At 41.4% G+C, this 288,358-nt stretch overlaps 3 protein-coding genes across 7 annotated transcripts in view; 2 read left to right on the top strand and 1 right to left on the bottom strand.

Moving 5' to 3' along the window:
• PRR13 (proline rich 13) overlaps positions 1–21,821 on the top strand; it is a 34,864-nt gene extending 13,043 nt beyond the window's left edge. The window contains exons 2-4 of the mRNA XM_089691446.1: positions 5,276–5,322; positions 12,475–12,803; positions 21,522–21,821. Coding sequence (XP_089547572.1) covers positions 5,304–5,322; positions 12,475–12,803; positions 21,522–21,554 — 381 coding nt within the window. The 5' untranslated portion in view covers positions 5,276–5,303 and the 3' untranslated portion in view covers positions 21,555–21,821. The remainder of the gene's footprint in view (positions 1–5,275; positions 5,323–12,474; positions 12,804–21,521) is intronic.
• A 17,726-nt stretch (positions 21,822–39,547) lies between these two features.
• PCBP2 (poly(rC) binding protein 2) lies at positions 39,548–68,854 on the top strand. Of its 4 annotated transcripts, XM_089691442.1 has the most exons (14): positions 39,549–39,807; positions 42,596–42,754; positions 51,221–51,366; positions 53,909–53,965; positions 54,765–54,881; positions 55,101–55,232; positions 56,203–56,331; positions 58,240–58,314; positions 63,206–63,307; positions 63,757–63,798; positions 64,134–64,209; positions 64,746–64,801; positions 66,648–66,817; positions 68,229–68,854. In XM_089691442.1, exons 3-14 carry the CDS (start codon positions 51,298–51,300, stop codon positions 68,587–68,589), a joined length of 1,386 nt encoding a protein of 461 aa, XP_089547568.1. In that variant the 5' UTR covers positions 39,549–39,807; positions 42,596–42,754; positions 51,221–51,297; the 3' UTR covers positions 68,590–68,854. The 4 variants fall into 4 exon arrangements, with proteins under 4 accessions (XP_089547570.1, XP_089547571.1, XP_089547568.1 ...); XM_089691444.1 differs by lacking the exon at positions 42,596–42,754 and having other exon boundaries at positions 39,548–39,807; positions 51,221–51,370; positions 53,913–53,965; XM_089691441.1 differs by lacking the exon at positions 42,596–42,754.
• A 46,951-nt stretch (positions 68,855–115,805) lies between these two features.
• MAP3K12 (mitogen-activated protein kinase kinase kinase 12) lies at positions 115,806–285,428 on the bottom strand. 2 transcript variants are annotated; one of them, XM_089691439.1, is made up of 14 exons: positions 285,186–285,428; positions 185,645–186,124; positions 182,521–182,704; positions 175,828–176,019; positions 166,175–166,333; positions 141,062–141,220; positions 139,275–139,383; positions 131,664–131,773; positions 128,158–128,274; positions 126,387–126,512; positions 124,256–124,679; positions 123,609–123,679; positions 122,313–122,586; positions 115,806–120,613 (listed from the first exon to the last, which is right to left on the bottom strand). In XM_089691439.1, exons 2-14 carry the CDS (start codon positions 186,057–186,059, stop codon positions 120,539–120,541), a joined length of 2,415 nt encoding a protein of 804 aa, XP_089547565.1. In that variant the 5' UTR covers positions 186,060–186,124; positions 285,186–285,428; the 3' UTR covers positions 115,806–120,538. The 2 variants fall into 2 exon arrangements, with proteins under 2 accessions (XP_089547565.1, XP_089547566.1); XM_089691440.1 differs by lacking the exon at positions 285,186–285,428 and adding an exon at positions 196,924–197,067.
• Positions 285,429–288,358: the final 2,930 nt, after the last annotated feature.

The following is a 288,358-nucleotide window of genomic DNA, read 5'->3' as shown; positions in this document are numbered from 1 at the left end:
GACAGTGGTGATGTGACAGTTTGTCTCCCTGTAAAGCAGGAAATAAAAACTGTCCTATCCCCTAGTAAAAACAGCACACAGATGACAGTAACACTTGCTCGTCACACAGTTAACCCTTTGATTGCTGCAGATGTTAATTCCCCCCTGCCCACCCAGTGTCATTAGTACAGTACAGTGCATATTATTAGCACTGAGCTCTGTTTTAGTGTGATGTCAGTTAGTTCCAACACAGTGTCAGATTGCCCGCCACACTATCACAGTCCTACTATAATTTGCTGATTGCTGCCATTACTAGTATAAAAAAAAAAATAAACAAAAAATCCAGCATATATACTGTCATTTGTAGATCCTATGACTTTCACACAAACCGATTAATATACACCCATTGGGATGTTATTTTTACCAAAGACATGTAGCAGAATACATTTTGGCCTAATATTTGATTTTTTTTTTTATTGGATATGTTTTATAGCAATAAGTAAAAAAAAAGAAAACATTTTTTTTCAAAATTGTTTGTCTTTTTTCACTTATGCCGCCAAAAAATAAAAACCCTAGTGGTGATCGAATATCACCAAAAGAAAGCTCTATTTGTGTGGAAAAAAATTAATTTGTGTACAGTGTTGCATGACCAAGCAAATGTCAGTTAAAGGAGTGCAGTGCCGTATCGCAAAAAAATGGCCTGGTCATGTAGGGGGGCAAACTCTTCCAAAGGTCAGGTGGGTAAAATAAAAAAAATCCATGATGCAAGGAATGATAAGGTATGTCACATGACACTGCCAACAAGGGAAGGACAAATGGATGTGACATGTGGACTTGGATAGTTAAAGATTTTTATTTTTTTTTTACATATGCCACAATGAATGTTATTTCTGCTTCCTAAGTGAGGTCAGCAAGTCTGGTGATTTTGTACTGCTGCATGACTTTACATTTTCAGTGAATTATCTGGGAACGTCTGTACTTAACGGAAGTGAAGACATGAAAAATTGTGTCCTGCTTAAAACAAATAAGTTCTGCCGAGCACTTTGCAGGACTTTGATCTGAGGCATGACAGGTGTCCGACGCAGCTCACCCTTTACATTCCCTCATTGGAGGTTAATACACTCCTCTAATATGTAAGGTTTGAAAGTTTATCAGCACGGCCACAATCTAAAACAAAATTGTTCATTATATTCCTCTGTATGACATGTTTCAGCTACCTAACAGCCCCAGTAAATCACACGTCACCTTTATGGTACCACTTCCTGCCAATTAAACATACTCCAATGTAGTAACTAAGGGCCCTTTCACACAGCGTTCAGTCTGGATCCTTACATCGGTTTTTCATATGAACCAGATCGAAGCACCGCATATGTCTATGAGCAGGTGGTTGTAAGCATACACTATATTGTCATATGTATTGGAACACCCCTCCAAATAATTGGATTCAGGTGTTCCAATCACCTCCATGGCCACAGGTGTATAAAATCAAGCACCTAGGCATGCAGACTACTTCTACAAACATTTGTGAAAGAATGGGTCGTGCTCAGGAGCTCAGTGAATTCAAGTTTGCAGTAAGTCCCTCTGAAATTTCCTTGCTACTAAATATTCCGCAGTCAGCAATTAGAGGTATTATAACAAAGTGAAAGCAACTGGGAACAACAACAACTCAGCTATGAAGTGGTAGGCCATGTAAAATGACAGAGCGGGGTCAGCGCATGGTGAAGCACACAGTGCACAGAAGTCGCCAACTGTCTGCAGAGTCAGTAGCTAAAGACCTCCAAACTTTGTGTGGCCTTCAGATTAGCACAACAACATTGCGTAGAGAGCTTCATGGAATGGGTTTCCATGGCCAAGTAGCTGCATCCAAGCCTTACATCACCAAGTGCAATGCAAAGCGGCAGATGCAGTGGTGTAAAGTATGCCGCCACTGGAGTCTAGAGCATTGGAGACATGTTCTCTGGAGTAATGAATCACGCTTCTCTCTCTGGCAATCCGATGGATGTGTCTGGGTTTGGCGGTTGCCAGGAGAACAGTACTTGCCTGACTGCATTGCACCAAGTGTAAAGTTTGGTGGAGGGGTGTTATGGTGTGGGGTTGTTTTTCAGGGGTTGGGCTTGGCCCCTTAGTTCCAGTGAAGGGAACTCTTAAGGCATCAGCATACCAAGACATTTTGGACAATTTCATGCTCTCAATTTTGTGAGAACAGTTTGGGGATGGCCAGTCCTGTTCCAACATGACTGCGCACCAGAGCACAAAGCAAGGTCCATAAAAACATGGATGAGCGGGTTTGGGGTGGAGGAACTTGACTGGCCTGCACAGAGTCCTGACCTCAACCCAATACAACACCTTTGGGGTGAATTACAGCGGAGACTGCGAGCCAGGCCTTCTCGTCTGACATCACTGCTTGACCTCACAATTGCGCTTTTGGAAGAATGGTCAAACACTCCCATAGACACACTCCTAAACCTTGTGGACAGCCTTCCCAGAAGAGTTGAAGCTGTTATAGCTGCAAAGGGTGGGCCAACTCAATATTGAACCCTATGGACTGGGATACCATTAAAGTTCATGTGCGTGTAAATGCAGGAGTCCCAGTACTTTTGGCAATATAGTGTATGTATGTCCATTTACATCTGCTTAAATCTGAGACTATTGGTCCACAAAAAACAGATGGGAAAGGTTTTTGTCCTATTCCATTTTTGCAAACCTAAACGGTTGTAAACAGATCTTATTCATTCCCTTTTACATTTTTTTTTTTTTTTTTTTTTTTTTTAGACAAACATATTTTTTGATTATACATTTGTCCATCTATGACTATTTTCTTCAACAACTAAAATATACATGGACACATACTAATGTATCCTGAACTGAAGACAGATGTAAAACTGATGTACATGGATTAAGTTTTAGGGGGGTAGACACTACCCACAGAGAAAAACAGAACGTGATTGCTGGGGAACGGTGACTTGCATTTTTACAACATAATATACTGTTTCCCTTTTTCTTTGTTTGTAAACTTTAATGGAATGTCACATTCATTCATTTTTATGCAAGACTGCTCATCTACCGTGCATAGAGATGCAGGGTCTCACACATGGCTGTGGAGTGGTGCGAAAAAATGCAACATCTTTTGGACACCAGTGGTTTCTGTGTGCCTTTCAGAGAGGTGTGTTTTTCTTCTACAGCTTTCTGCTATCATGTGAACCTTCCCTTAATGCATTTTATTACATCAGTTTTTTGTGGTGGAACTTGGGTGAAGGGACCGTAACAGACAACCAGGAGTGGGAATCAAAGTATCCCTAATTAACTCTCTAAACATTGCCACAAAATCAGCATGTTAAAACATGAAATAAAAAAAAAAAATCGCAGAACACTTCTCTCACTACATAATTACAAAGCACATGATTTCAAATATATAAAAAAAAGAATAAAAATATATAAACTATGTTAAACAATGAACACGAGTAAACTCCAGTAAAGAGGTGGCACCTCGTATTCTCAGGTGGTCTCCCATCCAGGTAACTAACCAGGTCTGAGCCTGCTAAGCTTGTAAGATCAGACACCATCAGAGTAGTATGTCAGGATCTGAGGTATAGTACTAGTCTTTTACTTTTGTTTTCTGGGCTGTTTTTCTTTCACAGATGCTTATCTGTCCCATGACTTGTGTTTTTGGAAGATATTTTTCAGTGTTATGACTCCACATCCAGTACCTTTAGGGCCTCCACTTTCACATAGGCAGTGCTAATGCGAGTGACACTGAAGTGGAAATTAACTCAAAAAGTGAGATTGACCATACTGTATGGTAATATTAGAAATGTTAATTGTGTGTCTAAGCAGTGCACTGAACATTTTACCTTTTTCATGTGGAATACCTCCTGAAATGTAGCAGTGCACTTCTGTGAGGGTGCCTAGGAACTCCTGTGCCTTTTCTGAAAGTCCACTTATCTTTTAGATTAAAACTGCCCTTTCACAAATCATTTTCAAAACTGGGAAACCAACGCTGCCGTGTGCGGCGACCTGTGTGAATCTGCACAAATCAATGCAGGCAGATAATCTTACCTTTTGATCTGAACAATACAGTGACTGAGCCCAAACCTAGATCTGTTTGGAATAGTTGGGCCCCAAAAATGAATAAATAGCAATGAGCACAGGATAATATGAGTTATCCTTTGACTGGATATATAGTATTGAGGTTAAAGTGGTTCTAAAGGCTGAAATTTTTTTTATGCAAGGGTAGAGCTGTGCTCTGTGTGTCTTATAGGCGGCAGTGGAGTGAGCACGCTTGAGTGCCCCCAGAACAAGCAGCTTGCTATGGGGGCACTCAGCAGGAGAGGGGGGCCAGGAGTGCTGTTGGTGACCCGAGAAGTGAAGCATTGGGGCTGCCCTGTGCAAACCATTGCACAGAGCAAGTAAGTATGACATGTTTGTGATTTTTAAATGAGAACATCTGAAGCTTCAGTATCACTTTAATTTGCTTGGATAATTATTAGAGAGATTTTTTTCATACTCCTAAGCAGAACTAAACGTAGTCCTGTCCTTCGCCGCCATCTTCTACTGTGTGCCAGTTTTCAGCCATCCTTTTTGGCTGGCGCAGGATATCATCACTCCTGTGCATGCATAGGAGTCAGTCATCCTGGCACAGAGAGTCTGGGCTAGCAGTGTAAGCTGAGAAGACAGCAAGCAGACAGGTAGGTGTATCGTAGCCTAGGTTCATGTTCTTATATAGATCGGGAATGATTGCAGAATGGTGATTGTTCCTGACCCACAGGCAAAACGTGCTGCTCTTTAGCAGACATGCGGGTGTGCCATTATTCCTTACCATTTCCCGTGTTATCCAATGCTAGAAAACGTATTTTGGCTCTTGCTGTGAAAAAAAATGTGAAAAAATGCATTGACTTGTGTTTTTTAATGTGTTGCTATGCAAGTGCATTTAACGCGCATCAACACAAGGTAAGTGCAAGGCACTTGTTGTGAATTTAGCCTTCCACTTTAAGATGTTTTGCTGTGTGTGACAAGAATCCACCCTTTTCAGTACCTCCTATTATTAAACTTGCTGCCACTTACACACCCTGTTTTATCTCCCCTTCTGCTGTCATCCTTTTGTACTTTGAACAGGGTTGGGAATAACAGGGAGTGCAGCTTGTCATTGCATTCTAACAAACTAAGTCAAATTATTGAGCTTGCTCTCTTTTTACTCGGGATATTTAGCAGCAGTGCAATATGTTAAAAGGACAGTGACTTCTCTGAATTCTCTTTGTATATGCACAGAAATTTGACTTGTCTGAATCTTTCTTTCTAGGTAGAACATCTACCTTTTGGGGAGAGCAATGTATCCAAATATTCCAGGTATGTAACCGTTCATTCTTATTTTTGCAAATTTCATCTGAGTTTTAAAAGTTATTTGGAATAAAACTAGTTCATGATTAGAATCAAGTTTTGTCCCAGGATCAAACTTGATGTTTTTGGAAGTACTGACTCCTTGGAGTACTTTTGTCTCTTTAAATGGCTGGAAGCTACAAATGATGATAATTGTTACAGCCTATGAGAATAGAAGTATAGGAGCAGGGGCGGACTGACCATTTGGAAACTCGGACACTGCCCGAGGGCCCGGGGTCAGTAGGGGGCCCCATGAGTATGCCCCTGGTACCTTTTTTCTTAGGCTTTTTTGAGTTTGGGCAAGGACACAGAGGCCCCATGATGCCCTATTGCCCGGGGGCCCCATGAGTTGTCAGTCTGCCCCCGTATAGGAGGTAACACTGGAAAATGGAAAGTCTGAACTCCCAACTTCACATTTCTTGCAGGCCAGTGACCCACCAGGTAGTGAACCCAGAATCAGAATAAATACCCTTGCTCTTGCCCCTTTTTAAAACAATCTTCAGCTGCAGCTTCCATATTTCTATTTGCTCCAGTTCCGATTGATTCATGCACACTAGCATTTTTTATAAGCTCAAAAAATGCTAGAAAAAAATACTGGATAAAAAATGATAACAGTGTTTTTGTGCCTGATTTTGTAGTAGTGTTTTAGGAGCATTAGCATTTTATTTAAACTTTTTTATAGTACATGAAGAAAATAAAATGCCCAAAAAAGCTGTTGGGTGCGTTTTAGTAGTGTTTACGAGTGTTCACCTTTTTTTTGCCAGGAAAACGTCCCCAAAAACTCCACAAAACATTTGTTTTCTGCTTAAACGCTCCGAGCATAAAATAGTGTGCATGGACACGTAGGATAACAGTATTCGCTTATAGGAACAGAAAAAAAGTTCATAATAGCGTCTAAGCGTTAAAAAAATCTAATGTGCATGGAGCCTAATAGAGTAGACTTGACTGCAGTTGAATATTTATATGTCTTGAAGTGGTATTACAGCAATGACCAACAACAGCCACAGGTTCATTTTAAAGCTGGCTCCTGCATCAGTATATTCTTCATTTCCCTGTACCCTCCACCCCTGTATGCTGATGGCAGCAAAGTGAAGCCTTGCATAATCTGCAATTCCATTCAGAGCCTACATGGGGCTGAACGCTTTCCTCGCCCCATTGTGACAGTGTTGGCCAAGCACCAGCATCTTCAAGAGGAAGGAAAGTGATTCTCTTACCCCATACCCCAAAGTACTAGCAGCAGAATGAAAGAAATACAAGTATATACAGAAGGGGTGTCCGGCATTAAACTGAACCTCTTTCTAAAGGGAATGTATAGCCAAAGACTTTGTTTTGCATTGAGTAGGGATTAGAATTGGATTTAGTTTTTATAGCTACCTCTGCCCCCGCTAGGTAGAAAATCCCTTTTTGTCCTGATCGCCACTTTTACTGAGGGACTAATAAAACTAATAGGGATTTTAACCCTTCCCTACTCTTCGAAAACTATGGCTATACATACTGTATACAATGGTAAGTTTACTTTAAAGTGTTACTAAACCCACAACAGTAAAATCAGTCTTTTTCTGCAGTAAAGCATGCTTATGATACTCACTGTGGAACCTAAGGGGTTAATCCTCTGCATTGTGTAAAAATGCTGTTTGATCCTGACTTCTCTGATCCTCCCCTTCTTCCAATGTCCCCCTCTTATCTCCTGATAAGACACATTGTGTGGAGACACTGCACACTGCACAGAGTTACAGATATAAAAAAGTGCAGCGCTATAAATACCTCATCCGCATAAATATATATTATATGCAAAATATCTCACATCACATCAACTAGGAAGAATTATATATAGTGCTGTGATTGCTCTCAATATTAATAAGTGAAAAAAACACACGGCAATCTTCATGCAAGTGCTCCCAGTTGGATAATGAATCCACAGTGACAGGGGTGCCCCCTCACCTTCCTGCTCAGGACCACTGAGCCAGATAAATGCCCCTTTTGTTATCCTCCCAAGACACCATGGGAACCTCCTCAGCAATAACGGTGGTACTTCCTCCTCTGATAAGTATATATCCAACGAATACCTCCGGATATTAGTACGAACACCTCTCCATACATGTCCCACATAAGGCAAAAAGATCCAACATAGTGTAAAACTGCATACTTTTAATAAAAACCACACTCCAAAGTACTACTCACATTTGTGCAGTTCAAAAATCGCATTTCACCACACCATGGGTGTACTATCTGTGTGGATCCTCACAAGGTGCACCAAGATGGCGCCGACGCCGGATATGACGTCACCACGCAGTCCGTTAGGCTCCTCCCACTGGCGTATCTACGCGTTACGTCACGATTGGTTACACGTGACTTCATCAGGATATCCTGGTGACATCATATCCAGCGTCGGAGGAGGAACGGAGGAAGTACCACCGTTATTGCTGAGGAGGTTCCCACGGTGTCTTGGGAGGATAACAAAAGAGGCATTTATCTGGCTCAGTGGTCCTGAGCAGGAAGGTGAGGGGGCACCCCTGTCACTGTGGATTCATTATCCAACTGGGAGCACTTGCATGAAGATTGCCGTGTGTTTTTTTCACTTATTAATATTGAGAGCAATCACAGCACTATATATAATTCTTCCTAGTAGATGTGATGTGAGATATTTTGCATATAATATATATTTATGCGGATGAGGTATTTATAGCGCTGCACTTTTTTTATATCTGTAATTCTCTGACTGTATTTGGTGCAAGGGTTGTGACACCCAAGTGCTGGCTGCTTATTATATATATTTTTTTTCTAATAGCGCAGGGGTATTATATATTTTATATATATATATATATAAATAAATTATTGCTAGGTGTTTTTTTTTTTTTTTACTTGGGAGAGTGCATGTGATCAGCACATCAGCACTGCCCAGACAGAGATCAGGGGTTCTGCATCCTCCTAGAAAAAACTCCTCCTACAAGCTTTAACCAGTGATCAGCTGAACACTGATAGAAGTCACAAGATTGCTTTAACTGCTGATGACAAAGGTATTTAGCAGTTTATTTTTACTAAAATAATTGCATTTCCATGTTCTGTGTACTGTGGTAGATCAGATATAGTAAATGCAGGGTCCTGGGTTTAGTAACACTTTAAGCAATACAGGTTTCTCCATAAATAGTACATGTTAAAAATAAATGTCTGTGGCAGTTTCCTTTGAAGACATTTTAGTCACAAGGAATGTAGCGAAGACAACACAACATGGACTTTGAAAACTGTAGCTGCTTGAATGACGTACAAACAGCTCATATCCAGAGATAACCGGCACATTGAGTTCTAATCGATATTAGTCTTGTCTTGCAACATTTTTATTTGTACTAGCAAAGTGGCACAATATGGGATGTTCAAAGCGGAAGTTTACTTAAGGCAATTCTTAAATAGTTACATGGGTCCTCTCTACATGGAACCCAGATGTTGGTGGCAATCACTGTAGTAGAAGTGCCTATTACAGTGATTTCCGTCTTCCACTGGGATCCCACATACAGTATATGGCACATACACATTGGTTTAAGCTGTAACTCTGTAAAAACTGCCGTACAGAAGTCTTACTTCAATTTTTAACTAGAAAAGCTACATTTTCTGGGGAAATTGTGTGATGTGTTCTTGCCTCCACCAGTAGTCTACAACTGGAGTGGGCGGAGTAACTGGGTGGAGTGGCTTGAGTAACTGTTGTGTGGTTGGAGTGGCTGCAGTAACTGTGAAAAGGTTGGACTGGGCAGAGTAACTTTATGGAGTGGGCAGAGTAACTATGTGGAGTGTTTGGAGTGAGTAAAGATAGTAAACATTACACTAACCAATTGATTGATCAAATTTAAAAAGTGCACATGGCAAGCTTGATAGTGAGAAATGCATTTCAACTTTTATTTTTCAGCTCACACTCTAGCTTTTGTCACTCTGCTGCCTGCTCACACACCTGGGTTCCTATGGCAACTCACTCTACAGCAAGGGCAGAGAAGAGCGGTTAAAAACAAACTGCTCCAACTTGCTCACTTCACTGGCAGTTGCCATCTTCAAACGGTTGTAGTTTAAAAATTATAAATTCTACACCGAAGTGCTTTATATTGTGTGAATCACAAGACCCAGACCTACATTTTGATGTATAGTATGTCTCTGAAATAATAAAAATGAAGGCACAGTCGCAGTTTAGAAATTGCCCTTCAAATTTGAGGTAGCTAGAGTGGAGTTTCAATGAATGTCAATGGGCGGTGTGAGTTGCAAACAAATGGTCATATTGTGAAAACTATCAGGATTATGGCTTAGCCATGGACATGTTTAGTGGCAGCGGGGATAGCTGAACGTTTTGATATAAGATTTGTGTAGGTGGGCTTGAAAATGAGGGAGTGATGGCAGTTTAGAAATCATGTCCTGATTTTTCAGCTCACACTCTAGCTTTTGTCAGCTCCCACTCTAGTTTTGAACATTCCGCCATTCATTCCTATGGGACCAATTTCACCACAAAAAAGCCGATATTTCATGAACCATTTGGCGAAACGTTCCACAAAGTAATAGTACACCAATCAGGAACAATCCGCACGTTTTGGTATATTACTGTCTAGGTAGAGTAAAAACTGTGGGAGGAGTTAGGGTGGTAAATTTGGCTATAATAATAAGAATATATATGTGAGATAACAGTAAGTGGTCTTGCCATGCAAGAACACTTAATGAGTGTACATGTAGTACTTTATCTCATCTTCCTATGTGTTGTCTTAAGGCTAGCTGTCAACTCATTCTGGGCCCCCCTTCTCCCCTCTTTGTTGTCAAAAACACCACAAGCAAGGAGAAAGCTGCATTGATAGCCGGCAATTTTCTCCATCTCCAAGCACTTGTCCAAGGCAAGCGTTTCCAAATGCAGGGAGAGGAGGGCTTGTCAGCTAACATGTTCCAGGCAAGTGACAGAGCCAGAGAAAAGTTCCACCTCCTTGCTAGCTGCATTGTTTGTTTGTCAGCTTAAGGGACAGGAGGGATGCCCTTACAGCTAGCCTTAGACAGTACATCGGAACTAGGTCATTGACTTAAAGTAAAACTAAAGGCCAAACATTTTTTTCATTTTGGATAGAGTAGGGAAGGGTTATAACCCCTTTTAGTTTTTTTTTTTTGCCATCTGTGTCCCATTGGGCAGAATTCCCTTCACTTCCTGCCCCATAGCCAAAACAGGAAATCCCTCCAAAGTGAGGGAATTATTATTATTATTATTATTATTATTATACAGGATATAGCACCAACAGTTTGCTCAGTGCTGCACAATATAACGGGAGACAATACAGCATCAATACAAGAGGGTTAGGATGGTCCTGCTCCTTGGAGCTTACAATCTAAGAGGGAGGGGCTAGTGGTACAAAAGGTAACAACTGTGGATAATGGACAGGTAGGAGGAATAGAAGATTCCATTGTTAGCTGAGGGCAGGATAGGCTTCCCTGAAGAGATAAGTTTTCAGAGATCACCTAAAAGTGAGCAGAGTAGGTGATAGTCTGATAAATTGGGGTAGAGAGTTCCAGAGGATGGGGAAAGCTCTGGAGAAGTCCTGGAGACGAGCATGAGAGGAGGAGACAAGGGAGCTAGAGAGCAAAAGGTCGTGCGAGGAGCAAAGAGTACGGTTTGGGTGATATTTGGAGACAAGATCTTGATGTAATTTGGGGCAGAGTTATAAATGGCTTTATATGTTATTGTTAATGTTTTGAATTTTATTCATTGGGCAATGAGAAGCCAGTGGAGGGACTTGCAGAGAGGGATGGCAGATATGGAACAGTTAGTAAGGTGGATGAGTCTGGCAGCAGCATTCATGATAGACTGAAGAGGGGATAGCCTGCGATGAGGTTGGCCAATGAGGAGGGAGTTACTGGTTGGACGATTCCCCCTATGTTCCTGTTCTGGTAACAATCCAACATTTGGGATTTTCTTTCACATTCACTCTTGGCGATACAGGACAAAAAGAGAGGATTTATCTCCCTATCTAGCACACACACAGCAACAAAAACCTGACAGGTGTTCTAATCCACCCCCACTTTATCCCAAAAAAATTGCCGTTAATTATACCTAAAAGTATATTTAAAGACAAAACCTTTTTTGGATCGCGTGGGGAAGGGTTAGGCCCTCTGGCAGGTATTTATTGTCTGTCTGCTGTCTCAATTTTATCTTGCTGGTCACCAAGTCATTGAGGGGAGATTCAAAATGTTATCACCAGAGGAAGAGGCAAGGGTTAATTTTCTGTTCTGGAGACAACGTTCTTACATGAGAATTGGGGAGATTTTCTCCCATTGCCTACTGCGTTGCCAGGACTGGAAGTGAAAAGTTGTGGGCAACACCAAATCGTTTTAATAGGTGTCTAAACCCCCCTAACCCCAAAGGCTTTTATTTTTTTAGATTATAACACAAATCTGGACATTGACAGACCTGGTGGTAACTGCCTAATGTTGCTTGTCATTTTTTATACTTTTTGTTTAGTTTGGGGGATTTACTGGTATTGTCCCTGTTCAGGAGTTTTGCTGTCCCCTTCAGCTGTAAAGTACAATGGCCACTAATAAACATATTATAAGTCAACTGGAGAAATCTCTCCAATGCTGGACCGGTTGTGGGGTTTTCCGGTACTAGTTCATCTTTATATTTTTTCTGTAAAGGTGAACCAACCCTTTAAGTGTATTTAGCCAAGTAAGGCCTTTTTCACATGGATATAGTAATTTACTGATGTTTGTATGCAGGATCTTGATGGCAGAGGCTGGCAGAATGGTCCTGAATAAAACAAAACTCCAGTTATGTTCTGTAAAGACCTGAGGTATACCCGCATACAGGCATGAAAACGTGTCTGTGTGCACCCGATTAAAGTTCTTCATCCTCTTCTACCTGCCAGTCTTTCAGTTTGTGTATAGGCTCATATGTACTTGCATATACAACAATGCTCTGTTTTCAGATCCATAAACAAAAAAAAAAAAGGCTACACAGCCCATCCGTGTGCAAGAACACAGCTATATATATCATTAGTTTGATGTTTTACATAAAAATGTCCTGTTGTAATGTTGTAAATCACAATGTAATTCCACTCTTTATTATGTATGCCACTTTAGAATTGTAATATTTCCAACTTGTCTTCCTGTTAACAGGACAACCTGGTTACCCACCAAACCCAGCATATCCTCCTGGCACCAATCCTGCATACCCTCCTGGTACAGTGCCTCCTGTCTACCCACCAGGTCAGCCTGTCTACCCACCAGGTCAGCCTGTCTACCCCCCTGGGCAGCCTGTCTATCCTCCAGGACATGTACCACATCCTGGCCATCAGCCTGGCTATCCTCCACATGTTGGACCTTGCCCACCGGGAATGCCAGGGTACCCAGTAAACCCCATGATGCCTGGATACCCCATGGATAAGAAAATGAGGAAAAAAATGAAGAAGGCAAACAAGCATGCACATAAGCATGCATATGGAAGGGTAAGTGTGATCACATGTGGGCAGAGTGCATGATGGGTACTTCAAATCCTAGATACATTTTGCCCTATGACTTAATTTACTGTTCTGTCCCCACATGAAGGCGAATGAAGGTATAACTGACAATAGCTGTGTAACTTCCTACCTTCGTATCCAAGCAGTGGAGCAGACCGGACCGGCAGATGCTTAGGTTAGACGGATCCAAACGTATACACGGGAATGAAATCAGCGTGGGTTTATTTGCTCCAAATACAGCGACAAACAGTGATACAATACTGTAATGTAGTAGAGGTATTGATGCTGTCCTGTGATATCTTTCCTGAGGCTAACTGCTGGTCAAAAACTGATGCCTTCACAAGCCCAGGGTATTGAATGTCCTGTCACACAGCTATATAGCAGATAAAATGGCTGCAGGAAGTGACCAGAACCAAGGCTTGCCTAAAACCACGCCCAGCAGAGGAAAAACTTACTAGCTATAACAGAGGCATGCAGCATGCAAATTCTGGCCAGCAGATGGCAGCAACAGATCAAGACATAGAAACAAACATGGTGAAATAAGAATTGGTGATACAATGCACAGTTAAATAACAAATATGAGGGGAACAGCACATTTACAAGGCTTTGTTATTCTCGGTATATGTTTTTTAATATAATTTCCTGTAGGGGTAAAGCGAACTGTTAGTTACAGTTGCTTGTAGATTTGCTTCTGAAGCTGGCCACACACCTTACATTCTGATCATACAATCTTCTTGATATGGAACTCCAAGAAAAAAAACTAATTTTTATTTATTTTGAGGGATCCAGAGAAGCTATATATAATCATTTGCCAAACACATCTGGAGGGTGACTGGGCGTACTAAAAATGTTTATTTTTTTTCTTCATTGCTCACGTTAGCACTGTTATTTTGTTCTTACTTTAGGAGCTTTCTACGCTCCACCTGAGAGGTCTTGTTATATACAGCAGGAAGCTGCATGGGTGAGAGGAGATCCCATGTTTTACATGCCCCTCCTCTCCATGCAGCCTTTCATGGAAAGCCTTGTATTCAGTAAATAGAATACAAGGCTTTTTGTGAATGGCTGAGGGGAGAGGAAGAGGAGTGCAAGCATCATTATCCTCACTGCTCACAGCTCATGGTCAATTTCCAGTATAGTAAAAACAAAATGTAGCTGTGCCTGCCGTTGGACTTTCAGCACATTTGAAATTATTGGAGGAGGATGTATTACTGTAAGCCCCGTGGAAAATAATTGAAATACATGGTTGTGTGCTAATTTATTTTGTTTTACCTGCTAAAACAATGAAATATGTTCAGTCAGAATTGTAATTTATATACTGTTAACACACTGCATAGCTGTAACCAAATGTCACCAAAATGTAATGTTCTTGTCTCTTTTTTCGAGAGTGTCCTATTCCTGCATCTAAACACTGGACTATGAAAACACATCATGCCAATGGAGATTACCATAATTATTCTGTAGATAGGCAGGCAGTCCTTAAAGCTGCAAAGCTTAAAAGATAAGTTCACTTTTTGCCAAAAAATAATAAATGCACATTATTTTTGCAGATTAAAAGTGTGCATTTATTATTTTTTGTTGCAGGAACCTGTAAACCATTGCACCAGTGATCAGCAGATCTCTGGTGCTATGCAGGTCCCCTGCAGACCTGTCAGTATATCTGCTTGCCCATACCAGCAAGCAGATATACTGACAGGATGAATCCAATAAACATGTTGACACTCGCTTGTAGTTTCTCATTCACAGAGGATTATGAATGCTTCTGCTTGCTCGGCCGCAGTTTTTTAAAAATTTGACAGCTGGCAGGGAAAGAAGATCCCCTGTTAGCTGTCAAAATGAGAGGAGCGGGAGTCAATTATTCATAACATGCTACATGTTACACCCTGATCATGGATGTAACATTTTATGAAAGGTGTGCATCGTAAGACTGGACAAGCAGAATTACAGATTTTTTTTTTTTTTTTGGCAAGTTGTTAGGCTCCAAAGCCATCTTCACATTTCTGCCATGGGGCTATGAATAAAGTTTTTATTATTTATGACACAAAGTGTTTATTTTTGGGGGAAAAAACAGGGCTTTGGTGGTATTATCCCCAAAGTTTTTTTAAGATGTATAAATAGTTTTAAATAGGAAAAAATATATGCTTGCTGCCTGGTCAAGCAGCGATTTTTTTTTTTTTTTTTTTTTTTTTTTTTTTTTTTTTAAAGATTTAGAAAAAGCAAAAAAAAAAAATGGCCAAGAAGAGCAGCAGGTGGAAAGCAATAATTAGGTCTAGTTATGGATAACAGGGAATTAATTGGGTGTTAAAAAAAACAATTTGGTTTACAACGAGCACTGCAGAAATAGCCGCTTACAGGGTCTACCACACATACACATGCTGGTTGTGAACTGAGAGAGTATTCTGGTGTTTTTACCTGCAGTGGTGTATCCATTGCAGTAAGACTGTAGGATATACTGTATGGTAAAGTTTCTTGATTATTTGTTTCCTCATCAATTATCTATTTCTATCATCAATATTAAGTGTATAGTATTTTCAGTGTAATTTCTTTGCATGCAGGAGTTCAGCTTGATATACGTGTTTGATGTTTTAAAAATTACATATATGTATTGTGTGTGTGCGTGTGTGTATATGTGTGCAGCATTAATGAGTGCACTTGCTTTGAAAAGTAGGATTTTAATCAATATCTCAATGAACACAAGAACAGTTTCCAAAGTTCTGACAAAACTGAGTTTTATAGAACATTTGTTTAGCTCATTATATGAAAGTAAGGTTAATAATATAACTTGGATTACAAAATCTTCAATTTTAATCAAATTAGTTGATGCAAAAATGAATACACCCCACAACAAAAACTACTACATCTAGTATTTTGTATGACCTCCATGATTTGTAAGGACAGCACCAATTCTTCTAGGCATGGAATGAACAAGTTGGCAACATCTATCTTTTTCCATTCTTCAAGAATGACCTCTTTTAGAGCCTGGATGCTGGAAGATGAGTGATGCTCAACTTGTCTCTTCAGAATTCCCCAGAGGTGTTTAATGGGTTCAGATCAGGAGACATACATGGCCACTGAATCACACTGACCTTGTTCAGAAATGCAACAGTGGCTTTAGATGTGTGTTTTGGATCATTGTCATGTTGGAGAAGTGCGTGCCGACCAAGGGCATGAAGTGATGGTAACATCTTCTCTTTAAATATAGAGCAGTACATCTGTGAATTCATGATACCATCAATGAAATGCAGCTCCCCGACACCAGCAGCACTCATGCAGCCCCACAGGACACTGCCACCACCATGTTTCACTGTTGGCACCATGCATTTTTCTTTGTACTCCTCACCTTTGCGACACCATACAGTTTTGAAGCCATCAGTTCCAAAAACATTTATCTTGGTCTCATCACTCCAGAGTACAGAAGAGTCCCAGTAATCTTCTTCTTTTTCAGCATGGGCCCTGGCAAATTCTAGGCAGGCTTTTTTGTGCATGGGCTTTAGGAGAGGCTTCCTTCGTGGACGACACACATGCATGATATTCCTCTGCAGTGTAAGCGTATTGTGTCACGTGGATGGCCTGAACTCTGTGAGATGGTTGCAGTTCCATCTTTGTTACATTTTTATATCACTTTTGCTACAGTATTCTGACAGATTAGTAAAGCTTTACTGATCTTCTTGTAGCCTTTCTTGTGTAAAGAAGATATTTTCTTTTTCAGGCTTTGTGGACACCTGCTTAATGAGTAATTAGACTCACCTGTAGTTGAATTCTTGTTAATTAGGATTTCATTGTCTAAAATGTAGCTTTGTTCCTAAGACTTTCCTTGGGGTGTATTCATTTTTGCAACATGGTCTTGAATTAATTTGTTAGAAAAAATACTTTTTTGTGTGTGCAAATTAACAATTCTTGTTTTCAATTAATGGCCCGCATTTGTGGGAGTATTTTGTAGCCTTTGTAGTATGAAAAGATAGTAGTTGCAATTTTTTATTTTGCACGATATTTGCGCAACTGTTTATCAAATGCATATTTTCTGGAAAAATTATAATAAAATGTATTTTTTAATGCACACAAACACAATAGAATACCCCATTTTTTTTGTAAAATATAAAAGATGGGACTTCATTGAGTAAATAAACTTTCCAAGTCTTAAAATTGCATGTACCTGTGATATATTGGAAAAACAGTGGTACCAAAAAATCTTTATAGGCAGTGCTTTAAAAGCCTTTACAGCTCACCAGTTTAGAGTTAACTGTGAGCTATGGTGCTAAAATTACTTCTCTCACTCCAATGTTACTGGTAATGGTGACACCTTGTGTGTGTGGTGTGACTGTGGTTTATATACACGTATGTACTGTGGGTGTATTTGCATTTGTGGGTGTTTGCAGGGCAATGGGTGTTACTTTAAATTTTTGGGGGGAGTTTTACTAGATGCTGTTATAATTTTATTTCAAACTTTTTTTTTTTTAAATTTAAAGTGGAACATTAGGCAGAAAATAAAGTCCTGCTTGTTCACTTTAGACTGGCCCCTTTTGCAGGTATAGCTATGTAAAACCTTTACAATAAGTGCCTATACTGTTTAAAATCCAATAATACACTGTCTCACCCAACTCTGCACATGTACAGTTGCTTTCTCTTTTTTCAGCTCTGTGCCGAAAATATAGATGTCGGTCTGCGGATAGCCCAAAGATTTACTGCCACTCAGGGGCTCTGGGCTTCAGCAAAATGGCAGCCTCCAGCAAGAAGAAACAGGGATAGGAGGCAATTTATAGTACACACTCATTTTTATAGCATAATTATTAATGTGGAATGTACTGTATGTTCCATGCTAAAAAAACATTTTTTTAGCTAGTTGTTATGGGTAAAGTTCCACTTTAACTTTATTACTCTCACAAGTGGTTAACATATTGGGGGGTCTGTCAAAAAACAACAAACAAAAAATCCCAGCTCACTTACTAGCCAGCCTGCAACAAACCAAATTGACCCTGTCTAACAGTTCATGTTAAAACATAGGTGTATAGTTTGCTCACATTTTCAAACATATGCCCAGGGTGCAGCGGCAGCAGCATGGCACCCCAATGTACTGCAGTCCTAACTCTATAATTTTTAGAGTCTCCTGAGTTGCAGCACATTTATAATAATAGATTACGGGCAGGTATGTGTGGAGGAAGCTCACCCCTTCTTAAATGTACAGGGACACACTGGACACCCAGCAATAGCAGTGAAGGTATCCAGTGCATTCCATTACCAATTCACCAACAGTACAAACAAATGGCAACCGCCCCAACTTATAACTGGCCCTTGCAGCAAGGAGCAAATGGAAGGGCGACATGTCAAAAAGCAACAAACAAAAATTCCCAGCCCAGGGTCGTAATGCTGCACAATAAACACCTGTAGCAAAAAGGCAGCCTTGGTCCACTTGCTGGCTTGTTGGGCAATTTGTGGCAAACTTTAGGTATTTTGCTGAGGCACCACTGAGAAACCCAGAAGGCACCCTGGTTGAAAAAGGCTGCCATAGATGTTCAGTAGGATTCAGATCCGGGTTCATAGAAGGCCACTTCAGAATAGTTCATTGTATTGTTCTTATCCATTTTTGGGTGCTTTTAGCTGTGTGTTTTGGGTCATTTTCTTGTTACAGGACCCATGGCCTGTGAGACAGAATGTTCTGACATCGGGCAGTACATTTCACTGCAGGCATCTTTCAGAGTCTTGAGATGTTATTCAAGCTTAATTTAAAGCTCAAATTGTTTTTCTCATCTGTTCAAAAGACATTCTCTTAGAAGCACTGAAGCTTATCGATATGCTTTTTCGCCAACACAAGTCTGGCTTTTTATATTTTTTTAGAAGAGTGGAGTTCTCTTGAGTCTTCTTCCTTTTTAGCCCATTGTCATTCGTCATTCATAAAACCATGGTGAGACCAGACACTGGTGTATCTTGACCTTAAAGTGGTTCTAAAGCTAAAAGTTTTTTTTCTTACCATAAAGCATTCCCTGCATTAAGGTAAAAATTGTATTGCCAATTGCTATGCTTATACCCCCCCAAACAGTTACTTGTATCGATCCAACACTGTGCCCATCTGCAGTTTTTCTCCTCTCTCTTTTCTCACAAATCCTGTGAGCAGAGAGCAAGGGGGTGGGGCCTAGCCACGCTGTGTGTGCCTATGGACATACACAGCCCAGCTCAGAAGCGAGGCCACATGTCTGCCCCATAGCAAGCGGCTCACTATGGGGGCAGACACAGAAGAGAAGGAGCTGAGATTGGGGGACCGCAGAAGAGGAGATTCAGGATCACTCTTTAGAAATGCTTTCATGTTCAGCATGTATCTCTTTGGGAGCTTTCCTTTTGCTTATTTTCTACCATTTACACTATCTTTCTGTTCAGTCTGGGGTAACTTTTCTTCTTGCAGTTATGTCCAGGGTGGTTGACTAACTTCATGCTTGGAGATGGTTTTATGGCCTTTGCCTTTTGACATGCTGGTCTGGGGAGTTGTCTCCCCAGACAGCTCGCTTCTTCATTGCTTTGGTCCATGTGCAGTGGTGCACATGATGATACCAAACAGCCGAGTGATACATACTATTCTGCATTTAAAGTGGAACTTTGCCCATAACAACTTGATAAATAATGTTCTTTGACAAGAAACCTGATTTCCACATTAATTGTGCTACCAAAATGAGTGTGTACTGTAAGTTTATCTAGCATTGTTCCTGTTTCTTCTTGCTGGAGGCTGCCATTTTGCTGAAGCCCAGAGCCCCTGAGTAGCAGTAAATCTTTTAGCCTCTACTAATTCATCACAGTGCCAAAATATAGAGAGCAACTGAGCATGTGCAGGGCAGAGTGAGACGGTGTTGTACTGGATTGTAAACAATAGGGGCACTTATTTTTAATGTTTTACATAGCTATACCTGCAAAAGTTGCCAGCCTGAAGTGATCTAGCAGGACTTAATTTTTTTTTTACTAAAATTCTACTTTAAATAATATGATTAATTTATTACAAGACTTAGACATTGCAGATTCATTCTAGAAAACAGTTTGAAACATCACTATCATCAAATGATTTATAATCTTTTCAAGAGGTACAGAATCTCTGCTCCTACCAATATCTTTCTAGAAAAAGCAGTAATGTATCTTTTTTCACACTTTTGTTGCTTTATTATGACTTACCAAAGACATGCAGATATGCATAAGATAATTGGTTTTAATTGTATCACTTTTCAGGAGGAATGAAACATTGTTTCAATCAGTTGTAAGGTTACCAAATAATTTGTCTGTTTGTATATTAAAACAATAGCACAAACATGTTATGCTCACATTTTTACACCCAGAAGATAATCTTTTTAGGCAAATGCTGTATCAATAATTTTTACCCCCAACATTAGCTATAATTTACCTTTAATTAAATTCTTAGTTTTTGTTGCATACAGTTTGTTGTTTGAACAGAAGGGGTTCTAATATGAAATTGAGGGAATTGGGACAGTTGAGGGCCTATTTATAAATTGAAAATGTGAGAAACCTGGGTAAATGATGTGTGAATCTTATGTGAAAACATTTGTAAATAGACCCATTGGCATAACCGTTATTTTAGAAGAGCAGATGAAAGAGGGATTTTTTGAAAGCTGGATATTCTGGGTTTGATTTATTAAAGGCAAATAGGCTGTTTACTTTGTAATGGAATTTGACCTAGAGCTTAGTGAATTAGGTGAAGTTTCCTTTGCAAATAATCCCATATTATGTGCAAGGATAATGAAAAACAAAATACAGCTTTTTGATTGCACATGATTGCATGGAACTCAGCAGAGCTACACCTCATTCACTAAGCTCTGGGGAAATTCCCTTGCAAAGTGCAATTATCCTTGCATAGTGAATCATCTATTTGCCTAAGGTGTGTCTGTCTGAGGTCCCTCTGTCAGCATTAGGCAACCTTGGCACTTACAAATCACATTATGCCCCTGCCCTTGGGAATCATGCCTGTGACTGTTAAGAGTTGCATTGTGTGTCATGGGATATGTAGTTTCACTACAGCCGACATACCGATGTTGTTAACCCCTTCTCTATGTAATCACATTGAGGGTTCCAACCTCCTGCAGTTCCTTGATTCACAATTTACTGTATGTTTCAAGCAACACCTGCTGGTGAAATCTGGTATTGTGATAAAACCATAAGATCCAACGGTTGAACCAAAAAAGAACCAACCAGTAGGACTTTTGAGTTACCACAACAATACTAATTTTTAAGATATTAAAATTTTATTCAGTACAAAAAATATATGTAGAATAAAATGCTGCACTATACATACAGATCATGCAACATAAGATTGAAGACCTCCAGACTGGGCCCATCAACATCTACACTGTAATAAAGATGATTTAGAACATAGGTGTCAAACTGCGACCCTCCAGCTGTTGAGGAACTACAATTCCTATCATGCCTGTGGCTTTGGGAGTCATGCTTGTGACTGTCAGCCTTGCAATGCCTCATTGGATTTATAGTTCCTCAACAGCTGGAGGGCCGCAGTTTGACACCCCTGATTTAGAACATCTAGATACTTAGTATAATTACAGATATCTGCAAACCTATATTGGGCCCCAACATAGGTAGGAACTTGTTCTGTAGAAGTCTTCAATGTATAAATTATTAAAGTGATGCTTATGAACCTCTTAAACAAGACTGTATGTATAGTTTGTACATAAGCTTTTACTAACTTTCCTTCCCCTTTTTTTTCAGAGATCCTCATCCTCTTCCTCCAGCAGTGACTAGAATACAGAAATCTTGCTTATTGGAGAAGCCGTGGGATAACACCCTAAGTAGTAGCATGCACAGTTTATGTATTGTAAGCTGAATCGTTTACAATACATACCCTTTATCTGTTGCCATCACAGATGAATCTAATCATTCCTGCAGCATTCTAAGGCAGTTATACTGCAAGAACAACACTATGCATTCCTGCTTTCTGTATATTATTACTGTGATGTGAAAACAATTTAATTCCTTAACCTGCTTCCAATAAAAGAAGTTTTAATTTTCTCTGCAGTGAGTCTTCTGTAAACAAATACAAACCTCTTTCATTTGATCCTAGCCAACTTTCCTGGTAGTGCCTAACTCCAGCCAAATGTATTTTACTTGGGATAGAAGAGGAAGAGAATTTTGGGGGTGCAGAGACCGCAATAAAAACATTACCTGAAGTCCTAACTCTTCTCCCCTCCTACTAAAAATGTTGTTTGTCTGTTTACCCTTTGGAGAGATTTCCTGAAACTTCCTGCCTTTCACAGGAAGTTGGGGGAAATCTTTCAAACAGGAACACATATGACATAGGTAAACTGGACATATAAAGAATGGATCAGAGAACCTAAGATGAGTCCTAAGGGGTGAACAACCAGATGTTTATGCATCTGATTGACCATTTGAAAGTCATAGTTCCATAGAGGTTGATTTGCTAAATCTGGTGCAGTGTTACATAGAAACCAACCTTGATTTTTTTTTTTTTTGTCAAAGCTTAATTGAACAAGGTGAAGTTGGAAGCTGGTTGGCTACCGTGCACAGCTGCACCAGATTTTGCACTCTCCAGTTTTAGTAAATCCACCCCATTTTAGTAAGCTTGAAAGGGACGTTAGTTCATCTAGTTCAACCAATAACAAAAAAAAATACACACAAATAAAAAAACCTCCATATACACAATCCTAAATCCACAGTTGATCCAGAGGAAGGCAAAAAACTCCCCAATAAAGCATGATCCATTTCTCTCCAGTGGGGGACAAAAGTTCCATCCTGATACCTTGTGAGGCAACTGTATATTCCCTGGATGAACTACGTCTGTCGCTTATTACCTCTAAATATTAGTATCCAATTATATTTTGTGCATTTAGGAATGCATCCTGCTTTTTTTAAAAACAATCCACTGAGCTGACTAGAACCAGTTCTTGAGAGAGACAATTCCACATTTCCACAGCCTTACTGTGAAGAAGTTTTTTCTGTATGTGAAGGTTAAATCTCTTTTCCAAACATGAGGAGTGCCCCTTTGTCCTCCTGTAATAACCTGAAAGTGAATAACTTAACACCATGTTCAAATTATGTACCACTTATGTATTTATACATGTTTATCATATCCCCTCTTAATCTCCTCTTCTCAAGAGAGTATATTTAGCTCAGCTAATCTTTCCTCATAGCTGAACTCCTTCTTGCCTCTTATCAGTTTGGTTGCACTTTTCTTCACTTTCCCCAGCTCGATTTATACCCTTTTTTGAACTGGTACCCAAAATTGAACTGCATATTCCAAATTAGGTCTTGTTAATGATTTGTACAGGGGCACAATTATGTCTATCTATTTCTGTTGTTAAGCCTATGATCTACCAAAAGATCCAGATCCTTCTCCACCATTGACTCCCCCCAGGTGTACTCCCCCTAGTATGTATGATAAATGCATGTTTTAACCCCCAAGCGCATAACTTTACATTTATCAACATTGAAACCTCATTTGCAACATAGTTGCCCAATTAAGTAGTACATTGAGGTCAATTGCTTGGAGACATCCTGTAAGGACACAATTCCACTGCATAGCTTGGTGTCATCTGCAAACACTGAAATGGTTCTATTAATCCCAAATGCTATATCATTTAGAAATGTTAAAAAGTAAGGGTCTCAAGGCTGAACCTTGGGGTATACCACTAATAACCTTAGACCTTTCACAGTATGAATCCTTAATCACTACTCTCTGAATACAACCTTTTCGCCAGTTTTCTATCCATTTACAAACTTAATTTTTTTAAAGCCTGCAGACTTTAATTTACAGATTAGCTGTGTGTGGTAAAACCACAAATTCCTCGGCACTTTAAAGCATTCAAAAGAGCGGTATTGCTAAATGCTTTCAGATTTTTACATATGGCGCCAAAAATTTCTTAGTAAACCAGAAGTGGTCAGGTCATCACTTTTGGTTTACAATAAAGGAGAGTCGGGCAAAGCTGATTTCGGCTGTCCAGCCAGCCGGCGAACATGCTGGCTGGTCGCTTGGGACTCCCGGTGGGACGGGAGGTCCCAAGAGAGCAGTAGGAAGTGGCAGGAGGGGGTAGGGCGTCCCCTGCCGCTACGGACATCGCTCTGGTACAACCACAAGTCCAGTCACATACGGGTATATCATTGCTCTGGAAGTGGAGATTGCTCTTTTTACCACTGTTAATTGTGATGTCAAATTTCAATTTAGTTTTAGTCATAGTCTTTTGACTAAAATGCCATCTTCATTTTAGTCACATTTTATCCATCTGAATTGAAACTGAATTTTATTTTCATTTAATTTTCGTCACTCTGTTATATTCTTTGTAACTTTTAAATGATGATAGTGAAACTTCCTGTTTATATTTTTTTAAAAGCGCTTTTCATATTATTTAGCATCTACTAATATAAGCTATTTTAACTTGAAAACCTATGCGGCTCATGTTCATTTTTAACCTTCCAGACCTTTTCCCCTTGGGAATATATTTTGCAGTGTATTTGCATATAGTTGATTTGAAGCATTCCCATTTATGTGTTGTGTTTTTAATGACAACATTCCCTCCCAGTCTAAATCTTGGAGAGCAGCCCTCAGCCTTGGAAATTTTGCTCTCTTAAAATGTAATTGTTTTTATAGGAGGAGATGCTTCTGTGCTCCTTCTTTTTTTTTTTTTTTTTTTTTTTCTGCATGTGTATGATAGAGATAAAGGTATAAAATGACTACTCATGGACAAAAATGTCTGTGAACAGATTTATTTTCCTTTCTTTTTGATGAACATGACTGAAAGATTAAAAAAAAACAAACCTCCATTTTGGGTAATTTGTTCACTGAAAAAATTGTGAACTTTTTTTTTTTTAATACATCATTTATGCTCTTAGTGCTTGCTTATACTAGACACCTATCATCCCTATTACACTAAACGATTAGACTAACAATGGGTATGAGGAAGGAGCAATGGTAATTGACACATATATACAGCCTCCCCTGTGCTGGATGATGTATTTATGGAGACAGGGGTATAACTTAAGTTCATGCGACTGCCCTCCCTGCCTGAGAAAACGTATTTAGCAGTTTATTTAATAATTTAATAAAATAATTGCATTTCCATGTACTGTGGGAGACCAGATGTAGTGAATGCAGGGACCTGGGTTAAGTAACACTTTAATGCAGCGGATGGTAGACACATCATGCTTGCTTCCCTTCAACATAGGAAGATGTCCAGCAGATCCATCAGCATGGAACTGGCGGAAACCAGTGGGACCCAGGTACACCCAGCTACTGTCCGGAGATGTCTGTCAAGAAGTGGTCTTCATGGAATAATTGCAGCCAAAAAGCCATAACTCTGACATGGAAACCAGACTAAGCGACTTGGTTATGCATGAAAACATAGGAACTGGGGTGCAGACAAATGGCAGCAGGTGCTCTAGACTGATGAGTCAAAATTTGAAATATTTGGCTGTAGCAGGAGGCAATTTGTTTGCTGAAGGGCTGGTGAGTGGTACAATAATCAGTGTCAACAGTGAAGCATGGTGGAGGTTTCTTGCAAGTTTGGGGCTGCATTGCTGCAAGTGGAGTCAGAGATTTGGTCAGGGTCACTGGTGTCCCCAATGCTGAGAAATACAGGCTGATACTTCTCCATCTTGCCATAACATCAGGGATGCATGTGATTGGCCTCAGATTTATTCTGCAGTTGAATGATGACCCCAAACATATAGCCAATGTCATTAACAACTACCTTCAGCATAAAGAAGAAAAATGAGTCCTGGAAGTGATGCTTTGGCCTCCACAGAGCCCTGATCTCAGCATCAAGTCCATCTGGGATTACATAAAGTGACTGAAGGATTTGAGGCAGCCCACATCCACAGAATATCTGTGGTTAATTCTCCACGATGATTGGAACAACCTACCTACCGAGTTCCTTCTAAAATTGTGTGCAAGTGTATCCAGAACTGATGCTGTTTTTCAGGCAAAGAGTGGTCACACCAAATATTGGATTGATTTGAATTTCTCTTCCGTTCATTTACTTTCCATGTTGTTAATTGATAAAAAAATAAACTATTAACACTTACAGTTGTGAAAGTATTCCTAATTTACAACTCCCCACTATACAGCATTATAAGGGCTCTCTTGTCTTTTCTCGTTTTTTTCAGTGGACACCCTGAATTATTCTGTGAACCCTCTTTTTGCCCTATTGGCTCTTTCTTAAGGACTATCAACACACCAATACAACTATTTTCTGTATTTGTTGCCTCAACAGCCTCCCTAGTGGGCCCCTTGCCACCCCGAGGCCTTATAGCAGCCGTGGGGGCTGCTATGCCTATAGTCATCCCACTATAGGGAGCCACAGAATCCAGTCATAGGTCAGGCATGTTTCAAAAAGATTTGGGACCTCAAAGATATTATTGAGGCCTTTTCAAAGCAGACATTGGGGTAGGAGTGAAGTACTGTTACAGTCAGGTGACTGGTTCCACTGGAAGAAAAATGGAATTGGTCATTGAAAGCATATTAATTTTTAAATCAGATTTCTTCTTTGTGTTTCTTGATCTAGAAAAGCCATAACTTTATTTTCAACCATTTGTCTAATTTGCATAACATTATCCTTGTGAGATTACACTTCATAATGAGATGTTCTCACCCAGATTGTGAAAGTGAATGCCATTTTTATACTGTGCCTCTGGGCTGTAGGACATTATTAGTTCATTTTGAAGAAAAAAGGTCTTTCAGTTAACAAGTATACAGGAAGCTGGTTCTTCAATGTGTTATTTTATACAGACTGCTCTCGCTGCCTTTTCCATTTAACAAGCTTCCAAGGCATTTACTACTGGTGAGGGTGATACCTGACATATTTTCAAACCACCATATAACCTGGGTCTGGTTCTGGTAGGACATTAGATACATACTCTATAAAGTTCAGTGGAAAATGAGAAATATCACAATAGCTCACATTTGAATATATTACAAAAATGGTAAATATGTACACATGTCCATGCAATAACTATCCCCAGTGACAAGCAACCCTCTACCATCCCCAAGCAACACAGACCTAAATTATGGAGGTCCCAAAAATTTCTGAAAAACTATTTTCTCCACTCACATGGCATAGTAGCACATGCATCCAGTAGTCCATAAAATAATTTGGCTTTATTATGGGAAAGGGGAGTTTTGACACTCAGCTGTCGCACCATGTAACAAACTTCTATGGTGGTGTAATGGCTTTTACCAAGTACAGAGAATGAGGAAGGGGAGATGTAAGTGCCTAGGAGCCTCATTTTAAAATGTATTCTGCATACTAGAAGTGGACCTACTCATATGATGTGATTTTTATATATTAAAAAGTGAAGATCCAGCAGTAATTACTTTGGCTAGAACATGGCACCCTGTGCAGATTGCACATAGTTAAGGTTGGGTTCGAGCAGTGCTGAGACAAGGTCCTGTGGCACTTAAGACAAAGATTGCAAAGCATGCCACTTTCCCCACGCCAAGACAGATTGTACAGTGGAAGGGCCATGGCAGAAATGACAGTTGCTGCATCATATACAGTGCTGGAGCCAGGGCAGAAAAGACAGTTACTGCAAAATGGTTAAGTCAATGAAAAAACAGTCCTAAGATTTTATTAATATGACTAAAATATGTTCTTGTGTCTAGGAAATATTATAGTAGGTTATAACTGAAAACTGAAACATTTTATATGCCAAATTTATAAATGCACCAAAATTTTGATTAGATAAAAAGCACATTGAAGGAAATAAAGAGTTGTTTTTAATTTTGTGTATGGTTTGTAATGAGAAGCAAGAAATGTAATCTCTTTCTGTCCCTTCCTCCTGGCCCTTTAAGAGGTTCTAAATGGTGGGAGGCAGAGGTGGGCATTCCGATCATGTGACTGCTGTGATTGGTGTTCACAGTGGTCACATGATTGGAAAGTATGCATGTATTGCAAGTATGCATTGGGAGCTTTCCGATACCTGCGGTAACTGTGCAGGGAGCATGCAGAGCACTTATATGTGGCCTCTTGGTGTTAAAGTCCACCCACTGAAAAAGCTTCATCTATGCATACCTCCATTGGGAAGTAGTTAAAAAAAACAAAGTAAAATGGTTACATATGAGCACTAAAATAAAGTAAGGAAATTAGTTAAAAACAGCTGAGTTACTAATTGTTAAAATGGGTTACATTGGAATATATGTTTTAAAAAAATATTTTATTAATTTTATTCACAATAATAGGTATTGCAGGAACTGGCATTATATGCCGATGATAGGATAATACTTTGATGAAGTCTTTAAACTGTTTTCAGCCTTCTTTCATACAGCAGCCATTACTGAGTGCTCTTGAGCCATAAAGTGGGACCAGGTAGCTAGCTGACAGCCCAGCCCTGAACTGGGAGTGCTGTTCTTGTGGTGTAATCAGTGGTGTTTTGGCAACTGGGTTCTGCACTTTGGCTTAAGATCACTATATCTCAGCTATCTTTATCTGTGAATCGGGAATTGCTGTCAGCGCTCCCAGGACACAAAGCATACCAACTGTCAAACTGATAGTGGAGCCCTAGAGACTGCATTGGGAAAGCAGTTCTTCTCTCATGCCTCTGCCTCAATTTAGCCCTGGCTATGGAAAGCACCTTCCAGTTTTAGGTGGAATATCATTTTAAGTCTTTTATGTCTTCTCTGCATTTAAAGGTCAACTTTGCTTTTACTAAATTTGTCAATCAAATAAACCCCCTGCTCCCTTAGGGAAGCTAGCATAGTGAAATACTTGCCTTCTCTCTCTGTGCTGTCTTTGTTGTTGTTCTGGTTGGCACCATCGTGATGATCCTAGAAGCTCTGGAGTTGACCAGTTGTTTGTCACAGGTTGTATATCCTCTCCTCAATTTTTGGGATTTGGCTAGGATTTTCTCCCTTGCATTCTTTGTGAATCCATCTTGTGGGTCTCCTTTTTAGAGACATGCACCTATTTTTTTAATATTACATCTTTGGAATACACTGCTTTCCTCCTGACAAAGACTCTTTAAGAGTTGAAATGTGTTGAGGTTTCAAGTTGCCATCTGAAGACAATGATAGATGGAACTTATTATATGCAGATAACCATTGATGTCATTTGGTTGTTTTCTAATTATCTATGTATGGTAACTGTTTTTAACAAGTTGTGAGTAAAATCAAATATTTTATCTATACATCTTTTATATGATTGTTTCCTGTGAAATCCCATTCCCTTGGATTCCAATTTAGTATTATATTTAAAGTATTTGCAATTTTGCTATTGTTCAACAATCTTTAGATGCAGCTTTTCACAGATTAGTGATCCTCTGCCTTTCTTTACTTCTCAGACACTCTCGACTCTCTATGATGCCCATTTTATACCCAGTCATGTTACTGACCTGTTGCCAATGAACCTATTTAGTTGCAAAATGTTCTTCCAGCTCTTTCTTGTTAGTACCACGTACTGTGACAGCTGTTTGTTGCTTTTTTGAGACATGTTGCTGCCATCAATTTCAAAATTACCTTTTCTAGTTCTAGTACTAAACTAAAAAGTAAAACATGACCATAACCATATTTTACAGTGCAATGAAACTTCATTCAGAATTAACACTGGTGGTTTGACAGAAGATTGCATTGACTTGTACATTATTTATTAGAGAGATCAACCCTTTGTAAACAACCTGCGGTAGCTTAGCTGCCAAGCTTTTTATTATCCCTTGCAGTTACAATGTATCAAATGATTTCAGGTTTATTACAAAGTGTTCTAGTTGGAGTCATAAAAGTAAGTTACCTTTTAATATACCGTAGACTTTCCTCAATTGCAAGCTTGGGCAGTGCACAGACAGTGAACTGCGAATTTGAAGGCAAACATTTCCTTAGGTGTGCAACCCCTATCTTTTAAAAGATAAGTTAACTTTTCCAGAAAAAAATAATAAATGCACATACAGGGGTTAGACATAAAATGGACACACTCCACGATTTGCAAGTGTGAAAGTGACAACATGATTCACGTTGAAAATGGAAGTGATGTAACATTCTTTTGCTTCCGCTGTGTGATGAGACACCTAGCTAACAGGTGGGAAGCCTCACTTTTGTCATTCACTCCGTGCTCTGCTAGTAATACGGAGTCATGTCAGAGCTTACTGAGCTGTGAGGGCAAATTGTTGGTGCCTGCTTAGCTGTACCTCCGTGAATGAAGTTGTCAATTTATTTGCCGTGTCGCGAGGTATGGCATCAAAGGTTATGACGGCATATACAGTCTCTGAGAAAACAACGTGTGATAAGTAGAGATGAGCGAATTATTCAAAAATTCGATTCGGCTGATTCGCCAAATTTGCGGGAGAAATTTGATTCGATGCGAATTTATTCGCCGCGAATTTAACTTATTTAAAGGGTTTCTAGGCTTCAGAGAGCCTTTATATTAGTGCAGAACACTGTACCTTTAATTTAAATGCCCTTGGAGTCTGCTGGGGAAGAGAAATAATACTGTCAGTCAGTATGACATGCAGATGAGTGCCGTCGATCTTAGAATCACAGCACACTTCACTCATTTGGGCAGTCACGGGGCACGACGAAGAAGAAGAAGAAGAATGAAAAGAAGAATGAAAAGAAGAAGAATGAAAAGAAGAAGAAGAAGAATGAAAAGAAGAATGAAAAGAAGAAGAAGAAGAATGAAAAGAAGAATGAGAAGAAGAATGAAAAGAAGAATGAAAAGAAGAATGAAAAGAAGAATGAAAAGAATGAAAAGAAGAATGAAAAGAAGAAGAAGAAGAATGAAAAGAAGAAGAATGAAAAGAAGAATGAAAAGAAGAAGAAGAAGAATGAAAAGAAGAAGAAGAAGAATGAAAAGAAGAATGAAAAGAAGAATGAAAAGAAGAAGAAGAAGAAGAATGAAAAGAAGAAGAAGAAGAAGAATGAAAAGAAGAAGAAGAAGAAGAATGAAAAGAAGAATGAAAAGAAGAAGAAGAATGAAAAGAAGAAGAAGAAGAAGAAGAATGAAAAGAAGAAGTATTCCAGTACAGCAAAAAGTGTATCTGCAGAGAGCTCCGCTATTTCTGACAGTTCTCTGATAGTTCCTTCCCCCAGCAAGTGCAGTGTCAGTAGGTCACTGTCACTCGATCCATTGCACACAAAACCGCAGTGTTCGCAGAATCAGACCTGATCTCTGTTAGCACTTGTAAATTTTGATGACTCTCATATGCAGCAGAGTGCCAGTACTAGTGTCGCTTTACCTTTTGGTGAACTGGCAAGCACCAGCGGTCTAGTACATCCTGGTCTTTCACATACCTCTTAGATTGTAAGCTCCAAGGGGCAGGGCCCTCCTAACCCTCTTGTATTGAACTGTATTGTTGCTGTATTGTCTCCTGTTATATTGTAGCGCTAAGCAAACTGTTGGCACTGTATAACTCCTGTATAATAATAATACCAGCACTGCAGTATGACTTGGTGACGTGGCGAGTCCCATAAGTGCAGTACAAGCTGGTGCGGTGGCGAGCACAAGTAGTGTCCCGCAACCACCAAGAATTTTCACACAGGCCTCTAGAACCCCTAGTATCCTTCCAGATGTGCTTGCAAATCCTGATTGGTAGCCCACAAATTCTGCAGCACCCGTGCTTCCCCCATTCACTGCCCAACCCGGAATTCAAGTGGAAATAACAAATTTAACTCCTCTTGATTTTTTGGAGCTGTGTTTCACGGAAGATCTGTATGCATTGATTGTGGATCAAAGCATTTTATATGCACAACAATATATTGCCACCAACCCAAATTCAAACCTTGACAGACTATTCGCATGGAAACCCATTACGGTTTTCGAATTTATATTTTTTTGGGGCCTAACCCTCAACATGAGCATTACTAAAAAAAATGAATTGCAGTTGTATTGGTCCACAGACCCAATTCATCATATGCCCATGTTCTCCGCTGCCATTGCCAGGCATAGATATGAGAGTATAATGTGTTTTATGCATTTCAACAACAATACACTCTGTCGTCCTCGGGGTGACCCTGAATTTGACCAGCTCCACAAAATTCAGCCCCTCGTAAATCATCTTAACCAAGAATTTGCAGATGTCTATACTCCCCAGCAAAACATCTGCGTTGATGAGTCCCTCATTAATTTTTCTGGCCGCCTTGCATTCAATTTCTCCCCAGCAAGCGTGCCAGATATTGGGACAAGATGTAGAAGACCTGTGAGAGGGCAACAGGCTATACTTATAAGTTTTGGATTTACGAAGGAAAAGATAGTCACGTGGAGCCCCCCAGATGCCCAGACTACATGGGGAGCAGTGGCAAGATAGTTTGGGACTTGGTGTTATCCTTTTTCCATATGGGGTACCACTTATACATGGACAATTATTATTGAAGAATGCCACTATTTAGACATTTGTACAATCTTGGAATTGGCGCATGTGGCAAAGTGTGACCTAATGTGTGCCCACCATTAGAAGTGGGTGGATGCAGGGCGGTATATTTTAATGGCGGGCATTTTTTTTTTTTGGCAGAGATTTCTTCTCTTTTTTTTCATTCAGCCCACAGGCTGCATACAAAAAAAAAAAAAAGAACATAGCAGATATACCCAACAAGGACCAGTGACGTACTGGTACATCACTGGACTTTGAATGGTTATATCAGGATGATGCCTACAGCTGCAGGCATCATCCTGGTATCATTTTTTTCAGCTGGCAAGCGGGTTTCATGTAAAAGCAATCCTAATGGCTAATTAACTGCAGGATTGCTTTTACAAGCAGCAGAAGACAATGCCCCCCCTCCCCTGCTGCCTTCCATGGCCTTCTCGGGCAGTCCTGTGCCATCAGGGAAACCTGAGAATGCAGCCGGTGTTTCTGCCAGCTGACCATAGAGCTGATTGGAGACCAGAATGGTGCCAATCATCTCTATAGCCTAAGAAATCAGAAGCTACGAGCATGTCATCACTTCGGTTGCGCAGGATATAAACAGCGCCATTTGTAAATTTGGAAAGCATCTGATCACACCGATCCTGGTTTGATTAGATAATGTAAGGGCAGAGGAGATATCTAGAGTCTGATAGAACCCAGATTTCTGAAAAAAAAATATATATGACAATGCCCATTGAAGTTATAGGGGATATTTGCATTCCCTGTGATAGCATTAAAAGTGATAAAAAAATAAATAAAGGGACAGTGGAAAAATAATCAAAAAAATCTAAATAACGTAAAAAAAAAAGTACCCTCACTTCCCCCCCCCGCGCACACGAGTTTGTGAGCCTTGACCCTGTGCCAGTTTGGAAACAGCAGTTGCACCATGCATGTGAGGTATCCCCACGAACGGCAGATCAAGGGCAGTAATTCTAACACTAGACCTCCTCTGTAAATCTAAAATGGTAGCTTGTAAAGGCTTTTAAAATATTGTCTATGGATTTTAAAAACGTATGCAGTTTGTCACCATTGCACGGGGCATGCACAGTTTTAAAACATGTCATGTTTGGTATCTATTTACTCGGCATCTTTTATATGTTTCCAAATAATTGTTCAATATATTGTGTTTTTGTGCATTAAAAGTAAAAAAAGTGTATTTTTTATTTAAACAATGCTTTAGAAAAATCGCTGTGTGAGTACTATGTGTCATAAAAAATTGTAGTATCCACCATTTTATTCACTAGGGTGTCTGTTTTAAAAAAATATATAATGTTTGGGGTTTAAATTAATTTCCTAGCAAAAAATACTGATTTTTTTCATGTGAACAAAAAGTGTCAGAAAAGTCTTGGTCTTCAGGTGGTTAAGAGTGAATGATGTGTGGCATAAACTTCTAATGCTGGGCATAAAACACCCCCACCCCCCAAAATGACCCCTTTTTGGAAAGTAGACACCCCAAATTATTTGCTGAGAGGCATGTTGAATCAATAGAATTTATTTTTTTACAAGTTTTTGGAAAATGACAAACAAAAAAAATTTTTTTTTGTACACAAAATTTTCACTTAAGTTATTTATTGCTCACGCATGCCATGGGTACATGTGGAATTACTCCCAAAATACATTCTGCTACTTCTCCCGAGTATGATAAAAGGAAATACGTGGGCGTTTAAAACTCCATAGGAACTGAGAGCAAAGTTTCCTACAAAGGGCAAAGAAGGCAGGCGGCAAGTGGATAGGAATGGTCTGGAAAAGGTAAAGAAGGCGGGGAAGGATATTCATATTTTAAGGATTGCAGCCCTTCCGAACCAGGAAAAACGTGGGCGGTGCCATTTCGAGAGGTTTTCCTGAATGGCTCGAAGGTCTGGGAGAAAATTTTTAGCGTAAAGATCTTGGAGAGTGCTAGGGAGCTGTATTCCGAGATAAGTAAGTGCCTCCTTTTCCCATATGAACGGGAAGTGAGACTTACAAAAAAACGACCTCCTCATGAGGAATGGTGATGTTCAGAGCACAGGATTTGGAGAAATTAATTTTGAGATCGGAGAGGAATTGGAAGGAACGAAAATCTTTAAGAAGGTTGAGTAGAGTGGTTCTGAGTTCCAATAGGAAAAGTAGGATATCGTCTGCATAAGCGGCAATTTTATGTGTGTGTCCTTCAATGGAAATTCCCTTGATATTGGGGTTCGCGCTGAGTATACGAAGCAAAGGTTCTAGCATTAGGACGAAAAGAAGCGGTGACAGGTGGCACCCTTGACGTGTGCCATTTTTAAGAGGGAAGGGTCTTAACAGGTGGCCGTTAACATGGACTTGGGCCATTGGACATGAATACATGGCCATGATGTAATTAGTCATATTTCCTCTTAGACCTACTGAACACAAGGAGGCCTTTAGGTAGTCCCAGGCCACCCTGTCAAAGGCCTTCTCGGCATCCAAGGAAAGGAGGAAGCCAGGTTGTTGAGAAGTGCAGAAGAAATGAAGGATGTTCAGGGCCTTAGTAGTATTGTCTCTCGCTTCTCTCCCAGGGATGAAACCAACTTGGTCTAGGTTGACCAGAGAGGGAAGCAGCGAGAGAAATCGATTGGCCAAAATTTTTGCATAAAGTTTGACGTTGACATTCAGGAGTGAAATCGACCTATAGCTGGTAACTGCGGTCGAATCCTTTCCCCCTTTGGGAATAACAGTGATATGAGCTTCTAGGAACCAATTTGGATGGGCAGAGGGGGAGTTGAAAGAATTGAAAGCCTCAAGACAAGGATTGCGTAGAACATCTATAAAAGTCTTAGTAGTCCACAGAAAGGCCATCAGGGCCTGGGCTTTTGCCAGCTTTCATTTGTTTGAGGTCCAGAAGTAACTCATCAGAGGAGATGTTTTGTCCCAGGTCCTGTGCTAAATCCTCTGAGATTGCAGGAGGGCTGTAGAGATGTAGGAACTCCGAGATCAGGGTGGATCTGGATTTATCTGATTTAGTCGGGGGACATTCCGAGGGAAGGTTGTAGAGGGCGGTATAATACCGTTCAAAGTGAGAGGAAATATAAGTGTTTGAGGTGGCCAAGGAACCGTCGGTGCCCCTTTTTTTGTGGACCGTCAAGTTTGCTTTTTTTGCTCGGAGGGCTCTTGCCAAAAATCTACCACTCTTGTTTGCTACTCATAGAAAAGCTTCTGAGAGATAATAAATTTGTGTTTGACAGCCTTACTTAGCTCCGACATCAGCTGTGAGCAGGTGGTCATGATTTTTTCATTTTTCGAGGTAACTGAATCGGTCCAGTAAGAGCTTTATGGATGCCTGACGGTCACGTTTACGCTTGGTTGCCATTGCAATGAACGTCCCTCAGATTACACATTTATGTGCTTCCCACTGGGTCAAGAGAGAGGTATCAGAAGTTTGGTTGGTCTGAAAGTATTCCCTAAGTTTGGAGCGCAAGTCAGCCTTATTTGCCACATCAGCGAGGAGGGACATGTCGAGTTGCCACAATTTTGTACGGGAATGTTTTTCAGGGAAACTTAAGGTCATGGTAATGGGATGGTGATCCGAAAAGAACAGGATCTATGGAGGAGTGATGCAGAAAAGGTAAGTTTACTTGAGAGAGAAAGAGGTAGTTGATTCTAGAGTATTTGTTATGGTGGGAAGAAAAGAACGTGTAATCTTTGACGTTTGGGTGGAGTACTCTCCAAGAGTCGTGGAGTTGGAGATCTTGGATATGAATCTGGTGCAGAGATCTGTAGGACAGAAACAAGGTGCCAGAAGAGGAATCTAATAGAGGGCATAGAGGGACACTGAGGGGCTTTCACCTTCATGCATAGAATACAAAGATAAAAAACCTTCACCCTTGACAACCACTTTAAAGGGGAATGTAGCCTTTAACCACTAGCCTACAGGGCACTTATACCCCCTTCCTGCCCAGGCCAATTTTCAGCTTTCAGTGCTGTCGCACTTTGAATGACTATTGCGCGGTCATGCAACACTGCACCCATATGAAATTTTTATAATTTTTTTGAGACAGATAGAGCTTTCTTTTGGTGATATTTAATCACCTCTGGGTTTTTTATTTTTTGCTAAACTGATTTTTCTCCTTCACTGATATGCGCTGAGGCTGCAGTGATGGGCACTGATAGGTGGCACTGATGAGGAGGCACTGGTAGGTGGTACTGATGGGCATTAACAAGCATCACTGATGGGCACTGAAAGGCAGTACTCATATATGGTACTGATAGGTGGCACTGATAGGCGGTACTGACTGGCACTGATAGGTGACACTGAAAGGCAGCTCAGATGGGCACTGATATGTTGCATTGATGTGCACTGGTAGGCACTGATATGTAGCATTGATGTGGCACTGGCAGGTGGCACTGATAAGCACTGACAGCTGGCATTGATGGACACTGACAGGTGGCACTGCTGGGGCTACACTGATCATCAGTGCCCTGATGATCAGTGCGCATGTCCTCTCTGAGGAATGCCGATTACCGGCTCTCCCCTCCTCTCGAGTTGTCAGCATGACAGCTTGTGAGGAGAGAAATGCCGATAACCGTCATTTCCCTATTTACATGCGATCAGCTGTGCTTGAAATCTTCGGCTCTTTCTGTTGATCGGTGATCCGCTGTGTCTGAGGGACACAGCGCACCACCAATCGCCGTGATGCGCGCTCCCGGAGCCGCGCATGCGCTGTTAGAATGGGAGGACATCATATGACGTCCTCCCAGAACGAGAGATACGCCTTGCACCCATCATTGCCTTATATGGCGAGTGGGAGGCGGTTAAATATTGGACTGTCTTTCTTTATTCACTTTCCCTCCGGAAGATTTACCCCCCTTCATGACCAGGCCATTTTTTGCTATTCGGCACTGCGTTACTTTAACTGACAATTGCACAGTCATGCAACACTGTACCCAAAAGAAAATTGATATTTTTTTTTCACACAAATAGAACTTTCTTTTGGTGGTATTTGATCACTGTTTTTTTTTTAATTTTTGTGATGTAAACAAAAAAAGCCCCAAAATTTTGCAAAAATAAATGAATTACTTTTTGTTATAAAATATATCCAATAAAATTAAAAAAAAAAATCTCTTCATAAATTTTGGCCAAAATGTATTCTGCTACATGTCTTTGGTAAAAAAAACAAAAACAAATCCCAATAGGTGTATATACATTGGATTGCATGAAAGTTATATTGTCTACAAACTATAGGGTATATTACTGGAATTTTTATACTACTAAAGGCAGGGATCATCGACTTTTAATGGGACTGTGATAACGCGGATGGCAATCTGACAATAACTGACGCTGCGGGGAAATGACAAACTGCCACTGACATCACCAGTGACATTAACTGGTTCTGCGCCACCCTATAGCAGAAATACTGCTACAGGGTGGCATGGGTACACAAAATCACATAAATATACGCGATTTTGCATTTCCAGGTAGGGGGCGCGCTCCTGCCCTACCCGCAAAAAAAATAAAAAATTCCAGTATCTATACCACCATTTGTAAACGCTATAACTTTCATGTAAACCAATTAATTTATATGGGATTTTTTTTTAGCAAAGACATGTAGCAGATTACATTTTGGCCTAAATTTATGACAAAATTTGATTTTTAAAATGTTATTACTAGACATTTTTTTTTACTGGACTGTGCAACTGTCAGTTAAAGTAACGCAGCACCATATCGCTACAAAATGGTCTGGTCAGGAAGGGGGGTAAATCCTCTGGAGGGCAAACGGTTAATACAGTGATCAGTGATAATAAAATGCACTGTCACTGTAATAATAACACTGAGTGGGAAGGGATTAACATCTAGGGCGATCAAGGGGTTAACTGTTTGCCTTTGTGTAACTTGTGCTGCTTTCACTAAGGATCTTGTTTTTATTCCCTGATTAGCAAGGGATGAAAAAACAAGATCCCAGGTTAGTGTATTGTTTACAATGAGAGCACTGTGTTTAGCGCTGATCACCTGGTCCTGGTGCTCAATCAATGGCTGGGACTCGGTGACCAGCATGTGCTGTAATGAATCACAACACAGCCGGGCCAATTGGTGCGCGCGGATCACATTCTAGGCAAGTGATCCAGTGCAGGAGAGCAACTCTGCTGCCGTATATGTCAATTATACGGCTGGCAAGCGGTTATAATAGGAGCTTCTGTCATATTTCAGGCTGTCAGTAAAAATGTGCTCCTTCAGTAAATGTTTCATGTTTATTTCAGGTACTTATATAGCGCCATCAATATTATGCAGCGCTTTACATATATGTTGTACATTCACATCAGTCTCTAACCCTCAAGGGGTGTACAATCTAAGGTCCCTAAGTCACATTCATACATACACATACTAGGGCCAATTTAGACAGGAGCCAATTAGACTACCAGCATGTCTTTAGAGTGTGGGAGGAAACCGGAGTACCTGGAGGAAACCCACGCAGGCACATGGAGAACATGCAAATGCCAGGCAGGTGGTGCCGTGGTTGGGATTCAAACCAACGACCCGAATACTGCCAGGCGGAAGTGCTAACCATTTAGCCACTGTGCTGGCCATGTTTTGTCAGTATAAAAAGGTAACAGATGGCAACCCTAGAACTGGACAATGTAATCTCTGGGAGTTTTTCAGTCAGGCTTCGGGACTTTTTCTTTGCATAGGTGGGATATACCTTTAAAGTCGCAATCTCCATGCTTGTCCTGTGTTAGCAAAAAGCTATAAACAAGAGTGAAGAAGAATGCCAGGAAAGTAACATTCTGTCACTAATTATTAAGAAATCGGAGTCCCCCATATAGACCAGGTTTACTTTAAAAGCAAGAACTAGCTATCAACCATCTTGCAGCGTAGGACAATGACCATCAACCGACGCCGGAAGTGCTCCCGCCGCCATTTTGTTTCACTCAAGGCAACCCTGCCTGCCTAAGCTCTTCCCATCAGCCATCTTAGTAACCCGTCGTCACTGCTTCCTGGACAGGGGACTATTTACGACCTTTTACGGCCACCTCGAACATAAGCATGCCACATAATAGAAGGACATGCGCCTCCTATTTAATAATTAGTACGAGAAAGAGCTTAAAAAAAAGAACGTCACGCGCTGATGCCTCCATCTTGGTACTCTCACACGTCACGCTGAAGTACGGCGTACGCCCGAAGGCTCCTAAAGGGTGTAGAAAGATGGCGTCGATGCACCCAGTGATACGAAAATATATATCCCGGCGCATTGCTAGTGGGATCTGAAACATTTGTTTTCCCTTCCGTCAAGTGTAGCAAGCCGCCTAGCTAAACACTGAGTTTGTGACTTGTGGTGTCAGCGCTCCTTCATCAGCCTTCCATAATCACGCCATGTTCATGGATAGCTTCCCCTGGAGCGCCCCCTAGGGGCTGGCGGCGAGAAGCGTTGACTTCCGGCGAGGGCGGGTTGATAGCATCGCGCGCCTCCTCCTCTCCCCCCTCCCAGAGCAGCAGAGGCAGCAGCAGAAGCCGCAGCTCCCGCCAGCCCCTCCCGCCGTCGCCATTCCTCGCCCGCCCGGCTCTCTCCTTCCCTCCCTCCCCGGGGCCCCCTTCGCCTCCGGATCGTTCCTTCCTCCCCATTCCTCCCTTGTTTTTCCTCCCCCCTTCTCCTCCTCCCTTCCCCTCCCGGTCTCCGTCCCGCTCTTATCCTCTCTCCCTCCTCGCGGCGGTCCCATCTCGTCCTGTGTGAAGGTAAGCATCGCTCGGTGTCCCCCGCCTTTGTTGTGAAGACAGCGGGCTTAGGCCCCGGGCGGGCTCGCCATGTGAGGGGACCGCACTGCCCCTATGGCCGCCCCACGCTTAGCTCCTTCCCTCCCCGCGCCTCAGCGCACACCACGTGACCGCCAGCAGCAGGCGGCGCTGAGCTGTGTACACAGGCCAGGGATGGGGGGGGGGCTCAGCACACGCTGGGAATGGAGGTCACACTCACACACCGGCTCCTGGGGTAGGATCAGTGACATGTAAACAAGGCCTCACTTCTCTGATCCCATACTTAGGACAAGGTCGCCTGTTACCTGTCCTCCTGGGGGCCCGGATGAGTGCAATGCTCAGATCCTGGGGTCCCTGGTCACACCCATTATTCTGAGGGCCTGCCATGTGTGTGCTGTTGTAGTGCACATGGCTGTCACATCGTGTCCCCTCTATATGTAGGCTGGGATCACATCTGTGCTGCTCCTGTTTGTTTCATCACAGCAGCCCATTCATTTGACTGTGTCAGCGGAAATCTGTTTTCTAAAAACGCAGCTGTATGGAGCACCATGCAGTATTGTGCACATGATAATGTGCTTCATTTATCAATGTGTGTGGGTACCTATATGAGCTGAACCCCCTAATGTCGGCACCTCTAGACCCTTTAAGGATTTCTGATGCCGGGAGGCAGGGCAAGCTTTATGATCGTGTGATTGGCTGTCACATGATGAGAAAGCTCCTGATCGCATGTAGTGATCAGGAGCTTTTTGTTAGGCGCAAGTAACTGCACACTCGACACAGGTTTGTTTACATTTTGGTTCATATATGTGGTCTTGCCGTCAAGGCACACCTGCCAAGAGGCCGTATATATGCGTACTGTTGAGCAGTATTGATCCCAAAACTAAAAATGTAATATATTGCAGCTTACCAATAATTAGATGTGGTGGCTGAATCTGTTTTCTAGGGTTTTCCCTTCTGTTTTCAGCTGGTGATCTGGCCAGTAACACCTTGTGTATTAGTGTCCCCACTCTGGAAGAGGAAACAAGGGGGATTGTTAATCTGAAGGGAGTGTTAGATGGACTAGCAGATTTAGCTACACTAACAAACTCCAGCTCACAAGTTGTAAACCGTTACAGCAACAGTTTTTCTTTTTGGTTTAAAGGTTTTACATAAACAATCTGCTCATTGTAAGCACCCCTGCTAGTGTTAAATGGTTTGTTAAAATTCTGTAACTGCTTCATCTGCAGGACAGTTTGATCTGTTGAAAACCAGCATACTTGGTTAGATAACCAGGTGAAAATACAAGAAAGGAAGCCTAAATAACTAATGAAGCAATCACATGTAGGAATTGGTAAGCTGCAGTGTAACGTTTGGGTTTAATACTGCCTTAATGGCACCCACACACATCGTAAAGAGCTGCGTATTTTGCCTGCATGTCAGGAAAACGTGTAATTATGCTCACGTTCCGGACCCACACGCGTATGAACTTAGCCTGATACAGTGATGACTACAGAACATTGTGCCTTTACCCCTGTATACTGCAACACTGTCATTGACTAAGAAGTTTACGTGTGTTTATGCAAGGTCTTTATGGTATAGGATCTTTCCATCTACAAGATCTTGCGTATAAATATCAGTTTATTATTTTATCAATGTGCAACTGGCCCTTCAAGGTCATCTGTCACGTTGTCTTCCTGGGGGAGGGGCAGAAATTGGGGCCCAGGTGAGTGTTGTGCACAGATACTGGGGTTCCTAGAATAGACCTCATGTCTATGGTCACAGCCATATTTTATTTTTTGTAAAGGACCTGTTCTTCAGTGTGTGATGTCCATATGGCTGTCGCATTGTGTGTCCTGTACATGTGCAGATTTGTGTGCAGTGTGTATATGGTGCTTTCTCTTTCTCCACACCTATAACAAGTCCTCGTGTGTACACAGACAGATGTGTTGGAGCTAACGTCTTTAAACCACATTCACATGGCTGAGGATGAATGTGGAGGTTATACTATTAGCGAGTTTAAAGCTAAACTCTGGAAAAACTAAATTCTTCTTTCAGTCAGGCTGCACAATAGTTAAAGCGGTGTTGAACTAACTTTTACTAAAGAAGAGCTGACAGGCATGGTTTTTAGAGCAAGAGACCTTTGTGGTGTCTCCTGTCATAAACGCCCCACTCCTACTTGTCACCAGTAATGTGCTCAGATCTGCATGGCTCAGACCATTTACAGCAGCTATGTGCCATGGTGACGTGACGTCATTGTGGCAAGGCCATTCAAGCGGCTGAAGAGCTGGAACTCCTAAGGAAGACTGGGCAAAGATGCAAGTGCCTGATGGCTCCATCATTAGACAAGTAAGACTCACAATGTCATAGTATGCTGTGCATGCTAGTACATCATGAATTAGACCTGCAGGGAGTCCATTTAAACACTTTTTATTTTGCTTTACTATCCCTTTAACTGCTTATGTCTAGGGTTCTCTGAAAAGCAGTGTAAAGTTTTGTACGCAGCTAAACAAAGCCACTTAATGAATCAATGGGGGGGTGCTCATAGCTGTGTCTACAAACAAAAATGTGCACTGCATTTAGCTGCATAGAAAAAAGTAGGACACAGCTGTTTGAGGCCATGCACATTTGGGATACTCAGAATTTTGAATCTAACCATGATTGCTTTAGGCGCATATTTTAAGCAGGACCTAGTGCTAGCTCTGCCAGCAAGAATCTTCATTCATGCAGAAAATACACATGTGCTTGTGTGAAGCATAAAGCAGTATTGCTTATGTGATCTCTGCTCCTGCAGGCTCCGCTGTACTGCTAGACTGGTCCCTGCAGCCTCTTCTGTCTTGCACTCCCATGTTCTAAAGTCCTCTGATGTCATCAAGATCGATGCAGAGTCCATAGCCTTGCATTGGCAGTGAGGACGCCGAGGGACAGTACGTGTTGTCTGACACAAGATCAGGTAAGTAAAAATGCTGTTTGTCCTCTGGAGTAAACTTGTGGTTGTCCTTTGCATTGTTGGGGGCAGCTCAACTGCAAAGGAGGACTTTCGATTTTTCCCAGAGTTCAGCTTTAACATAATTTCATTTGAATTTGAGAAAGTGACTCAATGTAATGCTGACCATACATTGGTAGATTTTCATACAAACATTCCTGTAGAAAAAAAACTCATCGGTACATTCAATAATGTCATCAGGGTTGACAATAAATTTCTCCAATTCTTTGGCAATGTGGTCCTAAATGATCATTGATTGACCCATTTAACGATTTGCACATTGAAAGAAAACAACAAAATTCTACTGGTGCATGGCCAGATTAAGTTGCTGATTGCCTCCGACAGAAGTTCATTAATTTTTTTTTCCTCCCTTATGTGATTATATTCATCGGTGATTGTCTCCTTAAACTTTTGTAGAGATTATCCTCCCTGACATTGTGGTGTGGTAGATGTCAGTGTCTGCACATGGTCTCGCAGTTCAAGGGTAATGGGTGGCTGTTGCAGGCTTGGATTGTGTCCAGGCTTAAATTGTCAGAGGCTATATCTGGAGCAGCTCAGCTTCTAAACTGGTGATAATTGCTAGGATGTAATTAATTTTACATAACTGTTTTTCTGCCTGTTAACATGGATCATTTTCACTAGCAATCTCTATCCATTTTGTGCCATTATGCTTTTTGTTGGAGTTGGAGGCTTCTTATAGTTTATATATTCACCTATATAATTATTTTTTTCCTTCAGATTGTGTGTGAATCTCAACTTCCATTTGAGCCGTGACCGCGCAGTTTGCATGCTTATTTATAGCACATGCTGACGGATGCGCATGTTTTGAATTTGGGGCAAATCACAGTCTCGGTGAAAATTCAGTTTTATGTATAGCTTGTGACCAAGTTTGGGATTCTAGGATGTTTGGCAGTTTGTGAAAGATATATGGTGGTTACGTTTAGAGTGAGATATTTAAATTATTTTTTCCTGTTAGATGCTGAGGGTAAGGATTACATAGTCGCCAGCGTCTTTTGCATTGTTTACGTTTTTCTCCTTTTCTTGCTTTCCCCAAATGCTGCTCTGTACTTTCATTGTAAGGGTGACTCCTTGGCTTGCAGGGTTTCATAGTCTTGCTGGAGCCATGCTTTCATGCATGCTCCTGGGTCTGATGGCTAATGTGAATAAGTTGCCTGAACCAATAGGCACAAGCAGCTTGAGATTATGACTCCCTCGCTGCATTTCATTAAGTTGCTTGTGCAGTGGCACTTCTTTGGACATGTAGGCTTGAGGAAGTGGGATTGTGAATGTACAGGAGATGCAAAGTTTAGGAAAGCGATATGTAGGGACTCAAGAGGCTGTGCTTGTAGTAGCTTTAAAGTGTTTCTGGTTGATTTAGTAATTTGCTAAATTTGTAAATATTGATGCATTTAAAAATAAAAGCCTTTGACTATTTTTAGTCAATCTCCAGGATAATGTTAACCCTCTGCCCCCTCACCTCCCTCTGGTAACTGGGTTAAAAATGGCCGTTTTGTGATGCTCCAGTCCCAAGTCCTTGTTTCAGTTATTTTTTGTCTGAGGGGTGCCCTCAGGATCCAGAAGAGTACTGTCGGGCTGTTGGAACTTGGTGGGTGCATCTGCATCGCTGGATTAGTGATCCTCTTCCTTGGCCTCTGCCAAGGAATCTGGACAGCAGACCTAAGGGAGTATAACTTCACCAGGTAAGCGCAAAAAATAAACTGGATGGGAGGGACCGTGAAGGCCGTATTGTGGCCAGAATGGGACTTTAAAGGATTTATTTACAGAAACATGTATGTTGTGCCCACATTTAAGGTGTAATGTGTTCAGCTCCTGCGCCCTCTCCACCTGGTCCCCCTTTCCCTGTGACAGTGGGTGGGGTTTCCTCTCCCCGGCAGCCACCTCCACATTTAAAATCAGCACAGCTACGCTGGGCTCTGCCAGCAAAGAATCTGTAAATGAAGAAACTACAAGTCCTGTCTGAAACCACAGAAGACAGCTTTTAGTTCAGTGGACTATGAGCATGCTGATCATTGAGCTCTTAGTCCATTCACTCTTTCTCAAGCTTCCTGCCTGAATGTCTGTACAAGGGTACTGGCCCAAAGCTGAAGAAAGAGTATGCAGGAGCTTGACATTGCACCCACAATCCACTGATCGCGGGATCCTGTGAGTTAAAATAAATAACCTTTTTTACCTGTAAAAATGTGGATTTATTTTTTCTTGAAGTAAACTTGTATGTATGCAATCGAGGCAATAACACATTCACTTATACCTGGTGACTACAGTTTGCTTTCAATGGAAACTTAAGAACCTTAATGCTTGGGAAAATGTGGGTATCCATTAATCTGTAAGTTCTTTAGGCTTTAACCCAAGTTAACTCGGTATACAGCAAAGGATATGTCACCAGCACACAAGGGGAACTCGATCAATGGGTACAACTCATTTATCACATCACAGCGACTGTTTGGAGCTACGCAGGACCCCTTCATAACATGCATGATGAAGGGGTCTTGTGTGGTTCTGAAACATTGCTGTCTTTTGCTGTGATGTGATCATTAATAAAAGCTTTGGACCCTTTGTTGTAGTTCCCTGGTGTGCTGGTGACCTATCCTTTTCTTTAAGTCATTCCAGTTTTCAGCCAGCGATCTTTTTGTAAGATTACATCTGACCTCCAGAGCATAGGGGGAGAAGAAGCTGTGGGTATGGGACTTGACACCCAGAGGAGCTTGGAGGATCGGGTAAAAAAAAAAGTGCTTTTTGCAATTTCCCACAAGACCTAAATAAGCATTAACCATTAAGCCCCAGTGCAAGCGAACGTTTTGATTCCCCAGAGGTCATCTTATTGTACTGCAGAATGTGCTCTAAAAACAGATTTGCGCTCTAATTGTATTAGAGAAGCTGTGCAACATTCTTGCCTATACTAAAAAAAAAAACAAAAAAAAAACTGGCCTTTCAGAATTGCCTCTGGTGCCTATTATAGGATTAAATCCAAAACTTCAGTAAAATGATCATTGGTGAAGAGTTTGGGAGTAGAGGTTTTAGGTTAGGCATTTATTTCTGCACACTATACTTTGCCACAGGAGAGTTGGGTTAGAGGTGGGTGCTCAGCCTATTAAAAATGAACACACGGTTAATGCATATCTAAACCCCATAACAAAAATGTAATGTATTTTGACTTGCCAGCCCTTAGATATGGAGGCTGCCTTAGTTTTTCTTTTTTCCTTTATAGGTATGTGCACAATGGATACACTAGCTTTATATAAACTTGTGCCATTCTTAATGCAGCTGCCCATAAAAGGTCTGCTTGTGTAGGATCTGAGAACTCCATTAAAGTTATAAAATTTTAATAAGTGCACTGTGCTTAGTGTTGTAAAACATTGACCTAGATTCATTTATCTGGCCCGTTTATGGCCAAGCATTTGATTCTACAAATAGTTAATTTATCAGTGGGATCCTGACATTTATAATTAAAATGTTTGTGTTAAAAGTTACACTGATAGGGTGGCATGCTGTCACCTTGGGCAGGAATGACATGCACTTTAGGGTCTTCATGAAATATGTAAGAGTATACAGCAGAAAAATATAATTTATAATCTGAATCTTCACTTTAGGAACCATTTGCAAACATAACTTGTGTAGACCATTTTAGTTTTAAAGTGACTCTAAAAAACAATTTTTAACAAGTTTCAAAGTTTGCTTTCCAAAAAATGTTGATTGGTTGATGTCATGGAATATTGTGGGAATGCTTTGAGATTCTTGAAGCCCAGCTCTGGGCAAAACCTGAACCCCATCATTCCCACCCTGCTAAGGATATGGTCACACCTGTGCGGTGCATTTTGGGTACCTTCCCATTGAACTATGTATAATGCATATCATTGATGAATATACATAAGGGATGTAGCAAGCAGGATATTTTATGCGCAACACCTTAAATTCATGGCTGGCATGAAATAAAAAAACTAAATGGCTTTTACATGCCTAAAAACATTTTCATGTGGCACTCCATTCTGCGTTTTCTTTCCTGTTTACATGAGGCAAGGTCATTCTTTGGATGCCCACATCACTGCCTGCATGACATTGGCTTTTTCATTGGCTCTCCAGCAGTTTTCTTAGATGTCAGAAGAGAAGAAATAAAGGGACTGTAGGAGACTGGCCTGTGTGGGCACATCTGCAGCTCTGGATTAGTGGTTCCCTCTTCTGGAAAGGACTTCAGCTTTAAACATTCAGTTGAATGAGTGTAATCCACAATATACTATGGCTGTTTTATTGGTTCAGGTACCAAGACAACCCTGTTGGCCTTCCCTGTGCAGTACTGGTTTAGGTAAAATAATCCTGATAAAACGATCACTCTTGGATAAAAAGTTCATCTTTTAGTCAGGTCTGATTTTTGTGTATTGTGTCTCCTAGCTATACAGCAGCAAACAAGGCTTGCTCTGTTTTCTTTGTCAGCAGTGCTTCTGGAGAATGTAATCTGCTACTTTGTAGTAATTCTGAACATTCTGTGCTGAGAATTGTTAAACTTGTTAATTTCTTTCTCCCTTCTTATGTTTACTTTTTTGCTATGCCTTTTTGTTTTAGGGCACGTTCACACAAGAATGTGGTGCAGGAAACCTATGTTCCATGCGAGTTTCCTGCACTGCATTCAAATTATACCAGGGGTGTGATCTGCTGTCGGTGTCAATATTTTGCTAATGATACTCTAAATGCAGATTGCAAATGCAGTGTGTTTGCCTAGATAAGATTGCATGGCACTGCAGTGTGCTTTTGGAAGTAGTGCATGCACTTGGTGAGATCCAGTTAATTTTCACGCTTCGCTGAATCGCACAGCAATATGTACCACATTTCTGTGCTATTCAGGTGTGAACCAGCCTTTCGATAAAACTTCTCACTACTGTAATGGTGTCGCTTAGGCTTCTGCGCTACAGTGGGTATAGAAAAGAATCACCCCCTTTAAAATGTTGCTTTGCAGCCTGCTGCTTCATTTCCTGGGAAGCTGTAACATACCAATGTATCTCCTCTGGTAGTAGTTGGAGCCGGCCCCTTCCTGCATGATCCTGTTGGCCCATCACTGTAGGAGCCAATAGTAACAGGTTTTTGGCAGAAAGTGAATTCTTGACTGTACTAGCAAATGTTAAAATTTGAATCTCGGATCTCTTGGGTTTTGGGCTCTGGGGATGCTAGCTAGACTTCTAAAGGTATGTGTAGACATTAATAGTTACCTATATTGTAGCTTTATTGCTTTAGTACTATGGTACTGACCATTTTCTTCTATATTATAGTTTTGAGTCGTTTCATGTAGTGCTGGCTCCAATTAGTAGCGAATTGATTAGGGTGTTAACCCATAGTAACCCATTAGCCCTTGCCTCTGATCTTTCTGTACTAAACAGGTTTTATGACTGACATTTTGTTTTTATACTGTTATTGAGTGTCTCTGTGTATTCTGTAATGTAGTGGCTTAGAAGCTGGGCAGCTTCCAGGGCTGGCATTAAAAGCAGCTTGGGTTTCTTTCAAGAATAGGATAGTCTGAAATATGTGCACTACATGTGGTGTGCCTGCATAGTCAAAGGGATCAAATGTTCTTAAAAGGTTTAACTTTCTTGTATGTTGGTACCCTCATCCACAAATTAAGATGATATACACAAATCTTCATGTACCTCTGTTTAATAAAACTGTCAACGTAATAAAAAAAAAAAAAAAAGCCACAGGGGTGTTTTTAGGTAAGGTTAAAAAAACTAGCCATTTTGTTAGGCTCACCATAACATTCATGATCTGACCAATATCTGTACAGTCAACATGAGATCTATCATATCTTTTCAATTGTCCAGAAATTGAAATTTATGAATATATATATATATATAAGCAGGGGACTGGCAGGATCACTAGGTATTTTGCACAAGGGAAGCAATACAAAGAAGAGGATACTTTAAAACTGTATATTGTAGAACAGACACCTATCAGGAATAATAAATGTCTACAGAGCTAAAGTATTTGATTTTTCTGTTTTACATTTCTGTGGGTTAACGTGCATTTTTGTGAACCAGGATTAAATGTTGGTTTCATCCCAGTTGGGGTGAGATCTAGATAAAGGCTACCTTTAGTAGGATCGTTATAAGCCACCTTAACATTGCATTGTTTTCTGATGTAGCTAGTTTCTGGGGTCTGCCTTGGAATGGCCCTGAAAAAAGGACTGCCAACTTGAGGCAGGCTTTAATTCCACAATTTTTTTCTTTTATAGGTGTACAACCTGTGACAGCTGTCTGTATCAGTGTGTGGCATATTGCCTACATCATATCTTAAATTTATTGGGTTATTTTACAATCACTTTATTCAGTTTAAAATAGAAATGAAAGGCAAAACGTGTATAGATATAAAAAAAAATTAAATCCTTTTTTTTTTTTTTTTTTTCCCCTTTTTGCAAGTGACCGCATTCCCTCTGTTCTCCGCTTCAGAGCTGGGGTGAGAAGTAACAGAACTCTGTACAACCATTCACTGGGAAGATCAGAGGGTTGATCAGGACAAGACTGATCATTGGACTAGAGCACATGGAGTTCGCAGCACAGCTAGAGAATTGACCATTGTGTGTTTTCCTCCTTAATGTGGTCAATTTATAGAAATATAGGGGGACTGGCAGGAGCACCAGGGATTTCACACAAAGGAAGCAATATAAAGAGAACTGGATGCTTTTACTTGCAAGTACAGGGTACAGCAGGCACATATCAGTTATATGAAATGTTGGGTTTACATATTTAATTATGACACAACACATTAGACAGTGAAGATTTGGGTGGCAAAAAAAAGCTGTGTTGGAAAAATGTAGGCAGAATGAGCACATGTAATGGCACCCCTTTTTAATATAGTAGTCCTTGGACTAATGTGAGGGTTGGATGGGTTATTTTGGGGTAGGGACAAAGATAAAGGTGCAAAAAGTAGGTGGGGAAGACATGATTTTGCCTACTTGGAACAGTGCGAGCACATGGCCGGCATTGGTTATAGCATCAGCAGTGTGGGAATAATGCAATGCTTTTGGGCAGCATGAAGAAATGCTGGCTGTTTAGATGTTTGTCAGCAGTATGTGAAGGCGACCTCTTGACATACTTTGCTGGTAAATGATAAAGTATTGAAGCTTTTGGTTGGCATGACAGCCAGTGAACTAAAATTTCAACACAATGCTTATGTAAGATAAGTTGTGTTTGTTTTACATGCTGTGATTTACACTTTACTTTTGGCTTCTCCACAACATTTCATACCCCAGATAATGTCTAGTCTCTGCTCACTCTTCTGCCTGTTCACAAAGTGAAGCTATTGGCTGTGATTGAGTGGTCTATAAAGGGGGTGGTGGAGACCTGACTGCAGAACTCGGGTCGGAGCCCTGACTGCAGAACTCGGGTCGGAGCCCTGACTGCAGAACTCGGGTCGGAGCCCTGACTGCAGAACTCGGGTCGGAGCCCTGACTGCAGAACTCGGGTCGGAGCCCTGACTGCAGAACTCGGGTCGGAGCCCTGACTGCAGAACTCGGGTCGGAGCCCTGACTGCAGAACTCGGGTCGGAGCCCTGACTGCAGAACTCGGGTCGGAGCCCTGACTGCAGAACTCGGGTCGGAGCCCTGACTGCAGAACTCGGGTCGGAGCCCTGACTGCAGAACTCGGGTCGGAGCCCTGACTGCAGAACTCGGGTCGGAGCCCTGACTGCAGAACTCGGGTCGGAGCCCTGACTGCAGAACTCGGGTCGGAGCCCTGACTGCAGAACTCGGGTCGGAGCCCTGACTGCAGAACTCGGGTCGGAGCCCTGACTGCAGAACTCGGGTCGGAGCCCTGACTGCAGAACTCGGGTCGGAGCCCTGACTGCAGAACTCGGGTCGGAGCCCTGACTGCAGAACTCGGGTCGGAGCCCTGACTGCAGAACTCGGGTCGGAGCCCTGACTGCAGAACTCGGGTCGGAGCCCTGACTGCAGAACTCGGGTCGGAGCCCTGACTGCAGAACTCGGGTCGGAGCCCTGACTGCAGAACTCGGGTCGGAGCCCTGACTGCAGAACTCGGGTCGGAGCCCTGACTGCAGAACTCGGGTCGGAGCCCTGACTGCAGAACTCGGGTCGGAGCCCTGACTGCAGAACTCGGGTCGGAGCCCTGCAGCTCTTCTGGAATTGCCAGGAATTCCGACTCCCTAATCCTGGCATATAAACTGATTTGCAGGGAAGAGGAATGTTTTGCTTCTGTAAACCTTTGAAGGCGATTGTGCCCAGAGTTGGACTTTAAACTCAGTGCTAATGCAACACACCCTACATTTACAAAGTAAATAATTGTGTGTTTTTTTATTAATGACCAGGTGCAATGATGGGCATTCATAGCTAGATTACTGTGGCTTTAGTGTTGATGAATGTAGTAATTTTTCTTTACTGCAATGGCTTTTTCTAATTTTTTTTATTTTTTTTTCTTATAGTCTTGTCTTAACTTGTGACCAAAGACTACCTTTACATCTTCTGACTATTGCCCTGATCTACCAGAACTAGTTTCACTATGGATACCGGTGTTATTGAAGGAGGCCTGAATGTTACCCTCACCATCAGACTCCTGATGCATGGCAAGGCAAGTATGATTCTAACCATTGTAGTGTGTATTTAGGGTTTTGTTATAAAATAAAGCTCTCAGACCTTCCAAGATACTTTCGGCTCTAAAAGCCTCCAGTGTGCCTCTAGTTCAGTTTGTAGGATCCTGACATCTGGGCTAAGCCTAGCATCAGAAGAGTATCCTTAATAGCTGTTGAAAGTAATCTTACAGGGCAGGGCAATATTGCTGGTTTTAGCCAGAAGGTAACAGAAGGAAATTCATTTAGAAAAGCTTTAGGCTACATTCACACTTTTTTACTTTTTGTTTGAGGTGCTTTTTTTTTTTTACTGGACATGTGACTGAAAAACTGCACCAAAAATGCAGCAAGCAAGATTTATTAAACAAAAAACCGGTGTGACGAGCTCCATAGGATTACATTGTACAGCGTTTTTTTTTTTTAACGCAAAAGTGTAAGAAAAACAGATCGTGTGAAAGCAGCCTTAATATCTAATCGGAATGCACCGATACAATTTTGTGTTAGCACGTAAGCGTATCAATACTTTTTTTTTTTTTTTTTTTTTTTTCCCCCTCACTGATACCAGTTTACCAATACCTCCCAGCAACTGTCTTGCAGGAACCCTGCTTACAGCTGAATGAGTGATCAGTTAAGGACAGCCAGGCACCTCAACCTCTCCCCCACCTTTTCACCTCTTATGCACCAGAGCAATTTTTACATTTCTCCTATAGACCTGTTCGGTGATTATTATATTACACAGGATTTATATAGCGCCAACAGTTCATGCAGCGCTTTACAAAATGAAGGTAGACATTAAAATTACAATACAATTTTTGCTACAAGAGGAAACAGAGGGCCCTGCTTGTTAGAGCTTACAATCTAGGAGGAAGGGTTGAGTGATACAAAAGGTAATAGCTGTGGGGGGGATGAGCTGATGCAGGAAATAAAAGCCAGTTTACTAGTTGCAAGCAGGATAGGCTTCTTGAAAGAGAACGGTTTTCAGGGATTGTCTAAAGGTGGATAGATTTGAAGATAATTGGACAGATTGGGGTAGGGAGTTCAATGGGATGGGAGAAGTCCTAGAGGCAGGCATGGGAACTAAAAAGCAGAAGGTCTTGGGAGGATTGAAGAGTGCGGTTTGGTAGATATTTTGAGATCAGATTAGTGATATAGCTGAGGGCAGAGTTGTAGATGGCTTTGCAAATTGTTAGTATTTTGAATTCTATTCGTTGGGCGAGTGGAAGCCAGTGGAGGGATTGGCAGAGAGGGGTGGCAGACACTGAACGGTTGGTAAGGTGGATGAGCCTAGCAGCAGTATTCATGATGGACTGGAGGGGGGATAGCCTATGTAAAGGTAAGCCAATGAGGGAGTTGCAGTAGTCGAGGCGAGAGATGACCAGGGAGTGAATTAGGAGCTTTGTGGTATCAGTGGTTAAAAAGGGGCATATTCTGGAGATGTTGAGGCTGCATGATTTGGACAGAGTGTTACTGCACATGAAAAGTGCACGTTTTTATTCTGTAATTTGTTCTGCACTTTAAGGCCTCGTCCCCTCCCTGCTCCCCATTAAGGATTGGCACCTTTGGAAGCGGAGGGTGTGGTTAACGGGTACCTGATTTTGACAGGTATCCGCTCCCACTTTCACTGCAATTGTCTAGGCGATTGGAAGCAGAAGCTGTCCTCCCCGTAGTCTTCTCGAACATGTGACCGGTCCCAGAAGACTGCGGGGTCATTCAAAAGTGGCAGCGCTATTCACACATGCTCAGTGGGCACCCAGCTTTGAAGCCGGAAGCTGTCACAGCTGGGTGCCCATATGCGGTGAAAGAGGCTTCAGTGAGGACACTGCTGGATCGTAGGAAAGGTGACTGGCTGCTTTAAAAGTCAACAGCTTCAGTTTGTGTGATTGCTGCCTTTTATTTATTGTAGGTTTGACTGGAGCTCCACTTTAATGAACAAAGCAAACAAAACAAAGTTTTAATAGTTTATAAAATAGAAATGAACAAAAATAATTAGGAATAAAAATGGAGAATAAAAAGTTAATTTGGACTGACTTAATCTGCATATTGAAGTCCATCCCTTTGATCTGTAGATGAATAAAGGAAAGATGGGAAATTAAACCATGTTTGTTTGACTGAGCATTGTTGATAAACATTGTCAGCCTGTTTTTTTGACAGTTCCAATTGCTGGGACTACTTTACACTTCAGCTGCCATCAAGGAAACCCTGCTAACAGCTGACTGAATCATCGGTTGTTAAGGACGCAGAGGCACTGCTCCTTAACCGGTAACAAAGCATGTCTGTAAGGACAAGATATGGTGGGGAAAAGGGCTGTTGCTTGAGAGGATTCAGGAGGTAGGCTTAGAAGAAGTTTACATTACAAGACTATTGGGGTGAGCACCTCTTTTACACAATTGCAGATAACTTTGTGAACATCCCAAAGCCACTGTGAGTTATGAACACAATTGTGTTTTGGAGTGGTGGATTATTTTTTTTTTGAGACTGTTGTGACCTAAGATGCTTTAGACGTCAACACAAGTAACTTTTTTTTTTTTTTTTTTTTCTTTTTAGGAAGTTGGTAGTATCATTGGAAAGAAAGGAGAATCTGTTAAAAAGATGCGTGAAGAGGTTGGACCTTTATTCTTTCACTTTTGTTAATGTTTTGGGGCTGTTTTATATTAAATATATTGGCTTCTCTGTCACCTTGAAAAACTGAGTTAATGGTATTAATCCTCTTCAGGGGACTGCAAATGTAGCCAATTAAGAGCCAAGTAACATGTTAAGAGTCTAGCTATGAACTTGTAAGGCAATTGGCTGTCTGGGATTTGACTGATGTCGATCCTCTCCTCTAACTAACCCATACAATTGAAAACCTGGTCAGTCACTTAACGCCTTTTTAGCTGTAGGTGAGATTACATACCATATAATTGCTTGCTACAGTTTAGCCAGCTCCTGTACCCTAGACTGGTTGAGGGCTCGGCCAAGACCACATTCTGGTTGAAAGCAGTAGTGTGCTTTACTGTGGAAATTTTGGCCTTTTTTTTTCCAATACTTTTTTCCTGTAACTCTGCACTAAAACCTTTTTAGTTAAAGGTCGTCCTAAATGTACTTCATGAAGCTTAGAATGTAGATAAAGAAGTGAGTGTTGTGATCCAGCAGGATTGCTAATCTAGAGCTTTCTCGAATGTTAGAGGACATGAGCTGTTGCCCTTTTGAGCCGCTGCTTAGATTTCATAGTTTTTGTTTGGAACTTAGTGTATCAGGTCATTAAAATCTACCCCCCTTCATTGCTTAGATTTTTGACAATTGTCAAGTGATGTAAATTAAGCAAAGGAGACTTCCTGTTCTAGAACGGCCTCCTGTGCCAGAGAGGTCTATGCAATGCATGCTGTTTTCCCTCCTTTATATTTTTTCTCCTTCTCTCTAGAGTGGTGCTCGTATTAACATCTCAGAAGGCAATTGCCCAGAAAGAATTATCACCTTAGCTGGTCCAACAAATGCCATCTTCAAAGCCTTTTCAATGATAATTGACAAACTGGAAGAGGTAACAGTTAATCTTGGTGTCTAAAGGCTTATAACTATGCTCAGTATTTTTATAGCTGTATAAAGGCAGTGTTGCCTTACCCATGCCAGAATTGCTGTATTAGAACTGCCAGAACAGCAGAGCTATAATGTTGAGTTGTATTAAGTGGGCATATGATTTGCTACAGATGGGGTAAATATGGCTTTACTTTTGCTTTAATGTCTTCTACATGTTTCATAGGATATCAGCAGCTCAATGACAAACAGCACTGCCTCCAGCAAACCACCTGTTACGCTGCGTCTAGTGGTTCCTGCAAGCCAGTGTGGATCACTCATTGGCAAAGGAGGTTGTAAAATAAAGGAAATCAGGGAGGTGAGTATGTAAATTGTACTGTTAAGAGGCAAAATCAAACCTGATGTTTAAATTGGTAGTAAACCTTCAGCTTTTTTTTTTTTTTTTGTATTTATAGCTTAACCTCTTCATGCTGAGAGTATGCATATATGCAGCGTCTTGGCGGGTGGGTCTTGATGCCGAGAGGCCACATATATGTGTACCTAAATGTAAATAAACCTGTGCAGAGAGCGTGCACTCCTGATCGCATGTAACTTTCCAATCGTGACCGCTGATCACGGTGATCAGAAACCCCTAAAGGACCAGGAGCCTCCAGCATGAACCCATTGAAAATTTTCCCCAGTAAAGGTTAACTCTTACCCCAGTCCTTGCCGTTTACAACTTACACAAACTGGTTACTGGCCCCCTGCTTAGTTCTGCCTCCCTGAACTTCTGGTATTCACAGGGAAGTTAATAGTGGACAGTGCAGTCTTGAATGAGTCTGTTTTGGAGAAGAGAGGGAAAAGCAGGGGAGTACCTTGCCATCCTAGACTATGGGACTGTTTTCTGTTGATGCGCACAGTGTAGGGAGACATAACTCTTGTCCTGTGTTTAAGGATGGCTCCATAGGATGCTGCAAATGAAGTCATCCTGCAGCATGGAACCTGGGCAGCAAATGTGGCAGCTCACAAATTATTTTTGTTGTTTGTAATGTATTAGTGATTTCACCACTTATTGTGGGCTTTTTGCAGTCTTTCACATGCAGTCTTATGTATACAATTGTCAATACTGAAATTCTTCAGGAACCACCTTCCACACCACATGTGCAAGGCTGCATAAAGACTGCGGTAGATTACAATTTACTCTAAATCTGGGTCCCGTGTAAACTGTTTGCTTGGTAGTGTTAGCAGTTTATAAACATGCAACTGCAGATGTGTGAATGTAACTGTCAGAAGACTGTGGTTTTATGTGTTTGACTTTCTGCCAACAACAATCCTGTTTGTTTTCCCAGAGTACAGGTGCACAGGTCCAGGTTGCAGGGGATATGCTGCCGAACTCCACAGAACGTGCAATCACTATTGCCGGTATTCCTCAGTCCATCATAGACTGTGTCAAGCAGATCTGTGTGGTAATGCTGGAGGTAAGGCCAGTAGCAAAATACAATATTATGTATAGAGGTAAAAAAAGACACTGGTCTGGGGTTTTTTGTTTAGTTTGTTTACATTTTCTTTTTTTTTTTTTTTTTTCTTCGAATCTCTGCTATCCAACATAGTTTATCAGGTTGTGCTTACAATGTTGGCAGATAAAGGCTAGTTGTCTGTAATTGTTAAACATTTTATATTAAAGTGATTGTAAAGCTTAGAGGGTTTTTTTTTTTTTTTTAAATAATAAACATGGCATACCTGCTCTGAGAAATGATTTGGCACAGAGCAGCTCCTATAGTCTTCTGGGTTCCCCTGACTCCTCTTCATTCAGTGCCACCATAGGAAGCTGCTTCCCATAGGGGCCTGCTCCTGCGCCATGCTGCCTGTTTCCATAGACATATGGGACAGTGGAGCACAGCCCACTCCCTGAGTTTAGCAGCAGGAGCCAGTTACTCTCACTATCGATTTTCTCTGTGAGAAAGGACAGAGCCACATGTACCACTGCTCTCATGCATTGCACTGGTTTGTGATGGGGCTCAAGTAAGTATAAGAGGAGGCTGGGGGATCCGAGGCACATGGGGATTTTTTGCCTAAATGCATTAGGGTAAAAAAACCAAGGCTTTACAACCACTTTAAAGCTGTATAGTTGATACTGAAGTATGACCAGACATGCATGCTTGTAAACATTTCAAAATATAGTATTGGGTATTCTCTTGCATACCTGAACTAAATTCTCATGAAATTTCATAGCGTGTATATACTGCCTTGTTACACAATCTGTCTCAGGACCTTATTACAGAAAAGCTTAAAGTTGCTAGTGTAAACTAAACGGCAGAGATATAAAAGCTCTTCACTATATATTATGTATTTAAGTACACCTTTTTGTTAATGTAGAACTTGATGTAAAAAATCTGAGCTGGAAGGTTTAATTTCAGGAGAGATGCAACAAGATACTTGCCTTTTTTTCCTTGCAAACCCTTTACAGTTTATAGTGAGCTGAGCAAGTATATAGAATTAAGAAGGTGCTTTTTTTCTGTGACTAAGAAATATTAAACAGTTAAGCAACAACAAAGCCAGCAATGATGGTCTATGTAATTTATTTTGCTGGTCTCAAAATTTACTTTTTTTGCCTAATAGGTTTAAAGTGTCACTAAAGGCAAAGCTTTTTTCCCATTTTGGATAGCTTAAGGGAGGTTTATAACTTACCACATTTTCTGCTGTCTGTCCCATTGTGGGGACTATCCTTCACTTCCTGTCCTGTTTCCAAAACAGTAAGTGAGAGGAAATACTTTCAAAGTGAGAGAATCCTGGGGTGTTACCTGAACTAGTGTCTCATAGCAAGATTTCCGCTTTATTCTTGCTGGGAGGTATACTCAAAATTTGGAATTTTTTTTTTAATTTTCATTTTCACTACCTGCACATAATTTGCAAGTTGGAGTGTGGGAGGAAACCCGCACAGGCACAAAGACGTGCTGGTAGGTTAATTGGCTCCTATATAAATTGGCCTTAGTATGTGCATGTATAAATGTGATTTAGGCATCTTAGACAAGCCCCTTAAGGGCAGGGACTGATGTAAATGTACTATATATGTAAAGTGCTGCTTAAATTGACAGCGCTATATATGTACCTGTAATACATTTTTTTTTAAAAAAAGGTTAAGACCAATAGAGGGAGTGAATCTCTCGAACGGGCACAGATGGCAATAAAATCGGAGTTTGTTCTTCTCCACTTTATCCAGAAAATTAATATAAAAATCCTTTAATGACACTTAATACTCAATAGTATGTGGATATTCCATGTTTCGCTTTAGTTTTAAAGCCCACTATTTTTTGTCAAATCATGCGTTAATTTTAATTCCAAAAATCTAATTCAGCTCTGATGGTATATTCGATCTTGCCTTCTAGTCTCCTCCAAAGGGGGTCACCATCCCATATCGGCCAAAACCCTCCAGTTCTCCGGTTATTTTTGCAGGTGGGCAGGTAAGTCTTCTAGACACTTAATGTGGATTTTCTGTTCCCCCCTACTCCTGTAGTGTGATCTACACATGATCTGTGATAAAAAGTTGTGTATCATTTTTCTTGTAGGGGATAAGGATGAATCTTATCCAGGGATGACTCAAAACCTTTAACCATTTTTTTTTTTTTTTTTGCACACAAGTTAAAGGCCATGTTCACCTTTTTAAGAAAAATGCACATATATTTGCAAAAAAAGGCATTTACTTTTCCTGCAAGAACCTGGATTGGGGTGCAGTGTTGGACAAGCCCTGCGGCTTTCAGCGAGTACCTCCAAGAAAGGCTGTTCTCCAAGAAAGGCTGTACCTCCAAGAAAGGCTGATGGCTTGCAGTTCATTGAGAGCTACAAGCTATCAGCTGCAACAGTTGTCGGTACTTGTAGTTCGCTCATTCAGATTTGCTGTGAATGAGTGATGCTGCTTGCTGTCACAGGGAGAGGGAACTGGTGGCAGAAGCTGGAGCATGTTACATATACAACCCATATTTAGAGTGGAAAATGTAACATGTTCCAAAAGGTGAACTTGTTCATTAAAATGCCCATTTTAGGCCTGGATATTAATACCCCCCCCAACGGATTTCCTAAAAACAGATCTTGTAGAATAAAATGGTGGCATTTGCTATATTTTTCATATGGTTTTACCTCCATTTATCAAATCTATATATTTTTAGTAAAAAATACACAAATTAGAGCCAGCAAGCACACAGTATAGATATCCAAAATATAAGATGGAGTTGCATCAAGTAAATAAATTGTCAAGTCTTAAAGTTGCATGTGCCTGTAAAATGGAAAAACTAATGTCAAATGATCCATCAGCAACTCTTTACTGGTCATCCGTTCAGAGTTAAGTGAATGTTGGCCCTAGAATTAATGTGATTTTTTTTGTTTTTGTTCGGATACGCTTCCAATGAATGCATAGTTAGATTACAATTTCTCTTAAAGGGAGACATCACAGGCTGCTTGTACTCTTTTGAAGCAGATTGAGCATAGACCAGGAGGGAGGTGGCATATTACTGTAAGCGTAGAAGCGACTAGGAGGATTTACAGGCTTTATCTTTACATAAAAAAAAACTGAGTTTACTGTGTAAAGGTATACAAATACCTGGCTGCTATAGCAGTCAGGTGCTATTGCTGTGCATGCAGTATATGCTTCCGTGGTGGCAAAAGGATTAAAAGCTTTAAAGTATTAGTAAACCCAGGAACCAACAATTTGAGCCAATTCAGACGGACTTGTGCTAAAATGTATAGAAGATGGATGTACGTTTCCATCCATCTAAAGCTCGCTCTGACGTTTGACAGACATTTTGACATGTGTTAAAGCATAATGCATTTTCACAGATTATCTTGTGCATGGTTATTTGCTTACATCCATTGTGTTGTGCTAAAATGTATTTTGGCGCAATGCAGGTCAAAGCAGCATTAGTGTGAATAGGACACATTGGAAATAGTTTTTTCAGATGTTCTATTGATCTGCGTTAGATCAACGCACTGGTGTGATTTGGCCCTGACATATGCTAAAATGTATGAAAAATGGGTGTGCATTTCTATCCATTTGACACACGCTGACATCCATTGACATGCATTTTGGCATGCGTTAACCCTTTGAGGACCAAGGGACGTATTTGTCCCATGTTTTTAATTGCGTGTATCATCTGATTAAGAACTTAAAACTTTTTTTTTTTTTTTTGGTTTGAGTCAAAATGTTAGTTCTTATCAACAAACAACAAGTGGATCGAGCTTTTTGCAAATTATTTCATGAAATGGCTTAGTTATAGCAACTGAAGTGTACAGACTTTAAAAACAAAAAAATTGATTCTTTTGGCGTTCTAAAATCTTCCGGTCCTCAAAGGGTTAAAGCGTACTGCATTTTCTCAGGATATCCTGTTCACTGTGCGGAAATCTGTTGCGCTAAAGTGCACACCTTGCTTTTTAGCACAGGTCAATGCACTGTTATGGTGTGAATAAGACACATTGGAAATTTTTTCAGATGTTTTCTGTTCTGCATTTTACAGCTGTGCTAAAACGTAGAGCAACATGCTGGTGTGAATTGGCCCTTAATACATTGCAGCCAACTAATCCTTAGATTTGGTAGTGGCTTTATGTATCGGGCTAAGAACATCTTTAACAAATACCAAAAATGAATTGATCTGGTCAGAAAAAGTGTCCTTATCACTTTCTATATGAACCTAGAAGCACAAATGCTGTCCAATAGCAGATACATTTGAAGTGTAGGTCTGGATGGTAACTATGGGTGGTTCCATAGATGGTAGAGAAATGAGCATAAATACTAGGGGGGGGGGGGGAGAATGTGAAAATAAAGGGGACAAAATTAAACTTTTTTAACACTGTTACTGCCATCAAATGGATTTGATTGGTCCCAATCCCTTCAACACAGCCCACATGCAGGCCAGAGATGCTCATTCAGGGTGTTGCTATGTAAAGGGAAGGAGTGGATTGTCCTCTAGTAGGAACCCAGAAGAGATGAGGTTTTTATCACTTTAGTTTCTGCTGTCTCTTTCCCTGGATGCTGTCCAGGGAAGAAGTTAATGACTTTTTATCTTTTGTCTCCCTGGTACTCCACTGAAGCTAGCAGAGGCCTGTCTCATTAAGCCCTGGTTCACACTGATGCAGTACGGAATTCACAGTATTTTCAGTGCGAATTCCGCACCGCAACAGATTCTCACACCGTTCATGCGAACTACTGCGGGTGTGTATGTTAACACCCCGAAAGTGGTCCGCAAAACGCGGTGCGATGTGCAGAATTGGATCGCATAGGTGTGAATACCTATGCGATCCGATTCTAGTACGGACCCAAAAGAGTCCTGCACGTTTTTGGTGCGGTTCGAATAGAGCCATACAAAATGTATGGCTCCAATTGCACCGCACACAAATCGCATGTGATTTGCACAGGAATGCTGTGCAGTTCCTGTGCGAATCATATGCGATATACCGCACATATGTGAACCCAGGCTAAAGATAGCTTTTCACTGTAAAAATTAGATCATATAGGTGGCTATTAGTCTCTGATGACAATATTGAGTGGAAGAAATGGCCACTTCCAAGCACTTAAACCTTCACTTCTGAGAGAAAATTTGAGCTTGCCCCCACATACACGGCCATGTATGTAAACACACATGAAGGAGGCTTTGTACATTGAAGTCTGTTGTGCCACACCTTGCCTATTGCTATGCATGCCTGAGTGAGCAGTAATTCTAGGACCATTATTCAAGATTAACTGTAAACTGATGGCCTGTAAGTGCTTTTAAAGTGTTGCCTATGGTATATTTTGGGTATCAACTTTTGTTTTCTCACAAGCGTGTGCCGTTTTAGGGCTTGAAATGTAGACTACATGGCACAAACTTGTCAAATTGGCTGATTGTATGCACTGAACTTGTGTGTGCGATAAACTATCTGCAAAATTGGAACTGCCGTGTTTTTTTTTTTTTTTTTTTTTTTTTAACAAAGCTCCATCTTTCTATGCACCGTGTGAGCATAGACTTCTCTCCCTGATGACCAGCTCCTTGAGCTATGCCTGTGGGTGACGTTGCTTCTCTGATTCAGCTGTTTTGGTCTTTTACACAGATGAATTAGAGATTTGCAGTCACATGGCCATTTACAGTGTTTTACTTTGCTGCTTATTAGACTGTCAGCAAGGCAATGGAGAGGCAACATTTTTAAGTGTTAAATCTTAACTTTTTTTTTCCAGCTATCAAAATGGTCCAAATATTTACATACTATAGTTCTGTAGGTGTCACACATTTTAAGTGATGCCAGTGCACATTTGTAAAGAAGATTCCTAATTGCAGAAGTTATTAAAGCTGATGGCTGGTGTTAATGCCACAGCTACTGTAGAGGAGCCCTGTTTCTTGTAAATGTTGGGGGTTGGCTTTAATTCAGGTTTACTTTCCTCCCAGAGCTAAACTGTTCATAACAGGCTGTTGTATATAAACTTCCTTGTTTGTTGTACCTGTTGTGTCACCTTTTTTGAACAAAGTGTTAAGTGTCTCTGATGGAAGCGCCTGCCTTATGAAGTCTTCATTTTTTTTTTATTTCACTGAAGAGTTGTAATCATGGATCCAAAATGACTGACACATAATCTCACCATATTGGCTTAAGAATGAGGGTGCTCTATTAAAGTGCAGTTATGGCTGCATTATGATTTACTTCACGCCACAATTCTGTAACAAATCTATTTAGCATGTGTTGTCTGCTGCACAGCATTGGTAAAGGATACGGAGACTACTCCTAGGTAGTACTAGGTTTAGGCATGCACAGTTTTTTGCATGCACAGTGCCATTCTCAGGGTAAACCGTTAGTTTGTTCTGATAAACTATTCAGTTCTGTTAATATACCTATGAATCCTTTTTTTAAGGTGCTGCTAATCCTTTACATGTTCTAATTTTTCAGGCTTGTATTGACTGAAGGATTAAGGATTTAGCATTAAGTTGATGCTCATGATTAGACTTAGAATAAAGGTCATGTGACTTAAATTTTATGCCAGACAGTGCGCTGTTGGTGGAATAACTTGTTTTTTACTTTTCAGAGATCAGTGTTAAAAGTTCTAACTAGTTCTCAAATGCTGATATTTGCTTGTGGCATAGACATCCTTTATCAACACACAGCCTGAGATTCTTGTTGCTGTTTTTGTTTAAGATGCATTTTAAATATAAGTATACACTGAGATAGATATGAGTGAAGTTAAGGAATAGCTTAAACTTGTGGCCTCATTTTGGATCCATGACCCGACTCATCCTTTCCAATGTTTATAGTGGATGTGGTGGCTGGGGTTATGATGTCTGAGGACTGAGGCTGTGACTTTTATCAGAGATAACTGAATCCCATTTTCGCTTTGTTCAACAGGTGTCGCGCCAGGCCGGAGGGCACGCATGTGAGACTGACCTGTGGGAGGGGCGAAGGTCCCACACAGGGGGAGTCTCCCTAGATGCTGTGGATCTCCATGGGGTAGGTCCTGACATTTTACTCTATACTAGACTTTTTTGTTTAAGTGTTCAGATTTTTTTGTTTTGTTTTGTTTATAAGCTGCTTCTAAAATGAATAGTTGCAGACTTATTAAAATGAATTATGAAAATACAAGTTATTAGATGCCAAATTTTTTTTTATCACAGATCATGTGCAATTCTCAATGCTTTGGCAGCCCTACATGGGCCTAGAAACGCTGCACTATATTGGCTGTAGCCAAGATTTATCACTCTTAGGCTTTCATGAGTAGGGAACACCTTTTTAAATATGCTGTATTGCTGTACCCTAAACAGCTAATGCTAGTTGGTCTTCTAAATCTGCTTTGCTTACATCTTCTTTTTTTTGGTCTTGTCTAGTTAGTACTGGCCTTCACGTGTTGGTCTTGCTGGCTGTCACATGCATTTAATTGGACTACTTTTGCTTTTTTGTAGGCCTACACCATTCAAGGACAGTATGCCATTCCTCAGCCTGATGTAAGTGTGCTTTTGCCTCTTATGCAATGCTGTGAGGGCTGTAATTCTGGGTATTTAAGAATCCAATTCACATTTTAAGAAGAGCACCTTGCCTTGTATCTGCTTTTGCACTAAATGGCAGGAAGTATGCTTTTAGCTGTATCCTCTTAGAACAGTGACTGGCATGGTTTCAGAAATTCTATGCAGAGTGTACTCTTATCACAGCACTAATACTACTTTGTGGTCTTTTAGCTGGACACTGAGCTAAGCAATCTGTTCACATCTGCCTTTTTAGTTAATATCCAATTGCCTTGCATTCCTGTAGACCTGCGTTTTTTGTTTTTTTTTCTTCTTAGCTGACCAAGTTACACCAACTGGCAATGCAGCAATCTCACTTCCCTATGTCCCATAGTGGCAACACCGGATTCAGTGGTAAGGAGTATTTGCTTGTGTTCTGTGGTTTTTTTTTTTTTTTTGTTTTGTTTTTTTTTTGTGTTTTTTAGCCACTCTGCTCACTGCTGGCTTTGCTTTTTTTCCAGCCTGTCAGCTGCTGCACTCAAAGGGAATGGGGGGAGAGAACAATATTCTAAGTACAGATTTATTAAACAGGTTTTTGTTTTGTTCTTCACTGTGGCAGGGGGTTGGTGCTTTTTTGCATATCCAGCATAAATTGTATTGATTTAGTTTGTGAAAACAGTATTTTACCACATCAAAGGAAAAACTTCAACCTTGCTAGCTTACTCCATTGAGCAGATAACCCAATCCCAGGTCTAGAGAGTCACCCTCAGACATAAACCACTTATTGAGAACTTGAGTGGTCAGAAAATGTCAGTTTTATCCTTTAAAGCCACAGTTTAGATTTATTCATAGCTGAGCTCCGTGTTCACAACTTAAATCAGAGTATCTTTTGTACAGGACAGGTGGTTTTTAGCTAAGATTTAATACTTCAATCTACTTTTTATTCGCAGGAGGTATTGATGCTTCAGCTCAGACAACTTCCCACGAACTCACCATTCCAAATGATGTAAGTGTATATACTTATGTGGACTTAAGGTCAACAGTAGTCATTCAAAACTATCCCCCATATTGTAAGAGAAACACTGGTGCCATTTAGTTTGAAGAAAAACCTATTTGTAATGCCAGAGCAGCTATATCTTAGTCTCAAATTCCATTCAAAGGCCAGAGGTGTAGTCAGTTTGACCTATTCCCTGTAAGAATCCCTTGATGGGGTCTTCAATTTGTCACCCACTCTATTTTATGGGCTAGGCATATATTATTTTTATGCTTGGACCAAAAGTAGTGGTAGATATGTACTCAATATATGACTTTTATAGGAGAAGTGACTGGTGCAGTCAGTACTCTGCTGCTTAGACTGTAAACAGCTTGGTTGTGTTTAGAAGAATTTAACAAGCCTAATAGAGCTTTACAGAGTAAATTTTAAGGTATTTTTTTTTTTTTTGGGAGGGGGGGTGTCTATAAGCAATGTCAGGTTTTTTTCCTTGTTCCATTTGGGAACTTTACCTTCATTTCCTGTCCCATAGCTCAAACATCACTGCAAATCAGGGGAATTCATTGGGCCTCTCGGGTAACCAGAACTGGTGTCCCCACTGGAATATTCCCCTCTTTTACGGTTTTGTGAATTTTTTACTTTCATTTTTTGAGACCGGTAAACAGGACAAATAGAGGTGAATCTCCCTAACTGTGGCACAGACAAGAATAGGAACTGACAGGTGTTCTCTGCTCTGTCCAACACTAAAAAGGCTTCTTTCAGTTATCTATCTATCCATTCAGTCATATCCCCAACCCTTGGCGATTGCATAGACCGTCACTTGTAAGCGACTTCCTCCATAAATTCTCTTAGCAATTATTTTACAGGGTAGGTTGCCAGGTCTTACCCCTACCATGCAGGAGATCCTGCATGGCCAGGGATGAAACTAGGACAATTTGGACAGGAGCCAATTAACCTACCAGCATGTCTTTGGAGTGTGGGAGGAAACTGGATACCTGGAGGAAACCCACGCAAGCACAGGGACAACATGCAAACTCCATGCAGGAGGCGCCATGGTTGGGAATTGAACACATGACCCATTTACTGCACGGCAGACGTGCTAACCACTAAGCCACTGTGCTGCCCCCTTCCGTTATACTTAGTGGTGTTTAAAGGCTTATTTTTTTAAAGAAATAAACATGTCTATACTTAGCTACTCTGTGCAGTGGTTGTGCACAGAGCAGCCTGGATCCTTCTCTTCTCAGGTCCCCCGCAGGCTCTCCTGGCCCCTCCCTCCTGTCGGGTGCCCCCACAGCAAGTAGCTTGCTATGGTGGCACCTGGTGCTCTGTGTCCATTCACATACAGAGCCGCGGCTCTGCCTGCCCTCTTCTTATTGGCTCAATGGCTGTAATTGACAGCAGTGGGAGCCAGTGGCTCCCACTTTTGTCTCAGCCAATGAGGAGAGCGAGTCTTGGGATAGCTGAGACTTCAGTGCACATTGCTGGATCGAGAGGGGGTGCTTAAGTGAGCATTAGGGGTCTGGGGGGATGCTGCACACAGGTTTTTTTTTTACCTTCCTGCATAGACTGCATGAAGGTAAAAAACCTTGAGCCTTTAGAACCACTTTAAATTGAATATCTGTGCCTTCAGAATCTGTGAACAAAGATAAATGGATCAGAGCTCCTGACTTCATTTTGAGCTTATTGCAAAATTCTAATTATAGCTCTGTTTCTTAAACCCTTCAAAATGCACATTTTATGAGATAAACAAAATGTTTGTTTAAAAGTGAGATGAATAGTTATGATTTTATTGAAATCTATACCCTGTATTTTATCCTGTGTGTGTATATAAGGTTTTTTTTTTTTTTGTTTTTTTTTTTAGTTGATCGGTTGTATCATTGGACGTCAAGGAGCTAAAATAAATGAGATTCGCCAGATGTCGGGGGCACAGATTAAGATTGCTAACCCTGTTGAAGGTTCCACTGATCGTCAGGTTACAATTACTGGGTCCACAGCCAGCATTAGTTTGGCCCAGTACCTTATCAATGTCAGGTAAGACCTTGAAATCTTGTTAACAGAACAAGTAATTTCAAAATATAAAGCAATTTCCAAGTGTTTTTCCCAGTCACTGCCTGTTTTCCAGATCTATTATTTGGTTCTTCCAAATGTGCACGATCTGGAAGCCATGATTCTTTGGCTACTTGTGTTTTTAATGATCCATATAATGAATGGGCTATCTGCATGTTTACAGGCATTATGCTGTACAAATATTACAAGGTCTACAGTCTCTAGATTTGCCTTCCATGAAAGTCTTGGCACTTTTGGTGTGTATAAAATTTCCATTTTGTTAATTAGTCTTTTGTGTATATATTGCATTCCAAAAGAGCTACCCCAGGTTTATATGCTAGAGAATACTGGAAGGCAAATCAATACTGAACACAAGAAATGGAGAGCTCACAGGGAAAACATTACCTGTGTATATTTGGGATTTTAATGAATTGGTTGTTGACCTGGTTTGTTTTTTTTCTTTAAACTGTTTAATCTTGCACGCATTTTTGAGGTCCCGTTTTTTAAACTGTTGGGTGCCCATTTGTAAAGCGCAGTATTTATTAGAATAGGTTTCCAATATAGTCAACCCCGTAGTCTGTAATAAACCTTTACCAGCCATTGACCAAATAAAACTTGACAGTGCAACACTTATGGAGGCCATTTCAGAATCTAGTTTTATTATACTCCATGTTGCATTGTAAGGGAAAGCCAGTGGTTTATAAATCAAAGCTTTGCTTTGACAAGCCCTGCTATAAATACATTTTCAGTGCTTGGGGTGTTGGGTTTATGCTTTTGGGTAACTTTTGACAAATGGGTTTTTGGAATTTACATTTCAGACAATTGCCTTGTTCCTCTTCAAATCAAATTAAATTAGGCTAGTGCCCCTTTTGTTAAAAGAGAATTGTAATTTGACTTTTTTTTTTTTTTTTTTGAGTGGCTCCACTTCCACGAAGCTTTTGATATTGCAGTTTTACATTTACACCTTCCAGCTAATAAATTTTACATAGAGTTGTGGGAGAAGTCATGCCTCAAGCTATAGGGGTCCAAAGCAGTTTGGCTACTTTCCATTAACACTGGAAATGGCTTTCAAGGAATAGATACTTGGGTACATCTTTACTAAATTTCTTGTACTACACTGCAGTGCTTCTCTACATTTCCTAAGCCTGCACTGTAAATGTCAATTTGAAGGGGAAACTAATCTTCATGCCTAATCTGCCTGACCACTTTTTGGTGGTTATAAAACAAGTGACACTAGTTGGGTTGCATTTGTTACTATAGTGGTAGACTTTGTGCTTGATATAGTTCTGCTTGCTCTCCGCTTCCATTGTTATCCTCCTGTACTCCTCCGTTTGTACCTACCCTCCCACCCACCCGTTTTTGTTTTTGTTCCCTTTTCTTTTCTCCTCTGTTACAGTCTAGAAACCGCTAAACCTTCCTCCTCCCAGAGCGTCACGACCCCTGACCTTCTCAGCATCTCTCAATCCTCCACCCCTTCCTCTTCCAACGCTGCCCCTTCTCTGGTGAACACCTCCGCGGCCGGGGGGGGTGATCCTTCCTCCGCCTCCAACTCCTCTTCCTCGGAAACACCTTCCAGCCTCCCTAATCCCTCGACTGTCCCTTGTGTCTCCAATCTGCTTGACATGAAACCCGTCCCGCTCCTGGCTCTAAATGTTGTATCCACCGCCTCCTCTACCTCATCCTCTGCTGTTCCTGCCTCTGCTACCCAGCTGTATACTAAAGTGAAATCGGAAAAGCAGCGTTTCTCTCCTTATTGAGTAGCCTGTTTGACTAGTTCAAACTGTTAAAACACCTACACATTTTTTTTTTTTTTTCATTGAATTTGACTGTGTATTTTGCTGCATCAAGGTCCCAGTATGCTACGCATAAGTTGTACCACCTAGATGGTGGGTTAGTTTGCAATATTTGGGGCTTATAAGTAAAAAGGTAGTTTTTTGCCTTTTTGTCAATCTGTAACCTTGCCAGTAGTGTTGGCTATTAGCATTCACTGTATTTCAATAAAGCAACATTGGTTTGCTGACAGTGTTTTAGTTTTTCTTTTATGTAGAAGGGTCATTTTACATCTTGCCTCTGTACTGGCTTTATGTTCAGGTTTTGACAACTTTTTATTGGAAAATGTTTGACTTTTGAAAATGCTTAGAAACTGGCATGTTTACAGTGCAATGGCTTTAGGCAGTTAACCCATAGAAGCCAGACTCATATTTTTTTTTCCGAATCATTACCACAAGCCAAGCCAGGTTGACACAGGTGCGATTACATAGCCCTAAAATTTTGCACTTAATTTGCCGGTTTCATTAAGCCCAATACTACTATATTAGATAAAAATCTAGGCATTTAAGAAAGTACTACAATCATTCACACAGGCCCTATCTGGTGTAACAGATTTGCACAAGGTTTCTATTCAGACTGAATCATTAGAGAAATTCCATTAAGCGGAGCACAAGTATTACTAGTTCCCACATAGATATACTGCTTGAAAAGTCATAGCTGTGCACAAAATACATTCTTTGGTTTGTAACCCCAAACTACAGGTTCTCCTTGTTAACTACATGGTACTCCATGTTCTCTGGCAACCAAGAAATATTCAGTCTGATCTTAGTAAAAATCAACCGTGTGGTTGCCATATATTACATTCAGGCACTTCGACAGATTCAATAAACATTGCAAAGCATAGGCTACAGTTATTTGTGCCTTGATAGTATAAGGGCCCAAAAATCCTTAACAACGTGTATCTGAACCTAAAAACCAAAATGTAATATATTGCAACTTATTTGTCCCTTGATGTAGTGGCTGCATTTATTTTCTTATCTGGTAATTCTGTAAAAACATCTCTCTGGGTGGCCCATTCATTAGAGCAGGGGTCTCCAAAACTTTACAAAGGGCCAGTTTATTGTCCTTCAGACTTTATGGGGGCCAGATTGTGGCCAGTGGGCGTAGAAAATGTCCCTGGCCCAACATTAGTGAGAATAAACATTTCCACAGGGTTGGTAGTCAGTTACATAGGCCACTATTCCTCCTCCTACTGACCACAGGCGCTATCAGTGGTATTACTGGTAGAAACCGTACCCCATCATTTGTATCAGTGGAAGAAATAGCACCTTGTTATCAGTGGGAGGAATGGTGACCCGCCATTGGTATCAGTGGGACGAATGGTGACCCGCCATTGGTATCAGTGGGACGAATGGTGACCCGCCATTGGTATCAGTGGGACGAATGGTGACCCGCCATTGGTATCAGTGGGACGAATGGTGACCCGCCATTGGTATCAGTGGGACGAATGGTGACCCGCCATTGGTATCAGTGGGACGAATGGTGACCCGCCATTGGTATCAGTGGGACGAATGGTGACCCGCCATTGGTATCAGTGGGACGAATGGTGACCCGCCATTGGTATCAGTGGGACGAATGGTGACCCGCCATTGGTATCAGTGGGACGAATGGTGACCCGCCATTGGTATCAGTGGGACGAATGGTGACCCGCCATTGGTATCAGTGGGACGAATGGTGACCCGCCATTGGTATCAGTGGGACGAATGGTGACCCGCCATTGGTATCAGTGGGACGAATGGTGACCCGCCATTGGTATCAGTGGGACGAATGGTGACCCGCCATTGGTATCAGTGGGACGAATGGTGACCCGCCATTGGTATCAGTGGGACGAATGGTGACCCGCCATTGGTATCAGTGGGACGAATGGTGACCCGCCATTGGTATCAGTGGGACGAATGGTGACCCGCCATTGGTATCAGTGGGACGAATGGTGACCCGCCATTGGAATCAGTGGGAGGAGTGGTGCCCCAAGGGCTGGATAAAGGCTAGCAAAGGGCCACAGTTTGGAGACCACTGCACTAGAGCTATGGTCACCACCCAGACTAAACTTCAGACCTATTCACCCTTGTCTCAGTTGCATAAGGGGATGGTGGGGTTGGTAGTTTACATATGATTCTTTGTTTCTGTCTAGCTGACAGCAAGTGTAAAGGGAACTGATATTTATTGGATGTCTTTTGTATCTGAAAATATTCTTCGCTTAAAAACTAATGCAACCACCACATCTAAGGACTGGTCAGCTGCTATATCCTTTTGGTTTACTTGCAAGTTAGAAAGTGTAAGCATAAGGGTTTTCAGTATCTGCACAATTCAAACATTGTGTGAATGCAGCAGGTCTACCTGCCACCAGTGCTAAAATGAAAATCGCTTGCATAAATAAGGGTTTCTTAACCTTTGGAGGGTTCTTAACCAGAACCCTGGTTAAGGTTCCTCCCAAAGGCTGCTTGGGTTTCCTTGAGAAATGACCAATTTTTGCTTCTCTGGGTTGGTGAAAACTACCATAAAGCTGGTTCAAGGGGTCTTTTTAAGCTGTAATTAATTTTGATTGCGTGATAGTATTTAAACTGGGTGTCAGACCTGTGTTGAAAATTTTGTTCCATGCTATCATTCTGTCCGCTAATGAAATGGTACCGAAATAGAATGTTGCTCTCCTCCAAAAGCTTCATGGAATCTTACCACGTCTGACTAGACCCATACACTATAATTGGGAGCACTGCTAAGCATGTGACAGAGCCTGCAGATGTAATAAATGTGGTACATGGCCCTCAGGTATAGTTAAAATCTATATATACAGTTTTAAAAACAACTAAAACTCCATGCAAGGCACAAAGGACGCAGTTTAAATACACGTTTACCATTTTGCCTGCCGAAGGATTTGTCTGGCTGGTTCAGCATTTCAGCTTTGTTACCTCTCTGCCTCCAGCCTGTTCCTTGGACAGTGAAATGGCATTGTGCTCTGTCAAGAGCTGACCCAGGAGGCAGTGTTCTAAAGAATGTAGCAATCTTCAAGATGTCGCAGGAATTGCTGGCTGAATTGCACATCCTTTGGGTAAGAAAGCAGTAAAAGTGTATTTGGTTTGCCTACAGTTACACTGCAGAGTAATAACTGGACTCTGGAGGAATTCCAAAGTTACTCTTGTATTGTGGCACCCCTGCAATGTGAGGGTAATGCTCTTGTTTTGTCTAGGGTACCATTTAAAGGATAAGTAACAAGTTACACCCATATTCAGGTGCAATGCTTTACAGCACAGGTGTCAAACTGGCAGCCCTCCAGCTGTTGCCAAACTACAAGTCCCATGAGGCATTGCAAGATTGACCGTTACAAGCATGGCTCCCAAAGGCATGATGGGATTTGTGGATTTGCAAAAGCTGGAGGGCTGCCAGTTTGACACCCCTGCTTTACAGGCTAGATGGAGATGGAGTTGGCAAGTAAAACTGCTTTAAAGGGCTCATGCCAGCTTCTAGAAGCAGCTTCTTTGGTGCTTCAGTTAAAGGCACAATTTTGATGTCCTGGCACACAATGCAAGATAGCAGTCCTACATTGTGAGGATGCCGAGGGGGCCTGTCCTCAACCCGTAGAGTCAGAGGAAAGAGGTGAGCGCTGGCTGCCAGGGTAACAAAACACAAGGCAAGAAAATGGCTTTCCATCTCCACTGGAGATGGTAAATAAAAGCTGTTCAGCCTTAAGAAAGCACCATCCTTCTGCTTCTGAAGTACCTCATGGATAATTGTTTAGTCTCATTCACTGGCTGCTCAGTGATTTGGTCAGCATCAGTGATCCTCATAAACACCAGCTGCTTGGGTTTGTGAGTACGTGTCTCTTAACTACCTGCCGACCGCAGATAGCCGAATGACGGCTTCACTGCGGCCGGCCAGTTCTGGGTGGACGTCATATGACGTCCCCCCAGAACGCGCTCTGGGGCGCGCACCCGGCGATCTCCGTGATCGCTGTGTCCTACGGACAATCACAGCGGCCTTTTACCACCTGATCAGCGGTGTCCAATGACACGCTGATCAGAGGGAAATGCAAGTGCCGGTTCTCGGCTGCACTTTCCTCACGCTTTCAGATCGTGAGGAAAGTACTGCCGAGAACCGGCAGTTGTCAGAGCGGGGATCGGCACCGATCATCAGGGCACTGATGATCAGTGCCCTGATGATCGGTGCCCAGCACTGCCACCTGCAAGTTCCGCCCACCTGTGCCCAGCAGTGCGCCCACTAGCTCCGCCCACCTGTGCCCAGCAGTGCACCCACCTGTGGCACTCTGCAGTGCCACCTACCTGTGCCCAGAAGTGCCACCTACATGTGCCCAGCAGTGCCGCCCACCTGTGCCCACCCACCAGTGCTGCCCACCAGTGCTGCCGTCAGTGCCACCAGTCAGTGCCCAGGGGTTGTGCCAGTCAGTGCCCAGCAGTGATGCCAGTCAGTGCCGTCTATCAGTACCCATCATCAGTGTCGCCTATCAGTGCTGCCTATCAGTGCTGCATATTAGTGCCGCCTATCTGTGACACCTCATTAGTACTGCCTATCAGTGCGCCCTTTAGTGCTGCCTCATCAACGCACATCAGTGAAGGAGAAAAAATGCCTGTTTGAAAAATTTTATAATAGAAACAAAGAAACTTTTTTTTTTCTCAAATTTTTTGCACTTTTTTATTTATAGAGCAAAAAGTAAAGCGCCCAGCGGCGATTAAATACCACCAAAAGAAAGCTCTATTTGTGAGAAAAAAATTATCAAAATTTCATATGGGTACAATGTTGCATGACCGCGCAATTGTCAAAGTGCGGCAGCACTGAAAATTGGCCTGGTAAGGAAGGGGGTATAAGTGCCTGGTAGGCAAGTGGTTAAAGACAGAGGGTTCTGTTGTAACAGGTCGCCTCTGCGCTTATTCTTATAGGGGTGATTTCTTGCTATCCAGAAATAAGATGCCCAATATTCCTTTTCAGAATTTACTATAGCCAGGCATGGAAGACCTATGTCTGCTTCAGGTATTTTGTTTGTGTGCTATATAATGGAGCAATCTGCTCTTGGAGGCTCTTGTGCACTCTTGACACCAACCAATGACTGAGTTATTTTGACCCTACTGGGCCTCCATCTTTGAGTGTTCATGAAGTCCCTATTACATTTCAGTACCCTCAGCCTACACCTGAAGGGACTATTTGAGCAGATTCTATAAGATAAACAATTTGTAGAGCGAAGGCCTCTCCCCTCACCCCACCCCCAGGTCATGCACGTTGAGAAGCCAACAGGTTGTTGATCTTATCGTATTTATTTTATTTATTTATTACAGGTACTTTTATAGCGCCGTCAATTTACGCAGCGCTTCACATACAGTGGGGATCTAAAGTTTGGGCACCCCAGCTAAAAAGTTGTATTAATGTGCATAAAGAAGCCAAGGAAAGATGGAAAAATCTCCAAAAGGCATCTAATTACAGATTAGACATTCTTATAATATGTCAACAAAAGTTAAATTTTATTTCCATCATTTACACTTTCAAAATAACAGAAAACAAAAAAATGGCGTCTGCAAAAGTTTGGGCACCCTGCAGAATTTATAGCATGCACTGCCCCCTTTGCAAAGCTGAGACCTGCCAGTGTCATGGATTATTCTCAATCATCGTCTGGGAAGACCAGGTGATGTCAGTCTCAAAGGTTTTAAATGCCCAGACTCATCTGACCTTGCCCCAACAATCAGCACCATGGGTTCTTCTAAGCAGTTGTCTAGAAAACTGAAACTGAAAATAGTTGACGCTCACAAAGCTGGAGAAGGCTATAAGAACATAGCAAAGCGTTTTCAGATGTCAATATCCTCTGTTTGGAATGTAATTAAGAAATGGCAGTCATCAGGAACAGTGGAAGTTAAAGTGGACCGATGAGGTTAAAATTGAACTTTTTGGCCGGAATGAGCAAAGGTACGTTTGGAGAAGGGGCACAGAATTTAATGAAAAGAACCTCTGTCCAACTGTTAAGCATGGGGTTGGATCAATCATGCTTTGGGGTTGTGTTGCAGCCAGTGGCACAGGGAACATCTCACGAGTAGAAGGAAAAATGGATTCAATAAAATTTCAGCAAATTTTGGATGGTAACTTGATGCCATCTGTGAAAAAGCTGAAGTTAAAGAGAGGATGGCTTCTACAAATGGATAATGATCCTAAACACACCTCGAAATCCACAGGGGATTACATTAAGAGGCGTAAACTGAACGTTTTGCCATGGCCTTCACAATCTCCTGACCTCAACATAATTGAAAATCTATGGATAGACCTTAAAAGAGCAGTGCGTGACAGACAGCCCAGAAATCTCAAAGAACTGGAAGACTTTTGTAAGGAAGAATGGGCAAAGATACCTCAAACAAGAATTGAAAGACTCTTGGCTGGCTACAAAAAGCATTTACAAGCTGTGATACTTGCCAAAGGGGGCCGTACAAGATATTAACTCTGCAGGGTGCCCAAACTTTTGCAGACGCCATTTTTTTATTTTCTGTTATTTTGAAAGTGTAAATAATGGAAATAAAATCTAACTTTTGTTGACATATTATAAGAATGTCTAATCTGTAATTTGATGCCTTTTGGAGATTTTTCCATCTTTCCTTGGCTTCTTTATGCACATTAATACAAATTTTTAGCTGGGGTGCCCAAACATTCGATCCCCACTGTATATGTTATACATTCACATCAATCCCTATCTCTCAAGGGGTGTACAATCGAAGGTCCCTAACTCACATTCATACATACACATACTAGGGCCACTTTAGACAGGAGCCAATTCACCTACCAGCATGTCTTTGGAGTGTAGGAGGAAACCCACGCAGGCATAGGGAGAACATGCAAACGCCAGGCAGGTGGTGCCGTGGTTGAGATTTGAACCCACACCCCTAGTACTGCCGGGCAGAAGTGCTAACCATTTGGCTACTGTGCTGCCCCATCGGAGTTGCTGATGAAATGACTCAATCTCTGCTGGCAGTGATATTTCTTTTAAACGAAGGAGAATCTCAGATGCTACTGGTGGTTGAGCTGTGAATCTGCTTCATATTGTAGGTGACCATAGTCTACTCCACCCCCCCCCCCCCCCCCCACACACACACACACACACACTTTTTTGCTGGTGGAGGAACTAGTTTGTTCATCTTTTTAGGTCCCTTGGTAATGTACCCTGCATTTTGTATGCTTGGGTTTCCATTCTTGACTCCCTAAATCGGGCAACCCCTACTGCTATCCCTCCTTAACCTTTCAGTATTCCTACACTCAACTGCTTATTTACTGTGAGGCAAACAAGGTGTTTGCCCTGGATGGCAATTGTTAGGAGGGGGGGCGTCTGCCCCCCAGAAGTGGCAGTGTCTGAGGCTTCAAGCTGCTGGAGGGTGTGGGGATGGCCAGCTGCTTCAGGTTAGTTCTTTTTATTTGGGGGGGGGGGGGGGGGATTGGTGGTTGGCAGGAGGGGGGGGGGCGCACTTGATTCTGGTGTTGCCTAGGGCAGCACAAGAAAGGACTACACCCCATTGTGCATCTTTCTGATTTTTGTTTGGGTTCCCCACACCTTGAGATCTGATTGCTTACTGTGTTAGGCATCTAGCCTTGGAATTGTAATCCCATTGGAACTTTTACTACTCCTGCAGAAGAGTTCTTTTCCATTACAGTGAGTTGTACCCCTTTTTGGTTTGATTCTCTTGCGGGACCTATTGGCCTGCAGGGATAGTAATATTAAGTCATCTTCAAGTGGGACTGAATGGCTCTAATCATTACTAATGTCCACTCTGTACCTTTTTTTTTAACCCTTTCCTGGCATGCAGATTTTTTTTTTAACACATTTGGAGTTTGCAGGATTGTTGGGGTATTACATTTTTACATGGTCCCCCTTCTCATGCTGTGTCTTTTGAGTTGAGGAATCTGGTGTTTGGGCAAGGCTTCAAGCTGGTGTCTTCAGATCTAGAAGTTATGAACACTATACACTGAACCAAGTGAAGATGGACCACCTCTCTGAAGCCAAGGCTTAGGAGTGGTCAACTTAATTTTCATACTGTTGACAGCTTAGTGTGTTTGCTCTGGATATGTTTTGCCCATCGTAGATTCCTTTGCCTGTAGTTGGATCTTGGTGGTTATTGCCACTTCTCAGTTGGACTGGTTTTGGACATCCCAACTGTTCTCCTGAGGGACACAGAAATTTCAGGAATACTAAAGAAAATAAGATTTTTGTACCTGCTGTGAAATCTTTGAAGTCCTTTGAAGACACAGATCCTGCCTCTGGTGTTTATTATGGTATTGCTTGCTCACAAAACAGAAGCATGATGGTTGGTAGTGGGGTTAAATGGGGGAGGCTGATCTAACACTTGTCAGTGTCTCAGCAGTGGCAGTATAACCCAACTGTTCAAGAATTCTTAAAATGCCTGTTGAATTTTTATGGTAAGTTCCAAAATCTTATTGCAGTGGTACCTTAGACAAAAATGAGCATTTAACTACTGTAGTACCGGGGAGCCCCACTACATGGAGTAACTTGAGTAATAGCTCAAGTAATAGAATTGCTTGCATCTACACACGGCAGCCAAAACTTACATTCCCAGCAGTTTTTAGTTTCTCCTGAAAGGTAAGACATTGCATTGCCAAACATCTTCATTCTTCACCAGCCATTTCCAAGCTGCTTAAATGTGTCAGAATAGGTTTTATGTACCAGAACACTATGTGGAAGTTTTGATCTAAGCCTTCATAATGTTTTCATTTTTCTTTTAGGCTTTCTTCCGAAGCTGGTGGCATGGGAAGCAGTTAAACAACTTCCAGCATCTCCTCTCTGTTTAGCTCATGTCAGTCTGCATAGCCCTGCAAACAGCCTTTTTTCAGGTTTTAACTAGTTTGCAAGTTTTCAGTTTCATCGTGCTTTTTGCTCATCCACTCATGAATTTTTTCTTTTATTGAAATGACATTTTAACTCAATTTCGGTTTTCCTCTTCTGCTGTTAAAACCTGCTGATAAAGATTTTAGTTTTATAAAAGTTTGTCCTGTTACCTAATTTTTTTTTATTTAAGTCACAATGTAAAGAGTGGGTTATTAAAGGCATTTCAATTTAGTTCTGTAACGTCAGGAATTTTTCAGAAAACAAATAAAGACGGACTGAAATTTTGTGGTTTCATTTGCTTTTGTTAGCACAGGTGTCTACACAGACTACAAGATGGCTATAAACTGGCAAAATACTTGTTTGTGTCCAGCATATGGTTAGAGTAATGCCATTTAAAAAGCACTCCAGATGACAAGGTTACTATCAAGGCATGCATTGTCTTGTTCTGGCATGCTTCTGGAAGCAGAGGAAGACCTTGTCTACTCTAAGCAGATAGCCTCATCTTTAGCCACAAACAGTACTTGAAATGTGATATTTCAGTTATGGACTTAAGACTCCTGCTCTGTCTCCCCCCTTCATTTCAGTATGTAGCGGAGACATGTCATGTTAGTCTTTGGATGTGTAGATCGTTTTTTTTAGTAAGATAATTTTCTTGTAAGGCTAGAATAACACCCCGTCCAGCAAATTACTGCTGAGAGGAGTGGGCAAAAAGCTGTGTGACCATTTTGTGTGCTACTACATGCCTGTGATCAGTTTAGCAGTTGGAAAGAGTTCATAGGTTCTGCAGAGGGAGAGACAGGGCCAGCATAACACAGTACTGCCTGGCCAACTACAGCCCTCAACTAGTCACCTTTTAAATCTTATCCACAATCTGTTATCAAATCTGCAAGAAATGGCTTGAAGTATCGTAAGCTTTTTTTAATGGTCATACTCTGAAAGAAGGCTAGCAAAGACAAAATGTAGATGTAAAGAGCTGGAACTTTACCACATTCACCTTACGTCCCCTGTGGTGAGATGGTAGACCAATTCTGGAATGTGCCATGTGAAGGCGTAGTAATTTTCCATTAGTGGAACCTCACCCTAAATGGGAAGTTATTAGAAGTTTCCTCCCCCTCTCCTCTAACATTATTGGCGGTTTATTTTGTTTGAGAGGGAGCAGGTACCTAGTTTTGGTAGGTCCCCACTCTTTTTCACAATCTCCTAGGTGATTCCACTGGGAGTTCTCCCCAGGTCCCAGGAGCCTGCGGGACCATTCACAAAGCGCAAAAGTATGTCACCATCCATACCATGGAAATTAGGACCAGGTCCACGGCTTTATTCAGGGATCACGTCATAACATCTGAAACCGTTTCAGAGCCACGCAGGACCCCTTCATCAGGCTTGTGAAACACATGTTTGATGGAGGGGTCCTGAGTGGCTCAGAAACGTCTCTGATGTTACATGATTGCTGCATAAAGCCTTGGGCCTGTTTCTGATTTCTGTGGTGTGATGACATACTTTCAGTCTTTGGTTTCCCATCTACATTCACAGCCTTTTTTTTTTTTTTTTTGAATATGCACTGGGAATTTGCATTCACAAAGTGCAGTGTGGCTTGCACATGGGCAGTCTGAAGCTGCAAGGAGTCGCAGCCAGCTTTCCACAATAAATATTCTGGTGCCAGCAACCCAAAGAACAGCGAAGAATCCGCCCAGGTGCGGATGGCCCTGGATTTCCAGACAGGTAAGGTCTTTTTATTAAATGTCAGTAGCGATAGTATTTTAAACTTTTTCCCCCTCCCCATTCAGGACAGCACCTTTTGAGATACTGCGGCTCCTCCACAGTTGAGGAAATGCCTCCACCCAGATTAAAAATGTGGCCTCCCCACACTGACCTCAGTAACGGTGTTTCATTCTGTGGGGAGACGTGTTCTAAGAAGCCCTTCCAGGGTGGCCGAAGGGTCGCGCTGTGCCTGGGAGATGGGGTGGTTGGACCAGGTGCGGTCCGTCTGTGTGCCCTCCCAGGTTGTGGAAGGAAGGACTGCCCCCGTGGGGGGGGTATTGTGGGCCTGGCCTTTGTTTCTTCAGCCTGGTGCCCCATCGGGGGAGGATTGGGGTGACAGGTGTCCACTTTTCCTTGGCCAGGGGGACCTAGGGAGAAGTACCACCCGCTGCAGTATGCAGGCAGATGGTGCTCTGGGCAGGACGTTACTTCTGGTGGAGGGGTGGGAGCTCCTCTTGGGCTGTGGCTTTCGGCTGCGTCCCTTGAAATGTTGACCAGAGGGCTGCATCCTGCAGAGGCGGGCTACATAGGACCTCAAGTCGGACCACCACCTAGGGCCATGTCCGGAGCAGCGGCACCAGGACCTGGTGACATCAGCACCAGCCACTCTCAGGTAGGTGTCTCAGAGGAGCTTTTTTTTTTTTTCCCCTACCTGATTGGCCCCTAGCTTCAGGGGGTGTCCTCAGCCTTCCTGGTGGTATAATGGGAGCCCGGTTTTCAGGTGAAAGCCAGGGAGAAGCCCAAGCCACACCATGGGGCTTAAAAGAAATGCCCCTCATGCAGGGTGACGCTCAGACTCCCGGTCAAAGGTGCTTTGTGGGTCTTGTATAGAGGGCCTGATATAAGGGGGAAGCTCCTTCCCAGGGGGGGGCCTGGTTAAGTCGGACAGAGCTAACTCCCCCCAACAGATTGAGGGTTCCCCAGTGAGCAGGGGGGGGGGGGTTTGGGAACAGAGTTGGTGGAGGAGGATCCATCCCTGGACTCTGATTCCCAAGCAGACTCAGGGAGGGTCCAGGGGCACCTCCTAGATAGGTTGTCCCTGGAGTAGGTTGATGACTTACTGGAATCCATTTATGCCACCTTGGAAATTAGAGGATAAGAAGCATCTCCCGTTGCATGATCAGATGTATGGAGGAACAAAAGCATAGTCTTCCCAGTCCACGAGGTGCTAGTAGAATCTATAAAGAGTGAGTTGCAGAGGTTGGAGAGAGCCTTTCTTTGTTAAATCTCATAAAAGGCAGGTTTCCATTTGACAAGCATTTGTCTGTGGTGTGGAATAAAAGCTTCAATCTGGATGTGGTGTTCTCTGTTAGGAAAATGGATCTTGCCTTTTGAGGACGTTGGCGGTCTTGTTTGACACCATGGATAGAAGGGTGGATTCCCTTCTCACAGTCCTGGGATTCTACACTATCCAACCTAAAGCCTGCCATAGCCACTAGAGTGGTAGCTTGGAATATGGAATACTGGCTCACACAGCTACAGGCCCATATTGTGGCAGGATCCCTAAAGGACAAGATATTGGCCTCCTTCTAGACCTTACTACAGGGGGTTGGCTATATTCTAAATACCTTAGTGGATTTGGTAAGGATGATGATGTCCGTGGCCCTGTGGCTTAAGACTAGGAAAGGGGACACCGCCTCCAAGATTAAACTTTGTGGCATCCTAATCACGGGGTCTTCTTTTTGGCCGGAGTCTTGAGATAGTGCTGGATCACAGTGCAGACAAGAATAAGCCCTTTCCCCTTTAAAAAAAAAAAAAAAACTCCAGACGCAGGCAGGAAAAAACTTTTGTCCTCAGTAGCGGGTACAAGCCATTAGGCCAGAGGTAAAGGAAGGGCAGGGGGAGGAGTGATTTTTCCATCGTAATGAGCAGCCCCAAAAATCTCAATGACACTGTTCCTCCGGTGGAGGAAGATGGGGGGGTCTTCCACTGTTGGAAGCGGTGTCCTGCAGTCCCTTTTATCTTGGATATAGTGAGAAGGGGGTACTGCCTGGAATTTCGGAGACTGCCACCGCAGAGGTTGTTAGTGACAGAGCTCCCAAGATATGTAGAGAAGGCCTTGGCCTTGCTCTGCAGGAGTTGGAAGAGCAGAGACTCATGAGGGTACCCTCTGCAGAGATCAGCAAGGGTTTTTAATCCCCACATCTTTGTGGTTAGAAAGCTCTTAGGGAAGTACAGGCTCATTCTGAACCTCAGGCCATTGAACGAGACCATAAAATACAATCGATTCCAAATAGATTTAATTTTTTCGGTTAGGTCTCTTCACCCCCCTCCCCCCCCCCCCCCAACTGCTTTCTGGCCTCAATAGACTTAAGGTACACCTACCTCCATGTACCAATTGCGGATGCCTTTCAGAAATTTGAGGTTGGCAGTACTGGGCCCCAGGGGAATCCTTCACCTGCAGTTCTGGGCCTTGCCCTTTGGGCTTTCCTCCTTGCCCAGCATTTTCACAAAAATCATGGCTGAGGCCCTGGTGTCTCCATCTAAGGGGAGTCTCGGTGGCTTACCTGGACGATTTCATATTTAGACTCTGAGAAACCACTGACGTGGGACATAGCCTTGGTGATGAGACACCTTGAGAGTTTAGGCTGGCTAATAAACTTAGCCAAGTTGAATTTGGTCCCGGCCCAAAGGATGGTGTATCTGGGCTATGAGCTAGATTCCACCCTTCAGAAAACCTTCCTACCTCAGGAACAAGTTCTAAAGTTGGACACAGGAATCAGGCAGCTGCTAGGGCACCAGGCCATGTCCCTAAGAGAGCCCATGTTGGTTTTGGGCCTGCTAACCTTGTCCCCGGGTGAAGAGGACTCTGGTGGTACAGGAGGTCAGCCAATTTGGCTCAGGGGTTGTTATGGGTCCAGAAAAGTTGCCACGGACGCGAGCACCAGAGGTTGGGGAGCGCACCTAGGCACAGGGCTCTTGGCTACCAGAGAAGGGCAGATCCTCAAACTGGGAAGAACTCAAAGCTGTATTGCGTGCCCTTGTGGTCTGGGAGCAGCTGCAGGGACAACACATGCTCTGCTCTTGGACAGCTCCTCCGTTGTGTGTGTAAACAGACAGGGAGGGACTCGAAGCAGAACTCTGTGGTACTTGGCCTTGGAACTGCTCACCTGGGCCAAGACAAATGTAGCCACCCTATCTGCCATCCAGCTGAAAGGGGATTTGAACCCAAGTGGCAGATTTTCTCAGCAGAAAGCAGCTGAGGGAATCGGAATGGATGCTCATTTGTGAGATCTACCAAGCCATAATAAGGGAGTGAGGGTCTCTGTCCATAGACCTTTTTCCATTGGGCCAGAATGCTAAAGTCCTGGTTTTCTTCTCCCTAAACCGTTAGAATGGGGCATTACATAGTCTGGCTGAAAAAAGACCATCCAGTTCAACTATTTAAAAAAAAAAAAGTTATAATCCTTCACTCACAGTTGATCCAGAGGAAGGTAAAAAAAAAAAAACCCCAGGAAAGCATGACCCAATTTGCTCCCGCAGGGGAAAAATTCCTTCCTGATCCCCCGAGAGGCAATTGGATATTCCCTGGATCAACTTTACCTATAAATGTTAGTATCCAGTTATATTCTGTGTATCCAAGAAAGAATCCAAGCCTTTTTTTAAATCAATCCACCGAGCTGGCCAGAACCAACTCTTGAGGGAGTCTATTCCTTACTGTGAAGAAACCTTTCTGTGTTTGGAGATTACATTTCTTTTCCTCCAGATGTAAAGAGTGCCCCCTTGTCCTCTGTGATTACCTCAGGGTGAATAGTTCTACACAGAGTTCACTATATGAACCACTGATGTATTTATACATGTTGATCATATCCCCCCTTAATCTCCTCGTCTCAAGCGAGAATGCATTCAGTTCCTCAAATCTTTTTTCATAGCTGAGCTCCTCCATGCCTCTTATCAGTTTGGTTGCTCTTCTCTGTACTTTCTCCAGTTCCCCAATGTTCTTTTTGTGAATTGGTGCCCAAAACTGAGCTGCGTATTTCAGATGAGGTCTTACTAATGATTTGTACAGGGTAATATGATCTCTCTCTCTGGAGTCTATACCTCTTTCTAAAGCGAGCAAAATCCTCTCGTATTAAAACTGCAACGTGGCATTGCATGCCATTTATTAAGCTTGTGATCTATCAGAACTCCCAGATCCTTCTCCACCATTGATTCCCCCAGTTCTACTCCCCATAGTATGTATGACACATGCATATTCTTAGCACCCAAGTGCATAACCTTACATTTATCAACATTAAACCTCATAGTTGCCCAATTAAACAGAGCATTGAGGTTGGCTTGTAAGTTGGAGACATCCTGTAAGGACGTTATTCCACTGCACAGTGTGGTGTCATCTGCAAAGACTGAAATGGGATTTTTAATCCCAGACCGTATATTGTTTATAAATATATTAAAAAGTAAGGGTCCCAACACTGAACCTTGGAGTACACCACTGACAACCCTAGACCTTTCAGAGTATTTATCATTAACCACTACTCTCTGAATACGATCTTTTAGCCAGTTTTCTATACATTTACATACAGATTTTTCCAAGCCTATAGACTTTACCTTACACTTTAGCCGTGTATAGGGAACTTTGTCAAATGCTTTTGCAAAAATCAAAGAATACCACATCCACCGCCACCTCTCTGTCCAAGGTTTTGCTCACCCCCTCATAAAAAGAAATCAGATTTGTTTGACAACTTCTCTTTCATGAATCCATGCTGGCTGTTGCTTAAAATATTTTTTTCCAGCAAGAACTTATCTAGGTGGTCTTTTATTAAACTCTCCAGTATCTTCCCAACAATAGAAGTTAAACTAACATGTCTAGAATTACTATACTTGGTAAAGATTTTGACCTTTTTTTTTTTTTTAAAATATTGGCACCAATTTGGCCTTGTGCTAATCCAGTGGTACTATGCCAGTCATTAAAGAGTCCCTAAAAATTAGAAACCATGGCATTAAAATGACAGCTCAATTCTTTAAGGACCCCTGGGTGTATGCCATCCTGTCCAGGTGCTTTATTCTGTCTAAATATTTCTGGGTCATATCAATTGTGAGCCAATGTGGATCATCTGGAGCTGTGTCAATACCATGCCCATTATGGACAAGAGCTCCCCCATGCTCCTTTGTATACACAGAGCTGAAGAAGGTATTTAATAAATTTTGTCTTTTCTTTGTCCCCAGTCACCCACTCTATTTTATAAAGGGCCTAAATGCTTGGACCAGGCTTTTTTACTATTAATATATTTGAAGAATTTTTTTGTGGTTGGTCCTGCTATTTTTTGCAATCTGACATTCGTTTAAACTTTTTTGCAACCTTCATTTCCTTTTTGCATACTCTTTGTAATGTTTAAACGATGATCGTGTTCCTTCATTTTCATATTTAATAAAAGCTCTTTTCTTATCTATAACGTTTTTAACTTTGGCTGTAAGCCACATAGGTTTGATTTTTAGCCTTTTAAACTTGTTGCCTATGGGAATATATTTTGCAGTGTGTTCACATAGTCTTTTTTTTTAAGAACTCCCATTTCTGTGTTGTGGTCTTCATTGATGCCAATATTCCCTCCCAGTCTAAGTCTTGGAGAGCAGCTCTCAGCCTTGGAAAATTAGCTCTCTTAGAATTGAGCATTTTTATTTTTCTCGTATGTGCTTGCTGTTTACAGCTAACAAATTAAATCATGTTATAGTCACTGCTACCCAGATGTTCTTTTATATGGACATTCGTAATAAGCTCTGCATCCTTTGAAATTACCAGGTCCAGCAGAGCATCATTCCTTGTTGTGGCCTCTATGAACTGTACCAAAAAATTGTCCTGTAGTAGGTTTAGAAATGTTTGCCCTTTAACTGTTCCTGCAGTACCATTACTCCAGTCAATTTTTATTATTATACAGGATTTATATAGCGCAAACAGTTTGCTCAGCGCTTTACAATATAACTGGTGACAATACAGCAACAATACAGTTCAATACAAGAGGGAAAGGATGGCCCTGCTCCTTGGAGCTTACAATCTAGGAGGGAGGGGCTAGTGGTACAAAAGGTAACTGTGGGGGATGGACTGGTTGGAAGAGTAGAAGATTCCATTATTAGCGGAGGGCAGGATAGGCTTCCCTGAAGAAAGAGGTTTTCAGAGATTGCCTAAAAGTGAGCAGAGTAGGCGATAGTCTGATAAATTGGGGTAGAGCGTTCCAGAGGATGGGGGAAGCTCTGGAGATGAGCATGGGAGTAGGAGACAAGGGAGCTAGAGAGCAGGAGTATTGTTTGGGTGATATTTAGAGACCAGATCATTGATGTAATTTGTGGCAGAGTTATAAATTGTTTTATACGTTATTGTTAATTGAATTTTATTCGTTGGGCAATGAGAAGCCAGTGGAGGGATTGGCAGAGAGGGGTGGCAGATACAGAACGGTTAGTAAGGTGGATTAAGTCTGGCAGCAGCATTCATGATAGACTGAAGAGGGGATAGCCTGCGATGAGGTAGGCCAATGAGGAGAGAGTTGCTATAGTCAAGGCAGGTCAGTGTGTAAAGAATACCAAATGCCGATATCCAGCAAGGATGACCAGATCAGTGGGCTGTTCCTTAAGAAATCAGGAACCAGGCTAAATGAGTTAAAATGAAGTTTATTTAAACAACTAATATATTTCCAACACCAGAAAACCATAAACGTAAAGTGACCAATGAGATATACAGTGCAGAAACCTAAACAATAACCTATGTACAAAGTGGAGGGAGCACACATAAGCAGGGCTAGGTCAGGACTGAGACAGGAAACAAGGGGAGCAAGCAGCAGGATGCAGGGAACAGGGTACAAGAGCTGGACTTGGGATCAGGTACAGGAGCAGGTACAGGAATCAAGAGCAAGGATCAGGATCAGGCAGGGACATGGCTCACAGGAAGAACACTGAAGCACTCAACCTCGATTATTGATAGGATTAAATACCTCCATCCTAATTACTTGGATAGCCTGTTAGCTGGGAAACACTCTCTGGTAGCCACTGGAACAGCACCTTTTGACTTAGTCAACAACAGTGCCATCAGCAGGTGACCTAGGTAATGACACAAGTCCTGACAGTTGCCCCCACCTTGAGGAGTGGCCTCCGGATGCTCCATTCTGCCCTGATCATGAAAGTCCATGTGGGTGCAGGATAAGTCCAAAAAGGTTTCCCTCAGTGTCTGAGGACTCTTAAATTCTTCAGGTCAGAGTCTTTTAACCTGCTGGATGGTGTGCCACCCGAGTCTGGTAACTTACCAGGTGCCTCATGCCCAGGGTCTGGAAGCTGCCAGATCCCTGAAGAGACACAACATTTGAAGCTTACATGTCCCTAATGCAGCACATGTCCCAATGCTAGGACTCCAAAGGCCAGCTGAAGGCCTGACACCAGAATTCTTGATTTATACAGTTACCCTTATGCCAGGGTGTTCCATTGCAACTGGACCTTTCAAATCTGGGTCACCAGAAACTGCTCCACACTCTAACAGCCATGCAGATCTACCCGAGGTATTGGCCACCCAGCAAGGGTCCCTTAAGGCACCTGGGATTGCAGAGATAACACCTAGGTGAGGGCAAGGCTCAGATGGAACTTTGCCCTTTCCCAGAAGACCACCATTACAGGGTCTGAACTGGGGAAGGCAGCTCTTACTTCCAAAGTTGGAATCTGGACTATCACTCCTTGGTGTAACAAATGGCTGCAAAAGGGACTCAGGAGGGGCAGCTTTAGGGATCTTAGCCCAAACAGGTAACCCATGCCAGGCATGCAACAAACATGGAGGTGCAGCAATATTAGACCCCACAGCTGATGAGACCAAAACCCTGGAGCATTGCAAGCAGGCCGGGCAACAGAGGAGCATCAGAGTCAAGCTGAGCATCAGGCAGAGGCGCATCAGAGGCAAGCTGGGCATCAGGCATAGGAGCAACAGAGGCAAGCTGGGCATCAGGCAGAGGACCACCAGAGGCAGGCTAGGCATCGTGCACCGCACCATCAGAGGCAGGCTGGGCATTGGGCACCAGACCATCAAAGGCAGGCTGGGCATCAGTCACCAGACCATCAGAGGCAGGCTGATCATTGGGCATTGGACCATCAGAGTCAGACTTGGCATCAGACACCAGACCCACAAGGCTGGGCATCAGGCACTGAACCACCAAGTTGGGCATCAGAAATGGGATCATCAGGCTGGGTATTGAGCATGGGACTATCAGGCTGGGCATCAGGCACAGGACCATCAGGCTGGGCATCGAACATGGGACCATCAGGCTGGGCATTGAGCACAGGACCATTGGGCTGGGCATCAGGCACAGGACCATCAGGCTGGGCATTAGGCAAACAATCATCAAAGTCAGGCAGAGGATCAATTAAACCAGTCTTGACAGTTTTCATGGAATCAGCTGCATCTGGCTGGATATGAGTAGCATGTTGAAGCTCAGTAAAGTCAGATTTGAAGGCTGGAACATGAGCTTGATGCATAGTGGCTTTGGGAAATGGTCGAGGACCCCACTTGGTCGAATGAAACAGTCTATCCTAATAATAGAAAGAATGTCTAAGACAGGCTTGAGCAGATGTCATTGCGGTAGGGTAAGACCTGGTTACTGAGAGTCCCAAATATGAAAAGGCAGAATTGAGGATGAGTCAGGAGTAGACTGGCCCATAGTTGAGGCAGCGACAGACAGGTCTAGAGTTGAAGGCTTGATTGACAGGGACTGGACCAGAATAAAAGGTATGGTGGCAGGCTTGACCAGATCAACTGGCATGGTGGCAGACTGGACTGGAGCTACTGGTGTGGAGGCAGGTTGAATGGCATCGGCAAGAGATATGGTTAAAAAGTAGAAGCAGTTACAAAGGTTTTCCAAGTGGTTGCTAGGGCCAACAGGGTAGTAGAAGGAGTCTGAATTAGATTAAATGCAGGGAGTATGCAGCTAGTGGAGACAGGGTACTGACATACAGTTGCAAGCAAAGTATACTGAGCTGCAGCTGTGGTTGCTACATGTAACAGAGAGGGTGATCTTTGAGCAAACTGGTGTCTAGAGACAGAAGTGGATTGGTGCTTGTTAGGTGATGCTGATTAGGATATATCTGAACAGGCTTGGAGTAGGGGATGAAAAAAACTAAATTTGCAATTCCCTTGTCTGATGAGAGAATGTACCCATGCTTGCTGTACCTTTGTGAGTACCCATTTATACTGGTTTTATATTTTTCCACTACATTTTATGGCAGTGTGCTAGGCCAGGGTTTCTCAACCAAGGTTCCTCCAGAGGTTGCTAGGAGTTCCTTGAGCAATGAGAAATCTCTGCCTTTAAGCTCCCACTGGTACCATTGATCTTTTTAGCTATCTGTAAGGGGGTAACTCTTTCCAATGACCACAAGAGTAATAAGCATTCTTCCCACTAGCCATCACACTAACGTATCATAAATTGTAGATAAATTTTAGCAGGGGTTCCCTGAGACTGGAACATTATTTCAAGGGTTCCTCTGTGTTGAAAAGGTTGAGAAAGTCTGTACTAGGCGTTTGCACCTTCCCTGTGTGATTTTTTGTAGTTTTGGATTCTCCCATCTGAAGAGGGCAACATCCGCTGAGCATTTAGGATGATTTTGAACAAGCCTCATCTCTTTGTGGAGGACTGCTGAGCGCTGGGAGTGACTGCCTATTCTTGACTAGAGAACGTACTGTACTGCATTGACACAACCCAGCAGAGCATCTCATGAATATACCGAATAATGTTCAAAAAAGTAAAGCTTAGCAACTTCAAGTAGTCACACCAGAGATTCCACCTGAGACACACTAAAAGGAGGAGAATAATCTTCACCAGCTTTAGGAATACAAGACAAAAGCCAACTCTGCACACACCAGAAATATGGGCTGAACTTCACCAAACAAAACTCTGCCTTGATCGACAAGAGTATGAGCCAGACGAATGCATTCCAAAAGCTGTTCACTAGTCTGCTCCTTCAATATTTGGCACCAATATTTTCTGTCCTCTGTTATAAGCATTGAATAATACAGAACTTCTTCTCAGTGCATCTTGCAGCAATTAGCAAATATTGAGACCAGATACTTCCCAATTTCCAGGTGCAGCCGACCTGGTCATTAGTGGCTTCAGTTTTATGTAGGAAATACCAAATACAGGTATCCAGCAAGGATGACCAGATCAGTTGGCTGTACCTTAAGAAATCAGAAAACAAGGTTGAACGAGTTAAAATTAAGTTTATAAAATAAATAGCATACTTCCAGAACCAACACCAGTAAACCATAAACAATGCAAAGTGACCAATTGAGTATACAGTGCAGACATCCAAACGATAACCTAACTATGTAAAAAGTGGAGGGAGCATACATAAGCAGGACAAGGTCAGAACTGAGACTGAAACATAGGGTGCAGGGTACAGGAAGCAGGATGCAGGGTACAGAAACAAGGATCAGGATCAGACAGGGACACAGCTCAGGGGAAGAACACAGAAACAGTGAACCTCAGTTATGTGGGATTAAATACCTCCCTGAAACCCATGTTAGGTGCAACCTAATTACTTGGAAAGCCTGGCTGGGAGTCACCTGTTGGGGTTGCACACTTTGACTCCAGGAACAATAGTGCCACTAACAGGTGACCCTGGTAATGACACAAGTCCTCACACTGTCTCAGAAAGTATTGAAGCCAGAGACTTTGTAGGGAATTAATACTTTTATAAGTAGGTCAACAATAGCAGCTCCTGTTCACAATTTTTTTTCTAAATTTCAGCTCCCCTATATACCTATATACAATTATTGTTCTGACTCAACTACCAGGACATAAACTTTATTTCCAGCGATGTATACAGCTATACCATGTGGTGTTGAATTTATCCCTTGCATCGGGTCAGACAGTTTAACTCAATGAATAAACTCACATGTTGAGGAAGTCAGATGATGAAACCCATTCAAATATTCCGTTTAATGGAGGATAATCGTAGGTAGAAAATTGTTAATTTTGTAGCCTCATGGAAAGATGCATTTGGTAAGACAGGATACAGTGGAATGATTATAGAGAGAGGCAGGGGGGAGGAGTATACACAAGTACAGTGAGAGAAATAGCTCAGTTTAAACAGAAGGAGATAGCTTAAAGACACAGAGCAATAATAAACAAGTGATGGCCACAGAGAAATAATAATAAATCAAATAGTGTAACACAACAATCCCCGTCATAAATCTTTAGATTTCAAAACTTCAAAATATATATATTCAATAAGTCCAATTCTGATGAATGTCTTGGAACCTGTAACAAGAAACATGCAACAAGCAAACATAAACATGAGTTCAACGGGATGGCAGAACATGTAGTAATCCAACATGGGACATCTTTAGAGAGTATAAAAGTTCCAAGTAAGAAACTTATGGTTAGCAGCAATGTACTCCCCACCATGCAATAGCATGGCAGAGTGGTTGCATAAGTCAGTGTCAACAACTGACTGGCGGTAGCCTCTAGCAACCCACTGGCCGGAGTTCCTCAGTGCGCGGAGTCTAAGCCTCAGTCTGCTGGTTCACCAGAGCCCCTGATGGTGGGGATGGACTTGAAGCAGCCTGAGACCAGGTCGCGAGCCCCGAGAAATACCAGCTGTGGTAGAGGCGGAAGCCAATGGCGTGGAGCAGGTGAGAGCCAGCCGTGAAGAGGTATGCGTGGTCAGACAGGCCGGGTTGGTAACAGCGGAGCAGATGGTACAGAGCGGCAGGCAGAAGGATAACAGGTCACAAGCCGGGTTCAGTAACAGGAGGTCAGGCAATCAGGATCAGGCATAGAATAGTCAGGACTAGCCAGGGGTCAGAGCAGGAGAAGACAGCAGTATCAGGAACAGGCTGGGGCGGCAACAAGGTATCAGGAACACAGGAGTAATCAGGACACAGGAAAAGGGACAAGACCATAAGGCGATTTGGAGATGCACAGGGCTGGTTTAAATAGGGCGCCCTGTGCTCTCATTGGTGCGATCGCTAGTGCGCATACGCGGCCGCCGCGATCGCCTAGGACTCAGTGCTCGCCGGCTAGGACGAGTCAGCGCTCTGCGCATGCGTGCATCGCTGAGACGCCGGGATCCCTGACAGTCAGTCACCTGGCAAAAGGAGTACTAACTCTGTAATTGGACAAGCAAATGTTTGTGTTGCTCCTCCCTTGTTTACCTTGACCTCTACCTTCCGGACCTTGTCATCATCACTGGGCATAACTTTAGTAATAAGACCCCTAGGCCATTCATTCCGACAAACCTCCTTGCCCTTTAGAAGAATGAGATCTCCAACTCTCAGCAGCTAATTGGCGTCAACTAGGTTTATATTGAAGAGTGAACTGTTTTTGAACAATTCAGTTCCATTTCTGATTCTCTCAAATTACTCCTGATACACCTCTTGTTGCACACAATGGATAATTACCTCTTCTGAGTGTGCAATATCTACTGCTGTGGGGCATCCAGAACAAATGTGCCAGCCATGACACTCTGATGTAGAGTTCTTTGCAAAACAATGAGCAATGTGAATTAGGCGAGCAATAGCTCTCACAGCAGATGACCAGGTAGAAAAACGCTCAAAACAATGTGACTGCAGTTTCTGTTTTGTACTCACAGAAGTGTGGAGTGAGATGTTCACAGTTCTTATTTCCTTATCATCTTCAGGACTTACTAGTCCATAGGTGTCGACAGCAGGGAAGGAGTAGGAGTTCTCACAGAAAAACCTTGGAGGCAAAAGCCATAAGCTGTTTTGAAGAGCTGCTGATGACACGGCTCTGGTCCCACAGTCAGCTGGGTGGAGTTCAGTGGGAACTTAATGCCACTGACTTGGTAGAGAGAACCTCTTTACACATTCTACCCTGTTGCTGATGTACATATAAAACTGTTTTGTTTGGTTGTATACATAACCAAGTACTACCTTACTGTCTGTATAAAAGGTGCCAGAATCAATTCTAGTGTCCATATCACTTTGTATGACTTTGGCAATTTCTACCACTAGCACAGCCGCACAGAGATCAAGTCTTGGTATGGTATGTGCAGGTTTGGGAATGAGTTTTGCCTTGCCTAGAACAAAACTACAGTGTGATTCTCCATTAATCCCAGAGGTCTTTAAATAGGCTGCTGCAGCAATAGCTTCAACTGATGCATCAGAGAAAATATGAATCTCTCTTTGGTCAGCAGTCGAAATGGAAATTGGAACATAGCAAGGTGAAATCTGAAGTTTCCCTAATGACCTCAAAGAACATCTCCACCTTTCCCACTTGTGTTGTTTCTCACTAGGTAAAGGAGTACCCCAGTCTTTGTTCTCAGTAGATAACTGTCTTAGCAGGATCTTACCTTGAATGGTGACTGGAGCAATGAAACCCAGTGGATTATATATGCTGTTCACTATGGACAAGACTCCTCTCTTAGTGAAGGGTTTGTCACAAGTTGACACTTGGAAGGTGAATGTGTCTTGTTTGATGTTCCACAGCAAACCCAAAGTACATTGTATGGTAGGCACATCTGTACCTAAATTAAGGTTTTTTAGACTAGTGGCATAGTCCTCAGAGGGAAAGGCATTTGTAAGTTCCTGGCTGTTAGATATAATCGTGTGAAGTCTAAGATTTGTTACAGACAGCATTTCCTTTGTTCTGGTGAGAAGATTGATTGCTTCTTTAGCAGATGGAAAGGATCTGAGTGCATTGTCAACATAAAAGTTTCTTTTAACAAATTGGCAGGCATCAGATCCATATTCCTTTTCTCCAGTCTGAGCCGTTCTCCTTAGCCCATAAGTTGCCACTGCAAGGGAAGGACTGTTACCGAAAACATGTGCCTTCATTCGAATCTATCACTTCCTTGTTGATGTCACTGTCTTTGTGCCATAGAAACTTGAGATAGTCTCTGTTGTCTTCTTTGACAACAAAGCAGTGAAACATTTGTTGAATATCGGCCATTACTGCTATGGGCTCTTGTCTGAAGCGGATCAGGACTTCTATTAGACTGTTGTTCAAGTTGGGCCCAGTAAGGAACATGTTGTTAAAAGAAACACCTTCCTGCTGAGCGCTGGAATCAATGACAACTCTGATTTGGTCTGGTTTGCGTGGGTGATACACAACAAAGGATGGAAAGTACCAGCATTCTTCTCCCTCCTTTAGTGGGGGTGCAGGCTCTGTATGATCTCTGTCAAATATATTTAGCATAAAGTCCATAAAATGCCTTTGCATCTCTGGTTTCCTGCTTAAGTTGCGCTTTAAGGAGAAGAATCTACTGATGGCCTGCTGCAAGTTGTTGGGCAATCTCTCTCTTGGGAGACGAAAAGGTAAGGGTGCTACCCAGTTATTGAAGTTGTCTTGAAAGAACTGATTGTCCATTACTGTGATAAATTCCTTGTCTTCCATTGAAGGAGACAGTATATCATCTTCACTGGTTGTATTAAACACTGTAGTGCCGAGGTCGTTGTCATGGGGAAAGAAAGGGCTTGTGTTACCTGGGACACTATGTCACCATTTGCAGCTGGCTATCTTCTCTTTCACCCAGTAGTGATGTGGGCATGGCTGAAAGTAAGTGTTTCGACCATTTGGCAGAATATTTGTCTTTAATGATGAAACGTTGGTAGGTCTCTTCAGTTTGCCTATACAGACTTTGTCTATGATGACCTAACCTAAATCTGTGCATTGGGCAAATGGGGCATCTGGGGCTCCACTGACTTGTCTGTGTACCTTGTGAACCCTTAGAATGTCTCTTCCTAACAGAAGAAGGATCTGATCATCTTTGTCAAGCGGTGGTATCTCACTTGCTATTACCTTCAGGTGAGGGTGATGGAAGGCAACAGCTAGTCTAGGGATTTCTTCCCTGTTAGCAGGTATCTGGTTGCACTCAACAAGTGTAGGTAGGAGTAATTGCAGGTTACCTTTGAGAGGAGATACCATGAGTCCATGAGCCCTTCTTCCAAAAACCTATGTAGTTCTACTACAAGTACCCAAAGTGTAAGGATGAGCTTCACCGTTACTTCAAATAGTTCGGATCTTGCAAGTGATCTATGGCTTTGATCATCTACGATTGCATACACCTTTACAGTCTTTTCTGGTTGATCTTCATGGTATATGTTCACCAGGCATATTTTAGCACACGACTTATCACAGCGGTCTTCCCCACAAACTTCAGTACAGGATGAAGAAATTATGATGGAATCAGGCACTTGGTCTGTATTCTCCCCACCTTGCCTTGACCTGGGAGGAGAGTCAACAGGTTGTGCAGAGCTGGGCTCAAGTGGATGGGGGGCTTGCACATGTTCTTCTGAGCCACACTCTATGCACTTGATGAACATATTACAGTCCTTAGCAAAATGTTCTATAGACGCACAACACTGGAAACATACCCTAAATGTTTTTAAAAACTCCTTACGCTCTTCAAGAGGCTTTTTCCTAAAGCCGATGCATTTTTTGAGGGGGTGTGGCTTCTTGTGAATGGTACACTCTCGGTTAGGGTTTTGAATCTTCATACTCTGTTTATTTGCAGCCACAGCTGTGGTAGGAGTGGGAAGGATGTCAGTCTTTTTTACGGATACTGGGCCTCTACAGTTCCTGTAGTTGGCCTGAAGACTGGTACTCTTAGGAAAGGATGAAAAGAGCCTGCACTCACCATAGGAAAAACTTGGTTTATTCTTGGTCTCTGCAATGTTCCTGATGAATTTGCAGAACAAAGAGAATGGAGGGAAGGAAACATTGCTCTGTTTTTTTGTATGATGACCCTAGTGCGGACCATTTTTGTTGCAAGCTCAAGAAGCTTACTCAGTCTCTGGAACTCCTTGTTGTCCTTACCAGATATCTTTGGGAAAGTTTCCAGATGCATGAACAGAGCATTTTCTATAGCTTCTGGACTGCCATACCTTTGCTCTAGTCGATCCCATGCAGCTGTGAGGCCTGCTGTAGGATTGTCCATAAATACTGATCTTTATGGCTTAACACGTGCAGCAGATAGAGGACCAAGCCATCTGATCAGCAGATCCAACTCTTCAGCTGCTGTAATACTGAGATCATTGATTGCAGTTCTGAAAGCACATTTCCAACTTCTGTAGTTTTCAGGTTGGTCATCAAAACTTGTAGGACCAGTTTTTGTGAGCTCTCTGCGAAGTATGTACCTCACAAACTCTACTGTCTCAATTGTCTCCGACTTTATGCAAGATGTTCTGAACGGTGCTGACTGCGCTATCTTTGACATCACTGTTATAATACACAGGGAAATATGGTGCAGCAGATACATTCAGGTGAGTTTTTTGCTTGAAGCCAGTTGCTCCAATGGTATGTTTGTTTGAAGCTGTACTGATGACAGGAGATTGATGACTTGCTTGCAGCTTGCTCTGATGCTCTGTGACGTATGAAGGAAGGTTAGGTATATAGGCAGGAAAGGTGTTGGAGTGATTTTGCATGCAGGAAGTTGCTGGAACCTCTTTAACCTGATACTAAAAAGAAGTCTCTATGTTGTCAGGAGCATTGGAGATGATAGTGTCCACTGCAGTGGCTTATAACAATCTGTAGTGTGTTTGAGGGGATCTTCCATATCCGCTATGTTTAGGTTAATGCTGTCTTTCTCACTTGCACTTCCGTCTGCATTGATAGCTTGTTCTAGGACCCTTAGTTTTGCCATAGCTGTGCCATGTTTAAAAATAATGATAAAGCGAGCGCTGGTAAAATTATATAGACTACTAAAATGGTATTACAGAAGATAAATATAAATATAGGTATAGATATGAAGGTATCAGCTAGCACTCAGGGTATTGGCAACAGTCCCAGAAAAGAAATATGTTAAATAGTGCAGCGCCTCCACGCCCCCTGCTTGTGTGCGCTCCCTGGGAGCGCACAGCACTGCGATACTGTTCCCGCTGTGTCTGATGGACACAGTGGAACATCGATCGTTGTACGAGACCTCTGTGCGAGGTCCCAATCATGTGATCACTGATTGGCCAATCAGTGATCACATGAAGAGTAGTGAGCAAGATGTCACTTCTGACATCATTGCTTACTACGTGTGAAATCTGTGAATGATCACAGAGGTCACATGGTACAAGGCTATTCACAACAGCCTTGTACCATGTGACAGGCTGTGACCAATCACAGCTCACACAGTATTTCTCAATGGCTGCAAGAATGCAGCCAGAGAAAAGGAGAAATTATTGCTTTTACAGCCTTTATGGGTGTAAAAGCAATCAGTGTAAAAACAAAACAAAACAAAAAAATCTTCATAACCCCCCACAAGTAGTACAGTGTAAAAAAAAAACATAAATAACTAGAAAAGCTACAATTTCTGAGGAAGTTGTGTGAAGTGTTCTTGCCTCCACCAGTAGTCTACAACTGGAGTGGGTGGAGTAACTAGCTTTTGTCAGCTCCCACTCTAGTTAAGTGTTCTTGCATGGCAAGACCACTTACTGTTATCTCACATATATATTGTTATTATTATAGCCAAATTTACCACCCTAACTCCTCCCACAGTTTTTACACTACATAGACAGTAATAGACCGAAACGTGCGGATTGTTCCCGATTGGTGTGCTATTACTTTGTGGAATGTTTCGCCGAATGGTTCACGAAATATCGGCATTTTTGTGGTGAAATTGGTCCCATAGGAATGAATGGCGGAATGTTCAAAACTAGAGTGGGAGCTGACAAAAGCTAGAGTGTGAGCTGAAAAATCAGGACATGATTTCTAAACTGCCATCACTCCCTCATTTTCAAGCCCACCTACACAAATCTTATATCAAAACGTTCAGCTATCCCTGCTGCCACTAAAAATGTCCACTAAGCCATAGTCCTGATAGTTTTCACAATATGACCATTTTTTGCAACTCACGCCGCCCATTGACATTCATTGAAACTCCACTCTAGCCACCTCAAATTTGAAGGGCAATTTCTAAACTGCGACTGTGCCTTCATTTTTAATATTTCAGAGACATACTATGCATTAAAATGTAGGTCTGGGTCTTGTGATTCTCACAATCTAAAGCTCTTTGGTGTAGGATTTATAATTTTTAAACTACAACCGTTTGAAGATGGCAACTGCCAGTGAAGTGAGCAAGTTGGAGCAGTTTGGTTTTACCGCTCTTCTCTGCCCTTGCTGTAGAGTAAGTTGCCATAGGAACCCAGGTGTGTGAGCAGGCAGCAGAGTGACAAAAGCTAGAGTAGACTACTGGTGGAGGCAAAAACACTTCACACAATTTCCCCAGAAATTGTAGCTTTTCTAGTTTTGAACATTCCACCATTCATTCCTATGGGACCAATTTCACCACAACCACGGCAATATTTCGTGAACCATTCGGCGAAACGTTCCACAAAGTAATAGCACACCAATCGGGAACAATCCGCACGTTTCGGTATATTACTGTCTATATAGTGTAAAAACTATGGGAGGAGTTAGGGTGGTAAATTTGTCTATAATAATAAGAATATATATATATATATATATATATATATATATATATATATATATGTGAGATAACAGTAAGTGGTCTTGCCATGCAACAACACTTAATAATATAAAAAAAAAAAAAAAATGTTAAAATAAATTTTAAAAATTATAATTTTTGGTTATAAACTAATTTGGGTTATTTTTTTTTTTTACTAAAAAGATAACTGAATAAATGTTGGCCAATATTTATGAAGAAAGATTATTTATTTGCAAAATTTTATAAGAAAAACTTTTTTTCTAAATTTTTTTACATTTTCATTTATATAGCAAAAAAATAAAAATCCCAGTGGTGGATAAATACCACCAAAATAAAGCTTTATCTGTCTCAAAAAAATGCTAAAAAAGCCATATGGGTACAGTGTTGCATGACCGTGCAACTGTCATTCAAAGTGTGATAGCGCTGAAAATTGGCCTGGACAGGAAGGGGGTAAAAGTGTCCAGACTTGAAGTGGTTAATTTGGTTTGCTGGATAAAACTCTCTCTTTCTCGATTAAGAACCTGGAAGCTGTATAATTTCTTAAACAAATCTTCCGTGTGTATGCTCTGTAAAACATTACTGAACTTGTTGCTGGTAAACTGATAAAGCTCATATGAGGCGGAAAGTTGTTGGATGGCGCTCTCTAGTGGACGTACCTTGTGTTCAACAGTGTGTTAGATTGAGTAATAATCTTTTCCCATAATAACTTCAGACTAGTTGTTAGTTCAATTCTTAAAGTTTCATAATTTTCCATCATTTTCCAAATTGGTTTAACTGAGCGTTTGGATAACACAGCTGGATCAGATTCTTGGTCTGCTGTGTGTGATATCACATCACAGATGGAGAACTTGTAACTCATGTTGACACAAGCAGATAATGACTGAGAGATAACAACCGGGAAAGGTGACGCTATACCATGTGACATTGAATTTATCCCTTGTATCGGGTCAGACAGTTTAACTCAATAAATAAACTCACATGTTGAGGAAGTCAGATGAGGAAACCCATTTGAATATTCCATTTAATGGAGGATAATCATAGGTAGAAAAACATTAATGTCATAGCCTCATGGAAAGATGCATTCGGTAAGACAGGATACAGTGGAATGATTACAGAGAGAGGGAGGGGTTAGGAGTATACACAAGTACAGTGAGAGAAAGAGCTCAGCTTAAACAGAAGGAGATAGCTTAAAGACACAGAGTAATAATAAACAAGTGATGGTCACAGAGAAATAATAATAAATCAAATAGTGTAACACAACAATTATTGTGTAATTTCTGTCATTTAGGACAAGGCCTTACCGCAGCTTCTAGTGTGTTAATAGAAAACTCCTCTATTACTTCCTGCCCCGTCCTGAATTTGGAATGTCTGTCATGGGGCTCCACGGATGTGATGGGGAACAATGTCATGGGAGTACTCTGATGTGAGGAAGAACTATGTCATGGGTTACTCTCATGTGATGGGGGAACTATGTCATGGGGCACTCTGATGTGATGGGGGAAATCTGTCATGGGGGTACTCTGATGTGAAGGGAGAACTCTGTCATGGGGGTACTCTAATGTCACGTCGGACTCTGTCATGGGGCTTCTTTGATGTGAGGAAGAACTGTGTCATGGAGTACTCAAATGTGATGGGTAACTCTGTTATGAGGATACTTTGATTTGATGGATTAACTACGTCATGGTGATACTTTGATGTGATGGAAGAACTCTGTCATGGGAGTACTCTGAAGTGATGGGGACTTTGTCATGGGGTAATCTGATGTGATGGGAGGGTTATGTTATGGGGGTATTCTGATGTGATGGGAGAACACCATCATGTGGGTACTCTGATGTGATGGAAGACCTCTATCATGGGGGCACTCTAATGTGATGGGGGGACTCTGTCATGGGGGTAATCTGATGTGATGGAAGGATTATGTCATGGGGGTACTCTGATGTAATGGGGTGACCCTGTGATGGGGTACTCTAATGTGATGGGGGACTCTGTGATGAGGATACTCTGATTTGATGGAATAACTATGTCACGGAGGTACTCTGATGTGATGTATGAACTCTGTCATGGGGATACTCTGATGAGATGAAAGGACTCTTTCATGGGGGTAATCTGATGTAGTGGGAGGATTATGTCATATGGGTATTCTGATGTGATGGGGGACTCTGTCATGGGGCTCCTCTGATGTGATGGTGGACAATGTCATGGGAGTACTCTGATGTGAGGAAGAACTATGTCATGTATCGGAGTACCCCCATGACAGAGTCGCCCCATGACGGTGTTCTTCCATCACATCAAAATAACCTCATGACGGAGTCCAGCATCACATCAGAGTACCCCAGGTTCAGCTGTTTTGGTGTTAATAAAATTAACAACAGGTGTACTAGGTGGGCAACAATGAGACAACCCCCAAAACAGGAGTGGTTTTATCAGAGGCGTAGCTAGGATATTTTGCACCCAGGGACGAACGGCCACCTCATGACACCCCCCACCCCCCCCATTCATATGGTCCCTGTAGACACCCCCCCGTCCCGATCACATTGCCCCCCCCCTTCATCCATGGCACTACTCACCCAGCTCGGCTCTCCCCTCGTCTCCTCCGGCACATGCCCGACTCACTACCCTCCTCTCCGCTCCTCTCCTGGCCGGCTCCTCTCTCCTCTCATAACTCACTGTGGATGGCAGACGTATCAGATGACACGTCTGCTGCAGCCGCTGCAGTGATCTTGTGACCTCATTTTGGCGCCCCTGTACCTTGGCGCCCGGGTACATATGTACCCCCCTGCCCCACCCAGCTACACCTCTGGGTTTTATAGGTGGAGACCACTGACATTTTTTCCCTACTCATCTTTTCTGACTGTTTGTCACTAGTTTTGCATTTGGCTAGGGTCAGTGTCACTACTGGTAGCACGAGGCGATACCTGGACCCTACAGAGGTTGCACCCGCAGTCCACTCGTCCATTATACATGCCATTGCCAGAAGGTTTACTATGTCTCCTAGTACAGTCTCAAGAGCATGGAGGAGATTCCAGGATGCAAGCAGTTACTCTAAGAGAGCTGGAAAGGGCCGTAGAAGGTCCTTAACACATCAGCATGACCAGTATCAGCTCCTTTGTGCAAGGAGGAACAGGATGAGCATTGCCAGAGCCCTACAAAATGACCTCCAGCAGGCCACTGGTGTGAATGTCTCTGACCAATCAGAAACAGACTTCATGAGGGTGGCCTGAGGGTCTGACATCCTCTAGTGGGCCCTGTGCTCACTGCCCAGCACCATAGAGCTTGATTGGCATTTACCATTGAACACCAGTATTGGCAGGTCTGCCATCGGCGCCCTGTGTTTTTCACAGATGAGAGCAGGTTCACCCTGAGTACATGTGACAGATGTGAAAGGGTCTGGAAAAGCTGTGGAGAACGTTATGCTGTCTGTAACATCGTTCAGCATGACCGTTTTGGTGGTGGATCAGTGATGGTCTGGGGAGGCATATCCATGAAGGGACGCACAGACCTCTACAGGCTAGACAATGGCACCCTGACTGTCATTAGGTATCGGGATGAAATCCTTGGACCCATTGTCAGACCCTACACTGGTGCAGTGCATCCTGGTTTCCTCCTTGTGCACGACAATGCCCAGCCTCATGTGGCGAGAGTATGCTGGTAGTTCCTGGAGGATGAAGGAATTGATACCATTGAATGATCCCCACACTTGCCTGACCTAAATCCAATAGAACACCTCTGTGATATTATATTTTGGTCCATCCGACACCACCAGGTTGCACCTCAGACTGTCCAGGAGCTCAGTGATGCCCTGGTCCACATCTGGGGGAAATACCCCAGGACATTATCCGTCATCTCATTAGGAACATGCCCCGACATTGTCAGGCATGCATACAAGCACATGGGGGCCATACAAACTACTGCGCACCATTTTGAGTTGCAACAATAAAATTTCAACAAAATGGACTAGCCAGCTGCATCATTTTTTCACTTTGATTTTCAGGTTGTCTTTGAATTCAGTCCTCTGTAGGTTGATAATTTTCATTTCCATCAAACAATGGGGCATCCTTACGTTCCTAACACATTACCCAGTCCATATCAGTATAGATATCCAGCATGAGATTTTTTTCCATTGAGATATGATGGGTTTTCAAAGTGTTCCTTTAATTTTTTTGAGCAGTGTATTTTGATTTTCTGGTCCACACTACCTCCAGGTACAGGCTGTAGTGATTGTCACCTGTTGTGCCCCAACCTATGCCAATCTGTACATGAAGGAGTGGGAGCTGCAATTGTTTGCCAAAAAGAACCTCTTCCAATACACGAGAAGGAAACACATATGGCATTGGTACATTTTGCCAATTTGTTGACATCAATAAACATCTGAAAGTACCGAATGGTGAGAGAAACAAACCACTTCATTTTGTGAACTGTCGCACAGAAAGTGTCATATATCTCCTTTTCTGTGAATTTAGGAGCTTCTATGTAGGGAAAATGAGGAGAGAGTAGTGGAAGTAAATACATGATCATGTATAGTATATGCTATGAAGACAGGCAATATTTATTTTCCTCTAGGCAGACATTTTGCTCCAATCCCCCAATATCATTTACATTTATAGACTTTATTGAATTAGATCATGTGAACTCTGACCCTCATGGTGGGGACCGGGATCAAATTTTATATAGAGAGTGTTATTAGGGATTTTCAAATTGAAGGCAACAGCTGCTCCAGGCCTTGATAGGCAGTTAATTTCCAGCCAGTTTTAGACGGTTACTTCTCCAAAGTAGGGTGGTGGCGGTGTAAAAAGGAAAACGATTGTTTGAGCCAGGCCGATTCTGCTTTAATAATGGGTTAATTGATACAATGTTTGGATTCTTCTGTATTTGATTTATTCATTTATATATGCAACTTTCAAAGCCATTCACAACTTTCCTCCAACTACATCACTACCCTAGTCTCAAAATACCAACCAAATCGATCTCTTTGTGCCTCCCAAGACCTCCTGCTCTCTAGCTGTCTTATCACTTCCTCTCATGCTCACTTCCAAGACTTCTCCTAAGCCTCTCCCATTCTATGGAATTTCCTACCCCAATCTGTCTGACTGTCTCCTACTCTGTCTACATTTATACGGTCCCTGAGAACCCATCTGTTCAGACCAGGGGCGGATTGACCATTTGGAAACTCGGGCACTGCCCGAGGGCCCGGGGTCAGTAGGGGGCCCCATGAGATGCCCCTGGTACCTTTTTCATAGGCTTTTTTGAGTTTGGGCAAGGACACAGGGGCCCCATAATCCCCTATTGCCCAGGGGGCCCCATGAGTTGTCAGTCCACCCCTGGTTCAGACAAACCTTTTCTGCCCACACCTAATATCTGCACTATTTTCTCTATCAGCTCATCCCCCACAGTTATTACCTTTTGTATCAATTGACTATCCCTTTCAGATCATAAGCTCTACCGAGCTGGGCCCTCTGTTTCCTACTGTATGAAATTGTATTGTAATTGTAATATCTGCCCTCACGTTGTAAAGCACTGCACAAACTGCTGGCGCTATATAAATCCTGTATAATTGTATACATATTTATTGATTGCATTTCTAGTTATTTTGTATAGAGTTTTTCTCTGGATATGTGTTGATTTATGTGTATTTTCCAGCTCTTGCCTCCCCGGGATGGATATTAGTGCAGGGATTTGCTGCTCAGCATGTAGAGCCCCCAGACATGGTCATGCTTTGGTGGTCTGGGTGCTTTGATTGTCAGCATGAATGTGAATGGCTTTGCCCTCCTCTGTCCTGCTTGGCATCTTTGGCCGGATGGAACACAAATTGCAATAGTGTCATCGCTGGTGTGGTGTCTTTCTTATACATGTGTGGCGGAGGATCTACCAGAGGGCAGCAGCTTTAGTATAGCTTCATTTGTGGGACAGAGGGATAGGAACTTGTTGGTCGCATGTCACCTGCCAGCCACTTCTCTTCCGGATGCAGCATATATAAGGTGTGTCTATTGAGGTGTGGAGGACTCTGCGTCGAGATACACCCATGAATGAACTCTATTTAGGCTTTTTTTTTTTTTTAATCTATTTACAATTAAAACTTTTTTTCGTTTTTCAGAGATGGCAGCTCCATGCAACTGCTGCGCATGTGCGATGATATCATCACTAGTACAATGTATCTCCTGTGAATGTGCTGCAAATGATCCACCAGCGGGTGGCAGCATTTGTATATCTTTTTCTCACCATTTTCAGGCCACTTCCTTCCTATACAGCATATAAAATGAGTCCTCCATGGGTGTGACAGCCTCTGATGTCCCTGGTTTGTGGATCTCTTCAGCCAGTCATACCTGTTGACAGACCCCGTTAGGCATGCCTCTTTATTTTTTACATTAATTTGCAGTTTTAAAGTGTTTTTCCTTTTTGTTCTGTAGTTTTGAAGCTGGGTTGTTGTATACAGGGGCGGACTGACCATTTGGAAACTCGGGCACTGCCAGAGGGCCCAGGGTCAGTAGGGGACCCCATGAGATGCCCCTCGTACCTTTTTCATAGGTTTTTTTGAGTTTGGGCAAGGACACAGGGGCCCCATGATCCCCTATTGCCCGGGGGCCCCATGAGTTGTCAGTCCGCCCTTGGTTGTATAACAGCTTAACAGTTAGTGTAATGTTCTTTACATATTTTCAGTGTTCCTGCTGATCCGTGGATCTCTGTGTGCTTCCCCGCCTCCCTTCTCTTTCGGGGTCAGATTGCCATTGGAGTGCACAGGCTGAGCCATTTTTAAAATTTGGTATAGGCTGATTATGTGTAGCTCTCATCAATGGTGTAAGTGTTTAAATAGCATACTGTATATCTGATACTATATACTGTAGCTTTTGTTATGTGTATACTATTTTTTAGATGTATAACTGTGTATGTTCTATTTTTGATATGAAGAGTTGGTTTTGCCTCTGAAGATACAGATGTTTGGTTGTTGTTGTTGAGGTCTATCTATCAACCAGTGTGCTATGGTATGATATTGACACCAATATACAGTATGTACAGCTGTACGAAGAAATATGTAATGCTAGATATTAGCCTATTAGTTTTAATGTTATAATAAAACATGGCTTTTATCATATATACAGTTGTGACCAAAATTATTCAACCCCCACTGAAATTGAGTGTTTTGGCCAGTTTGACATTGCTTTTGATCATTCAGTCATCTTGCTTACATTTACATTAAAGAGGCACTTGTAGGTCAGACAAATATAACATAACAGTTATAATGAAATAACCACAAATGTCTTTTCTGTGCTCACAGCATTATCAGTTTTATTCAACCCCCAAGTGACATTCAATCTTAGTACTTAGTACAGCATCCTTTTACAGTTATAACAGCTTTTAAACGTGAAGCATAGCTTGACACAAGTGTCTTGCAGCGATCTACGGGTATCTTCGCCCATTCTTCATGGGCAAAGGCCTCCAGTTCAGTCACATTCTTAGGCTTGCGCACTGCAACTGCTTTCTTTAAGTCCCACCAGAGGTTCTCAATCGGATTTAAGTCTGGTGACTGCGATGGCCACTCCAAAATGTTCCAGCCTTTCCTCTGCAACCATGCTCTAGTGGACTTGGAGGTATGCTTGGGATCATTGTCCTGTTGAAAGGTCCAACGTCTCCCAAGCCTCAGGTGTGTGACGGACTGCATCACGTTTCCATCCAATATCTCCTGGTACTGAAGAGAATTCATGGTACCTTGCACACGCTGAAGCTTCCCTGTACCTGCAGAAGCAAAACAGCCCCAAAGCATGATTGACCCTCCACCATGCTTCACAGTAGGCAAGGTGTTCTTTTCATCATAGGCCTTGTTCTTCCTCCTCCAAACATAGCGTTGATCCATGGGCCCAAACAGTTCTAATTTTGTTTCATCAGTCCACAGAACACTATCCCACAACTTTTGTGGTTTGTCCACATGGCTTTTGGCATACTGCAGTCGACTCTTCTTATTCTTTGGAGACAGCAAGGGGGTACGCCTGGGAGTTCTGGCACGGAGGCCTTCATTACGCAGTGTGCGTCTTATTGTCTGGGCTGAAACTTCTGTACCCACATCTGACAAATCTTTTCTCAGTTCCTCAGCAGTCACACGGGGACTTCTCTCCACTCTACGCTTCAGGTAGCGCACAGCAGTCGAAGTCAGCATCTTCTTTCTGCCACGACCAGGTAGCGTTTCAACAGTGCCCTTTGCCTTGAATTTGCGAATGATGCTTCCTAAGGTGTCTCTTGGTATGTTTAACATCTTTGCAATCTTCTTATAGCCATTGCCCTTCCTGTGAAGAGAAATCACCTCTTCTCTTGTCTTCCTGGACCATTCTCTTGCCTTCACCATGTTTGTAACCACACCAGTAAATGTCTAGAAGGAGCTGAGTATCACAGTCATTTTAAAGCTGCCTAATTGGTGCTTATTATGCTTGATTGCTGCTCGGTGACATCCACAGGTGTTTTCAATACCTGATGGAAAGCACCTGTATGAACCTCTGTTCTTCAGAGTGGTAGTCTTTAAGGGGTTGAATAATTGTGGCAATGAAGAAACCACATAAGAACCATTTACTACTGTATTACATAAACAATTGATGTCATTTTAGTTGCATTTGGGTAGTTACAACGTCCTTGTAGGATTTGATTCTGAATACAATTCCAAATGTACACTATAGTCCCTAAACCCCTTTACAGCATTGGGGGTTGAATAATTTTGGTCACAACTGTATGTGTTTGTGTTGGTGTCTAAACTCTCATGCACCAACTATAGAATGCTTCTTTGGCTATATATCAGTTAGTAGCCAGCAGTATTACAGAATAACACTGAGACAAAATACAAACTTAATAGGGAGGGTGCAGTGTCGTTTGATAAACTCAGAAAACAGGATTTTACAGTGAGTACAAAAATCTAGATTTCTCTTTCTTTCATTGAAGACACAGTTGGATCAGTAAATTGTAACCAGTGGGACATCCCAAAGTAGTGCCAGATATCAGGGTGGGGTCACAGAACAACTAGCTAATAAACAAGGGGGAACTATCCCCAGCAGAACTCAAACTGCTGCCTGCAAATCGTGACCAAAACTATCATAAACAGAAGCAGCAATATCAGTCTTGTAAAATCTGGTAAAGGTGTGAACAGACGACATGGTGGCTGCTTTGCAAACCTAAGAGACAGAGGCACAGCGATGAAAAGCCCAGTGCATTCTCAATGTCCTTCTAGATGGGGCAGTAATGGGTAATGGGGGTTCCCGTCCCAAGAGAGAGTAGCCCCAAACTACAGTCTAACAAAACCAATGGGAATGAGTAGACAGCAAAGTTGGTTGTCCCTATGGTGGATGGTAGGATCATCTGTAATAACGAACAGGGAATCCATCTTCCAGATGGAGGCAGTAGCATTCAAGCAAACTCTAATAGCCTGAACCACACCCAATCCTTCTTTTGGATGGAAAGTATTAGGACATAGAGAAGACAAGACAATGTCCTCATTCAAATGAAAGGCCAATACAACTTTCGGTAAGAAGGTTAACAAAGGACGAAGAACCACCTTATCTCTATGGAAAATGAAAAGTGGCTGCTTACAGGAAAGAGCAGCCAATTCAGCCAGTCTGTGCACCAACATGATGTTTACCAAATAGGCCACCTTTTGTGAGAGTGTCTATAGTGGAATTTCCTGAATGTAAGCAAAGGGGGCTTTTAGGAAATAGAACTAAATTCAGGTCCCATGGCATCAAAGGGGGACGGGACAAACCAATTAACCCCTTAAATAAAGGTATGGACCAAGAAAAGAAAAGCCAATGGAAGCACAGGCAGGACAGAAACCTGGCCCTTTAGAGTGCTGAGGGATATCTGGTGGTCCACCCCACTGAACGAAGGCTAAAAAAGCTACAGAACATAGGCATTCCAGGTATGGAATAAGTGAATCTAGAGGTGGATTTACGAGCTCGTAGCATGATGAATATGACAGCCAAAGACAGGTCCCAGTCTCTTAAAACTTAGGTTTCAACAGCCATGCAGTCAAAACCAGTGACCGTAAGCAAGGGTATCTTGAACCGCCTAATGGAGATCTGTTAAATTCTGAGGGGAAAGTTGCAAGTTTGAAAGAACAAATGCTCTGGAGGAAAATTTTGGAACTCTATCTTGTAGCCAGAAGACACAATCTCAGAACCCAATTGTTTCAAATGAGTGATAGCCACTGACCTGCAAAGGATCAGACTTTCCCCCACATTGATGATGCAATAGGGGTGCACAGTCATGCAGAGGAGGGCTTATCGCTGGACTTGAGTTTTTTTGTTTTGCCAAGGATACCTAAATACTGGAGAAGAAGTGGATTTTGTGTATTTGACTTTGGAAGAGATTTGGCAATGAAAAATGCACTTATGTCTAGAGAAGGAAGAGCCAGTTTTACAACATGTGCCCTTCTTGGACCAGGCAAGAAGGGTGTACTTACCTCCTGTGTTATTTATGATAACCTCGTCCAAGGAATCACCAAAGCAGTCCCCCACCCCCCCTGCAAAAGACATTTCCGTCAAGGCTTTTTGGGAAATCTGATCTGCAGATCTGTACTTATGAGTAAATGTCTCAACATGACAGCTGAGGTGGCCAAAACCATCTGACCTGAGTCCGCATTGCAAAGATACTGTAGGCCTTGAATCAAATGATCTGCCAAGTCAACATAGGCAGAATACATTTGTTCTGTATTCAAACCTTGTCATACCAGTTTAGCCCATTCTGTCAGAGTCTGAGGGAGAAGCGGGAACTAGGCGAATCAATGCTCCTGTGACTGAATACATGTAATGAACAGTGCTGCTTTCTATCCGACAGGTCCTTCAAAGAAGAAGACTCTTTAACTGAAATTACGTTATCCTTTTTCAGGCTAGAAATTGGGAGGTCAACCACTGGGGATTAGATCACTTTTTACAAACACTTCCTCAAAAGAGTAGCATACAGTAAAACATTTAGGTAAGGTAAAAGACTTAGCTGGAAGTGTCCAGTTTATGTAAAGAAAAGGGAAAACCTTAGGGGATCTATTGTGATTACGAGTCCATAAAGGATAGTGGAATCTGTGGTTGCGGAGGGAAACTCACAATTTTAAGGATCTTCCTAACAGCCTTAGTAAGGGCCATAACTAGCTTCTTAGAGCTTCATAGAGGAGAGAGCCTGTACCTCCATGGTGGTCTCAGAGTCTATGGACCTATGGGGAAGGAAGCTTCATAGTCTGAGCTGTCAGACAGAGACACAGGTGGTGGATTGCGTTTTTATGGAACATTTTCTAAAATGGCCCTCTCCTTGTGGGAAAAAATTCCTCCTAGGCAGTAGCAAAGTTATCAAAAGTTGAGGATTGCCCCTTCTGTTTCCCAAAATACAGTGCTCCCACCAGGAAGGAAGAGTGAAGGTAGTCCCTTCGCTATAATGGTTTCTGCCAGATGAATACCCTGGCAAACACTGAAGCCATGCATGTTTGCCTCTACAGCACCCCCATTTGGCTGTTACATTGTAACAGCATCCTTGTATAGGAAACCATTCCCTGCTTATAGGCCATCTTGGTATCTGTTGTTCCACAAGGTTATGGATGCCTCTAATCTTGATCTGAATGTTGCTTGCTCATCTGCGGCACTGCAACAGAACAAGTTCCTAGATCCTTTGTACATTTCCACGGAGAGTCAAAAATCCTCTGGGCCACTCTACCAAAATGTGGAGATGTCACAGCTGATTCCACCCAGGCAGGGTACTACATGCGCTCAAAAGCAGTGCTGGGGGGACTACCAGGATCTCTATATCTAGCCTGTCACCCAGCACTGCAGTTGATTGAAGAAAAAAATCATCAGCAGGAACAAAAAGCTGATATGTGTGTTGCTGATGTGTTTTGGCCACCAGCAGGGGTTGTGCTTTTTTTTTTTTTTTTGTGCCTAGCATCATTATTCTGCAGGTGGCATAATAACCAATTGGTCACGATCTACTTATCTGGTTGTGTCCTTCAATGGACAAAAGAGAAAAATTGCATGCAATGTTTCTAGGTGAAATTATATACTTTTTAAGGACCATTGCATATACCATGGAAATGCTCTTTGGATTTTTTTAAGCATACGTATATTATGTAGTTTCATTTTAACTGCTTAACTTTTACTCTTGACATTACATTTAGGAGTCACTTAAAAGGAGAACAAAAATGACAGTAGCCCATATAATACAAAATTCTTGATTTTAATAGGTAATGTGAAGGGTAGGTTGATGGCAGCATGAAGGTTCTGCCAATATTTTAATACATACACACTAAGATGCACCAGTCTGGTATGGATTAGCACTGTGAGTTGAACATCAAGAATTCAGCCTTATGGGAGTGTTTCAAAATCTTCTAAGATTATGTGTTTACAAGTCTGTTCTGAAAGATGTAAGGGAGAGTAGTACTAGCCAGGGTGCAGTCAGAAAGATACAAGATGCAAGTGTAGGATACAGAATGGAAAATGTGATTATTTGTTGTAAAGAAGCATTCTGTCCTGCCCCTAGTAATACAGGTAGAACTTCATTTATCTAAAAGATGATAGCACTCATTACTTATTCAGTAAACAAGTGATGTACAGAGCCTCTGCAATGTTTTTAACCCCAAGCAACCAATCAAATGCGTGTTTATTTTTTCTCAAAAGCACCAGAAAAATTACATATGATTGGTTGTTCCCATCTTTCCAACAGTGCTTATATATTTCCTGCAGTACAACTAGACGTTTGTGATCTTGAATTGGAAGTTTAATGGTAAATGTATGAATTTTAGTTCATGGCAACACATTTGATGGAGAATGTAACCTTTTCCGTGATCATAATTAAGATGGATCCCTCTGTATATCTTTTCCCCTATAATTAGAATCTCCATTTAAATATATGTATTAAAGAAATTACTTCATGCACCTGCAGACCAGAGTTTATCCTGGTCAGTCTACATTCCATCCATACACAAACACGTAAGATCTTCATATATATTATGATCATGTGTCTTTACATGCTGTAACTCTTTAATATTCAAACTACACTTTATTTTCTGCAATATATTTTATTCTTTGGTCTATGTAATAAATACATTCTTTATCACAAGTTCCAGGGTAGCTACATTCTAGATGGAATGGTTCTATCTACTTCATTTGAAGGATATATTGGCCCAATACACCATACCATGCAATGTATTGCATTGCAGAGTGCTAAGCTCTTAGTTGGGGGCTGAGTGTGGTATTTTATTAAGATGTCTATAAGCTGCATTCAAGCTTTCACCCTTGCCAGAAGGAATGTTGTTTGGCCTTATGTACACAGATACTATGCTTATGTCTCTGGTCCTAGCTCATTTATACTCAGCGCAAGTTGAAGAGAGCTCATGTGTTACTGCATGGTGGGCTGATTGAATCCTGTGTGGATAGTGGTGGCCATCCATTAAAAGCACCATTTGAACTATCGCACATACCACCATACCATCTCTAATCTCCACTGAACCTAGAATGAAAAAAACTCAACTCGGAGGTGATTTCTCTTTGTATAACTTTGGCATGCCTTGCCTTAGTGTTAAAGAAAACCTGTACTGAAAAAAATATGTGCACTGTCCTGGCTGAGTGACGTCAAAGGTATTATCTGTATACTTGGTCCAGCTCAGTTGTTTAGAAAGTATTAAAGCCACTGAATCAACATCTCAACCAAAAACAAGCCTTTTCCGAAGGTATGGTCAGCAGTGCCAGCCTATATATACTTTCAGTACAGGTTTCCGTTAATGGATCTACAGTGCATTTCCCAGCACTATAGGATGGAGCTCTTTGTGTGCCAAAGAACTTTATGATGGCAACACATGTTTTAACAAACTTGCAGTCTGTCACTGTGGTAATTTGATCCAAATAAAGCAAAAGTCTAAACGTATGACCTTTATTGCGTATATACTGAACATGGTCTAGCTTGGACCAATGTAGGTATGCATATCTCATCATCAGTCATCAAGTCTCAATAACACTTAGGCACTTAAGTAGAAGTACTCCTAATGGTGTTCAAACATAATGCTCAGTCTAATGCAGCCCTCCTCAGATTGGGCAATCTTCAAGCAACTGCAAAAACATATACAGGAGGGTGTAAACGCCTAATGCATTACCAACATAGAACTTTATTAAATACAAAAAGACAATTCCATACTCACAAACATAAGTATCAACAGGTGTATCACATTGAAAATTCAGCTGTAAGCGGTGTCATATAGTCATATAGTGCACGGTTGGAAGGCTGATGTGTTTCGGGGGACATGCCTCCTTCCTCACAGCTTTGAAGAAGGGGGGGTATGTCCCCAGAAATGTGTCAGCCTTCCAACCATACGCTACATGGCTATGTGACACACCCGTTTCTACTTATGTTTGTGAGTATGGAATTGGCTTTTAGTATTTAATAAAGCTGTATGTTGGTAATGCACTAGGTATCTATGCATATCTCATACCCGAGTTACCTCTATAGAAGGTGACAATCACTGTAGTAATCAGCACTATTACAGTAATAATAATGATCTTTCACATCCTGTGCCAAGAAGCTTACTTTCTGCATAGTGATTACAGAGGGTCACTTGCTCGGCACTACTGCCATTTACAAAAAGACTTGTATTTTTTTAATATAAGGCATTCTCTGGTTGAATGAGGAGGAGAGTGTGACATCACCGCCCCACCTCATTAAATTAGCCAACATGTTATATTCATTATTAAAAAAATGGTGTTTTGTGATATAATATGATAGCAGCAACTGATACAGTGATTGTCCCCCTGCCACAGTGGTTCCCCAGGTATGGGATGTGCATACGTATGTTTGTCCAAGCCGGACCAATGTAATTATGCATTAAAGATCATACCGAACTTTGAGTTCCCTACAGATCTTCAAACTTTGGTTATAACCAAAAACATGTAGTCTAAGACTTCTAAAATGGGCCATAGGAGAACAGGCTGCTACTGGATTTCCAACACTTTTATATGATAGCAGGATAGTTTATGTTGTGGTAATATTAAAGTAATGTGAAGTCAATCATTAGGTGGAAATACCGTATCTGAAATTTCACAAACCTACTGGTTTATTGACCAGGAAAATCCACAGTTGTGTTTACAGCCATAGCCCTTTTGATATGTCATATTTAAAAAAAAAAAACATGTACCAGTCTAACAAAGCATCTTTCAATGAAAGGCTTTTTTCTGTCCTTTGATATGTAAAGCCGTGTTAGAGGATGCTTCTTTAAAGCCAAGGTTTGTGCTGAACCCGTTATGCAGTTATGCCCTGGCACTCATTGAACATCTACACCTGAATGGCATTTATCTGATATGTACTATCACTTTAATAAAAGCAGCAGACGTTATCTAACAAAAGGCAATGTTTTCTCAACTTTCAGTTTTTCGCTTGCATTGGTGATTTAAAATTCCTATTCCCATTGACTCAGGTCTAAAATGTTGTAAACTAGGAATATTCTATAATCAGATTGGACAATGTAAAAAAGAAAGTGGGCTTTCTCTTAGTAAAGTCTTTCTTATACTCCTGCCTTCATTCTTCTGTGGATATATATCAATACCAAACCAACAGAGTACTATATGCCATGGCATCCAGCTAGAATTTAGACTGCTGCAAGCTGATTGGCTGCTAAATGCTACTATTCAAGCACTGCTCAGTGCATGTTGTTATGTAAATTCTTGGGTATATTTTTCTCACTTTTATTAGTTAAGCATAGCACCTTGAACAGCTTGCCATCCACTAGCACCCTGTGCTGAAGAATGCTCTGTTGGCCTAGTTCCAGTAAGAAGACATCATCGAGCATCCACCTTATTAGCCTTTGTGGCCGAATCACCACAACTGTGGCAAATATGGCCTGCTGGCATGTGTTTCTAATAGGCCATAGTGCCCACTATAACAGTACTTGGTCTTAATGTACTGAACATGCTGCCCGGTAAATGTATCAGTTTTCAAATAGAAAAAGCTAACAATGAGATCTGAAGTCCATGCACATTTTACAAAATCTGGTTGTTGTAATAGCAAATACGCCAATCAGTAATGAGAAGGTGTATAAAGTGCGGTGCTAAATCATATAGTGAAACATTAAAAGGTTTACACATAAGTGCAAACAAAACATAAACATCAATGAAATGATAATTAAAAGTCCATCTGGTGTAAAAATATGTGCCGGTGCAAATGGTCACAATCCACGTAAAAACATGAAGCACAATGTATTTACACAGTGTGCTTAATGTTTCCATGTGGATTGTTTTATTTCCTCTGTTAATAAATACTACACTATATACGCTATTTCGGGCTCCATGTGGTGAGCTTTCTTTCTAGGAGGATTTCCAGCCCAGGATTGTGAATAGTGACCATCATTTTTTGCTACTATATCAGAAGCTATCTGGTGAGTGCCTAGTGGTGGTGGAGTGTTCACAGGATCCCCTGGCACTATATTGGAGCTGGAAACATTGCTGTGTTGCAATTTACAGTGTCACTGGCACATATATGGACTGTAACATGTCACAGTATTTATGATTTGCACCAGCACATATTTTTACACCGGATAGACTTTTAATTGTCATTTCACTGATGTTTATGTTTTGTTTGCACTTATGTGTAAACCTTTTAATGTTTCACTATATGATTTAGTGCTGTACTTTATACACATTTGTGATAGAGAGATTCCTTGTCATTGTCTCTTGTGCTAGCTGTTTTTTTGCTATATATAGCGCTCGCCATATATTATTTTGAATAATGAGAATGTGAATGACACCATTTTGTGGGCTAACCCAATGAAGCCTAAAGCATGGTATATTGCAGCTCATTAGTCCTTAGATATGGTGGCTGCATTTGTTTCATTTTGTGAGGCTTTATTTTCACCTGGTGCTCCTGCCAGTAGTGCTTCCTGTCTTAGGCTACATTCACACTGAGCTGAGTGTTTTCAGGCATTTTTAAGTATTTTTTGAGCAAATTTGCAAATATTATAGGCATTTTTTCAGGCGTTTTTGCTGTGGCCGATAGAAACCTATGTAGATGTGTCCTAGGCACATACAAAGGAGAAACCAGAATCAAGCCCATGACTGCCGTACACAAAAGTTCTGTACCTTTCTCCTTGATCTATGGAGCAGTGTAGCTGTTCCACTGGGGCAGCAAGTTTTGTCTCGCTATATCCCAGGCTCTAGTGGTTCTTGTCTGGCTCTTATAAAAAGGGATCCCTGGGATCACAGATGCTGGAATGAGAGCAATGAATGTCTCAGCTTCCAGAAGCAGACTCTCCTCCATTTTGATCGCAATATGTGTGTTTATAAGGTGTGGAGTGATGCTAGAAAAAGGGAGGAAAGCTGCTGTTTCGGCAGAAAACACCTGAAAAAACGCTAATTTCTTTCTGTTCAGGCGGTTTCTTTTTTCAAGTTCATAGGGAAGGAAATATTCAAATCTGACTGAAAAGTGGCGCATGTGCTTTTTTTGAGCAACAGGTGTTTTGCTACAGGTGACAAAACGCTCAAATGTGAACAAGGGTCATTGAAATGAATGGGATTTTCCTTGTTGAGCATTTCTGAGCGTCGAGCTTCCAGCTGAACAATGCTCAAGTGTGAATGTGGCTGCTGTCACCCTAGCCTGCTCTCCTGATTCGTACTACAAATGCCTCCCCTTCTCCTCAACTTCTTTCCATACGAAAGAATTGGTTTGTATTTCACAGAAGAGAGCTGGCAAAGCTGCTATCTATAGTATCTGTTCAGTGCACAGGAAATTACAAGGACACTGCTCTTCTGGCAATATCAACAGGCATTTTTCACGCAGGGCAGGTAAGCTGCAATATTTTACATTTTTGTTTTTTGGGGTTTCAACTATTTTCATTAATTCTATCATCAAGCGACCTGACAGCTGGAGTGTATTCCGCCCAGGGGCAGACTGACAACTCATGGGACCCCCGGGCAATAGGGGATCATGGGGCCCCTCGGCAATAGGGGATCATGGGGCCCCCGTGTCCTCGCCCACACTTAAACCACACCCAAAAAAGCCTATGAAAGGTACCAGGGGCATCTCATGGGGCCCCTTACTGACCCCGGGCCCTCGGGCAGTGCCCGAGTTTCCAAATGGTCAGTCTGCCCCTTATTCTGCCCACAATATGTCTGCCTCTATTAAATGTGGCAGTTGCAGGGCATACACCCTCGATAACTGGATTTTAATGAACGCTTCTTGCGAAACATCTACAGGGCTTAGCACCAATAAGAATCTCTTAACAAGATGACCGCTGCACAAAATTAGTTTTTTAAAGGTTCAGTAAAAACAACAACAAAATAATCGATTATGTAAATGAACTTCTTGTAACATTCACAAACACATCTATAAATATTCTAGCTATTGGTAGACACAAGAACACTAAGCACTGAGGATATGGCTGTGATGTGAGGAGGAAGCCCTTTCTGTCTGAAACCTGTACAGTAACAAAACATTAGTTATATAGTGTACACAACTAATGTTAATTACAGATGGGTACATTCACTGTGAAATATTGTATACCTGCTGTCTAAATTCAGTGGCATCAGCCATTTTGTGCACATCAATTCACTATAACTATGAACTAATGACACCACTGAGGCACCATTCAAGTGAATTGCTAAGTATCATGCACTGTAATTGTTGAGTCCATATATATATATATATATATATATATATATATTTCTCTACAGTCAGTTGGCTGCAATAGCTAGTTCCACTTTGAGGGCATCTTTTAACGTAACATATTTTACAATCAAAGTCATGCTTAAAATAGAAATGAAGTATATACACTTCTCAAGGAATGAATATACTAATTTATATAGTTCAGATCAAAACCTCCCAGAAAACAGAACAAATGAACAGTATAAATATACTTAAGACCCCTGCCAGTTTAACTTTTCTTAACTGCTGTAACCATTAGATAGCCAGCTGTGAATCCTATAAAATACCTTTTCACAGTAGAGTTAGTGGCCCATTGTTTCTTATTATTCTACATTAACAAAATATCTTTCAAGCGATTGTCATCAAATACCATTTCACCCTGAGGCATACGAAAAATACATTTTACATTGCTGCATAGAAACCAGCTAAAAACTGTCCTTTTGACATCACCAATGTAGAAACGGATAAGCCCTAAAACTCAAAATAGAGGGCAATGTTTATTTGCCTCCAGAACTTTGCTGCAAACTTCTCCAGCAGGCTTCTTCTTTTATGACTTTACTGGAGATTTTTTTTTTTTAAATGTGTTAACAGACATGGCATTGGCAATAATGAGATCACTGGGGGAGCACTGTTGTGATTGATCTGCACAACAAGGCTCCGCAAGTAAATAGAATTGCATGTGCAAGGTTCTCTAAGTACTCTACTAAACACAAGATGATTTGTGTGTAGTAGTGTTCTCCTTTAAAAGAGGACCTATGGGCATATACATTTCTGGATAGCAAATGTGTGACAGCTAACATCATGAATTCTGTAGATAAAGAAACATTTTTGAATCTGATCCGGATTAGGAAATGTAATCACTTTGTCACTGATTTCCATTGTGAGTGATTGTGTCACTTCTGCCACGATTGCTTATGAGATGCTACTAAAATATATGAATATACAGTATCTGACAGTCCTACCAAAATTAATTTACAGTCAAAAATGTTTTTCAAAGGACAAATTTAGAGTATCATGTCTTACTGTATATGGTTTCCTAAAGCTCAACTCCATGAATTCAGCTACTTAATAAAAATGCATTTATACATTCGGCTAAGTCTTATATCTATTATTTACTTCTGAGAGGTTTATGAAGCCCCTGGCAGACAGGAGCTCAGACACTGGACTTTCTGGTCTCAGCTCTCTTCAGCTGCTACTTCTTCCCTCCTCCTGCCCAATTTCAGAAGCCTTTGTATTATGCAAACTCATTCACAAAATACAAAGGCTTCTGTGAATGGGAAACAGAGGGGAGGGATGGGCAAAGTTGCTGTGTGTGCTTCTCTCCTTTCAGAGCACCAAGTGTCTCCTCCATACCATAAACCTGTCAAGTGTAAATAACAAAGATAAGTCCAGAAGGCGGCATGCACCTCATTAGACTTAACTCACAGTATGCCTGCACACTTTTCCAAGTGGCTGAATTCCTGAAATTCGGCTTTAAGCAAATGGTTTATAGTGACTGTGTTGCAAGGTTTCTTACCTTGAGATCCTGCCAGTAACAGCACTTCCTGTTGTCACCCTGCCATGACCACTCCTTCACTTGGCCTTTCTGCCTCTATGACAGACCTGATAGGCAGCCCAAATGTCAACTGAAGAAGCACAGGCAGTGGGTCAACATTGTCGGCCTGCAGTAGGTGCTGTTACTGGCAGGATCTCCAAGTAAGCAACCTTGCGACAGTCACAAAAAATGGTTGATCAAGAAAACCATATATAGTGGCACTTGATGCCAAATACACTGAGAAATAGATTAAAGGTTTACATATACTATAATGTGTATATAGCCAGTAATGTCAGACAGGCAATCTTAAAGGCAGTGCTGAACATTTTTGTATCAGTTGGAATACCATTTAGCTGTATGTAAAACTGTTTGTCCGACTTTGCCCTTAATCCCACAATTATAGCTCACAGTATATCACCAGTAGTGAAATAGCAGCAGCCTATGGAAGTAGTACATGTAGGATATATTACAACAATATACTTTGCATTGTTCCAGAAGCAGCAGAATGTTCAGTCACCGGATTATAGACACTATATGAACAATACATACAATTCATGCAATGAACTGATGAAATGTGTAACTTTTATCCAGCCACATCAAGCTGTGTCCTTAGCCAATGCCCAATCTAACACAAACATTAGATTGGGCATTTTTAAATGTTTTAAATTTGCCCCTAACCACATAGCATGTTCTTTTTTTCCCTATATACATCAGGCTTCTGGACAATAAAAATAAGAACATATTAATTATACAAGCACTCAAGTATCAAATATCTCAAGTGCTGCAAAGACGTGCAAACTTTTACATATATATCTGTGAATATTATTAGATGTCCAAGGTAGGCGTACTGCCTGTGTAGTTTGTACTGCCACAGAGCCTCACTAGGTGAGAGGCCAAGTGAGGTGATCATCATGGAAGCGTAGGAGTGCTCTACTGTGATATTTGGGGGTCATTGGGGAAGTATGGAAGTGCTCCACCCTGGTTCTTATGGGATCATCTGGTATGTATAGAAATTGTCCAGCCTGGTCCTCAGGTGGTCATCAGGAAAGCATGTGAGGGTTCCACCCTGGTTCTCAGGGGATCATCAGGAAGAATGGGTGTGCACCACTGGGGTGCTTAGAGAATCAAAAGGGAAGTTCCTCAAGGATCATCAGGGAAGAATGGAAGAGCTCCACTGTGGTACTCAGGGGATAACTGCATAAGTATGGACGTGCTCCATTCTAGTCCTCAGATGATCATCAGGGAAATATAGGAGTCTTCCACCTTGCTGCTTAGGAAATCATCAGGGAAGTATGAGAATCGCATCACTGTGGTCTTCAGGGGATCATGGGTGAAGTATGGATATAATCCAACTTATTCCTCAGGGGAGAAATAAGTTGGAGAAGTGCTCCACTGAGCACTTCAGGAGTGCTCCTCCCTGGTCCACAGAGATTCATCAAGAAAGTAAGGCAGTGCTCCACTGGAATCCTCCACTACTCCGCAGATCAACTGTTTAATTAGGCTTTCCCTGACAAGCACAATTCTCAGCCAATGTAAACTATTTTCTACCAGTTTTTGATTGCAATCTACTGCTTTTAACAGCTTCTATTAACACTATGAAATGATTTAAAGCTCTGGTAGCAATATTCCTGAATCCGTTTTGTTTTCTTTGCAATAGAAATCTTGTTGAAAATGGTTGAAATTGCCTGAACATTAGTGTGTGTGTGTGTGTGTGTGTGTGTGTGTGTGTGTGTGTGTGTCCATCCAACTTTTAATCAAAAACATTTCTTGATTTAAAGCAAACAAGAAATATAGAGATAACATTTTTTTCCCACAATTGGTGACATTAGAGAAAAGACACTAATATCAGGAACAAAGTGGTAGGTTGTGGACAGCAACAGAAGTAAGACAGGCAGTTGACATGGGCTTGCTGGTACAATGCAAGCCTTTAATGAGCTCCAACCAGGCATTTCCTTAGGGCAGTAGTTATAGACACTTATGGCTTGCCTCTAGTATTTCTTTGACAGAGTTTCTCTGCAGTATTTGTCCATTACACTTATTATTAGAGGCAATGCACATGTGGTGGCCCTCTAAAACAGCTACAGCTGTAGCTAAATTACAATATTCATTGTTCCTGAAAGAACATTCACAAATGCATATGAAAACATTTTAGGCTTTGCAAGAACTGAAGTTTTCAGTGGAGGATTTTTTTTTCTATACGTATGCCAAAACAGCACAGAGTGCGGCGAGCCTCTCCTCTATTTTTGGAAGAGCATAGAAGACAAATTAGGCATGCAGTTTCAAATATCTACATTTCATTTTGTAAAAACATTTGTGAATGTTACAAGATGACACATCATATGGGATCACTTTAAATTGAGTTCCACAGTGACTGAACGACTCCTGCTTCACAGTAAAATTTAAAGACCTGGTGTAGTTCTTCAATGACAGGAGGTAATCTGTGAGATTAAACCACACCACCCCCTATAGCTGTACAGTGAAAAGCAGGAACATTTCATTCAGTGCCCATTAACTCCCATTAACAGGCAAGGATTCATCATTTAGTAGTCTTTGTCTGCTTTGGTGTGCAGGCTTTTATTCCCAGTGCTTCCAAACTTTTGATCCCCTGCTAGGTGAGCGAAGGGTTGTGTATGTGTTGATGTTGGATGAGAGAAATGAGAAATGAAGGATGTGTAGGTTTGGGAGGTGTGGCTCAGTCTATTCACATATTATGTATTATATTTATAGATAATATTTATATAAATATTTCCTTTATATACAGTCAGGAGGTATCTTTACTCTGGAATCATGAAGTCGTTGCAGTCAGCGAATGGTCAAGTTCAGCGCTATCGCAATCTGAATCATCAAACAGAACGACATTCTGTGGACACAAAGAAAAATAACCATTTGCAACAGGAATGTATATTTCATTCATATTAAACTTAATCTATAAAAGAAGATGCTTACAACCAGGGGCGGACTGACAACTCATGGGGCCCCCGGGCAATAGGGGATCATGGGGCTCCTGTGTCCTTGCCCACACTCAAAAAAGCCTATAAAAAAGGTACCAGGGGCATTTCATGGGGCCCCCTACTGACCCCGGGCCCTCGGGCAGTGCCCGAGTGCTCGAATGGTCAGTCCGCCCCTGCTTACAGCTCAACTAGACCTGACTTTCAAGTTCTGTGGAGTTGACATATTAGGTATTTACAGAATATACAGACCTATTCACATCTGTCCTTGCCTCACTACAGCCTAAAATCAAATTTCCTTACTGTAATCATATTAGTACACACTCTAGAAGTGAAAGTGAGAGAAAACAAAGTACATGAGTACGGGAAAAACATAAATTACACAAGCATTTTTCAACCTCTTTACCTTTGAGGTACCCATGAAATTACTTTAGCCAGCTTGTAAAATATGCTAAATTTTGGTTGACTTTTACAGAAATTTTATTGGTCAAATAAGACGATTTAATAAAAAAAAACTGGATGAGGTTGCATTAAACCACGGGTGTCCAACAAATCATAAAGTTACTTACCTTCTGCCTGAATGCACTATAGCCAAAATACAGTATCACCGCAGTCATCTAGTTTCAAGAGGGCGTCCATGGACGTCCTTCCAGAACCACACCCCCCATGAAGCATTTAAAGACATTCATACTCACCTTCATGCTGCAGCATTGCTGTGATGCTGCAGCTGTCCCACACCAACTCTAAGCCCAAGAACTGAGCAATCACATGAGAGGCTGAGCCAGGTGCCAGTCAGGCATCTGGTTGGATCTCAACATTATTTCTGGGATCCTCCCAGAGCCTGGAAACACAAGCTGACAGCAGACTTTAGTCCAATGTTGACTGATTCTAGATGTTTACTTACTTGTGCTCTCCTGTGACCCACAAGAGAAGTATACGTCTCTTTTAATGAGCGTGATTATTCTGCTATAAACTTCTGACCACCAACACTGAACAACCACCTTTATGTGTGCAATAAGCCCTTGGCTGTCAATGTTAAAGAGGCAGGATGTGGTTTCATTTTTTTTTTTTCAGTGGGGAGTAGAAACAAGCTGTACACAGTTCTCTTACTATCCTGTAGCCAATAAAAGCACCAGCCTTGGTGCAGATGAGCTGTAATCAGGGGCGGACAGACAACTCATGGGGCCCCCAGGCAATAGGGGATCATGGGCCCCCTGTGTCCTTGCCCACAATCAAAGCACACCCAAAAAAAAGCCTATAAAAGGTACCAGGGGCATTTCATGGGGCCCCCTACTGACCCCGGGCCCTTTGGCAGTGCCTGAGTGCTCAAATGGTCAGTCCGCCCCTGGCTGTAATTCAACTCTTTTCAGCTAACAGGTTCCCTGTCAACACATGTACAGGGCAGTAGAGCCTTACTGGTTCCTAGTGCTGGCCCTCCCTCTACCAGTCACAAATCCCAGCCATGTAGGGGATTACAGGAGGCTACAAACAACATGAAATCCAGTGCTTACATCCATTTTACATAACGGCATTAACCAACTTTTTATATCTACATGAAATGCAGATTTATGCTTCTGGATAAATTCACCATATTGTTTTCCTATAGCTCACCTCTGCTGCTGTTTGTTCATTGCTAAGCTGTGTCTTCACCTTCTGCACTGCCGCTTCTTTTTCAGACAGGCCATCAGACTGGGTTAGGAGATCCAATGGTGGCTCTGAGCTTTGGGATGCAAGGTCTTCTGAGCGCTCATCTGGACGTTCATCCGTGTTGGTGCTGAGCACATCAGGGGTGACACTGTGAGAGAGGTCTGTAGTGTTCCCTTCTTCCCCATCTGATAGGTTTTCTGAACTTGGAGACTGATGCTGGGACATCCCCGCTTGCCACCTGCACAACACCATGGAACAATCTGTATGCTAAACTGAGCAGGACATTTTAGGTTTTTCAAAGCATTCACCATTTTTCTGAACAACAACTAGGAAAACATAGCCTGTTTAAGGATGAAGTTAGCCAAGCAACAATCTAAAAGAAGATTTGCACGTGAAATCTCTTCTTCCTTGACACATCACATCTAATCAGACCTGGAATAGCTTCAGTCCTTATAATGTATATAGTTGAAGCCTGTCATGCTCTGTGTACTCATGATGCAATAGAGGGTGCAGGTATAACAGTCGCCAGGTCCTGGGACGTGTAATACCTGTGTCCCTATTTCAAGGTAGGCAGAATATAATTTTTTTATGTTTATTGATTCTGAAAGTGCATTATATGAAAACAGCAGTCTGCTTTTTTCAATAATATGGAACGTGTGTGTATTGTGTATACACATGGAGCCTGTGCTTATTGTACTTGTTGTATTGTACTTGTACTTGGTAATGCAGCAATGAGTTACTGGTTCCCTTATTTTAAAGCAAGTCTGTTGATTAGATGAGAAACCTGAAGATGTATTGATTGAGGTGCATTTTTTGACAGTCATTATGTAAAGAGTCTATAAATCTGTATATGACATAGGGTGCTGAAATTATGGCACAATGGGGTTTATTTAAAAAAGGCAAATAGAATGTGCACTTTGCAAGTGCAGTTGCTACAGAGCTTAGTAAATGATGTTAAGCTTCACTTTGCAAAGAATACCCAATCACATGCAAAGAAAAAAAAACAGCATTTTTGCTTGCATATGATTGGATGATGGAAGTCAACAGGGCCTCTCCTCATTTACTAAGGCCTGGAGAAACTGCAATTGCAAGGAGCACAGTCTATTAGCCTTTAGAAAATCAACCCAAATAAGTATGTAAAATGTGTCCTATTATATTGCAAGACTTTAGATAAATGCCATGTTTTCCTTCAGAGAAGAGCAGGGAGAAATGGGAACCTCTGACTGATTTTTCCTACCTTCTAAGTCCATGTACACTTACCTTTGTTTCCTCTCCATCTCCAGCTCACTGTCCACCTCTCCTTCTTCCTCTTCAGAGGACACACCTCGCTTCTGACAGACAAACAAAGAAATGACTGAGAATTACCATGTTTTCTACAGACATTGGTATAAGGTTTTATACACATAATCATCAAATGAAAAGGCCTTTCATTTGTCCCTCATGCCCACTTACTGCTCCTCTAATGTTGGGCCTTTGAGGAGGTACACATAGTAATGGTATCTAAAGCATAATATAGGAGTTGGCACTATGGTGCCAATTGTAATGATGGTATCCATCTGTAGGATCTTTCAAGAGAATAATTAAAGGAGAGTAATGAACAGAGAGATTGTGTATGTAATTTGAAAATGCAAAAGCACTCTGCATCCACTGCTCTTTTCTATGAGATTTTGCCTATGTTGTACAAAACTGCACACTAAACCTCTATTTTATAACCTACACTTTGAAATCTTACATTGTGACAACTTCAGGACTCTCCACTTATCCACACAGACCCAAACAATATACACCCAAGCACTCCCACATCCCAGTAAATGCCTACCCTCTCTCAGCCACTTATTTAAGGGTCTGAGAACTGCAACATTCCCAAACAAGACCTCATATTATGGAACTGCTTTAAATATACATACCTGGCTTCTGGTTACAGCAGCTCTGTACAGCATTGCTGCGGGTGTCAGATGTTGTCCACCTCTAGCTGCTCTGCCCCCAGTGGTTCTTCCTGAGGGGGAGTCAGGGCTTGGTGGTCCAGGTAGTGAACGGACTGGAGAACATTCTGCACTCTGACTGCCTCTACGAGCCTCTGCTTCTAAAGGGGTACAAAGCAGATCGGGGCTGGAAGAAGATAAGGGGTGTGGGTCACGAGGGGGTGGCTGGCTCTGTGGCGTTGGCTCAGGAGTCACTGCTGCCCTCAGGTTGACTACATCTTTTGCTTTCCGATAGCGAGGCTTTCCCCGACGACCACGTCCTGGAGAAGGTGGCAGTTTCTGGCAACCAGATGGTGTTGAGGGGGACAAGACAGAGTCTTTAGACACTTCAGATTTCAAAATATCTGGCCTGGACATAAAAAAAAAATAATATTGTTTTAATCCAACAAACATTGTCAATGGACAGCAAACATATATATGGTTTTGACTGAACTGGAAAATTTCAGCTGACTTGCTCAAGCCACCACTGCCGAAGGGAATGTTACCTGACCTTACAGGATAATTTTGGCTGGTATCTCATTGTTCTTGCATGTTATTAAAGTGGTAAGGGCAGACATGATGTAGTGAACAATCTAAGCACTGTGAGACTGACAATATTTGCTGAAGAGTTTTGGTTGGCAATAGATAAAACATACAAATACAACTCCTTGCTGATGTTTGAAATGACTGGTGGACTAGAAATCCAATTACAAAAATATATTTCAGTATGGTTTACACTGCTTGTGGTATTCTGCAATTAGTAACACAATCAGAAAGCATATTCATGCTTTCAAAAAAGGTGTTTTCACATCTGCTGCATTGTGGCTTATTGTAAAAAAAAATCAAACATATTCACTTTTGGATATGCTACCCTGTGTGTCCTACAGAACTGCAATATGGTTTCTAGAGTTGCTGCATAAGCTTTTGTGTGAACAAATCTTTATTATTATTATTTTAATTCACTGAACTTTCAGGTTGTGCAACAATACTAGATTTTGTCACCAGCTGGCATTACAGGGAAAATCTTTAAATGCATATCTTTATCTAAATAAAATGGAATACCCGAGGAAGGAAGAGATCACACACAAAATAATGGAATTCCAGTTTTCTGTAAGTCCCCTTACCAGCCCATTGGGTCACACTGCTGGGCCCGGGCGCTGTGTTGCTATTATCCTGCCCCTTGCCTTCCCCGCCTCCTGACCCCTCTCATTTCTAGTCTTTTTTAGTCTCTAGTACTAGGTTCCCCCCTTTTTTTTCTTTATTTTTATTTTCGTTCCAAACTTCTATACCACTTTTTTTTTTTTTTAGTTCTTTATATTGTATTGTACAGAGGGAGGTACCTTTTCAGTGTTTTCTATATCTCATTCAGGGATAGCTCCCTGAGAATTATCTTCTAGATATTTCTGTACCAATTGCTACTTGATCCGTTAATTTATCCAATGAGTATAATTATACGCAACTATTCCCCTGGGTCATCTCCTTGCTCAAGATTTAGTTGTGTTTATTTGTATATATCACCTATATTTCTCTGTTCTGTTCTGGAAAATTGCCACAAAAAACGGTAATAAAGACAAATTTGCCTTTAAGTCCCCTTACTATACCATACACACCACTGAGCCCTCTGAAAATAGAGCCAGGCCCAAGCATTGTCACATTCGGGCCTCCCAAAGTTTATGCAAATAATGACTTTTATAAAGTGGTATGTGCATAGGAGTTTCAAAGGGGTTCCAATGATGCTATCAGAAAATTATCCCAACTACAAAGGTAAGATCTGAAAACTTATGTGGCTACTATCCAGCATTTAGCTCAGCTATACTGTTTTGTTTCCAAGGCAGGATTACTTTCCAGGAAAAAGATGTCCCTTGTTTTTGGTAGATGCATTTCAGTCCATCAATCACTTCAACTAACTGCAAGTAAGGGGAGGGGGTTTCAGTTGCTTGGATGCTGTGGAAGGTAGACACTAACATATATTAATACCCAATCATTCACAGAACTCAAGCATTCCACGGAAACCCTTTTAATTACTCTCATGACAAGAATCATGTCACATATAAGCATGACTTGTGGGATGACTGACCTTTTTCCATGTGGCGATAATTTCTGGGGTACATTTCTTTTCTTGATTAGTTTTTCCACAGTGCTTGATGGCCGGGGTTGCTGTCGCAGAATGGCTGGGTATTTTTTCTCCAGGTTCTGTTCTCTCCTGTAAATATCAGAGGCATTTCACTAGACATACAATACAATAAACTCCAACAAAATCTCTTGGGAGCATAACCAGCTTTCCATTGGTTTAATTTTCTACTATACTCTTTAGCACTACAGAATAATCTGGCATTTATTACATATAATATTAGTAACAATATTTAAAAAGCTATGGTATTAACATAGGACTTAACACTTTATTTTTTTCTGAAAACAATCTTCAATCTAATATCCCCAAACTACAATTTTTACATTACAAACCAAGAGTTTTAATTTGGAACTGAATATTTGAATATTATAGGATATATCTGGATTGGGACACCAAGCTTTAGAGGGAAATGGATGCTAAATAAATTGAGCTGTAAGCCAAGGAGTTGCTGAGACTATTGGACTATTAACATCCAGAAAATATATCCATGAAAGGACAAAAACCAGAATCTTGTGTCTCAGACCCTGGTACTGCTTTCCAAATGTCTAACTGTACAAATGCCATATAAAATACACACCAACCTGATGTGTGTTTGAACAATGCATCCTTAGTTGCAGCTACAGTTTAAAGTGGTTCTAAAGGCTGAAGTTTTTTACCTTCCTGCATTCTCGGCATGAAGGTAAAAAACTTCTGTATCCAGCTCCCCCCAAATCCCCCGTTATACTTACCTGGGCTACCAGAGAAGATGAGGGGCTGCTCTATGCAAAACCATTGCACAGAGCAGGTAAGTGTGATGTTTGTTATTTTTGTAAACAAATTTTTTACCTTTAGAAACACTTTAAGGACCTGTTGGTCTCAAATATTGGAGTCTAATGTTTTTTTATTGAGGCTGTTTGTATCATAAAGTATTGGATTGGAGCTCTGAGAGGCAAGATGCTGGTCAACATGCTTGTAAAGATCTAAGGTGTATTGAGAACTGATTATCTTAAAAAAAACTGCTTCACATATATTGTGAAGTACAGGAAGAAAAGAACATGCTGTTGGGATGAGGGAACAGTCTTATGGACTCAGTCTAAAACTGTGTCTTCCCTGTTCAACCACAGGCTGGGAGCAGGGAAGTGACTAAGCTGTCTTGCATTACTGCGGTACAGAAAAGCCAATTTTTCTAAAAAAAAAAAAAAAAAAAGAAATCCAACTTTAAAATTGTTAATAACAGATGCTGTGATGTTTTATGGTGGCTCATACACTCAAGGTCAGACTGGTAGTTTGTTTCCCCCTCTCCCTACCCCCTAGGAACAAACTGAGGGAATCTGCTTGCATGTGAAGCTCACGGTATCTCCTGATCCTGCCAAGACTGACCAAATTGACCACAATAATCCAGTGTCTATTGCTACCTGATAAATGTGTTTGAGATTTTCCCTATTTAAAATGTTGAGCTGAATTCTGTCATTTGCTGTGTATGTTATTAGTATTATTATGCAATTGTTTTTTTCCCAGTTGATTTTTGTGATTTTGTATTGCTTTTTGGCTTTCAAGGTGTATTGTGCTTTATAAACATCTCTTAGAGCAATACTGTTTCATAAATGTATCTTAGCCTTTGATGTGTCGAACAGATACCCATTCATCAAGCAAAATTGTCCAATGAAACTTGCAATATGTCATAACTTTGTCAAATATAATTGTGTTTCCAAAGAAATTCAAATAGCTCTTTACCAACCTGAGAAGCTCTTTCTCCTTTAGCTCCAGCTGAAGCATGAGAGAATTCAGTTCCACATACAGTGTATTTGCCCTCTGTAACTTGCGTTCATAGTGTTCTCGAATATCCAGAGCATGCCTTGACAGAAAAAATAAACGTGATCTACATTAAGATGCATATCGATGTAAAGTATATCTAAAGTGAAAATCATTTTTATTTCTTGTAGTGTAGGCAATGGTTATGCCACTGTCAGTTTTTCTTTCTTTCTTTTTTTTTTTTAGCTAACTATGGTGTCTGTTTATGACACAGAGAATAGCTGCGATTCCCAGAGCTGGAGAATCAGAGGGACCGAAAACTAAGCAGAGATAGTAAAATCAGCCGTTTTCCAGAGTTTGTAGACCGTTCTCCAGCGTTTGGAGACCGTTCTCCCTTCGTTCAGAGAACTGCTTCATAAACTGCATTCACAGGAGAACTGCGTTCTCAGAGAATGCCGGAGAACTGAGCAGCGATCTATTACCGCTGGTTCATAAACGGACACCTGTGTCCCAATGGAAAGATTTCCCTTCACTTCTTGTACTGTAGACACAGAAGGAAGTGAGTAAAAATCTGTTGGAAGTGTCCATTTATTCTGTGCAACAACTAATTCAATATTCAGTAGAGATATATTCTTCAACCAGTAGATGGCAGTGCATATACGTTCGTAGCTGCATCTATGGTTAAACATTATGTATTTTCTCTACAATAAAGTTCCTGTTTCCTGTTAGCAGAGAAGCAGCAGATAAACATATGTGGACTGTGAACTGTCTGTTCTGTAGAGCTATATACAGACTCGCTAACAAAATCAATTGTCACCAGAACAAGTGTCTGCACTGGAATTTTTACAACTGTTCCCAGTCCAGGTGATCATTCGAAAAATTAGCATTTCCCATCACTTTTTGTACTAGAGACAATGATTACCAGGAGAAATAGATAAGGTATATCTCCCCAGGACGCAGACAGTAATAAAAAATATGACAGGGGTTCTAACCCATTACCACTCTACAAAAAAATTTAATTTTGGAAAACACTAACTTTATTAGAGAATATAACCATTGTTGTTGAGCACATAGAGAGACCTGTTAGTCACAAGAGGCATACAAAGGCATCCTGTGGATGTGCTTTAGAGACTCTGGAGCTGAGGACTTTAGATATTACTACCCTTTATATCTTTAATTTTCAGTTGTTTACAGTATATAGAGGCCTACATCCTGCATCCAAGGAGGAAGAGGAAAGATGTAGGGTGTTGGGGGTGAAGAGAGACAGAGAGGTGGTGTATCCAATGGTCAAACCCTCAGGCTCTATGCACACTACCATTTTTTTAAGCTTCTAGAAGCTATTATGGGCATTTTTTCTGCTCCTAGAAGCTAATAGTGGTATCCTATGTGTTCATGCACACTATTGTATGCTAGAAGCATTTTTCAACCTTCAGCATTTAGGAGCAGAAAAAAAATTGTTTTTGTAGAGTTTCCTGGCAGAAAGAAAATGCTGAACACTCCTAAAAGCTACTAAAACACTCCTAACAGCTTTTTGTCGAGCATTTTTTTTCTTCATGTGCTGTAAAAATGTTAATATAACACTAATGCTCCTAAACACTACTAAAATGCTGCAAGCCAGCGTCTTTTTTAGCCTTTCTTAACTTATAAAAAAACGCTAGTGTGCATGGAGCCTAAAGTAGGAGTGGTCCAACTATTGTGTATACCAGAAGATCTCTATCTCTCCTCAATTTGAGGATTCCCATTGGGAGTGCTTTTACTATATCACACTAATATTCGAGCCATTCAAAAATGTTGCTGCTAGATGAAAAAATGTGAACACCTACAATAGCATTTCTATTGCAAGTGATCATAATAAGTTTCTACACCCAATTCTGCCACTTCTTTCTTTTATATCTCTGGTTGTAGATAGGATCCCCTGCCATGAAGTTTTATACTGGCTATACATATGGCAACTTGTAGGCAAGGCTGTCAGAATCCTAGTCTGAGTGATCCTGCCAGAAAGCTGTCACTATGCCGAGCCAACCATAATTGGCTGAGACATTCCCTGGCCCGCAGCTGCACAAATATATGCCCTTTGTATATGTGCAGGGGGGAGAATACCTTGGCTGATTATGATCAGCACAATACAGAAGACAGCTTCCTGGTAAGATTGCTCAGGTGGGTCCGAACTAGGATCTCATTGGAGCTCATCCTTACTGCCAGGCAATGCAGTCAGCTCAACCAGTTTTTCATCACATAAAATTATCCAATCGATCAAGGTAATCCCCTAACAAATGTTTACATTAAAGCCCTGAAAGTGGGCTCCTTTTGAGGTGGCAGGAAAGCAGCATATATGCAGACCCTGCTAGAATCCCTGGAACATAGAAGAAGATGGTGGGTGGTCTAACCAGGTACTGTGAATCAAAACTGAAATATGTTTTGGATGGACTGACTTTTTAAATGTGAAAAGCTGACAAACAACCAGTTAGTTGTTTTTATTTGCATTTAGTATGTGTGTCAAAAATGTAAAATTTGGAGTGGCAATAAAAAGTTTAAACAATTAAGGTCTGAGTGAGTGAACAGTGTTAGAGGGAGAAGCTTAGGTAGGTTGTATATGGACTCTTAAATCACTAAAGGTCTCCATTTTTTGTTTTCATGGTATGTCATTATGTTTGTTGTGAACCATGATGACATCTGGCACCTGGAGCAGGGGAAATGGAGTTTATAGGAGGTTGGGAGCAAAGCTGCTGGTCAGGGGCGGACTGACAACTCATGGGGCCCCCGGGCAATAGGGGATCATGGTGCCCCTGTGTCCTTGCCCAAACTCAAAAAAGCCTATGAAAAAGGTACCAGGGGCATCTCATGGGGCCCCCTACTGACCCCGGGCCCTCGGGCAGTGCCAGAGTTTCCAAATGGTCAGTCCGCCCCTGCTGCTGGTTATGCTGTACAGTGTGGCAGTATGAAACTACTTTTTTCATCAGTGCAGCAAGAAACAGAATCCAAAAAAAGTCACTGGCAGATTTTATTGGGACTCCTTAGATTGCTGGATCATATTCTAGAGTGTAGCCTCTATGGTATGTTGTTGAGTATGGAGACAAACCATGGTGAAAGCTGGCACCTGGAACAGAGGAAACTGAATTTATAGGAAGCCTGGAGAAAATCTGCTGGTTACACTGTAGTACATGGTGGTATAGATATGTATTTTGGCAGATTAATATATTTTATTGTTTGCTATACTCAACAAGATATTTTACCTTCAGCAAAGTTTTCATATATGTATTATGGCCTGTGTCATTTACACCATATTTCCAAAACATTTTTCTCATGTAGACCCATGAGGCTGATTTCATACATCAGGAACAGCAGACTAAATCTCACTTGTCAGATTATGTTCCTTTTCCATTTGTCATGGAACAAAAACATGATGTAATGAGGGAAACTGCTGAGAAATCAAGATTTACCCTGTCAAGTGAGAAGTAATTAGCTGTCTTACATTCTTATACTAAACCGCACCTGAGTTCCTCGCGGCGACGTGTTATCAATTCCTCTTCCAGGCGCTGTAAACATGTCCCCTCTGACTTAATTTTCTCAAAGTGTAGTCGCACTTCATCCCGCCATTCTGCCTGTAAATCAAGAAGTATGAAATTAGAATTGAAAGTAAAGACATATTTGAGGTTTATTTACTAAAGCTGGAGAGTGCAAAATCAGGCTCACCTCTGCATAGATACCAGGTTCTGGTTTTATTGCCAAATCTTAATTGAACAAGCGGAGGTTAGAAATTGATTGGTTTCCATGCAGAAGCGAGCCTGATTTTGCACTCTCCAGCTTTATTAAATAAACCCAATTATATCCTGTACACATGCAAACTTTGGAACTTTACAAACCTAACACTGGACAGCTTCAGAATAAAGATGCAACAGCTGTTTTGCATTAGTGTTCTACCTTGGGTGAGAGTACTGATGGTGCAAAGGGTACAATACTCCATGTACAGTATATCCTTTGAACACTGTGTGGCACTGGGCCCTCTGGGACTTAGGGGCCCAATTATAACACATGTGGGCAGACTGAGAACTCATGGGGCCCCCGGGCAGTAGGGGATCATGGGGCCCGTGTCCTCGCCCACAGTCAAACCACACACAGAAAAGCCTATGAAAGTTACCAGGGGCATCTCATGGGGCCCCCTACTGACCCCGGGCCCTCGGGCAGTGCCCGAGTGCTCGAATGGTCAGTCCGCCCCTGCATGTGGGTCATATGGGTGTTGGAACACCTTCCACTGTCACGCAGACCAAGGCTCTTCTATCTGCCAATCAGTATAAGTGTTTACTTGTACTGTAGAGTAATAGGGGGCCTATACATTGGTCTTGCACAGGGGCCCTTTGATGACTCTGTCTGCCACTATCCCGAGTACATGAGGTTAAAGGACCCAGCCATGGCAGCTTTTTTTTCTTTATACATATACATTGTGTACAGATTACAGCAGCATTTATTTTCAACTCTCATTCCTATTTTCAGTTCTTTCATCCACTGCTAGAGCCTCTACAAAGCTAGATTTACACAGGTTTCTATGGATATGGATTGTCATGCTTTTCCTGCCTTTACTATCTTTAAAGCCACAGACATGGAAGTGGATGGAACCAGACTTCACTAGCTGCATGCTTGCTTCATATCATTAACTCGCTAGCAAAGAAATCAAGATCAGGATGACAGCACCAGATCCTGCACATTTTTAAAAAAAAAATCTGTATTCTCAAAGGTACCCTTTTATAAGAGTGCTGCTGAAACCTGCTACATGCTTATTTAAGACCTTGTGAATACGGTCTAAAGCATGTGAAAAAACAATGTGTGTAGCTTTTACAAAGCCTTCAGCTTTGCTGAATCATTTATTATCATGTATTGTCTCCTGTTATATTGTAAAGCGCTGAGCAAACTGTTGGCGCTATATAAATCCTGTATAATAATAATTTAAAGCAGACTTCAGTTCCAGAAAAGAGCTGTTAAACATACATTGTTTTCTGTATGTCCTTGCCAATACCTGCAATTCTCAGCAGCAAAAAACACAAGTCTCCACAAAAGGCACACAGAAAACAATTGTTTTCTATGTGCCCTGATCACACTTGAACGCAGCCTTCAGGTGAGCTGCAGTACAGTGCAGAAGTCTGCTACAAGTCAGTGTTTTTCCATCCCGCAACCACAGATCAACCACAGCTCCAATTCTCTCTGCATTTCTATGCATTGTTACTGAGCTGTGGTGCATAGAAATTAATGAAATGTCACACTGCAACATTTCAGTAAATGGAAAAAAAAAGAAATGGTAAATTTTACTGTACAATAATTGTGAGTAATCCCTTACTGAAGCCTGCTAACTTTCCCAAACTGAAGCTGAAGGGTGCTTCAAAGGCTTTAGATAAAATACTGGACGTTGGCTGGAAACTTTGCAAATTCATAGTAGAGGCTTGCTGTACACTCCTCCTATACAGGCTGAAGCCTTGATGTAGCTCAAAACATAACCTCCTGCACTCAGGTGTGGTGCTAAAGGATAGAATAGACTCTCCTCTTGGCTGAGCCAGCCGTTTATGGACTCTAAGAGGTCTTCCCATGTTACCAGCTGAATACGGTGGATGTGGAGGTGGTCTCGTCTGTATCTTTAGATATGCTGGTGTATGACATGCGTATCTGAGTACCCAATTGCTTTATACTCTTTTTATACAAATTATAATGTGGTAATGCACTAGGTTGGTGCGCCTTCTCTTTTGTTGTTTTGAAGCCTTAATGTACCAGGCCTAGGGATAGCCACAGCACTTTCAATAAGAGCTTAGAATAGTAGACGTTGTTGTATGAGATATGACAGTGACCCAGTTTAAACCGTGCATCAAGGACCATAGATCCTAGGTATTCCTCTGTCGCTAGATTATCTCCTCCCTTCTTTTCCTGGCCATGGCTATCCCCTATCCTCTACCCATTTCACTCACCTATTCCCAGTTACACACTTTATAGGCTCAATTCACTAATCTATAATGTACATGTTATTAATATGACTCTCTCGTCACATTAAAAAAAAAAAAGGTCCTTGTAAAAGAAGAGGACTATACTTGTCTGTTCCCTCCACCCACCCATGCCTCTGATCTCTGCTCTCTTTGCTACACCATTCACACTTTGGGGTGTTTGGGATGCCTGTTCCCCCTTTGCACACTGTGCTTCTGTCCTCCAGTCCCTACTGTACTGGACACACTAGTGATGTAGTGGCTGGCAGGATCTAAGAACTAACACAGTGCTGACCCAGTACCGTTACTTTGTAATGAACAGCTACTTTGTCCTTCTTAAAAAACAACAAAAGCTGTTTTTTTTAAAATTGCTTTTTGTTGATAAAGCTGTAATTCTTAACCACTTCAATGCCAGGCACTTATACCCCCTTCCTGCCCAGGCCAATTTTCAGCTTTCAGCACTGTCGCACTTTGAATGACAATTGCGCGGTCATGCAACACTGTACCTATATTCTTTTTTTTTTTCACACAAATAGAGCTTTCTTTTGGTGGTATTTAATCACCACTGAGTTTTTTTTATTGTTTGCTAAATAAAACAAAAAACACCTGAAACTTCTGAAAAAAAACGCACTTTTCTTTGTTTCTGTTATAAAATTTTGCAAACAAATAACATTTCTTCATAAATTTAGGTCAAAATGTATCTGCTACATTTCTTTGGTGAAAATAATAATAATAATAATTGAATTTGTATATTTATTTTCAAATGTTTCTATTATTTTTTTTATTTTCTATTACATTTTTTCTTTTTTTACAATTTTATTTTTCAGCACACTGTGACCAAAGCAATACAATGTTACTATAGTAACATTGAACTACTCTGGGCAAGTGATCAGGATTTTTTTTTTAATTGAACACATTACGATTGGTAATACCAATGTATTTCATTGATGTTTGCAATCATTGTTACTGAATGAAACTGATTAATTCAGTCTTTTGTTGTGATTAGCTGTAATTGGGCAAAGCTGATCACATGATACAGATGGGCTGTGATTGACCCTGTCTGTATCATGTGACTGCCTTGACCAGTCACAGCTAACAACATAATTGTATACAATGGATGGCATGACAGGAAGCCATCCATTGTATACAATCAACATGTGATTTGCTGTGATTGGTCACAGTGGTCACATGATACTGGCAACGGGCCAGTGTAGTGATATGTCATCGGCTGTGTCCCGTGGACACGGTGACAGATCGTGCCGCTGCGCGGTTCATTTTGACAGGACGTTGTATGATGCCCAGTCACAATGGCGAGCAGGGGCGGACTGACAACTCATGGGGCCCCCGGGCAATAGGGGATCATGGGGTCCCTGAGTCCTTGCCCAAACTCAAAAAAGCCTATGAAAAAGGTACCAGGGGCATCTCATGGGGCCCCCTACTGACCCCGGGCTCTCAGGAAGTGCCCGAGTTTCCAAATGGTCAGTCCGCCCCTGACGGTGAGTGTCCCGATTTGCCATCAATCTGCTGTAGGGTGGGCAGGAAGGTGTTAAGACACTAACTACATCTGAGCCTCTATCATGGATCAGCAGACAATTCCTTTAAGATATGCAATTGAACGGTTTAAATAGAGGAAAATAACACCAGTATGCACAAGCTCTAGCTTTCATTAAAAGGTTATTGTGTAATATCCTGGCTGTATTGCCTCTATTCATGCTAAGGCCTCATGCACACTGGGCATTTTTACAGCTGCGGTTTTCAGTGTCATGTGTTTTTTTCTACAGCCAACAAACTCCCCAGCATGTTATCCTATGGGGTTGATTTACTAAAGGTGAATAGACTGTGCACTTTGCAAAATGCAGTTGCACTCTGCAAGAGCAGTTGTTCCACATCTTAGTAAATGAGTTAAAGCTTCACTTTGCAAATAATACTCAATCACATGCGAGGACAATAGAAAAAAACAACATTTTTGCTTGCACATGATTGGATGATGGAAGTCAGCAGAGCTCTACTCATTTACTACACTTTGGAGCAGCTGCTCTTTGCAAAGTGCACAGTTTATTTGCAATTAGTAAATCAACCCTTATGTGTCCATGCACACACAGGCTTTTATCAGCATTTGTTGGCAGGGAATTTTCAGGATTTAATAAACCCAGAACTACCATGTTTCAAAAAGAGTTTTTCAGCTGTAAAAATGCTCTAACACTGTTGAATGTGGTAAAACGTGGCAAAACATGGCTAGGCACGTTTTTGAAACTCACCCTTTTTTTTTTTTAAAGCAATGGACACTGGCAATTTTCATTATACAGTAAATTCCTACATTTCCCAGTATGCTTTGCTGCTCTTGCTTCCATTGTCTGACCTGTGCTGTGTGGCTCCATGCAGATGAAACATGAACATTTTTTCATCTGAGTGTAGCGCATGTATGCATTTAGCATGGCCAACTGTATATCTGCGCTCCACACAGAAGAAACAGCTCTCAAAATGGCAACTAAACAACTACACAATGACTATTCAGGGTTGCATTGTATGAAAGTGGGAGTTAAAAAAGGCGGTGGTGTTTTTTTGCTAAAGAAAACTAACGCAGCAAAATGCATATGAAAAAACACAGTAAAACTTGTGTTTTTAATGCAGCTGTCTATAATTAACACTAATGGTGTTCTTATAACATCCTGTGCATGAGTTCTAAGGCTGGCCATAGACAGGCCTTTTATTGGCCGAATTGTCAGCCGATAAATGAAAAATCGGTTGTTGCTGCCATGGATGCTGCCACCAATGCTTATGAAAAACGTCCGTTTTTCGTAGATTTTCCAGCATGACCGATAAAAAGAAACGAGAAGATCTGCGAAAAACGGCTGACGGCATTGCCCCACTAACGGTGTGAATATCGGCTGATTTTTCGGTCGGACAAAAATTCGGCCAATAAACGACCCGTCTATGGCCTGCATAAGAGAGCGAGGTACTGCAGAGAAGGATAGACCTCTCTTTGTAGAGGGCTTCGTGCCTTGTTTGGACACCAGAGAACTAAAGATAAGTCTATTGTCCTATGCTAGGGACTTCAACAAAGTTGAACAATAACTGAAAACTGCATACAGACTGCAAAATTGGAAAGCAGTACAAGCGAAAAAAATGGAATAATATTGTCCAATCTGTAATGCTTACTCTACCAGAAAGAAATGCCAGTATAAGACTGCATTCACACCTATGTGCTTTCTATAAATCAATGAAATGTTTGCACTGTTTTGGATGGTATGGATAAGAAATCACAGGTTTCGCATATGACATCCAAACATAGTGTTATAAGACCTGCAGATGTTTTAAATGGGGATTTATAAAAGACACAAAACTTGGCAATATTTCTGTATCTCTACTGTAATGTTTTTGACACTGATAGTTCTATGTTGGGTGAAATATACCTGGTTTTTCACCTATAAAATAAAAACAGGTTGGAATAAGAAATCAATGGAAATGCACCAACATGTCAGGAAGCATTGCAATGGATGTCATGTTGTGCATCCATGCACATTGATGTGCAATGTAAAGTGCATGGTAATGTGAGGCAAAATGCGATTCAATTGTTTCTATTGATTAAAGTGTTACTAAACCCAGGGCCCTGCATTCACTATATCTAGTCTCCCACAGTACACACAACATGGAAATGCAATTATTTTAGTAAATATAAACTGCTAAATAAACTAAAAATTCTTCCTGCGCCCAGTGAAACACCCTACTTCAGGTTCTATCCTGCTGCTGTGCAATGTGGTCAACACAAATTGTGAAAAATAAAGATAAACAGCGCAAACATAGACCTCTACATCAAATCAACATACAAAGTGCAAACATATATAGAAAATTAATTTATAATTAATTAGATTAATAGTGAAGTCCATCAAAATTAATAAACCAAAGTTCAAAAAATCTCAAAAATATATTTTGTGCAAAAAGAAATTTTCAAATTCTTCTTCTATTATAAAGAAACTTCCACCTTCCACCCGTGAAAACCAACATCAAATACACTCACCAGATATAGGTGAATAAAACGCCTTTAAGGAATTTATGGGCTCCTAAACCCTCTTTCGTATCCACTCTGTAGGAATCCTCACCTCCAGCATAGGCTCCACCATCCGACCAGGGAGAAAAAAACCTCAGATAGTGTAATATTGCAAAACACCATTCATAAGTGAAATCAAGGATTAAGGCCACTCGTGGATACGAAAGAGGGTTTAGGAGCCCATAAATTCCTTAAAGGCGTTTTATTCACCTATATCTGGTGAGTGTATTTGATGTTGGTTTTCACGGGTGGAAGGTGGAAGTTTCTTTATAATAGAAGAAGAATTTGAAAATTTCTTTTTGCACAAAATATATTTTTGAGATTTTTTGAACTTTGGTTTATTAATTTTGATGGACTTCACTATTAATCTAATTAATTATAAATTAATTTTCTATATATGTTTGCACTTTGTATGTTGATTTGATGTAGAGGTCTATGTTTGCGCTGTTTATCTTTATTTTTCATAAACTGCTAAATACCTTTTCTCATCAGCAGTTAGAAGTCTTGTGACTTCAGCAGAGCACTGGTTAAAGCTTGTAGGAGTTTTCTTTCTGCTCTAGGAGTATGCAAAAACCCTGACCTCTGTCTGGACAATGCTGATTGGCCATATTCTGATCACATGCACTCTCCCAAGAAAAAAAGAAATCTAGCAACACACTAAACTGAGCATGTGCATGTGACTACGGGTTCAGTCCAGGGGCGGACTGACAACTCATGAGGCCCCCGGGCAATAGGGGATCATGGGGCCCCTGTGTCCTTGCCCAAACTCAAAAAAGCCTGTGAAAAAGGTACCAGGGGTATCTCATGGGGCCCCCTACTGACCCCGGGCCCTTGGGTAGTGCCCGAGTTTCCAAATGGTCAGTCCGCCCCTGGTTCAGTCTGTCTTATCAGGTGGACATTTGAACAAGAGGAGGGGCAGAGAAAACAGGACCTTTTACACAATGCAGAGGTTCCACAGTGAGTATAACAAGCATGCTTTACTGCAAATACAGACTAATTTTACTGTTGTGGGTTTAGTGACACTCTAACTGCAAAATATATCAGACAAAAAATGCAGCAAAACACGAGCTGTGAATGGAATGTACAAAAACATACCTGTGACTGGAAGTAGGTTTCCTGTGGGGTGGACAGGACATCAGCAGAGGCAATATCTAAATGCAGTAAAATTTGCCGGAAAGAGGGTCGGTTTCTTGGCTTGCTGTTCCTGTTTAAGGTAGAAGATAGTCTATAATGAGTCAAGAGTAATATATATAGACCTAAAGCCCCACTCAGAATTTAAAAACAATTACCCTTTGTAGTGGGGCCTCCCCACAGTGCAAGGGTTGAAGCTTGTTAAGTCTAGGGGTTGAGGAATAAGCTGTAATACTTACCTGATTCCTCGCTTTGGCTGGATTTCACTACACCATGCGACTGGCCCCCCAAAACCGCGCTCTGTCCTACAGTCACGCCATGATGTCATCACATACAATGCAGGATCCCTGCACTGTAAGTGAAGACAGTGAGTGCCTGCCCACAACCCAGAGCATCAGAGAGAAGAGGAGAGTACTGGGAGCCTCTGAGGAATAAAATTAGCATTTCATCTTATTCCCCCACACCTAGACCTGACGAGCAATTACCTTTGAGGTGCGAGGGTCCAACCTCAAGGGGTATTTAATTTTTTTAATTTTCTTCAGCTTTAGGACAACAAAATTACTTTATAATTTGTTGTCAAGATGAAAACAACAGTTCTTCAATGACTCGCAATAAATGTAAGGACAAGGTTTTTTTTTTGTGAACTAAAGGGTCCGTGCACCCAAAATTGATACTTTAGTTTTGTTTTTTTTTGGCAGATGGCAGAGAGTTAAACCTCCTGACTATTTATTATATCTCTCAGGAAGCCTATGGGTTAGATATCTGAGCTTGAGACCCAGGGTCTGCATAGATTCTGTGGCGATTAGGATGGGTTCCAGTTCTCCCTCATATTTGTTATTTTATTTTATATTAGAGACAATACAATGATAGGATGTGGAATATGCAAAAGTGGGCAAGTATGTTCAAGAGTCCCAAGTGGACAGGACTGGATTTTGGAATTATGGAAAGAAGATCCTGCTTTTGGAGTACATATAAGAAGCCAGGGAATGATTCAGCCCACCATGTTCCACATACCTGTATAACCAAAACATCACTTTTTTGTGGATTGATCTAAGATGTATCATAAATGCACAATACTGTATCTTGGTTACAGGGTCTTAAAACAGAACGTATCCTGCACATCTCATTCCTATCATAAATAACCAAAAAACAAATAAGGGGTTTATTTCTCATTTCATGACAGTGGGTGAAGCAATGCAGAGTCATCTGTGTGTCCAGAAACACTGTTTTACAGACGGACTTTATAGAAATGTTTATTCTAAATACCAGCACTTCTGAATGCAGAAAAAAAGGAAAAGGAATTGTATTTCCACCCTCTGTCTAAGATGAGCAAGAACATCCTTATGTCACCTATCTGAACCTTGTGAAAAAGCGGGCTCACTTATGCACTAAGGGTTCCTGCACATATTTGCGGGTATATGGATGTACAGTGTAAAATACACCTGTATTTGTGTTGCCTGGTAACCCCAGCTGTAGTCTAAATAGGAATGAATCACAAAATATGTTGTACACAGGTATATATGAAACGTGTGCATTTGGAAAAAAAACACTAATATGAAAGCCTGTAAAAACAGTAGTAGCTCTGTTTATGCAAGCACTCATATGGACATATTTTTCTGCATACAGAGTATTCTGTAGCTCTTTTAGCTCCAACTAGTACATAGCAACAATTTATATCTTGGAAGACCATGTGAACAATGAGGGACTTTTATTATAGTCAAGTTCGGGAATGCCAACTCTACCATACTGACCAGCACTGTCTCAGGAGAAGCTTGAATCCATCGGGGCAGCTTGATGGTACAGGAAGATGGAGGCTATTGCTGCCCACACCCCATATGATAGCTGAGGAATCCACATCTTTGTAAGGAATCTCCCCTGTCAGAAGCTCCCACAGGACAACTCCAAATGACCTGATCAACAAAACAGAATTAAATACAAATGACACCATGCCTGATGTAATGGTACACTGCTTAAACACATTCATTTAATGGTTACTACAGAAAAAAATTAAAGCAGAACTCTGGGAAAAACATAATTACATGTCCTTGTTGCTATATATGTCATCCATCTTCTGGTTCACTCAGTAGTTGCTCTGAAATAGCTTATTCATTTTCAAATTAAACCGTTAATTCTCTTTGGTTTCCTGTTTGTAAGACCAGGGGCTGCTATGCCTCCTATTCCCCCAGCCACTGGTCTTGGCACATCCCTTCTGTAGTTCTTTCTCCAGGAAGCAGTAATGTAATTCAGTCCCACTTGCAGTGGTGGGCGGACTGAAACTCTCAGACACATTCAACATGTACAGGCCTAGTGTACCCGCCTACATTCACTACTATTTCTTTGTAGTTGATGGGAACTGTAGTTTCCTTTCACTGCAGAGAGAGAGGAGGGGATATGATGTAATCCCTGCTGTTACACCTCCTCCTTGGCAGAGCACTTGCTATTATCTTTTGAATTACAGAGATGAGGTCATGAAAATTCAAATAGACTTTTCTCCTAAATGGTAAGGATTTTCAAATTTGTATTAACTGCTTAGTGTTTTGTGTAGGGTTGTGAACTAATGGGTGATTTTTGCCTATCCTTCTTTAACAGGTAAGAAACAAGTTGAGTACCCTGTAGAAGTATCATCTTAAGGGTCCATGCACATTGGGCTTAACAAATGTTAAAAAGGATGTTTAGAGGCGTATTTTCAGCTCAGAGTTTAGAGACAGAAAAAATCCTTCTGGTCTGAATTTTTGAGAGCAGTTTTCTGGCAGCCTGGAGCCTATCAACGTTTTTTCTGACAAAAGAACTGGTGTTTTTTAAAGCCCAATGTGCATGGACCCTTATGTTATAATTTGGAAGAAATTGACTGTCTGCATTTACTTTTCTTACACTTCAGATGTTTAACTCAATATCTTTGGACCTCTTCAGTATTTTTAAGGACTAGCTGTAAAATTGGTCTACGTGTACAAATTTTCCAGGACTAATTTACTCTGTGGACTTGATATGTACTCCTACTTTTTGTAAATATACAACCAATGTGCGCAACTTTGATCTTCCTACTGCATATAGCTGCAAAGACAAAATTCCAGTAAACAAAAAGAAAGGCAAGTAAAGCACAGATCAAAACCTAAGGCTGGTCTGAGACATAAGAGGACAGCTGTCCATGTAGGTATGATCTGATGACATTGCTGCATTCACACCTGAGCAGAGCAATTTGTAGGCATTTCTATTTAAGCATTATTTTTGCATGCATATATGAGCTTTCCAGAAGTGCATTTCAAGTGTTTTACATGTGTATTCAAGCTTCAGATGCTTTTGTTTTAGTTAACAGAAAGCACTTTGGGGAGGAGACCAGTTCTTACATGTTTACAAGTATTTTATGTTAAAGTCTATGGAGGCATAAATGCTCACATCTGCCTCAAACAAAGCTCATGTGGCTTTTGGAGCATTAGGCGTCAAGCTACAGGTGAGCACTCATAAGTGAACGGTCACTATTTAAGTACAAGGGATTTTGCTTTTTGAAAGTTTTGGAATTTTAAACTTCACACTATAAAATACTATAAAAGTTGTGAATAGGGCCTAAGGCATTTCTTTTAGTGACACTAATGGTGGTTAAAACAAGACCACAGGTTGCAGGAAAGAAAATTGCTTGATTTCCCCATCAACACACTAAGTGTTGATGGGGGAATCTCTCCCACTATGCTATTGTGTTCTGCTGGCAGGGAGCCTTTCCCGCCAGTAGAACACAATGATCACTGCTGACTGCTTTAGCCACTGACAATGATTGAAAGAAAAAAAACCAACAGGCTGGTTGATGGATCAACTTCAGTACAACCAGCCTGCCCGTATATGTGTCGAATCACGGCTGGTCCCTGCTGAACCGGCCTAGATTCAATCTATCAATGGCCAGCTTAACATTTAATGCATGTGAGCATTCCTATTTCTATCCAAGCAGTGTGGAGGGGAAGTGTGGAGCAATGGAGGCGCAGGCAGGCAGTACTGAAATTGTTTACCTAGATATGTGCAAAAGTAGAGAGAGGTATAGCAATGATTGGAAGAAGTCTTTAAACCGATAGGATCAGTTTTTGTTCCCCTTGAGAGCAGTAGGCTGCCACAATAGACATGAGATTATTACACCTGTCATCTCATGTTTGTGGTCAGCTGTTAGATCAAAAAGAGACCATTATACTACCACCTATCATTGTACACCATGAAGGGAATGGCTCGGAGTGTTGATCTGGAAAAATAAATTGTCTATGATATCACCAGCACTAGAGGTCACAGAAAAAACCCTTGTGGAACAGCCAGTCTCTTACTGTGACTCATTATTCATTAGGATAACAAATATGTACAAAATGACTACACTCACACTTATGGAAGGTCAAGAGGACGTATCTCATGGGGACCAGTGAAGATACAGCTAGTGTACGGGGGCCCATCATTATTAGCCTGGGCCTTTACCCATAAGTCCTCACTTGAAACAGGATTAGCCATGGTAGTACTGTCTAAACTGGTTTCTTTTACAAAAACAGAGGTTTAACAAAATAATAATCAAATTATACAAGAAAAATATATATTTATTTGACTTTCTGAATTTTTAGATATGTTTTTTTACTTTAGAAGCATTTTATCATGCTCCTTTAAATGCACCAAGATACATTTGATACTAATATCAGAAAATCTGAATGCTCTGGCATAGCATAGCATAGCAAGTGAAGCCAAAATGGATTTGTGAAAACCACACGTAAGTATTTAATACTCACAACATAAAATCATTTCAGAGCCCTTGACAATTGTTAACTGGAAGCCTTGTTGCTTGATATAGTATGGAGATATCTTTTTAATTTGTTTGCATGGTATGGATCAATCTGGTATCCTTACAAATTCTCAGGCCAGTGGTTTTCTGGTGATTAACTAAGGATTTTATGTTAGTGAGCCATTGTTGTACTGAAACGTTTTTGACCTCATTGTACTATGCCAGGGTGCTCTGGTGTTCTTGTTGATGTTCCCAGTGTACTTTGTGAGCTTTCAAGTATTTGCAAGTTAGAAATGAATTTGATCAACTAAAAGAGTTGCCTTGTTTTTCAAATTATCAAGCGCCATATAAAAAATTTGAAATATTAATAGTTTTCTACCATCATTTTTCCTTCCTGGTCACCACTTCTTATTCACACCTTGAGGACTTCTGTCCTATGGCTCCCTTTTTTGGAAATCCCAGTGAGTATTTACCAATTTTTTATGTCTTAAACTCAATGGGCCTCAAAGCTTGCTTAAACTGATTTCAACTGACTAGTAACAAAATTTCAGCTTATTCAATAAAGCAGTGCAAACAGCATTGATAATGTATTTTATAGCAACTAATCAGGTTTCCGGTTCCCATGGTAAGATCAGTTAACAGATGCTTTCTCCTGGGTGGTTATAGATTACTGCCCTTTACAGATTTTAACTGTCCTCTACACTGTCTCATCTAATAAGCCTGAATCAGTTCTATCAATGCAGATGAAGCAAAAAAGGTTACTGTAGATGGGTGATAGTAAAATGTTGTTGCAATATGATTTGAGTATTTTACTTTATTAAAATGCTCTTTAATCTCATACATATTGTGTTAATATAGTGCAGACCTGAACAGTTGCACCTTGCCTTCAGTAATTACTATTCCAGTACTACAAAAAGAAACCTTAATGATTGCAGCGCAGTATCTTCTAAGTGCCCCTAGGTGGTGCTAGGTGATTTGCAGTGCATTCATCACTATTCTACAAATAGAAAAAAAAGTTTTCCAATGATTCCAATACAACACAGGGGGAAGGCAAAGGCTTCAATTATTATTATTATTATTATTATTATTATTATACAGTATTTATAAAGTGCCAATAGTTCGCTCAGCGCTGTACATTACAAAGGGGGACAGAACATGTGACAGAACAATACCAATACAATGCAAAACATGAGGGGATCGAGGGCCCTGCTCTTTCGAGCTTACAATCTAGGAATCAATGGAATCTGCTTTACATTTACAGACCTTGTGCAAGCTGGAAGATGGTTTTGGAAAGCACGATGTAATATACCATTCAGTTAAATATTTCAGGTAGAACTCACAAACATTAGAGGCATTTTTTTTGAGCCAATATTAGAGCAGTCTACAAATTCACAAGAAATTAGTGACAGGGGACACAGGGCCTTATTCAATAAAGAGATCTCATCCGTGGAAAATGGAGATAGAAATATGGAAACTACAGGGTGCGAGGCTGCCATCTGATTCCTAGTAAGTCACTGACCCCACATAAGTATGCAGAACAGAGTTCTCACTTTTCAGACTTCACTGGCTGCATGTTTGTTCCAGGTCAGTGATTCACTAGGCAGTAAATCCAGAATAAGAATTACATCTGGACTCTGTACATTTAACAAAATGAATCAGGAATGGCTGCTTCCACATTTCTCTGCTTATGGATTCTATTGCAATAACCCATAGCATTAAACTGGAATACGTTTCTTGGTCTGACTTTAGAGAGTTCTGATTTGTGATACAGCACTTACAGGAACTCTCACTTCAACAAGGCCATCTGTGTGCCACATGCAGTTATTCTTTGGTATTAGCTACCTGTATCCATTTCACTTAAAGCTGAACTCCAGGCAAAAAGCTAAATATACAGTTTAACCATTTGCCTTCCAGAGAATTTACCCCCCCCCCCCCTTCCTGACCAGGCAATTTTTTGCGATACAGAGCTGCATTATTTTAACTGACACACCCAAATGAAATGCAATTTACATCCTTTTTTTCCCACACGTAAAGCTTTCTTTCAGTTGTATTTGATTGCCTCTGCATTTTTTATTTTTTGCGCTACAAACAAAAAAAGACCGACAATTTCGAAAAAAAAACCCCCACTATTTTTGACTTTTTTGCAATGTCCAGTAAAAAAATTTAAAAAATCAAATTTCGGCATAAATTTAGGCCAAAATGTATTCTGCTACATGTCTTTGCTAAAAAAATCCCAATGCATTCAAATTAATTGGTTTACATGAACATTATAGCGTTTACAAATGGCTGTATATATACTGGAATTATTTTTTTTAAAACTAGCAATATCGGCAATCAGCAACTTATAGCGGGACTGCGGCGGGCATTCTGACACTGGGGGGAACTGACCAATACAATGATCAGTGCTAATAAAAAGCAATAACACTGTACTAATGACACTGGGCAGGAAGGCGTTAACATGTGGGGCGATCAAAGGGTTAACAGTGTGCTGTGTGTGTGTGCGCTTTAAAATGTAAGCACACTGCTTTGTATGGCCCTGCTATGCAGAGCCATACAAAGTAGTGTGCAGGAGCTGAGGGGAGAGACCTGTGTTGTTTATATACAGGTCTCTCTTCGTCAGTAATACTTGGAGATCACCGGGTGCCGACGGGGTATCACCGGCTGGGACCCCTTGATTGACAGCCTAGGTCACGAATGCACACTTTCAGCCCCCCCCCCCCCCCCCCCCTCACCATCGCTTTCCTGTTTTCTTTCACTAATTTCAAAATGCTCTCTCTACAACACCCATCCACAACCCAGGAAAAGTACTTAGCAGCGTAATTTCCTGACATCCAGAGGTGCTTTTCTTCCTTCCTGCACAGCTGGTGGGCTGGAAGGAAATGTAGTTATATATCACTGCCTCCCAGAGCTGAAGCAGAGGAAGGAGGATTGAGCGTGAGGGACGTGGGACTGCTTTGTAAGTGCACCGTGTGCACCACCTTGCTGGGACCATCTGGCCGCAATAATACAAATATTAAGGCCAGCCATAGTACAGTCCTGGCCACCTTAACATTTATATTAGTGCGGCTGATGGTTTTTATTAAGCTATGTTGACAGGGCACCAGAAGTTTTATTGGGGCATTATAGAGGCCTGGGGGGTACTTGCCCTGTGGCCCAGTCTGCCCCTGGTCGCGAACCACTTTTGGGTCACAACTCATTACTTGAGAAACATGGTTGTAAAGGAACATGTTTTATTTTTTAAAGATAACAAACATGTTATGCTTACCTGCTGTGTGTGATGGTTTTGCAACAGAGCAGCCCCAACCCTTCTATTCTGGAGTCCCCTGCTGGAGTTCTTGGTTTCTTCCCCTCACCGAGTGCCCCTATAACAAGCCACTTTGCTATGGGGGCACTCGTGTAAACTTGCTCTCAGGCTGGCTCTGTGAATTCATTGACAGAGTGCTGCTCAGCCCCACCCAGGGGCGGACTGACCATTGCAGAACTCGGGCACTGCCCGAGGGCCCCGGGATCAGTAGGGGGCCCCATGAGATGTCCCTGGTACCTTTCATAGGCATTTTTGGGTGTGGTTTGAGTGTGGGCGAGGATACAGGGGCCCCATGATCCCCTATTGTCCGGGGGCCCCATGAGTTGTCAGTCCACTCCCTCCTCACTGGTTGTGAGTGACATCAGCAGGAGTCAATGGCTCACTGCTGATTCTGAGCCTATGAAGAGTGAGAGAGCCAAGAGAACTTCTGCTCTCATGTACAGAATTGGATCGAGATCGGGCTCAGGAAGGTATAAAGGGGGCTGGAAGGAGCTGCAGGCAGAAGGTTTTTTTTTACCTTAATGCATAGAATGCATTAAGGTAAAAACCCTTCTATCTTTAGAATCGCTATAAATATATATAGGTGAATTATTTTACCTGCCAATACATTTTTGAAACTCTGCCCAGCCCAGTCTTATGATTTAGGCACCACTTTCAGACAGCACAGCCCAATTCTGGACCTCCATGCAGGCCTCCCTGCATTTATCCAATACAGCCTTGTCCAGGAACCACCCTGCCTGTGTTAGGACAATTACATAGCATCAGGACTCTGATGAAGCCATCCTTGTGCTCTTTCCTCCTGTAAACATGTTCCCTGTTTTAGACTGACAGCATTGTACAAAAGCAGTGGAGCCCTGATAGACTCAAAGTACTGCCCTTCACTCCTCCAGGTAGAAATACAGATTCCAGTACTTACGTTGGTTCTGTGTAAAACCCTTACATTTTTAATGACTGCATTATTTGATTCAATGGTGCTATTTATCTTCATATAGTTAGGGTAATATGCTTGTGAATCATGTGAACACAAATCAGTCATGTGCAGGAATTTTTGCCATGATTGCCATGATTGGATGGTTGGAGTTACCATTGATTCACTTCATTGTGTTCCACCCATTTTTACACTTTAGTAATTCAGACATCTAGAAACAAATGGGAACACTCCTCTTTTTGCACCACAGATCCCAGATCCAGAATCTGTTCTATCAATAAAACAAGATAAATAATTGAAGATTTCCCTGTCTTGCTCTAAATATTACATTTGTTAAAAGATAGTACTTTAAGTGTCAGCTATGATTAAATAAATCTTTTCGATTTTTCTGAAATCAAACCCATTAGGCATTTATTTTCAGTAGATTTATTTACAGACACTCATAAAAATGACTCATCGCTGCCATGATTAAAAAGAGCCGGCCAGAAATGAGGTCCCATCTGCAGCATGTTCCTGGGAAGCCTATTTAGTGCAGATGAGGGCTAAGTGTGTGCGTGCAAGTATGTGTGCCTGTGTGCCAGCCGCATTGGGATAATATGTGATGGAGTCCTTTCAAGAGGGGTCATACAATGACAGATGGACACTAATCCCACACCCATCTCCATAGTAACACTGTCTGGCCCTGCACATCAGTGATCATGACCCCCCTTTTCACTGATTAAAGTGGGCTGATGACTGGGACGCTGAACAAAGAAGAGGAAGGCGTGTGAGCTAAACGAAGAAATGGGAAGGGATCACCATAATGCAAACAAAGATGGACAGTCATCACAAGTGTGAATTGGTTTGTTAATGACATCGAAAAATATATATATACAGTCACTTTCCTTTAATGCGATATTGGGAGAAAAGTTAACCATGACCAACTGCTTGTTATTATTGGAGCATCTGGAATGTTGTGGGGTGGGGTGCTTATTAAGTCCCTGAAAGATTTTACAACCTGTTAGAAAGATGGTCCAGCAATGGCCCAACCATAATAATACCTGCATGGAGTTTGCATGTTCCCCCTGCGATTGCATGGGTTTCCACCCATACTCCAAAGACATGCTGGTAGTCTAATTGGCTCCTGTTTAAATTGGCCCGTGTATGTGTATGTATGAATGTGAATTAGGGACCTTAGATTGTAAGCTCCTTGAGAGCAGGGACTGATGTGAATGTATAATATATGTCAAGCGCTGAGTAATTTCCTGTAATAAGTAAAATAAAAATGAATAAATCATCTTCCCTGCTTCTTATAGCAATTAAATTATCTTTGTGTGCTAATCTTGGAAGCAATGGTAACATTTCACTACAAATATTAGTTGATGATTGTTGCACATAAGTCAGTAGCAGGGGCGGACTGACCATTTGGGAACTCGGGCACTGCCCGAGGGCCCAGGGTCAGTAGGGGGCCCCATGAGATGCAGACCAAAAAAGAGATTTGTGAAAAGAGATTCACAAGAAAGTGGCTACATTATGGACAGAATGCGATACTCAGAAAAATTTCCAAAAATTATGCTTTATTACACATTAATGATTGACAATCGGGCAATTGCCCTGGTTTACCATCACCTCAGTATGAGATAATACACACAGACCTAAAACCATTAAAATCACTCCAAGACCGTTCTGGATATATATGTGCTGCAAAGGCTATGACAACCAAAGTCTAAAGCATTTGCAGCACCGCACATTGGTTACACTCCCTGTAGGAGGTGTTTTCAAAAAATTGTACCATAGGTATATAATATCACATGCTTTTTGAAAACACCTCCTACAGGGAGTGTAACCAATGTGCGGTGCTGCAAATGCTTTAGACTATGGTTGTCATAGCCTCTGCAGCACATATATATCCAGACCGGTCTTGGAGTGATTTTAATGGTTTTAGGTCTGTGTGTATTGTCTCATACTGAGGTGATGGTAAACCAGGGCGATTGCCCGATTGTCAATCATTAATGTGTAATAAAGCATAATTTTTGGAAATTTTTCTGAGTATCGCATTCTGTCCATAATGTAGCCGCTTTCTTGTGAATCTCTTTTCACAAATCTCTTTTTTGGTCTGCATGTTTTTTGGCTACTGGATGGAAGCCATATATTGGGTGATACAGTAATTTATATTGGAACCTCTAAACCTATTTTTTACTAATTGCGCCCCATGAGATGCCCCTGGTACCTTTCATAGGCTTTTTTGGGTGTGGTTTGAGTGTGGGTGAGGACACAGGGGCCCCATGATCCCCTGTTGCCCGGGGGCCCCATGAGTTGTCAGTCCGCCCCTGGTCAGTAGGTCTCTGACATTTTACTCATTGAATATCTGACCACATCCAGCAGTCAGCTAAGTGTCAGCGAGTCCTTACATGTGTTCACAAAAGTGTGTTATCCTCTCTGGTAAAACATATGTGTGACATACCTAAGATGACCTGAACTTATAAATTTGCTACAAAGACTTGTAGATGCAGTATATATGCTAAATTAGTTTCCAGTTTCTGAAAGGTGCAGTGTTTTCTAATGACAAAGGTATCAACCACAGTGTTACGTTGAGATAAAGGGTTGCCTTTAGGGGTTAAGTTCAGGGTTAAGTTTATGAGGGTTGAGGTCCCAATTGACTGTTACATATTTGGGAGTGATAGATACAGATTTTGGGTGTGATAAGTTATAATAAATGCCGTAAATTCTATTAGTGGCAAAAAATTTGATAAGTTATAATAAATGCTGTAAATTCTATTAGTGGCAAAAACTCAACTCCAACATCAGAAATTTCAGCACACATGAATTTTTGCCTCTGTATGGAGTTGCTAATGTTAATAAACTTACCACACCAAAAAAAAGTGACAGTCGCTTCTGCTCGACCTCAACAAAACCTATAAAGTTAATCCTTAACCTAACTCCTTAAACAAACCCTTTAAATAATATTTTTAAAGCGCATTTCCACTTTTGCTGTCAAATTTGAGAAAACCCCACTATATGTTTGTTATGTGTTTCCATTCACACAGTATGGCTTCATTTTTTTTTATAAATATTTGTTATCTTTTAGCTGTTTCTCAGTAGGAGGAGTCATGGTTGAATGCAAGGTTTTTTTGAACAATATTAGAGTGAGCTTGTCCCAGGTCTGTCCTCATTAACATACAATGCAAGAAGCCAATCGCTACACCTTTAACCCTTTGTTAGGATAGACAGTGCTCAAATCTAGTTGCAATTAATAATGAACATCTGCCTGCACAGTACAGATGAGGTTAATTATGGCAAACACAGCTGCCCAGCGCCCTCATAAAGAAACCTACCTACAAATTTCCTTCCTGGAGTGTCTAGAATAGAGTATCTAAAACAGGCATGGTCTAATACTTAATTTCTATTTTAAGTTATGCTATGTGAACAGGGACATGACAAATAAAAAGTAGGTGTCAAGTCAATGTCGCTGCAAATGTGGATGTACACTTTAAATTTAAAGTTAAAATATTTTCCATCATGAAGATGAATACTACATTTTTATGCCACCTTTTGGTTCATTGCAAAAGGACAATTTGTTACAGCTTATCTAAAGTTGGCATGGTCCCGAAGAAATGGCTAAACCAGTGTGATTTAGTCAAAATGAGCATGTGAGAATGATAAAACAGAGCCAGGTTTTCAATAACAATACAATAACAATATAGTTAGAATACATTTATAAATGAAGCCTGCAAACAATGTTTGCAGGTTTTATTTACACAGCTGCTACTGGCACTCCTAAAACACAGAACAGGACCCTGCTTTAAAAATGACAGCAAAGTCCTTCTATTACACATGGTCCAGATTGCTATGAAGAGTGCCCAAACTAAACACCCTGCAAAACAATTGAAGAATAAGTTCTCCTTTCTGAAAAAAAAGATCCCTGGCCTACTGTCACAATAGGGAGGGGTTGGTGAGAGGATGCTAAAAACAGGTGTAACATGTAACATGTTCTCAAAGGTGATCTTATCTTTGAATGACTAGGTGTCATTCTAGACTCCAATCTGTCTTTCCAGCCCCAGATCCAATCGCTGACAAATTCATGCAGACTCCACCTCCGCAACATCTCCAAAATACGCACGTTCCTAACTCCAGAAACCACAAAGCAAGTCATTCACTCCCTCATCATATCACGACTTGACTACTGTAACTCCCTCCTCGCCGGCCTACCCCAACACAGGCTATCCCCACTTCAGTCTATCCTGAATTCTGCGGCCAGACTCATTCACCTCACCAACCGCTCCGTATCCGCCTCCCCCCTCTGCCAATCCCTCCACTGGCTTCCGATTGCCCAATGCATAAAATTCAAAATTTTAACATTGACGTACAAAGCTGTTCATAACACTGCCCCAAACTACATCACTGAACTGATATCCATCTACCCCCCAAAACGCACTCTCCGCTCCTCACAAGACCTCCTACTCTCCAGTTCCCTGGTCTCCTCCTCCCATGCCCATTTCCAGGACTTCTCCAGGGCTTCCCCCATCCTCTGGAACTCACTACCCCAATCCATCTGTCAAGGTCCTACCTTTTCCCTGAGGTTATGTTACTCCATGTGCTGGCGTCCATCTTGGATTTCTGCTGTGCATGGTGGGAATCCTTTTATGCCTTCAGGTCCCTGAGGTCCATCCCCCAGAGGGGTGTGGCTGATGACATATAAGCCTGTGGTCCGCACATGCTCTTTGCACTTGTGTCTTGGTGTCGCTATTACTCTGTTCTGACTCTTGTGACTCTCCTGGTATCTGATTTGGCTTGTGACTCGACTATTCTTTGTATTCTCCTTTGATCTGACCCTCTGTTGCTGAACCCGGCTCGTGACCTGTGATTCTCGTCTGCTGTCCTGTACTGTTTTGTCCTGTTGTTGTTGACCCGGCCTGTCTGACTACTCTTTTGTCTCTTCCACCAGCTACACACCATTGGCGGCGGCCATTACCGCAGCTGAGGTGTCTCGGGGGCCGCGACCTGGTTCCTGGCTGCGCCAAGTCCATCCCCACCATCAGGGGCCCTGGTGAAGGGCAGCCTGGGACTTAGACTCCGCGCCCTGAGGGACTTCGGTCTGTGGGTGGTGGTTGTCGTCAGCCAGTGCGTTACATTGTTAGGCCTGCCTGTCCGTTCCTCGGCCCCTGCCCTGACACCATCAGACTGTCACCTACCCTCCTCACCTTTAGGCGCACCCTGAAAACCCATCTCTTCAGAGAAGAATACCCAGCCCTCACGTAATTGCTGATCTCCTCCGCTCTTCCCACCACTCAATCCCCCACAGCTATTTCCTCCTGTACCACTCTCCCCTCCCTCCTAGATTGTAAGCTCCAAGGAGCAGGGCCCTCGAACCCCTCGTGTATTGTATTGTTACTGTACTGTCTCGTGTACTGTCTCACAATATAATGTACAGCGCTGAGCAAACTATTGGTGCTATATAAATACTGTGTAATAATAATAATAATAAAGAACCGGACAGCAGTTATAAAATGGAGAGGTATCAATGCTAGCAGAAGCTTGGCAGAGATTGTGTTTGTTGGCATAATGCAGCAGTCCACAGCCAGTCGATTCATAAGCCGCACTGATTTATAACAAGCATCAGTGAGCAACTCTAGACCCAAAATAGTAATTTGGTCTTACATGACCAAATGCTTTGCAACTACTGGAAACAAAATACTAGGTAAGATCCCATCACAGAGGAGTTTTGCTAAACCTTAGCAGAAATTTCAAACCTTACGACCTCATTAAGAGCATATTTACCTGTCAATTAGTGCCTAACGAATGTGCCAGCACACACTTGGAGCAATCACATGATCGTAATGTAACCATCTGAAATTCAATAGGGATTGTTCAAACCATTACAGACATTACTAAGATTAGGACCTTTAAATCCTTAACTTAGTTTAAATAAATCCCTAACTGCATATGAACTAATACCAATATGAAATTGTCATTAACTGTCAAAATGTTTGTTAAATTACTTTTATAGTTTAGTGCTTTAAGCAGGCTCTCAGCAATGCCATCTGGTGATACCACCAGGGGTCTGTAAAACTGTACAAATTCTGGTACCCTTCTCCCTGCGAGCAGCTAATAGAGAAAACTGGAACATCTTGATGGATAAGGCAATCATCTGAGATAGCCTAGGATTTACATATGGGTTGCTGTCAAACTCAGGAAGCTTGAAGAGACTTCTTAGAACTACTTTAACCACTTCAGCTCCAGAAGATTCTACCTCCTTCATGACCAGACCACTTTTTATTATTCGGCACTGCGCTACTTTAACTGGTAATTGCGCATCACTGTACCCAAACAAAATTTATATCATTTTTTTCACACAAATAGAGCTTGCTTTTTATTTTTTGCAATATAAACGATGAAAGACAGAAAAGTTTGAAAAAAAAATGATTTTTTACTTTCTTCTATAAAAAATATACAATAAAAATTTTAAAAATCCAATTTTTTCACAAATTTTGACAAAAATGTATTCTGCTACATGTTTTTAATAAAAACAATAGTGTATAGTGATTGGCGTGCATGAAAGTTATAGCGCCCACAAACTATGATATATATACTGTAATTTTTTTTTAATATATACTACTAATGGCGGGGATCAGCGACTTATAATAGGACTGCGATAGTGTGATGGGCAATCTGACACTAACTGATGCTGAGGGAAACTGACTTGCTGCCACTGACATCACCAGTAACATTAATACAATGATCAGTGAAAATACTATGCACTGTCACTGTACTAATGACACTGGCTGGGAAGGGGTTAACATCTAAGGCAAACAAGGGGTTAAATGTGTGCCTAACTATGTGTAATGTGTGCAAAGTGTGCTGCTTTTACTAACAGATCTCTAACTTTCTCATCCCTGCTTTGCAGAGATGAGAAACAGAGAGATTGTCAACAAAAAGCTCTGGGCTGTGATTGTCCCTGCCGTGAATCACTGGCTGGGACTTGCTGACAGGCTCCTGCTGTGTACAAGCATGGCGGGTGCCAGAAGGTGGGTGCGCATGTGCGGCGATCGCATGTGCATCGATCTATGGGTACATCACTTTGCCTACAGTGGCTGCCTGTCCGCAGTACATTGCGGGAGGGCAGGAAGTGGTTAAAGAGCTATACCCGGGACTGCCATTGCTGACCTGAAAATGCTAGTTGCCTGGTTACTGAGTCAGTGATCCAGAACAAGTATGCAGATCAGGAAAGTCAGTGAAAGTCACTGACTCAAAGGAACACAGTATAGTCAGGTCACTGACTCATATGAATGAAGCAAGGGGGTCAGGATGACAGACAGACACATTTAGGACACGGTAGCAGTGCCAGCCTCCATGTTTGTCTCGATAGTTTTCAGTATTGCCAACTTACCAGATTGAAATTCTCTGAAACGACACCCACATTTTACTGGCACAGCCAAGTTTTTACTGGCATTTCGAACAGTTAAAAAAATGACAATTTTAAGTACAAATTTCAGTACATCTGAAATCAAGTACAATATGCAATTATGCAATGTCATTTAGGTTAGATATTAGGGCAAAAAACATATTTCTTATTTTATTTTCGATATATTAATGTGGAGTTCCACTCACGCTGTCAAAAAATAAAAGTCAGCAGCTACAAGAACTGGTGTCTAGTGCTTTTACAAGCGTTTAGATGCGTTTACAAGCCTCAAGTGCTTGGGCGTTAATTCATTTTATTGGCCAGAATAATAATTTATTATGACCAATGAAATTAAATAATGCTCAAGTGCTAAATGCACCTAGAGTTAACACAAGTTTAGGCGCGTTTACCTGCGTCAAGCGGTTTTTCTGCTGCTCCTGGATGCTCTGGCCTTGATTTCTTTTTCCTGCTGGTAAACATTACTGCTGCTAAAAGCTTCTAAACGTCTATGTGTGCAAGGAGACATAAGATAACATGAAGGGCCCTTTGGATGCAGTAAAAAAAATGCCTGACGCCCCTAAAAGTGGCAGCAAAAATGTCCAGTGTACATGAGGCCTAAAAGTGTCTAAAGCTTTTACAAGCTTTTAGGCACATTTACATGCATCAAGACCTTGGATGTCAATTAATTTCATTGTCTAGAACAATAAGATATTCTGGCTATTAAAATGAATAAACCCTCAGGTGCTAAACAAGTACAGATATTAGGAGTGTTTATATGTGTTTAGGTGCGTTTAGGAGCATTTAGCAGTGTTCAGTGGTTGAGTGTTGCTGCTCCGGGGGGGGGGGGGCGGTTACTGCCTCTAAAAGTTCCTGCCACTAAACGCTGCTCAAAGCCTATGTGTGCATGGATACATAGGCTAACATACAAGGGAGTTTTGAGACAGGAAAAAAATGCCTGCTCTAAAAGTTCCTGCCACTAAACGCTGCTCAAAGCCTATGTGTGCATGGATACATAGGCTAACATACAAGGGAGTTTTGAGACAGGAAAAAAATGCCTGCTGCCACTAGAAGCAACTGCAAAATTGTCCAGACCTAAGGGTTTAAAACCACTTTAATGTTTGTGAGAGACAATAGGCCTACAGTGGGTGTGTTTGGGAATCTCCTGTACTACAAAGGGGCAGAAATAGGGGTTCCCACATCACCAGATTACTTACAAAATGGAGCGATACCTGGATAAAACACTGAAGCCCCTGTATTGTGTTCTCAGCAAGCACCACAATTCCTAATTTTCATTTTCTACATGAATATGTCTTTAATTCCTGATTTTCCACAGAATTTTCAATATACACATGTTAAAATGTAGTTTTATGTTTATGAATATATATTCATTTTGACAAGCAAAGCATGTGTTTATTTATTTATTTTTTTTAATTTAAGTATTTTATTAAACTTTTTTTCCATTACAAACTGTGGGTATAGGATTATAACTTTTTTTTGTTCTATGGTTGAACTGGATGGACTTTTGTCTTTTTTCAGCCAGACTAAGTATGTAACTATGTAACAAAAACACAGAAAAGTATCATTTACAACCAAAATACGAACATTCCCCTACGTTTTGCAATCCAAACTCCGCACTCCCCCCCACACCCAAACCCCCTTACAATTTACCTCGGTCCATATAGCTCTTCCCTTCTCTTTCCAACTTTCCCTTCTATACCTGTAATCTTTCTTCTCAGTCCTCACTTCCGACTCTTCTTTTTTCTTACTATTCTTTCTTTCCCCCCAACCTTTCTTTTCCCTTCTCCTATTCCTACTACCGACTTACAAAACATTCCCTTTATTCTCCTACCTCAAATCAGATCCCTGGGCCTCCCACTACTTCCATATATTTTCCAGATGCCTTGAAGTCAGACCGTCCTCCCCATTCCTTTCTAAATGTTCCCATATTACCTTTGTCTATATGGTATAACTCCTCCATCTTATTTATATATTCCACCCTGTCTAACCAGTCCCTCATTGTTGGGGGCTCCTGTACCTGCCAACATTTAGGAATCAGCCCTTTAGCCGCACTAATTAGATGGTATAATACACTATTTGTATACTGCTTCACTGGTACTTCTGTCCTATAAAACAAACACACCCACGGATCCTTCTGTATAGTTGTCCCCAATATCTCTGGTATAAACTGGATTACATCTTGCCAAAACCCCTGTATTTTTGGACAGTCCCACCATATATGTTCCATTGTTCCTTTAGCCCCCCTCCAACATAATGTTTAGACTTCTACTCGTTGTTTACATGCAATACTCGGTGTCAAATACCACCTCATTAAACATTTGTAATTAATTTCCACCATGTTCATGTTAATCAACAAGATGTTAATTTAAACATTTTATTTTTCTGTGATTCATTCATTTTTGTTCCCAGTTCCCTTTCCCATTTCTCTAAGAACAGCGGAGGACCTGCCACTCCCCCAGTTCAACAAGAATCTTATATATCCCAAAAGAAACATGTTTTGGCTCCATACTGAAACCCAACATCTTTTCAAACGGGAGCATGTCCTCCATCATCCTCAGTGGTTGGGGCAAAGTGTCTCAATTGATATCTCAATTCATCTAATGACACAAATAACTCTTTTTTACTCTTGAAGTCTTGAAAAGTGCCAAACTTCCCTTTAACTACTCAAAGCATGTGTTTATAAAGACAGACAGTGAGTATCTGCTGAAAGGCTGGCAGCTGAGAAGCACATGTCAGGAGGCACCATCTGAGGGTCGCCACTATAATGGCTGTTTGTACTGAGAGCTGCGTGGAAGTCAGTCCCACTAATTATCTGTGAAGGCGATGGTTAATGCCTTGTTCAACAAAAGAGGTTCAAAATAATAGCAAGGTTTTTCCAAACTACCTCTGGGCCTCACCAAATGCTCTTCTTCCTCCCTCCTCTGCCTCCCCTACTCCCTATTTCCTGCTCCGCCACACTTAGTGGAAAAAATGACTAATATAATTAAGTGGATACACAGAGTCTTGGGCTCCCTGGACCCTCTGCCTGGGCAGCCAGCCAGATGTCTGACATGCTCTGTTTTCCCATAGGAGAGGTTTTCTTAGACTGCAACCTGCGTAGAAACTGCCAAATCTCAAGCATGTCGTATACAGAGCATGAAATGTCGCTATATCAACACAATGAAAACCTCAGCACTGCTAGCAGGTATACAAATTGTTTATTGAGTCAGCAATCAGGTCTTCACATTGCAGTAATCCAATCAAATGTGATGTGTACATCTGAAGACTACTACTTCTGATACTAACAGACTCATGGGTCATTAAAAACCCTGGTAAGCACAGTTTGTATCTAAAATGACATAATATGCTTATTCTAGAAAAAAAAAAAATAACTGACATAACGTAACCCCATTGCAACTTCAGAAAGACAAAAAACATTTTTGTGAAGAAAACACGATGAGGTCTATTTGTAAAAAAAAAAAAACACTGGACAAATGTCATAAGCATTTGACTAGCCATCAGGAATAATCATCATAATTTGCATAATACATTTATTTCCTATGATCATCAGCTCCATCTAGTTGCCACAATGTGGTATTTTTCTGAATTATCTCAATCAGGAAAACACCGTATTATGGATACTACATGAAATGACGATCAGGATCACAAATAAACATATTCATAACAAGAGGGCAAATGCCTGTGACATTTGTCCAGCAAGTTTTTTTTTTTTTATAAATAGACCCCTTAAATTTTCCCCTTGTCCTGAATACTTAAAGTGTTACTAAACCCCGGACCCTGTATTCACTGTATCTGGTCTCCCACAGTGCACAAAACATGGAAATGCAATTTTTTGGGCAGCACAGTGGCTAAGTGGTTAGCACTTTCGCCTGGCAGTACTTGGGTCATTGGTTCGAATTTCAACCACGGCACCACCTGCCTGGAGTTTGCATGTTCTCCCTGTGCCTGCGTGGGTTTCCTCTGGTTTCTTCCCACACTCCAAAGACATGCATGTAGGTGAACTGGATCCTGTCTAAATTGGCCCTAGTATGTGTATGTATGAATGTAAGTTAGGGACCTTAGATTGTACGCCCCTTGAGGGTTAGGGACTGATGTGAATGTACAATATATATGTAAAGCACTGCATAAATTGACGGCGCTATCCAAGTACCTGAAATACATTTAAAAAATAAATATAAACTTCTAATTACCTTTTCTCATCAGCAGTTACAGCAGTCTTGTTACTTCTATCAGTGTCCAGCAGAGCACTGGTTAAAGCTTGTAGGAGTTTTGCTTTAGGAGGATGCAGATCCCCTAACCTCTGTCTGGACAGTGTTGATTGGCCCTGTTCTGATCACATGCACTCTCCCAAGAAAAAAAAAAAACCTCTCTAGCAATACACACCAAACTGAGAATGTGTAGGGTGACTCCACTCGATATGTCTTATCAGGAGACAAAAGGGGGACATTGGAAGAAGGAGAGGATCAGAGAAGTCAGGATCAAACAGCGTTTTTACACAATGCAGAGGTCTAACCCCTTAGGTTCCACAGTGAGTATAACAAGCATGCTTTACTGCATATACAGACTGATTTTACTGTTGTGGGTTTAGTAACACTTTAAAGAGGAATTCCAGGTATGGATATTTTAGGGCCAGTTCACATATAAACTAAATTTGCTTGAATAATGGATGTGCATTGCCTTTTGGCATGCATTTTAATGTGTGTTTTAACACATTATGACATATGTTGACATGAATTTTTATGCATGTTAAATTGCTATGGGTCCTTGTAAGGGACAGAATAATAAATAATTCCTCAATAGATCTGCATTGTGTTGATGTATATTTATGTGTGTTGCGTTATAATGTATATATGTAGTTTAACACAACGCACCACACTGCACATGACACCACAATTGTTTCCATGTGACCTGCAATCTTCCAGTCCAGGTCACTGCAGTATGTGTGACGTAGCTATATTGGCCCAGCGTAGACCAATGTTACTATGTATGTACCGCACCAGAACGATGGCCCTGGAAGCTGGAAACCGCTGAAGTAGACATCGCTACTACACTGATCTACACTTGCTTCCAGTTCCTGTGCTGAGCGGCTGCCCTGCTGCATTCTCAACACAGGCGGTCAGCTGCTCACCACGGCCACCATTCAGAAACTCCTTTTACATTTTCTGAATGAATGCACTGAAGTCTGTGGTTGGATGAGGTGGAGAGTGTGACATCCCCATCTTGTCCAATCAGAGAATGCTTTGGAGTAGCTGTATCTCTGTCAGTGATTTCCAGCTTCCATTGGCCAGGTATGGTGTATACATAGTTACATTGGTCCAGCTTGGATATTTTAGGGCAAGTTCACACATGCAGTATTTACCTTAAAAGTAGTCAATTCACACAGACATAAGGGCGGAGCTTTGTGGTGTGATGTCACCATAACTAGCCACTCGGCAGTTGCGAGCAGTGTTTACTGGACTTTGGATTGTTATTAATCAGGATTTCGTTTGCGCAGTGCTTTACTACTGGATGACGCTGATCCTGATCTCCAGGAGACTGATGTGCTCTCTGTGTTTTTACATGCAGTTATTTTGTTTACTAAATGTGAGGAGATTTGATTTCATTTTCATAAAATCTATTTAAGCAGAGAGCACTAGATGTGGCTTTATTGTATGGAGGGGCACACAAGACATCCAGTCATCTGTGAATGCTATGGAGCTTCCCCCCTCACCTTGTGTATCTACCCCCGATACCCTCTCCCATCTTGTCCTCCCTCCCCCTTCACCTTGTGCATCTTCCCCTACCCACTACCTTGTGCACCCCCCAACTTGTCCTCTTCTACCCCTCCCCCCACACCTTGTGGAACTCCCTCTCCCCCCCCTCACCTTTCGCAGGTTCCCCATCCTCTCCTCATCTTGTGCACCCCCTGTCACTCCGCTCAACTTGTCCTTATCTCTCCCCCCCCTCACCTTGTACAACTTCATCCTTCCCCCCTCATCTTGTGTAGCTTCCCTTCCTCCATATCTTGGGCACCCCCTTCCCCCCCCCCTCACTTTGTGCACCCCCATCACCTTGTGCAGCTTCTCCATCCCTCGTGCCCCCCCTCACCTTGTCCTACTCCGCCCCCCCACCTTGTGAAGGCTCCCCCACCTCCTCCAGACACTGGTAGCACGGGGGTCTTGCACTGCACACAGTACATGCTGTGGTTCTCCACCTTGTGGTTGGTACAGGTGGAGATCAGTCTCTGGCTCACATGGCCCTGGGTGGGTGGTACCAGGTTGTGCTTGGCCAGCAGTCCCTTGGGCGGATGACAGCGAATGCGGCAGGGCTCACAGTAGAAGACACCGCAATCCTCGCACAAGACGGTGGCCTCCTGTTTCTGCTTTGCTCTGCTGGTAGTGCTCGATGGTGCCCTCTAGGACCTGGTTCTTGGTGAAGCCAAGGAACCCCCACTCATCCCAGGGAGTAGTGACACAGTGAGCAGGTCAGGCACTGGTGGTGAGGAGAGGAAAACAGGGTCTCAGAGGAGTTTTGGTGAGGTTGGTGGGGGGGGGTGGACCCGCACTCCATTCAGGGATTTCTGGCATAGGGCGGTTGGCGCACTGGCAAAGGTGATTTTACCGCCCCCCTCTGTCATGGCGTACTAAGGTGGCTGCCCTGTGTGCAAGCAAAAATGCATTTTATTATTATTTTTTTTTAAATTTTCCTTGCATGTGATTGGGGATACTTTGTAAAGTGACGTTTCACCTCATTTACTAAGCTCTGGAGCAACTGCAATTGCAGTCTATTTGCCTTTAGTAAATCATCCCCTATGTGCCTTTTGGCTTTTCCAGGTCTTCCTTCTGTTGGGCAGGCACAGCGCAGGACCAAGGATACTCAATGATCTCTTGGCTTCAGCTCTGTTAGTTGAACAGAGTACAGGATGCCTGTCATCAAGCTCCTACATATGTATAGGTCAGAGCAGGTCCTGTCCTGTGTTCTCCCTTCTCATTTCTTGGCAGATACGTTACAAACCCCCCCCCCCCCCAAAGAAAATACAATTAACCTATTGCCTAAATAAGGCGCAGGAGAGGGTGAGGATTGGTGGATAGAACTGCCCTATTATATGCTGCTTCCTGGCAAAGAATAAACATTTTTTTCCTACGGGGGACCCCTGTAAGGGGATGCTTATATCACTTTCCTCAGCACCCCTTTATCACTTCCCACTAATGTTAATGAAGAGACTAGACAAGAAAGCATATGAATAATATGAAATATGGGGAAAAGGTAACACAGATTCTTAAAGTGATAGTAATGGAAAAAGAATGTTTTAAATAACAAATGTTATACTTACCTGCTCTGTGTAACAGTTTTGCACAGAGCAGCCCTGATCCTCTTCTTCTGGGGTCCCCCACTGGCGCTCCAGGCATCTCCCCTTCAAGAGTACCCCCGTGGCAAGCCACACGCTATGGGGGTGCACATGCATGCTTGTTCCCGAGCCAGGCTCTCTGCATTTCTTGACACACAGGTCTCCATTCACAAAGTGGTACTGACCATTTTAAGAAATGCGGTAAAATACCGGATCCAAAAAGCCAGAGACTACTCAAAGTTGCCTATTATATTTTTACATTTCTTAAATACCGCATGCCTGGACCACTACTTAATTACTGCATGCATTTAATTACTTAATTCCTTCTGTGAATTGAGTTTAACGCCTATTCATGCGGTATTTACCAAGCTTTTTGAGCGTTTCGCAGTGAATACCGCAAAACGATATAGTGAATTGACAGTTTCAGGATCGCATACGATATTTAGGCAAAATGTGTCGGGACACCTAAATACTGCATGCAATCTGCTTCTGTGAATAGAGCCCAGCGAGTACAGCCCTGATCCCTCCTCACTGGCTGTGATGGAAAGCAACAGGAGCCAATAGCTCCAGCTGCTGCCGCCATGTCCAGTGAGGAGAGAGACAGAGTGGAGCGAGCCACTACTCTCAGGCACAGTGTTGGATCAAGATCAGGCTCAGGCAAGTATGTGGGGGGAGGGGCTAGAACTGAAAACAGAAGATTTTGTACCTGAAAATGCATTACAGTAAAAAACCTTCTGCTACAACCAGCACAATGTTCTTATTCCAAAATCTTTATTAAAGGGTCCAACTGAGTGTTGTATTTTTTTTAATGTTTAGAGGTCAGATAAGTATAGGGCACTTCCATTTTTATATTGTTCAAAGAGGGACTTCACTGTCTCAATCAACAATAGGAAAATATATTATATTTACTAGTTTTAAACTTTCTTTTTTACATTCCTTCATTTACTTCCTGGTTTGCAGGCCTAGGCACATGATGTCATATATCCCAGAAGTCTTCAGGAGGGAAGGAGGGGTTTTCTCAGCTGAGCACACCCTCCTGCCTGAGCTAAGGGGGCAGGTGGATTCCAGAAAGTAAGGCTCCATGCACACTGGGTGTTTTGATAACGCTGGTAACGTTAGCTGTGTAAAATCACGTTAAAAATGTGTTGTTCAGCCTTTTTTAGCGTTTTATTAGTGTTTAGCACTGTTTTCCATCATTTTTCCGTGTTTGCGGTTTTTGCATTTTTTAGCATTTTTTTACGCCTTTTACTCCTCTAGAAACCCACTAGTCCTGGGTTTTTTCCAGCCAAAAAATGTCCCTGCCAAAAAATATTGATTACAGTCTATGTGTACATGAACACACAGGATAACATGCTGGGGGTTTACTAGCTGTAGTAAAAAACATCAAAAGCCAAAAACAGCCGCTGTAAAAACGTCCAGTGTGCATGAGGACTTGCTACATGAATCATCTGCCCTTAAGCTAGGTTCACACCCATGCAGTTTGCATTTGAGCCATTTCTGCATTGCATTTTGCGTTTTTGCACCTACATTTTTGACGTGTTATTTTTTTATTTTTCTTGTTGCTAGGCAGAAACGCAAACCAAAAACGCATCAAAAACACGGCAAAACGCATCAAAAACGCACTACATGCTTTTCTGCAGCATTTCCATTGAAGTCTATAGAACCAAAATAAAAAAAATTTTTACGTTCAAAAAAGTCCCTGACCCTTTTCAAAAAATGCATCGGGGGAAAATGCTGAGATGTGAACGTGTCCCATAGGAAATCATGTTAAAAGGTCTGTACTATGTTTCTGCAAAACACTGCGGAAAAAGCTTAGGTGTGAACCTACGGTTACTCAGGATGGCCGCAGCCAGAAATGCTGGGAGGGGTGAGGTTGTTTCAAAGTGATTTCTCAGAAAAATAAATCATGGAGACATGGATGGATGGTGGAGTTTGCTTTGAATATTATAAATGAATCAAATAGTGTTTTTGGTGCTCAGATATAGTGTAGTTTTGCTTTAACTTTTTCAATGTATTTTATATAATACATTGCAGAAGTTGAAGCATACTGTAAGAAAAGGTGGGATGGTGCACAACACCAAGATATGCAATTTAAATTTTATTTATTTCACCCTCCGGTGGGACATTGAAAAGTACATGGACAACAAACAATGGTTTCTCAAGTACATATATATATTTTCAAATATTTTCTTAAACCCAATGGATAAATTAACCAAATGTACGAATCTCCAAAAACTCTATGTACCAATGCTATAGTAATCTTTCAGTGGATATTTTAATTATTTGGTATACAGAAGAAAAATCCCAAAAGCAACCCACCTATTTCAGAACCAGTTTATTAGTAAACGGCATGTTTATGTTATCAGCATACCAATCCAGAAGATTGGTGTGCCAACTGGTATTATTAGAGATGGGGCGAGGGAGACTATTTCTTCTAATAAAAGAATTTAAGTTCAAAGTGATTTCTCAGAAAAATAAATCAAGTAGACATGGATGGATGGGAGAGTTTGCTTTGAATATTATAAATGAATTAAATAGTGTTTTTGGTTTGTGGTGCTCAGATATAGTGTCGTTTTGCTTTAACTTTTTCAATATATTTTTTATAATACATTGAAGATGTTGAAGCAAACTGTAACAAAAGGTGGGATGGTGCACAACACCCAGATATGCAATTTCAATTTTATGAATTTCACCCTACGGTAGGACATTGATAAGTACATGGACAACATGCAATGGTTTCTCAAGTACATACTGTATATATATTTTCCAATATTTTCTTAAACCCAATGGATAAATTAACCAATTGTATGAATCTGCAGAATCCCTATGTTCTGATGCTATAGTAATCTTTCAGTGTGGGTAGACATTTTAATTAATTCTTTGCTATATAGAGTAAAAACCCCAAAAGAGACCCACCTCTTTCAAAACCAGCTTACTGATAAACGGCACATGGGCTGGTATTAACACAGTTGGCAACCCACATACTTATGTTATCAGCATACCAATCCAGAAAATTGGTGTGCCAACTGTTATTATTAGAGATGGGGGGAAGGAGACTATTTCTTCTAATAAAAGAATTTAACTGAAAAAAAGAGGAGATTGGTGGGTTCAAACCCTGTAAACAGGATAAAAGCAGATGACCGGATTATGATTCATCATGTAGTCACTCACCAGATGTCCACCTTCTCAGAGACGGGCTCATTGCGTATGACCTCTGGTGCCATCCAAGCTACCGTACCAGCAAAGGACATTTTAGTACTTTTGTCACTCAGCTCTTTGGAAGTACCGAAATCTGATATTTTTACTAGGTCGTCATAGGTGATCAGCATGCTGTGGGTAACAAAAGAATAACCATGACATATGCATAACACAAATATTAGAAATGCTGTTCAATTTTATGTACATAGGTAAATTATATACAGAAATATATAAATATGTATGTACATAAAATATTAGAAAAACATGGCACTTTATAAGACATTTTGCATACACTGAAATATAAACAAAAGTAAGTAGTTAGCTGACCGTCAGAACTTAGAGATCCTTTAGTTCCACATTCCTCCTCTGAATAAGAAAATAAATCTAAACAAGGGGGCAACAAATAATTCATACCACAAAGCTGAACCTTGGGCAGATACAAATGGCACGCATTTAGGCAGATTGTTATTTATTAATACATGCTTTAAAGTGGTTGTAAACCTCAGACATGAAATATAAACAAAGCATATCCTTCTATAGTGTGTGCTTGTCTCAATCCAGAGCACCAAGTGCCATTTATGTCTGCTGTCCTGTTCTTCTTTTATCTGCATGAGTCACTTCTAACAAGTTTTCCTGACACCAAGAGAAAAATGGTGACAGGGAAGGGAGCTCCAAAACACAGCCTGTGATTGACAGCCACAGCTCTGTTCCTGTGAGCTGTGTGAAGAGGGGTGTGTCCCTTACCTCCAATCAGCTCTCAGAGCTCTCCTCACTGAGCTCTGCAGTGTGTAATTTCAGCTCTCTGCCCCCGTTTTCTGGCAGCCCAGACTAGTTTTATCATTTCAGGACTTTGAATGGATGTAGAGAAAAGAGGGCCACAGATAAACAGGTACAACTGATAAAGAAGGATTTGTTTCATTTTTATGTATCACCTGAGGTCAGTCGCTTCACTGGGTATATGTAGGCGTTTACAGCCACAGCTTAAAGTATAAGTACCTGAATTGAACTTGGTATCAGCCACTTGCAGTCTGTACAGCAGAGCTCAGACTGGCAGAGGGAGAATCAGCAATCAGCTGTGCTGCAGTGTTCAGGTGCTAACAAGGGACATGCTGATAGGATGAAAGAGCAGAGTGACAGAGAGGTGAGCTCATCAATCTGTTGCTTCTCCTTTTACCATCCAGCCACAGGCTGGAGGAGGGATAAGACCTGTAAATGTTACTTAACTGCAGCAGAGAAAAAATCAAGTCTCTTGCTTTGCTGCACAGGGCTGTGCGGTGTGGCAGAGCTATGTAAATTTCACAACTGGATGGACAGAAATACAGATCATTTAGCAGGTAAAATATGACTGGTCTTCTTTCAGGTACAGTTGTGTCCAAAATTATTCAACCCCCAATGCTGTAAAGGGGTTTAGGGACTATAGTGTACATTTGGAATTGTATTCAGAATCAAATCCTACAAGGACGTTGTAACTACCCAAATGCAACTAAAATGACATCAATTGTTTATGTAATACAGTAGTAAATGGTTCTTATGTGGTTTCTTCATTGCCACAATTATTCAACCCCTTAAAGACTACCACTCTGAAGAACAGAGGTTCATACAGGTGCTTTCCATCAGGTATTGAAAACACCTGTGGATGTCACCGAGCAGCAATCAAGCATAATAAGCACCAATTAGGCAGCTTTAAAATGACTGTGATACTCAGCTCCTTCTAGACATTTACTGGTGTGGTTACAAACATGGTGAAGGCAAGAGAATGGTCCAGGAAGACAAGAGAAGAGGTGATTTCTCTTCACAGGAAGGGCAATGGCTATAAGAAGATTGCAAAGATGTTAAACATACCAAGAGACACCTTAGGAAGCATCATTCGCAAATTCAAGGCAAAGGGCACTGTTGAAACGCTACCTGGTCGTGGCAGAAAGAAGATGCTGACTTCGACTGCTGTGCGCTACCTGAAGCGTAGAGTGGAGAGAAGTCCCCGTGTGACTGCTGAGGAACTGAGAAAAGATTTGTCAGATGTGGGTACAGAAGTTTCAGCCCAGACAATAAGACGCACACTGCGTAATGAAGGCCTCCGTGCCAGAACTCCCAGGCGTACCCCCTTGCTGTCTCCAAAGAATAAGAAGAGTCGACTGCAGTATGCCAAAAGCCATGTGGACAAACCACAAAAGTTGTGGGATAGTGTTCTGTGGACTGATGAAACAAAATTAGAACTGTTTGGGCCCATGGATCAACGCTATGTTTGGAGGAGGAAGAACAAGGCCTATGATGAAAAGAACACCTTGCCTACTGTGAAGCATGGTGGAGGGTCAATCATGCTTTGGGGCTGTTTTGCTTCTGCAGGTACAGGGAAGCTTCAGCGTGTGCAAGGTACCATGAATTCTCTTCAGTACCAGGAGATATTGGATGGAAACGTGATGCAGTCCGTCACACACCTGAGGCTTGGGAGACGTTGGACCTTTCAACAGGACAATGATCCCAAGCATACCTCCAAGTCCACTAGAGCATGGTTGCAGAGGAAAGGCTGGAACATTTTGGAGTGGCCATCGCAGTCACCAGACTTAAATCCGATTGAGAACCTCTGGTGGGACTTAAAGAAAGCAGTTGCAGTGCGCAAGCCTAAGAATGTGACTGAACTGGAGGCCTTTGCCCATGAAGAATGGGCGAAGATACCCGTAGATCGCTGCAAGACACTTGTGTCAAGCTATGCTTCACGTTTAAAAGCTGTTATAACTGTAAAAGGATGCTGTACTAAGTACTAAGATTGAATGTCACTTGGGGGTTGAATAAAACTGATAATGCTGTGAGCACAGAAAAGACATTTGTGGTTATTTCATTATAACTGTTATGTTATATTTGTCTGACCTACAAGTGCCTCTTTAATGTAAATGTAAGCAAGATGACTGAATGATCAAAAGCAATGTCAAACTGGCCAAAACACTCAATTTCAGTGGGGGTTGAATAATTTTGGACACAACTGTACATTTTGCAGCAATGATGTATAATATTTGCTTAGTAAAGACTAATTGTACTTTGCCTTATGTCTTTATTTCTGCTCTTCCACAGTAAGCGAATTTTGACTTTCACTCTATGAGGGCAATGTGGAAGAGTTAAAGGGAAAATTTGTTTCTATGGGCAACAAGAAAAATTCTTCCTACAGATTCTCTGATTAATAACCTCCTATATATCTCGCATGACCCATCCACTTACCGCTCAGAGGTCACTGCTAATGTGAGAGCTAATACATGCCAAGGCAACATACATATACTCACACTTCCCACCCACACAGGAGACAAATGCCAGCATGAGCTATACTAAAAAGGACTAATGATCCAGTGTATATCACATCACCACTGATCCATGCTAAATATTTTGGATAATGATTTTCACTAGTGCAAGGGACTGTACAGGAATTTCAGCCATGGGTTAGATGCACAAAATATGGAACCAGCTTAACCTTTTCATTCCAAATTGAAACACAACATGTCTTCTATATAATGAACAATATAATGAACAGATGATCTGAACGCACATAAAACTGGCAACACAAATCTTGCAACCATGGCAACAGTTATAGATTGTAAACTCTAACAAGAGCAGCTCTAATTTCCAATAAACAAAATTTAATTTGTAGATTTTGTATATTGTACTCTAATTTATTAACCCCCTTCTTCTCAGCCCCAGCATCCCTTTAACAGGGATAAATGGTTAGCACTTCCGCCTGGTAGTATTAGGGTCGTTGGTTCAAATCCCAACCATGGCACCTCCTGCCTGGAGTTTGCATGTTCTACCTGTACCTGCGTGGGTTTCCTCCGGGTACTTTGGTTTCCTCCCACACTCCAAAGACATGCTGGTAGGTTAATTGGATCCTGTCTAAATTGTCCCTAGTATATGTATGTATGAATGTGAGTTAGGGACCTTAGATTGTACACCCCTTGAGGGTTAGGGCCTGATGTGAATGTATAATATATATGTAAAGCGCTGCGTAAATTGACAATAGAAGTACCTGAAATAAATAAAACAGGGTCCTTAAACTAGCCATACATTATACAATTTTCTTATTCAATTTCCTTTAGATTTACCTTCAACTATGTAGTGCATACCAATTGAAAGTGTTTAGGTTTGACCTCATGTTACATGATTTTGGTAAATCTAAAGGAAAATTGTACAAGAACATTGGATAATGTATGCAGCGCTAGAATGATAGAATGATAATGATGAGCAAAATATATGTACGTATAAGAAAGTAGGCAAAAGAACAATAATATTCAAAACGGGCTTTTGACAACGCTAAAAGGTAAGAAGACCAGTCTAAGGTATAATCTCATAGGTGCAAATAGTGACAATAGTGCTCTAGTTTGTATAGGAAATAAAGCGAATATCCGTGATTGCTGTGGCTGTGAGAATAGGTGTACAATGCACTAACCAGATAGCACTGGAGTATATAAGACCTACTCCTTGGTACTCAGGGAATGGAACCTTTAACACGGATGAAGTCATCAAGGCAGGAACCAACCACCAGGGGTCATCTTGGGCTCGTTATTTCCATTGGCGAGTCCCTCCTTTTCCTAAGGTGCTTCTAAATACCTGATCTATGCATATTTGCATGATCCCCCCGATGGTTGAGACCGGTATTGCTGGAGACTGCTAACCTGTCCTGATGGCTGTGATTCATACTGCTGGAGACAGGTAACCTGCCCTAGATGGATGACCCCTGGTGGTTGGTTCCTGCCTTGATGACTTCATCCGTGTTAAAGGTTCCATTCCCTGAATACCAAGGAGTAGGTCTTATATACTCCAATGCACAATCATTTGTGCTATCTGGTTAGTGCATTGTACACCTATTCTCACAGCCACAGCAATCACGGATATTCGCTTTATTTACTATACGGACTAGAGCACTATTATCACTATTTGCAGCTATGAGATTTTATCTTAGACTGGTCTTCTTACCTTTTAGCGTTGTTAAACGCCAGTTTCTGAATATTATTGTTCTTTTGTCTACTCTCGTATATGTGCATATATACGGACTAGAGCACAATGTCATTATTTGCACCTATGAGATTATACCTTAGACTGGTCTTCTTACCTTTTAGCGTTGTCAAACGCCAGTTTTGAATATTATTATTCTTTTGCCTGCTTTCTTATATGTACATATATGTTGCTCATCCTTATCATTCTAGCGCTGCATATTTTCACTTGTTTATATATTTTCATTGGAGGATTTTGAGGTTTCCCTCTTTATGCTGGCAGCTCTCCACTCATACCGCAACCCAGCCCTCATATAGCTTGTTTTTTATATTGGATAATGTATGGCCAGCCTTAAGCCCCAAGGGTGGGAGGGACTAGCCCAGGGGTGCTCAACCTGTGGCCCTCTAATGTGGCCCTTGACCTCAAACCAGGGAAGCACACTTCTATTATATCCTGCAGGTTTGGTGCACTTCTGAAAGTACAAAAAAACTCCTCAATGCAGGTGTTTTGGTGTGCTTTCAGAAAATGCACCACAACTACAAAATATAATAGAAGTCTATGGCAAAAGGCAACTAACCTGCAGGAAAGCAGCTGGTGTGGTAAACCACATTGCATCAGTGTGAAAGCAGGCTTATAGGGGCTTGGGACAGTAATAGCTCATTTAAATTTACATTACATTTGAGGGGGCAGTAATACCCCATAGTTGAGACGTGTTTTTACCATAACCCCCCAAAAACGGGTGTAGCATCAGGGGTCACAATGGCGTCCCCATCCCATGCTCCAGGGGGCCCTGTATGGCCTTCTTGTCACATTCTGTTTTACAATTGGACAGGAGGGGCAGCAGGGACAGCATATACAGGAACTGATCTTCTCCATTTCTCTCCTGCAACCACTTGAAGCTGGCTTCTCCTGCTCTCCCTCCTGCCAGCAATTCAGCGGCTGCAGAACAAAAATGTTGATTATGCTATTCAAATGAAAAAAGTAATTCTGGACCATTTGATTTCATTGTGGCCCGCGACTGGTTACCAAATCACTTAAATGGCTCTCGCTCTTCAAAAGGTTGAGCACCCCTGGGCTAGCCGATCATGTGACCGCTGTGATTGGCTGTTACAGTGGTCACATGATCAGGAGCAGGTCCTGCTGATCATAAAAAAAACTGAGAGCAGTCTTTGACCTTGACAGCTCGGTCACTTTGCTGGGAGCCTATAGTGGGTGTGCTCTCAAGCTCTGCTGCCCATTGACGCATATGTGTGGAGTGTGAGTGTTAAAGCCCACCCCCTTTGCCGCCATGCATATGAGGTTTCCCATTTTCGCTTCTGCATGTTTGTTAAAGCAGACAGGTGTTTGACAGCAATAAAGTAAACCTATCTTGAGAAATATATTGGCTGCCATTGTAGGCCACCTTCTGAAAATCCTAAAATCCTAGTTTTCTGGCTCTTATGTTATCCCATAGTATTTTCTAATTCAATTACTTGGAATATGTGTACAGATAAGGAAAAGGGCACAATTGTCCTTATCTGCATGTTAGTTCTGGGTCACTGAGTCAATGTATTGAAGCAAGCTGGTCATCAGCATAACAATATAGAATTTTCAGAAGTAGAGCATAGCAAAGGAAGCCTCCGTGTTTCTCTCCTTACAGGTTTCTTTAGTGGTTTACTACAGCATACCATTGATGTACACTTGCACTAGCCTGTGTTTGGCAACATCTATGTACACAATAGGTGAACTACCCAGATTTGAAGTCATAGTTCACCTTATAAATAAATAAACACATAAATTAAAAAATGAACAAATATTGATTTTAAAAATTAGCATTTTTTTTGCGCACATTAAAGCTTTGCAACTACATTTAGTGGATAGTAGGTGCAAAGTACTGGCTCCTGCAGAGCATTCCTGCTGCTGCACGTCAATGCCTTGGTATGGACCTTCAGTTACAGGGCTGGAGGTAGTATCAAAGGACAAATACTTTGACATCGTCAACCTCAATGCTGAAGGAAGTATCAAGGGCCTACAAGTGCTGTATGGTAGATGGGCCACATGTGTGGACTGTGCCATGCACAGTTAAGCTGAATTCAATTAATGTCAGGAGCCAGCAGGAAGAAGAACCCCCCTGATTCTGTAAGAGATGAGTAATTATGGGGTGGGGGCTGCAGATTCTGCCCATGTTTCATGTTAAAGGGATGTAACATGGTCAAAAAGGTGGATTTCTCTTTTAATAAGATTTGCTACTGACAATAACCAGAAAACTGTGTAATGATGGAGACATCTGACCTTGTGAATGCCAACCTAAACGTCAATTCATTTATATTTGTGCAAATTGTGTATTATACATTTCAAAACGATTCTATTAAATCTTAGGGGTATATTTCATCCTAAAAACTAAAAATGCAATATACTGTAGCTTACCAGTCCGTATATGAGGTGGCTGCATAAGATCTCTTTTTCAATATATTATTACTGCGATAGTGTGTTGGCCATCTACCAGAACAGATCATAGGTAGAGACATCCCGAACTTTTACAAATCATAGACAAAGGAATACACTCAGGAGTTTACTGGTACCAAATTTCCATGTATGTAATGAAACTACCAATTATTTTCACTGCTAAAAATTTTAATTTATTTATAAAATTAAGATTACAAAATCAATAAAAGACTATATATTGCTCCAATGAATACGCCCCCTTCCTAAATGGGGGGAAAACAAAAAGACAAACTAAAGGGTACTATCCCCCAGGACCACTACATCTCCCTGAATTTACTTCAACCACACCACTTAAATTCAAGAGCTTACGTAACTATAATGAAAAACATGCTTACCCTGAAGAATGAGAAAGAATGCAGCCACTACATCTAAGGATTGGTAAACTATAATACATTTTTGCTCTTTGAGTTAAATATCTCTTCAGGAGAACAGAAACTGGAAATCTACTCCAGCCGAAACCTTGACAGAATTAAAAAAAATGTTTCCTTGCTATTCAAAAAATGTGCTTTTATTTTACTTTTGTCCCTGAGATTCCCCTAAATTACTGTCCCAGAGATGAAACAGGAAGTAAGACAAAATCTCCATAATGTGTCACATTAAACTGGACTCATTCTGCAATTTTGAGGATTGTTTCATTGCTCATCCAAGCAGCATCTTCAGTTCATCAGGTGAAGTTTCTCTTTAACAAATGAAAGATGATTCTTGTATAAGGGGGCAGGCTTAAAAACTAAGTTCAACTTTGCAGAAAAAAATAATAAGTGCACATATTTTTGCAGAAAAAAAATGTGCATTTATTTTTTTTACCTGTGGGAGCCTGGAAAGCATTGCACCTGTGATCAATAGATTGTGGGTGCAATGTCAGGCTCCTGCAGATATGTCCTCCAGGTTTCAGCCTGTACTTCTGCAGTGGCTTCCTGTTTGAAAGCTGAAGGACATGTTAGTGCCCCCACAGCCCATTGAAATTACAAGTCCATCTGCTGCAGTAGAAGACAGTACTTGTAGTTTATTCATTCATAGGAATTTGTGAATGAATGACATGGCTGTGTGGTCCGAGTCCTGCACAACTGCCGTGTTTTTAAGAAGTGATAGCAGGTGTAGTGAGAGGAATCCTAAATATGTGTGAAATATGTAACATGTTCCAAAGGTGATCTTACCCTTTACTGGTATTGAGAGCAGTAAACCCTGCATGAGACAGGAACATACAGGACAGTCCAACAGCAAAACAAACAGGAAGTATTTGGCAATATTTAGTATTCTGTCAGCAGTCAGCCTTTTCGCCAAGCAACGGACTCACAAAGCATAGAGAGTGGAAGAGATACACTCTAGAATAAGTCAGCTCACAAATAAAATAAAAAGGCCTGTGGACAGCTGAGACGAATAATGACATCTGGCTAATAGGGAAGATGTGGACCTAGGGATAAAGGCTTTGGCCTAGCAATGCTCTACAAAGGCTCTAGGCTCTAGGACCCCTGGGCAATTATTAAGATGTGAGAAAACATCAAAGTTTGTTTCCTCCACATCAGCTATAAACCATTGAGCCCCTCACCCTGTGTAGGTGAGAAACCTGGGTGATACGTATACATTGTCCACTATCCTGCCAGCCAGTGGTCCTTCCACAGGGAATATTTAGTCAGTTTTGACTTGGAATGGACAAACTCTTGTAAATCAGTGTGATGTTGGAGAGAATAGTGTTGAGTTACTGAATGCTGAGAAGGTCTGATGCAAGTGCTACAAGCTCAGCTGTTAATTAAGTCAAGAATCAATGGAGATGCAGTGACATTGTTGTGAAGGTATTTTCTTTTGCATGGGAAAGCTTTTTATAGTTAGCAAAATCCCATTTATTTCAGCAGCAAACAGCAGAGGCCTTTCTGTGGTCTACAGCAGTTGCCGGTCTGACCCCATTCTCACCCCATCCCACCATGGACCCAGGTGTCTCACAGAATAAAAGAGGATGAGTCAATATATTAACTGGGGGGGTCATGTCATAGGGTTAATCTTTCACAAAGATTGTGTACAAATTGACCATGGTAATCGGCAGCATAATTAACTTGAAGATATAATATTTGACATAATTTTATGCAATCTATGCCTGTTTTATACAAACATATGATCGTTATTATCCAAGTACACCTAATAATACAGTATAGCAAGTTTGTACAATCAGTACTTACTTTGGTGACTTGAGATCCCGATGGATAATCTTGTGGAGATGAAGATAGTTCATTCCCCCAGCTATACCCATGGACCAATCCACTAGTAAGGAGGGGGTGACCTTCCTCCCAGCACGTAGCACTTCATAAAGCTGCCCTTGAGCACAGAACTCCATTAAGATACAGTAACAAGGAGCCTGTGTGCATACACCCCTACAAGACAAAATATGCAGTGAGATAATTAACTCCTTATATGACCACAACAACCACAACAAATTCCACCTTGTAACCAGGGAACATGCGATGTGATGGTGTTACTTTGCTCAGGAGCAGATATACTGTGAGAGCTCTCCAGTCACCTTTGCTGACATTTTGCCATGGAATTCTCATGTATGCTCTGTACACCCTGTTCTCATGTTTTCTTTACCTTAATGTGGAATTCTAATTTCATTTAAAAAAATAGCAAAAAAAAAAAATATAGCATATACAGTTACTACCCAAGTTTTATTGCAGTTGAATGTTATTAAAAATTGCCTTTCCATTTCAGTCTTCAGCACTGTAAATTTCTGTAAAATTCAATGCAATACAACAACTTTGTGGTGTTCTGTACACAGTTGGTATACAGAATACCTCTAAAAATGTCATTTCCTGCTTGTGTGATTGGCTTACTGAATTTCCTAGAGGTCTACACTAAGATACAAGTCGGGTTTTAGGCATCCTCTGCAACATAAAGTTCATTTACGGTGAGATATTCCATAGGGGTTAATTAGGGAAGCAAACCCTGCAAGTTTTCTCTTCAGAACACTTAGAGTGCAAACCCCTTTTGGCTCTTTCTCTTATCCACTCCAGAGCAACTTCCAGTGCTAATTCAGTATTTAGAAGTGGAACCCATCCCAGTCTCCAACTGGGTGGACCCACATCTGGGTTCTAAGGACTCCTTTTGACCTCCAGCATTACCTCAGAGATGACCCAAATCAAATTCCTGAGATCATGAGATACTAAGACCAAATGAAAACGAACAGTAAAGAACCACGCTAGGGTCAGCTTACTACTCCAGCTATACTCAGCCTTACAAGCAGAACCTACTTTTGTCCCTCATAGAACAACTCTCTCTCAATCCCACAAAGCTAATCTCAGACCCCCTTCACCTTGTGATTGTTGAAAACTATGTACATATACAGTTGCAAGAAAAAGTATGTGAACCCCTTGGGATTACGTGGAGTTTTGCATGAATAAAAATAAAGTGACAGCTTGTCTTCACCTTTCATTATCAAGTATTGCATGCCTTGACTCTGCACACATCTTTGTATAATATGGAACTTACATTAAAACACTGAAATATTGAAACACAAAGGCAACATGCATCTGTGGTATACAAAGAAAAGTCTGGAGAACTTTTGCGTTTTGGTATGGCTGTGAGTCTTGGTTTGACCTTTCTGCCAAGACACCATTTCTACCAACCTAATACTTTCTCTGTATATTTCTATAGAGGAGTGAAATCTCCCAGTTGGAGGATACAAAACTGTTGTATCATTTACCATCTAGAGAAAGACCTATCACAGCTGTGCTGGGTGTGGTGTGATATTTTAAAATTAAAAGAAGCCATAGATTATACAATTTTATTTCCTTCCACCATGGGTGGAAGGAAAGGAAATTGCTTGATTTCCCCATTAACACACTGTTGATGGGAGAATGCCTCCAGTGGAGCTATTGTGTTTTGCCTGCTGGGGAGCCTTCCCTGCTGGCAGAACATGAATACTGTTAGCGGCTATAGCTGCCGGCAGTAATCGCAAGCAAAAAAACAGACAGGCTAGTTGTACTCAAGCTGACAGTTACATAGTTAGTCTGGCTGAAAAAAGACAAAAGTCCATCCAGTTCAACCATTAAAAAAAAAAAAGTTATAATCCTATACCCACAGTTGATCCAGAGGAAGGCAAAAAAAACCAGCAAAGCATGACCCAATTTGCTCCTGCAGGGAAAAAAATTCCTTCCTGGTCCCCCGAGAGGCAATCGGATATTCCATGGATCAACTTTACCTATAATTGTTAGTATCCAGTTATACTCTGAGTATCTAAGATATAATCCAGGTTTTTTTTAAAGTAATCCACTGAGCTGGCCAGAACCAACTCTTGAGGGAGTCTATTCCACATTTTCACAGCTCTCACTGTGAAGAAACCTTTCCTTGTTTGGAAATTCAGTGTATTTTCCTCCAGACGTAAAGTGTTCCCCCTTGTCCTCTTTGATGACTTCAGGGTGAATAACTCTACAACGAGTTCACTATATGAACCACTGAGGTATTTATATATGGAGATCATATCCCCCCTTAATCTCCTCCTCTCAAGAGAGAATGAATTCAGTTCCTTTAATCTTTCCTCATAGCTGATCTCCTCCATGCCTTTTATCAGTTTGGTTGCCCTTCTCTGTACTTTCTCCAGTTCCCCAATGTTATTTTTGTGAATTGATGCCCAAAACTGAACTGCATATTCCAGATGAGGTGTTACTAATGATTTGTACAGGGGTAATATGATCTCTCTCTCTGGAGTCTATACCTCTTTTAATACAAGAGAGGATTTTGCTTACTTTAGAAACTGCAGCTTGGCATTACATGCCATTATTAAGCTTGTGATCTACCAGAACCCCCAGCTTCTTCTCCACAATTGACCCCCGCCCCAGTTGTACCCCCCCTTAGTATGTATGATGTATGCATATTCTTAGCCCCCAAGTGCATAACCTTACATTTATCAACATTAAACCTCATTTGCCACATAGTTGCCCAATTAAACAGTGCATTGAGGTCGGCTTGTAAATTGAAGACATCCTGTAAGGACGTTATTCCACTGCACAGCTTGGTGTCATCTGCAAAGACTGAAATGGGATTTTTAATCCCTGACCCTATATTGTTTATAAATATATTAAGAAGTAAGGGTCCCAACACTGAACCTTGGGGTACACTACTGACAACCCTAGACCATTCAGAGTATGAATCATTAACCAGTACTCTTTGAATACGATCTTTTAGCCAGTTTTCTATTCATTTACATACCGATTTTTCCAAGCCTGCAGACTTACTTTACACATTACCCTTGTGTGGGGAACTGTGGCAAACACTTTTGCAAAATCCAAGTATACCATGTCCACCGCCACCCCTCTGTCCAAGGTTTTGCTCACCTCCTCATAAAAAGAAATCAGATTTGTTTGACAACTTCTGTCTTTCCTGAATACATGCTGTCTGTTGCTTAAAATATTTTTCCCAGCAAGAACTCATCTATGTGGTATTTTATTAAACTCTCCAGTATCTTCCCAACTCTAGAAATTAACAGATCTCTAATTACTTGGTAAATATTTTTACCCTTTTTTAAATATTGGCACCACATTGGCCTTACGCCAATCCAGTGGTACTATGCCAGTCATTAAAGAGTCCTTAAAAATTATAAACAATGGCTTTGAAATGACAGAGCTCAAGTCTTTAAGGACCCGTGGGTGTATGCCATCCGGTCCAGGTGCTTTATTCACCTTTATTCTGTCTAAATATTTTTGGATCATATCAATTGTGAGCCAATGTGGATCATCTGGGGCTGTGTCAATACCATGCCCATTATGGACAAGAGCTCCCCCATGCTCCTTTGAATACATAGAGCTGAAGAAGGTATTTAATACATTTGCCTTTTCGGACCGGACCTTTTTACTATTACTATATCTTAAGAATTTTTGGGGGTTGGTTCTTCTATCTTTTGCAATCTGTCGTTCGTTTTCAATTTTTGTGGCCTTTATTTCCTTTTTGCATATTCTGTTATATTCTTTGCAATGATTAAAACGACGATAACGTTCCTTCATTTTTATATGTAATAAAAGCTCTTTTCTTATTATCTATAGCTTATATTTTTAACTTTGGCCGTAAGCCACAAAGGTTTGATTTTTAGCCTTTTAAACTTGTTGCCCATGGGAATATATTTTGCAGTGTGTTCACATACAGTCTTTTTGAAAAACTCCCATTTCTGTGTTGTGTTCATTGATGCCAATATTCCCTCCCAGTCTAATTCTTGGAGAGCAGCTTTCAGACTCGGAAAATTAGCTCTCTTAAAATTGAGCATTTTTATTTTTCCCGTATGTGCTCGCTGTTTACAGCTAACAATAAATGAAATCATGTTATGGTTACTGCTACCCAGATGTTCTTTTATATGGACATTCGTAATAAGCTCTGCATGGTTTGAGATTACCAGGTTCAGCAGAGCATCATTCATAGTAGGGACCTCTATGAACTGTACCATAAAATTGTCCTGTAGTAGATTTAAAAATGTTTGCCCTTTAACTGTTCCTGCAGTACTATTACTCCAGTCAATTTCTGGGAAGTTAAAATCCCCCATTTTTATCACTGTCCCAGCCCTTGCATCCCTTTCGATTTGTGCAAGGAGCTGAGTCTCCACCTCCTCATTAACACTGGGAGGCCTATAACAAACTCCAATGATTACCTTTGTAGTACGCACCCTCATGTGCAGTTCCACCCATAATACTTCAGCCTCATCACACTCTCCATCAACTAGTTCCCCTTTCACACTCGTTCTGAGATCACTTCTCACATAGAGACAGACACCGCCACCTTTTCCTATTTACTCTGTCTCTCCGAAAGTGAACATAGCCAGAAAAATTAATGACCCAGTCATGTGAAGAATAGAGCCAAGATTCAGCAATACAAATTAAATCATAGTTCTCTTCATGAACCAAAGCTTTCAACTCACCTATTTTGCTTGGCAGACTTCTGTCATTGGTGAACAAACACTTTAATTAATTGACAACTTGTTCACACGTATTTTGCATATTTTTTATTTTCATACAAATGGTACAAATTCCACTGGTTGTTTGTAACATGGGAACCTTCTTATCTGCCATAGCCTTCCCCCTATCTTTCCCCATTCCACTAAGCAAATAAGTACTGACCCCTGTTTGATCTGTCTACCCCGTTATAATCTAATTCTCCCACCCCCTTGCTCCTAGTTTAAATACTCCTCCAGCCTTCCCATAAACCTCTACCCCAGCACAGCAGACCCCCATCCATTTAGGTGCCAACCATCTCTACTGTAGCATATATTTTGCACCCCAATGAAAAGTCAGCCCAGTGCTCTAGAAACCAAATCCTTCCCTCGTACACCAGGTCTTCAGCCATGCATTGAGTTCTCTAATCTCCCCGTCTTTCCTGAGTTGCACATGACACAAGTAATATTTCAGAGAATATCACCTTGGAGGTCCTTCCCTTCAATTTGCAGCCTAGTTCTTTAAATTGATTCTTAAGGAGCCTCCACCTTCCATGTATTCTGTCATTGGTTCCAACATGAACCAAGACAACTTGGTCATGCCCAGCCCCTCCCAGTAATTTATCAACCCGGTTCACCACATGCCATCCCCTGGCACCAGGGAGACAGCAAACCATTCAGTTGAGGCAATCCTAGCAACAAATTATTCTATCAGTCCTTCTAATTATAGAATCCCCTATTACCACCAGCTGTCTAGGCTTTCCTGCACTACCATCACCACCCCTCCCAGATGGTCTGCCCTCCCGGCTGTTAGGGATAGCAGTGACATCCAGGGCTGCCACCTCTGAGCTTGCCACCCCCACATCTTCACCCAACTTGGCAACTCTGGTTGGGTGCATAAACCCAGGGCCGGCCTTCCTTTCCTGTGAGCCCCTACCACACACTCTTGTTACAGTAACCCATCTTCCTACCTGATAATCCTGATTAGCCCCTCCACCCTCCATATCTGCTCAGAGAGCAGAAGACCCCTTTCAAGGATGGACTGACTTCAGTACAACCAGCCTGCCCAGAGATTACTTGAATCTTGACCGGTCCCTACTGAACTGACCGAGTTTCAATCAATCTACAGCCATCTTAAGGTCCAGACCACCAGTTAGGACCTAGCCCATTCTCCCCAGAACAAAGAAATGCATTTTTGGTGAGTGAACTATGGGATTTCACTCAGTTTAGTTTATTTTTCCACTACAAGACAAAGTTTCAGTCGAAGGGAATATTTATCAAAGTCCTTGGACTTTAACTATAACTTTGTTTTTACGGACTTTAACTATAACTTTGTTTTTACGGACTTTAACTATAACTTTGTTTTTACTATAAATTATGGATTAATGCTTGTCTCTGAGGCCTGTGAAAAAGGCCAACATGTTTAAAGCATCATGACCTGCAGCCTCCTGACTCTGTGTTTGCTTCTTACTTTGCTATACATAAGCAGCTCTTGGGTGATAAATCATTCAGTAGAATGCAAAGTAGGCCTCCTATCTAGTTATAGAAAAGAGTAGTTTGTTCACAGAAAAACATAAAGCCTTTTGACTACAGGCCACCATGCCTCAAATTACAGCAAAGATAACCCATGTTATTCATTTTTTCAGAGGCCCCATCAACAATATTAATCCAGAAGGAGTAAAGTGGACTGATGCTTTAAATATCCCCCTGTACAGTGTGAATGCACTTACTTTCTTTGTTTCTTAGACTTATGCTTTTGCTACATTCCTTGCTTGGTAAGTTTAGTGTGCAAAAGTTGAACAGTTTCTCATGTCAAGCAGTTTTTTGTTATCATTTGTTTATTCAGGATGTGATGGGGTTAAGATGGTATGGCAATAATATGCTATTGAGAGGCTATAACACAATGTGATTTGATCTCTGAATTGTTTTTTAATTGTTATAAAGGAAGTTTTTTTTTTTTGCTCACTTGAAGGTGATGATATTGGGATGCTTCAGTTTCCGCAGATGTTTGATATCTGTTTCTTTTATATCTCTGACTTTCTTCACAGCCACTTCTTCACCATGAAACTTCCCCAGGAAGACAGCTCCCTGAGCTCCACTGCCTACCCACTGTAGGTCCTGAATCTCTTCAAACGGCACTTCCCAAGAGTCTTCGCAGAACAAAAACAAAAATATAGAAACACAAGCAGTTATAGAAGAACACGATATAGTTTTTATTTGTAGGAATCACTAATTATCTTCCCTTATGTGCTCCATGTACTGATCACATGCATTAGTGCCACCTTTTCTAAAATATATAATATAGCAAATACTGGTGCTGATGTGGGTAGTACAAGAAGAACCACCTGAAAGGAAAGAACAAGAGGGCTTCTCTCTCTATATCTTTCAAATAAACTGGTAATTGTGTGTCCATTTATGAACATGTTCATTTATGTGGAAGTGTTTTCAGGCAGGGTGATTCATAACACCTCAATAGGCAGACAATAAAAATCAGACAATATTTTAACTGCAAATAAATAATTTGGTCAACTTGTTGCTGATATGCACAGTCCATGACAGCAGAATGACTTATCATAAACAGTGTGAGTACTGAGGTGGACCACTGGTATACCAGGCAGAGCAGAAGCTGATTGCAAACAATGGGTGGACAAAAGAGGAGACTAAAGAGCTGATGACTGAGGACCATGTAAAAAGAGAGTAGAGAGAATGGCAATTGACTGTGAGCTTAAGCCTAGCACACACAATCAGAAAATCATACGAAAAATACCACTTTGAGGCAAGCATATGGTAACCTGATCATTAGTACACAGCTTTCATCTGAAATTATTAGAAGGGATAAGTATGAACATTTTACTTGTACAATACCAGATTGTACAGTTTTTATTTAATCAGCACAGTTTGTGTCCGCAAATACAATACAATAGATTACATCACTTCCAAATTTTTACTCTGTTGTATGAAAATTTGCGGGATTTTAGCAACCTCTTCATTTTCAATATGGAGACTAGCATGCAAAAAAAATTAATGATCATTTGTCTGATATTTTCATTGTGTGTACAGGGCTTAAGAGACTAAAGAGGAAGGAGAGTGTAGAGAAAAGTTGATCATGGTGGGTGGGTGACAAGAGAAATTATTATGGCTAACAGAGGAACATTGAGAGAGCAGGCAGAGCAGGAACTTGTTGACTTGGACTGGGGAATCATGGATTGAAGAGGAAGAAGGCACAGAAGGGCCAATAACTTAATGGGGGAATGAGACAGTGCAGAGTGGGCACAGAGGAATAATATAACAAGCAGAGGGTGGTTGAAGGGGTGATGAGAGGGCATGCTCATAGCTTGGAGGAGACAAAGCAGGCCAACTGTAGATTGGGGAGACAGAAGGGACAGCAGGAGATAATTTTTACTGATAGTTGGAGAAACAGAAGCTGGTCATAGACCAGCTTCGAGGCACACAGTGTAAGAGACATCATGGGCCAGTGATTTAGAAGGCACAGCAGAAGTTGGTCATGGTTGAGAAAGAAAGAGGAAGAGCAGCAGCTGCATGTTGACTACTAGGAGGCTAGGCATAGGAATACTAGGAGGGAAGGCACAGAACCACCAGGGGGGTAGACAGAGTGGAAGCTCAGAATGGGATACAATAGTTTGTGAATATAGTCAAGGCAAGGAAGTAAAGTGCAGCAGAAGCTGTTTGCAGTGGTGGGGGAAGAAAACAAAAAAGATGATGTTTGTGACACAGATGGGGATGAAGGCAGAGCAGGAACTGATTGTTCCCAGGAAAGGGAAAGTAAAAGCTGATCATGGCAGGGGGTTAGCAGAGAGGAGATGATCATGTTTTGGGGGAGGAAGGAAGAATAGCAGCTGATCATGGATTGGAGGGCACGGAAACGGGGGTTTAAGATTTAATGGCAATTATGACACAGAAAATGTCAGACAGCAAAAACAAGGCAGCACAACAAATGGCCAATGGTGTATATAATCTGCTTATGGTAGATTCAGTACTGTGCAGCTGTTTGCACCATCCACAACAATGTACAGTAAGAGAAATGGCCTGACACAAAAAGGATTCCTGCACATTTATGTAAGAGAACACTTTATATGTGTTGCATACTCGGAGGGTTTATTTACTAAAGCTGGAGAGTGCAAAACCATGCTCACTTCTGCATAGAAACCAATCAGCTTCCATGTTTTATTGTCAAAGCTTAACTGAACAAGCTGAAGTTAGAAGCTGATTGGTTTTTATGCAGAAGTGAGCCTGATTTTGCACTCTCCAGCTTTAGAAAATAAACCCCTGAGTATGAAACACATATAAAGTGATATAAAGTGTTCTCTTACATAGCTGAGAAAGAAGAGTGAATGGATTCTGGAGATTTCTGTTCTTTATGTCCACCAGTAGATAAGCTATCATAAACGCAAGATGTTGCCCTCCTAAGAAAAAGAAGAAGAAACCCATAAAGTTCTTACTCCAGTCACTGGGCCCCAAGTGTGTCCCTAATAAGCCTGATATTGCAATCATTAGAGACTGGAGTGCCTTGCTTTCTGCTAAGCTGGTCTGTCACTGTGATCCCTATTTAGTATTAGTGGGAAAGAATATATGTGACCTACAACGAAGCAACTTAGAGAACATCAACAGAATGTAGTGAAATGTTACATCTCTTTATTATGGGTCACAGCAGTATAAGATACTATTTTACTGACTTTCTCAAAACTTTTAAAAACTAGAAAAACTGATCAGACTACACTGGCTTCTCCACATATAAATATCCTACATGTATACGGAAGCAGAAAACAGAAAAATTATGTCTACAAAAAAGTGTGCAAGGAAAAAACCACAAATGCTTATTTTACTTGTCACACAATAGGTCCTAGGAGACCAATTTCAGAGAAGAGCTTGTATTTTGTTCAGGTTGCATGGGTAACCACATTCATGCCCTTCTTAGGCAACTAGTCCATTAGGAGACATACAGAAGATAGACAGTTAGAATCCCTATATTGTATTTTGTCTATCGGCCTTTATTGCACGATTTCTTTAGGCAAAATACACTTGTGGTTTAATACCGAATGTCCACTCCACATTTCCATTTCTACACTTACCTTCTTCCTGCTTGTGTTCTGTAGAATAGGTTTTTCCAATCATTGCCCAAACTGGCTTTAAACAACCAAAAAGTCCACCCAAGAACCCAACTCCAGCCTGACACTGCATGCGTCCCTCCCCAAGAGCTCGACATGGCCTGTCATCTCCCAGGCCTGCTGCTGCTCCTCCACCACCTCTGTCCTCGGGTTCTTGTGGATCTTGAGGAACACTGTGTGTAAGAGGAGAGGATGAATCCTCATGGGGAAGAGTGACCTCTGTCCGCACCATATCACGCAATACACATTGTGTGGGGGTTAGTTCTTGCTCTGGGGTGCATCCAGGGGGTGTATCGGTGTCCAACCTCCGGATTGGTCCATCTATCAGTAGGCTGGCAAAGGATGGAGAAGGGGTGCGGGTGTCATGTAGGCATGCCATTATAATTCATGTGGCAAGATATGGAATTCAATTTAGAAATATCTGCTAAATTCTTAGCGATGAACCTATGAAAAATAAGAATAAGCACAGGATTATTATCTTTAATGATAAATATAAGGACTTAAGCTGGCCATACATTATACAATTTTCTTGTTCCATTTCCTTTAGATTTACCTTCAGCTATGTAGTACAAGGGCTTGCCTGATTGCATACAAATTGAAATTGGTTAGGTTCGACCTCATATTGTATGGTTTTGGTAAATCTAAAGGAAATGGTACAAGAAAATTGTATAATGTATGGCCAGTCTTACAATACATACATTTTCTAAGCCAATTCATTACAACAGGAATGATTAAATACATCTCATACATACTTTGTACAGTTATGCTCAAATGTTTGCATACCCTGGCAGAAATCATGAAATGTTGGCATTTATATTAAAATGTGACTAACCATGCCAAAGGATACTGATCATATGAAGCTATTTATTATCACATAGTTGTTTGGCTCCTTTTAAATCATAATGATAACAGAAATCACTCAAATGGCCAGGATCAAAAGTTTACATACCCTGGAATGTTTGGCCTTGGTACAGACACACAAGGTGACACACACAGGTTAAAATGGCAATTAAACGTTAATTTCCATCATCTGTGGCTTTTTAAATTGCAAATATTGTCTGTGTAAAAATAGTCAATGACTTTGTTAGCTCTCATGTTAATGCACTGACCAGGCTAGATACTGAACCATGGGGAGCAGAAATGAAATGTCAAAATACCTGCATAATAAGGTAATGGAATTTTATAAAGAGGGAAAAGAATATTAAAAGCTCTGGAAAAAAGCACAATACGCTGATATTTGAACAAAAATGAGCTGCATGGTTGAGTTGCCAAAAAGAAGCCTTTTAGTGCAACACAAAAAAGGCCAGTGAGACATGTCAAGGTGTTGTCTGGCATTATGTAACTGGGCTTTTTTGTGACATTGGCACAGCAAAGGCTTCTTTTTGGCAAAGTGACCATGCAGCTCATATTTATTGTGCTCCTTAAAAACAACCACACTGTCTTTTACCAGAGAAGCCTGTACTTTTCCTGAGGTTACCTGTGGGTTTTTTCTTTATATCCTGAACAACTCTTCTAGCAATTGTGGCTGCAGTCTTTCTTGGTCTACCTGACCTTGGCTTGGTATCAAGAGATCCCTGAACATTCCACTTCTTTATAAGTGGTTGACTGGCATATTCAAGGCTTTGGATTTCTTTATATATTCTTTTCCATCTTTATTAAATTCCATTACCTGGTTACGCAGGTCTTTTGACCGTTCTTTTTTGCTCACCGTGTCTCAGTATCTAACCTGCTCGATGCATCCACGTGAGAGCTAACAAACGTATTGACAATTTATACACAGAAACTAATTGCAATTTAAAAACCACAGATGCGGGAAATTAATCTTTAATTGCCATTTTAATCTGTGTGTGTCACTTTGTTTGTCTGTACCAAGACCAAACATTTCATAAACTTTTGATCAGGGCTATTTGGGTTATTTCTGTTATCATTATTGATTTAAAAAGGAGCCAAACAACTACGTGATAATAAATGGCTTTGTATGATCAGTTATATTTTCAATATCAATGCCAAAATGTCATGATTTCTGCCAAGTTATGCAGACTTTTGAGCACAACTGTATTCCATATTTCCATTGCAACAAACAGATATTTTTTCATCACTTTCTCATCTGGGCTAAAGCATCAAGATAACAAATAATTACATTATAATAGTGCTAGGATTATGATATGTTATAACCAAATCTCAGTAAATGATTTTTAAATGTAATAAATATACACATCTCTCCTACTGAACTGGATATTTCGAGGCAGGTCACTGAAACATTGTTGTTCCAGTTGTCGTCTTGGAAGTGATTATGTTGCTTATGTGTAATCTTCCAATAATACAATTATAGCAGAGTATCACAGTACAATTGTTACTTGAACACCGTAATCATATTATACAGTACACTATTGCAACATGCTTTATACTATGCTTGAATTCCATTAACTAATTTACATTTATCAGTCTGAAAGCCTCAAATCTTACTAGTAATCTCCTCTAAGTGTATAATGCAATCTTGAGGATTTCATAAAAAATGCTAACCTCACAAAGACTGGCGGAGACTTATGACTGCAGCTACTGGGGAGTAATATATGCTTCATAAAACTAATCCCTGTAATTCTTATAACACTAATGCTTTATTAGTGCAATTACACTTACTTCAAACCTTTCACTGTGTAAGTAAACTGAGGGGTCAGCGTCAGGACACAAAGCCGAGGTCCAAGTGATCAAAAGTATCCAAAAGAAGAACTGTCTGTGCTCCTGATACACACCAATCAGCATATTCCTTTCCATGCTCTATTGGCAAGCTATGACAAGGAACATTATGTTTGCTAGGAGGTACAAGAAAGTTTAATGACTCTTGCAAGCAGTTGACCTGCAGATTATGAGTACCTTACTTTACCTTGACCTACTACAACCAGCAGCTGGCAAATATTGCACCAATTGAAGCAGTACTCAATATATTTTCCACCAATTCCATATATATTGTTCCCTATATCTCAACCCCTGATGAAGGGGTTGGGCAAGGTTTCAGCCCCTGAAATACATTGACTCTCTATATAGTCTTTCTTTTGATTTTTCACTGGAATAAATTTACTTATTTATCAAATGATGGGGTTGATTTACTAAAAGCTTTTTGCAAGTGCAGTTGCACTCATTTTCACCAGAGCTTAGTAAATGCGGCAAAGCTCCTCTTATTTAGATCATCCAATCATGTGCAAGCAAAAAATGTTTTTTTTTTTATTCCTGCCCCTCAATAGGTATGTTTTACAAAGTGAAGCTTTACCACAATGACATTTTCTGAGACAAAAGAGTGCAACTGCACTTGCAAAGTGCACAGTCTATTTTCCTTTAGTAAATTTACCCCAATCTGTTGCTCACCTCCAGATGTATATAAATGGTTTCAAAAGAAAAGACCCTGCAAGCGTAATGTTACTGCATATATATCATCACTGTATCTGTAGAGCAAGGAAAATGTTCAAAATGCAAAATATGATAGACTGGCCTATCAGGATTTTTTTAAAGTCTAACTCAAGGTTTATTATAGCTTAAAATAATTTGCTTGCTTTCCTTCCTCCTTCTTTCTTTCTTCTCTTTTTTTCCCTGTTATATTCTTTATCCTCTTCTTCGACTCTTCTGTTTAATTTTTTCTGTCTCCCTATTTTTGTCAGATGGCTATTTGAAACTGCCCATGTTTACTGACCGATGGAATATGTGCTACCCTACTGGGGCTGTGTTCTCTTGTTTACAACATCATTGGTTGCTGTATTCCTATGTGCCTATATATTCCATGAATCTGTTTGATCGCCACAACTCACCATGTAGGTGGGCTATGTTTCCTATTTTTCTGTATACTACTTTCTACAGTTTTTCAATAAAAATATTGAAATAGAAATAATTTGCTTGGACCAGCTTGGTCCAAAATAACTATTTAGAGTTATATGAAACCTGCAGTTAGGTATTAAGCCAGACCATTGCAAGGTGGATTCTGATTGGTTGTTTTGCATATCATTGTAGGTTTGGTTGTATTTTTAGAGCCTCAGGCATGCTGAATGTAGGTGCAACTACTATGCATGAAGTTTTAAAGAGGTGTTTTCTTTGTTTTCAGAATTTTTCATAAAAGTGCTGCTGATGGTGCTATAATTGCTGCATTGTCTACCTTTATATTGTAAAGCGCTGAGCAAACTGTTGGCACTATATAAATCCTGTATAATAATAATTCTGTTTAGAGATATATTCAGAAAAAATATAAACTACTGCATTAACACTGTTATATGTACTAGAGGTTTAGCCCCATCTCTGATCAGCCTCCTTCTGTGTTATACACCGGATGGTGGACTGAGTCAATTACATCAGTTGTCCTGTATGGAGTTCTTCAGACAGTTTTATAAACTGGTTCTTAGGCTCCGTTCACGTTCACACTACTGCGACCTGAATGTTGCGAGACTTACAATGCGACTTTGCCAGGTGACTTTCTGGCAATTTGCTGACAATTCGAGTACAACTTTGATGTGTGACTTTCATGCCATGCATTTTTTGCCTGGGTAATCTTCCTGTAATGTCGGATCTAAATCACATCAATATAGATGAGCATCCGACTTGAAGGTGACTCCATCAAAGTCTATGGGCACAAGTCGGATTGAAGTCACCTTGAAGTAGTACAAGAACCTTTTCTAAAGTGGGAGTAACTTCAGTAGTGCTAATTAAGACAGCTCTCATTGACTAACATGGGATTTCACATGTCATACGATTTGGGGTCTTACAAGTTGGATCCCAAGTCGCGGCAGTGTGAACAGAGCTATGTGCAAGGTAATTAACCAAAAAATCCAATAATGGTACCTGCCTGACAAATTTCATACTGTAAAGCTGCCTGGGAACTAGTCATGCATGGAGGCATAGACAATAAGGACAGGAACAATGGGCAAAGTGTTGTAGCCATATTTCAACACATGTAAAAAAAATATAGTAGCCATAGCAGACAATTAGCAGTAATCTTTCATTCTACTAATGCTTTAAATAGACAAAAGGTAAAATTGGATTGGTAGTGATAGAATACTGCAATTAGCACATTTTTGTGCGTTGCATTGTGTATTTCTGAAAGAAATCTAAAACCAAGAACAAAAATGCTATATATTTCAGTGTATCAGTTCTTAGATGTTGTGGCTGCATTAATTTTTCTTTTTCAGAATAAGAATATTGTTTGCAAGTACAGAAACATATACATTATACAGTCCCTGTAACTTCCTGTGCAAAGAACTGAAATCTCAGACAATGTTGTTGGCTTTACCAGCTACCTTCTGTGAACTGTAGGATGCTGCCTCCCCATGTAATGATGATGAGGAGAGGGGAAGGTTTTTAAAGTCTAAATAAGGACAGCAAGGAGAAAAGTAGTAAGGAAAGCAAGGAGAAAAGTCGAATAAATGAAAACGAATGCAGCCACCACATCTAACAATATATTACAGTTTTGTTTTTTTGGTGAAGGATATATTTGCTTTAAAGTGGAACTTCACTCTCTCAGTCAACACTAACCATTTTTAATCCTTATGCTGTTAGCATTAGTAAATAGATAGAAAGTATATCTAATATATTTGTTTGAATTTTTTTTAAATATTTCTTCAGTTACTTCCTGGTTTGCAGACCTAGGTAAATGATGTCATACATCCCAGTAGTCTTCGGGGGGAGGGGTTTTCTTAGCCAGGCATACCCTCCTGCCTGCATGCCTGAGCTAAGGGCAGATGGATTCCAGGAAGTAAATGAAACACAAATCTTCTGACCTTACTCAAGATGGCCACGGCCGGAAAAGCTAAGAGCTGATTTTCAAACTGATTTCTTAGGAAAACAAAGTACATGTAGGAAAGGGTGAGTTTGCATTGTATAATAAAAATGAATTAAACAGCATTTTTGGTTTGTGGTGCTCAGATGCTGTAAAGTTCCACTTTAAGTAAAGCTTATGAAATATAGTACCTGAAATCATTCCAAATTGTTGGATGATCCTAATGATACATTCTACAAAATCATTCAAAAGCAAAAGGATGAAAAGGAGTAATCAATGGCATTTTTGAATTTTTGTATTTCCAGGCTGTGCCCTAAAATTACATATTTGTCAGAAATGCGTAATTACATTTTCATACGTAGATGGCCAATTGTGGCAGAAATGTTGTCCACACTGCTGAATGGTAATCCATCAGAACATAAATTTGAGAACTGCCTACAGGAGAAAGGTTTTTTCTTTGCTTTACTAGTTAGTGACTCACTGATCTACTAGTTAGTGACTCACTGATCTACTAGTTAGTGACTCACTGATCTGATACAATTATCCAAGTGAAGTGTCACAACATTTCAGCAGCTACATGCTTGTAGCGGATGAGTGATTTACTAAGATGAAAAGGCTGAGCCCCAGAGTATGTGTCAGCCATGACAACTGACATATTTCTATTCTGACAGGTTACTTTGAATGTCTTTTTTAATCACAGGGTAAATAAATTGCATGAGTGGGCCTTTTAGAGTCAAATGGTATTAAGAACAGCACTAGGTTATATGTCCATTCATCAATACATCATGGTTCTGCTTTCAAAATCATGGGAAACTAACTCAGCACAGAATACAAATAGAGACTACTATCAGTGCACTGTATAATATATTTTGCCATATGGTTTACCTACGAAAACTGACAACCCATATTACATAACACAGTAACTGCTTACTATGCAATGGTGCATTGCTTAGTAAACTGATTTACAGATTAGATTAGTGTACAGCTGCTTTAGCCCAGTCTGAACTAGGACTATGAGCACATGAATGCAGTGCTCTGTCCATGGTGCTGAAATACCAGGCACCATACAGTATGTAACCTAACAATGAAATCGACCACCCCTGCGTTTAGCAGCCTTTCACAACCTTTTTATCCCAAAGGAACCATCAAGATAATTGATAAGGACCTATGCTAAACTTAATTCATTAAGGGCAGGAAGGGGGGTGTGGAAATAATGCCCCTTACATTGGTGGTCAGTGGGAAGAATGCCCCTTACAGTGGCTCTCAGAGGACCATCCTTACACACAGCTCTAAAGCACATTGGTGTCACTGGCTCTGCCAACTGGTGTTGGACCTGGAACTATGGAGGCACCATCAGATGGGAGGCCAGCCACAGCCCTAGCAACCTCTGGAGGAACCCTAGTTGAGAATGGCTGGTTTATAGAAATGTACAACAGAGATGTAAAAATATACATGTCAACTTGTCGTTGTGGCAGAATTTAAACACAGGTTGTGCCAATCAGTGGAAATCAGTGAACCTTTAGAGAAGTACATCAAAAATGTTACTTAATTTTTGGTTTGCAGTGACCTCAGATGGGCTTTTGCATACTGATTTCCAAGCCTTCCCATCCTTGCTGTACCTATACACCCTTTCCCATCAAGAGGGCAATATGTCAAGAGGGGTTATGCTATCAGATGCAACTCCATCGCATTGCAGGAGCACAGCTGTTGCCATTATTTGAACACACTGGTACTGCATACTTCCTTTCATTGCTGATCAGAGCATTGGAGGCTGCAGTCTTCCCACTCAGTGCCATGAAGTTATTATCATCATTCATTAAAGATATTACATTTAATCATTTTCAGTGTTCACTGCTCACTGTCAGGAATCCTTACTTCCCACTCAGTGTGCTATACATAGACAAAGAATTGTGATCAGACTCTACACAGACAAGCAGGTGTTATATAGGCACAGCTTGGGGTCTGTTAATGACCACATAACAACCCTATGTGGGAGATTTACTCAAACTGGAGCACTCAGAATGTGGTGCAGCTGTGCATGGTAGCCAATCAGCTTCTAACTTCAGCTTTTTCTATTAAGCTTTGGCAATAAAACCTGGAAGCCGACTGGTTTCTATGCAGCGCTGCACCAGATTTTGGACCGTGCAGTTTTAGTATATAACCCTCTATGTTAACATCCAGACAGTGACTGGCCTCAATACACAGTACCGACAGTCTTTTTTTTCCAACAAGGTTGCACATAGACATAAGCAGTCTACTTTTTCATGCACATGACTTTCAGGTCACAATGACAAAAGAACAAAATCTCTCTTAAAGTGTTGGCCATGCAATGAGCCTTAAAGTGTCTCTGTTATTTGTTACCCAATTTTAACACAAAGGGTCATATAAAAAATGGTACATGGCATTGATGTTATGTTTTGCAAGCAGCCTGTTGTTTAAAATAAAATTTAATCACCCTCTACAATGAAACATGCCAGTGACAGTAATACTAAGCAAGGACATTCCACTGCAGCGTGTTTTCCCAATGTCTGCCAGTAGCACTAACAGCAACAACAGCAGCTATTGTCGAACCTTACAGATATCTTTCAGTTACAGTACCACAGTGAGACACCAATGGAAAGGCATAAACAGTGTCTGCCTATGATGTTCAAAACATACCTGGACTGTCTGATAGCACTGGAATCACCAAGTCATGACCAAATGTATTACTGCTTATGCCAATTGGACAAGAAGTCTGAGCTGGCCAAGAATATCATCCAAGGTTTCACTTACTCCCTCCCAACTGTTATATATATATAAATTGTATATATATATATATATATACACACACGTTTTCTTTTACAGTCAGTTCCATACATGCCCAATGTACAACATCCAAAGAAAGCAGCAATGGCAAAAACTAGTTATTTATCACCAATCATAATGAAACAAACCTTGCCCTTATTATACTTTTCTATAGCCACCTTACTTGTATTAGAATAAAAGGGTCTGGCTTGTAGGTTCTCAATAAGAAGCATGCTCTTTGCTTTTCCAGAAACAATTACATAATTTATGCTTACATTTTCAAAAAGGACATTTTTTTTAAATCTTTCTGGTCAACATCTTTTGCCTGAAAAGATCCCCCGTCTCTATGTGTAAGTCTCAATATTCAGATACTGTTGTGTGGTATGAAATATAACTCAGGACACACCACACACAGTGGTACACAGAGGGATACGGAATACTGATTCATAGGATGATAATTATGGATTGTATGGATTCTGTGTAAACATTTTACATGTGCTTATTTTGGCTTAGATAATTGGTTATATATATATTGGCTTTATATGTTGGATTATATATCCCTAAATGCACAGATCCTCAACTCCATCCAGCTAAACCATATTTTTACTGTTTCAATATTTTATTGGTTTATGAGAACAGAGTTGATACAGCCATATCCCAAAACCATTGGGAGTCGCATATTAAGTATGGTTAAACGTACACCTAGAAATTGGATTTAACCTCAATACTCCTTTTCACTTTGAATGTTTCCAGACAATAAAAGTCAAAACTATATTTTTTAAACCATTCCAAAGAGGACTTGGTGAGCAAAATAGTAAACAATATTTTTTTCTAGGCTATTTGACTAGGCAGCAAAAAGCAAAGAAGACATGCAGACGGCAGTAACATAGCATCCTATTAGAACTGATTTTGGAACTGTCAGACCAATAAATGATGATCGGATACTAGGGGTTACATTCATTTGCACATTGTGATTTGGTTTGCCTATGCTGCTCCCTGCGCTGTGCTGCCATAACACCTTCCTATAGTTTCCCCTATGACACTGCCTTGATCAAGCATAATACAGACAGTAATAGTGAACACATTTTATATGTATGTTGGCAGCAGCAATGTTCAGATCCACAGGCAGCGTGTGTGAAGGGAAAGTGTGGAGTAAAGCACACAGCATGCTGAGCACCAGCTGCCTCCCACTAATACTGTGATTTCCATTCATACACAGCAGTGTGTTTACCATCTGCAGCACCGGCTCTCTTCTCCATCATACAACCCAGACAGTCCCAGCAGCATCCAGTACTACCCACTGACTGCACACAGTGCTGCCGGTCCCATCCATTACACCGGAGCTGCACCCAGGCTTTATAAGATGACAATGACATCATTCACCGACAAAGAAGTGAGGACTTTAAATATCCCCCCCAGCAGTGGCTCAACAGACTGCCTAACTGGCTCTGTCTACTATACTGTGTGCATAGAACAACCACAGCCTCTACCCATCTACTCCAAACAACATATGGATTAAATGATAAAAACAGATTTATTATTCAGGTAGAGATCAATAATGATTATATCAGTCATTTCCCTAAACATATTCTATCAACCCAAACATAAACTATAATCAGCACATCAACAACAACAACTGGCACACATATATAGGAAAGAAGAGTGTGCATGGAAAGATAATCCTCCTCCCACCGAATATCTATAGACTGTGCCAAAGATAAAACATGCTGGAATGTCTATTTACAGTCAGTCACTTATATAATATACATATTAATCATATACAATAAAAATACATTACACATAGCACTAACTGCTTCCATTCCCACACTATACACTCCATATCAGGTACAATAAATGAATGATATACTGGTAGTGTACATCTATGCTGCTGGGTCCCCTCCAAACCCATGACCTAAATAGGCAATAAGTATACATTATACATGATGGTTTACATGCAGGGGATCATCAATCAGAGGCCAAATATACTATAGCTATTAAATAACCATCTATCTATCTATCTATCTATCTATCTATCTATCTATCTATCTCTATGTATTCATCAATTTTCCTATCAGTCTTTCTATCTATGCATATTTATTTCTATCTATCTATCTATCTATCTATCTATCTATTCATACATTTTTCTATATATCCATCTTTCTATCTATGCATATTTATTTCATTGTATCTATCTATTTATCTTTGTATCATCTTATCTATCTATCTATCTATCTATCTATCTATCTATCTATCTATCTATCTATCTATCCTTCTATGCCCCCCAGTCTATCATGCTCTGTTTTCTATACCTGGTGAATGATCTAGGAATTCAGGAAATGGTTAATAGAATAAATACATCTTGTCAGTGTCATTCTACACCATATGATGTGACATATAATAATAATAATAATAATAATACTTGGTGTTGGTGCAGGCTGGAGGATACACAGAAATGTTCTTGTTTTTCTACAAATCCCTGATTGCAGACAAAGTGTCGTCCCTGGGATGTGGTAAGAATGGTAAGAACACAACGTAGACAGTATATAGTGTATACAGGGAATGTCATTGTATAAACAATACTGCTGGGAAGTGATGAGGAGCCATACGGATAACACACACCGCATGGCCGGACCTCGGCTGGGCTATGATGTCATGTCACTGATGTACACCATCATACAATGGTACACACACCGGGGGGACTGACCTGTGTTCCCGGGTAGATGACACATGGGTACCGGTCCCAAGCATTCACCGGCCGGTCACCAGCCGGCACTCAGCCCGATCATCGCTGCATCCCATCCATCACCGGTCCGCTCTGATCTCCGCTTCGCTGACAGTCCCGGCGCTGTCCTCCCCTGCCTTCTGCTGTGTGCCCATAGGAAGCGCTGTGCTGTCTGCCTGGGGGGAGGGGCCCTCCTCTCTGGATGATGATTGGCTCCTCCCTCCACGTGCTACCTAAAGCCTCTTCACACCTGTCCGTGTACTACAACCCCCATCATCCCTCCTCATATATGTACTCATCCCTGATCTGCCTCTTCACACCTGTCCATGTATTACAACTCCCATCATCCCTCCTCGTGTGTGTGTGTACTCATCTCTGATCTGCCTCTTCATACCTGTCCATGTACTACACCCCCATCATCGCTCCTCATGTATGTACTCATCTCTGATCTGCCTCTTCATACCTGTCCATGTACTACACCCCCATCATCGCTCCTCATGTATGTACTCATCTCTGATCTGCCTCTTCATACCTGTCCATATACTACACCCCCATCATCCCTCCTAATGTAGAGTATGCACCCATCTTTGATCTGCCTCTTCACACCTGTCCATGTACTGCACCCCCATCATCCCTCTTGATGTGTATACTCATCTCCGATCTGCCACTTCACACCTGTCCATGTACTACACCCCCATCATCGCTCCTCATGTAGATACTCATCTTTGATCTGCCTCTTCACACCTGTCCACCTACTGCACCCCCATCATCCCTCATGTATATTCTCATCTCTGATCTGCTTCTTCATACCTATCCATGTACTACACCCCCATCATCCCTCCTCATGTAGAGTATGTACTCATCTCTGATCTGCCACTTCATACCTGTCCATGTACTACACCCCCATCATCCCTCCTCATGTAGAATATGTACTCATCTCTGATCTGCCACTTCATACCTGTCCATGTACTACACCCCCATCATCCCTCCTCATGTAGAGTATGTACTCATCTCTGATCTGCCTCTTCACACCTGTCCGTGCACTACACTCCCATCATCGCTCCTCATGTGTATACTCATCTCTGATCTGCCTCTTCACACCTGTCCATGTACTACACCCCCATCGTCCCTCCTCATGTATATACTCACCTCTGACCTGACTCTTCATACATTTCCATGTACTACGCCACCATCATCCCTCTTCATGTATATTTTCATCTCTGATCTGCCACTTCATACCTATCCATGTACTACACCCCATCATCCCTCCTCATGTAGAGTATGTACTCATCTCTGATCTGCCTCTTCACACCTGTTCATGTACTACACCCCAATCATTGCTCCTTATGTGTATACTCATTTCTGATCTGCCTCGTCATACCTGTCCACGTACTGCAGCCCCATCATCCCTCTCCATGTATATTCTCATCTCTGATCTGCCACTTCATACCTATCCATGTACTACACCCTCATCATCCCTCCTCATGTAGAGTATGTACTCATCTCTGATCTGCCTCTTCACACCTGTCCGTGTACTACACCCCCATCATCCCTCTTCATTAATATTCTAATCTCTGATCTGCCTCTTCACACCTGTCCATGTACTACACCCCCATCATCCCTCTTCATGTGTATACTCATCTCTGACCTGCCTGTTCACACCTGTCCATGTACTACACCCCCATCATCCCTCCTCATTAATATTCTAATCTCTGATCTGCCTCTTCATACCTGTCCATGTACTACACCCCCATCATCCCTCCTCATGTAGAGCATGTACACATCTCTGATCTTCCTCTTCACACCTGTCCGTGCACTACAACCCCATCATCACTCCTCATGTGTATACTCATCTCTGACCTGCCTCTTCACACATGTCCATGTACTACGCCCCCATCATCCCTCCTCATGTAGAGTATGTACTCATCTCTGATCTGCCTCTTCACACCTGTCCATGTACTACACCCTCAGCATCCCTCTTGATGTGTATAATCATCTCTGATCTGCCTCTGCACACCTGTCCATGTACTACACCCCAATCATCGCTCCTCATGTGTATACTCATTTCTGATCTGCCTCGTCATACCTGTCCATGTACTACACCCCCATCATCCCTCCTCATTAATATTCTAATCTCTGATCTGCCTCTTCACACCTGTCCAAGTACTACACCCCCAGCATCCCTCTTGATGTGTATAATCATCTCTGATCTGCCTCTTCACACCTGTCCATGTACTACACCCCAATCATCGCTCCTCATGTGTATACTCATCTCTGATCTTCCTCTTCACACCTGTCCATGTACTACACCCCCATCGTCCCTCCTCATGTAGAGTATGTACTCATCTCTGATCTGCCTCTTCACACCTGTCCATGTACTACACCCCCAGCATCCCTCTTGATGTGTATAATCATCTCTGATCTGCCTCTTCACACCTGTCCATGTACTACACCCCAATCATGGCTCCTCATGTGTATACTCATCTCTGATCTTCCTCTTCACACCTGTCCATGTACTACACCCCCATCGTCCCTCCTCATGTATATACTCATCTCTGACCTGCCTCTTCACACATGTCCATGTACTACGCCCCCATCATCCCTCCTCATGTAGAGTATGTACTCATCTCTGATCTGCCTCTTCACACCTGTCCATGTACTACACCCCCAGCATCCCTCTTGATGTGTATAATCATCTCTGATCTGCCTCTTCACACCTGTCCATGTACTACACCCCAATCATCGCTCCTCATGTGTATACTCATTTCTGATCTGCCTCATCATACCTGTCCATGTACTACACCCCCATCATCCCTCCTCATTAATATTCTAATCTCTGATCTGCCTCTTCACACCTGTCCAAGTACTACACCCCCATCATCCCTCCTCATATAGAGTATGTACTCATCTCTGATCTGCCTCTTCATACCTGTCCGTGTACTACACCCCCATCATCCCTCTTCATGTATATTCTCATCTCTGATCTGCCTCTTCATACCTATCCATGTACTACACCCCCATCATCCCTCCTCATGTAGAATATGTACTCATCTCTGATCTGCCTGTTAACACCTGTCCATGTACTACACCCCCATCATCCCTCCTCATGTAGAGTATGTACTCATCTCTGATCTGCCTCTTCACACCTGTCCGTGTACTACACCCCCATCATCCCTCCTCATGTGCATACTCATCTCTGATCTGCCTCTTCACACCTGTCCATGTACTACACCCCATCATCCCTCCTCATGAAGAGTATGTACTCTTCTTCTCTGCTTCTCATTGGGTGTGCCTGTCTCCTATATATTTTTAAGGTGGTCATGCACATTTCGATAAATGATGGATTTCTTTTCCAATCAATATCCCCAAAAATAAATAATTGATCTATAGTTGACATATTATATAAGGAATAGTGGAATTCAATTGATAGTTGGAAGATATAATCATAAGTCATCCACAGGGGCGGACTGACCATGTGGAAACTCGGGACTGCCTGGGGTCAGTAGGGGGCCCCATGAGATGCCCCTAGTACCTTTTTCATAGGCTTTTTTGAGTTTGGGCACGGACACAGGGGTCCCATGATCCCTTATTGCCCGGGCCCCATGAGTTGTCAGTATGCCCCTGGTCATCCATCATTTGTCTATATCCACCAGGCAACTTCATAATGTGATCAACTGAATAGCAATCAAATGTACAGTTGTGTTCAAAAATAATAGCAGTCAGACATCACTAACCTGATCAGTCACTGTTTTTGGTAGAAATTATATTTCTACATGGCAAATAATTTACTAGCAGGTGTAGTAGAGTAATAGAAATCCAACAGACCCAACAGTCATGACATGCATACTGCTGATTCTGTGTAATTGAATCACTAATTGAAAGGGGCATGTTCAAAATAATAGCAGTGTGGAGTTCTATTAGTGAGGTCATTCATTCTTTGGAAAACAGGTGCCAATTATTGCCCTTATTTAAGGAAGGAATGTAGCAAATGTTGTACATGCTGGTTACAGTGTGTTTCTCTCTGAAATTCTGAGGAAAATGGGTCGATCCAGACATTGTTCAGAAGAACAGCGTACCTTGATTAAAAAGTTGATTGGAAAGGGGAAAACATATAAAGAAGTGCAGAAAATGATAGGCTGCTCAGCTAAAATGATCGCAAATGCTTTAAAATGGCAACCAAAACCTGAAAGACGTGGAAGAAAGTGAAAAACTACCATTCGAATGGATAGAAGAATAGCCAAAATGGCAAGGACTCAGCCAACAATCAGCTCCAGGAAGATCAAAGAAGGTCTAAAGTTACCTGTGAGTACTGTTACAATTAGTAGACACCTATGTGAAGCAGGTGTTCACAGGTGCTAGAAGTTGGTTGACTCCATGCAACACAGATGTACAGGAGTTCTCAGAAACAGTGCTTATACAACTAAATATTCATTAAGTGATTCAAAGGAAAGCAAAATCTTTAAACATTTTTCAGTTTATATAGTGAATGTTTGAGTTTTAAAGAAGAATACAAACACTGCTATTTTTTTTGAACAGTCTAATATTCACTTTTCTTCAGTTTTTAGAGGAACAACACAAATTTGATATATTGGCTGGTCTGGTCTATAAACGGATTCTATAACTCTCATTCATACATACTAAGAACAATTTAGAAAGGAGACCTGACCTCTGTCTGGACAGCACTGATTGGCCCTGTGCTGATCACATACATTCTCCCAAGAAAAAAAAAAAACTCTCTAGCAATATACACCAAATCGAGTATGTGCAGAGTGTCCCCAAGGCTCTGTTCTATCAGCAGATGGATTGAGGATAGTAGAAGAAGGGGAGTGTCAGAGAAGACTGGATCAAACAGCTTTTTTACACAATGCTGAGAATTAACCTCTTAGGTTCCACAGTGAGTATAACCATCATGATTTACTGCATATACAGACTGATTTTACTGTTGTGGGTTTAGTAACACTTTAATAGTGTGAACTGGGTGGCAACTAGTAGTCAGGAGCCTAGCATTACCTGCTCAGGGTTCCTATAAGTAATGGTGATATTGATAACAATATGAGTATCAGGACTACCCTCCAAAGCAACATCAATAAAATGACCACAAGTGTAAGGAGCATTCTTCCCACTGACCATCACATTGAAGTATCATGAGTTGCAGTTATAGTAATTTAGCAGGGGTTTCCTGAGACTGGAAAGTTATTTCCATTGCTTCTCTGTGTTGAAAAGGTTGAAAAAGCCAGCTTGAAAGTGTAACTAAAGGCAAAACTTTCTTTTTCATTTTGGAGGGTTAGGACCCCTGTCAGTTTTTTTTCTTTTTGCCATCTGTATCCCCATTGCAAGATGTCCCCTCTATTACCTTTCTGGGAACAACCCAAAATTTGGAGTTTTCTTTTCATTTTACTTTCCATACTAATGGTAAACAGGAGAAATAGGGGGAATCTCCCTAAAAGGGGCAGACAGCAGTACAAACCTAAAAGGCATTCTAATACCTCTCCACACTATCCAAGACTAAAAACTTACTTTACTTTAAGTAAATACAAAATATCTAAATGTCAAATACTGAATGAAATAGTAAAAAAAAATCACACACATATATAAATGCCCCTCTTCCACCAATTAAAAAGACAACATTGTATTTTTTTATTGGTGGAAGAACGGTATTTAAATATGTGTGTCATTCTTTATACTATTTTCATTCAATATTTGACATTTAGAAAGATATTTTGTATTTGCTTAATTTAACTTTGTTGTTTTTGATACCAAATTTGTTTTGTGAAAGCAGCTTCCCTTTGACTGGTATAATAGTCAACTTTTTTCTTTTGTATTAACCACTTGCCTACTGGGCACTTTCACCCCCTTCCTGCCCAGGACAATTTTCAGCTTTCAGAGCTGTCTCACTATGAATGACAATTGCGCGGTCATGCAACACTGTACCCATATGAGATTTTTATCATTTTTTTTTCACACATATAGAGCTTTCTTTTGGTGGTATTTAATTGGCACTTTATTTTTTGCACTATAAACAAAAAAAGAACAAAAAATTTGAAAAAAAAATTTTTTCTTTAATAAATTTTTTTCTATTATAAAATTTTGCAAACAGGTAATTTTCCTCCTTCGCTGATGTGCGTTGATAAGGCTGCACTGATAGGCAGCACTGATGGGCACTGATAGGAGGCACTAATATGCAGAATTGATAGGTGGCACTGATGAGCTGGCACTGATGATGCTGCACTGATAGGCGGCACTGATGGGCACTGATAGGCGGCACTGATGGGCGGCACTGCTGGGCAGCACAGGTGGATGGCCCTGCTAGGCACAGGTAGGTGGCACTGCTGGGCACAGGTGGGTGGCATTGCTGGTCACAGTTGGGTGGCACTGCTAGGCACTGGTGGGCACAGGTGAGTGGCACTGCTGAGCACAGGTGGGTGGCACTGATGGGCACAGGTAGATGGCACTGATGGGCACAGGTAGATGGCATTGCAGGGCACAGGTGGGTGGCACTGATGAGTACAGGTGGGCGGCACTGATGGGCAGAGGTGGGTGGCACAGGTGGGTGGCACTGCTGGGCACCGATCACTTCTCTGACAATTGCTGGTTATCAGCAGTACTTTCCTCACTTTCTGATAGCATGAGGAAAGTGCAGCCGATAACTGGCAACTATATTTACCTGGTGATCTACTGTGTCAATGGACACAGCTGATCACGTGGTAAAAGGCCGCTGTGATTGGCCGTTTACCGTATCACATGACCAGCTGTGTCCACTGGGGGCATGCAGGGGGCATGTTCTGGGACGACGTCCATGGATGTCATCCCAGAACTAGACAGCCGCACTGTAGCCATCTTTCAGCTATAGGTAGGGAAGAAGTTAATACATATGCTGCAGGGACCGCACTGACTTAGTGAGTTGGTATATTTCTACAGTTTGAACCATTTTACCTCTTTATTAGCAAAAAAAACTGACAGGGGTTTAAATTCTTCTCCACTGTATCCATCCCACTGGATATTGCCGGAGATAAAATACCATGTGGTTTCACAAGATAAATACCGTGTATATAAGAAAAATACTGCATGCAGTATTTTAGAAGTGTTTTTAGTGAATGCCAAAAAAAAGTTTGAAAAACGCTGAGCAGTATTTTACCTAATTTCTTAAAGTGGTAGAGACCACTTTTGGGAATGGAGCCCTATATCTTCCAATTGTCTCAAGGCTTTCTGTTGGTATTGTGTAGCACTAAATACTAATTCTGCCCTCCCCCTTGTCAGCCTACTGTATGGCTAGATCATGGTTCTCTCTTAACCTAGAAATGGCTTCATGCTCTTGTTTATTTAAAGTTGATTTATTATAGTTATGTATAGAATTTTCCAAGACATATAATTCTTTTTCCATGATCTGCTGGAAAGCCTCCACTGCTGTGTCCCTCATGTTAATTGGATAAATATATTTATCTTCTTTTGATAAAATGCTTCTAGTGACCTCACAAGCACCTTGTGAGGATTCAGAAAGCAGTTGTTCTAAAACAAGTCTAGCATTTAAGTCCTGAAGCTGAGACATGCTACTGTTGTTGTTGTTTGTCCATCTCCCCAGAGCCACCAGCACACAAAAATTCCCTTTTTGAATATAATATATTGTTTAAGAACATATGCACCTTGCCACCTTTCATTCTTCATTTTGAATCCATTTTGAATCAATTTTGGGTCTTTGTTGTGTTTTGTGTTTTTACACTCATGTGTCTTACCTGACCATCCATATACTATCTTTTTACTTCAGCCATGACTAAGGCCTGATGTTCTGAAATGTGTTGGCTGTTTTTTTTTTTTTACAGCTGTAATACATGTAATTCAATAAAGGAGGACCACAGTTTGAATTAATACCAGATACCAACTTTTCCTCTTGTGCAGAGGTCTCTAAACTTTTCAAACAAAGGGCTAGTTTACAGTTGTTCAGACTTTAGGGGGGCCCAACTGTGGCCAGTGGGGGTAGAAAATGTCCTATGTCTGGCATCAATGAGACTAAACAGTGCCTCAGGGCTGGTTTACACCAAAACACAGTGTGGGAAAGACACATTTTCTATGCATTTCCTGCACTGTGCTCAGAATGCACTAAGTAGATTTCTGCTGTGAGCGCCAATGTTTGTAATGGCACCCCAACCGTGGCCACCTAATTACATGGTACTGCAGTAATGTGCAATTTGATGCAACACATTTTTTTAATTGTAGTAGTAGTGCATGCAGTACTTTTTTCTGCATTCAAGTGTGATTTTCAGCCCATGCAAATTAATGGGCTGCAAAATCGCACAGCATGGGAATGAGCAGGAATTGGCACGCATTTCTGTGAAATGCAGGTGTGAACCATGCCTTCAGGTTTGGTGGTCAGTAGCACCTGTGGTCAGCAAAAGGAAAAATAGTGCCCCGTCATTGGTATTAGTTGAAGGAATAGTACCCCATCATAGGTATTAGTGAAAGGAACAGTACCTCATCATTGGTATTAGTGGGGGGGGGAATAGTGTGTCCCATCATTGGTATTACTCTGAGGCATAGTGCCCCATCATTGGTATTACTAGGAGGAATAGTACCCCATCATTGGTATTAGTGGGGGGGAATAGTGTCCCATCATTGGTATTACTGGGAGGAATAGTACACCATCATTGGTATTAGTGGGGGGGAATAGTGTCCCAGTGCCCCATTATTGGTAATACTGGGAGGAACAGTGCCCCATCAGTGGTATTTGTGGGAGGAATAGTACCCCTTCATTAACGGCAATGGCAGGAATTATGCCCCACTGTTGGTGTGAGTGGGAGGAATAGTGCCTCATATCATTGGGAGGAATAGTTCCCTTATATCAGTGGGAGCAATAGTAGCCCAAGGGCTGGATAAAAGCTTGCTTAGGGCCACAGTTTGGAGACCATTGCTCTTGTGAATAGTGCTGTGGTTGGAATTTAAACCAAAACTCCTAGTGCTGCCAAATGGCTACTTAGACCACTTAGAAACTTTGCTGTCCACACATACAGAGCAATGCAGCTGAAGCAAACATTTAACCCCTTGTTGCATTTGGAGGGAAATACTGCCAATGAATGCAACCTATCCATGTGAATGTGGCTGCCCTGCATTGCAGGCGGATGCGCCATGGTAAGTTGGCCTTTTCAGGGATAAAATAGGCAGTGAGGAAGTATCAAGAGTGGCTAAATTGTTAGCACTTCCATTTGGCAGGACTAGGGTCATCTGTTTGAATCTCAACCATGGCACTACCCACCTGGAGTTTGCATGTTCTCCCTGTTCCCGTGTGGATTTCCTCTCAACTTCCAAAGACATGCTGGTAGGTTAATTGACTCCTGTCTAAATTGGCCCTAGTATGTATGAATGTGAGTTAGGGACCTTAGATGTATGCTCCTTGAGGGTTAGGGACTGACGTGAATTTGCAATATATATATATATATATATATATATATATATATATATATATATATATATATATGTATATATAAAATGCATATATGTAAAGAGCTGTGTAAATTGCCCGAGCTATATAAGTATTTTTAGTAATAATATCACTTCCTCATCACATGTCAAAGGAACTCTAACAAAAAAAGGGTTTCTGCATGTCAGAATGAGCCCTTAGAGTTATTCATAAGATAGACCAAGAATTATTCCTCTCATTCCAGGGTGCATGCCAATACCCAACCTGTGTGCCGTTCATGCTTGTTCATGTGCATAAGTGCATGTGCAAGGCGGGGGCAGATTTAAAAACACAATTTAGATGTTTTTTTTTGTATTTTTATTTTTTTCATTTTTCACTTTATTGCTATCACAAGAGGCTAATGAGTACTTTATAGATGAAACGTACTGTTAATGGAGATATCGGGTTCTTTCAAATTCACAACACATGTTACAATCTGATTGTACAATCTCCTTTAGATCTATCAACAGATATAAAATATAGTTTTTAAATTGATTGGATAGTTTAGCTAGGTGCTTATATTACATAGTTTAGGTAAAGCTGATTGTACAGATTGTAATGTGAGTTTTTTACATGCCACTACTTCCTCTGATATAGTAGTTGCATTAGTGGCAGTAAAAGGGTTAAATTCAATGTGAATGGGCTGCCCCATCCTTCCCAATGGACCAACCCGCTTCTGAACTAAATTTGGCAAATGCAAAGCAAGTGTGCTGGGAAGATGCATCAGGGTGTTATTCACAAGGAAAAACACCATAGTGCAATGCACATTGCCTGACTTAGGCTACGTTCACACTAGCCTTGTTTGCAAGCGGCAGAAAGGCGTTTGGGAAGTGTTTTTACCGCTTCCCAAATGCCTCGAACAATCACCTCAGACCATTGCAGCACATGGTGCTGTTCCAACAGGAGCGGTAGCGGCGCGGCAAAACGGACGCCTCTGGTCGAGCCAGGAGGCGTTGAAGCCTCCTATTCTAGTCTATGGTGCCGCTCTGCAAATGCCCAGCCGGCATTTGCGACGCGGTTGCGGGGCACTTGCGGAGCGGTAGCAACATTCAAACTTCATTATAGGTGTTTGTGGAGCGTTTTTAACGCTCAGCAAATGCCTAGCAACCACCGCTGAACCGCGCATGCGGCATTTGCGGAGCGTTAAAAAACGCTCCGCAAATGCCGGACCAACGCTTGCCGAACGCTATAGGGGCGTTTGGCAACAGTTGGTAAAACAGTCAAGTGTAAACGAGCCCTTACTGTGTGTTAGCATCCTGGTGTAAATGGACCTTAGTCTAGGTTCACACCTATGCATTTTCCATTGCATTTTGCGGAAACGCACAGCAGTCTGTTTAACATGATTTCCTATGGGACAGGTTCACATCTGCGCATTTTCACCCAATGCGCTTTTTGTAAAGGGTCAGGAACTTTAAAAAAAAAAAATTGCGTTTTTGGTTCTATAGACTTCAATGGAGATGCTGCAGAGAAGCATGTAGTGTGTTTTTGATGCATTTTGCATTTTAATCTGCCCAGCAACAAGTAAAAAGAAAAACTAAAATGCAAAGTGCATCACAAACGAGGCAAAAACGCTTCAAAAACACGTGCAAAAATGCAAAACGAACTGCAAAACACACTGCAGGAACGGATCAAATGCAACCTGCATAGGTGTGAACCTAGCCCAAGTATCAGCCCCTTGTAATCCTCTGGACAGCAGAACTCATACTGAGATGGAGGCCAATCAGGTATGCTGCATGCATATGTGCTGAAAAATAACAGGCAGAGAGAGCAAAGAGATAATCTCAGCAGTCTGCAGCGGCTCCTTCACTGTCCAATCACAGAGCAGGGGCAGGAAGGTGACTGTGCTACATAACCTCTGAGATAGTAGAATCAGGCTCCCTGCTTGTGCTGTCTGGCAGGGCTGTGTAAATCTCCAGACTGGATTGTTACCAATACAAACCCTATGGCAGATAAAGCAGTTTTAGCATACACATTTAAACTGTGTATGTAGCTGTTTGCCTGGAGTTAAGTGTTCTAAACAATGTCAGTCACAGTTGTAATACAGAGAACTGCATTTCCACGTTTTATAAATGCCATAAAGAGCGCTGTGCTCTTCCTAAATATGCTCCTTGTTGTAGGCTGGACCACCAGGGACTGAGCAAAAATAAAATGTTTGTGGCCCCCGGGGATGTGCGACACGTAGACAAGCACGTTGTTGATGTTGACTACTAGAAGAGGCTTGGAACTAGACAAACTATTACTGATACACATCAAATAAAATAAAAAATATATCCGCGCTGGCTAGAAAGTGCAAAGCAGCTGACACAAATTGGTAGTATAAAGACCTAATGATAACTATGAATGTGAAGTGCAGTGCTTATACAGTTGAAAATGTAAAACATAATCAATAATATACAGTGTCAAAAATAAATGTCCATGTGAATAAATAATGCAAACCAAATAAAAAATTATTGAAGGTGCTAAATTAATGTCCATCCACCACCATAAAGAGGTGTTCTTGCTTGAAGAAAAAACCCCCAAAACAAACAATTCCACTTTAAATATGCCATCACCGTCTCCCAGTGAATTTCAAACTCACCAAAACTGTTGGCTGCCACTACAACAGCATAAACACCCATATAATCAAATAGGAACACATGTGTCTTGATGTGAAAATCAGTGAATAAATCTCATTCCATCTATCGGGGCTCCAGTAAAATAAAGCTCGCCAGGAGCAAAGAATGTACTTCCAATAGTGTAGTATTTAATGTGTAACAGGTGAAAATAGATACATAAAATCAGAAAAACAAAAACCAAACAATTGCCAGCTTACAGAAACAGCCGCTGCTGTCCCGGGATCGTGCAGCGGTGTGACGTCAGCACTGAAAACTCCTCTCCGACGCATTTCGTCCAATTAGACATTATCATCAGCAGCTGTTTATGTAAGCTGGCAATTGCTTGGTTTTTGGGTTTTTTTTCTGATTTTATGTATCTATTTTCACATTTATTACACATTAAATACTATACTATTGGAAGTACATTCTTTACTTCTGGTGAGCTTTATTTTACTAGAACCCGGGTACATGGAATGAGATTTATTCACTGATTTTCACATGTGTTCCTATTTGATAATATGGGCGTTTATGCTGTTGTAGTTGCAGCCAACAGTTTTGGTGAGCTTGAAATTCACTGGGAGATGGTGATGGCATATTTAAAGTGGAATTGTTTGTTTTGGGGTTTTTTTCTACTGCTTGATTATATGGGCGTGCATGCTGTTGTAAAGGCAGACAACAGTTTTGGTGAGTTTGAAATTCACTGGGAGACGGTGACGGCATATTTAAAGAGCAATTGTTTGGTTTTCTTTTTCAACAAGCAAGAGCACCTCTTTATGGTGGTGGATGGACATTAACACCTTAAATAATTTTTTTATTTGGTTTGAATTATTTATTCACATGGGTATTTATTTTTTTACACTGTATATTATTGATTATGTTTTAAATTTTCAACTGTTTAAACGCTGCACGTTAATATTACTGATATACATAGGGGTAGATTTACTAAAACTGGTGCACTCAGAATCTGGTGCAGCTGTGCATGGTAGCCAATCAGCTTGTTTAGTTAAAGTGTTACTAAACCTAGGACCCTGCATTCACTATATCTGGTCTCCCACAGAAAACAGAACATGGAAATGCAATTATTTTAGTAAATATAAACTGCTAAATACCTTTTCTTTGCAGCAGCTAGAGTAGTCTTGTGACTTCTATTAGTGTTCAGCAGAGCACTGGTTAAAGCTTGTAGGAGGAGTTTTATTTCTGCTCTAGGAGGATGCAGAACCCCTGACCTCTGTTTGGACAGAGCTGATTGGCACTGTGCTGATCACATCTACTCTCCCAAGAAAAAAAACCCAACTGTCTAGCAATACACACCAAACTGAGCACGTGCAGAGTGTCTACAAACAATATGTCTTATCATGAGATAAGAGGGGGGCACTGGAAGATGGGGAGGACCAGAGAAGACAGGATCAAACAGCCTTTTTACATAATGTGGAGGATTAGCCCCTTAGATTCCACAGTGAATATAACAAGCATGCTTCACTGCATATACAGACTAATTTTACTGCTGTTGGTTTAGTAACACTTTGGCAATAAAATCTGGAAGCTGATTAGTTTCTTTACAGAGCTGCACCAGATTTTGCACTCTCCAGTTTTAGTAAATAACCCCCATAGTGTTGGACATACTGGTGTTGATTTGCTAAAGGCAAATAGACTGTGCACTTTACAAAGTGCAGTTGCTCCAGAGCTTAATAAATAAGGTAAACCTTCACTTTGCAAAGAATACCCAATCATGTACAAGAAAAATAAAAAACAGCATTTGTGCTTGCACATGATTGGATAATGTAAGTCAGCTGAGATTCTGCTCATTTACTAAGCTGTGGAGCCGCTGTGCTTTGCAAAGTGCACAGTCTATTTGCCTTTAGTAAATCAACCTCAATGACTACTAAAGCTGGTCATAGATGTATTGAAATTTGCCTGGTTCAACAGGGACCACACAAAATTTCAATCTATGTGTGGCTGCTCCCAATCGACAAAAGTCAATCCAATGATTGACTTCCGCTGAACAGGCTTGTTGGAAAAAAATTTTTAAACTGCAGCTGCAACTGATGAAAAATATATACTCCTAAGCCCTGCGCCCTGTGTGATATGCACTCCTGAGCTCATTCACACCACACAGCGTGTTATTGTGCACATAATGCCACAGACTGCAATTTGTTGGTAAATGCATTGCAATACTTATATTTCTCCTTTTTTATCTTTACACTTCAATGTAATTCTATGCACTGCAGTGCATTACAGCATGTTGGAACATACTATGTAAAAATGTCCTATTATTTTTCAGAGCACACCAACACCGTTTTTGGTGTGATCTGACCTAGGAAATAAGGCAAATTGCTGGACTGCTAAGAGAACTAAGATTTTAGTTATTATTATTATTGTTTTAGTTATTATCTAGATTTTTACAGTCAGGTCTCTAAAATGTCTTGTAACACTTCATACAAGGGCTGGGTACTGTCATGCACAGCGCAGCATCCTTATCATCAAAGATTAATCAGGTGGAAGCTTTAGAAAGTCAAAAGTAAATGGAGCACACTGAAAAAGCAAAGAAGACAAAAAAGTCAAGTTCAACATAAAGTCACTGATATTTAAAAAAAATGTTTTCTTTTTTTCAAGAGATCTCAGTTAGCCTGTACAATGCAAAAAAGTTAACTATAACACACATACAGTGGGGATCGAAAGTTTGGGCACCCCAGCTAAAAATTTGTATTAATGTGCATAAAGAAGCCAAGGAAAGATGGAAAAATCTCCAAAAGGCATCAAATTACAGATTAGACATTCTTATAATATGTCAACAAAAGTTAAATTTTATTTCCATCATTTACACTTTCAAAATAACAGAAAACAAAAAAATGGCGTCTGCAAAAGTTTGGGCACCCTGCAGAATTTATAGCATGCACTGCCCCCTTTGCCAAGCTGAGACCTGCCAGTGTCATGGATTGTTTTCAATCATCGTCTGGGAAGACCAGGTGATGTCAATCTCAAAGGTTTTAAATGCCCAGACTCATCTGACCTTGCCCCAACAATCAGCACCATGGGTTCTTCTAAGCAGTTGTCTAGAAAACTGAAACTGAAAATAGTTGACGCTCACAAAGCTGGAGAAGGCTATAAGAAGATAGCAAAGCGTTTTCAGATGTCAATATCCTCTGTTCGGAATGTAATTAAGAAATGGCAGTCATCAGGAACAGTGGAAGTTAAAGCAAGATCTGGAAGACCAAGAAAAATATCAGACAGAACAGCTCGCAGGATTGTGAGAAAAACAATTCAAAACCCACGTTTGACTGCACGATCCCTCCAGAAAGATCTGGCAGACACTGGAGTTGTGGTACACTATTCCACTATAAAGAGATACTTGTACAAATATGGTCTTCATGGAAGAGTCATCAGAAGAAAACCTCTTCTACGTCCTCACCAAAAAAAATCATCATTTGAACTTTGCAAATGAGCATATAGACAAGCCTGATGCATTTTGGAAACAAGTTCTGTGGACCGATGAGGTTAAAATTGAACTTTTTGGCCGGAATGAGCAAAGGTACGTTTGGAGAAGAAGGGGCACAGAATTTAATGAAAAGAACCTCTGTCCAACTGTTAAGCATGGGGTTGGATCAATCATGCTTTGGGGTTGTGTTGCAGCCAGTGGCACAGGGAACATCTCACGAGTAGAAGGAAAAATAGATTCAATAAAATTTCAGCAAATTTTGGATGGTAACTTGATGCCATCTGTGAAAAAGCTGAAGTTAAAGAGAGGATGGCTTCTACAAATGAATAATGATCCTAAACCCACCTCGAAATCCACGGGGGATTACATCAAGAGGCGTAAACTGAAGGTTTTGCCATGGCCTTCACAATCTCCTGACCTCAACATAATTGAAAATCTATGGATAGACCTTAAAAGAGCAGTCCGTGACAGACAGCCCAGAAATCTCAAAGAACTGGAAGACTTTTGTAAGGAAGAATGGGCAAAGATACCTCAAACAAGAATTGAAAGACTCTTGGCTGGCTACAAAAAGCGTTTACAAGCTGTGATACTTGCCAAAGGGGGCAGTACAAGATATTAACTCTGCAGGGTGCCCAAACTTTTGCAGACGCCATTTTTTTGTTTTCTGTTATTTTGAAAGTGTAAATGATGGAAATAAAATCTAACTTTTGTTGACATATAAGAATGTCTAATCTGTAATTTGATGCCTTTTGGAGATTTTTCCATCTTTCCTTGGCTTCTTTATGCACATTAATACAAATTTTTAGCTGGGGTACCCAAACTTTCGATCCCCACTGTATATGTAGAAAAGTATCTATACCTGTATAGAATGAGATAACATGTAAGGTCTATTCACATCATAACCTGCAATGCGGCGATTTACCTCAACGTATGAAAAATCTAAAATATATGTATTTTCCACTGCCAAACTGTGATAAATACACCCTTGACAACGTCAATTGGATGATGAAACGCATTGGGTGGAGCTTCGTCGTGTGACGTCACCACGTTCTGGAGGGACGGTGGCCATTTTTCTGGTTGGAAACTTTGTTCAATGCTGGTAACCATTTATATTGATGTACGTGGAACTTGTATTAAATTATTTCGTTTTAATAGCAAAATACTACACTATGAGTGGTCTTCTTTTCATATTCTTCATCTGATTACTGGATGGGAGTCTTTTTTAAGGCCTTTAAAGATCTTATGAAAGGAAGATTGAATCTTATCCTTGGAAGGATTGTCAGCTTCATCATCTGCACTACTGATCCCTCTTTTGGGCTGCATTTATTGACCGGTGTGTTTTGGTCAGAACATCCGGTAAGGGGTTTATTCATTTGGGTGCCTTGGTGATGGTGGATCGTGCCAAGCTCCTCTTTGTGCAATTTATCCAAACTTTTTTTAAACATTTGGATTTATGATTATCTATTGTGATATAGATTATCGCTGCATTTTTCACTTATCACTTATGTGATAAATACTACAAGAACCAGCAAAACTCATTAAAGTGCATATACATATGAAACAATCCCAGGCAAGTGGTAAATAATAAATAAATAAATAAACAATCAAATAAATAAATAGTAAATTCATACAATTCATGAAAAGTGCAATCTAATGAATATTGTAAATTAATAATCCAAAAAAATTTGTAAAGAAATGAGAAAACAGCCAGTGTAATGCTGTGTGAAACAAAAGTGCTCTCTTGTGCGCAAAAAGTACAGCCACAGCGATCTTGTGCCTCCAGTCCTCACTGCTTTGCACACCACCAGGAGGAACATCACAGCCTCTTACTGGAAGCTCAGACCTCTGCAAACAGAAGGTCTAACAGAGCCTTATGCAAGCCATATATGGTTCGAATTCCTATGGCTTTTCGTATGCAAATCAGACCTAAGAATAATCGGCCGATTTTCGCTCTGTTAGTCGGGCAATGGCATCGGCCGATTTTCGTGGTTCCTCTCCATGTTGTTTATTGGGCATGCTGGAAAATTTGTGAAAAACAACCAATTTTCGAAATCATCGGTGGCACCAATGGATTAAAGAACGAACGACGTTTCGATTTTCGGACTAAAAATCGTTCGGAATTCGAACCATGTATGGGCTGCATTAGGGAGGGATCCCACTAAGGTTGGATGGATCACCAGTCAGCTCTGGTCACAATCAGCCAGCTAGGTAGTGGGAAATAAATCTCCACTGATACCACCCCTCCTTGTTTCTTAAAGTGTTACTAAACCCACAGCAGTAAAATCAGTCTGTATATGCAGTAAAGCATGCTTGTTATACTCACTGTAGAACCTAAGGGGTTAATCCTCTGCACTGTGTTAAAAGGATGTTTGATCCTGACTTCTCCGATCCTCCCTTTCTTCTACTGTCCCCAATCCATCTGCTGACAGAACAGAGCCTTGAGGGCAAGCTGCACTCGCTCAATTTGGTGTGTATTGCTAAAGAGTTTTTTTCTCTTGCATGTGATCAGCACAGGGCTAATCAGCACTGTCCAGACAGAGGGTCAGAGGATATGCAGTCTCATAGGACAATCAGGAGAGAATGAAAACTCCTCCTACAAGCTTTATCAAGTGCTCTGCTGGACTCTGATAAATGTCACAAGATGGCTTCAACTGCTGATGAGAATATATGAGCTATTTATCATATCACGACTTGACTACTGTAACTCCCTCCTCGCCGGCTTACCTCACCACAGGCTATCCCTGCTTCAGTTTATCCTGAACACTGCGGCCAGACTCATCCACCTCACCAACCGCTCCGTATCCGCCACCCCCCTCTGCCAATCCCTCCACTGGCTTCCGATTACCCAACGGATAAAATTCAAAACGCTAACATTGACGTACAAAGCTGTTTATAACACTGCCCCAAACTACATCACTTGCCTTGTCTCCAAATACCACCCAAAATGTACTCTCCGCTCCTCACAAGACCTCCTACTCTCTAGTTCCCTGGTCTCCTCCTCCCATGCCCGTCTCCAGGACTTCTCCAGGGCTTCCCCCATCCTCTGGAACTCCCTACCCCAATCCATCAGTCTATCACCTACTCTCCTCTCCTTTAGGCGCACCCTGAAAACCCATCTCTTTAGGGAAGCCTACCCCGCCCTCAGCTAATTGCCAATCTCCTCCACTCTTCCTACCACTCCATCCCCCACAGCTATTTCCTCCTGTACCACTATCCCCTCCCTCCTAGATTGTAAGCTCCAAGGAGCAGGGCCCTCGAACCCCTCGTGTATCGCATTATATTGTTACTGTGCTGTCTCGTGTACTGTCTCCCATTGTAATGTACACTGCTGAGCAAACTGTTGGCGCTATATAAATACTGTATAATAATAATAAATAATAATAATATTTAGCAGTTTATATTTATGAACATAATTGCATTTCCATGTTGTGTGTACTGTGGGAGATCAGATATAGTGAATGCAGGGTCCTGGGTTTAGTAACACTTTAAGCCGCCACCACCACAAACCAAGTTAGACCAGCACACTCCCGGAATCAATCACTACCACCTCTAGCAGCAACCTTTTCAACGGGCTATGAAAAATCGCCATCTGAGCGTACTGAGATGCATTTTAAACGTAAGTGCACTGTAGATGTGTGTCGGGATGCAATTTAAGTGGACTTTTAGTCTCAAAAGAGAGTTTTCCTCCCTGCTGTCCCCCCATTCTCCACAATTTTAATTGGCCATCCTTTACCATTTTCTCTTTACAGTGGCCCTACCACTATTTTCCCCTAGGTGAGAATGAAGGGTATCTGCTCCCACAGCTTCTTGGGATAGGCAAGTCACATATCGTAGGAGGCTGCAGGAACAGGAACTCAGAGCTGCCAGTGAGCAGGCCTGGTAGGTGTCATGGGGGCCCGACTTCCTCAGTGATGTCAAAGGGAAAGATGACAGCGCAGAACCTGGGATGTGACAGCTAAGCAGTGGATCGCAGCAGGACAATGCTGGATAGGTGAGGATAGGCCTGGATAACATTTTAGGCCTCATTCACATTGTGTGTAGAGGGAATACACATTCCTGCTCATGTTTTTTTGTACAATTTACATGCATTACTGTTTGTCACGCATAGGGCAGATCATTCACTTGAATGGGTTGCCCTATGTGTGTTTGTCGCACTAAAGATGCTCATGTACTAAATTTTGCCACTGAGCCAGGTGTGGTTTTCAAGCTCATTGCTGCAATTTTTGCCACGCCACAGTTTCAGCAAAATTGCACCACTTTTTGGGTGCCATTAAGAATGAATTGCACCCAAATGCACACTGTGCTTTTTGCTGAGATTTAAGAGACTCAGATATAAACGGGAAAGGAGGAAAAAAAAGAATGGGTTCTAGATTGTAAGCTCCAAGGAGCAGGGCCCTCGAACCCCTCGTGTATCGCATTGTATTGTTATTGTACTGTCTCATGTATTGTCTCCCATTGTAATGTACAGCACTGAGCGAACTGTTGGCGCTATATAAATACTGTATAATAATAATAATAATAGTAGTGGATAAGACTAAAGTTGCCCTTGAACACTATACTGCACTACCATGCATTGCAGAAGTGCATGTTATACTATGTGAATGTGCCTTTCCTCCACAGGCCCTTCATTTATGGATGCTCAGGTTTTATTGATGAATGGAGGAGGGGGCAGAATAGGTGGGCACAGTTGGCACTCTTGATGAGTACCTGTCACAGGTTCAGACCTCATATCAACCTTTGCAGTACTGGAAGAGTACGCCTAGGGTATGTTTAGGATGGGATGGGGGTGGGCAGGGGCGTATTTACCACAAGGCAAACAAGGCACTTGCCTAGGGCGGCATTCTTCAGAGGGGCAGCACCTCCCACCAGAAGAAGGGATGGAAGATGGGACACACGCACACTATGGGAACCAGGTGAGATCCGAGGCTGCAAGCATCTTGATGGTGTATGTAGAGCCTGAATCTCATTCCCAGGGATGTCCAGAGCTGTGAAGATGGGTGTCTTTCTCTCTTATCGCCGCGGGGGTGGGGGGATGTAGTGGAAGTTTCTCCCAGGTAGGGGGCAGGGGTGTTGTCGGTCGATGTCAGGCTTTCTCCGTGGGAGGGGGAAGGGAGGGGGTATTTGTCGTGTCCGTGGGGGCAGACAATTTTTGTGTTGCCTAGGGCATCACAAAACCTAAATACACCACTGGGGGTGGGAGAGAACTCTGGATTTCAACCAATAGACCAGCCAGCAGCACAAGGGGCACTTTAGATTGACTGTAAATACTGTCCCTTGTGCTTTTTTTTTTTCTTTTGACTAAACTTGGGCTTTAAAATGAATAGGAACACCCCAAAAACCACATGTACACCACTTTCCAGTGCCCTATAATACATGGTAATGAGCACAAAAAAGGTGTGAAGCTACATCTAAACCCAAAATCAAACTAATGTTTTCAGTGAAGCACACTGATGTTAGTTTTCATTGCGTGTTGATGTGCATTTTTCTGCATCTTCATGATTTTTGCTGAAAAAAACACCCATGGAAAACAGACAAGTGTGATCCAGCTTTATCCATTGTTGGACTACTGGCAGGAGGTCAGCCATGTGTTTGAAAATCTTGCCTGTCTCTATACTGGCTTCATTTTAAACATCTTCTGTTGTGGTGACATGTAAGCTCCTGATACTTCTACATATTTACATATGAATGCATTTAAAGCTTCTTTCTATAAAGCGTCTTGTAATCTGTGTTTAGCCGGCCGGTAATGATGTAAACCTGTCACCCCCCTCCTTTGCCTCTTGTATTGTAGCTGCATCAGTACAGCATGGTCTTGAAGGATTGATTATATCTGACCTGAATTGAACTTTAAAAACACTTAAGTAGTGTCAGAACTCAGAACAAGCACATGACGTCCCTTTTTTTGCTGTTGCAGAGATCTCTTCAATTGTTTATAGAGGACTTACAGGCACATAGGGCATCATTTCTGCTAATATGAAGGTCTTTTACATACAAATTCACCAAATGAATCCCCTATTCTGCTCTGAAATGCCCTCTGTGTATTATAGCATGTGTCAGCTTTTTATAAAGGACAAAGGGATAGGTTTTCTTGATAGGCAACCCTCCTCCTACTGATACCTATTTTCCATGGGTTTCCTTCTTGCCCTGTAAAAGCTATGACCTTCCTCCCGTTTCCATGTGACAATGCTAGGGCCTAGTGTTTGGCCGCTAGATACAGTATATAAAGAGGCAGCAGCAGAAGCCATTGGCTCCTGCTGCTCTAAATCAAATCCTGTGAGCAAGCGGTGAGGCCAATTTGTGCTGTGTGTGTCTATGGATGCACACAGCCCGGCTCAGGAGTGAGCCCGTATGTCTGCCCCCAACAAGAGGCTTACTCTTGTGGTAGACACTGAGGAGGAGGACCCAAGAGTGCCAGCCTGGGGCAGCGAAATGGAAGTCAGAAGTGGAGGTTTGAGGCTACTCTGTGCAATACAGTTACACAGAGCATGTTTATTATGTTTATTATTTCAAAAAATATATATTTTTATTATTTAAGAGAAAAAAAATCTATATATCTGTTTTAACTCAGAAAGTACTTTCTGTTGTTCTCAGCCTCCTTCAAATCTTCAAATTCCTTTTGTTTGGCTTCCTGTTAGATGGTGGCTATAATCATTCTCAATGGTATTACCGTATGCAGGAATGTAGCCACCCTCTACTGCTTGCTCCAGAGACAGACTAGAAACTATGGACTATGGGATGTGCAATGTAAAACAGTACTGTTCTGTGCAGAAAAAATGCAGCCTGTTCTGGAACTATGACATTGACAACCATATAACCTACTTTCTGTGCGTTTTAGATGCAGAAAAAAAAGCAACTGAAACACAAGTAGTTTGAACTGGCCGTAAGTGTTAGGACCATCAAGGGAACCTGTCACTTTGTCATGAACATTGGCAATAATTTGGCATCTGTACCTACAGACCAAAGAAATGTTCCTAAAGTGGAATTCCACCTAAAAGTGAAAGCTTCGCTTTTCTGCCTCTTTCCCCATCCGCTGCCATATTTGGTGCCTATTGGGGGGAGTGAGTACTTGGTTTTGACAGGTACCCGCTCCCACTTCTGGCTCAGTTTGCCATTGCGAACTGAGCTTGAAATTCGCCCCCCCTCGCAGCCCTCTGGGACACTTCCAAGGTCTAAGAGGACTGCGGCCCATTCACAAAGAACAGTGCGTTTCACACATGTGCAGTAGGAAAGCGGTGGCTTCACTGCTGGCTTCCCTTAGTCAAAATGGCAGCGCCAGTACCCGACAGCCGAGTGAAGAATCGGCTTGTGGTGAGGACACCGCTGGATACAGGGACAGGTAAGTGCCCTATTATTAAAAGTCAGCAGCTACAGAATTTGTAGCTGCTGACTTTTAATTTTTTTTGGGAGGGAGGGGCGGGGGCTGGAACTCCACTTTAATCTAAGCAGCATTAAATGTAAATGTGTATACTCTGGACCAGTCACCCATTCCTATACTTGCAGCATGTGATTTACACATGGCATAAGTATGTAACACTTGTCCCAATTATACTGTACGTAGCTATATATACCCAGCTATTCCTTTCTATAGGAAGTAGCTGTGAATTAACCAGCACACCATATGTAAGCATAATCAGCACTTACCTTTCCAGGAGCAACAATCTCACTTTAGCAGGCAGCAGGCATTTACCTGGTTAGAGACAAGAGCTATTTCTATACCAGCAGCAATCACATACCCTGGAGACTGTAGTTAGCTGCCCAGTGAGTCACTTGGCTCCTGAGACAAGATTTTTCTGTATAATGGATAATAATTGCAGCTGAAAATATTGTCAATTCTCCATTTTTACTTTTTAATTCTAAATTTTTATTTTTAGGAAGTCCCGTTGCTTTGCTGTTTGGTTCGATATTGATATACTGAACATACAACCACAGTAACTGAAGGTCGGTGACACAGAATGTAAATCAGGAGGTCTCTCGATATTTATATGGCAGCCTACATAATCCTCTGTAGGGAAATCATGGGACATTTTTCTTAGTTGTTGCTGCCCTATCTCTCATTAACAAGTGAACCCTAAACTAGAAAGCTGGCACTCCAAAAATCAGTTTCCCTATACCCAACACCCCTTTGTTATAATATAAATGAAAATACTTTCAAATCAAAGGAACCAACAAAGTGATGTCAAGAGAAGGCTTTAGAAGCTGTTACTGGCTGAAAATGGAAGGGGAATAGTATTTGTCCCAGAATTCGGGAATCAAAAGCAAAATAGCTAGTGACACAGCCCGAGATTACTTTCTCTATGTTTTGTCTGCAGTGACATTTGAGCCAATCTTATACATTATGATAATAAATGTCCATCTTGCCTTTATTTCCATAGGCAGCTAGAATATAAAGACATGTATACAGGAATGCCTTGAAAAAGGGATGAAAATACTTAATGTGAACCTATCATTAAAGTGGTTGTAAAGCCTTACATATACCCAGTTAAGTGAATGGCCTCAAGTGATAAACAGAGATGAAACAAATCCTCCCTACAGGTTGTACCTTTTTGTCTGCAGCCATCTGTCCCCTACATCAGGTAGGAAGGGGCCGGACGGTAGCCATTGGGAGTAAAAAAAGTCCCTGACATTAATGGGGGAAAAACCACTGACACCATATTTGGAATTGTGCCTTATCATTGGTGACATTGGGATGAATTGTACCCCATCAATGGTGTCATAGGGCCCCATCCTTGGTGTTATTGGGAGGGATTGTGTCCCATCCTTGGTGTCATTTGGAGGAATTGTGCCCCATCCTTGGTGTCAGTGGGGGTAATTATGCCCCATTGTTTGTATCATTGGATGAAATATTGCCCCAAGGGCCTGATGAAAGCAAGTAAAGGGCTGCATCTGGCCCCCGGGCCATAGTTTGGAGACCACTGCCCTACATATATTCAAAGTCCAGAATTTACACAGGATCTATCAGCTCTGAAAAGCAGGGGGTGGAGAGCTGAAGTTATATCAGTGAGGAGAGCTCTGGAAGCTGATTGGAGGGAAGGGGCACAGTAACAGAGCTGAGGATTTCAATCACAGGCTGTGTGATGGAGTTCCCTCCTCAGTCACCTTTTTTCTCTTGGTGTCAGGAAAACTTGGCAAAACTTACTCATGCACATAGCAGAGGAAAAAGACAGCAGTCAGAAATTATACTTAGTGCTCTAGACTGAGACAAGTACACACTATGGAGAGATATGATTAGTTCATATTTCATGTCAGAGATTTACAACCACTTTAAGTTTCTCCCTTCCAGTCAATCTCTCTTGGCACAGATTAAACCCTTCTATTCCAAAGCTCAGTCATGTGAACTAAAAAAAGTGTGTTTCACATAATCAGAGATTGCAGTCAGGCTATTATTTTAACCAATTAGATCATGTCTGATGGACATGAAGTGAGTTAAGAGGACCAGCAATACTAAAAAAAAGTCCTTGTCCAGTTCTTGTACAAGCAGTTCCTAGGACCAGTTACTGGGCAAATGTATAATGAATGTGTAGTACTTTGTAAGAAAAAAAAACAATTCATAATCCACACATAATTGTGTGTAGAAGCTGCACTACCTGATTTCACCAGCAGACAGCACTGTGGCAAAATGTGAAAAAAAAAACAACTTTTATCCTAGAGCAGCCATTCTCAACCAGAGTTCCATGGAACCTCCAAGGTTCCTCCAGAGGTTACTAGGGGTTCCTTGATCTTTGGCTGATTGACCTTTCCTCTGATGGTGCCTCCATCATTCTGGGATCAATGTCACTGGTAGAGCCAACTGCATGAAACCAATGATCTTTTTGCTGGTCTGTAGAGGTTGCATTCTAATCCCTACTTAAAGTGGTATTGAAGCCAAAACCAAATAAATGTATTATAATATATTGCAGCTTACCAATCAGTAGATTTGGTGGCTGCACTAGTTTTCTTTTTTAGACATTTTCCCCCTCTGTTTTGACCTGGTGATCTGGTCAGTATTTATTTATTATTATTTATTTCAGGTACTTATATAGCACCATCTATTTATGCAGTGTTTTACACAAATATTGTACATTCACATCAGTCCCTAACCCTCAAGGGGTGTACAATGTAAGGTCCCTAACTCACATTCATACACACTAGAGCCAATTTAGATAGGATCCAATTAACCTACCAGCATGTCTTTGGAGTGTGGGTGGAAATCGGAGTACCTGGAGGAAACCCACACAGGCACAGGGAGAACATGCAAACTCCAGGCAGGAGGTGCTGTGGCTGGGATTTGAACCAACGACGCTGGTACTGCCAGGCAGAAGAGCTAACCATTTAGCCAGTAACACACCTTCTGTATTAAGGTGCCCCCACTCTGGATGAATGAGCACAGGTGGCATTGCAGACTTGTCTGAGTGAGGGGAGAGGAGTATTAGATGTAGCAGCAGATTTAGATCACTAACACTAACAGAAGCCAAATTTCTTCCCACATTTTATACTCAGTTACGGAAACAGTTTTTTTTCAGTTTGCGATGAAGGTTTTTACTTAAAAGTTGATTGTTGTAAGCACCCCTGTCAGCGGTAAATGGTTTGTCTCAACACACTCTGCTACATTTGCAGGACAGCTTGTTCTTTTGAAAATCAACAGTCTTACTGGCTAGATCACCAGATGAATATAGAAGGAAAAAAAGCCTAAATGTTTGCTTTTGGGGTTAAAGGATTCCTTGGGTTTAAAGGTACACCTCCTATACCATGTTACATGTTACACCCGTACTCAGGGTGTAACATGTAACATGTTACTGATGCAACAGCCAAAGCCCCCCCCTCGATCCCCTGTTGTGAATGAACTATCAGGGTGCTGATGAGTGCTTCATTGACACTTCCTGTCATTCAGTAACTGCCTATGGGCAGACAGTTACATGGACAGCCTGCAGGAGCTTTGCATTGCACCCATGATCTGCTAATTTACAGGCTCCTAATAAAAAAAAAATGCACTTTTTTTTAACCTGCAAAAAAAATGCATATTTATTATTTTGATTAAAAAAGATGCACTTATCCTTACCACTTTAAGGACATTGTTCCCACTAACCACTTATGGAAGGGGCATTTTACCCACTGTCCACCAATGAGTTGGTTTTAGCAGGGGTTCCTCGAGGCCTGAAAATTATTTCAAGGGCTTGTCCGGGGTAAAAAAGGATGAGAAAGGTTGTCCTAGTTGATCTTGTGTTTTAACTGCAGAAGGTGGTATTGTAGTGTAATTCTATTATGCCTTGCCATTGGTAATATCTGTCCTAAATCTGTGCCCAAATTGCACACAGGCACTGTTTTTTCAACTGTTCTACTGAAATAGGGCAGAAGTGCTTATTAGGAATATTCTTCTACACCAATATCTACAAATTGTACATTTACCTAGCCACAGCACATAAAATACATAACTGTCAGTATATAGAATGCAGAGGAAAACGTGTAGGGCAAGTATCATTTTGTTGTAACAGATCGGTGTGACTTCAATAAAGTTTTTATTCGCAGCATTATGTAGTTTACATTGTTGTTTTGCAGTGTGATCTGCTGTTATTCAAGAAAAGAACTTGTGAAGAAATTGCTATGTGTATCGAAGCAACATGTGAACTAACAGGTGAGAGGTTTCTGCGGAGTGTTTTGTGTTCTGTAGAGTTTATGGGAGGTCAGGAGACATAATAATATTAATTAGAATAGTATTGCTAGTTTAATTTAAAAAAAATTAAATTTTCACGCAAATATACAAAATAAAAGGACAAGTCAAGCAGAAACCAGTTAAAGCAGAAATCCAGTCAGATTTTTTTCTTTTACTATGCATTGGGGCTGTGCCCCCACTGCATGGATCTGCTGCTCATTTTTTGTAGCGGTGAGGACTAAACTCATAATCACCTGACCCGCCAATCTTACAGAAAACCTTGCTCCCCCATAGTCCCACGATGAATTGTTCCTGTCTGTGGAGCAGACATTGAGCGTACTGATGTCAGGAAGAGCCCATTTATAAGAACGGTGTACTGCGGGGGGGGGGGGGGATCTTGTGCAGGGAGGATCGATTGGGTCAGGTGAGCATATCTTCAGTGTCCTCTCCCCTAGAACAAAATGAGAATTTTCCTGGATTTCTGCTTTAAACCAGAACTAAATTTAAAACCATATTAAACCCAAAACAATAAAGTAATCTATTGCAGCTTTCAAATTCTTACATGTGGTGGCTGCATTAGTTTTATTTTTTTAGGGGTTTTCTTTATTTTCACATGGTGAATCCCTTTAAATTAAATCCCTTTAAATCTGTTATTTTATATCTTCTTTTAACAGCCCAAGTTGTCCAGCAAAAGTGGCAGTTAGAGGGTTGACATAAACAATTTAACACTGACAAGAGTCAGATAACAGTAGGTGAATGCAAACATGCTTGGAAAGGACATAGATCTATACTTAGACAAAAAAGTTAACAAAACAAAAAAAGGGGGCAGACTTGATGGACCACTTTCACTGTTCTATGTTTCTAAAAGTAACAACAGGTTTGCATAAGCCGAAGTTCACACTTGCATTTTTCAGTGCAATTTCCAGTTTGTAGAAACATACTACAGTCCATTTCAATGTGATTTCCTATGGATCTAGCTCACATCTGTGCATTTTGAGCCGAGGCATTTTTTTGGAGGGGTCAGGGATTTTTTCCCGCAGCAGATTGTGTTTTTTTTTGTAATAGACTTAAATGGAACCTCAACAAAAATGCAAATGTTGCATTTTTGATGTGTTTTGCATTTTTTCTTTTTGCTAATATGACAGTTCTGTTCATGTAGTTCATGTAGTGCAACTTTGATGCAACTTTACACTCTCTGCCACTTACGTAGCATCAAAGTAACATCAAAGTCTCATCAAAATCATGCAGGAACCTTTACGTGTCCAAAGTCACATCTAGGTTGCAACCAAGTTGCACCCATCAATAGCAGCATCAAATTTGCACCCATCCAAAGTTGCGTCAAAGTCACACCTATCCAAATTCACATAAGTGTCATCAAAGTCAATGCTTTCATATTCACAATAAAAAAAGTTCAACAAGGCAAAATGCACTGCAAGCTCCGTGGGAAAAATGCAACATACAGAGGACTTAACCTAGCACAATAGAAGACACATTAAGGCCTCATGCACACAGAGCATTTTTGCAGCCACTTTTAGGGGCGTCAGGCATTTTTCTTTACTGATTCTAAACAGCCCTCTATGTTATCCTATGTGTCCATGCACACATAGACTTTTAGAAGCTTTTAGTAGCAGTACTGTTTACCAGCAGGAAAAAAAAACCCAGGGCCAGTGCGCCCAAGAGCAGCAGCAATTTGGCAGAAAAAAATGCTTGACGCGGCTAAACGCTAGGCGTGTATAACACTTCAGCGTTAATTAATTTCAATGGCCAGAATAAATAATCATTCTGGCCAATGAAATGAATTAATACCTAAGAGCTTGGCACTTGTAGTCGTGCCTAAACGACTGTAAAAGCGTTAGATACTTTTACAAGCGTCAAGCGTTTTTTTTAAGCAAAAACGCTGCTGCCAGGAGGACAGCTTCTAGGAGAGTTTTTTTCCTGTGTGTACAAGGCCTAAAAGGTGTGAACAGGGCATAAGAAGCAGGGGGAATGTCATGTTCCTGAAAGTACTGAGCACTTTTGGGGGCTTAGGGATAGATCAGAGCAGTAAGGACTCATTAACCAAATATAGGCATATTAGTAGTAGTAGTCTCATTCACACTTGCTTTGGTCTCTGAAGAGTGATTCATGTTCAGGTTGCTCTTTACAGAACATTTGACAGACAGTGAGGAGGCACTGTACTGCCTCCTTACTGCCTGCTTTAACCCCTTAAACCCCACGCTAGCAGCTGCAAATGTGTACATTTTGGGTCGGTTGTGGGGTGCAAAGTGGCACCCGCCAAAAGCGACATGTCCTATAATTCCTGTTGTGGCTGTACAGCATCAAGGCCACAGCATGTGTACATCCAGTGGTGTATTTGGGTTTTGTGCTGCCCTATGCAACACAAAAATAGTCTGACCCCACGGACATTGGCCAATTGGCCAACAATACCCCTGCCCCCCACCAGGAGAGCCTTCTGCTACCACCCCCCCCCCCTCATCTTCACAGCTCCGAACATCAGGCTCTATATACACAATCAAGCATCCTCTCTCGGATCCCACCTGGTGCACATGTCCCTTCTTTCATCCCTTCTTCTGGGGGGAGGTGCTGCCCACTTGAAAAATGCCACCCTAGGCAAGTGCCTTGTTTGCCTTGTGGTAAATACACCCTGTGTACACCCCCGGTCACTGAAGGGGGGTGGTAAAAACATGACTCAACTATGGGATTTTGATTTTGATGTTTGACTACAAGTGTAAACAAGCCCTCAAGGTGGGCAGGGAAGGTTGGTATGGGATGCCTATGTTGTCTTCTAGAGAGCAAATCTGTTATTTTGAATATGGATAAAATAAAGGATCAGGTTAAAAGCTACAGAAGCCACTTAGGATTTTGAGATTTTGAAAAGCCTGGTGATATCTGTGGGACAACAATCATAGACTGTCCCTCATACTGCCAGCTGAAAAATCCCAGCACCAGGCAGGAACCTTTCTCTGCAGCATTGTGGCTGCATGCCCCTTCTCTTGGTATTTGCTGAACATGTCCTCTGAGGTTTGAATACACTGGATTATATGGTAAATCATTTTCTCTGTAGATTAAGTGCAGGAGATGAATATGTGTAAGGTTCATGGAATTAAAGATAATTGGATTGCATATGGTATGCAGGTTATAAAAATGTCATGAATGGAGAAAAACTAAATTCAAAAGCCTGATCAGGCATCAGAAAAATGTTGAACATTTTAAAGCTGAGCTATAGGCAGATATAAAAGACCTACATTAAAGCAGCTCTGTGATCATCAATACATCATTAAATGTGTTTTTTTTTCAATGCAAGGTTTAAGTACCTGACTGTGACCTGGTATCAGCCTCTTGCAATCTATAGTTGGAGTGTCAGAGGAGCAAGAACAGAAGAAGCTAATCAGTTCAAGTGCTGTCAAGAATCATGTTGATAGGAGTAGGAAGCAGAGTGACAGAGAGGTGAGCTCAATAATATGTTGCTTCTCCTTCCACTGTCCCGTCACAGGTTGGGGTTGGTCCAGAATGACCTGGGCTCAGGGAAATGGGTTGAATGATGCTGGCCATCAGCCTGAATACATCAAAAAAGTGCTCAATAATAAATATTTGGATTGAAAGTGAATTTTGGTGCAAAAGCTGGTTTTGTTTTTTTATTCTGTTCTTTTTTCTATCTTGCTGCTTTTGGCTGGAGTTCTGCTTTACGTTCATGTGGTGTAAAAGAAATCTTACTGATTTGTTCACATCTGTCTTCTATGCAAACAAGGGAAGTATCAAACACCAGGTATGTGACACTGTCACTTACTGTAGGCGACATATGCAGCAGGTCCCTGCACTTGAGCTACTCATTCTGGGACAGACATCTCCAGCTGACTCATTACGGTCAGCCTCAATGTGCCTATAGGCATTAGTGAAAGATTGACCATAGTATAAACCGTATCTGTGACAAAACCTGCTTTAAAGTCCATCTGTGTCCAAGCTATGGGCATTTAAGTATTAATATATACTTAAAGTGACATTAACAATATCTTTATCCTCAAAAAAAAATATTTCTACCTCCTTGTACCATCTTCCGTGAGCTCCAGAACCTTTCTTTTTCCCCACACTTCTGTTTGTTTGGAACAAGAAGTGCACATTAGTTGGGGTTACATGCACTGCACACTACACATCCCATAGTCCATAGTCCCTTTCCCAGCTAGAAAGTGAGCAAGAAGGGGTGAATATGTTCCTGCACACAGTAGGACCATGGAGAAGGAACGTAGCCAACCTCTAACAGGAAGTCAAATCACAGCAGCAAAAATAAAAGAGAATTTGGAGATTTGGAGGAGGCTGAAATCAACAGAAGGTGCATTTGGAATACATATTTGAATAGTATTTTTCTTTTTTCAGACACTTTATTGTCTATTAAACAAGCGGTAAGTGAGTTTTAAAACAAGTCCTCTCTGATATCTATTTCAGCAGACACTGTGGAAAAAATCATCCTCAAAAGTTACAGTCGCCCATGTGGGTTCTCTTCCAATGAAATTTGAATACTGGATGTCTGCTGAGAAGTGAGGCCAGAATGAGCTGAGCTCCTGAGAATATTGCATCTGTTGAAAATATTGAGAATGAACTAATCCACAGTACATACAGCTACAGAGGTCAGGGAGGGTATGTTTTAAAGCTTATTTATTGCTTGCGTATAATATTTAACTATTTGAACGTATATGGCCAAGCGACAGCTGTACTTGAAAATAATAATGCGCATTGCAGGAGCAAGAAGCAGAAGTCCTGTGTAAGCTCTGTGTTGTAACCAGGGGCGGACTGACAACTCATGAGGCCCCTGGGCAATAGGGGATCATGGGGCCCTTTTGTCCTTGCCCAAACTCAAAAATGCCTATGAAAAAGGTACCAGGGGCATCTCATGGGGCCCCCTACTGACCCTGGGCCCTCGGGCAGTGCCCGAGTTTCCAAATGGTCAGTCCGCCCCTGGCTGTAACCACTCTGGGTGCCTGAGTGACCAATCACCAAGCACCATCGCTATTATGTGAGAGGAAGGGCAGTGAGTCACATGTTTCCCCATACCCAGAAGTAATAGATTTTTCTTCTCCTTTCTGCCTGCCGAACACAGTGGCAAGGGAGAAAGGGGAAGATGAGTATAACCCTCTGCAGAAGCCTGTTGCTTTGCCCTGAATGGAATGATGTAGAGCAAGGGTGTCAAACTCAATTTATCATGGGCTGCATCAGCATTAGGTTGCCTTCAAAGGGTTGGTTGTATCTGTAAGACTATATATGCAGAGCTCAGGAGTACTACATGCAGAGTGCTTGCTTTAGAGGTGCGCTACATACACAGTGCAGAGTCCAGGAGTATGTGTTGTGCAGAGTTCAGAAATGTGCACAGAGTACAGGGTTTAGCTCTCTTTCAAGGGATGTCCACATCTCCTTCTCAGCTTTGACCTCTGCACCACTCTGCCACTTTCCAGCTAAAAAATCCCTGGGTGTGAGGGCCACATGAAATGGCCTGGCGGGCCTGGATTCGGCCCACGGGCCTTTTGTTTGACACATGTGATGTAGAGAAAGTAAAGCAGGATGTCCTGGGTGAAATTACAAAGGAGATATTGCCTATAGAATCAAGGTGACCCTGAAGGTGTTTCTGTGGTACAAGCTAGACAATGTAAGCAAGAACTTTATTGGTTTCTATGGCTAACATCTGTTATGCTGAGTCTTTTTGCATCAGTTCTGTTGCTTAGCAATACATTACAGAATTTCAACTATATTTGTACATTTGTCATGGAAACAAATTTCTTTGACTTTCTGTATGTCTAAACAAGCTCTTTGATGATTTGACTTTATCTGGCTATGATTTTCCTGCGTGATACCAAACTCGGACTTTAACTCTGCATATTCAGTTTCTGAAAATGGCGGATCATAAAAGGGGTAATAATATGGGCAGAAGTCCAAGGCGCACAACTCTGAGGGGGCTCAGTCTTTGGACATTTGGAATCAGTGGTCTACATCAGTCCTGCCAGAAAAGGGAAGAATACTACAGAGTAGTGTATGTTCCAAATAGCTTGAGACATTCTTCCTTTGTATTGCAGGTAGGGCATTATTGGTTCCATGATAGCAAGCAGTGTTCATAATTTCCAGCATTGGCTTGCAATTATCTAGCCATTGCCAATTGCCTAGGGGGCTACAATGTGTACCTCAGGTACTCAGGGGTGCTTAATATCACACAGGAAGATTGTGCAATACATATTATGTATCACCATACAAACCGGAGTAGAAATAATTCTAGGTCTGTCCTATATGGTTAACTCTAAACCAATGAGCTGTAAAGGCATGATAATTTTGAGTGCCATGATTTGTTGCAGTTTTAAGGCTTGATACATTTTTTATCTATTTACTACACAACCTCATATTTTATTTTGCACAAAAGAAATGGGGATTATATTGTGTTTGTGTGCACAAAAATTCACTTTAGTGTATCTTTTACTAAAAATATAGATTTGATGAACAATTGCACAAATATCACATGACATAAAAATTTGAAGTACCATTTTTTTGATTATACAGGGCATGTGCGTTCAGAAAATATATAATATTTTGGGGGGTCTAAAGTAGAACTAAACTTAACCAGTGAAAAAACTATTAGCAGGCAGCTCTTTATTGCAGAAATGACATGCTATATCTCTTCTGCAACTACAAGCACTTCCCTGCCCTACGTGCAGGGGCGGACTGACCATTCGAGCACTCGGGCACTGTCCGAGGGCCCGGGGTCAGTAGGGGGCCCCATGAGATGCCCCTGGTACCCTTCATTGGCTTTTTCATAGGCTTTTTTGGGTGTGGGTGAGGACATAGGGGCCCCATGACCCCCTATTGCCTGGGGGCCCCATGAGTTGTCAGTCCGCCCCTGCCTATGTGTTTGCAATATTCTATTGAATGTACATGAATCTGCGCATGCTGTGTCGGAATGACTGAATCCCATGTGCATGTGGCGGATGATGTCATTCTGCCACCGGCCAATCTAGAGGCTAAAAAACAGACACTGGTAAAAAGCAGAGTAGCAACTCTAGACCCAAAACAGTCATTTGGTCTTATATGACCCAATGCTTTGCAACTTCTGGAAACAAAATACTATAAAGCCAGCGAAAATAAGTCAGGGAGAAGTCAGCGGCTGGTGAGGGATGTGACCTCCTTATCGATGTAAGATGTATTTTTGAGGGTTTAGTTGTCTTTTAAATAATTTTCTTGCCAAAGATGCAGATTATTACATGCATAAAATTAAATAATTGCTTTAGTAGAGAAGTGGGTTTTTACAATTTGTTTATTTATTCTGGTTATTTAAAAAGTGCTGACAATTTATGCAGCACTTTATATACTATACATTGACATCAGTCCCTGTCCGCAAGGAGCCTACAATTTAATGTCCCTAAGTCACATTCATACATACACATACTAGCGCTACTTTTAGACAGGAGCTAATTAACCAGCATAACTTTGGAGTGTGGGAGGAAACTGGAGTACCCAGAGGAAACCTACACAGGTACAGGGAGAACATGCAAACTCCATGCAGATGGCGTTCAAAAACTCCAATGCTGTAAGGCAGAAGTGCTAAATAGTAAGTTACTGTAGTTAGTAATTTCATTTACAACTGATTTGAATAATTGAAGGGAATATTAAAGTGTCACTAAACCCAAAACATAAAAAAACTATCATTAAATGCTGTATTACATGTTGTTCATACTCACTAAGTCACTATGGAATTTGTTTTCTGCATTCTGAAAAAAAAACTAGTTGATCCTGCTGTTCTCTATCTCCCCTTTTTGATCATTTCCCCAATGCAGTTTGGGATGCTGAAGAGCAGTGGTGGCAGCTACTACATATGCTCAGTTATTAATGAGTTTCTATGCTGAGTATTTCCTCCTTGATCACATCTGAGCAGCCCATGTGACTATAGAGTCACACATAAGGGCATATACACAGTGGCAAATGACAGCTCACTCCCTTCATCCTCCTCCATGCCCATCAACCAGCTAAACACAATGGGGGAGGGATATTACATCTTGATTGATGGAGGCTTCACCTCTATGTTATTATAGGACACAGGCTAGAGGGGTGTGATACAGCCTGTGACTGGCAGAAATCCCCCCACACTATATTATTGCCAAAAAATAACAAAGATTTGATTTCAAATATTTATTTGTATGACAATTTATTAATATTAATGATTTCTTTTTACTTTGTATCCCAAAGGCTTTTTTTTTTTCATTTTGAACATGTGGCCAGCATCAGAGGCCTGTAAGCTCCTCCTGCTTATGATTCCCTGCAGGCAGGCTGGGAAAGAGCTGGGTGATGTGACAGCTGAATGTCAACAAGGAAAAAGGTACTTAAATGGGTTTTTTAGTTAAAATAATTACAACGCCATTATCCATATTCAAAAATATAAGGGAGTATGTTAATTAAACAGGGTGTGTTTAGTATCACTTTAACATAATTTATTGTGTGAACATTCTCAACTCCTTTAGTAAAGTGGACTTATACTGTAAATATTGAGAGCTGGGAGCTCCATCTATAAAGATATACATGATATATCCTCAATAATGTGTTTTTGTAGAGGAACCAGTTTATTTGTATAGAGGAGAATACTGCTACATCGAGCACAATAAAGTGCCATACAGCAGTGGTTCTCAACCTGTGGGTCGCGACCCCTTTGGGGGTCGAACGACCCTTTCACAGGGGTCCCCTAAGACCATCAGAAAACACATATTTCCGATGTGTAAAGAGCAGCTACTGTGTAGAAAGCAGCTGCTGTGTTGAAAGCAGCTACTCTGTTAAAAGCAGCTACTGTGTTGAAAGCAGCAGTATTGGAGGTAAAACGACACTCATGAATTATAATTACTGGGTAAATAATTTTATGGTTGGGGGTCACCACAACATGAGGAACTGTATTAAAGGGTCACGACACTAGGAAGGTTGAGAACCACTGGTCTAAAGGCACACTCTAAGGCTTCAGCAGCTACATGGGCAGAAAAAGTGGGCACCACCCTGGAGCAATTCTGTAGGACAGCAAACTGGTCGAGGTTCTCTACCTTTTTGTCCAACATTACTGTCTGCACCTGATCTCCAGCCAGGGCCAGGCCTTTGGGAGGAAGGTCCCCCAAGCAGTTGGGCCAGGAACTCAAACACATGTGCAGGAGCATTGTCTTGGTGGAGAATCAACATGTCAGGCCAGAAATTATCTTTGAACAGACCCCTGTAACTTTTTTTTCATAATTTCCAAGTACCAATGTTGGTTGACCATTTATACCATGTTCTATGAATTTGTAGCAAACCATTCCCTTGTGACCCAAACTCCAGCATGATTTTTAACTGAGCACAAGACGTGCTTTCTTTGGACGAGGTGAATTTTGTTTTCCACTGCATGATCTGGTGTGTGGGGTGTTTTTTTTGTTTTTTTTTTTGTTGGCTTATCCTGCAAAAAAACATTTCATCACTGGTAACCTTGTCCGACCCCTCTGCATTCTTCAAAAGACTACATTCTTATCTTGTGTGAAAATTTGAGGTATCATCTTTATGGAAATCTTTCTCGCTCCCAAATCTCCATTAGAATCTGCAGCACAGTTTCCCTGTTCATGTTCAATTCCTATGCCATCATTCATACATTCAATCTTCAATCTGAGTGTATGAGGGTTCACACTGTCCACATTTTGCATCCGTTCTTTGCATTTTTGGCTGCCCACTTGTGTGTATGTGGACATCTTCATGCCCCTCATTTAAAAAAAGAGCGAGAGAGAGGTTCAAAGACCATGTGACATAAAAAAAAATTGCAACTTCCACCATTTTTTTTTCTCTAGGGCCTCTGCTTTAAAAAAAATATATAGTTTGGGGATTCAGGAAGATTTTTACATGTAAATGAAAAATGCCAGAATTGGCCTTGGTGGGAAGTGGTTAAACATGTACAAAAACTGCTCTGGAAGTGAAGTGTTAATGGAGAAGACACCAGTGCTTGGTTTGGCTGCTCAGGATGTGCTTGTACTGAGCACCCAAGTGCTTCCATGTGTGAGGGTAATCTGAAAGAATAGTTTTTGGGGTGGTGTTGTGTTTTTTTTTTTTTTCCCTTCCCCTTTCCCCTCATTGGGGTGACACCTGATGTACTCGCTCAGCAGATGCACTTCTGCTGAGTGTTAGAGCTTAAAAGCAGCTACTGTGTTAAAAGCAGCAGTATTGGAGGTAAAAGGACACTCATGAATTATGATTACTGGGTAAATAATTTTATGGTTGGGGGTCACCACAACATGAGGAACTGTATTAAAGGGTCACGGCATTAGGAAGGTTGAGAACCACTGCCATACAGTATAGTGACACATTGCGGTATATAATATATAGTTATATAGCGTTATATATAATAAGACAAACAAATATGTTTTTTAGAGTGTAGTAAACATTTGTTTCACTATTTTTACCAATATATTGTATTCTTAACTGTCAAGATGACATACAGACTTGTTGGTAATGATACAAATGATAAATAATGGAAATAGTGTTTAATTTTTTTAATTTGGTGAAATCCTAAAACATAGCTTTGTTAGCAATAAAACCTGCGTTGTGCAAAAAAGATGGAATTGAAATAACTGTGGGAAAGCTTCATATAAAATCGATTTCATTGTATACGTCTTTGTAAACCTGTCGCATTAAGTGTATTTGGTGATCTGTGAGTAAGGAGTGATTTGTTCGTGTGGTTTATGGAAGCCCTATCCCCTGTGGGATACGCTGTCTCCTGCGCTTGTTTCCTGTAGGTCACATGATTGCCTAACAGCGAGTGTATGGAAGTATTATGGGATAGAGCACGCTGCGGCGTTACCAGGGAGATGCATCCTAGCAGCAGTGCATGAAGTCAGAGCTAAAGATAGCACTGACAGCACCAAGAAAGAGATGTGTACTATGTGTGTGTTTAACGGTGTGCTACTATCTGTGCTTAGATCCCTGGATGTGTCTGTGCTTTTGTGTAGTGGCTTTTAATATTACATCATACTGATGGCCAATGTGTTATTGTGTGTCATTCCATTTATATTGGAATGCTTTGATCAAGCATGCCACAGTGATAAATGAAAGAAATATTGAGGACGACAATGGCTGATTGGAACAAATTATTCTTGGATAAACACTGAAGACGTCATCTACGCAGGAATTAGTATGTGTGCAAAATACACAGGAGATGGTTTGGTTAATATTGAAATGATGCTTCTAGGCACAGGAAATGCAAATGAACATTGGGTGCAATTGTTCTGTTATCATAAGATGGCAGAATAGACGTGTGAAGATCAATCATACAATGGCAGAAAAATGGCAACAATTCCAGTCCAGACCAGATTCCGGTGTGTTCTGAGAATCATTGTACTTTAAGTAATGGGATTTTCCTAAATGAATAAAAGTGTTACTCAAGAGTTAAAATTTCTTAAAATCACTATCTTAAATATTTGGGATAGCCATAGAACGTGTTAAATAAATGAGCACAAATACAAGCGGAATGCTTCATAGTTCATAGGAACCATCTTAAAGAATACATTTCACCAGATATGAAAAAGTCTTTATTAAATCCCCAAGGGGATCAAGTGCATGTACCATGCACTCGGTCCCCTGGGGTATTTAATAAAGATCTTGTTTCCAGCGTGTGTCTGTTGCCAGAGATAAGTGCTGTCAATCATCCCTAGTTATTCATCTCCTTCTAAGCAGCCTGGTCGGGCAGCAATGGGGGGAAGGAAGGCAGGCAGTATGCTAACTTAAAACAGAATTTCACCCCCCCCCCACACGCACACACACTTCTCTTCTACTTTTGACACATTATATTTTTTTTTGGGGGGGGGGGTAGCAGGTATCTGGCTTTGACAGGTACCCGCACCCGCTTCCACTTGGCTCTCCTAGATGATGTGGAAGTTCTCCCCCCTCCCTCCCTGCCCGCAGCCTCTTGGGACACATCACAGGTCCCAGAATGCTTCGGGACCATGAAAGTGCAGCACTGCTCATGCATACTCAATAGGTAGATGGCTGAGAAGGAGTCACAGCCGACTTCCCACACTAAAGATGGCAGTGCCGAAGACTAGCAAAGAGCTAGCCTGGGTGAGGATCCCTGGACAGGTAAGTATCCTTTTATTAAAAGTCAGCAGCTACAGTATTTGTAGCAAATGGCTTTTGTTTTTTTGTCTCAGACTAAAGAACCATCTGCATAGTGGTGCATGGAGAATTTTGGCTGACGTGACAGAGCCCTGCCACATTTGGGAAAGAGCTTGACAATTTTTGGGGGATGTACCTGCTGCTTGATTGGCAAATGGCTCTGCATTTCAGCAGGCATTTGAGAGTCAGTGACAGCAGCACCCACCCTCTCTGCAGCCTTTCACTCCAGTGACAGCTGAAAGAGCTGAGTGAAGTGCACTAACTGACAGTCACAGGTCTCTGCTGTCAGCAGACCAAAAGCTGACTGGTCAGCAGTCATGTGATTTTTTTTTTTTTAACAAACTTATCCTTTAATCTTCCAACGGAGAGAATCATTATATTAATTGCTACCTTGCTGGGCAAATATTCTGCATTTTGAGATGAAGAGAATAGAAAAAAATTTACTGAAAATTACAATAAAATTAAAGGTGGTAAATGGTTTTTCTGAACCCTCTAACTTCTACATTTGTGGGAGAGCTTGCTCTGTTGAAAAACAACAGACTTACTGGCCAGATTATCAGTGAAAATAAGGGGAAAAAAGCCTAAAAAATAAACTGTATACAACCATCACATCTAAGAACTTGTGAGCTGCAAAAATAAATGTTTGCTTTTGGTTTTAATACGGCTTTAATAATTTACATTAAAGTTTCTCAGTGCATTTTCAGCATCTAACAATACAACAATACAGCAAGTCACAGCAGCTTTTACGAGGCAAGTGTCCAGATATGTACGTCAACCAGCAGATGTGCCAGTAAACAGCAAAAAAAGTAGACGAGAAACAAAAATGTTCTTGCATGTAAAGAGAAACACTGCCTGTGCTACTTTTTAAACATTTTTGCTCTTCTATATTTTCCTGATTTCCCACAATATTAGTGTGTCCCTTAGAAAGTCTTTGAACCCATCAATTATTTTCTGTTTCATGGAAAATATTACCATCGAAAATAAGGTATGGTGATGTGGGCAGTGTGGGCACCTGTGTATGCCTGTATCCATCTAGGTTGGTGGGAGGAGAGGGGAGTTTCACTTCAGATATGTTTGGTATACATGTCGCTTAGTGGTTGAGGGATGTGGAGAGATGTGGTGGCATGCAGGAGGCATGTTCCTCAGTTGGTGTCAAAAATATGCAGCACCAATTGGCCCGTATCTGTGCTTGTGCAAAAATGCCCTAAAATGTAATATTTTGTGAGTAAATCAAAGGGATTATCAGTGTTTTCCCAGAAAAAGATTTGGCGAGGTTTTAGAAGAGCATATGCCACTGATTGAGTACAGTTTTTGAAAAAAAAGTATGGGATTATTACTATGTACAACTTATAATTGAATAATGTAAAGGAGATTTTAAAAAGTCTGCTTCTAGACTCTAGAGTAGCTGAAAGAGTACGAGCAGAGCCTGTTGTAACAGCATGGAGAAGAACACATTTACAGTATGTTTGGTATTTTGGTATAGAGTAAATGCTAACTATTGGAAAGAAAAGTTGTAGAATAAAATGAATGTTTATATGTGGCAGTTGCTCCATATGTAAGGGACACTTTTTTAAATTGCAATGATTTTAAGTGGTTTAGTAATAACAGCTTAACAAGCTGTTCGACAGCTAAAGTAGTGTATAGATTAATTTGTCCCTGCAATCTGAAATATATTGAGAAGACAAAAGAGAAGATAAGAATTGGGATTACAGAGCACTTGAAAGATGTATGTCCAGGTAGCGATAAGAGTCCAGTGGCCTAACATTTTACGTCAAGTGAAAATAAATACCTAATGGGTAAAAGTAAAAGAAATTTATCAACTTCGAATAAATCTCCAGAGGTGACTTTGACTGTATCTTACAAAGAAAAAGCTGGATTTATGAGTGTCCAACCTTGGAACAAAATGTTGGAATCATGAGCTGAAACTTGCATAATAGGAATGGCAGTAATCTCTGGTTTTTATGTTAATAAAGGATTAGAATAACAGGATGGAGGATGTGTCATAGTAATAACCAACAGATGCAAGATGTTAGGCCCTTCCTTTTAGCCATGAAACAGATGAAAACAAAGGACATTGAGCATGTGCAGTAGCAACCTGATGAAGCATACTGTGTACTGGTGTGATCAGGGGTGGACTGACCATTTGGGAACTCGGGCACTGCCCGAGGGCCCAGTGTCAGTAGGGGGCCCCATGAGATGCCCCTGCTACCATTCATAGGCTTTTTTTGGGTGTGGTTTTAGTGTGGGCGAGGACACAGGGGCCCCATGATCCCCTGTTGCCCGGGGGCCCCATGAGTTGTCAGTCCACCCCTGGGTGTGATGCATCAGCCCAAGTACCCCATTCCATATTGTTTATGGATGAATAAACCAGTAAATACAGCATGTGAGAAACTGTCGATAGTGGGTATTGTAAAGGAAGATGGATAAAGTGGGCTACATATGTATGGTATGCTCTGACACTGGACACTTGTGAAGGAAGCGATATACATGTTTAAACCAGTGTGACAATATATGTTGTGTTTAGTGACACCCACAGTTACATGGAACATTTGAGGATAAGCAACTTTCCGAAATTATGCTGGGAAAAATTAGGCTGGGGGAAACCCAGTGTATTATTATTTATCAACAACAAGTTCGCGTGAAAGGGCCCTTTGGGGTTAGATGTGGAACAGCTGCACCATCCTGGATTTTATATTCATTAAGTGCAAAGAGGAGGTTATCCCCTTGGGCAATCATTCATGAATGAACAAGTGTCCTTCACTACTATGGAAAGGAGACTTCTCGAGCTGTGTGTGCTGGTTGAATGTGTTGTTTTTATGAAATCTACTTTTGTACAAGAAATAACTCACTGAGTGCAATGTGCTTCTGTTCATGCCATTTAAAATTATACAGAGTAAAAGGACTTTGACAAATCAAAATCACAACATTTATTAGCTACTTTGGGGAACCTGCTATACTGACAGATCACATTGTGACATGACCATATTAGATAGCACAGATGATGAAAATCACCACCATCATTGTTTGGGGCATGCACCTGCCAGTGGTGGGACAGAACCATCTGGCACAATATTAATCTGTAGAATGCAAAGTAATAAAAAGAAATATTCTCTATACCATAGTACTGCCTCATTACAGATACAAATAGAACAATCTTTCTTAAACTTTATACTCAACAGTTATAAAGGGTCTGTTCTTGTATGAAAACAAAAAAATGGAAGAAAGGAAGAAAAAAAAATTTAACCTTTTTTCAACCTGGGTGTCCAGGCACCCTGAGGTGCCTTGAAGTTTCTTCAGGGGTGCCTTGGCAAAATGTCTAAAAATTGTCCAAAACTTGTATACAAGTCAGCAGGTGGAAAAAGCCTTTTAATTACACAAAGCCACAGGTTTTCATTGTGCACCACAACAACCTTCTAGGTGCTGGTGACCTAACAACTAATGACATCATCAGTTGATAAGGAGAATGTCGGTTGTCTGAACACCATCCTTGTTTGACCCTCCCCTGCGCCCTCCATCAGTTTTGGGTCACATTAGCTCAGTGATGGAGAAAAACTGAGGGAGAAGAGAAACACTGGAATACTAGTCAGTACCAGTGTGCAAAAGTGTATTTGCTTTGGAAGAATAAGTCACCTCTAACACTGGGTGTCTTACGTGTGTTGGTGTTGCTGCATCACATAAAACTATTAGAATAGTTTTTTACATTCTACAATGGGGTGCCTCAAGACTCTCCATAATTTTAAAGGGTGCCCCGGGACTGTCCATAATTGTAGAGGGTGCCTTGAAATTCTCATTAATTTTAAAGGGTGCCTTGACTGAAGAAAGGTTAAAAAACACTGCTCTAAAGGGATCCTTGCATTTTCTTTGTAAAATATGATTCACTACTTCAGACCTGCAGATGAGAAAAGTAAAAAATGCTTTTACTGAAAGATGTTGGCTCAATAAACAGAATCTTCAAAATTTAAAAATCTTACAGGACATTTTTGAAATTTTCTCAATCTGTAGAATGTGATTTGTAAATGTAGCAAAAATGATTTGTTGGCCATTGTGGCACATGTGGTGAAGATCTATATAAATATATACCGAGGAGTCTTTGATTAACACTGTAGATTTTTTGTAACTGTACAGTAACAAGATGACAATGTGATGTGAATTCTGAGTGAGCTCTGCATTCATTTCCATGTACTGAACTTCATTACTGACCTTCATTTAATAGTTATATTTGTTGCCTTAGTGATTTGTTATGCTGGACTCTGGTTTGGCTCTAGAGGTGGCCAGAGAGGACACTCTGTACTAGGATTACTTTTTCATGTACATTGTTGTACCCCATATCAAATGTAATTTTTTTTTATTGTAAAAATTTAAAGCGAACCCAATCCTTAGCAATAAATGGAAAAATAGCAGGTTTGAAATCCATATGTATGCAATATCTCCTGGTGTAGTATTTGGGTGATAGGGGAGTCTCCCCCTCTCTCTCTCCCCTCCTATCTTACCTCACCTCTTACCACCTTTTAATCTCACCCCCCATCTCTCTCACTCCCTCTCACCCTCTCTCTCTCTCACCCCATTTCTCTCTCCCCCCCTTACCCCCTCTCTCACCCCCCTCACCCCTCCTCTTTCTCACCCCCCCACCCCTCCTCTTTCCGGCCAACCTATAAATCTGATGTAACGACATTACAACAGGGTTATTGGCAGGCCAGAAAGAGGAAGAGTGAGAGAGATGGGGGTTAGGGGGTGCAAATTACTTGCCTTGCTCAAGGCACTGACAACCCACACTGTGCTAAAAACAAAATTGGCTTCTTCAGCTGGCTCATAGATTCAAAGCAAATTTGTCAAGCCCTGCATAGTGAAAGCAATGTTGGTAAGGTTAACATGATGAAGACATTAGTGGTTTGTATTCTTTAGAGAAGGTAAAATGTTTCCAGCAGCACTACATAGTAGTGTATGTTTCAAGTCTGTCTTGTATAGTACATTAGAACATTTAGTAATTTCATCACACATACAAGGCTGACCTGGTTTATGGAGGAAATGTATGTCAATCTCCAGTACCTCGGTATTACAGTACATGTCACATTTATAAAGTGCCTGTGTTGGGAATTCAGTACCAAGGGGCCAGCCTGTGCATGTGAATGTCAAAGATATACCTCGGGTGTAAATCTAAATCCCACTCTTGTAATATTTGTGATCAGTTTGTGTATTTTTCTCAAATACAGTTGCACAGCAGGGTACGTGAAAGGCTGCCTTTTTTCTTTGTGGCAGCTCTAGCACATTAGGGGTATTTGAGGATTCTTCTTGTGCATCTCTGCTGGGGATCTATACCATTGTGTCATAATCTTGTGTTTTGTTTCTTCGGTACAGCTACTGACTGAATTCTTGTGAATTGACAACCATATACAATATCTTTCCATGAGTACCATAGAATGGTTATTTTGACATCTTTTTTCCAGGGCCACTGTTAAAAATCACTGGGCCCCCATACAGCCTACCTGACAGGGCCTCCAATTCCCTTCACTGAAATTGTCAAAATTATATTTTCTCTAAAAGTACACTAAAAGCATCATTAGCGGACACAATTATTATTATTATTTTACAGAATTTATATAGCGCCAACAGTTCGTGCAGCTCTTTACAATATGAAGGCAATACAATGTTACAATACAATTTGGTACAAGAGGAATCAGAGGGCCCTGCTCGTTAGAGCTTACAATCTAAGAAGGAGGGTCGAGTGATACAAAAGGTAATAGCTGTGGCAGATGAACTGATGGAAAAAGTAAAAACACAGTTTATTAGTTAGAAGCAGGATAGGTTTCTTTAAAGAGAAGGATTTTCAGGGATCGTCTAAAGGTAGATAGATTAGGAGATTGTCGGACAGATTGGGGTAGGGTGTTCCATAGGATGAGAGAAGATCAGGAGAAGTCCTGGAGGTGAGTATGGGAGGAGGTGGCATGGGAACTAGAGAGAAGAAGGTCTTGGGAGGACCGAAGAGTGGGAAGAGCAGGATTATTATTATGGCTCCTCTGTGATCAATACATCTATAACTTTGATGTTGGAATAGTCCAAACACCAATGTTAATAACAGCTGCCAATATAAAGTGAACCAACACTATAAAGTCTTAGGAGTTAATGGATAGAAAGGTGCTGTAATAAAACACTTGTGTGTAATCTAAATTATAACAAAAACAAATAAAACATAAATATAAAGAAGTGCATATGGCATATGTGTGTTTCTAACAGCAAACCGTGAGATAACACGCCATTAAACATAAACCATCTCTCAAGGTATGTGAACATGTGATACACTGAATGCCCAATAAAGATGATAGTCTCTTTCTCTCAATCTTAAGGTGGCAAAAAAAACATGAATTCTTAAATCTTCACTTTGTGCTTATAAGATATAAGTGGATTGCTCACTCACCAGTCATTTATGACCCCAGTTACGATAGTCAAAATGCGCTTGTTTGGACAGATACAGTCATGGCCGAAATTGTTGGCACCCTTGATATTTCTCCAGGAAATCATGTATTTCTCACGAAACGTATTGCATTAACACATGTTTTGCTATACACATGTTTATTCCCTTTGTGTGTATTGGGACAAAACAAAAAAAGGGAGGAAAGAAAGCAAATTCGACATAATGTCACACAAACCTCCAAAAATGGGCTGGACAAAAGTATTGGCACCCTTTCACAACTGCGGATAAATAAGAATGTTACAAGCATGTGATGCTCCTGTAAACTCACCTGGGGCAAGTAACAGGTGTGGGCAATATAGAAATCACACCTGAAAGCAGATAAAAAGGAGAGACGTTCACTTAACCTTTGCATTGTGTGTCTGTCTGTGCCACACTAAGCATGGACAACAGAAAGAGGAGACGAGAACTGTCTGAGGACCTGAGAACCAAAATTGTGGCAAAATATCAACAATCTCAAGGTTACAAGTCCATCTCCAGAGAACTAGATTTGCCTTTGTCCACAGTGCGCAACATTATCAAGAAGTTTGCAACCCATGGCACTGTAGCTAATCTCCCTGGTCGTGGACGGATGAGGAAAATTGATGAAAGATTGCAACGCAGAATAGTCCGGATGGTGGATAAGCAGCCCCAAACATGTTCCAAAGACATTCAAGCTGTCCTGCAGGCTCAGGGAGCATCAGTGTCAGCGCGAACTATCCGTCGACATTTAAATGAAATGAAACGCTATGGCAGGAGACCCAGGAGGACCCCACTGCTGACACAGAGACATAAAAAAGCAAGACTACAGTTTGCCAAAATGTACTTGAGTAAGCCAAAAGCCTTCTGGGAAAACGTCTTGTGGACAGATGAGACCAAGATAGAGCTTTTCGGTAAAGCACATCATTCTACTGTTTACCGAAAACGGAATGAGGCCTACAAAGAACAAAACACAGTACCTACGGTAAAATATGGTGGAGGTTCAATGATGTTTTGGGGTTGTTTTGCTGCCTCTGGCACTGGGTGCCTTGACTGTGTGCAAGGCATCATGAAATCTGAGGATTACCAAAGGATTTTGGGTCGCACTGTAGGGCCCAGTGTCAGAAAGCTGGGTTTGCGTCCAAGATCCTGGGTCTTCCAGCAGGACAATGACCCCAAACATACGTCAAAAAGCACTCAGAAATGGATGGCAAAGAAGCGCTGGAGAGTTCTGAAGTGGCCAGCAATGAGCCCAGATCTAAATCCCATTGAACACCTGTGGAGAGATCTTAAAATTGCTGTTGGGAAAAGGTGTCCTTCCAATAAGAGAGACCTGGAGCTGTTTGCAAAGGAAGAGTGGTCCAAAATTCCGGGTGAGAGGTGTCAGAAGCTTATTGATGGTTATAGGAAGCGACTGATTTCAGTTATGTTTTCCAAAGGGTGTGCAACCAAATATTAAGTTAAGGGTGCCAATACTTTTGTCCAGCCCATTTTTGGGGTTTTGTGTGACATTATGTCATATTTGCTTTTCTGCCTCTGTTTTATATTTGTTCCAATACATACAAAGGGAATAAACATGTGTATAGCAAAACATGTGTTAATGCAATACCTTTTTTGTGTGAAATACTTGATTTTCAGGAAAAATATCAAGGGTGCCAACAATTTCGGCCATGACTGTATATCCAAGAATCAGCCCCTGGGTGTCTTATGGTATCCTCTTTTTCATCAGCAGGGGGTTACTAATGGTTATCCAGCAAACCACACGATTTACAAATGCTTCAGTACCAGTTCTCTTTACTCTTGGTAAAATGTATGCCACTCAAATAAACCAAAAGTTAAGCCATTCTAAAAATAGCATTTATTAACAATTATTTCAAAAGCACAGGTACAAATTTTACACTCACATGGAAAAGTGCTGTATGAGCCAGCATCAGCATGTACAGCTTTGGAATAGAAAAAAATGGCCGACGTGCATTCCAAGCCTCACTTTTGCTTGGCCAGATGTGACATCATTGGAACCCGGAAGTGATGGAATCACTGGCCAATGAAGTAGCAGGAATCACAACATAATTTACAAAATTCCTGCTAAATCTAAAGATAAAACTATTGATTTATTAAATAAAGCTCTGTGCCTGTATAATGTATTGGGGCTCATTCACATGAGTGCTGAGGCCTGTACAGTGTGAATTAGTGTTTTTATAATATGGACAGAGCTGTGTACAGGCAGATTATGTTATACTATGGGAATGCAGTGGCTGTATGAACACAGCCACAGGTCCTAATTTGACAGATATGTAGATGCAAGTCTAAAACCCCGAAGATGGACAGTGTGCATTCGGGGCCACTCACCTGTACGTGCACTCCTGTCAAATTAGGACCTGTGGCTGTGTTCATACATAGGGTAACAGGCGGCTCAAACAAACCGCTCATTCACTGTATGGGCCAGAGAACCCATGTGAACAAGCCCTTAATTATGTGTTTTTTTAGTATAATTATTTTTTACAATTTAATTTATTTATTACTATTTTCAATTTTATTTTATTTTTTTTACAATTTTTTAAGCAGCCCTGTTGGGGGGCTTTGGTGTAATATCAGAGGTCTAAATGGATCCCTGATGTCCTGCTTTTGAGACAGAGAATGTGATTGAGGACACAGGAAGAGTTCTGAACAGAGCTTTAGGTTCAATAACAAACTGAAGCATAGTAATTATAGTTAACTATGCTTCTCTTATGAAAGAATACAGTGAGTGATTGGTACCGATTACTCACTGTGTTCATTCAGAAAAGGATAGGGCGAGTAATTATAACATATTTATTGGCCCCACCCTGCTGTCCAAGTACCCCCCCCCCAGCAGCAGCCAGTGGAAGGGAGAGGAGAGGAAGCCAGAAGTACTGTTGGGGGGACTGGGGAGGGCAGCAAAAGGAAGGGGAACCTGCACAGGAAGGGGTGATCTGTGTGTCAGGGGTGGCATTTTTTGGAACCTTATTGTCAAACCTTAGGGAATGGAATGGACTACTTACTGACCCTAAATTTATAAGGTGTTTACAGCTTATGTCTGCAGCCCTACACTACTGCATAGACAGTTTATTCAATATTTTCAATCTTATTTCCAGAATGAGTCTCTTATCTGTGAATATGTAGAGAAGTCTTTGGCCGAAATATTGCTTTGCACAACAGTAGACGTAAAAAAAAAATGTAGGAAATGCTTGCTGGTCATGCCTTTTGTTGGTTATCAGCTCTTTGGTGTTTCCTTGGATACGTTCATAAAAGAAGTTACTGGTAAAAGTTATCATTGGTCCCAGCAGAAGAAGCCTAAGCCACAATTGGCTAGACTCCACCCCTCCTTCCAAGGCCAAGAAGTTTTCCTTTCATTACTCCCAGGCTTCCACCTCCTAGGCCAGACTCAAACCAGGATCCCAGTTTAGTCACAAGCTCTGGACCCCTAAATCTTACAAGACTACAGACCAGTCCTCTGTAGTATGAAAGGATTCCCCTACGTCTATTGGCCTTTGCAGACCCCTGGCCAGAAAGAATTTTGGATGCCTTGGTAACTGATGTGGTGTTCAGGGCTACAAGCTAGAGACATAGAGTTGCGCTCTCTACTCTCTTGCTGTCCAACCTGCCACTGTCTCTGCACAGACTAGCATACCTCCATGCTTCTCTTATAGGTCTTCTGAGCCAAGGAGGTATTGTCCTTGTGCTAACAGCAGAAAGGTTTCAAGGTTTTTGTTCCAACCTTTTAACTGTTCCAAAATCAAAAGGGGGTGTTTAACCAATTTTAAGTCTTAGGGTTCTAAATAGCTTAATTGGAGACCATTCAAACTCTCTGCTGTCCCTAATAATGTGTATGTAGGCAGGTGTGGTTTGTCTTCTCCACTGCGGGTGCCACTCTTACACCTCAGTCTGGAGAGGAAGTCCAAGAGAAACAATGCTTCTCTATGGTTTCCTGGGTAAATGGAGCAGTGTTCCATTTGGCTACATTGCACCCATGTGACCCTTTGTGGCAATCTTAGGTCAGCATGGCCAAGTCCCTGCCCCTGGGTTTTGATGTGCTTCAGGTGTGTGGCTACCATAGGGAGTGAGACCCCGCTTGTTAGGGACAGTAACTAGCAGTATTGAAAGGTTCCTAGCAAAGAGGGAACGATTAGAGTCTCGCTATCCTGGAAAGGAGCTTCCCTTCTGGGAACAGACTTGCAAGGCCACACTTCACTCTCTGAAACAGACGCTGTTGGCACTTCTCCTCCTATACGTCTGACTACATTGAACTGTGAGTTAATTCCCTAGCAGTGTTCTCCTGCCAGTGTGTCTGTAACGTTGACATTCTGTTTAATACAAGTTCCAAGTTTGCCACAACTGGACTCTGTGTATTTACTACCCCACCACACTGCACCTTTCTACATGTAGGGACTCTCCCACACAGGGCTTCCAGCTTTAGAAACTTCACAGACTGCAACCATGGTGAACATGGCCACACAAAGCCATTCACTTGAATGGCAGGCTGTACAAGACATGTGCATGCACATGAAAATTCCAGGAGATCACACCATGCATATAAAAAGACCCATGTGTATGAACCCTTAAAGGATCAGAGAGTGACTAACACACTGACAAAAGGCATAATAAATTGGTATAGTAAGGGCAGCATAAGTAAGTTCTAACTATAAACATTTTATGTATGTGAGCAACCTGAAAAGTGTTACCTGATTATGGTATGTCTTTAACTGCGGGTGAGAAAAATCAGGTCCCTAACCTAGCTGTACAGCCTGGAAGGTTTGTGTAAATCTCAGGACTAGATGGACAGATATACAAAGTTTTTGGAAGGTAAAACAGCTTCCATATATGTACTGTATTTCAACTGTGTATTTTTGTTTACATGCTGACTGGCTTTAAGTCACAATATGTAAAGCATTAGGGCCCATATGCCCAGAGTAACCTCAGTGAAAGTTTTTATGCAGTGCACCATGTTATGATGTGCTTTCCAATTCGCAAAGTGCTGTTCCTGCATAGAAATTAATAAAATGTAATTTGTGGCATTTCAGGAAAGTTTAAGTAAAAAAAAGAGAAACAGACCATTGCACCACCCCTACGCACCACACTCCAAAGCATAATGTGCACCTGCTGGTGGCAGTAGGCCCCTAGTGTTTAATCTGCTATCCTCTAGGGAAGACCAGGGAAATGTGTGGCCCCAGGGCTATGGCTGACTCTATCCGGCCTTCGATACCTCTACTGTCAGCATTCCTTTCTGAGCCTGTCAGTTTCCTCACTGAGGTAGCTGACAGGCTTAGAGAGGCACATTGACAGATGTCCACCTGGACAGCTCCAAGAACTGGAAGAAGAGAAAGTGAAGAGCTAATCAGTACAGTGGGGGGCTTGGTTCTGGTGAGAGACAGTTGCTTTGGGGAAGCAGCAGCACTCTCTGCTACCTGGCCAACTTCTTCATGTGTTAGCGCCTGCTAGGTCAGGATCTGCAATAATCCCCACTTTACTGATATCCTGCTCTCTCTTTCCATTCACAGTGCTTTTCAGACAGTATTTAACAGGAAGTGAGGATGTGTTTTATTGCCTCTTCGCTGCCTGAATAAATCCTATAATGCTGCACTACCAAGTTGCAATCACGTGCATTGTACGCAACTGTGGTGCGTATGGGTTGGTGCAGCATGGTGCGGTGGAGTAATTACACAGAGTCCGGTTGCAAGAACAATAACTTGTGTTATATTAAAGGCTGAACTCAACAGACAGCCAAAGGGGAGAGCACCAAGCCAGGAAACACTCACACAGCAGATTCATATGCACTGACAGTGTCTGTCTCAGAGGGCGGAATGCAATTTGGCCAGTCCAGTCCCAATGGGGAGGTTTCCGATGTAAGATGGCATGTCCTTAGCTTGTCAGGAACCTTTCCCTGCCACTATCACTTTCCCTGACCGACAGGTGCTCTTTCCCTCTCCTATCCACTTCACAAAATGCGCGCAAAACCTGGAGGCAAAGACTTAAAGTGATATTAAAGGTTCTGCTTGTAATATTAAAAAATAACAAACAGGTCATACTTACCTGCTCTGTGTAGTGGATTTGCACTTTCTCTTCTTCTCAGGTCCTTCCTCTTGACCAGTGCCCCCAATAGCAAGCTGCTTGCTATGGGGGCACTGGTGCATGCTCACTCCTGAGCGCTGCTCTATGCATCCATAAGACACATAGAGGGGTGGCTCGGCCCCACCCCCTGCTCTCTCCTCATTGGCTCACCGGCTGTGATTGACAGCAGTGGAAGCCAATGGCTCCAATGAGAAAAGAGAGTCCCGGGACAGCCAAGGCTCCTGTGTACAGCACTGGCTCAAGAGGGGGCTCAGGTGAGTATTGGGGGGGCTGTGGGGGGAAGCAGCACACAGAAGGTTTTTTACCTTCATGCATGGAATGCATGAAGGTAAAAAATCTTCAACCTTTACAACTACTTTAAAAAGACTCTGCTGACTCAAGATGGCCCTCCACAATAGTCCCAGTTTTTCATGCATGTGGCCTCTTGGGAACACGAATTGCCCTCCAGTGCTCTAAGGAGAAAGATATGAATCACTCTCTAGCAAGACTATTCTTTTTTTTTTACCGTTTTAGGTAGGCCCCCACATGATTGGTTTCATGAGACTAAGCTCTTAACAATCACCCTGTATTGGTAATATACAATGATTTTGTCTCCAGGAGTTTCCTTTTGTAATGGAGATTACAAATTGCTTGCTTAGGTTAAAGTGTAACTTAAGGAGCAGGACCTTCTGTTTCCTCTTGTACCAAATTGTATTGTGATTGTATTGTGTACCTTCATTTTGTAAAGCGCTGTGCAAACTGTTGGCGCTATATAAATCCTGTATAATCATAATAGTAATAACTTTAGTCTGAAAATTAAGTCCTGCTAGATCACTTCAGGCTGGCCCCTTTTGCAGGTATAACTATGTAATACATTAAAAATAAGTCCCTATACTGTTTAAAATCCAGTAATACACTGTCCCACCCTGCTCTGCACATGCTCAGTTTACTCTATTTTTAGGCACTGTGCTGAAAATGTGGAGATTGATCTGTGACAGCCTAAAGATTTACTGCTGCTCAGGAGATCTGGGTTTCAACAAAATGGAAACTTCTGGCAAGAACAAACAGGAGCAAAGCTAGAGGCATTTTACAGCACTCACTACATTGTGCAGCATAATTATTAATGTGGAATGCATTGTATGTTCCTTGCTAAAGAACATTATTTTTTATTAAGTTGTTACGGTTCCGCTTTAGTGAAGGGCAAAACGCCTCCTCTACATAAAGCATCTCACCTGTCTGAGCCATAACAGAGTATCCATTGTTTTGTGTTGATTTTTATGTGCTGTTCATTGAGGTCTGTGTCAGACTACAATATACTTCTACTTAAACCTTGTACACATAATGAGAATATCGGACGTACGATTGTTCGTTTTTTTGCATGCTAGTCTCATATTAAAAATGAAAAGGTTACTAAAGTTACGAAAATTCTCGTACGGCAGAATACAACTTTGGAAGTGATGTCATTTATTGTATTGTAATGCACTCTTTTCTTTCTGAGCATGCGTGGTCTTGGTCGCTCAATTTTTTGTTTGTTCTGGTATTGTACAAGAAAAAGTTTTGTGCTTGTCCCTTTGGATAATTCCGCATGAACTGTCTTGATTGGCTCTCGAAAGCTGTGTACTAATGATCAAATTATCACAATATCACTTTGAAAGCAGTATTTTTCATCTGATTGTCTCATTGTGTGTATTGGGCATCCGGATAATTTCACATGAACTGTTGTGATCGGCTTTCGAAAGCTGCGCACTTACGATCAGATAATTGGACGATCGCTTCAAAGTGACATTTTTCGTCCGATTTTCTCATCAGGTTTTCTAGGTATTAGATGAATGCAGAGGCTACCATTGCAGACAGGTCTGAAAATGTGGGTTGCCTGGCTGTAATGCAGAACAAGCATGCAGATCAGAAAAGGCAGAGTTAAGTAAGAGCTCCTGACCTGCATAAACTGAAAGTACTGAAGTCATTAAATAAACATGACAGCCAGGTAAAAATAAGTTTCAATAAGCTGCCTTCATAGTGCTTATAGTGTTACTAAACCCACAACTGTAAAATCAGTCTGTATATGCAGTAAAGCATGCTTGCTATACTCACTGTGGAACCTAAGGGGTTAACCCTTTGCATGGTGTAAAAAGGATGTTTGATCCTGTCTTCTCTGATCCTCCCCTTCTTCTACTGTCCCCAAACCATCTCCTGCTACAACAGAGCCTTGGGGGCAAGATGCACATGCTCAGTTTTATTTCAGCTGTGTTTTTGCTAGGGAGTTTTTTCTTTTTCATGGGAGAGTGCGTGTGATCAGCACAGGGCTAATCAGCACTGTCCAGACAGAGGGCCAGGGGTTCTACAGCGTCATAGGACAAGCTTTAACCAGTGCTCAGCTGAACACTGATAGAAGTCACAAATCATTAGTAATACCTCATCTGGAATATGCAGTTCACTTTTGGGCACCAATTCACAAAAAGAACATTGGGGAACTGGAGAAAGTACAGAGAAGGGCAACTAACATGATACGAGGCATGGAGGAGCTCATCTATGAGGAAAGATTCGAGGAACTGAATATATTCTCTCTTGAGAAGAGGAGATTAAGGGGGGATATGATCAACATGTATAAATACATCAGTGGTTCACATAGTGAACTCGGTGTAGAGCTATTCACCCTGAGGTCATCACAGAGGACAAGGGGGCACTCTTTACATCTGGAGGAAAAGAAATTTAATCTCCAAACACGGAAAGGTTTCTTCACAGTGAGAGCTGTGAAAATGTGGAATAGACTCCTCAAGAGTTGGTTCTGGCCAGCTCAGTGGATTGCTTCAAAAAAAGGCCTGAATTATTTCTTAGATACACAGAATATAACTGGATACTAACATTTATAAGTAAAGTTGATCCAGGGAATATCCGATTGCCTCTCGGGGGATCAGGAAGGAATTTTTTTCCCAGCAGGAGCAAATTGGATAATGCTTTGCTGGGTTTTTTGCCTTCCTCTGAATCAACTGTGGGTGTAGGATTATAACTTTTTTTTTCTATGGTTGAACTGGATGGACTTTTGTCTTTTTTCAGCCAGACTAACTATGTAACTGTATAATTATGTAAGCAGACAGACAGAGGGTCAGGGGTTATGTAGCCTCAGGACATTCAGAGCAGAACTCTTCCTACAAGCTTTAACCATTGCTCAGCTGGACACTGATAGAAGTCACAAGACTGCTCAAACTGCTGATGAGAAAAGATATTTAGCAGTTTATATTTACTAAAATAATTGCATTTCTATGTTCTGTGTACTGTGGGAGACTAGATATAGCGAATGCAGGGTCCTGGGTTTAGTAACACTTTAAGTATAGGTGCTCTTTATGATAGGTCTAACATTTAATAAATGCGTTCTCTAGCACTAATAAGGACGCTTTCACAAATATATTTATTTATTGCCTTAGCGTCTGTTTTTTGTAAAGGTAGTTTGTATTTTGGGTTTATCAATCCTTTAAAGCCAAACTTGGAATAAAAAAAAACAAAACCTTACAGCGACCCCCCCTCCCCTTCGTTCTTCAAGGGTCAAATGCTGGTTAGGTCTAGGGGTAGAGTAAGAGGCTGTAACACTTACCTTATTCTTTGCTTCCCAAGGCTATCGGCACTCTTCTCTGCGGCATTTTGGTTTATGGGCAGCCCCTCACCATCCCCCCCTACAATGCAGGATACTGGCCCTCCATTGTATGTGATCACCAGCCAGAAGAGGCTGCGGGGGACCAGCTACACAGCGTGGAGGAAACCTTGCAGAGCGAGGAATAAGGTAAGTATTACAGCCTAGCCCTCAACACCTAGACCTACTAGGCACTTAACCCTTGCAGTATGGAAAGGCCCCACTAAAAGGGTTTCTTTTGTCTGGTGCCCAGAGTTGGGCTTTAATCTGCGTTTTGTTAACATACATGTTAGATGCGTGTGTGTGTTAGTGCTTGTTTAGAAATGTGTCATCCCCTTGAGATTGGTGCATATATCATTGTAAAACAACAGTACATGCATTGTTTCCTCTCAGCACTGGTTGAAGGGGTTAACACTGCATGCCCAATGCTCCTCCGCACTTGGATTTTCAGTCCAGACATAGAAACCTTGCAAATTTCCCCCCATACACAAACAGCAGCCAATCAGCTTTTAGCTCCTGCCCACTCCTTCCAATCCGTGCACACTAGGCTGGTAAACAGCAACTTCTGTCACAACTGGATTGGAGGACACATGGTGGTTCGAAGTGCTTATTGGTGAATTGTATTCTTGGCACAGGTGTTGCTGGGAGATGTTGGGAGGCAGAGCGATATTTCTTCTTTCAGACACGAAAAGCAAATTAAAAGAAAAAAAACGCACACACACAAAAAAACTTCTGCATTGTTTGATGCCCAGCCCTCGTTCTTGTCTACGACACATGATTCTTTCCCTCGACATTCTGGTGCTGCAGTACAATCTTCTGTGTTTCTCTCACCAGCAAACAATGGGTTACCAGACAGCAGAGAAGGTTTCATAGTCACCGAAAGACCTTGATTTCCGGGGACAGCTCCTGGTTTGTCTATAAAGTCCTGATTATTCTGCGTACTGCATTCAGTGCTTGTCTGATAGCCAAGACATGACTAGTCCTATTTAGAGGGACAGTCCACCCAAACACCAGAAATTATTTGCACTTGGAGCCTGGTGGGCTGTGTTAGCCCCTGATTTCCTATAGGTCCTGGATACTCCAACATCACGTTCTACCTACCATACTGCCTGACTCTCGTCCTGTCCACCTAGGGTTTTTAGGTGTCCCCAATGTGTGTTCCAGCACCCCCCCCCACCGCATTCCCCAATAATATAAAATAAATAAAGTCTAGCAGGGGAGTGTGGGGTCCCTATTATGACAACAGCAAGAGTGCAGACACTTAGTCCCACATGTTAATATACTAAAGGCAAATAGACTATGCACTTTGCAAGTGCAGTTGCACTGATTTTTCCCCAGAGCTTAGTGAATGTGGTGAAGTTCCACTTTGTAAAGAACATCCAATTAAGTGCAAGAAAAATAAAAAGCAGCATCTTTGTGTGCACCTGACTGAATGATGGATATCAGTAGCTCCACCACATTCACTAAGCTCTGTGGAAATGAGCACAATTGCACTTGCAAAGTTCAGTCTGTTTGCCTTTAGTTAACCCATTTGGGATGGATTTACTGAAGGCCATTAAACTGTGCGCTTTGCAAGTGCAGTTGCAGTCTAACAGTGCAGTAACACTTGTAGTTCTATAGCGGATAGATTGATGACCGTACAACTTTGAAATGATCAAAATGATTATTGTTAAAACATACTGTAGCACACATTGCATCTAATGACTCGGGGAAACATAGGTATTTTGCTGCTATACTCATGTATAGAGATTCTTTAGGTTTGATTTACTAAAGGCAAATAGACTGTGCACTTTGCAGGTTGCAGTTGTACTCATTTTCCCCAGTTCTCTGATTGGATGAGGGGGTGCGGCAGGCTGGTGATGTTGCAATCTCCAGTCAGATCAGGAGCTGAAACTAGGAGCGATCATTGTTATAGCAGTGTCTGCTACAGTGATTTCCAGCTTTCCAGGAAAGACCAATGTAACTGCAAAAATATCAATGCCTGGAATTCAGTTTTAAATATTTGTTTAGGTCTAGGGGAGGTTAAAGGCAATTGTACTTACCAGATCCACCTTTGGTGGACTGTTCCTTTGTGTCTATGCATCCAATGCAGGGCTATGGGCTCTGCATCAGTCTTGATGATGTCAGGGCATCCAATCACTGGAGCATAAGGAAAAAGAAGCTATGTGGGGCTGGACTTGCAGCACAAAGGAACCTGCAGAAGTGGAGGATCAGGTAAGTAAAACTGCTTTTCCTGATCCCTAGATGTAAAAAAGTACTTAATCCTTTTACTATACTATTACCTCTTCTAAAAATCAACCAAAATGGTGGTCTTTGCATCATCACTAACTGATCAAACATGCTGCTGTGGAGGAACAACAGCACAGAAAGTACTCTACCATGCTCTACACTTAGTAATGATGTAAGCAGCCTCCATTCTGATTTTGGCAACAGAATTAGGCTAGGGATTAACGGCAAAAGTTAAAGTGTTATTAAACTCACAACAGTAAAATCAGTCTCTATATGCAGTAAAGCATGCTTGTTATACTCACTGTGGAACTTACAGGGTTAATCCTCCACATTGTGTAAAAAGGTTGTTTGATCCTGTCTTCTCTGATCCTCCCCTTCTTCTACTGTCCCTAAACCATCTGCTGATAGTACAGAGCTCTAGGAGTCACTCTGTACATGTTCAGTTTGGTGAGTATTGCCAGAGATTTTTTTTTTCTTTGGGAGGGTGCATGTGATCAGCACAGGGACAATCAGCACTCTCCAGGCAGAGGGTCAGGGGTTATGCAGCCTCATAGGACATTCAGAGCAGAATGAAAACTCATCCTACAAGCTTTAACCAGTGCTCAGCTGGACACTGATAGAAGTCACAAGACTGCTATATACTGATGATGAGAAAAGGTATTTAGCAGTTTATATTTACTACTATAATTGCATTTCCATGTTCTGTGTACTGTGGAAGACCAGATATAGTGAATGCAGGGTCCTGGGGTTAATAACAGTTTAAGTTTATGTGGAAAACAAGGTTTAATATTTATATTGGGTATTTGATAGGCATGTTAGGCTTATTACAATACTTATTTGTGAAAAAAAGCTGCCCTTGTCTTTTAAGCAGAGCTGTGAATTGGTCCTGAGTCTACATACATTTCTGCCGTGCATTCTCTGTATGCTGTTTCATGATCACTGAATGTTAACCCCTATTGCATATGTTCTACTCTCACATCTTATTCCTGTCCACCCCATATTACTGCAGTTTTAAATTCTGCCCCACAACACTTTCCCCTGTCCAATAATACTGCTGCGATTGTTGCTGTCCTGACTATAGCAGGGGTATGAGCCATAACTCTTATCAGACCTCCCCCCTACACCTAACCTATAGTGCTGATGGAAGCACTCAACTGATGGAGGAAGGATGCAAAGATTGCTTCTCTACTAATTTGGTTAAGAATGCAGCAGCTGGAGCTGCAAATACAGACAAACGAATCACTTTACAGAATAACATGCTTGTTTTTAGAATACAATTGAAGATAGATACAGTGTTTTGTGTATTAGGACATGCTTCACTGTATCGCTTTTTAGACCCCTGGTATGGGAAATTACTGTAATTATTGAACCTTAATTTTGAATTTAGGGTACCCACATACATCATTTAGGCTAGGTTCAGATCTCAGCAATCCTGCGGGCTGTGTTTTCTGTCATTTGAATGGACTCCTGTGCCCCAGGACATGCAGGAAAGAAGTCTCTGAAATTGTTCGGAAAACGCAGCCTGCATGGGAACCTCGGTTCCCAGTATGGTTGCGATTTCCAGTGCGTTCCAGTAGAATTAATGGCACCTGCCCACGGGTCCGCATTCCTCTGTGCGGGTGGTGCGGCTGCACAGATTTTTGTGCAGATCCGCAGTGGCACCACCTGCACAGATGTGACCAGGGGTAAACACTCTCCTGATTTTTTTTACTGGGTTTACTGAGTGGAAATTCATTGTCTTTGGGGCAGGCATCAATAATGCACCTGCGTTCCATAGCTATAGACACTGGGGAGGTTTACTAAAACTCTCAGAATCTGGTGCAGCTGTGCATGGTGGCCAATCAGCTTCTAACTTCAGCTTGTTCAATTCAGCTTTAACAAAAAAAAAAACCTGGAAGCTGATTGGTTTCTATACCGAGCTGCACCAGATTTTGCATGCTCCAGTTTTAGTAAATCATCCTCTATGTAACTATGACTTTCAAATGGTCAATTGGATGCATGGACATCTAATGGATGGACAACGGGTTGTTCACCCCTTAGGACTCATCATAAGTCTGCTGATCCTTTCTTTATATGTCCATTTTAGCACCTATGTTATCTTTTTTGTTGTCTGTGTTCCTGTTGCAGAGATTTCCCCTAACTTCCTGTGAAGGGTAGAAACAGTCAGGAAATCATAGTGTGGGTTATTTACTAATACTGGAGAGAGCAAAATCTGGCGCAGCTGTGCATAGAAACCAATCAGCTTCCAGGTTTTATTGCCAAAGCTTAACTGAACAAGCTGAGGTTAGAAGCTGATTGACTACCATGTACAACTGTACCAGATTCTGAGTTCACCAGTTTACAGCTGGCCATCCACGGTTGATTTCCGAACAAATTTTCTTTCAAAAATCTTTTCTAAGAATTTTCGTTTGAAATTTGCACCGTTAGTGGGCCACAGCAACGGACGATTTATGAGCGACTATCAAATTTGAGTGATTGAGCAAGTTGGACATTTTCTGAAAAACGAGCAAATTTCTAATCAATAATGGAATTGTGCGAGAAATATAATTGAAAAAGAAATGAGCATGAGCTGTGACCTGGAAAGAAAAGAAATTCTTAGCCACAAAAATTCTTTTCTGTAGCAACATAAGGTGAAATTAAAGGCGTTGTTGGTCGAATTTTGAAATCAATGGTGGCACCATCACAATTACAAAATGCACAAAATATTTGATTTTCTAAAGGATATTTGTTCGGAATCCAACCCATGTGTGGCCTGCATAAGGCTCCATTCACACCAATGCATTTTTTAGTGCTTTTAGGAGAAACACACTACAGTCCATTTAACATGGTTTCCTATGGAACATGTTCACAGCTATGCTTTTTTTGAGCAGCATTTTTGCTACAATAGAGTTCAATGAAGAAGTTGCTGAAATACATGGTAGTGCATTTTTGCTGCTTTTTATGACACATTTTGCATTTTTATTCTGTCCAGCAACAAAAAAAATTCCACTTTAACAAAAAAAAAGAGCTAAACAAAATGCTGTAAAAACGCATCAAAATGCATGTAGAAAAATGCAAAACAAACTGCAAAAAACACTGGAGAAAGCATCAAATGTAAAGTGTATATATTTGAACGGAGCCTTAGTATATCTCCCCCTTTATCTTTTTCATAGTGACCCTGGTCCTAAGGCCGAAACTGCCCAACCTCTGTGCCTAACCCAAAAGAGTTTTTATCAGTACTGAAATGGCCATAAAGTAATAACATCAACACAGTCTAAGAGATGCACCTATGTTGTACACATTCAGTCAAAGAAATAGATAAAATAAGGTCTCTGCAATATAGCATACACATAAGGAATTTATTACATAGACAACTGGAAAGTTATCATATTGCTGAAGACAAATGAAATGAGAGAACTAATCACAGGATGTTCACATGAATAAGTGCAAGATAATATAGCAAAGCCTGTATAATTAGAGAATAATGCCACCTTCAGTCTTCAGATACAATGGGAAGTGCAGGACCAAGGACACTCCTAAGCTCAGCTCTGATACATCACCTACCACAGCATAGGAGGACATCACTTCACTCTGCCATGTACTGCTGCATCTGAGGGCTGGAAGTATTCTGGGAAGAATACTTGAAACTAGGTTCCCACCTATGTAGTTTGCATTTGATCCGTTTCTGCAAGGAGTTTTGCGTTTTTGACGCATTTTTGATGCGTTTTGCTTTTTTTTTTTTGTTGCTAGGCAGATTAAAACTCAAAACACAAAATGTGTCAAAAACGCACTGCATGCTTTTCTGTCGCGTCTCCATTGAAGTCTATAGAACCAAAAACGCAACGTTTTGCGTTTAAAAAAGCCCTTGACCCTTTCCAAAAAATGCACCGGGTGAAAATGCGGAGAAGTGAACCTGTCCCATAGGTAATCATGTTAAATGGACTGTAGTGCGTTTCTGCAAAAGCTCTTGCTCAGCAAGAAGGCAAAGAGGAATTTTTGCTTTTGGGGGATTGAATATATGTTTCAGGGGTACTCTTGAACTCTATACTCAGTAAGCAGGGCTTTACATTACAGGAACATTGCATTCTGTGCTATCTTTAATACTCCTGACCACTGCACTCTGTACCCTGGGAGTGAAGTGGTCAGGTTTATTTAAAGCATGGCTCAATACACAAAGTTCAGTAGGTATGCCATATATCGCACGACATACAAAGTCATGAATATGCAGTCAGGAATATGTACAGCACAGTGTATGTTACATACTCTTGAATGTCATATTCTGTATATTGCATTTTATGTTACATAGTTATGGCTGTTTATGCATTGTACATACCCTGACCTCTGAATAGTGTACATTGGGCTTTACATTTCATACTCCTGACTCCTAACATGCATCTGATCCTTGCATTCTGGGTGTAATGTACTCCTGACGTCTGCACTCTGTACGTTATGTAATCCAGTCTTCTGCACTCTGTGTGTTGTGTACTCCTGACCCTTGCTGTGTGTTTTACGTACTTCCATCCCCTGAACTCTGCATCTTATGTACCCTGCACTCTGTGCATTATGTATCTCTGACAGCTTCACTCTGTGTGTTACAGTGAAGGAAATAAGTAGTTGATGCTGATTTTGAATGTTTGCCCACTCACAAAGAAATGATCAGTCTAAAAATTCGAATGGTAGGTGTATTGTAACACTGAGAGACAGAATAGCAACAAAAAATTCAAAAGAAATGCATGTCTAACAAATTATGCACTGATTTGCATGTTCATGAGGGAAATACGTATTTGATCCCCTTCACAAAATATGACTTAGTACTTGGTGGCAAATCCCTTGTTGGCAATCACAGAGGTCAGACGTTTCCTGTAGTTGGCCACCAGGTTTGCACACATCTCAGGAGGGATTTTGGTCCACTCCTCTTGGCAGATCCTCTCCAAGTCTTTAAGGTTTGGTGGCTGACATTTGGCAACTTGACCTTTCAGCTCCCTCCACAGATTTTCAATCGGATTAAGGTCTTGAGACTGGCTAGGCCACTCCAGGACCTTAATGTGCTTCTTTTTGAGCCACTCCTTTGTTGCCTTGGCCATGTGTTTTTGGTCATTGTCATGCTGGAACACCAATCCCTGACCCATTTTCAATGCCCTGGCTGAGGGAAGAAGGTTCTCACCCAAGATTTGAAGGTACATTGCCCCGTCCATCGTCCCTTTGATGCGGTGCAGTTGTCCTGTCCCCTTAGCAGAAAAACACCCCATGTTTGACAGTTGGGATAGTGTTGTTGGGGTCATAGGTAGTATTCCTCCTCCTCCAAACACGGCAAGTTGAGTTGATACCAAGTAGCTCGATTTTGATCTCATCTGACCACAACACTTTCAGTCAGTCCTCCTCTGCATCATTCAGATGTTCAGCGGCAAACTTCAGACTTCAGTCCTTGTCAGCGTAGTGTGTTACCAATTGTTTTCTTGGTGACTGTGGTCCCAGCTACCTGGAGATCATTGACAAGATCCTCACGTGTAGTTCTGGGATGATTCCTCACTGTTCTCATGATCATTGACACACCACGAGGTGAGATTTTGCATGGTGCACCAGACCTAGGGAGACTGACAGTTGTTTTGTATTTCTTGCATTTGCAAATTATTGTAACAACTGTTATCACCTTCTCACCAAGCTGCTTGGCGATAGTTTGGTAGCCCAGTCCAGCCTTGTGTAGGTCTACAATCTTGTCCCTGACATCCTTGGACAGCTCTTTGGTCTTTGCCATGGTAGAGAGTTTGGAATCTGATTGTTTGATTGCTCCTGTGGACAGGTGTCTTTTTTACAGGTAACTAAATGAGATTAGCAGCACTCCCTTTAAGAGACTGCTTTTAATCTCAGCTTGTTACCTGTATGAAAGACACCTGGTGGCCAGAAATCCTACTGAATGATAGGGAATCAAATACTTATTTCCCTCATGAAAATGCAAATCAGTGCATAATTTGTTAGACATGCATTTCTTTTGAGTTTTTTTTTTTGCTATTCTGTCTCTCAGTGTTACAATACACCTACCATTCGATTTTTAAACTGATCATTTCTTTGTGAGTGGGCAAACATTCAAAATCAGCAGGGGATCAAATACTTATTTCCTTCACTGCATGTACTCCTGACCCCTGCACTCTGTGTATTATGTATTCTCCTCAGCACTCTTTGTGTTACATTCTCCATATGCCTGCACTCTGTGCATGATATACCCCTTACCCCATTCACTTTGTGCATTAAGTACATCAAATCCCTGCATCCTGCTGTATACTCCTGATCACTGCATCCTGTGCATTACATATTTATGACCCTTGCTCTCTGAGCATTGCACACTTCTGACCCCTACACTCTGCCTATTACATACTCCTGACCATTCCACTAAATATATTATGTTTTACATTACATTACCTGACCCCTTTTCTTTGTACATTACATACTCCTGACCCATGCACTCTTTATGCCATATTGTACATTACATATTCCTGACCTGCCGGTTGCTAAGTAGTTCTAACTATATTAATGGGGTTTTATGTGTAAATTACTAGTGGCACTGTATATAAAGCATAGTTTGTAGGTACAAGGACTTCTTTACAAAAGAATGTTGTACTGTGTACTTTGTACTGTGGGTACAAAGAATCTTTGTGCTGGGGAGTGTGTGTGTGTGTGTGTGTGTGTGTGTGTGGGGGGGGGGGGTTATAGGCTCAGTGTTTGTTTATCCAGGCCCCTTTTAAGCAGCTCTGACTTTTAAGTACACACCAAATCTCCCTCATTTCTCTTCTCAAGGTGCCCAAAGATACATTGGGCCTTTAACAATTCTATCAGTGGCCCTATGGGCAGCATACCGCAGCCTCAAAACAAATATCTTGAGGGAACACAATGATCAGGACGGTTTTCTCCAGCATTGGAGCTGTCTGTACATGGCTTGCCTTCCTTCCCAAAACAGGTAAAACATAGGGAGACATTACCCAAAAAGACATTAAAGGACAGTCAGACCATGTGTGCACATGTGGCTGTTATTGATGTCCATGGTCAGCTTAATAGAGAGGACATTGGCAGATGCTTAATCTTTCTGGTTTGTGTGAGCTAAAGACTAGTTTCCATGTGCTGAGGCACAGCTTCTGTCTGGATTGCAATCCGTCTGTCTGGATTTTGTCCCAGTAGTCAGATTTTGTGATGTACTGTCTGGTTTTGAGATAATTATATGGGTTTTAAGAAAAATGGGTCAACAGAGCATAGGCAGGGCACAGATAAAGTCAGGGCTCAAGTTAATCTCGCTGCTCTGTACTTCAATTTAGTAGCCAAGACATATTTTCTAATCTGTAACTTAACAATGACCGGGAACATCTGGGACCACCCACCGTAGTACCGTACAACCATTATATCATGTCTCTAGATTCCTATAGGGTGATGGCATATGGGCAGTATTTCCATGTAGTGATTTTACTGACCAGGAAAATGTGTCTCCTGATCTGCAACTACTTACTCATGGTTTTCATGGGTGCAGTGTGCCACTTTTTTTTTCCAACTGCTTGCAAGTAGCTGATTTTTCTGTAGACAAAAACCTTGCTGAAAGTACTTTAGCAGCTGCTCAACCCAGGATTCCAAAAAATCTATAGTGCTAGTTACTTTTGTCATCAGATTTCCATCTGGTACAGTAAGGGTTTAGCCCAGGTAAAAGCACCTTTCTTCTCCCAGAGACCCTGGCAAACTTCTCCATTGCAATTTCTAGCTCTACTTCTTGAAGCTGTGTAGTCTCACTCCTAATGTAGCAACAAGAGCATCACTTCCAGAGTAACACCCTACAACAACAGACCAAGGAAGACAGGTTCACAGATCTCCCTGCTGGCAACTAGGCACAAATAAAATATGAGTATTAAGGTGATTGACACTCTGAACACAGAATGTTAGTGTGACTGCTTCCATTGCCCTTGCAGGGCTAAATAAAGCCTTAACCCCCCCCCCCCCCCCATAGCACTATATGTTTCCAAGGCACTCAGTTCGGCTGCCAGCAATGAAGCCCCTGGTGATTTTGGGTATGAGTGAGTATGTGACTCACTCTCATTTCCCATATGACAGAGCTAGCTATCTCATGAATGGCCTGGCCCTGTTGTATAGATGTAGGGAAGGAGTGCATAGCCCTCTGTGAATTACAGGACATCTGTTTAAAGGTTGTGCAGGACTATCTTTCCCTGATCCTGGAAACCAAATCACCCTTGATACGGGATACCTATGAAAGCAGGGGAAGGAAGAAAAAAGTTGAATAATGTATGGGTAAAATGGTTGGAAGAACCATCCACGTTGGTTTACCAGGGCCCCCGAAAATGTTTCACTGTCCCACTCGGAGGCTACTTAGGGCCCTCTTATATCTGCCATGGCTACCCAAATGTCTCTAATATGAGGAGATGCTCTGCCTCATGAATATTGGTGCTGTGGACTGGTGCGTGAGCCATCACGCTAGTTTTTGTTGTTAGTTATATTGTGTATGTGAACCTAACAATGACCTCTTCTGTGTGGGTTGGTGCTCTGGTGTTTGTGACTGCTTATCTATATAAAAAAACAATAAATAGATTTATAAAAAAACCAAGAGTGCTTTAGCTCTTTTTCAGTTCCCAGGTGGTAAGCTGTCCATCCAATAAGTGTAAATCCACTGGGTTACACCACTCTCCTGGGGAGATTTTCAGTCAGCCGAAAACATTGCCAATCTGCCACGTGCCCCACAGAATAAGACACTGACAGAAGGGTCTCCCTATTTAGGATTCCCAGCTCAAATGTAAAAAATGCCATCAAGACTAGAGCACCAGACCTGAATTATTTTTTTGAGTCCTCAAAATTGTTTTGCCCCCGATGCTAGTCAAAGGATAAATACTCAAGCATGCATTACATGGTATCTACCAAAGAAAAGGAAAGAGGAAGAGTGTTTTGGAAGAGCCACTGAATGACTGAACCTAAAGTCAAGTCTCAAAGTTTCTTTAGTAAATACCACTGCTCATTGCTGGTTTTCTACATGGCCACTATAGGTTGTGGTTAGGGTAGCTGGCTGATAGGGTTGGTATGCTCTCATTCTTTTGTATAATAAAAGGATCCTGATTCCATAATCAAAGGTTCCAGAGTTCCAGAGTAAAACTAGACTGTTAGCAGAAGAGGGTGACTGTTTCCCCAGGTTCTAGGTGTAGGCAGCACAGTGGCCTAGTGATACTCCAAGTTCTCCAGTTTCCTCCCCTACTTGAAAAAACATGCCAGTAGGTTAACTGGCTCTGACTATATTTGGCCATAGTATGTGTATGTAGGATTGGGGCCTTAGATTGCTCTTTGAGGGCAGGGACTGATGCGTATAATAGTCAGTGCAATATAAGTACCTGTAATAAAATAATAAATAAATACTAACACAAAGTGGGCAAACTGTCTCGGCCTCTTCATCCTCCCTTCCACACTGGTGTGTCTTTTGGTTATGAAGTTTGATACCAAGACTAGGCAGTCTGGGATAGGCACAGGACAGTAAAGGTATAAATTCAGGTCTAAGCAAGTGATACACCTCTAGGACATGTACACCAAGGAGCCAGTTACAAGGTGTTAATGTTGTTTGGTGGCACTCGTTCATATTTTGAACTATCTCTTCTGCCAGGTTGTACTGCTGAGTACATGCCTTCACCATAATAACATTGCCACTGACTACCGGCTGTGACATATTCTTACAATCCTCACACTAAGTGCCAATTAATCTTAAAGAGCCATTTCCCACTGTTTGTCATTTGTTACAAATGCTGCTCAGAGACGATTGCTGAGAGCTCGTTGTCTGAGCCTCAGTAAAGCCAGCCTGCACTGTGTCTGTTCATTGAAAAGAACTTGAAGGTCAAGGGGGCGACGGGGACTGCCGTTGTGACAAGTGGGAGACGTATGCATTTCTGTAGAGCAGTGAAAGGGTTATTTCTGCTGTACCCCTTCTATACGCACTGACAGGTGCAGATATCCATTAGAACCAATCAGGGAATAAAGGAGAAGTTTTACTTTTTTTTTTTATAAACTTGCTTTTCATATCTCTGAGACAAGACATCGCTCTGCCTCCCAACATCTCTCAGCAACACCTGTGCCCGGCTTCTTTTCTACCAATCACCATGCAGTACCCCCTGTGCCCACCAATGGCAAAGTGCTAGTATTGGCTGTTTATAAGTGAGGTGTTCTGTTATTGGTAGGTGTGGTGAAAACGTGTAAGATGATTGGAGCTCAGTGTGTGGGGAGGAATCTTGCAGCGTTTCCCTTCGAGGAGAGCCAGAGAAAGAGAGAGAGAGAGCACCCAAACACTATAAATAAAAGATGTTCGCCAGCCGCCTGCCTCCCCCTGGACTGACCTCGCAGCGACAAGACTCCGGACAGAGTCACTCCTTGCCTCTCAACAGCACCATGCAACGTGAGCTGGTGACACCCTCCAATAAGAACACATACGGGACATTTAAACAGCCAATCAAGGTCTGTGACTATGTTCGTCTCATCCAATCATAGGATGCCGCCAGGCAGCTCTGTACTCCTATCATGAGGATTTTGGACCATAATTGGAAAGGGAGTTGGTCTGGGAGAGATGGGTGGAGGGAAAAGACGCATTAAGTGGTAATAAATAAGGAGGGGGGGGGGTGTGCGTGAGAGCACGTGTATCAGAATATCAGCATGCTGTGTCAGCAGCTCTGCATTTCTGCATTTGTGACACCGTTCTCTAAGTCTCGGTCGGTTGGGTTGCAGTGTGAAGTTAAAAGTGCAAATAACATTAGACTTATTAAATCAGGAAGCACATGCAAGGTGCCTTACTGATACAACCCTTAACCCTTCTCTATGCCTTACCTTGATTATGGCTCAAATATGACAGGTTATTCTACATTACAAATCACTGCCCTTTGCATTGCTTTATTAAATGTCTCTATGAGTGTTCAGCTATATGCACAGGAGCAAGGGGACCCCTCCTCCCTGTAAAACTGTGATCCATGCTGAAGATCTGTGTCTCAACATCGCATGTTCCAGACACAATGTAACAATTGGCTTTAAAGATATAAGAAAAAACTATTGTTTGGAACGCATACTTAACTCACAGGATTGTTCTTTCTTCTGACAATACTGTTAACATAACACAGGCAACAACTGATGATGCAGAATAGACATCAGTACCATACACAGTCTACATAAAAAGACTTTAATTTTATACATATCCTTGTCTTTGAAAATTAAAAAAATAGTACATAAAAAAATTTAAACAATCTACATTTAAATTGCACCTCAAGCAATTTAAACATAAAATGACAAGTCTGATGTCTTTCTGTTGCTGGCAGTAAAGTGCTGTATTGTGTCATAGGCAACAAAAACATACTTTACTTTTCCTTGGCTAATATTTTTTGGTGTGCAAGATTTCGAAATTGCTCAGTTTTCTTTGACATACATAACAGAGAACTGGGTGCCTTCAAACGTTTTACCTAAAAATGTATATTTAGTTATCCAACGGTAGGTAATGCCTGCATTTTTACTTTCCAGACAGTTTGTGGGTCATCTTGTAAGAGAATTTTTTATTTGACAAGTTTTATACTCAGGATTCTATATTGCAAAAAGCAGCAAAATATTTAAAAATATTGTTTTCATCATAAGCATTCTTACACATTCTATATACCATACACTATTAGATGTTGATGGACAACCAATAGATCTATGAGACTAAAATCCTAAAGAGCTGAATGAGTCCACCCATGGAGCTGGCATAGCATGGCATGGCTGAGACTTGTAATTTTCCTTTCAATAATTTTTAATTGGGTTTTTGGTATTTTTAAAGTACAGAATACAGTTTCAACCACTAATAGTACATAAACAGGATCACAACTACAAGCAGAAATCAACAACGGCCATGTACAAAAGGAACGCAGTTACAATAGGTAACGTTCAAAATGTGATAAAGAAAATAAGGTGATAGTAGAACATACATTATTGTGTCGGATAGTTAGCACAGGAAAGGTAGTCAGTCAGTAGGTCAACCACCGACAGACACTTGTAGTTTTATAGTGGATAGCATGATGGCCATAAAACAATGAAATTATCAAAAATGATTATTGTTAAAACATACCAAAAATTGCATCTAATGACTTTGGGAAACATAAGAATTTTGCTTCTATATTCATGTATAGAGATGCTTTGGGGTGCATTTACTAAAGATAAATAGACTGTGCACTTTGCAAATGCAGTTGCACTCATTTTCCCCAGAGCTTAGTGAATGTGGTGAAACTCTGCTGATTTCCATCATCCAATCAAGTGCAACTAAAATTGCTGTTTTTTAATTCTCCTTTCACCTGATTGGGAATTCTTTACAAAGTGATGCTTCACCTTATTTACTAAACTCAGGGGAAAATTAGTGTAACTGCACTTGCAAAGTCATAATCTATTTGCCTTTAGTAAATCAACTCCGGTATGTACATGTCAGACATTTGGTTCTCTTTTTTCCAAAATTTATCTTGCTTGAGGAATTTGCATAGCAACGAAATTATTTTTTTTTCTGGCGTATTGCTTTTTTAAATGTCTTCATTTAGAAATCAGCTCAGGTGTACATATAAGCATATTATAGAATTCTCCCAGATGCAACTGGAGATATCTAATACCCAATGTATAATACACACATTGTAAAATGTTCGTCACTGAGGTAACAGTTTGCTGCTTATTGTACATTGTTCATCTTTGTGCTTTGCATTACCTTACTAAATAAACCTTGATATTCTGCCATACACTCTAAAATCCTTCAAATCACAAAATCATGCATAGCAATTTTAAGAATGGCAATTGAATAGTGAAACTGCACATAAGTCACAAGACAAGCACAGCACAATGTATCCTATGTCAGCCAGGTTAGAAGATGAATGCCTGTCTGTGAGATTTTGTGATCTGTCAGACAAACAGGTGCAATGAGGTAGAGAGCTAGCTTCATCGACAAAGATTTGCAGAGTCCAGGAAGGAAGGGGGACTACAAATGTAAATACGTAAAAGTACTATTGATGTTAATTATGTTACCAGGCATTTTATACAGTCTCTGAAGCCATGAAATAAAATGCAAATTTAGAGTCAGGACCAACAGGGCAGGAAATGTCAACATGTCCTTTATCTACAGTACATGACACCTATGGGCAAACTGGAGCAATTAGACACAGTTCAGCAATCTTTTGTGTATATTTCTAAATGGCTTTTTATTCAGCTTTTTTTTTTAGCTTGGACATCAATGCATTATGTTCTAATGAATTGAGATTTCTTATTAACATTAAAACATATTTTTGGGTGTGGCTGGGCTATAGATACTGGTTGACAAACTGTATGACAAAATGTGCTTGATTAGAATGTTGATATGTAGTTGTCCTCTAGTTTCCTCCTAACTTTCTAAACAAAGGGCCAGTTTACTGTTCTTTAGACTTCAGGGGCAGCCAGACTGTGACCAGTGGAAGAAGTAAATGCCCCAGTGTCAGTAGGATGTGAAATAGTTCCCCATCATTGGTACTGTATTAGTGGGAGGAGTAGGGCCCCATGTTGGTATCAGTGCAGTGCCCAATTGTTGGTGTCGGTGGGAGGAACAGTGCCCCATCACTGGTGCCAGTCGGAGGAATAGTGCCTCATGGACTTCAGTGGGAGGAATAGTACCTCATCATTGGTGTCAATGGGTGGAATGATGCTCCACTGTTGGTGTCAGGAAAAGGAATAGTGGCTCATTGATGGTGTTAGTACGAGGAATAGTACCCCAAAGACCAGATAAATGCAAGTGAAGGGTGGCAGTTTGGAGACCACTGCTCAAGTTCAAAGTAAGCCTCTTTCTAAGAAGTTCAGGGTTAGTTATCGATGACCTTATTATGTAAGTGCTAGATATCAGGCTGTTATGCTTACTCTCTGGTTTCAATACTTTCTGAGTCACTGTCCAGGAATTAGTATATGCATTAGGTCAGTGAAGCTAAACTAGAAGTTGGCCACGTATGGCCCAAAATTTGGCTGATTCCTGCTGAATCACCCAAAATTCAAACTGTGGGTAGCTCTATTGACTCCATAAACTTCAGGAGGCGAGAGGAGAACTGTTGATGTAGTCACTGTTTGGATACTCAGACAGCCACAAGTTCTGTGGCTGTCTGTCTCCATCCACACTGTTCATGGATGAGGGAATTGAGTGACTTATTTTTTAATGTATATGGTTAGACCTAAGCTGGCCATAGATGGATCAAAATGTGGCTGGTTCAGTAGGGACCTGGATCGATCAGTGTGTGGCCATCCCTACTGAACAGTAGTTGATTGTTTGATCAACTGTTGTTGAAGGGACATCCTGGAAAACTTTTGTTCATCAGCGTATTCTGACAGCAGCAAGTCCTGCTGTCAGAATACAATGTCCCAGGGGGGGGGGATTCCTCGCCACCATGTTGGGGACATATACTAGAACAGGTAATCTATTGTTCCCCCTACAGCAGCTGAAAGCTGGCAGGAATGAGAGGAGAGGAAGCAGTCAGTACTGTGGGGTCACACAGACAGGGGAGCCTGAGCAGCAGGGGCAGGGGGAATCTGATCATGAACAGGAGGGGGTGACTGGTGTGGCAAGGGGGAAATTACAGGAGCTGATCCCTTGTATGGCTCTCCTTACAGCAGCTGAAAGTTGGCTTTCAGTTTCTGCAGGGAGAGCCATACAGGGGATAAATTCCTGTAATTCCCCCCTTGCCACACCAATTACCCACTCCTGTCCATGATCCGTTTCCTCTTGCTGCTCGGCCCCCCTTGCTGAACTGACCCAGACCCTGATTACAAATAACATCATTTCAAGAAAAACAAATTATTCATCTGTGCTCATGGAAGAGGCTGGCAGCAGGAGTAAGGTAGGAGAGATATGTAGGCCATATAGTTAAAGTCTAAGTGAAAAATCAGAAACAGAAAAATCAGCCCAAGGGACATAACGTACAGTTAGTAGATGGGGGTTAATAACTAACAGGCTGTCACAGACTCTCATCAAGAGAATTTGACTATGTCCGTCTTTTCTGTTCAGCTCCACCATTCATAGAATTGTACTCCAGTTTCAAGGAATTTGAATCTGATTTATGAATGGAGGGGATGGAGCTATCAATTATCTGCCTACCGTCCTTTCATAGATTGCGTTCCATTAATAGAAGATATAGTACGGTTTCTATAAATGGTGGATCTGAGCAGAAAGGGCAGGCATAATCCAGTTCTCTTGATGAGAGCCTGTGACAGCCTGTTAGTTGTATTAAACGCTGTTGTAATGGAAGAACAGTGGCAGGGGTGGGTTGGGGTGGGGGAGTACAGGAATGAGGAAGATCATCACTAACAGAGGAGGAATCAGCACAAGGCACATATCTTACTGACTTTATTGTAAGTTATGTCCCTTGCACTGAATTTTCTGTTTGTAATTTTGGATGTACCTAGGCTTTAGGATCATGGAATGACGGTGTCCTGAATTAATTGATAATTGTGAACATGAAGACAAGCATATTCTGTTGGAGGCACCTTGCAGCCTGTTTCTAGGCAGAGCTGTCATTGAACATCACAGCCACCAACTACCACCTAGCTAAGAAAGCCGAGCTGCCATCATACCATGATTCCTCTCAGCAGACTATGCCTGCCCTCCCTTACCCTTTTGTTCGTACCCAGATTGTTCGTTCTCCAGAAGTAGGCAGTCAATACATGAATAACAAAAAACTAAAATCCCCATATAAACGTTGTACATTGGTGCTGCCCAGTTTTATTCTACTGCCTGAGGCACTCACCTGCAAGGTCTTTTTGGCATATATGGCCCTGCCTGAGTGTTCATTCATTAGCCCCTGGGTCTCTGGTACCGCAATGGCACAAGATTTGATTTTCATCACCAAGAAAATATGTCACCATCATAAGAAGAACACGCAACATGCAGTGGAAATGGCAGATTAATGCATAACAGGTTGGTGTTGCCAAGAAGACATCAGTAGCAAGCAAGCTTATTTAATTAGGGGAATTATACTGGAACATTGATCATTCTAAAACAGCATCTTATTGACAAGCATGCAATGCTTCAAGAGAATCAACATTTCTGTTCTGCTTTTCCTGCATTTCACAACAACCTCACATATATCACAATGGTTTTACTGTATGCAATGCAGGTAAATCTTATTACTAGATATTATAATGCACACTGTAGATCTTCTCTGAGCTCCAGCATGCAGGGCTTTTTTCATTGCCAGCCATGTTTTTCAGAGACCATCTTACCATCAATTTATACCAGGTATGTATGGTGTCCATAACAGTATCTCCATACTATTATAGCATGATAGTACAGAGATGAAATAAAAAAAGTTTAAATTAAAGGGGCTTCCCCTTTAAAATATAACTATGCATTCAAGTTGAACTATCCATTTCTACTTGTCCCAGTTACTGTATAGTCAAATTTCAGAATGATAGGTTACCTATATGAGATACAAGTCCTGTTTTTGGCAGCACAACCTGCAGATTCATGGTTCTGTGATCACATTCTGCATTGCTGTGCAGAAGCGGCTCCAGGCAAAAGCAGAGCAGGTCTCCAGCCTACAAACAGTACCCTCTATTGGTGGCCAGAAGCAAATTGTTCACAGTAATGCAGGCAGGGCTGCTGTTTGAAATCACGGGGGCACCTAAAGCTTACCTGACAGCTCCCACCCCCAATTCAAAAACTATCACAAGATATTTTCACTGAAATACTACAGACACAATGCTATGCTTTGGAGTAATAACCCCCATCGAACAAGACCCATTCAGATGATTAGCACTGCTCTGTGAGTGCTCCATGCCTGCAAGTGTTACTCTGCGCTAGTGCAGGGTTAAAGCAGGCAGTGAGGAGGCAATATGCCTTTTCACCGCCTGTCAAATGCTCTCTGAAGAGTGATCCAAATGCTGACTGCTCTTCAGAAAGCAAAGCACATTTGAATGAGCAAAGCAAATTTGAATTTTTTTTTTTTACATTTTTTAACTGCCCTGTTCTTGAGAGGCCATTGGTGAAATATCAGGGGTCTAAACAGACCCCTGATGTCTCACATTTGAGGCAGAGAAAGGGATTCAGGACATAGATTCATCAGTCCCTTTCTATACAGCCTCAGCTGCACTGGACTGTGAATAAATGGGAAGCACTTTGAGGCTTCTTGTTTATTCACAAACTGAAGCATAGTAAACACAGTTTACTATCATTCAGTGGTGAATGCACACTGTAATCCTTCAGAAAGGGAAAGGGCTGGTAAATAGTACATTCAGTATTTACCACACTGTCCCCGCTCTCCATCCTGAAACAATCACCCTGTGTGCCTTCAGCAGCTACTGCAAGAGAGAAAAGGAGGAAAGCATTGAGAGGGAGAGGGGGCCATAGATACCGATCCCCTAGAGGGAGAAAAAAGAAGAGAAGCTGGCAGAGCTGCAGGGGGAGCTACAAGAGCCAGCAAAAGAAGTACAACTTGCCCTCCTGCTGCTTTGACTTCCCTTTTGAAATGATGGGGCCCTGGCCCGCTACAGGAGGGCTGGCTGTACTGTGTTATAAGTGATTCTGAATGCAGGATGTAAACTTGGATCTGGGAGTCTGTAGGTCATTGAAATTGCTTCTTTTGATTTTATGGCACACTGTAAGCTTTCCTCCCCACCAGTTTTAGGGCTCATTCACACTAGCAGTTGAAGGACAATAAAACCCTGTAGATGAGCTACCTTTTTACCAACCCCAACAACGGCTTCCCCCTGAGCTACAGGGGCAGTGGCCGTGGGTGTACACATACCATGGCCACAATGCTTTGCAGCTGCAGCAGGAATTATACTCCCTGTCACTTTTTAAGTAAATGGGGTCACTGCAAGCACCCCACAACCACACGCAATGTACATGGTTGTGGCACACTAGTGGGACGCTAAAGGGGTTAAAGCAGGTGGTGATGTTGGAATGCAATGCCTTCTCACCATCTGTTAAATGCTTTCTGAAGAGCAATCTGAATGCAGATCGATCTTCAGTGACCAAAGCAAGTATGTTTCAGCCCCTACTGCCCTAGACCAAACACTTTCTTTTATTGGATATCAGTTTCTTTCAATCCGCTCAGTGTCACATGTTAAGATTACCTAGCTTGGTCCGCAGGCAGAGGCAGTCTGCCAAGGAATACCCATTGTTCCAGACTGACATCCACCCATCAAGGCATTTGACATTTGAATAACTCCTCCCAAGAGCAGGCCACTGCTTGGATCAGGGCTGAAGGCTCTTGAGTAGAGTAGAGTATTGAGGCAGGATTTTGTGATGTGTTTAAGAAGCTATGTACAAAGCTCTGTAAACACCCCCCCACACACACACACACACACCAGCCTTGATCTGCCTGCATTGTATATAGAAGCGCAGAGTCCCCATGATGCCCTCGTCCCTAGCTACAAGTTTCGTTTTTTATGACCCTGAAAAAGTGTGTTATGTGCATGATTAGCTATAATTTACTTGAACATCCAGCTAACTTATAGTTTACACTAGCCATCCTCAACCATGGAACCTTATGGTTCCTCCAGTGGTTGCTAGAGGCTCTATGAGCTGTGGTTGACTGACCTCTCATCTGATGTTGCCTACATAGTACCATGGTAAATGCCACATGGCAGAGCTAGCAGTATGACACAAGTGATCTCTTTAGATGTCTGTAAAGCTGGCATCATTCTTACTGAACAGGGGCCGACTGACAACTCATGGGGCCCCCTGGCAATAGGGGATCATGGGGCCCCTGTGTCCTTGCCCAAACTCAAAAAACCTATGAAAAAGGTACCAGGGGCATCTCATGGGGCCCCCTACTGACCCCGGGCCCTCGGGAAGTGCCCGAGTTTCCAAATGGTCAGTCCGCCCCTGTTACTGAACCCCAATAAAAGGGTGTATTCTTTCAAGTGACCTCCAATGTAAAGGGACCTATCAACAAACAGCAATAGGCATTGCTCTCCCAACCACCAATGTAGGTGAGACTGTGTTTAATTTCTGACATTATTAATTTTCATAATTTTGTAATTATCCTGAATTTAATTTTATTATATAGAGCATGGAGGGTTACAAAGTGGTCTACTTTGGGAGTCAAATATACTAATATGCCATATTTATTCTTTTATTATATTTACAATTTACTAATCACGCTAATGTACAATGAGCTGTAGATATAATTTTGAGCAGGGGTTCCCTAAATCCTGATTTTTTTTAAAGGTTTCTCTGGGCTAAAAAGGTTGAGAAAGGCTGGTTTAGACTATTGTAATACATATTTATTATAATTTCATATAGATGGCATATTGTTTGTAATTCACTTATCCTGACATAGAGAGTATTTTACGTAAAGCCCAACTGAACCCTTTTTTATTACTCTCATGCAGTAATGGCTGCATATACAGTAATATAGAGATTTTTAATTTTTTTTATGCTGTAGCCTGTCTGCATGTATTATAACAAATATGGCACTCTTTTACTTTTTTATATTCTTGACCACTTCTCCAATCAAAATGCTGGTCAGAGAGCTCCTTTAATTAGAGCAGTGTTTGGGGAAGCGCGTTAAACCACTAACACTGCTTTTGTGAGAGTGATGTGTAAAACAAAGTCTGAAAAAGTGAAAAAAGAAATGGAAGCCATAATTATTATTTTATAGGCAGCCTGACTGGAAAAAGTGGAACAAAAGGCAATAATACTTACCTCTGCTATAATGGTCCCTTGCTAGTGCCGGCATCTTCTGTCTGGCTTCTTCAGTCTTCAGCTGTCTTGACTGGCTGGTGCTGGATGAAGTCTCTCTTGCAGATGTGTGGGAATCATTCATCCCAGCACGCTGGCACTGTGCTGCGAAAGTAAATGGAGCTGTGTATGCCCAGCTCCATTTACATTATGCAGATGATTGCGAAATGCAGGTAAGTTTATTTAATTGCAGAAGAGACATTGCAGGTTTTGTCTGAAATAAAGAGCCTGCCTTTTGGCAAAAAATGCAAAAAATTTGTTTAGTTCCACTTTAAGTGAGGTATGTATACAAATGTGAATACCAGTTTACCAGATCATAATATGTCTGAGCTATTAAACACATAGGCATTGATTTACTAAAACTAGAGAGTGCAAAATCTGGTGCAGCTGTGCATGGTAGCCAATCAGCTTCTAACTTCAGCGTGTTCAAATAGAGCAGGGGTAGGCAACCTGTGGCTCTCCAGCTGTTGCAAGACTACAAGTTCCATAATGCCTCTGCAAATCATAGCTGTAACTGTCAATTTTGCAGTGTCTCATGGGAAATGTAGTTCCACAACAGCTAGAGAGCCGCAGATTGCCTACCCCTGAAATAGAGTGTTAATAAACCCACAACAGCAAAATCAGTCTGTATATGCTTGTTATACTTACTAAGGAGCCTAAGGGGTTATACCTCTGCATTGTGTAAAAAGGCCATTTGATCCTGATTGCTCTGTTCCTCCCCTTGTTTAAGCAACCACCTCATATCTCCTGCTAAAACAGACTGAACCGTAGGCATTTTGCACATGCTCAGTTTGGTGTGTAGTGCTAGAGATATTTTTTTTTCTTGGGAGAGTGCATGTGATCAGCACAGGGTCAATCAGCACTGGTCAGACAGAGGTCAGGGGTTTTGCATCCTCCTAAAGCAGAACACAAACCCCTCCTACAAGCTTTAGCTAGTGCTCTGCTGAACACTGATAGACTTCTCTAACTGCTGATGAGAAAAGGTATTTAGCAGTTTATATTTACTAATATAATTGCATTTCCATGTTCTGTGTAGTGTGGGAGAACAGATAAAGTGAATGCAGGGTCATGGGTTTAGTAACATTTTAAGCTTTGACAATAAAAGCTGGAAGCTGGTTTCTATGCAGAGATATTGTACTCTCCAGTTTCAGTAAATCAATCCCATAGCTGGATAAGAAAAGATGACTCAACTCAGTGTTCTATAAGGTACATTTAAAATCTTTATTAAAAGTATGGACACGTGTCAATCCAATTAAACAAAAAAAAATAAACCAAAAAGCCTGCATTCTCACAACCCTACACTTGTACCTTATCCTGGCGAAGGCAAAACAATACCCTTATAAAGCATGATCCAATAGGGAACATTTCTTTCTGATCCCCCTGATGAGGGGGATACTCCCTGGATCAACAAGCCACAGTAATGCAATCTTTATTGTCTATGATTTACAAACTACCTACCAGGCTATTAAAGCAAACCAGTAATCTTTCCAAAATGTTGTAGATCAACTAAATGTAAAATTGTTTATAACTTTGATTTAATGTTATAAAAAGTGTTTCTGTTTTTACTGATACATATCCATGGGGGCAACCTTATTTTCTCATTAGAAATATATGCTTCCTGCTTAAGATGACTATACACTGTTTTTTTTCCAATCAGTAAACAGGCGAAATTCCTTGATTTACATAAATGGGGTGGATAGAGGACTCATCACCCCCAAACCCCCAAACACACACATCGGGACATTGTATTGTGACAGCAGCACCTGCAGCTGTCACAATACACCAATCAGTGGCTGCAGTTGTCCGCAACAAAGATGGTGAATAAATGCTCGTTCACATCACATGCATTGGGCTGGGTTTGTCAACACAGTCCTAATGCACGGACAAGTAGTATTTTGTCAGTTCTCCGTTAGTGGTGCTGAAGGAAAAATGAAGCAGGAAACATTTTTTCATTCTGCAGTACATTGTGACATGTTAACTAAAGTATAATTATATCTTAAAGAAAAAAAAAAAACAACACCATGTATAAATAACACATTGCAGTGCATGCAAAAATGCCAAGCACAAATGAGCCCATAAACTTTTACAAGCTGCATGAGATGACTGTAATGTAGTGCTCAATGCTGAAGAAGCCCACTGTTTAGGTCCCAAAGTTCTTTCCCAGTAGATGCATCTGCAGCCAGGCACACATTCACAGTCACTCTCTTGGCTTAGTAATCAGTTTAGGGGTATGCTTTTCTGATGCTTTATTGCGGAACTTGAGCTTGGATGGGTATACGGTAACTGTGGGATACTCCAGCAATGTTAAGCAGTAACTTGAGGACACTTATCTTCGTCCTAAGAATCTGAGCACAGTCCTTGCAGCAGCAAATATTGGGCTGAGCTATACTGAGACACCCTTCAGGTAATGCTGACTCTAGTACAAGAGGGTTAATAGCAGCATGTGGTTACTGGGATCTCTCAATGTCCTTGGAAAATTGGATGCCTCTTTCCAATATTTTCCAGACACCTCCATTGTGAATTCTGACCAGATCCACAAAAGAAAAGCCTCACCCTCAAATTCAGCTTCAGTGAATTTCGGCTCAATTGCCCCCCCCAGCTAGCAGAGCTGGGACCTCGATGAACAGCAGACACATGGCAGGCCTGTCCAGAAGGGCAACAGCCCTCCAGGACAAGAACCCCTCTGGTCCAAGCCTCTGCTCCCACCCAACCACCCAACCACCGCTTGGGCACCTCTCCCCAGGGAATGGCTAGGGCTGAATAAATATTTAGCTGCTCTCTCAGCACACTATGTTCCAGAACACTCCAGACAGACAGGGGAAGCATCCAATCCTGCAGCCAGTGAAACACAGAACACCAAAATAATCACATGCATCTCAACTGATTACAATGAGTCAGTAACTAAATTGACCTAATCTAGCACCTATCTAGAGGGGTGCTGCAGTAGAACATGGATCAATATTATTTGTTCACTTAGAATAATTTCAGTGCTGGACTTATGTTAAAAATGTATATGCAGACGTTACATTCCATGAATACAGCATGGTGGAATATCAGTGACTTCAGAGATATTGGCAGCTAAAGTTTCATGCATTTGTTTCGTGGAAAAGCTGAGGTCCTCTGGCCCCAGAGCTTCTTTTGGTATGTGAGAGCCCTATCTGAGATCTGCATTTACGTTTACTTGCCCATCTTTCTGGATCTTCTCATTGCTTTGACATAAAGTAGACCTATATGTATACATTCTTTATTGTAAGCTTAGTTGACATTGCCTAAATTAGTGTCAGGTTTACTTCAAGCTGCTGACTGTGGTTTTCAGCTGGATTAGTTAACAATTCCATGTTTGTGCGTTAAGCATGACAGCTGACCAACGTTCGTGATCCTTGAGTGCACCATTGGCCCCTTCCCATCTGTGACTACCAGTGCTGGCTATTGGTCTCATCTTCCATCCTCTACTAAGAACAAATGGAAACACTTAGCTGAGCCATGAGTTGTGGCTACGGGGAGGTGGGGGCTTTTGGATGGTTCATCTGACCATTCTCTAATGTCAACAGTCTGCCAGTCCCAATGTTCACTAGCAAATCCCAAGCACTTGTTGACTGACTTTTTTGGGGAGCTGTTCAACATGGAGTAGAAATCTCTGGAATCATGCATCCTTTTTCTCCATGGACTGTTTTTAATCTTCTATGGACATAAATTCATACATTGCAGAGCAGAGAACAATGCAGATAGTGGAGTAATTGATTTAGTAAGGGCCCCCCACCCATGCTGAAGAGCTTACATGAGAAGCTTGCTGGTGTAACCTCATCACTCAGGGAGTCTCTCTCCTGCCCAGTTTAAGCTCTTCTAGGCTTTCATATTATCTGTCACTTAATGTTTTCTTACTAATAATCAATAAACATTGATCCAAGCCTGTGAGTGCTCAGCATTTCTACCCTTAGCCACATAAATACACATAAATTATTAGCTCCACAGAGGCCAAAATTCTAGAGATCTGCACACTCCAAGACTTTGTAAACATAAATACAATACTAGACACAGCGTCATCATTTTACATCAACACACTAAACACATTACTCAGCCAGCACTGCCAAAGATATATATATATATATATATATATATATATATCTACAGTATCTCACGAAGGTGAGTATACCCCTCACATTTTTGTAAATATTTATTATATCTTTCATGTGACAACACTGAAGAAATGACACTTTGCTACAATGTAAAGTAGTGAGTTTACAAAATTTGCTGTCCTCTCAAAATAACTCAACACACAGCCATTAATGTCTAAACCGCTGGCAACAAAAGTGAGTACACCCCTAAGTGAAAATGTCCAAATTGGGCCCAATTAGCCATTTTCCCTCCCCGATGTCATGTTACCCGTTAGTGTTACAAGGTCTCAGGTTTAAATGGGGAGCAGGTGTGTTAAATTTGGTGTTATCCCTCTCACTCTCTCATACTGGTCACTGGACGTTCAACATGGCACCTCATGGCAAAGAAATCTCTGAGGATCTGAAAAAAAAAATTGTTCCTCTACATAAAGATGTCCTAGACTATAAGAAGATTGCCAAAACCCTGAAACTGAGCTGCAGCACGGTGGCCAAGACCATACAGCGGTTTAACAGGACAGGTTCCACTCAGAAGAGGCCTCACCATGGTCGACCAAAGAAGTTGACTGCATATGCTCAGCGTCATATCCAGAGGTTGCCTTGGGAAATAGACATATGTGTGCTGCCAGCATTGCTGCAGAGGTTGAAGGGGTGGGGGTGGGGGTGGACAGCCTGTCAGACCATACACCGCATACTGCATCAAATTGGTCTGCATGGCTGTCGTCCCAGAAGGAAGCCTCTTCTAAAGGTGATGCACAAGAAAGCCTCAAACAGTTTGCTGAAGACAAGCAGACTAAGGACATGGATTACTGGAACCATGTCCTGTGGTCTCATGAGACCAAGATACTCTTATTTGGTTCCGATGGTGTCAAGCGTGTGTAGCAGCAACCAGATGAAGAGTACAAAGACAAGTGTGTCTTGCCTACAGTCAAGCATGGTGGTGGGTGTGTCATAGTCTGGGGTTGCACTCATTGAGGGAACCATGAATGCCAACATGTACTGTGACATACTGAAGCAGAGCATGATCCCCTCCCTTTGGAGACTGGGTTGCAGGGCAATATTCCAACATGATAACGACCCCAAACACACCTCGAAGACGACCACTGCCTTGCTAAAGAAGCTGAGGGTAAAGGTGATGGACTGGCCAAGCATGTCTCCAGACCTAAACCCTATTGAGCATCTGTGGGGCATCCTCAAACAGAAGGTGGAGGAGCGCAAGGTCTCTAACATCCACCAGCTCCGTGATGTCGTCATGGAGGAGTGGAAGAGGACTCCAGTGGCAGACTGTGAAGCTCTGGTGAACTCCATGCCCAAGAGAGTTAAGGCAGTGCTGGAAAATAATGGTGGCCACACAAAATGTTGACACTTTGGGCCCAATTTGGACATTTTCACTTAGGGGTGTACTCACTTTTGTTGCCAGAGGTTTAGCCATTAATGGCTGTGTGTTGAGTTATTTTGAGGGGACAGCAAATTTACACTGTTATACAAGCTGTACACTCACTACTTTATACTGTGAATATATATATATATATATATATATATATATATATACATATATTCTGATTTCTTCGTGCCTTAACATGTTTTAAAGGATGAACTCTAATGGTCTATGCAAACTCATGAGTCTATTAATTAAATGAATTCTGCCATTTCTAACCTTTTTCTCTAAAATTCTAGTTGCCTGGCTATCTTGTAGATGCCTTCAATATTTTCTGATTTATTGACCCAAAAGAAGTACATTGATAATGAATCCAAACCTTTCTCTGACTTTCCCTGTTCTAGGGCAATGACTAGGATGTATAGAAATCAAGTACAGCCAGGAAATTAGCATTTTCAGAAGAAGGTTAGCAGGGGCAGCTCTTATATTTCTCCCATCACAAGTTTATCTGAAGGCAGTGCAAAGAATGATGAACAAAGTACAATAAATAGATCATAGTTCACTGTTTACCAGTCATAGAATTTCTGATTGGTTACTATATTATGCTGAAACGTCAAGCATTGCATGTAATAACCAAGCTGCATATTGTTTATTGACCAAGAGACTACTAGTGGGTGGGAGAGTGGAAAAACTGACTTTGCTGAGAAAAGAATTCTTCCAGCATGCTGGATACAAATTCCACTAACTGCACAAACCATGTATTCAGATTCACATTAGGAAGAATAAACATTGACTGTGCTCAGCAATAGTAAGCAAATGTATAATATGTTATTATAATATGATATTACACCCATAAAGTTATTATTATCTAGTATATTGTAGCTTACCAATTCTTAGGCGTGGTGGCTGCATTAGTTTTTTTTTAGGCTTTCTTTCCTTTATTTTCACCTTGGGATATAGCCAATGTATCTGTTGTTTTTCAATTAAGCAAGCTGTACTGCAGACGTAGCAGTTAGAGAGTTGAGAAAAACCTTCTACCGCTGACAACGGTTCTTACAATGATCAGCTTTTATTTATTTAAGCAAAATGTAAATTCTTATCCAAAAAGGAACAAACCTGTTTCTGTAACTGCTTATAAAGTGTAAGCCTAGGGTCACACATATGCACCTGCAGCCAAAATGCACTGCTCTTTAGCAGATGTGTGGGAGTGCCAATAATTCTTTATGGCACCTCCATGTATCAGAAAGCACAGAGTTTTTGGGTGGGCGAAACCACACGGTGCTGCACCATGCTTTTTTTGCGTGGCTGCCCTGCAGCTGTGTTTTGGGACAAAGGTCAGGGACTTTATCCTTGTATTTCCTGCAGGTACAGCAGCCCATTCAAATGAAAAAAGGCTGCTGTGCCTTCGCAACACATCTGCACAAAATGCATAGATATAAACCTAGACACAGCTGGAGTTTGGCTTAAATGTGTTAGTGTATCCTAATCTGGTAGTACATCTAACATTCCCCTCCCCCAAGACTGACAATCCTGCTGCCCAAAGATGCCCCTGTGTCTTTTATCCAGAGTGGGAGCATTCTAATACAGGAGGCCAGATTACCAAGTGAAAATAGAGGGAAAAAGCCTAAAAAACAAAACTAATGCAGCCACCACATCTAAGGTTGGTAAGCTGCAATATACTACATTTTTGGTTTAGGGTTCCATACAGCTTTAGGATTCCTTTCACAAGGGCATTCCATCTAGTCTGTTTTTGACCTGTGATTAGACCAATCATAAATGAACTGCAATGTATCTCTATGGAAGGCCGGATGTAAATGGCTGTGCATCCTTTCATATACAGATCAATTCCGGTTCATCGCACTGAAAGAAGTAATCTTGCATCCAGTCTGATTTTGCCGACCTGAATGGAAAGGAACAGATGCACATCTGCTTACATCTGTCTGCCCATATGGGCCACTTTTTCCTCCATGACCAATGAATGACAAACAGTACAGAATCAGGACAGACATGGATATCACATGTATGGCATCCATTTTCATTCTGATCTGACTCAGTAGGGGATCCCACTATAAATCCCTGCTGAGACGGACTGGAAGCGCTTGTGTGAAAGGTTCCTTAGGGAAAGATTAAACAAGCTGTTTCATGGAATTAGCATGTGACATGCAACAGTAACAACATAACAAGGAAACACATTATGGAAAGGCTTCCAGATTCCATCAAAATTTGCCCACAGCACTGTCATATTGAATATCAATGTGCAGTGTCCATGCCTCATCATATATAGACAGTGCAATGCTAGTGGACAGACCACACACCGCTTCTGTACAGCTGACAGCCGCCTCTCTATAGGTGTTGAATATTTAAATAAAAGGCACCAAGTCTTCTTCTCAACCTGATCTACAACACTGGGATCTCCTCTCAGAAGGCAGACTTGTACACAGGACACAGATCACAACAACATCACACGCATCATCACAGAAGATGAAGTCATTTGCTTTCAAAACAAAAATAAAGAAAGAATGAATAAAAGCAGCAATGTCCTATGTAAAATGTAAAAAAACACAACTGATTGTTTGAACAAATACATGTATAAAGCCAAAAGCATATGAACAATGAGCCATTCCACTCCATTCTGAGAAAGATGCAGTCACAGCATATTGATATAGATATACGCTGAGCTCTCCTATATACATCATCATACAAATATTTCATTGAGCCAGACAAAGGACATCAGCGATTTACACAACGCAGTTAGCAATAGCACCAATCAAAATTCAGGTAGCAGTAGTCAGCAAGAGAATTGATATTAATTATTAATGACAACGTACTGTATATGCTAACCCAGTCACTAAAATGTTATATAATCCTTAACATAATAAATGAATAATGTGAACATAGTATATAAAGTGATCCTGCCAAAAAGGTCCAAAGTTCGAGTATCAAAATTATGTACTGTTAGGACAAACCTGTACAGTCTAATCAACTGTTATCCAGTTGTACAGACCTATATATTACATAGTTTTTGGTAGAACTGAAGGAGGTTGTACAATCAGATGATATAGTTTATGGCAAGTTCACACAGGCCAGGGGGGCTGTAAAGACAAGTGTTGTTACCACCCCCAAACATTCACCTACATGTGAACATGCCTGCTGCTAAGGTCTGTTTACATTGCCACTGCTGTGATGCATCATGGTGACATTTTAATTTGGCATGTAGAGTCTGACAGGCAGCAGCACCTGTCAAACTCACTCACTGAAAACAATGAGCCTACGCCATTCATTCACAGTTTTTTGTGAATGGACAGACTACAAGTACCATCAGCTATTGCAGCTGATGGCTTGTAGTTCTCAATGAACAAGTAGGGAGCTAGTGCGCATTTTGATAGTTCACTGATCTTCCTGCTTTCAGGCCCACGCTATGCTGAGAGTCTGCAGGAGCCTGAGATTGCACCCACAATGTGCTGATTGTGGATGTAATGCTCTGCAGGCTCCTTAAAAAAAAATAAATGCACATTATTTTACCTGCAATAAAATGTGAATTTATTATCTGTTGATTGTGAATGTAATGCTCTGTAGGCTCCTTAGAAAAAAAATAAATAAATGCACATTTTTTTACCTGCAATAAAATGTGCATTTATTTTTTTAATTTTATTTTCAAAAGGTAATCATATCCTTTAAAGTGGAATAAAACCCAAAAGAAAACATCTATTATATTTCAGCTTACAAATTCTTAGGCTAGGTTCATATATGTGCGAGTGTAGGAATGTGTGTAAATCACAAATTTTCCCTCGCCCACATGCAGCTACAAACAAAACGCAGTGCTTCAAAAAAAATACACGGGGGGGGGGGGGGCATTAACTCTTAATGGCACTACAATATATTACATTTTGGGTTTTGGGTTTAATACAGCTTTAAGTACCAAACCTATGCATTTACAAATAGGAGGGAATGAGTAAAAGTCTATCTTACTATAACCATTATCATCAGTCAAAACCCCATCCATGTCCCATACATACATGAATACATATACATGACCACACATGAGCACATGCATATACTGTACATGAAAGCACATGAACAAATACATGTATATATACACATACATGAATACACACGAACACATATGAACATATGCATATACTGTACATGAACACACATGAATATATACGAACATATACACATACATGAACATATTTTAAACATATACACATACATAAACAAATACATGAACATATACACATATACCTGAACACACATGAATATATACATATATGAACATATACACATACATGAACACATACAAACATATACACGTACATGAACAAATACATGAACATATACACATATACCTGAACACACATGAACATATACGAACATACAAACATACATGAACAAATACAAGAACATATACCTGAATACACATGAATATACACATATACATATATGAACATATACACATACATGAGCACACAGGAACGTATACATGAATATATACTTATACATGAACACACATGACATGAACACAGCAGTGACACTCTGTCCATAGAACACTCACACGTGTGTACACACACACACACACACACACACACACCCCTATGTGGTCCATACAGCTATGTGTAGACACATCCAAACACCACACCCCCTTGTTTAAGATTGAGCCTCTAGTGCCCCTTCATGGCAAGTTGTAAAATTGCAGCCTCCAAGTAAAAAAAGACCCCATGGAGGACAATTTTGTGCCATTTAAACAGTTAATGAAGGGTGCATGCAGAGCCTGGAGTTGTACTTCTCCTAACTCTGCCGTTTACATTATTAATTATGAAGCTATACAAGCTATGGCTGTCTGTGTGATATTTCCTATGTTTTTATTTCGCAGTATTTTCACATGATGAGATTGTTACAATTTTAGCACAGCCATCATAAAACGAATCTGGCAGATCGTCCTCTCTCTGCAGCTGTGCATTACCCTTCACCCATCTATCATCCAATCCATCCTGGTGCTACCCTCCCATTTTGCTGCATCCCTCTGAGTCCATCTTGCTGTCTTGTCTACCTCAAGTGTATACCTGATGATGTGTGATCATTGAACAGCCATCAGCAGAATATCTGTACATGGGGATGATTGGGCACATTTATATGTCATTGCCTTGCCTGTATGAGAGTGCATGCAATCTGCTCTACTCTGATCTCCCCCTATGAAGGTCAGTAGCAGGCTAGTATTGACAATCCATTGCATTCCATGTCTTATAAACAGTGTGGCTGGATTTATGGGAAAAGGTTGGATTTCTAGAAGAAGATATGGCCTATAGCTGCACATAACCTGGCCAGGCACACAATGCAGACTGTGATTGCACATCATCATCATCATCACCATCATCCAGCAGATGGATGGATCCCACCATGGCAGCACACAGGCAGAAGGAGCCATGGCCTGGATGCAGATTGCACTGGATCAGAGGAGGATGGAGCACCCTCCATGTCATCTCTTCTTACCTTTAATCACAGTGATGGCTCGGGCTGGCTGTCCGCCTTACACAATAGTCAGGAGCCTGCTCTCCCCGGGGCCTCCTCCTGTCACAGCCTCTGCATAGTCCCCATCTGGATAATTGTAGGACTGGAGGGAGGTAAGAAGGGGGGTGGAGATGGTGGGACCCGCTAATTCTCCCCCTTGGAAGGACTGATGGAGCCCAGTGCTTGCTCTGCTCCAATGCCCTTTTGGGGGGTGGGGGGAGGAGGTGGGTGGATGGAGGAGGATGAAGAGCGATACAGAGAGAGGAGGACCACAGATCAGGATCCTCCTATCTCTCATTGCATCCCTATGGAGGTCAGACACGCCCGGAGCTCAGCACCACTCACATAGGGAGAGCATTAACCCTGATCAGCACCAAGGACAGCACCGCTCTGCTCTCTGATCATCACCCTCCTGCTCATCCCGGCCACACACAATGCTACATACACTACAATAAATATTATAACAACAAAATCATAATAATAATAAAAGTCATACACTTGTAGTTCTGGATGGAGTGGTGACAGTGTTTTTTATGTACATATTTTTGCTGTCTTTTGGGGGGTCGATCCACTAAGCCTAGGTTTACGTATGTGCAGGCTGGGAACGGATGGATAATCGCACACATTCCCGACCCACAGGCAGACCGCGCAATTCTTTAGCAAATGCACAGGGATGTCATTCATTCTTAATGGCACCCAGGGGGGGACTGACAACTCATGGGGCCCCCGGGCAATAGGGGATCATGTGTCCTTGTCCAAACTCAAAAAAGCCTATGAAAAAGGTACCAGGGGCATCTCATTGGGCCCCCTACTGACCCCGGGCCCTCAGGCAGGGCCCGAATTTCCAAATGGTCAGTCCACCCCTGATGGCATCCCTACGCATCCGAAAATCCAGCATGTTTTCACATACGTGAAAACATGGAGCTCTGTGCGGCCACATTTTTTAAAAAGGGCTGAGGACTTCCATCCCTGCATTTCACACAACCCAAACAAGTGTGGGCCTGCTCTTAGAGATAAATACAACATGAATTTTTGCCTGAAAATAACTCAAGCAGTATGTATCTCAAAAGTATTTATCAATTCACTGCAAAAAGTGTTCTTTAACAAATGTTTTGCAGTATTTAGCACTTTAGGAAGTGACAGTAAAGGCTCAAGGTTTTTTTTACCTTGATGCATTCTATACATCAAGGTAAAAAAAACCTTCTGTGTGCAGCAGAACCTCCTAAAACCTACCTGAGCCCCATCTCAATCCAGCGATATGCATGAGAGCCTTGGCTCTCCCAGGTCTCTCCCCCTTCATTGGCTGAGACAGCAGTCATAGCCATTGGCTCCCACTATTGTCAGTCACAGCCAGCTAGCCGATGAGGAAAGAACAGGAGGTGGAGTTAAGCCACACTCCATGTATGAATGGACACAGAGCAGCAGTGGCTCAGGAGTGAGCTTGCTCAGGTGCCTCAATAGCAATCTATACTTGCTATGGGCATTAGGCAGGAGGGAGGGTCTGGGAGCACTGGGGAAGAGGAAGATTGGGGTTGCTCTGTGCAAAGCCATTGCACAGAGCAGGTAAGTATAACGTTTTTATTTTTAAACAAAAGCACATCTGCATTTAATATCACTTTAAGGCTCTTTCACATAAACAGATCAATGGGGTCCACCTGTCCATTTTTAAGGTGGACCCAATCGGTCCATCCATGGACTTCTATGGTCTGGTGGGTGTCAGCGGACAATAGTCCGCTGACATCCACTGGCATCTGATCTGATCCTGTACGCCAAAAACAGACAGATGGGGATCCGTTCTCCATTCATCTAGTGGATCAGATAACAATTGGGTGGAAATGGACAGGCGGTCCATTTCCATATGACACCTCCCATTGAAATCAGCGGGTAGTGTCTGTATCCACTCTGCAGACCTGTCATCTGCCTGCTTAGTGGGGATTAGCAGAGAGATCCCCCACTGATGAGGTAGATCATACTGATGGAACTGCCCCATCTGAAAGGGGCCTAAAGAATATATAAATCCAACATTTCAAATTTCTGATATATGCCAGCTGTACCATGTGCTAGTATGAAAAAGTATTATGTTCTCTGTTTTCCTGTTGGCTCACCAGACATGGGGACAAAAATTTCTAAACCTAGCTGAGGTTAAACAGCACCTCATGTGGACCATGGTGCATGAGAAGCTCGCCACTATTTTGAATGACACCCATGCTAAACGCTTGAAAGTTTAGGAACTGCGGATCTCATATAATGACAGTTTGAACCTGGACCAATCCTTGCTTTGGACTTTATGCGCTCCTGTGCAGCTTTTAGCGGCAGACTTATGGCTGCATCCTGCGGGATTCCTCCTCCTGACCCTCTTCTTCCCTCCCTTTTTTCCTTATTTTCTGATCCCCCTACTACTTTCCGACTCCTTTTGTTTGTAGGCTTCTTTAGTGGTACTTGGGCCACCTTTGCCCTCAGGTTGTTGAATAGGAGGAGCAGACCCTCGCATAGTAAGGCTGTTCACTTGTGACATACAGTACATCCTCATGTTCTCTTGGTATCCAATCCCCTTTGTTGTTAATATAGCAATGATTCATTTATCTCCATCTCTCTTTGTTATTTGTGGCTAACGTTTCGCTTCTCTGTTTGTACTCTGAATTTTTTGCACTGTTGGAAACCTTTTTGGAAAACTTCAATAAACATCTTTGTGAAAGTAAAAACATCCTGTTCTATTTGCATTGCTTCCTTTGTGTGAAATCCCTGGTGTTTCTCCCAGTCCCTCTGCTTTCCTATTAAAAACTTCTGGCATGTAGAGCACAGCATGGCCAGTTCTCTAGCTGTGCTGGGAACTCAGTGTGCTTTCCTCCAATGATCATACTTGTCCTGACACACCTCAACTCTGCACAGCCATTCACTGGGAAGATCAGTGTTCTTCTGTTTCTCCTCCCCCCAGCTCTTCTGAAGCTGAGAACAGAGGGTATGTGATCACATAATAAAAAAAAGGGGGGGGGGGGGGGAGGTGTATATAACGTGTTTTATATCTACGCACAAATGTGTTGCTTTTCTTTTTTTTTTTCAACTGAATGAGTTGTTTTAGAAGGTGAGGGTTTACAATCACCTGTACATCTAGTGTTATTTTTATGTTATTTTATTGCAACATTTTGTCACAGGCT

This window comes from Staurois parvus, unplaced genomic scaffold (assembly GCF_062004578.1).
Source record: "Staurois parvus isolate SC_StPar_1 unplaced genomic scaffold, SC_StPar_1.0 ptg000562l, whole genome shotgun sequence".
Classification (NCBI taxonomy): domain Eukaryota; kingdom Metazoa; phylum Chordata; class Amphibia; order Anura; family Ranidae; genus Staurois; species Staurois parvus.
This window is presented reverse-complemented; position numbering and strand designations above follow the sequence as displayed.

Excerpts from the sequence above, each read along its gene's own strand:
- PCBP2 (XM_089691444.1), top strand. The coding sequence starts at position 51,298 with ATGGATACCGGTGTTATTGAAGGAGGCCTGAATGTTACCCTCACCATC. Across the intron at positions 51,371-53,912 it reads CCTGATGCATGGCAAGGCAA|TTGGTAGTATCATTGGAAAG; the intron begins GTATGATTCTAA and ends CTTTTTAGGAAG. Across the intron at positions 64,210-64,745 it reads TGGCAACACCGGATTCAGTG|GAGGTATTGATGCTTCAGCT; the intron begins GTAAGGAGTATT and ends TTTTATTCGCAG.
- MAP3K12 (XM_089691439.1), bottom strand. The coding sequence starts at position 186,059 with ATGGCATGCCTACATGACACCCGCACCCCTTCTCCATCCTTTGCCAGC. Across the intron at positions 139,384-141,061 it reads CTTCTCCTGAGACAGTGCTG|GAACAGCAAGCCAAGAAACC; the intron begins GTCAGTATGGTA and ends TACCTTAAACAG. Across the intron at positions 123,680-124,255 it reads CTGCTGTAACCAGAAGCCAG|AAGCGAGGTGTGTCCTCTGA; the intron begins GTATGTATATTT and ends TTTGTCTGTCAG.